The 288,358-nt window shown below is 38.6% G+C and overlaps 5 protein-coding genes across 6 annotated transcripts; 2 read left to right on the forward strand and 3 right to left on the reverse strand.

The window, feature by feature from the left end:
* The first annotated feature begins 52,018 nt into the window (after window positions 1-52,018).
* Window positions 52,019-56,479, forward strand: LOC132322569 (molybdopterin synthase sulfur carrier subunit-like). 2 transcript variants are annotated; one of them, XR_009485130.1, is made up of 5 exons: window positions 52,020-52,154; window positions 52,492-52,613; window positions 55,117-55,263; window positions 55,362-55,437; window positions 56,342-56,479. XR_009485130.1 is itself a non-coding variant. In XM_059837106.1 (4 exons), the coding sequence occupies exons 1-3, from the start codon at window positions 52,143-52,145 to the stop codon at window positions 55,241-55,243; spliced, it is 261 nt and encodes an 86-aa protein (XP_059693089.1). In that variant the 5' UTR covers window positions 52,019-52,142; the 3' UTR covers window positions 55,244-55,263; window positions 56,342-56,479. The 2 variants fall into 2 exon arrangements, 1 of the variants encoding a protein (XP_059693089.1); XM_059837106.1 differs by lacking the exon at window positions 55,362-55,437 and having other exon boundaries at window positions 52,019-52,154.
* Window positions 56,348-60,224, forward strand: LOC132322568 (molybdopterin synthase catalytic subunit). Its single transcript, XM_059837105.1, has 4 exons — window positions 56,348-56,477; window positions 57,343-57,496; window positions 58,883-59,006; window positions 60,111-60,224. The coding sequence occupies exons 1-4, from the start codon at window positions 56,357-56,359 to the stop codon at window positions 60,177-60,179; spliced, it is 468 nt and encodes a 155-aa protein (XP_059693088.1). The 5' UTR covers window positions 56,348-56,356; the 3' UTR covers window positions 60,180-60,224.
* Window positions 60,225-66,243: 6,019 nt separating this feature from the next.
* ITGA2 (integrin subunit alpha 2) lies at window positions 66,244-133,867 on the reverse strand. The gene is made up of 30 exons (XM_059837104.1): window positions 133,711-133,867; window positions 114,976-115,099; window positions 106,911-107,020; window positions 105,916-106,007; window positions 102,043-102,157; window positions 101,514-101,641; window positions 100,237-100,385; window positions 99,042-99,192; window positions 98,439-98,604; window positions 97,031-97,104; window positions 95,551-95,689; window positions 92,877-93,022; window positions 92,047-92,190; window positions 89,985-90,188; window positions 89,067-89,203; window positions 87,472-87,611; window positions 86,373-86,524; window positions 85,157-85,267; window positions 84,509-84,591; window positions 83,579-83,720; window positions 81,892-81,984; window positions 80,958-81,034; window positions 80,781-80,864; window positions 77,614-77,716; window positions 76,716-76,826; window positions 76,146-76,250; window positions 75,714-75,827; window positions 73,397-73,486; window positions 69,962-70,078; window positions 66,244-69,216 (listed from the first exon to the last, which is right to left on the reverse strand). The coding sequence occupies exons 1-30, from the start codon at window positions 133,754-133,756 to the stop codon at window positions 69,127-69,129; spliced, it is 3,537 nt and encodes a 1,178-aa protein (XP_059693087.1). The 5' UTR covers window positions 133,757-133,867; the 3' UTR covers window positions 66,244-69,126.
* Window positions 133,868-143,124: 9,257 nt separating this feature from the next.
* On the reverse strand, window positions 143,125-216,813 carry ITGA1 (integrin subunit alpha 1). Its single transcript, XM_059836708.1, has 30 exons — window positions 216,313-216,813; window positions 187,693-187,813; window positions 185,470-185,582; window positions 184,475-184,563; window positions 184,271-184,385; window positions 183,490-183,617; window positions 177,488-177,636; window positions 175,674-175,824; window positions 173,915-174,080; window positions 170,343-170,416; window positions 169,223-169,367; window positions 167,964-168,106; window positions 166,220-166,363; window positions 164,632-164,886; window positions 164,090-164,220; window positions 162,024-162,187; window positions 161,697-161,833; window positions 160,668-160,778; window positions 160,028-160,113; window positions 159,707-159,842; window positions 158,672-158,752; window positions 156,865-156,941; window positions 156,094-156,183; window positions 154,932-155,034; window positions 153,087-153,200; window positions 151,398-151,502; window positions 150,213-150,317; window positions 149,484-149,576; window positions 147,898-148,014; window positions 143,125-147,149 (listed from the first exon to the last, which is right to left on the reverse strand). Exons 1-30 carry the CDS (start codon window positions 216,338-216,340, stop codon window positions 147,105-147,107), a joined length of 3,516 nt encoding a protein of 1,171 aa, XP_059692691.1. The 5' UTR covers window positions 216,341-216,813; the 3' UTR covers window positions 143,125-147,104.
* Window positions 205,678-210,393, reverse strand: PELO (pelota mRNA surveillance and ribosome rescue factor). Its single transcript, XM_059836709.1, has 2 exons — window positions 209,466-210,393; window positions 205,678-208,356 (listed from the first exon to the last, which is right to left on the reverse strand). The coding sequence occupies exons 1-2, from the start codon at window positions 210,189-210,191 to the stop codon at window positions 207,925-207,927; spliced, it is 1,158 nt and encodes a 385-aa protein (XP_059692692.1). The 5' UTR covers window positions 210,192-210,393; the 3' UTR covers window positions 205,678-207,924.
* Window positions 216,814-288,358: the final 71,545 nt, after the last annotated feature.

Raw genomic sequence — 288,358 nt, forward strand, 5'->3', positions numbered from 1 at the left:
TGATGGAGCAGATGGTATTCTCCTTTCCAAGGCCACATGGTGTGTCTCTCCCAGAGGGATTGCATGGTAGCATGTGTCAGCAATGGACACACTGTCCTGGGGCTCAGCAGACGTAAATGCTGACCCTGTGAAATGCAGGGGACACTTGACACTCTGCTCATGACCTTCATACACCCCTGGGGTGACTTGAACTTGGGTTGCACTTGTGGGTCCATCCAGCACATGGCAGTGTTATTTTGGGGTGAACTCCAAACGAAAGGATGCCATCTACTGAAATCCCACTCATCATTCCTGCACCACCCAACCTCTGTGTGGAGACCCTCTGCAGCACTCGCTGACCTAGACTAACCCTGCCACAGCTTATGAGATCCAGTGAGCTCATTGCCTGAGGGGGGAGGCTGCAGGCCAGATGGGAGAAATGTAATACTGCATAGTGTGTGTGCTTCAGTGCTCAAAAATGCAACAGTTTCCAGAGGGTAGAGAGAATGGAGGAAAACTGAAAATCTCTTTGCATATCCCAAATTAGACCTTGCACTGGAAGAAAAGAGGACAATATAACTAGTGTACAGTGAAAGAACACTTCCAGTAAGAATCGTTTAGCCTATTTCTAGCAATGAAGTATGTCCTGGGAAATTTCCATTGCATTATAATGGGCTTAATTAGAATTGTTATAATCAAATATGTGCATTTGGCAGAGGAGCGGGAAGGGAGAATGCTACTGTTGCAAGGTTAGCTGTGTTGGTTGTCATTTGCTCATCTTATCAAATAGTACCTCCTCTGATGCTAGGCTTCAATTTTCCTTCGTGGTTTCCCAGGCTCAGAATCAATTTGGGGATGCTCAGTTTTAAGCATTAGTCCCAAATGACCAAGTCCAAGTAGACCTGGGGCACGCGGGTGTTATATAGACTCATTAGTAAAGAAATATTAAATACAGAAATACATTCTGATTAAGGTATTAGGTCGTGGAAGACTGTTTGTACAGTCTAAATATTTTTGCTGTCTAAATGCTAGATTGACTTCCATCAGATTGGACCTTAATGACTTCAGTGGGATTAAATTTAAACATCATGTAGCAATTTCAAGTCTTGCAGTACTCCTGGGAATCTCATAACTACTCAAAATTGCTAGATTAGATTCTGGTGTGATCCTATCTGGCATCATCACTCTTGGTTTCTCTCTTGCTTCAGAGATATTTGGGGAATGCTGGAGATCACAGGGAAGATGAAATGGGAGCTGCAGGAGGATGCCATAAAAGGGTTCAGTCTTTTTGAGAAGAAACCTTCATACAAGTATTATATAATACTACTTTGTCCTTCTATGTTATGTGAGGTTTGACAGGAGAACGAGGGCTTCTTTTGACTCTTAGTCAAGTCTTCACTCTGAAAATGTTTTTAGAGCCACAGATCATATCTATATTACTGGCATGTCTTACCTGAAAAAATGCACTGAATTATTAACTCTACTTTCACATAACTTTTTTTTTTTTGTAACATCTAAGAAATTCTTCATAAATTCTTCAGAATAATTTTCTTCTTCAAAGTGATTAAAGAATTACACTCTGTGGGACAAGAAAAGACCCCAAGGGCAAGGACCAAGGGCCAACATTAGAAAACATAAAAACAATAACATATCAAAACAATCAGCTCTAAAAAAACCTCCCCAAAAATTAAATTTTGATATTTCTTGTAACTTGGCACAGAGAAGGTCCAAAACTTAAAATAATTTTAGAGCAAAATTAGGCTAAAAAAAGACAGTTAGGAACACAATATACCCCAGGGACTCAGGAAGTTCCAGTTTCTTTTCTATAAAATATTTACCATACTTGCACTCGTAACAATGCCATGGATGCCTTCAGAATTTCAATCATTAGCAGTAGACCATTTAAATACAGAAATTGCTTTAAAAAAGATGTAATACAACATGAAAGCAAATTCATTCTTCTCTACAGTCAGGAGATTAGAAGATAACTCGCCAAGGAAACATAGATATATATCACATTTGGCTTCTAGACTGAGAACTAATATTTTTTTTGCCAGATTTTAAACAATTTTATTGTAGTTACTAAAACAATACACCACTAAGCCACCAAAATGATATTTTTGGAATGAAATGAACATTCAGTAGAATTTGATACTTCCAAAGTACTGTTTGTAATCACTTGAGAGAGAAAATTTTGCCTTTTTTTTTTTAAATCTTCCTGTGAAGTGAAAGGAATGTGCAAACCAGTATGGGCTAGTAAAGCATATGACACAAAGCTTGGCTGTACTGAAGTCATAATTGGATGAGACTATGATCCACCCACAGAAATAATACAAATCCTTTAACAAGAGACTTAAGAACTGTTAACTAAAGCCAACATAGCAACAAGCTTCCCCTGAAAACACACCTTATCTCAGGAAGTGAAAACTATTCACTGCCTAAATTTCAATTAACTTTGTCACGCTTTTCAGAACCACAGCAGTTCAAGCTTGATTCACGTTATGATGACTGATAATTGCTTTTACAGGTCTGATTTAGTGGAACTGTGGAAAATGTCTTGCCAAACTGTATTACATGGGTGAAAAACATTGAATAGACAGCTAGCATGTCTCATACCTTCCTCTACTCTTCTCTCTTTTTCTTCCCTATATTTTGCAACCTTCCATAGAGGTTTATGTGTGTGCATCTGTGTGTGTCTTTGTGTCCGTGTCAGTAAAGGCCCAAACATTAGATCACAAGTTCTTGTTTATATAAGCTTCAATTTACCCTTCAGGCAGAAATTTAGAGATTTCCAAACACACAGATGCTTGCCACTATCCAAATTCAATTTGAAATGCTCTGCACAACATCTCCTTTAACTTAACTAACCTTGTATTGTTCAAATACTTCATAATGGGTTTTGATTGCCAAATATCATTACTAACTTTGCCATAGTTAACAAAGTTAATTGAAACACAAATAAATAGAATTCCATAAAATGTCAAATCATCTGAAAAAAATTGTATTCATTTTATTAAACACACAAATCTGATTTTACAAATAATTAATGTGCTAAGTTATTATGGAAAAAAACTATCAAAAAAACCCAAAAGAAAATTTTTCTACCTGGTATGATCTAGACCCTAGGAAAGACCCTAGAGGACTTGAAGGAATGGGGCATTATCTGTCAAGAGTCTTGGGAATATAACTCATTTGTACAAAGCAAAACCTAAGAAAGGGATGCTAAAACACCAGGAAACAAAGCAAGGTTTTTAGAGAATAGCCGAAGAATGCTCCCCTTAGGGGAAGATTTGGAAGTCTCTGGAAGACAGAGGGAGAAGGGCCAAACCTAGCATGCTCTGGTAAAATTGTCGGACCATGACATACTGCAGTTTCTTTTGATGAGCACGCTGTGGAGGAAGCAGTTCTGCACTCTAGAAATTATGGAAATAGGAGAAATTCAGGAAGAGAGAATCAGTGTCACTAACCTCCAAAAAAGCTCATGCTGCAAATGACACAGAGAAGTCTTCAAGTTTTCACTCTTTATGGATTAATTTCAAGAGAATACACAAAAAAATACACAAAGAAGATGTAACTTAGTTACAGACATCATTAATTTCCACTTTGCCCGTGTTGCTGGAAAGTAATGCTGCTTTTGACTGTAGAGGTTTTTTTCCAGACACAACATGAATTAGAAAGTGGATGCATATAACTCTCCTAAATACCATGAAAATCCAAGTCTGTAGCAATGTCACTGTCTGCTAGATTCATCCTGTGTTGAATCAGGAAGTGGTATTCTGCCTGAAGGTCTTTCTTCAAGAGGTTCTCCGGCTCCTGCTTCTCCCTGGTTTTCCTGGGTCTCCCAGAAAAGGAATGAGGGATCAAAGTCTGCAATTTCCATCCTGTGAATCAGACATGAATGAACTCAATGACAATTAACTGACCCAGTTTTTACTGTTTGTAATTTTTCTCTAATGAGTGGGTTGCTGCAGAGAAAATCTGTGGCAGAAGTTAGAGTTGCCTGTGGCTATGCAGTGTCTCCTCCCAGAGATGATGCTGTTTACATCTCAGTGAAAGGCAGAGAGGATGCACTGGGTACAGGGCAAGGTACAGTAGGTAATAATGTGTGCATGGGATGATGTCTCAAACAGCTGAAATGCTGAAAGTTTACTTCCTAATTTAGCCAACAGTAACTTGCTCATCTACCTATACGCATTTGATGTGCATTGAAAATATATTGCTCATGCCCACAGGATATCCAAATACTGTCCTTTTCTGTCAGAGCATAAATTTATTGCTGAAACTGTTTGATAGTTTGAAAAACGTAAGCGCAGCATGTTCTCCAAGATTCAGAGCAGCATATGTCTGTCTATCTTGTTCAGAGTTATGCCTGAAAAATGTTAATGTTCCTGTATAAGTAACGGCACGTAAAAGGGTTTTTGTTTTAGGCATGTTTTACCCCTGGATTTATATGGGCATGAGGTAACACCTACTTTTTTTTTTCTTCAAAGAGCTAATCCACATGCATAATTGAAACAAGTCCTTATTTTGCTCACTATAAATATGTACCATATGTATCTCTTACAAATGTTATATTTTGTAGCATGGTGGGATTTGCTAGTACCTGTGAGTTATGTCAACCTTCATCCAAAGGGAAATAAAAATTAAGAAAATTGCATTGTGCTATATTATGTGTCCTAGGCATAGTCACAGGCAAGTCTATAAGTACAGTAAACAGCTACATTATCACCCTATTGATTTACTTTGCGCAATATGATGGTTTGATTGCTGTAAACAGGAATCATGCCACTAAAACAACAAACAAAATTGATTGTACTGAAGCACACACATTGTAATTTCCACTGACTTTTAGGCTTGCTCTGGTATGCACTCACTGATCACGAGGTCATAATCTAAGAAAAGAGTAAAGATGTGAAAATGCTGTGAATCCACTGCGTTGTACCCTTAAGAATAAATTTTATGTATTGGGCTATTCACAGTTTGAAGACTGTGAGTTTTAAAGAACTAATCACATGACAGTGCCTTGGCTTTAGCTAAATAGACACTCTGGAACTTCCTTCAGAACCTTTCTGATACAATACAAGTTAACCCTTTTAAAAATAGAGATGTACCACAGAAGGTGCTACTACTTTGGGTGCAATCTTATGTCTTTGAAAAATGCTATTACAGGATCCCAGATATGGACCCCCTACTCACTGGGTCCAAGTGACCCAATAAAAAGCCTTTCACCCATGTTCACCAGCAGAAAACCCTGTGTGTAGCCCTAGAGATATAAAACAAGCTAGAAAAAAAACCCCACAGCTTCAAAGCTTTCTGAGATGTTTATCCTCTCATTTGTACATCTGCTTAAAGTCTCTGTTTTCACTTAATATATTAAAAAATACAACCAAAAAAATAGAAATGCAGCTTGTGAACCAATTACTAACGAGCAAAAGTATAACAGATGCAAACAAAGAACTGCAGTATTTTTCACCATATGTTTCAAATCAATCTTATTCCTTCATCAGTTGGAAACAAAGCATAATGTTGTGGTTCTAACAGTAACTAACCTTGATCTATCAAACCACAGAAAAACTAGCAGTACTTTGACAAACCACTTCTTCTATTTATTACAAATAGTTAATAGGATTAACTAAGATTCACTATTCATTTAGAATTATGTTATCTAATTATTCCCATATCGACTCCTTTACTAATTGCCCTCTTCTGTTCAAATTCCTTTATTGCTCATTTACTTGTCTCTACTCTATTCAGTTGGCATTTTGTTTAACAGCCTCAGGTCTGGAATTTCAGGTACAGAGGTCTGGAGGTGAATGGGGTGGTGATGGAGAGGAGGACCTGGGGAAAGGGCTGTGCAGGACTGCAGCTGCTTCCCCCTCACATGCCACAGACCGTGCAGAGCACTGGGGAGCACCAGTGCTGTGGCTACAGTCCCTGACATCCTCCTGAGAAATCCACCCACACATAGAGGCACCTGCACTACATGGTGTTTTTACTGTCTTTAAAACAAGCCATTCATCTTGAGGTTAATGGCAAAAAAGCTCCAGACATTCCAGTTGCAACAAGACTACCCTTGGACTTTGACATGTGTTGTAAAACTAGAGGCTCTTTCTTGACTTCTCTTTTCTTCTCTCTCTTTTTTTTTTTTCTTTTTTCATTTAAGCTTTTATTTGACTTTTGTACTATAGAGCCCAAAATGCACTCCACATCTTTGAATCTGTCAGCACGCAAGGGGCCTGAGAAGACAGCGAGGCACTGAAAAGAACCACACAGTTTCAAGCTTCAGGTGGGAGGCATGACTGAATAATCTCTAGAGATCCCTTCCCACTGCTGTTTCTGTCATTCTCACTTGCAACTTCCCTATAAATGCAGAGATATGTTAGTAAGGGCTGCAGATGCACTTTTGTCACCTGTCTCCAATGTGTGCTGCAGTGGCTAATATTGTGCAAAGGTGCTTTCAGCGTGGATGTCAGGGTCTCTTTTACCACCTGTAAGCAATCAGCCACAGTGCCAGGATATTACATGCTGTGCTCACAAACAACTTGCAGGCTTGTTAAGTACAGCTCCCTGTGCACACGGTGCTTTAAGCAGTGCTAGCAGGGGGATCTCCACAATGTCACAGCATTTACAGGCACAATGGCGCCAGATCAGACTCCCTGCTCTCTCCCAGCCTGCTGTGCTGAGCTCTAGTGAGGCTGGTGCTTGGGAGGGCAAATTTGTTCTCTCTTGCTTTGAGGATGATTGAACTGTAGAATCTGAGTGCTGTAGGTCTGCCAGATTCCAAGCTCTCTGAACCACCTTTTCTTGTGTTTGCCAAACTTTCAGGATCACTGGCTTATATTCATGAACTCAGTGAACTTTGCACCTAAAAATGAGGTGAGAAAGCAGTGATTTTTAATGTAAATGCTGTATTCAGATCTAAACAGGGCTTTAGGCCAGGTTCAAAAGAGGACTTAAGCACTTTATTTGGGATCTAGAAGCTAGAAGTCCAAAACATTATACTGAAAATACCTGCCTATCCCTGAAGACACCTGGGTTTAATAGGCAGTTGACCTTTTTCAGCTTAAATTTTCCTCCAGAGTTTGTGTATCTAAATTTATCCACTGTGGCATAGTCAACCAAATTTAGTTCCGTCTTGTTTATGAGATGATTCAGAGTTATATGTCCTCCCTGTGCGAGACATGTCCTGCCACCAGACTAAACCAATCTGGGTAAATGTACAATGCACTGACAAGACTTCAAAGTTTATGGAGCAAAACACAGTTCAGTAGTTTAAGTGGGTAAGCGGCTTAGCTTGGTAGGAGTTCTGAGTTCTGGTTTTTGCTCCCATGACAGTATCTTAGGTGATATTTTTATTTAGGTGATATAGTTAAAATACAAGAATGACCATGGAAACTGGCACCCAAACTGTGTCTCTCAGCCCTAAGCCTAACCACTAGACTAGGGACTCATGCTCTGCCTCTGTCACTCTGTCTGTCATATTCTGTGCATAGCAGCCCCAATTTCCCAAAGGGGTGAGAAGAGTACTCTTCTACTTCCCAAAAAAGCCTATGAGGAATATGCCACCTCCTGATGATCTCCATCTTCTGAAAAGCAGGAAAAGGGGGATTAAAATATTCTGAGATGAGAAAAGAATTGAGTCTGTTTCCTTTTGAATGTTCTCACTACTTTTGAAGGGGGCAGAACAAGTTCTAACAATATTTTTAAAGAAACAAATGAGCCCTGCCTAACTTTTTAGAAACATTTACCTTCCAGAAAGAGTCCTGGCCATACATATCATGTGTGTAAAAGCAATTTTTTGCAGCCTGTAGCAAAGGCTAAGATCTAAGACACACAACATCCTTAGAGTTTATTTTTTGTCCAGCTCTTGGCAGCTGTGCGCTCACTGACATAAGGTAGATCCTGGCTTAGCTTGCTCTTAGGTTTTAGATTTGGGCATTCTAATGTACTTAACTATGCATGGATCATTTATACACAAGTAATTTTGGGGTCTAGTTTTCATGTGGAGGTACCAGACATCTGAATGGGTTTGAAAACTAGACTGGGTATGTAAAATGAATAAAGTCTATAGAATGGGAGCAGTAAAATTTCATGTGTTTTCAGCCTTTCCTGTCTCTCCCTTGCCATATGGCAATGAGAGAGATATAAAGGCAAGGCCATGGCTCCAGAATGAGTCCCATTACTTTAGCCTTCATTTTCATGTTCATCTCCTCCCTTCCTCTCAGGTAGGGCAGCTGAGATCACGTCATCTGAGGAAAACCCCCTTTCTCTTCTTCTCATTTACCCTTCCCACTGATTAAAATACAATGGTGCCATGCTGATGTCACCCAGACGAGCTCTGTCCCAGCCTCACTGGGTGCTTGTATTGGCTGGTGCAGAGCCAGAGCCCTTGTTATAATAAAGATTCACAGACAGATGGGTTTGCTCTGCCTGTCCTTGCAGACAGCAGCAGCACCCATGCCTTGGTTCTTGTTGCCAAGACTCACAAGAAAAGCCCTTTGCTCCTGTTCAGCTGAGTAGTGAAGGGGCAGAGTCACAGATAGAGGGACGCAATGTCCTGAACTGAAACGAAACTGGTCAATACATGCACGTGGAGAGACTGAATTACAAACTTCTTTTCTGTCTGGTGTCAAGCCAGTATTAGCTAAGCAAAGGTCCAGCAAGAGTGCCATAACTATCTAATTACTGATTATGAAATGGGGTAACAGAGCTTTTCTGACTCTACCTATTGGTATACCTCATGAACTGAGGGCCAACATAATATTTTACATAAAACAAATCCAGTAGCAGTAGTGTCTATGTCTGGGTTTCTTTTCTTATGTAAACATAAAGGAGGGGGCATTGCAATAATCCTACTGGCAACTGTACATTACTACCTACTTAAGTTGAAAATGGGGCACATATTCATCATTTTTGCTCCTGCTAAAGGCATGGACATTCTCTCCAAGGAGAGAATGCTGGAGCTTAACCCCATATGCTCACATGCATGCTGCTCTTATCCAGTAGACTAATTACTTCAAATTCTCTTCTGATTCAGCAAGATGTAACCAGGTCTCCAATACTTAGTTTCCTTCATGGCTTTGGTTTCCCTGAAATAAAAATCCCAAATATAATAACATGACTGGAGTTATTGTCTCTTAAACTAATTTTGACAGACAGTATTATGGACAGCTGTCATGGTTAAACCCAATGACATCTACGCCCCATGCAGCCACTCACTCACTCCCCCCATGGTGGACTAAAAGTAGGTTTTGATACAAGGAATTCATTCACCACTTCCCAGGGGCAGCCAGGTGTTCAGTCACCCAGAGGATAGCAGAGCTCCACCATGTGTAACAGTGGCTTGGGAAGACAAATGCCATTAACCACAAACATCCTCCCCATTCCTCTTTTTCCCCCCAGCTTTACATGCTGGCTTGATGCCATATGGGATAGAATATCACTGTGGTCAGCTGAGGGTGGCTGCCCCACCTGTGTCCCCTCACTACTCCTTGTGTTCTCACAGTCTACTTGTTGTTGGGGTTCAGTGAGGAACACAAGAGATGCCTTGCCTCTGTGTGAGTGTTGCTCAGTGATGGCTAAAACATCCCTGTGTTATCAGTACTGTTTCCAGCATAAATTCAAAACACATCCCCATATCAGTGAAGAAATTTAACTCTACCCCAGCCAAAACCACCACAGCAGTTCACGGGGTTAGTGTCACTATCTTTGAATGTCCGGTCTGCCTTGATTCTGTCACTGATTATTAATTACAGGCTGTGACACTGTTTTTATCAAACAGAGATCTCCATAGTTAAAAGAAGGACAGTTTCAGGTCAAAAAGGTTCACTTTTTTTCCACGTGAAATCATCTTACACACATAGAAGTTGTCCATCCTCAAAACACTTCACTTGATTTTTCTCTCTGATTTGATATTCCCATGTTTAACACAATTCCTGCGGTACAAAAAAGAGCATATGTCCTACAGTGTATTCAGAGGAAATTATCCCAGCCAAGTGACTGGCACCCCACCTCTGAGTGGCCAAATCCTGCAGAGAACTCTGGGAGCTGACCTTGGCTAGATGCCAGACATCCACAAAAGCATGTCCATCAGTCCTCTCCACAGCTAGATAGGGGAGAAAGAAAGATTCACGGGTTGACATAAGGTCCAGGAAAGAAAGATTCATGGGTTGACAAAAGGTCCAGGAGAAATCACTGTAACAATTTGAATTAAAGTTATTAATTGAATTTATTATCAACAAAATCAGAGCAGGATAATGGCAAGTAAAATAAGACCTTAAAAACATCTTTCCCGCAACCCTCCACCTTCCCAGCTCTACATCATCCCCCACGTCAGCTCAGGGAGACAGGGAATGGGCATTGCAGTCAGTTCATCACACATTGTTCCTCCCTGCTCCAGCACAGGGTCTCTCACGCAGGAGAAAATTCTCTATGAACTTCTCCAACGCGAGTCTGTGCCATGGCCAACCGCTCTGCACAAACTGCTGCAAGATAGGACACTTTTCCATGGGGTGCCGTCCTTCAGGTACAGTATGCTCCAGCGTGGGTCCCTCCAGGAAACCTGCTCCAGTCATGGACTCCTCTTTGCGCAGGTCTGCAGGTCGCTGCTGGAGCCCACTTCAGGTCAGGCTTCCCATGGGTTTACAGCCTTCTTTCAGGCATCCCTCTGCTCCAGTGTGGGCTCCTCTATGGGCTGCAGGTGGATCTCTGCATCCCTCTGGTCCTCCATGGGCTGCAGGGGCACAGCTGCCTCACCATGGACTCACCACAGGTTGTAGGAGAACCTCAGCTCCAATGCCTGAAGCACCTCCTGCCCCTCACTCTGCATCGACCTTGGTGTCTGCAGAGCTGTTCCTGTCTCATATTCTCACCCCTCTCTTCTCTGGCCACAACTGTGCAATAACTTTTCTTCTTAAATATATTATCACAGAGGTGTTATCATCACTTCTGATTGGCCCAGCCTTGACCAGCAGCACAACCATCTTGGAGCCATCTGGAATTGGCTCTGCTGGACATAGGGGAACTTCTGGCAGCCTCTCAAAGAAACCATCCCTGTAGCCCCACAGCTACCAGAACTTGGTCATGCAAACTCAATATATACAAAGATCAGGGGTTTTGGCTGCAGGCAAAAATTTTATATAGACGAAGTAGACATTTTCAAAAATAGGTTTGGAGTGAAATTATTCTTATCTATCATCTTTCTATAACATAATAAAAGCCATGCTATGCCTTTAATAGAAGGAAAGGATTAATTTTTGAACATAAAGGGCATTGAAGGCAAAAAATCATGCAGTGTCCACTTAATTTAGAAAATATGTATTTATATTGTTCATTCCTTGTAGCCATGCAGGATACATTGTACTCTTTAAATATCCTGCTTTCCTGACACCATACAATACCAGGAAGTTGTAGCTGTTGAGTACACGGGAAGCCCACAAAAGTGATCAGAACACGTCTTCCATGCAGCGATATAGCCACATATTAAAGCAACATGATATGGATGGTTTAAAGCAGAAATGGCAGTAGACAATGCATGCTTTCTCTTCTAGGACTTCTAGAACTTCACTTCTAGTGGTGGGAATTGATATTTACAGTGTCATTTTCAAATATTGTCTGCAGACAGTATGGCTTCACAATGTCCAAAGTCTTGCTTGTTGAACCTCATTTCCTTCTATAGAAAGGTAACCCACACAGTTGATCAAGAGAAGCCAGCTGATGTGATCTTTTTGGATTTCGGTAGAGCTTCCATTGCTCCCTCCCTCTGTACTCTTCTGGACAAAATGTCCAGCTCACAGCTGGACAAACCCATCATGGGATGGGTGAGAACTGGCTCGTGGGCAAGTTTCAGTGAAGGGGGTGGCATCAGACTGGTGACCTGTCTCTAGGGGGTTTCTACAGGGCTACATCCTTGGTCCAGTGGCCTTCAGCATCTTCATTAACCACTGCAATGCAGAACTCTAAGGAATGCTAAGTGCATTTGCCAACAAGACTAAACTGGGAAGAGTTGTTTACTCCCTTGAAGACAGGAAGGGCCCTGCAGAAAGATCTTAACAAATTAGAGGGCCCCAATCAACAACAGTATAAAGTTTAATGAGGGACAGTGGTGGATTCTGCACCTGGGATGGCCAGCCCTGCATGTACAGACAGACTGGGGAATGAGAGGTTGGACAGCAGTGCCATGGAAAGGGACCTGGGGCTCTGGTCCATGGCAAGTTGAACATGAGCCAGCAGTGCCCTGGCAGCCAGGAGGGCCAAGCATGTCCTGGGGGCATAAGGGACAGCATCAGCAGCCAGGCAAGGGAGGGGATTGTCCTGCTCTGCTCTGCTCTGGGGCAGCCTCACCTCGAGTGCTGGGGGCACTTTTGGGACCCCAATATAAAAAAGACATTTAACTATAAGAGTTTGTCCAAAGGAAGGCCATGAGTGTGGTGAAAGTTCTGGAGGAGAGGCCTTATGAGGAGTAGCTGAGGTCACTTGGTCTGTTCAGCCTGGAGAAGAGGAGACTGACAGGAGACCTCGTTGTGGCTTTCAACATCCTAATGAGGGGAAGTACAGGGGCAGGTACTGACACCTCCACTCTCTTGACCAGCAACAGGACCCAAGGGAATGACCTAAAAGCTATGTCAGGGAGGGTGTAGGTTTGATATCAGTGGTTTTCACCCAGAGATTGGTTGGTCAAAGTGGTCACAGCAGCAAGTCTGACAGAGTTTGGACTGAGCTTGGACAACTCTCAGACACATGGTGTGATTATTGGGGATGTCCTGTGCAGGGCCAGGAGTTGGACTTGATGATCCTGACTGGTCCCTCCCACCTCAGCATGTTTTGTAATTCTATGATAATAATCTCAGAATTACAAGGAAAAGTAAAGCATAAGCACAAGCCCAGATTGTCCCACTGCAGGTGAGAAGACATCAATTTCCTGAAAACATAAATATCTTTTGCTTACTGTGTTTCCTTCAAGCTAAAAGTCTGTAGCTTTTGTATCCTTTGGACAAGAGTCATGTTACTTGGAGATACTTGTGCCTCAACTCAGCAAACAGAAGATGCACACTGGAATTACTATTCTCTTTAACAAATTCATTAATTAGAAAAACTGTGAATGTTTAGCCTTTTAAAAAAACTACCCTAAGTTAATTTTCTCCATTTCAGCAGTATAAAAAGAACAAAAACCTCCAAGAAAAATCTGTACCACTGTAAAGGTAGGAAACAGTTGTATGATGCTTCTAGATTATGAAAATTGATTTTTTTCTTAACTGTTAACACTACCACAATACAAAAAATCTTAGTGAAGAAAAGGCAGATTATAGTTTTCACACATTTTGGGAGGCCCTAGAGATAGGAGGAAAATGTGAGGCCATAGGTAAACTACCTCACACTAGGAACAGAAGCAGAGCTGTCTCCAGCAGGATTTTACCCCATGTTTTTTCCAGTTCTTGCCAGAGGAGCAAGTCACTGCAGGCATGGTATAGACATAGGGCTGCTTGTGATAACTACCCTAGCGTCTTTTTTTTTTCATGGAATTGGCTCCTTCATGGCAGCAGGAGTAGGACAGTTTGTACTTACTACAGAATATGATATGCAAGGAACAAATACAGAGCAATCTAGCTAATGCACGGCCATGTGGTAACAAGTTTATATGACAAAGTCGTAGCATAGATGAACTCAGTGAACTTGGATCCTTCCTAATGAAGACAAAACAACTGCCTAAGTGTGCAGCAGGTCTATCCATCTTCCAGGATGACTTTCCTGACACAAATCACTCCTGTGACTGAAGGACATGCCCACTAAGAAATCAGACACCACCTTTTGCAAACAGTATCTCACTATATCAATTCCTGCTATATGGTTTATCTTCCTTTTATCTGTTGAAACTGTAAACTTAAAGAAACTTTCCTTAGCCAGTGAAGTCTTCATATTTTAGTCGCTATAGGAGAGCTCCTTTATAGCTGCTGAGGGTGAGGAGAAGGTGGCAGCTCTACCTCTTCTGCTATTGAGGTCTTCACTGAAATCTCACAAGACTTACCTGATTTAGAGAAACTTGGATAATCCCAGTGGCAGGAATAAGTACTTGCAGGTAACATTCAAAGACTGTGACTACTGCTAATTATGTTTTTTCAAAATCTCTTCAGAAAATACCAGTCAATTTGCAAGTATACTTCTTGCTTCTTAGTTCAAATCTTAGTTCAAAAGTTGTTACTAGAAAAAGCTACACTTTAAATTAATGTTTAAATTCTAAACTGAATCCAGTGGTGTTCTCAGTGCAATATATTAATTGGATGCCAAAGCAAGAAGGATATTAACAATATGACTCAGAAACTACTAAGTTCTTTACCCCAAGGGAATGCTGCTTCTATATTTCTGCCATAGTATGACATTGCAATATCTTAAATAGTCTGGTTCTTTCATTTCCAGAACCCCAAAACTCAGGTGTAGTGACACTTGTCTCCTGCAGAGAGGTGTTTTGAGGTTTTAGAAATATCCCATACTGAATCAATATAAACACTACAAAATGTAGCAAGATGGACTGTCAAACCAGAGAAGATGAAATCAAACTGTTTGTTCTCTATTCAAGAATTAGGGATGCCAACAGCTACTGCAAACTAGAGTGCACCTGTAGCTCTTGTTGAAAATTGAGGGATTTCTATAATTAAGAATGTTAATTCAGATTACAGTTTTCAAATTCATAGAGACTTGAAAATGCAGAGGTTATGTTCTCATTTTTAAATATAGATACCCATTGCTATGAGTAAATTTTTAGATATATATGTGATCCATAATTTGTGTATTTTGCACTTCCATGTCCATATTTCAGAAATTCTCTTTTCTCCAGGAATGCTTTGCAGGTGGATGCAGCCTGCTTGAGGGCACACAGTAACATTAATACAAGTTCACTTGTAAGTGAACTAGTTAAGTGGTTAGCTTGAAGATGGACTGCTGTCCAGCACTGAAGCTCAGTGTCCTTCTGCCCTTCCATGCTGTCATTACTTTTACGGGTCCCCTCCCTGGGCCCTTTCTAGGATCCTTTCCTGGTTTCAGCTTGTGCTAATGAGCTTTTTTATACGCAAGTTTACTCTACTGCAGATGGTATTTGTCCACAGCCAGAAACACTTCCCAAGAAGTATCACAGCTAAGTAAATAAGTTCAAAAAACATCTTAGTGAAAATAAACAGTCCAATGAAATATTGCTCATATCAAAACAGAGATTAGCAAGTATCAATCCCTATGAGCACCACAGCTGATTCCTTTTCACATCCCTCCTCTTAGTTTTAACAGTCTGATCTAGTACACTAGAAACAGAAATTACTATATGTATGTGTGTGTATATATATATATATGATTTAATGAGACTTAGTATTTTGATCTGCCAAAACCTGCACTGCATTAAAAAAAAGATATAGTGTCCTTCTCTAAACTGTACCAGATAGAACTGTTCATTCAGAGTGTAGTGTACTTCGCAGTGCATGAGTGTGGTAACACATGCCTTTTACAGAAAGTCCTGGACATGTTTTTTATCATATAGTTGGAATTTATTCTTTGTGTGCAGGCCATCAATTTTATTTATTTTGTCTTCATTTTAATTTCCATGTGAAGAAGAAAGAAATCGTGGCATACTGTTTATATTTCATTATAATAATAGTTTCTGAGAAAATATGTCACGCTTCGAAGAAACGATGGTAGGAAGAAAAAGGAACAGTTTTGTCATAGGTGAAGACTTACTATGAAATGTTACTGAACACCATTTTCTTCATATCAATACCTGTTTCTCTTGGTGAGCTTTAAGAGTGGGCATTCACCCCTTAGCATTGCAGACTTTATGTAAAGATTTGGCTCCTGCACTTGACACATTTGAGAGGAACAAATTTGAGATACAACCATAATGAATAACACATTATCATCCAAAAAGTGAGGCTAACGTGTACTGCCACCAAATGGCCAACTAAATGAAAAGCACATTTCTCCTCTACACCAGGCAAAATTACTTTATATATATACTCTAGAAATTACTTACGTTGTCTGTTCGAAAAACATGGTTTTATTTATAAAATGATAAAATTGATACAGCACTTAGTATTTCAAGAACAGAAAATACAAAGATAGGTGTTTCAAATCCAAAAGGAAATTAATATTCTATCAAATGAAAATACCTAATTTTTTGAAATCCCTTTCATCTTCATTCTCTCAGTTCAAGCCTTTATTACACCATTTCCTCACTGAGATCTGAACATCCCCATCTGTACTGAGATTTGTCCCTTCACTGCTGCATGAGGGAGCCTTTTTTCCCCTTTAGTACTTTTCTACAGCTTTTGTTCCACAAGCCTACCCAGCATTATCTTGTCAGGGATTTGGTGTCCCCTCATTGGGACAATAAAGAAAAAACCTATCCAATCCATATGCTCCCCCATCAGTCTGCATGGTTTTGTCTACTAAATTCATCTTATTGGCTTCAAGTTCTGTTTCAGGACTTGCTCTTGACACCATCTGATGGCTGATGACAGAGCCGCAGTGGGTCAGTGACCAGTGCTCTCCAACACCATAGAAGTCCCAGTGCATGATGTAACATTGTTCTTCGGTGACCAGTACCAGCCTACAGCAACTACTCACCCTGATGCCTATCTCACCTTGTTTACAATACTACATTTGTTTCCTAAATTAAATTTTAAGTTTTCCAGCGAAAAGCCTGTTTCTTCTTATATGTTTCTATGGTGTCAAACACAGCAGGACCCTGATTGGGACATCTGGCTACTATTATGAAACAAAAAAATGAATCGTGCCAATAGTAGCTGGGACTTGAGGAAAAGGCAGCAAAACTTACTGTCAGATTTTGGTGTTCACAGCACAGGAATGTAAAACAGGCATCTCCTTTCTCATGGTCTCAGGCACAGTCAGTCTTAATAATGGTACTTGGGCTAAAAAAAAAATAAAATCAACAAAAACCCAAAGACTGATATATTAGGGGTGAGGACTACTCTAGTGCAGTACTCAGTACATGGGAACTCGGGGGGACTTTCAGACATTGTCCTAGTACGCCAGTGCTACCCCTGCTTTAGAGATGGAAAGGTCAATCCTTATCCAAGATAGCATTTTGCAACGGATGTTGAAGTGGGTGCTGAGCAGTGTGGAAGAGCAGCATGACCCAGCCAGCAAAATAGTTAAATCTTTAGTCAGTGTAGTCCTTGGGGCAGCACTGTGTCTTCCATCTGCCTAAGAGGTTTTATTTATTTACCGGCACCCACATTAGCACTAGAGATAGAGGTGAGGGAGAAAGCTGCCTCTGGCACGAGCCTCTCCCTCTCTGAGTCTGGATGGGATCAGATGAAAAAGGGGAAGTAGAAGCTGTGAATTAATAAAATATGAAGGATACAATAAAATGCTGAGATGGTGGTACTTGGAGAAGGCATGTGACCAGCTTGGGATAACATATTTTTTATTTCCCAGCCCTAGTCTTTACAGAAATAAAGCTGTCTCTCTAGCCCAAGTTTCTTGGCCTGAGGGACCCAATGGTGAGGACAAACCAAGGGACAGTGAAGGAAAAGGTGCAGATGAAATCCGAGGCAATGGGTAAAAGTGCATTTGTGAGGTGAATGGGGCATTGAAGCTGTCGCTGCAAGAATGGTAGAGAGAGAGAGAAATGCCAAAAGAGCAAATTTAGGTGCTCAACAGATGATTAAAATGGCAAGAATACAAGAAAGTATCTATAAATCCTATTGGTCTTTAGGTACAAAATAACTTGTAAATATTAAGTTAATTTTTTAATGAAGGAGGTGCTGGAATATAAGCACCTGCAGCCAATGACATGCTCCAGTACACCAAACCAAGCTCTAGAATGCTCTTCTAGACAGCACAGTCACAAAACTAGACTGGGTTAACACAATGTTAATGCTTGTATTTAGGCATCTGAGCACACCTTGTGTTTTGTAGACTTATAAAGGAAAGTTAATTCCATTCAATTAAAGATAGTTAGGAAAAATTATATCCTGGATGGCAAGACATAACAAATACTGAGATCTTATCCTATGCTTGTCTGTGGCAACAGCTTGGGCTCAAAAAAGAAATCAAGTAAAGGGGAGACATTAAAAAACCATGGAAAAATCAGTCTCAGTTAGCACATCCTCTGGAAAATGTGTCACTGTGATGGTTCAGGATTAATTAGAGTTCTGACTCTGCTTTAAGGACAGAAAGCCAAGTATCAGCCACAATAAAACAATACACATTGTATATAATGTGATTACCTCAAATACAACTACTGTAATGTACTGAGAGGACTCTTCCAGACTTTTGGTAACTATCCTGTTGCACATACAACCCTTCTGCAACTGTAGCTAGTAACAGAGGCTTGAGCACCAGGCCCTCCTCCATATTGATTTATGGGACAAAGAAGTGTTGCCTAAAAAGCTCGGGAAATAAAGCCTCCCAGAGAGGACAATAGGTTTTCTTTACAAAACATATGTGCTGAATTTCCATGTTTTTACTCTTCTCTGTGGGTCTACTCAAGATGTATTGAAAGTTAATCACTTTATCATTTTTCACATACGACTATCAACCGTCCTGGAAAATAATACTTCTAGATTTCCTGAAATAACAATGTGCTTTTGCCCTAACTGAAAGGGACGAGACAGGGGGTGGGGAAGAGGAGAATAAAAAAAGAAGTCTGAAAACGAAAGACTTGTGCCAGACATGCCGGATCTGTATTTGCAATACCCTTGCTTCAGGGTATTTGGATGCATCCTGAATTTTGATTCAGACCATTAGAGAGACAGAATCCAACTGTAAAAGTCTGAGATCTGAGCTTAGCGTGTATTTGGATGTAGAGTTTTGGCTGACCTATTTAAAGGATGATGTTGTGCAACATACAGCTTACTCCATAATCTAGGCAAGTGCCAAGACATATTTAATAGTAAAAAAGTAGCCAAGACCTAAAAGTTTGGTCCTTTTAATTTTTTAAAATAAAAACTGAAAAAAAGAACTATATATCATATTGTAGAATTTCACAGATATTTTCCTGTAGAAGAAGTCAACATTTCTCCCAGAAGAAAACAGCATTCAAAGTAAAAAAGGACAATTTAGCCTTATTTCTGTAAAATAAGACAGATTTCCTGGGGTTATGAAACAACTGTGAGGTTTCTTTTCCAGTAAGCTGGAAGAGGTTAGTTAGCTACCACCTAGTACCATGTTTGGGCAGCCTCACCTAACAAAGGTTCAAAACCAAGACCCATTCCCAGAGCTATACTTTATTTCAGTTCTTCTCTTGGACTCTGCACAAAAGCCAAGAGGGTTCAGCCACTATTACTGTCATTTCTATGTTCTTCTGAAACACTGGATAAAAACGTGAGTGTTCTAAGAAGCAATGTGAGGAGTTAGTGTGCTGAACAGCAGGGGAACTTAGCAAGGAAAAGGCATCATCTAAATAATGGACAAGGAATCAGGATTTTAATCTGTTTTCTGCTAATGATTTCTTTGTGGCCTGGAGGAATATTGTGTATTCCATCTGCCTTTGCTTCCGCATGTGAGCAGCCCAGTAAGGGATAATGATCTAAAAGCTTGCTCTAAGAATTAGTTAATAAGGGTGTTGACAATGTCAACTAGCAGCTTTGTGTAACAAGAACGTGATCTCGAGCCTGAATGAATCTTTTCCTGATGAAAAGCTGGTGTACAAAAAACAGATTTAATCAAGAAAAAAAAATGTTGTTTGGTTAAACCTGAGTGTTGAAAACACAGAAAATCTACTACTAAAAAAACCATCTCCAGGTTAGAAATGCAGACAGAGTATTCACTGCTAAAAAGCAAGGCCCTGCTTGTAAATATTTCTAAATATTTACACCATACCCCAAATTTACTCAAATACAGACCCTGTATAGTCACAGAAAATAGGTGCAGTTTGTAGATGTAGTAGCTAGCATACAGATAAGCACTATCACACACAGAGTATTACTGATAAAATACATTAGGTGGGCTGGCTGATGCTGAGATTCTTCTTCTCGGGAGTTGACATATTCACTAAATTCCATCCATATTTGCAACATCTTGATGGTAATGGGCTTGCTTTGGTTTCTCTTCTAAGAAAAACACCCCATCATTTCTATTGGGGTATTCAACTCTCTGGTGAGCCTCAGAGCATACCTCAAAACATCAAAAAATTTTTAAAAAAAGTAGGGGGTAAAGCAATCAACTGAACAACATCTATCAGAACCCACTAACTGTGGAAGTCAGAGTTGCACAGATGGTGGAGAGCTGGGAGGCTAGTCCTGGGGGAGGCTGTGTGCTGCTCACCCTGCTGCAGTGCCACAACGCCCGCCCTCTATTAAACTCTCCTCCTGATGGGGTGGGAATTCTTATGTTCCTAAACCACTTATGGACAATTCATAGGAATAATGGAAATTTAATTAATGGAATAAAATATGTGCTGTAAGTTAGGCAATTGTGTCTAGCATGTTCTCTGAAAGCTTTTTGCACTCAATTTCAAATGACTCCAAAGTCAGATACAAAGATATAATTTTTTATTTCCTCTGGCTCTCAGGATTTTAATGTCTAAGTACTTTACCATCTGTGGCGTATTTACTCTCACAAGACTACTATGATATATAGAGGGACTATTAAATCCATTTTAAGAATGAGAAATGAGAGCCAGAACAACTCTGGGATCAAACTGGTGACTCAGGCCTCAGTAGGGTATGAACTGAAGCCTTCCTTATCATCGACTAAAGCCTTAATTATGGCATGCTTCACCCTTCCAGTATTATCTTTGCTGTGAGGTTTTTTAAGCTGGGGAATTCTGTAGAGTTGGAAAACATTCAATGAAAATTATTTATTTCCCTTTTTAAAAATCTGGATGGATTTTCCTAGAATGGAGGATATTGGCATGAGAGCAAAATCTGAGATAAGGGATATAGATTTACAACCATAATGTGAAGGTAAGTTTTGTGGTATCAGTGAGATAGATATTCAAGTGAGGCCTGGAGGAGGGAGGGAATGCAAGAGTTTGCTTGAAGAAGTGAGGAAAAAAAATTACATAAAAGCAATACCTTACAATTTCTAGAAGTGTACAAAATTTATGAGCCCTACATGGCTCTTAACTAGCAGTGCTGGTTCACTTGTCAGAGCTGCAGATAGGTTTAGTTTTCCAAACTGACCTGTAACTCTGCCCCTGCTGCCCCTCACTGCCTTCTCCTATGTTTGTCAAGACCTGAAACATACTTTTTAGGCACTAGATGATATTACAGACATCTAAACCACTGTCCATCATTATTACCTTGGTATTTTTGCTGATATCCATGAATTCTAGATTCTTTAGTTACAATAGGTTTTAACTGAATCACAGTATAATACTTCCAATTCATATTCCTTACCTTTAAGTGTGGACTTTATGATTACTTCTGGCCTTCTTCATGTTTATTTCAGATTCCAAACTTCATTACTGTAGTTTTGATATCCTTTTCCACTGAATCAATAATTACATGCAATGAGACTAATCCCTATGATACTGTATGGATAATTCATCACCAGCTTAACCTACTGTCATGAACTGTTATTTCCATTTTTAACCCTTCAGCTCATTCTCTTCCAGTGAATTCACAAAACTTTTTAAAGTTTTTGAGAAGCATCAAATTATTCTCTCATATTTGACTAGATTTCCTATATATACAATGTCATAAATATCACTGATGCTGATTTACATGCTGCAATAAATATCAAGAAATAGAGGATGCTATGATCCTTCTATCTCTCCCTATCTTGATATGATCATTTCCATTTTTCAGTACTTGTTTGCTGCAAAAACAATGATCAGGCTGCAAAATGTGCATGCAGCACATTCACTGAGCCCATTGATAGGGAGTGCTGTTAGCCCATAGCAAATAGACTTAATCTTCAAAGCAAAATGTTTGTTCTTTTCCATGACTTTGTGACTAATAAAGGCTAAAAATCCCACACAATTACCACACATTGAATAACTTTTATTGCATTTTTAAATCAAGAGTCATAAATCTGCATAGTAAATGCTTATGGCTTACAGTTACATTTCCTCTGATATTCTCATCAATATATTCATGCTGTATCATGAACCATTGAGAGCAAACACAGCACCAGTCTTGCCACTGCCAGTATTGTATTGCACTGAATGGCACTGGAACTCAGATTCACACACTCTGGTGCGACAGGATTCTAGCTGGACATACCCGTGAGAGACTGAACTGTTAAAGGATAGCAACACAAGACCTTTCCCTGATTTGTGGAGATGCCAGGGTGCATTGCTGAGATGGAGGAGGTGAGTTTTTGGGTGTGCAGTGGCTAAACTTCTGATCTGAAAAGACAGAGGGTGAAGGATGGGCTATGGGTGAGACAGGAGAGGGTCCTGTGGAGTCGGCCAGGTGCCTCTTGGCATGCTCAGTTGTCCTGCCTTGCACAAAACACTGCTATGGGGGTCCCTCCCCTCCCCAGGGACGTCCTGGGACATGGACTGTGGCCTGAGAGTATTTATCTCAGTTAACAGCCATAATGGGCCATAATTGACTCAACTGTGCTGGTGTGATGGGCTGCTCTTCTTTGGACAATTCCAAAGTGTCCCAACCCCAGGGGAGGTACCTGGGCATTCCCACCTGAACCACAGTGGATATATACCCAGTGGATTTTATGTTTCATGGATTTTCCTGTGGATTTTTCCCCACCACTTCTTTGAGACTACACCCATGACCCAACAGATTCAGTTTGTGACCAAACTTTGACCAAGACTATGAAGCAACCAATTCTTGTGAAGCCTGCAAGTGGTGAGATCTTCATTCTCTTGTCCTTTCTCTCTCTTTCTTTTCCCTTGTGCATGTTCTTGGGAGATGTTTCACTTTCATATTACAATGCTTTCAGATTGTTGTGTTACTCATAGGAAAGATGGATCTCTAACGTCTTTACAAACAACTCAGCTGGTGAGGGCCTTTAGGAGAAATGGGTGTTAATGTCTTTGAAATGGGGCTTAATGTCTCTATCAACCTCAAGCCACACAAGGTTTTACAGAAAACAGACAGTCTGACTACAGTTTGAAGTACTGAACTTTAGGGCAATAGACAAACTGGTCCATACTAAGTCTATTGTGGGACTCAGACAGCCTGGATTTACAAACTTTGGAGGAAAATGACGTGTTCAAGGGGGAAATATGTGGTAGGAGGTTTGGGAAGGTTTACCTTCCTAGTACCTCAGCCAATGGGGAAAGGAAGAGGACAACAGGTGGTCAGGAGTTTAGGATCAAAGGAGGCTGCATCCTCCAAAACCTTGAGAAACTACACGAGTGTATGCCCCAGTGGACTCTCCTTTTATTCAAATTAAGTTGCAGGACTCCTCTGTCTCCTTCATGGACACTGGCTTTTCATAGCATGATTTTGTGCACATAACTGTATGCAATAATAACCAAAATGCCTACATACCTGCTTTTCTTTGCAACAAAATTTTTCCATAATAAACCCTACATGTGTATATTTATGAACACCAATCATTCAGTGCTGCTCACTCTAATCTGCCCCAAGGGATCTACTAAAAAAACCTGGTTTAGTTCTGCAAAAGCTCACAACAATACCCAAAATTATTTTTGTTGAATTACACCTCATGGAAGAGTTAGAATTGTCCAGTATTTGGCGCAAAAATGCGAATATTTTAGAGCCAACTCTTCATGACTAACTGCCATTTCCTTCTTTGAGTAAATTTTGAAACAATTCTTAAATATATGTGGGTTTTTTTCTTCTTTTTTTGCTGCTTAAGGTGCTGTTTCTGAGAAAAGGCAAAATAAAGTTACAAGAACTTGTGGCAAATTAAATATTTATGGATACCCCTATTCCTATTACTGATTCATGTATTTACAAGAAGTCCTTTAAACACGTTGACCAAATGCAAATGCTAGTAATTAGATCCAGCGTCCCTAAGCATTCCCATTATTGTTTCATATGAAGACATTTTTCTTAATTTCCCTTACTCAAAAAAGCTGTTATTCCTGGCATGGTATGGTTACCCTATTCTTCTGTAACAGTAACTGCATTTCAGTGGTGGGTGAAGAATGATTTTTATATGTATAGTCTAAGTAAAACTCTTTGCGATCTGTCATGATGAAAGGTGCTCTGTGTACAGCACTGTTATTAACTTATTGTATTTCATCAGGTTATTCTATTTCACATCATGACACTCTACTGAGAAAAGCCTTGACAAAAATAAATGCTGTGCAATGTCATCAATTGAGAAAACAGACTCCTTCAAGAGGCAATGTAGCATGGAGATAGCAGGCATCCCCACCAGCTGAGACTGCTTTTGCTGGAGTGTGCAGGGATGCCTGTGGTTTCAGTGTGTTTTAGATGTAAGACATGGTGTTCTTAATGTGAAATGAGATGTAAAATAGAAACAGAATTAGATTTCCAAGAATGATTAGTACATCAGCTTTTGAAGCAATACCTTTTCAGAACTACTGAAAACAAATATTTTATTGGTTAATGCAGTTGGATGCAATTTGACAAATTATGCAATGGTTTTTTGAGCATTTTAGCAGTCCTAATAAAAACCATCTGAGTTCTAAAATAGAAGACTTCCATTAAAATATTAATTACTTCAAGAGATAAAGTAAAATTTTCTATACTTCCATTAATTTTACTGGAAAGTCAGTGCCTATTTCCTTTAATAATCCTTTTTTTTTTTTTTCCCTAGCTAGCTCTTTGTAATAATATAAATTTTATCATGGAGTTTTAATAAAATTTATAGATTACTATTGTAGGTAAAGTAGAAATTTTACAAAGATTAAACTTAGGGCCTGATGATTTTTCAACTTGTGACTGTAACTCCTGAAATCCTAATCACATTCAACCAGCTCATGGCTCCTAGATGTATTCTAGAACAGCTCATTTTAATGAAAACTAGACTCAGAACAATATCTAATGGATTTTGAAGTAAAAAAAAATCACATAAACGCTTTATTACTTGTTTTGCAAACCTTTATGAAAACAAACAAGTACTACTATGATTAATTCATTGTATTCCCAAGGCGTCATAAATCTACAGGCATTCTGTGACAATATAATAACAAGTTTTGTTTTGAAGGTTGTAGCTAATACTCTAGCTAACAAACTTGCCTTTCCTTAAGGCTGAATAGCAGATTTGTTCCAAGCCTGGAGCAAGAGGCAGAGCATTGTGCTCTGCCACCAGCAAAGGCCAGGGCTGTGCTCCAGTTCTGAGAACAACTGTCTGCTTTGGCCACCTCAGTGAGGTGAGGAGGCAGTGATTACGCCAGGTCTCTGCCCTTTGAAGGGTTTCAAGAGAGCCAGCCCAGCATGCTTTTCACTTTCAAGCTACCAGGTAACCCTAAATTAATTTTTCTTATTTTATTGAAAAGAAAAACTGTCAAAGATGGATCAGGTTCTCTGGTAATCAACACTGTCCTTAAAACAGGAGAGTTAAAAATGAACAAAGATGATTTTTCTCTTCATCTTCCTAATCCAGCCCTATGCCTAAAAGTCTTTCCTTAGCGCAACTTAAAACAGCTTGAACATTGCTCAGAATTAAACTAGACTGAAATAGATCTTCATAGGCTGCATTCTAGTAAAAGAACTAACTAGTAAATGTACCATAGACATAACTTCTGCAGCCATGGATTCAATAGCCCCTCATCACCTGCACTGGAATAAGTGGTATCCAGGTTACAACTAACTTTGCAGTATGCTAAGGAATAGTCTGCACTTCATTCACAGCACTTCTTTGAATGCACAGTGATGTAGTGTCAACACAGAAATAAAAACCTGTGTCCAAGTAGGTAGTATAAGTTAAACTAAAAACTAAGGTTTCTCATTTCAGAAAGACAGGCAGCTATACCAGAATATTTTTACCACACTTCTGGTAAAATCTCATAGGGTACTATTCTCAGCCCCCTGTGGCTGTAAGCACAATGGGTGGACTAAGCATTCGCCCTGCATATGCTGCTTGGCATTAAGTCAGACTTCTTAACAGTATCTCAGTGGCATTTTCCCCAGGCCAATTTCCTTTGTTGGGTTTTCTTTTCTTTTTTTTTTTTTTTTTCTTTTTAACAGGAAAAAATATATGTCACTGAAGAACCACATGAGAAACAGTCTTAAAATTCTGACATATCCTTCATCTCAATGGAAATGCCCCCAATGTTTCATACTAATGAAATTATTGTAGGGTTGCATAAAAATGTAACTTCTTAATAGTAAATGGAAGGAAAACAAGAAAAAACATACTTGCTACCCTAGAGTGAAGTACAAAACTCCACTGCATCACTTTGTTAGAAATGTCTGATGGAAGAGAAGAATATCAGCCATGTAAAACATCAAGGATGAAGATGAAGAGGTTTCAGCAGGAGGGAAAAGGAAGTGCTGGCAGAGATTGCTGGACAGCTGCCTGCCCAAAGGCCTTGGAATTAAATAAAGGTGGATTTAAGGTATCTATCCATTCAAGTCCAAGTTTTTCTTTCAAGTGAAGGAAAAACCACATAAGGTACAAAGCAGCCTTATCTCTAACCCAAAAAGTTGCGTTAAGCTAACACACCACAAGCTTTTGCAAATTGCCCCAACTGGGATCGTTTTGGCAAAAATTTGGGTTCTACAACACTGCAGAACTGCCATAAAAGTTAACAAACATTTTATCTTCAAATCAAATGAATCTGCAAGTAACTGAAACTTAGCAAATATAACTGGTTGGCAAAGAGAATGCATAATTGCAATAAATACCAAATAAATTCCATGCATTTCATATATATTTCATATAAAGAGGCTCTCTGAGGCCTTGAATATACTCTTGGCTTAAGGCTTTCATATTCCACCTACTTCCTACAACACTCTAATCTTCCATTAATGGTCAAAAGTTTATTTTTTGTTTATTACAATTACATGGTTTTTATGGGTCAAGCACGAGGCCTTAGGAAAAATGCTGGGATAGAAAGGAGGGGGAAGCAGTTTGAATGTTGATGAAGAATTAATTTAGAACTCAGTTCTTCCAGGCTTTTAAGGATGTTTTCTTTCTGGAAAGACATAAGAGGCATTAAATTCATGTGACCTCTATGCCATTTAGGACAATGCTTTGATTTTTTTTACAATGCTTTCTGTTTTATCTTTTTTATTTGTTTAATTTAGAGGTCTTTGTTACTTATTAGATGTGATGTTTTAACTCTGCTGTAATTACTGGCTTTTCTTCTTTCTCACATTTAGTTTATTAATGTTGTTACTTAGAGCAGATTGTTTAAATATTTTGAGAACCCTTCAGGGATTGATAAAGGGCAATTAATATCAACTGTTGATATTGTCTTTTCTTTTTCCCCCCCGCTCCCTAGATCTTATCTTTAATTTAGATTAAAGGGATGAGAGAAGGAAAGGAATTCTAGTCATTTGGACTAGGATTTAGAATGTAAATGTCTTCAAAGTTGTGCTCAGCTGTTTTGGCTTAGCCTTCTGCAATGACAGGGACCATCTGAGGACTTTGGACTTGAATCCAGGTTTGGATTCCTTGGAAATGAACCTCATGCACAGAGGCAAAGATAAACATACAAACATACACACAAATGTTCAGGCTGAACAGGGCCCACCTCTAATTGCATATTTACAAAATTATTCTGGTATCATAACAAGGTTTGTAGTAGAATAATCATACATAAAGACAGATGGTCAGAGAAAAATTGGGAAACCCCTAAGAAAAAAACTGAGTCAAAATTTGTAAGACACCCTTCCCTCTTCTGTTTGCCAGTCTGACGTATAAATCTAGGATATTAATTCCTTGAATATTATGAATGAAATAAAATATTTTTTAGAAAACACTGAAATTTTAAATGCTAAAATACTCTATGTGTCTAATGAGATACAAAATGACTCCATATGTTGGCTCAGCAGTGAAAAGGAGTGCACCAGATCCACTGCCCCTATTCATGCATACAAGCTTCAATGAGATAGAAGGAGTCCCAAATCACTGCAGGACATGTTTGCGGCAGATTGAAGTCTTTTCCCAGAAAAAAATTGTGAGTAACTGAGAAAATTGAGAGGAGGTAGAGAAAGATCTCTGATCCCAGAAGTGTGGGAGGCTAGCAAGATGCACCTGGTATTGACTGGAGGACAATTATTGAATATTTACAAAATGACAGCTAGATATACAAACTGGAAATACTTAACCAATAGAGGAAAAAGAAATTCCTACAGAATCTATGCATATCAGCCATAATTCACCTTTCTGATTTTAGCCAGCTTTGCATTTGTCCCTTCTTTTCTCATATTTTACTTTTTCTGTACTTCCAAACTACTTTGTCACTTCATATTTGCAGGGCAGAATAAAATCCAAATCAGACTCTGAATCTCTTGGATGATTTTTGAGCTATTGCTGGATTCCATACTGTAACAGGGTGGAAGGGCTGGAGTACAGAGTGACATGGAGATCACTTACTTGCACCAAGGGAGACTTCACACAGCTCTGGACTTTGCCTGGAATTAGGGGTTCTACATTTCTTGCAAAAACCCAGATGTATATTCTCATAACTAAGGACGTTCTATCAGTCCTCATTTTCCTCTCTTCTTCCTATCTTTCACCTCCTCAGTTCAGCATCTCTTTTTTCTCTTCTCTGTCTGTCTATTGTTCTGCCTCCAAAAACTGTTCCATGCATCTGTTCATCTGTGGTCTATGGTTCCTGCCTGTGGGCAGGTTTGGACCTCGGGACATGCCAGGTAGCTTTCTATTGTTAACTTCTCCACTAAAGAAAAATTAATTAGCGCAGAGTAGGAACCCACACATTGCTAGTAAGGACAATGTCGTTGACATATGAAAATTGAAGGACAGAAGCTCAGGGAAAAGGTTAAACAGGCCAGGTCTGTGTGACTCCTAGGAAAATTAAATTATGGATTCAGACTCTTTGGATTAGGGCTGGCTTTGTTAGCATTTGTGCTCTCTCTGGTTTCATCTCACCTAACTCTGGGTAGCTAGCCAGAGTCATTGTTAGTTCCCTCTTGAAAGAGAAGGGGATGCCTCTTACTCAGCTCAACCCTAACACTTCCTGAAAAAGCCTGTTTCTTAACAGACTACTAAGACAGCCTAGTGCAAATATGATCCTAATTTCAGTCCCTCAAACCGAGAGAATTAGATCTTTGCATTCAGTTGTGCCCACAAACTTTAACTCTGAATGCATCAAATTGAGGAAGAATGAGAACGTAGACCTGCAGGCAAGAAAGTGGTGCAGCTGAATCCTGTGTGACAGTTCAATTCAGCCAGTAGCATGGCGCATGTCATTGCATCATCTGGCACCCCACATTTGCTTTTTGGGACATACGGTAACCAGAGAAGCCACAGTGCTGTTCAGTGCTAAAGGCATAAAAACGTGCCGGTCTTTGTTTCTTACATCCCCAGAGACTCAGCCAGCAAGAAACAAATGTTGAGAGGTCTGAAAGAAACCCACAAAAATGAGTCAAATAATGGAACCAGGTCTTCTACTCTCCAAGGAATATACACAAACAATGACATTTTCTGCAATTTAGCAGTTTACAACCTAATGGTTGAGAAAAAATCTGGATGGGAAGAGTCCCACAGGTTGGGCTAGCTCTGTCTGTGGATCAGCATTTTGTGGTCCAAACTCATTACCCAGACAAAAAGAAAAATCCAGACCATGCTTCAGCTAAAGAAAAAACATGAACTTGCTTGGGTATTTTTATGTATCAGGGCTGATTTCAAATTTCTGATACCTCTGACCATGTGAAACTGTAGTCAGAACAGTGAGTACACAAAAGTATTTTGGTATCCAAGGTACACAGAGACAATGGCCAGCTTTTGTTCTCAAGATTATCTAGATCAGAGCTAACCCCTTTTAAGAAACTTGTGTTAGGCTGCTATAAAAGTAGTTTTTGTAGAAATAAATTAATTTTCTATTCATAACTAAGATTATTCAGTACTCACCGAAGGTCAAAAGAAAATTGCTGCACTTTTAAAATCACATTTATTTGTAAAAATCCTCAAAAATTTCTCCTTCTCAGTCAGTTATTTTATTTTACTAATTCATAAAGGCCCAGGTCTGAGTAGACAATAAATGCCCCTGAGCACAAATATCTGCTGTCAATTGAAGTGCAAGAGTTGAAGAAGTTAGCACTTTCTGTGTAAGTCCTCAAAATAATAGTTCTTCAAAGAGAAGAGCTGATTTCAGAATGGAGCATGGGATATCACCCAATCCAAGAACCTGCTCAGACCAGGACTACCTGAAACATCAGTTCAGGCTACCTAATGCCTCACTCAGATGAGCTGAATGGAGGCCACACATCCCTTTTGGCAACCTCTTCTAGTGACTGCCTGATCCCACTTGGAAAATATTTTCCTTAGCATCTTGAAGGGGTAATCCCCAGAGTAACTGCAGGTGTCCAATTATCTTGAACTGATTAAAAGGTTGAATATTTGCATTACAAAAAAATATTTCCTGGAAGGGATAAAAAAGTACTTTCTCTCTGGAAACTTTAAAAATTCATGTTACAGATATATTGTTCTTCCATTTATCCCTTAAGAAAATTGTACTTGGAAGAATAGACCCTTCAGAAATTGGTATAGCTGGAAACCCTGGAGATGCCATAGAAAAATGAAAATAAATGGGACAGATAATGGAGTTACTAAGATTTTTGTTTCCTACTCATAAATCTGTCACAGAGTAACCTATGCTTTTTGTCTTATACTCAGTGGAATTGGAAAAACTGAATTGAAAGAGATGTCATTGACATCTACAAATACACTCCTGGCAGTTCATTCTATTTCAACGCTGACAAAATTTCAGTGTCTCAAAAGCATCCAGGAAAAAACACCCGATTACTTTAATGGGAGCTGGCTGCAGAGACCTGTGATGAGACCACTTCATTGTCAAGGTCAATTTAAATCAGTTATGCCCTTGATCCCTGTTTTGAGAGACTCCTTTCCCCATGACTAAATGTAACACTGATGTAATGGCCAATGCCGTTGATAAATGCCAAGAGCTAAAGGCCAGTCATATGAGAATTACCTAGCTGCAAATTTTCCTTCAGGAAAGGCACTGAACATGGAGTAGTTGCAGTTTTTTAATATGTATAATTGCATATTATCAATATCTAACAGTTTCCTGTCACATACTCTGTAAATTTGTCTGTCCCACCAGAAGTATTCTAGCTGCCTGGGATTGCACGGTGAAATAGAGCTGAGGAGCTCCATAGTCATGCCCCGCTCTGGGGATGCATACTGAATTCCCAGCACATCAGTGACCCATCCTCCCTTACACGAACTGCCTCAGCTGTAAAACCTCCCACAGAGAGGGAGAAAGGCCACATCCATGGGACATGCACATGAGGGGCACTGAGGAGGTGTCACAGTCCATCAAAGACCCACAAAGGTCTCCCCAGACTCATTGCTGAGGCCTTGCAGCAGAGCATGTGATACAAAGTGATGCAACAGATTCAGAGAGATCTGCAAGAGACTGTGTCAAACTGGTCCCCCTCCTCTGGGGAGGTACCTAGGCCTTCCCACCCAGCCCAGGTGTGTATCAATCCACTGAACTCAATGTTTCCTTTCACCATCAAGAAGCTGTCATGGAGACCATCAATGGGACACCATTGGGATCCTCAGAGTGGTGATATTTTCTGCTTAATCTGTTTCTGTCACTCTCTTTCTTGCCCCCACCTCTATTCTATTTCTTTCTCTTTCTTTATTTCTCTCTCTCTCTCTCTCCCTCTTGTTTACTGTTAAGTAAAACCCACACTATTCACTTTGGTATATGGTACCATTTGCACCTTAATTCAGGCAGAGGCATTTCTGAAAATTTTAATAGCAGAAATTTTAATAGTTGGAATTTTAATAGTTATAAGGGGGCTAGAAATCCACAGCTCCAGCAAGTTTGGCTGTTGAAGAGGTGCTGGGTGTGGCCCTTTGTGACGCAGGACACAGGTGTGTTGTGTCAGGACCCTTGGTGATGTGGGGCATTGTGGTGCCCAGAAGCTCTTGTGATGTTGCAGAGCCCCGCCCTGCCAGGGGGGTATTTAAGGGGTACAGAGCCAACCCCGTGCTGACCAATGCCATGAGAGCTTCCATCTCAGGAAGAAACAGCTCCCAGGATCCCCCTGCATTAAAGGACATCTGAGATGGAAGAGGACCAGGTAAAACCCAGCTCCCAGCCCCCCAGTCCCTTGGCCAGCCTTCAGAAAGACCAGGCCCTCAGCAGGCAGTGGCTGGGAGTAAAGGGCAGCTCAGTCCTGCCCCTGTCAGAGACTGAGAAGAAGGGGGCCTTTGTCAATGTGGATGAAGAGTGGAAAGATGATGCAGGTCAAGAACTTTCCCCAGTGGGAAATATTTGTGGCCAAGAGCTTTGCCTGTGGGAGGAAATGAGTGTCCAAGAATTTTATCAACTGCAAGAAGAAATGACATCCCAGTGTGAGGTAGGTGTGACAGTTCGCTGGGGAGATAGAACACAGCAAGAGCTGTACCCCTGGGAAGAAAACATGATAGGCCAGTACCCATGGCATGAAGATGATAGATGCCAAGAGTGCTCCCAGTGGGAAGAAGTTCCAACATACCAAGAGCTGTCCCAACGGGAAGGGGAGGGATACCAGGGTTTGTCTCTTTTGCGAGATGTGCGAGGCCATTCACACATGTACCAGTTGGAAGTGAGCAAGAGACACCCACAGTTATCCCAAGCAGGAGACAACAGTGACAAGGAGTTATCCCAAGGAAGAGGCTACAGTGTCGAAGAGCTGCCCCAATGGGAAAAAAACAAGAGTGACCAAAGGCAGTCCCAAGAGGAAGAAAGTGTGAGCAGCCAGAGGCCGTGCCAATGGGGAGGAGTCATATACAAGACTTGGGACAAACCCGTGCAGACAAAGAACGATGAGGATGCTGAAACTTGTGCCCAGCAGAGGCCAAGCTCTTCTAGCAGCATAGGCACTCAGGTATCAGGAGAGGCAGCCTGTGAGCTGCTCAGCACCTCTCCTGCTCTGGCAAGTCACCCAGAGGCTGAGCCAGCAGCTGTTGGTGCCATGGCTGGAGCTGCTGAGGAGAAGCCCCCTGAGCCTCTGGCTCCCAAGGAGGAAAAAGCACAAGATTCTCCTGTACTCAGTGATGAGGTGCCATTGGCAGGGACAGTGAGACCAGAGACAGAGAGCCCAGAGAGCCCTACCTCACACAGCACCTCAGTCTGCAGCCAGGCTCTGCTGGACTTAGCAGGGCACATCAGCTCTGAGGTGCAGTGCAAGGCTGGGCTTGAAGCCCAGGCATCTGGTCAGCAGCCAGAGGAAAAGAGGGACCTGGAGCAAAGCATGGCTGCAGAACTCGAAGCAGTGGCTCCAGCAGAAAGGAAAGAAAGACCAATCTCTGCCCCACTCAGCCCCTCCTGCCTGTCCAGCCCCTCACCCAGATTGCTGGGAGCCCAGGCATCTGGTCAGCAGCCAGAGGAAAAGAGGGACCTGGAGCAAAGCATGGCTGCAGAACTCGAAGCAGCAGCTCCAGCAGAAAGGAAAGAAAGACCAATCTCTGCCCCACTCAGCCCCTCCTGCCTGTCCAGCCCCTCACCCAGATTGCTGAGAGCCCAGGCATCTGGTCAGCAGCCAGAGGAAAAGAGGGACCTGGAGCAAAGCATGGCTGCAGAACTCGAAGCAGTGGCTCCAGCAGAAAGGAAAGAAAGACCAATCTCTGCCCCACTCAGCCCCTCCTGCCTGTCCAGCCCCTCACCCAGATTGCTGGGAGCCCAGGCATCTGGTCAGCAGCCAGAGGAAAAGAGGGACCTGGAGCAAAGCATGGCTGCAGAACTCGAAGCAGCAGCTCCAGCAGAAGGGAAAGAAAGACCAATCTCTGCCCCACTCAGCCCCTCCTGCCTGTCCAGCCCCTCACCCAGATTGCTGGGAGCCCAGGCATCTGGTCAGCAGCCAGAGGAAAAGAGGGACCTGGAGCAAAGCATGGCTGCAGAACTCGAAGCAGCAGCTCCAGCAGAAAGAAAAGAGAGACAAATCTCTGCCCCATTCAGCCCCTCCTGCCTGTCCAGCCCCTCACCCAGATTGCTGGGAGCCCAGGCGCTCAGTAAGCAGGAGGAGGAGGCAGACAGGGAGTCATCTCTGTCAGGACAGGGATTACAAGGTGGACAGGAGAGAGAGAAGGGCACCTTTGCTGGGGAGCTCGAGCTTTTCCAGTATGATGATGAAGAAGACTCAGAGATCTCCCAGCAAGAAATGAACAAACACCAAGAAGTGTCCCAAGGGGAAGCCTGCACGGAGCCAGAGCTGTCCCCAGGAGAAGCTGGTAGCTACCAGGAATTGCCCCAACGGGAAGCCTGCACAGAGCAAGAACTGTCCCCAGGAGAAGCTGGTAGCGACCAGGAATTGTCTCCAGGGGAAGCTTGCACAGAGCAAGAGCTGTCCCCAGGAGAAATTGGTAGCTACCAGGAACTGTCCCAGGGGGAAGACTTCAAAAACCAAGAGCTGTACCCAGAAGAATCCAGGAGCTACCTAGAATTTTCTGACTGGGAAGAATGTATGGAGAAAGGGCTTTCTGAGGAAGGTGGTAGCTCCCAAAAACTGTCTAACTGCGATGAATATAGCGAGCAAGAGCTGTCCCCCCAAGTCAGTAGCTACCAAGAACTCTCTGATTGGGAAGAGTCCACTGGCCAAGAACTTTCTGAAGAGGAAGATTCCATTGGCCGGGGGGTGTCCAAAGGGAATATTAACAGACCTTCCATGCAGTCCAGCTGGGAAAATGACAGTGATAAAGAGCTCATGCAGGACAGCTGGGAACACATGAGTGTTCACAGCACTGAGGTCAAGCCCTTGCTGCAGAATGAGTATGAGTGGGACAATCTGAGCGTCCTTGAGCTGTCCGAAGAAGAAGACAGAGACAAAAGACTGGGACATTTCACAGAGGACAGGCTCCCAGGGTCTGTCCCTCAGGAGGCTTGGGTTGAGCCATATCCCCAAGTGCCGCTCTCTGTCTTGCCTCCCCATGTGAAAGCCCAAGCCCCCAGAGGACCTGAAGTTTCTCCTGCCTTCAAGAAGCAGGTGCCAGAGGCAGGCCCTGCCCCGTACATCTTCCCCAGCAACTTAGGTCCCCAGCTGGGAGCCCAAACCCTCAGGTGGCAGCCAGCTCCACACAAGAAACATCCCTCCTATGTCAGACCAGCGCTGCGGGTGCTGTGCAGACAGTTCTGCTGCCCCTGCCTGGCACCGAAGCCTGAGGATTAGGGCCTGCTGCTGATGCCAGCCTGGGCCCTGCAGGTGGCAGCTGGCACACAGTCTGCCTCATGTCCTGAAGGAGCCACATGGGCTGCTGCTGCCAAGACATAGAAGGGAGGCAGGGATGCCCTGGGAAGAGACACACCTTTAAGTCAGGGCGACACAAAGAAATGGCACAATTCCTGGTGCCTTTATGTTAATAAGCCAAATTATACCATCCCATTTCCCCTCCCCATTTCTAGAATGATCCTCACTTCTGCTTTCCCTATTGGTCCTCATTCCTTACAGCTACTCCCCAGAATCCCGGTTGGTTGCTACCCTCTAACCCTGCCTCTGTACCACCCCTATTCCTTCAACCCACTGGCCCTCAGACCTGATGCTCCACCTTCCTTATCCCATATATGAGCCTGGACCCTGCTTTTTTCTTGGTTCTTTGTCCCATGTTCCCTTTAGTGTGCTGCTAATAAAGGCCACTGCAATACCATACAAAAACCCCCTCCCGTGTGCTTTTCTCTCTGTCGACCTTCAAGAAAGAACGTGTGGTGCAAGTGTCTGGTGTGCAGAGGTATTTCTTCTCCAAGAGGACATTCTTGGGAAGGCAGTAGTTTTGGCAGCTCCTGCCTCACCACCTCAGGTGGCAGCCAGCTCCCCACAAGAAGCATACCTCCCATCTCGGACCGGTGCTGGAGGTGCTGTGCACACAGTTCTGCTGCCCCTGCCTGGCACTGCAGCCCAAGGATTAGGGCCCTCTGCTAGCGCCAGCCCGAGCTCCGCAGGTGGTGGCTGGTGGGCAGGCTGCCCCACGTCCTGAGGGAGCCACACAGGCTGCCTTTGCCTGCACATGGCTCTGCAGCCTCAGCAGTGCCTGGCTGCTATGGAGCATCCCAAGTGAGTGTTCTGAAGACCAAATATTACTGATGTCGCCAGGCCTAAACCAGCACTCCTGGGAGACATTTGGTGGCAGGTGGCTCAACGGTGAATCACAGAGAGTCATAAAGATGGGAAGAGATCTTGAAAGTCACCCAGTCCCACCATCACCCTGGCACCACCATCATCACCCTGAAACCATGTCCCCAAGTGCCACATCTGGACAACTCTTGAATGCTTCCAGTGATAGTGACTCTACCACCTCCCTGAGCAACATACAATGCCTCACAACTCTGTCAGGGAAAATTGTTTCTGATATTTAATCTGAACCTTCCGTGGTGGAACCTTCCCTGGAGGAAAGGCCATTTCCGCTCATCTTGAAAGGATTACCTGCTGATCCTTTGGGATTTTATCCATGAAGAATGGGCACAGACAGAAGGTATTGCTCTCAGGGTCTCACTGCACACTGCAGGATTGCAACACCCACAGCTCCTTCAAAACAAATGAAAGGTGGGTTTAAGAAATAGTAGTAGTAAAAAAAAAGAAAACCCACATGAAAAAAACCCATACAAAAAAATCACAGAGAAAGAATAAGAATAGGAATATGAATAATAATAAAATAAGATGAAGAAGATGAAGAATTACTACTACTAAATAATAATAATATGAAGAAGGAGAAGAAGAAGAAGAAGAAGAAGAAGAAAAATAAGAAGAAGATGATGTAGTAGAAGAAATAGTAGTAGTAAATAATAATAACAATAGTAATAGTAATAGTAATAGTAGTAATAATAGTAATAGTAGTAGTAATAATAATAATAATAATAAGAAGAAGAAGAATAGGATGAGGGAAAAGAAGTAATAGTAGTAAAAAATAAAAATAAGCAAAAGAAGAAAAATAACAATAATAAGATGATGAAATAAAATTAAATAATAGCAATAATTATTATTGATGATAATATTATATTTATGATAACAATTATATTGGTGATAATAATAATAATAATATCAAGTTAAAATACACATACATGCATATTCTAGAATTACAGAATGCTTTGGATTGGGAAGGGCCTTAAAGATCCTCTAATTCCATCTGATTATCTTCTGCTCTCTTTCTCTCTCTGAGACCTCTTTCCTATTTCTTTCTATCCCTCTACTTCACATTTCTTGTTAAATAAAATCCATGTTAAATAAAATCTGTGTGTTGTTGTCATCATATGGTCTTATTTGTGTGCTTTGGTTCAGGCAGAGGAATCTCCCCCTGACTGGATTGGAACATATTCTCTGCTCCACGTGTCATTGTAGCAGAGGCGCTCCAGCTCTCTGAGGACCTCCATCACTCTCCTCTGAACTATTCTATTCTATTCTATTCTATTCTATTCTATTCTATTCTATTCTATTCTATTCTACATTCTTCTTATGCTTGGTCCCCAGACACAGATGTAGTGTTCCAGGTAGGGTCTCACAAAAATGGACTAGAGGACCATTTGACCTGCTGCTTTTCGCTTCTTTCCATACAGCCCGGCCCATATGGCTTTCTGGGCTGTGAGCACAGATTGCCAGCTCATGCTGAGATTCTCTTCCATCTGCAACCCTAAGTCCTCCTCCTCGGCCTCTACCCCCCTCAACTGCCTGTCCCCTGCAAACCCTGTGCTGAGGGTAAGGTCCATACAATCTCTGTGTCATTAGCAAAACGATTAAAGAGCCCTTGTGCCAAGGCAGAGCCCTGAGGGACCCCTCTCATTCCTGGTCTCCACGTGGACATGGAGCCACTGACCAAAATTCCCTGGCTGCATCTATCTGCCCAACTTTTCATGCCCTGTATAGTCCACCCTCCAAAGCCAGGCCTCTGCACTGTGGGGCTTGGGGTGTCATGTGACACTGTGTCCAAAGCCTCACAGTGGCTCTGGGCATACCAGCATGTCAGAGACTGAAATGTTATGGGTAATGGCTTAAGCACTGCTAGGAAGCAATTATTTTCCCATTATGGCAAAATTGTATAAAGAAGCTGTGACCACTGAGGCCCACCCATCCTAGACATGACTGGAGCTCTGGACTGTGATTTAAGCTGTCCAACAGAACTTGAGATACAATAGTGACACTACTGTTTAATTACCTCAGGTTGAGGGACAAGTAAACAAGACTGAGGGAGAAGAATGCATCCACAAGAAAGCCAAACCCCGCAGCTGTCCTGAAAATTAGCTCTGGCTAGGTTTGGCCAGGAGGAGGCCAGAGCCCACAGGCTCATCTGCTGAGGCCAGGTTTGCACACACTCCCCAGCAACCAAAACGGAAGGAGAAAAGTTTTGGGAGTATAAGGGCATAACCTTGGGTCTGAGGCAGTAACCACGATGCACCAGCTCTGGGAGACGTCTGTGACAAGCATATGTCAGTGAATATCCATCCTCATTTCTCATCTAGAGAGAGCAGTGTTATGTTTCTCCTGTAAATATATATATTATATGTGTCTATATATATGTGTGTATATATATTTATATATGTAGTCTCCCTTAGAATCACACCCTCCATGAATGTTAACAAGTTCTTTTAGGATCTTTGTGCTGTTGTGCTTTCTTTCCATCTTGACAAGTGTCTAAGATTATGGTGATCTAGGCTGCTTTAGTCTGCATGACAGTGAAATTAAATAAACTGGTTTTAAAAAGGATACTGGGTTGCATCATTTTACTGGATGATATTTAAATTTTCCTCTTGGGGTAGCACCACTGTGAAAACCCTGGGAAATATCATAGTTTTAAAGGTTGTTACTGTACTTTAGCTCCTAAAGAATGATATACAATGTGTACTTCATAATTTACACTATTTTATGCCTATATATGCTTATAACTAAAGCTATGACATTTTCCTCTGCATTTACTAAACTGTAGCAAAATCTCTGAAGCACCAGTAGTCTGACTTTAACAATAGAAAGTCTTACGCAGTGGTCAAGCTAGAACTGAAGAAGCTCCAAGATCAAAATGTAGAAAGAGTAGTAATGTAAAGTCTTTGAAAGAAAGATATTCTACTTTTTTTTCCAGCACTTCTTGACAGTGTTGCTCTGTCTCATTCATGTGATGGAAATATATGGCTCTTCTATATACAGTCCTTTCAAATATTGGCCTTTGAAAGTGGGGACATTAATTTTCCTTCATAGCTGCCAAAACCAATGTGCTATAATTTGCTCTATCCACATAAAAGAGCTGGAAAAAAAAAAAAAGAAAATAAATAAAGAAAATAAAAATAAGGGAAAAAAAGAAAAAATAAAATTAAAAAGAAAAGGAAAAAAGAGAGAAAAAAAAGAAAAAAAAATCCTTTGTTGGAAGAGACAGAAGACAAATCTCAATCAGAAACATACAAATACAATATCAAGGTGAAAATTTTTCACAGTTTTCATGTGTATCTGAACTGGTCCTGTGCTCTGCATAAAGCATTACATTTTCTTTATCTCTGCTGTTATTCCTTTTAAAGGGAATTGTGACAGGCTGAAACAGGTACAGAAATAATCAGAAATAACTTGAGTTTAATTAATGCCCTGTAACTTTCAGTTTCACAGTCTTTGACATGGCAAGAGAGTTTACAAGCCAGGATTATCACATATCAACAGAGTGAAAAATAGGCAACACAGTAGAAGTGATTCAAAAACAACTGCTGCTCATGTACAGTATATGACCTGTCACATAGATGCTGGATTATAAACTCAAGTCTTTTAACTACAACTCCTGCTCATCTTGCTGAAAAGAAAAAGCATCACTAAACTGAGTAACAACTTTTGGAAAAAGAAAAACCAAACATCTCCATTATATATCTATTTGAATGCAAAAGAAAGATTTACAGTAAAAAAAACATAGATACAGGCTTCCACTAATCATTTTCATTTATGTGTGGATAACTGTGTGCATTATCCAGTCTTAGTAATAAAGAGGCTACAGCTGCACATCACCAGTTTTAAATTGGTCTAATGCCAGCACTGTGTGCAAATAAGATGGGAGCTTAGAAGGTTCTGTCTAAAAAGAGACATTTTCCCCTCAGTCCTGAGAAGCATTCTCAAGATGTAGCAACAGAAGCACTGAGGAAAAGAATAATTACCTTAGGGTCACTGGAGGAGGCTGTGTAGTATTTGAGCTCCTATTAAGTTTGTTACAGATCACATTTATTTCCCAGGTCTGAGATCTGAGTACTTAGCCCAAAGGAAATTCCATATCATTTTCTACTTTTGAGAGTTTAATTTTACAGAGAAAGCTTTATTCCAGATTAGTTGAGTAATCCATAGGCTCTGTTGTAATGCTAGGAGCTTACTTAATACTCTAGCAATTTCTCATTGTAACTTCAAATATCATTTTTTTTTAGTTTAGCTAACCACTTGTGAGTCTTTAATTTGACAAACCAATCACAGAGTCTAGATTTATTCTCAAAATACAGGGTCATTTTACTTTTCAGGAACCACTCCTACATCTGCACAAAACCATGGCCTGTGTCTTGGAGCTACCAGCACCCTGATTACAGCTGCATAGGGCAGCTGATGATGTGCATGGACAGCAAAATGAAAGGCACTCAACTTCATTAATTTAAACCTTCAGTTCTTTGACAACAGCATGCCTACCTTCATGTACAAGTTTCTGACACAGTTCTTTGAATTTAATTTTGAGAGAATGAGTACATTCTGGAATCAGACATCTGGAGTTCTTTTTAAGTCTGGGTTCAGTTATCTATTCTTAAATTTATGGAAGACTAACAAGACTTTATCAGTAGTGAGTTTCTACTTACATATCATTGTTATTTAGCAACCCTTAGTTAGCAGACCCATCAGCAGTTTATTTTGGCATGGGCTGATGAAATAAATGATTCCACTTTCCACCAGCTAGTTCCTACCCATACCTTCTCTCGGGAGCTGGCATCAATGTTCATGCAGCTGCACAGTGAACTGATACACTTTCTCTGCAAAATTTCCTTTGGCTGAGCCTAGACATCTTTCAGCAGTTACCACATTTGATCATGACTCTGGCCACTAACCAGAAGTACTCTCAGAATTAAAAATACTATATGTGTTTCAACTCTGTGTTAGAGAATATCTACTCAGGCAACAAATGCTTTTGCTAGTCTTTTAATACAAGGCTAGTAATCATTAGCATCAGGTTGAATGAAGTGAATCAGTGCATTATCAAAAAATGGGGGTTATCTACAATACTTTCAGGGTATTCTGAATTTTGAAAAGACTTTCAAAATTTTCAAAATTCTTCAAAAGAGACATTCTTCAAAAGAGAAATTACTGTCCTCATTGCAGAAAGCACACAAAGGTGTCTGAAAACTCAAGCCCACATATACTATGCTGCATACAATAAGCTGTATGTATGTTCTTGCTGTTTAGATGCATAGGCTTAAGAGGAAGTGACAAAATTATTCTTAAGATTAGCTGTAAATTCGGGCCAGCCTGGAAAAAAAATGAAATTCAGTAGTAGTTTTACCCTTGGAAAGGCAGAGAGACATTCTTTTAATTTAATTAATATTTACTTGCCATTGCTACTAGTCCTGCAAAATTTGTCTGAGGGTCACCAGGTCCCTATAAAAGAGCAGAGTTTGAAATTCCCAGAGCCCTGTAAAACTGCTGTACATGAGTACAGAGTAAGATTCTCTCAAGCTGGTACAGGTACCATTTCTGGCACACTCTTGAAACATTCTGTAGCAGATCTACACTCACTGCAAAGGTGGGGAAAAAGGGCTACTGCCATCTGTCCTTCAAAGCAAACACCAGCCAGAAGCAAGTATGTTCAGGTCCTGCTGCTGCCTGGAAAAAGAGGTTGTAGGTCCCTGTCAGTGCATATATTTATTAAATACAACTGCTAAAATATTAATAAAAGGTAAAAAATTTGAGGAGTCCAGAAGTCCAGACAGAGGAAGTGGAGGCGAAAAGTCTGCCTTGAGGCTGTGCTGGGGAAAAAATGTGGGACATTCCCCTAACTGAAGAAAAAAAAAAAAAAAAAAAAAAAAGAAAAGAAGGTAGCAGAGCATCATAATTCTACTTGAATATTTAAATATAACTTATACTAGCAAATGTTTGCTCTTGCAGGCAGTTTGATAAAAGTTGCCATAACAGCAGTTCACTGCAGTAGCTTTACCAATCATACCAGTAGCTGATCTCCATGGTAGAGATATCTGGTAAATCAATCAGTGTTAACCCATGGAAAACATGTTAGTGCTTTTGCTCATGGAAAGATTACTCTTTTAATAAACACATTGTTGAGTTTTGGAGTTTTCCTATTAATTTTAATATTAAGAATTATTTCAAATATGTCACTGGAAAATCAGAAGCCTTTTAGGAAACTTAAGGTTCTGTACCACAGAATAATCATGTTGTTAGCACAGCTGGATTTAGTTTGGGAAATGATCCATTTGAACCCACTAACTGTCATTTGGGTATCGATATGCCAAGGAAGAGGAGCTCTTAAGTATACAGAAAGATCCATGCTCTCATTGAATACTTATTAGCAAAAGAGAAGAGTTGAAGAAAACACCATACACGATTCCTGTCATTACCTCTAAATTTTTTCCAGAGTTGCCACTTCCCAGTACAAGGATGTCTGTGTCTTCAATGTATGCATTTATCTAGACTCCTGTCTACATCACCATTTTCTCCTGTGCCACACTGGTGTCATGACTTGTGCGTTACTTTTAGTACCAGGGTCTTCATGTACCAAATATGAGACAGATCAACTATTTTAAGTTTCTTATATAGAATTACAAGCCATGTAGGAGGTGGGTCTTGCTTGATTGACCTCTACAGCCTTTCCCTCATCCGTAAGTGGGTCACCTTGTTAGAGAAAAAGATCAGGTTAACCATCCAATGTCTAGATATGGCACCTAGGGACATGGTTCAGTGGTGGAAATATCACTATTAGGTTAATGGTTGGATTCAATGGTTTGAGAGGTATCTTCCAATCTTAATGATTCTATGGTTCTATGCAGAAGACATCATTATTCAGACACTATTTATAAATGCACACCACCACTTATAAATCAATGGGACTATTTCACTTAACTTTGTCTGTCTCAAAGTTTTGTGTCTAATCTCATCCCAGATGATCCTTCTACAGTCAGTACAACTGTACAGTTACCTGAAGACAGCAGATATCTTACTCAAGATAAGCATTAATTAGATTGGTATAAAAACCCCACTATCTGAAGATGTCTCTTTCTCTTCATCAACTATAAGAAATACCCAGGCAACAAATTAAGGTTCATTATACTGGACAGCTAAAAGTATATCACACTACTCCTATCCTTTCTGACAGATCCCCTCTCAGAAAGTTCCTACAGAAATCACAGCTACTCTAGCCAGAGTTGCTACTGCTTTGTGCTACAGCTTCAGTTTATAGTCTTTTGTTTTTCATCTTTTTCTTAGTTCTTGTTGTTCCTGCAATGACTTTGAAAGTTTCTCTAAGTTGTTTGTACTACTTAGATGCAAGAGGCTGTGACTCACATGTGCCAAAAATCCTGGCACAGAGTGTTATCAGCTTTACAATTCCCCTCAGGAGTGTTCAGGTATGAACACTCTCAGAAGTGCTACTGACCGTCTCAGTGTTTTACTCAGCAACAAACCTACATTTTCTGCCTTATTCCTGTTGGCTGAGTGTGCATGCTGAAATCTTAGGTCCTCTTTCATGCATCATTAGATTTGTCTTCTTTTCTAAGGATATGGAATTTTTGTACTCTATTATCAGCTACATTGAGATAAAATGAGGTCAGACTTCTGCTAAAAGTGATCTAGCATCTTAGAAATTTTCTGGTGTTTCCAAGGCATCAGGCTTTTCAGATAATGGATATATATTCAGCTAATCCAGACTTCTAGATGGCTGGTCAAATATTCTATGGATCAAGCAGAACTTCTTCTATTGTGACACTTGAAACACTTACTGGCTATTTTTTCCATTTTGATTTTAGAAAAAAATATGCTATAAAGTCAACATTTTGCATCAGGATTTTCAGTAGATTAACATTTTCTCTATTTTTTAGTACCTGTTCCCATGCTCAGGTTACTTCTCATGCTACAAAACATGCTTGTGTCTGTATCTGTGCTTCAATAAAGACTGAGGGTAATTTAAAACCTTTTCTAATTTTTCCAGCCCTATGGGCTTTCTGCTGAGAAGAAATTTTCCTAGGCTTTCTCCACTCCACTCAGAGAACTCCGTTCTATCATCATAACTTTAACATCTAAAAAATGGCATTTTGTTTCTCTAGGGAATATATATGCCAGTGGAGTATATTCCCCAAGACCAAGATCAGCCCCAGAACCCTGATTTCTCCAGTTCACACCAACAGTCAATGAAGAAAGAGGCTTGGCCGGGGGAAACCAAGAGAAGAGGGTGATTTCTTCAAAATCAGTCTTTGGAAAAACCTGGGGGTTTCCACTTCTTAGAGTCTAGAAAGATTAGCTTCACTAAGCTAAAACATTTTGTGAATGTACTCTTCATTTTTGAAGCATTTGTGACATCCCTGACTTCAAAAGAAAAAGGAAATTTTTCTTCAAAAAGCTGTCAAATTGTTTTCAAAGAAACATAACCTTTACATCTCTTCATGTTGTATGCACTTGTCTCTGTCAAATAACCCTGCAGTCTGCTGGGGTTCCCTTCCCTAAGCAGGTAACAGACTGATACCTCCTCTTTAAAGCATGCAGTCTGCTGGTCCCCGGGGAAAGCCTCAAGCCTTTGCAGGTTTGATTGCCTGAAACTTTAGGAGATGGGAGAGGAAATGAGATTGTAGTGTACATTGGTCAAGGTTCTTAATATTCAGCAGGGAAAGGAAGTGGACAAGATTGGTCTTGGATCCTCAGCCTAAGCCAGAGTACAGTCGCTGGTACTCTGTACATGTACAGAGTACATCAATTACTCTTTTCATTTTTTTTAAAGATTGTATAACTTTTATTAAATATAAAAATAAAATAGTAAAAATAACTTGATTGTATCCTTGCCTACAAAAGGAATGGGTGTTGGCTGCGTATCGTTGTGAGTTTAATAAGAATGAAACAAAAACCTTGAGATATTTGTTCTGTTTCCAAAGCTAAGAAATACTAAATTTTACCAATTTTAATGAATGTTCCCTTAAATTCTATTATATAAACAAATTAAAAAATAATTTTGAGTTTATTTATTTTAAAAACTTAACATCCCCACACATATGATTGAAGTATATTTCAAGATTTCTGTTGCATGTATAGTTTAGGGAAAGTGAAAATATTGCTGCCCTAAGAATTGAAAAAAAAAAAAAAACAAAATCAAAGAACTGTAACATTTAGCAGCTTAATCTTTAGTCCAGCTCTGTAAAGATGGAACAGCCATTGATAAACATCATGATCACTTCGGAAACAGATTTCACACCAGTCTGAGAATAAGATGTCAGCTGGTGCCCTCATGTGGATAAGTGTGCCATTATATATAATAGAAAATGAAACCTTTAGTCAAAATAAATCCACAGAAACTTTAACATCTCAGATTTGCATACAGAATTTGGACAGATGGTTTAAGAGTCTTTCATTATTCACTTGCAGTACAGGCAATGCCATTTAGTTAGTTGTAAGCAGAATTTGCTACCTGGATGCCAGTATACAGCACAGCTCTTAACGTAAATTTTGAGTATGAAACTGAACTCATTCTTATCTGCTGAACCACAATCTCTCTCCCTCAAAAAACCCCTATGGACTCATATTAAAATGCAAACGTACCAACTGACTGGCTTTCAGAATTAATCACACAATGTTTTTCCAGAGTTTTGAAAAATTTCAACAGAATATAATCTTTTTAAAGAAACACCTTTCCTATTTACAAAGGAAGCATTCCAGTTGTCAGCCATCACAGAGAGGAGCTGAATATGACCAGGGCATGTGGGCTGGTGGAAATAATGCCTTTCTGATCAGCCTCATTGGAAGATATTATCAGTCAAGATCTAGGCATAATTTCCTGGAAGTGTGCAAAACAGGTGAGTGAAAAGCATAAATCCCTTTCAATAAGAATACTAATTCAGCTTCATACATGCACTGTGTGGTGATGAACATCTGCAGGGATCAGCAGGGATCCTGTGGATGGCAAGTAAGCAGGTATGAGAGCAGGCAGGATGCAAGCTGCAGCCTACCCCCTGCTAGAGCCAGAGCAGGTACACTTCTTCTGTTTGCTGTAAAACTGTTCCTTTGGAGTGCTTATAAAAGTGTATGCATTTTTAACTCTCTTACTTAAAATAATTAAACTCTAAGTGTAGAATTAATCAAGTTGTGCAGCATTTTACAGAACCAGCTATATAATATTTACATCTTAAATGTAAGGAAAAGATCGAAGGCAAACCTTCTACAATACTTTAACAGATATCAAAAGAATCATCATGTCACATAGCCACAATTTAAACCTAAGATAGACTGCCATTTGCAGGATATTCTATTACAATTGTTCTGTGTGTGCCCCCAGTGGCAGCTAAAGACACTGACTTGCAATAAAAATACTGAACTGAAATACTAATTTGAAATAAAAGTAAGTCAAAACTTCAGCAAAACTTCCTTATTCAAGCTGAGTAAAGCAGCTCTAATGATTATAAATAATGGAAAAACAAGGTAACTGCAATCTGTAATTTGACATTACAAATTATGAACTGGAAGAGGTTGTCTTCTTTTTCATCTGTCACCCACAGATCTGAGTAGTTCCTGGGGAATTCCCTTGGCTTCAGAAAAACTGATATTCTGAAATGCTTACTTCATACAGTGTTTCAAATTCTTTCACATTATGATAATTAGAGTGCCAACAATGTAATCTGGGAATGCAAACCAACAACTATTATTTATCTGCCAGTCTTTCATGTCTCCCTGTTCTAGGTGCTTTACAAAAGGGCCTACAAACCCACTGAAATACAGGAGCAATTTTCTTTCTAAACATTATTTCAGATATCTAATTTGATAGTATTCCAAATTCTTTGCCCTATAACAACTTTTTTAAAGAAATTCAAGACCTTTGCAGGAAGCAGTGTGTTTTTGACAACACAAATTTTTTTTCCAAGACAAACGACAGATCTAATCTTTTAAATATTTAGATAATCCAGATCAAATATTAGCCAGGCAGTTCAGTACAAGGCAGTTTCAAATATGAGGTTCTATGTGTTAAAACCTGCAGTTTCCTTTGGCATTGAAGTTTGCAGAAACAGTTTTTTATGCCAGCATCAACCCTGAATGCCCTAATACCCTTTCCCATCATTCTTCAGAGCATATGTTGTATGACTTAATAATCATCCAAAACTCCATAACTGGCTTTACTTGAATGATGATGGTGTGATTTCTAGTTTAATACAACCTCGAGCTACCTTTTTGGGCAAAGGACTGTATAAAAATGAAAGAAGTAATCTCTAAGAATACTCTAGTTGCCAACAGAAAAGAAAAATACTTTATACAAACCCTGAAAATTTGTGGAATTTTTAAATCTCATTGAAGAAGTTACACATTTCACTTAATGCTGTTGCTCAATAAAAATAAATTCTTGTAGAAAAGACTTGTCCATAAATGAGACAGTTGAACAGAAAGACTTGTGTGCGTATGAATTATAGTTCCGGACTGCTTATACTCTGCCTTAAAGCTGTGTATTCTTTCTCTGTACTTGTGCAATGCAATTATATTAGAAGGCCCTCTTAAAACTGGGTGATCTATTGGTTTAGGGAGCTAAAGATTGATTCCAGATGTAGTCATGCTCTTCTAGCCCTTCAAGAAGTAACTACTGCACCATCTGTTTTGTAATAGACAATTTCAAAGAGTGCCAAGGGAAATGTTAAATACATTGGTCAAACGGCCACATATACCTCACACACAGGAATCCTAGAGGTCACAGTGTCTCAGACAGATTCATATTTTCAAGTTTTTCTCTCAGTTGTTCCACTATGGAAACTCAAGTAATAGCTCTCCTTCCTTCCAAAATAGGAAGATGTTTTCCAGATTATTACCAGTGTTGACATGTATGATGCCAAATTCAGACCTGAATTCAGTGGAATTACTGGAATTCACAGTGACATGTCTCCTATACCTGCCTGATCCTTGTAGATTATTCCAAATGGTTTTTGGGGTTGTTTGGGTTTAGGAGGGGTTGGGGTGTTTGTTTTAGCCTTCTTTTCCTTTGGTTGTTTTTTTTTTCCAAATGAACTCTGTAGAAAAAATTTAATGCTAAAATTACTTCAGATTTGGCTGGTTGCCTAAGGAATATGAAGAGTGTGTGATGTAATGAAGGGTTATTCCATGTCATGAGTGATAATTTTTCTTTTCCCTAGTTATTTCAGGAAGCTTGAGGTAAAGGAATTTTCTTTGTTCTTCTAAATAAAGTCTTATGCATCAACATCTCAAAAAAAAAAAAAAAAAAAAAAAAAAGAAGAGCACTCAAGTCTGACATCAACATGGCCTAAATTCTTAACAGCAACAAAACTAAAGTAAGAAACATTCTCTGAAGATTTCGCAAGTATAAATCTGAACTTCAGAGCAGCAACTCATGATTTATACCAAACAGTCCTGAGAAAATGTTTAAAATGAAAACAAAAGGAAACAGAAAATCTGCTAGAAATTAGACAATCACAATCTTGTGCAGTCCTAGAGAGACTTTTTTTTTCTGCAACGACATGAGGTAAATCATTGGTAAAAAGAATTAAAGATTAACAACATGTCTCCAGTTCAATCCTCTTTGGTTTTCCCAGGGCATCCAGTCATATTTTATACTAATTCTTGTAACAAGTTGTTACAAAATTAGCTTAGGACTAGCAGACAGACTAGTGTACCTATTTAAGTATTGCTGACTTTGCTGTGGCTCTCTCTATTAAACACCACATGCAGAATCTGTGCTTTAGACTGTAAGCATAGTGTCTGGGCATACTCCAGCTACATCTAAAAGTTCAAAGTTTCCTGATGGTAAGTAAGATTGTTAGGTAATTGTTAGGTAAAACATCCCTATCTAGAATATTCCTTAGAACTGAACTTCTTTAAGCTGCTATTTGGGAAGTGTAAGGATATTCCACATATAAAGGAAAATTTGCGTTTTCAATATTAAACATTATTAAAACAAAGAAAGGTTGTGAAGTGGATACACCTGTTTTGGAAGACTTCATAACATAACTTTTTTGAAATTGAAAACATCTGAAAGAAATAAATTCTGAAATGTACATACACTACATTCTGGCTAATGTACATATTGGCATGGGAGAATACATACACACCTTTCTGCTACAGCGAAGGTCCCTTTACCTAGGACAAGATTTAATTGAAAATAATAGACTCAAGAAGTAACAGAACTAGATATTATAAATTGCAGATACCCATATTCCAACCCAAAACCTCCAAGAAGAAAATGGTACCTGAAAGAGAATACAGAACAGGAAATATTTTAAGGGAATATCATAGAGAGCTAGTCTATATCATAATGGATAGTTTTGAATCCTGGTCTCTACAGAGCTAGCATATCTCCTCCAGAGCTATAAAATTATCCCTTATTTAATTTTAGGTTGGTATCTATTCTCTTCCTCCAAAAACACCAAAAAAGCCAAAGAACCAAACAATCAAGCAAAATCAATCTGGATAAAACTCATTCTTGCAAGCCAAGCAGCGTAGTTGCCCCACCTCTTGCTGAGGCTGATGTTCCGGGAAGATAAGACTTGATCTTCCTGGAAGATAAGATAAAGAGGTATTTGGGTAGAATTTTGTTTTAGCCACTAATACTACACCTCACCTTAATTCCTGGTTTTGATTAAGGATGTTTAACTACTTCTTAGTTGTTCAAGAACATAGATAATGGATCATAAGAGTCACAAATTATTCTCTATTCCTCTGCTTCCTAGGCACATAATCTACCTTTCAGTAATCATACAATGCAGAGCTGAAGGCTGATCCATCCTTTGAAAAATACTCAAGAATTGGTTTAGGTGAGTTATTTCTTGGAGATCAAAGTAAGAAAATCCAGAAATTCATTGTCAGTAACACATCTCTCCTTATTCCACAGTTGTTCCACCCTAAATTTACAGATAAATCCTTCAAAGCTCACTGTTTTCTGGGTTGAGATGCTAATTTTCTCCAGCTTGGGGCCAGGACTCCTCCATTTCACTGTAAGAACACCTATTATGGTACACCTTTTGTATGGAAAAAATGTGCCAGCCACTTGCATGCTACTGGCTGGGTCATACACACCATGTCAAAGTGATCTATTCCATCTAAGATGTATAGATCCAAAATTACTCAGCCCAGAGAAAAAAGAAAGCAATTATTTTATTCACTTGACACATGCTGTGTTTAGGAGAGTTCAATTTGTAACACTAGTTAATCATTCACAAAAGAACAGTTTTAAAAAGTAACTTATTTGTTCCTCGCAGCAGAGGATTAAGACACAATGTACTGAATAACTGGTACAATACAATTGCTCTGCAGAAATGATTGTATTTCTATCACACACTTTCTGGAAAGCGTAATCACTTTAACTTTCATTGTGTTTGTAACTCAGAGGCAAGAATTATTACGCAGAAAAGTCTGCTTCCTTTCTCAGCCATCTTTTTTGTTCTTTGAGGTTCTTAGGTTTTTTGTTGGTGTTGGGTGGTGTTTAGGTTTTTTTTTTTTTTTTGTGGTTTGTTTTGTTTTTGGTTGTTTTTTTTTTTTTTTAAGACAGTGTTGCATCCAGCAAGGATTGATGTTCTTGTCCAGAGAAGGGGAACAGAGCTGGTGAAGGGTCTGGAGCACAAGTCCTGTGAGGAGAAGCTGAGGGAGCTGGGGGTGTTTATCCTGCAGAAAAGGAGGCTCAGGGGTGACCTTATCACTCTCTACCACTGCCTGAAAGGAGGCTGTGGCCCGGTGGGAGTCAGTCTCTTCTCCCAAGTAACATGCAACAGAACAAGAGCAGACAGCCTCAAGTTGCACCAGGGGCAAGCTTAGTTCGCATATGAGGAACAATTACTTCACTGAAAGGATGATCAGGCTTGAAACAGGCTGATTAGGAAAATAGTAGAATAACTGGCCCTGGAAGGGTTCAAAAAACCTGTGGATATGGCTCCCAGGGATATGGTCTAGTGGTGAGCACAGTGGCGCTGGGGTAACTGCACTCAATGATCTTAGAGGTCTTTTCCAACCTTAACAATTCAATGACCACCAGCCCAAATGACAATTACTGATCATAAACTCCATGGCACTGATGACAGGAGAAATGTATGCGTACGGCTTTACAAACAACTAGATAACCTGAAAGAACCAATCAGGTTCTGAAAGAATGGGTGCGGGGGTACATGCTGGAGGGGAGATAACCTAGTGTGCAGATCTCTGAAAGGTTGTGTCTTCCTAGAACCCCACCCAATGGGAGAAGTAGGAGGGTGCTTAGAATAAATGGAGGATTTGCCTGCTAAAAACTGGAGAGATTCTAGATGGGTATGCCTCAGTGGGATCTCCCTAGTTTTCAGTAAATTTGATTTTTTGCAGGACCCCTCTCATTGTGGACCCTGGTCTTTGGCAGCATGATTTTCTGCACACTGTTTATGGCTGTGGACTTGCCTCTGGTTTGTCTGCCTGGAGGAGCTCCTCCATTACTGTTGTGAGGTTACTAGTGTCTCCAGACAAACACTACAGAAATAACCCTGGCCACCCACAAGGAGTAGTTTTGGCGCACGGTTATGGCGTGTGGAACTGCTGTGGGTCTCTGGGCAGCACTTTCTACACACCCCGGTGAGAGCCAGCTCCCTCCCACCCTCCTGTCCTTCCTGCTCTGGTACCGCAGACAGAGGTGAAAGAGGCCCTAACCCTGAAATCCTGTGTCAGCATTGAAACGGATCCGTGGCTTTTACACGCCAACTATACCTGTCCTGTACCTTTACTACATGTTTAATACGTAAGGCTGTGGAGGCGTAATGTTTGTGAACATCTGCAATCCCGATGCGTGCGGAGCTGCCCCTGCCGTCCCCAACAATGAACCCTGAGTTTTGGGGCAAAGCAGCGCCATCCCACCTCCGCCACCACCCGTGAGGGGAAGGAACCGGCGGTGCTGGGCCCGACAGCGGGAGCGGACCCGCGGTGCTCCCGGCCAGGCCGCAGGGGGCGGTCCAGGCCCCGCGCCTCTCGCCCCGGCGCAGGCGCCGCCGTGGGCCCGCGGCGGAGGGCAGCTCGCCCCGGGACGGCGGCTCCATGCGCTGCCAGGTAGGTGCCACCAGCCGGCCACCCCGGGCCGGTCCGAACGGAGGCTCGGCCGGTGCCGGGCATGGCGGCAGGGCTCCCGCTGCACCTAGCCCCGATGGGCAGCGGGAGCGGCCTGGGCGGCGGGCGCGGAGCGCGGATCCGCGGTCACTCACCGCCCGCCGCCCTTTCCGCCTTTCCCCCGCTGTCCTGACAGCCGGGGCAGGAGGGACGCGGCTGAGCCGATCGGCATCGAGACCAGCCTGGGAAAGCTGTTCTTGGCGCTCTGTTTCGGTTGTATGCTGGTATTTTGGGAGCGGTTTTCTGGGCAGGCCCTGAGTGCTGTTTGCTCCCCGGGCAGGTCTCGGTGCTGTATTTCGCCAGGAGCGCAGAGCTGGCGGGGCTGCGCTGCGAGACCCTCTCGGTGCCACGGGAGATCACCTCTCTGCAGCTCTGGGAGGAAATCGTCAAGGTCCACCCCAGGTATGCAGCAAGTTACCCTTGAGGTGCACAAAGAATCGTGGATTTTTACAAAAATTTTTGTAATGCAAATTCGGTGTTTAGTATTGGGCTGGAACATATAGCAGTACTTCAACAGAACAAAACCAATGGTCTTACCTTCTTTTGGTAACCCTAAACACTAATTTTTTTGTGTTTTGCACAGCTGGCAGTGTTGTGGCTTTTTGTGTACACAAGGAAAGCCCAAGTGCAGGAGATCTACCCAAAACTGGGCCTGAGAGTACACATGGCCCATTGTCCAGGAGGGCTGTGATGTGGTAACCTGAAAACCGCCATGTTATTAGTCTGTGGAGAAGATGAGATGTAGCAAGGAGGGATCAAGCGCAGCCAGGACGATATATAAGAAATAAATTATAATATGCGGGTGTTTCTAATTTCTTAGGTTAGACATTAGGAAGAAGTTCTTCATTGAAAGGATGCAAAGACATTGGAATGGGCTGCCCAGGGAGGTGGTAGAGTCACTGTCCTTGAAGATTTTTAAGGAAAGATTGGACTTTGTGCCATGGTCACTGAGTGCTTCTCAAACTTAATTGATTCTGTGATTATCTATACTCTGAGCCATTGGTCTGAGCCTACGGCACACTCTGCAAGGCAGGTCAGAAAGGGAACTGAAGCCCCCACAGGCTTCCAGCCACTCAGCCCTGACAGAGCAAATATGTTTAGCCATTTCAGTGCTCTGAAAAAGACCCACTCCACTGCTGCTTGCATTTCATAAGGAGTCTGGTCTTGAGAAAGTACTTTGTATGCTGTAAGGATCACAGCAGCATTGGTACTCTTGGGGGTGTTAATAGAAAGGTCCCCTCTGTTTAAAGCTGAGGGAAGGTGCTTAGTCCTGTCAAGAATGAGTCTGATGGACAAAGGTGCAACACCATTTTGAAGGGATAGAAGGGGGTAAGAGAAAAAGTAAGGTATAAAAGAGGTTGTGGTCCTGAGTGCTCTGGAATTTCCATAACTTTAGACTTTGTTGTCCAAGTCTTTGTTTAGGAACAAACTTTCTTTTGTAAAATGCTGTCAAACACCGTGAAAAAAAAAAAAGAACTATTTAACATTGGTATCTGTTTCCAAGTGAGAAACTCTTCACAAAACACTGGACCAGGGACCTATCCCTCACAGAGAATTGAAATAAAGTGTGTTTGGGTGCTAGAGGCAGTAGGGAATGCATATATTTTACTTTGCAGCCTTTTTGTCTGTCTTAGCGGCAGCAGCAGCACCGTTTGTCGTTTTGCTGTAATTTGTCAACTTTGTCCTTTTATGAATGATGACTTGGGGCAGTAGAATTTTCTGGAAAAACTCAATATAATTGTAGGGCATTGACCACAGACTTCTATTCACATTGCTAATGGATATTCAAATTGCAGCTTGAGCATACTTGACAGTGCTTTTCTGTTCCACACATTTTCCCCAACTAATTAGCTGGCAAGGGACTTTAATTAGAGTCTGTCCTTCTAATGGGCACTTCAGTTTCATGGTAGTGCATAGTTCTTTAGTGGCTGCTTTACTTTCAAACAATCCCTCCCTTCAGTCTGTTCTCTGAATCAGTGCTACTGTGTTTTGCTCAGCCTTTGCCTTGACTACTTTTGTCTATCTGGCTGGTAGGAAACAAGATGATTTTTACTTGTACTCCTTTGATCTGCCGACTTGTTTTAGGCAATACAGCTGAGATGGTTGTGCCAGATTTTGTAGTCTCAAAGAAGTGTTATCATGCCTGTGCCATCTGAAGTAAAATGCACTTCTTTTTTTATCCTGTCTTACTGCTGTGGCCCACATGCTTGCTATGTAATTGCATTTAGTCATAGAAATTTTTCCCTGCCTCATGATATCCTGAGCTATGGACTCTCACAGCCATATCTCACATAAAAAATCTGTAGAAGATCTGCCAGAAGACACATCGCATTTGCTCTCTTAGTTCTGTGGCCACTCCTTATCAGTAGCAGATTTCAGACCTGTAAGTACAAAAGACTCAAAGCCTCACAAAGTCTGAGCACACACCAGAAAAGCAACTCTCTGACTACTGAATCTTCATGAGATCTCTTGTACAGCATACCACAATGCTTCTTGATGTGTTAGAAAATTGCTCCAGTCCTGCCAGACTGCATCAAGGCGGTATTTCCTTCTAATCCCAAATTGGATAGTTGCTGCCTCTTGAGTTACCAACGTTTTTATTGTAAGCTTCTGAAGTGGCTCTGGTGTGGATTGGTTTGTTCTGACATGGGCCTATGGCAAATCCAATTCCTGATTTCTGAAAATTATACTGATCTAATTTCTTCTTAACCATTACAAGAAAATCCAAGATTAGGAGGTGTGTGTTTGTTGTATTTTTGACAGTGTCTTGGGAGTGAAGTTGTGTGAGTCTCAGTGGTTTTTACCTCAGCTGCCCTATACTGAGCACCAGTTTGCTGTTTAATGAAATCTCATGGTTAAATGCAAAGATTGTTTGGGAACTCATTTGTGCTCTTGCCAATCTCAGGCTTGCTCTCATCCGGGATCAAGTGGTATTTGCTGTTCGGCAGGAGTACGTGCTTCTTGGAGATCAGCTTCTGGTCCTGCACCCTGGAGACGAGGTTGCCATCATCCCACCAATTAGTGGAGGCTGAACCTGCCCAGGTTCTGTTAGGTAGGTATCACTTACTGCCTATTTTCTGTGGAGTGTAATCCTGTGCTAAAATACCTCATGAATTCTGTGTGATGTTACAAGAACCTTTTCTTCTTTAGGTCTAAAGATGTGATTGCAATTCTCTCCCTCCACCCCAATACTCTTTTGAGAAAACCCAGCTTGTGTTTCTGTCTGGTGAGTGCATTTGTGGTGAGCAGAAACTATAAGCCAGTGCACCAGTAAATTATTAACATGTATGCAGTAAATGGGAGACACTTGCCAAAGAGGTCAGGCATTGCTTTGAATCTGGGTTTTAGGTCTTGTTACCCTTTCTGGTTGTTTCTTCCTACCAGTGGAAACTTGACTTGCTTAAACAAAATAATGAAAAATTTCCTGCCACTTTTTAACAGAAAAGATAATAAAATAAAAATAATTGTCTGCTGCTTAGAAATTTTGTTAGTTTGTTGCTGTTAAAAAGGTGTCCTTAGAATAGCTTCATTTCTTTGCCTGCTTTCAAGTGTCAGTCTGTTCACTGCAGCTTGTTCTGTTGCTGCTGATCAAATTACTTCTCATTCTTAGGTGATCTGATGACTGGCTTCTACCAGATAAGTTAGAAGTGTCTTCTGTGTGTCTGTAACAGACTGATTGTATGAGGTCCTGAATGTCCTGGAGAGCATACCCAACTTTAGGATTAGAACTCTGATCCATGTTTATCAGAAATCTCTGTCTTAAACTGTTTGATTTGATAAGTATGAGGGATTGACAATCACCACAGATTTACCACCACTACACAGTGGTCTGTGCTGGTTGAATATACTGTTAAACCAGGGCCTCGGGATAATTAGAGTTTCATCCCACTGTACCAGACTTTCCTATCAGAAAGAAATATGTATGCAATAAAACCAAGTCATTGCTTGTTATTTGCAGTTAATATTCTCCCAGCGAGGCTGCTGAGAAATGAATTTCACATGCAGACTAGTCTCTTGGGCACATAGATAGTGCCTGTGTTGTGCATAAATTGGGGCATGAGCACTGGATAAAAAGCAGTTGGCTGATGCTAGTATCTTCAGGAACAACAACAGAGTCTGTTTGGTTTCAGTTTTTCTATTGTGATATGGAAGAAAGCGAAGATGTGCCAGAAGATTTTATCAAGCTCAAGTCTGAAAAGCTCTCTGTAGATGAAGTGTCAGAGCTGGTTGTTTCACCATACTGTGGGGCAGTGTCTCTGTTCATTGGTGAGTTTAATGTCTGTGAGCTAAGTCACTAGATATGTTACTAGTCTAATAAATGTAACTTAAATGTCCACATCCCAAACTTGTAGTTTTCAAATAAATCAGTTCCTGGTCTGAGCCCATTCTGTGTAGAAAACAGGTTCTGAATTATTAGAGCAAGACCATGGCAACTCTTAAATAGCTGCCATGGACTGAAGTGGTGTGGAACTTTCTGGCTGGTATGACTATCGTAGGACGGAACAGAACAGTAGCTCTGGAGTAGAGAACTGCCTGGGAGATGTTCTCCTGTCCCCTGGGATACAGCTTGTTCATGGAGGGAAATGGAATATTGTGGCTATGACGACCACATGTCCACACCTGTATGTGAGGGTCTGTAACTCGGGTCTTAGTTGAAAGTGAAGTACTGTTCTACCAGTGGACTGGTGAAGGTCAGACTGGTAGCTCTGTACTGTCCTTAATGTACATGGCACACACAGGAAACTGCTTTGTGCTTAAACCTTAGTGCTACTAGGCTCCTAAATACTGGGAATTTCAAAATTACATGGGCAAATGCCATTATAACCTTGTATAACCTTACCAGTTACCACAGAAGATGTCCCAGCCTTGGGCACTGTGGGCTGCAGATCTGTGTAATGTGTAAACTGAATTCTCCCTTCTCTATAGTAAAGATTTATCCTGTTCAAATACTCTCATTATGCAGCCTTGATTAGGGGAGCTTGTTTATATTTGCACAGTGCTGACCTTGACCATAGAAAGAGATCCTGGGTTTTTACTCTGAATGAATATATAGTGTATAGTGTGTATTATAAAGATACAATATGTAGTCATTTACTCAGTGCTTTTAGTTGATAAATCATTTTTTGTTTAGGTACTACAAGAAATAATTTTGAAGGAAAAAAAGTGATTCACTTAGAATATGAAGCATATACTTCAATGGCAGAGACTGAAATAAAGAAAATCTGCAGAGATGTTAGACAGAAGTGGCCTTCAGTCAAACATATTGCAGTGCACCATAGACTTGGGTATGTATGTCCAGACCCCATTATTTTGCAACTGGAGTATTAATCCTCGTCTGCTGCCTGGCTGGGCTTGCATAGTTGCAGAACCCGCAGGAGTTTTTAGAAACTGTAGTGCAGCAAAGCTGGCTGCAGGATCAAGCTCTTGCTCTGGAGCTAAGTTTCAAAAATTTTGTTTTCAAAAATGTGTTTATTGGTAGGGTTTACTGGAGTCCACACTTAGCCTAGCAGGATCTTTGATGCTGATGTGATATTTTGAAAGTGGGGGGAGATATTTCACTCAGCCAGGGAAGGCTGGAGGCTGTTGGTTTATTTTGTTTATTTTTTAGAGGTATGAAGTTGGCAGCGCTTTATTTTTTTCTTTTCTCTCCTGTTGAGGGGCTACAGAATGTTGTTATTGTCATATTTTAGTCTATTTATGCTACAAAAAGTCTGGAAGGTTAAGCTGTGGGGCATAGCAGTTGCCAGCCATGCTTGTGGGAGAACCTCCTGTTTGTTCCTTGAGTCTTAGATAAGCATTTTCGTTTTGATTCAAAACGTGGAATGCTAGTGTCCTCTTGGGCCTTCCCAGTTCAGGGAAGATTTCTTGCTAAAACTATCAGGATTTGCAGAAATCCTGAGGAAACTTGGGATGTGATTGGAAAGGGTGAGTAAAATAAAAGGCCCGAGGGGTAGTTTCCCTAGATTTCCTCTATAGTCAACAGAGAGGGTAGCTGTCATGAGGGCAGCTCAAAGTATTTAGACTGATATTTCTTCCTGTGGACTGGGCTGAAGGAGTCTTACTATAGAGGGAGGATTGGGAGGCAGATTTTGAGAATGCTACAACTGCAAGGAGAAACACAGAATTTTGTGCTTCTGTTGAGTTTAAAACAGCATACCAAGTAGGAAGCTTGAGAATCTAAAATCAGACTTCATCAAAAATTTGTTTTCATTGCAAAATCTGCAGAGTGTGAGGCAATTAATTTCTTCTTTCACAAATTCTTATGCAAACTGAGATGATTTCTTAGGTTTTTAGGTAAGAGCTGGCTGTTCTAACTTGTTATTGTTCATTATTAAGCCAGCTTCCAGTGAGTTTGTTACAAGTTAACAATTTCCCCCTCTTAATTCCATAGGCTTAATTTTAAAAAAAAGAAAGAATTGAAGACAAAAACCTATGTCTGGTGGGTTTATTTATTCTAAAGTGTGGAATTCTAACATCTGGTACTGATTTTGGTTGTGGTTTTCTTTCTTTTAAAAAGTGTATAATCTTTTGGATGTGGTTTGACACTTGCTCAGTATGAATGAGTCAGGAGAGCATGTGGCCAGAATACTGACGTGACATGGCTACAACTTTTGGGTGCTCTTGATGTTAAGTGTTAGCTAAAGCTGCTCTTGTTCCTCTTCTCTCCCTAGTGTGGTTCCAATAACTGAGGCAAGTGTAATTATTGCAGTCTCCTCTCCGCACAGAGCAGAATCCCTTGAAGCTGTAATGTACTGCATCAATACCTTAAAAGCATCTGTCCCTATATGGAAAAAGGTATGTTTGGGGACAAAATCAAATTTAGGCCAATGCTAATCTTAGACATCTGGGCTGCCTTAGCAGCATTCCAGGCAGTAGCAGCTGCTCCTGATGGGTTGTCAGTGTCTAGCACCAGGGAGTTTCCTCTATTGCAGCCAGGCCCATACATGGCAGGTCGATCTTCTGGAAGGTTCTCCTGTACCTGTACCATCTAGCTCCTCTTTATTTTGAAGCCATCCTAGGGTGAAAGCAAAAGAGGCCTGAGTTGTCCTCTTTTGAGTAGTAAAACTCAGTTTTGCACAGACTTGTGGAAGAATTTGAGTCAGCTTTGGACAGCATTGCAGTTTAGAAGTAACAAGAGCATTTCTTGCCTCTTTTCCCCTCATCGCTGTAGCCATGAGAAAGCACAAAGCACTAAGCAACAGCACACAATGAGTAGAAGTCCCAAAGCTAGTATAGGCACACAACAGTCTGTGGAGAAACCGCCCCAAGTCTAGAAAGAGCCTCATTGTATAACCTCAGTGTTGCATGCAAATAATGAGCATTATCTCTGCCTCCTCTCCTTGGCAGAATTTGGTATGTGGTTAACAGTGATATTCCCCACATTACTTCACTTTTCTGATACCTCCTTGAGGAGATGGAAGTTCTCTCAGAATAAATAATCAGGGACTCAGAATTTGCTGCTTAGCACTGGACTGCAGCTGGGTAATGCGGTCTGTCCTTAAGATCTATTCGTTATGTATTTGTGTATCAATGTAATTTTTATTTTAATATTGACATTTTGTTACATCTAAATTGTTGTCTCAAGATGATGGTACAGTAGGTTAATGTAGCAGCATGAATGCTGTGTATCTACAGCTATTACATAATTTCTTCTATATGTCTTTGTTGAATTGACTTCAGCATAGGTAGGCCCTTTTAAATTCAGTGGGGATCAGCCCGGGGTTCAGCCAAGTCCATATATTCTAAGGATGCTGCCCTCTCTTCTTCTTGCCAGCCAAGTGCTGTGCAGTCCTGATGTGATCAGTAAATGATAGTGGGATGGCTGTTGAGTTGTTTGGCCTGGTTTGTAGCTGTGTGTAGCAGACTCACAACATTTCCCATTCTTTGTTTATATTACAGGAGATTTATGAGGATGAATATTCTTGGAAAGAAAACAAGGAATGCTTTTGGGCAAATTCAGAAAAATAATTGTACTCTTTTGAAAATAAAGACTTACTCTTCCTAATGAACATATTTACCTTTGAGTTTTACAGAGAATCTCTGTGTTTCTAAATGGTTCTAACAGATGTTTCAATTTCAATAATTTAGTTTGGACTGAGTGAAATGAACGAGGATTAATTAGGGGTTTTCGGTGTCTTGACTCTCCTTTGGAATTGCCTTTTTGTGCATTTTTAACATGGAGTCAGTTTTTAAAAGAATCTTCCCTAAAATTCTTTGTTGCAGGTTTAGACTACTCTATGATAAATACTGTTCTAATTCTTTTACCTTGATAGTCTGTGTTCTCTGTCTTCATGGGAGGTCACCACAGGACAATTGCATTTTTTTCAATCTTGAAGTTCAGAGAGGTTTAATTTTATATGACTGCAAGCTTTATGCTATTTTGACATTCTTGTAACATGAAAGCTACTCGAAGTAGATGAACTGTTTTAGTGCAGACAGAGAAGAAAATACAAACTATACCCCAGAGTTACTAACTTTTTTGTAGTGCTTATGTTTCAGTAGCTCTGTCTCACAGAAAGGTTTTTACTGTGTAGCTGATATTATGCGTCCATTGCATTAAAAAAATATGGATAGAGATTGATTCAAAGTTAAAGCTAGTACTCTACCAGCAAAAAGAACTGTCTTAGCAATAACATCCCAATGTGTAACTACTTAATGATGTCTAGACAAAATTTTGAAGGTGACTTTTTGGTTGTGTAGTTGTGTGGTGCTGCAGGAAAAAAAAACCCAAACCAGCTATTATTACAAATACACAACTATAGTGTAATTAGGTTCAGTAATTTGACTTCATATGTGTGGGGATTAAAAGTCATCAAATTGAATAGTTTTTCAAAGAAAAGAGAGTTATCGAACTTAATGCAATTCATATATGCTTTTATATTCACATTTAAAATTTTGTCTTATTATAGCTTTTATCTTGTTACTGTTTTGAAAACTAGTTAAATGAACTGCATAAATATGCCTGAGTTTCACTGGAAATATTGGGTTACCTGTCCGAGATAATTTTATTTTTTATTCTATTGTGCCATGGTAGTATTTAGATGCTAAGAGTTCGAAGTCCCATTGTGTATGGCATTTCTGCTTATGCTGGGAGGTAGTGTTATCTAGTCATCATTATCAGTGTAGACAAGGTACCAGTGAAGGAAAATAAGGTCATGCAAAATTATTTGCTCAGTTGCTCATATATATGTTCCTACATCATATATAGTTATTTATAATCCAGGCGCAAGGTCATACTCCTGAGTCAGGGCAATCACAAGTACAAGCTGGAGGGAGAACGGATCAAGACTAGCACTGGAGAGAAACACTTGAGGGTATTTGTGAACAGAAAGCTCACTATGAGCTGGCAATGTCCACTTGCAGCCCAGAAATCTGGCTTTGTCCTGGGCTGCATCAAAAACAGCAGGACGAGCAAGTCAAAGGGTGTGATTCTGCTCCTCTGTTGTGTCCTCAAGAGACCCCACTGGAGCACTGCATCTGGTTCTGGAGCCCCCAATGCAAGTTTTTGTTGGAGTGAGTCCAGAGGAGGACCACCAAGTTCATCAGAGGACTAGAACACCTCTCCTATGAAGACAGGCTGAGAGCTGGGGTGTTTCAGCTTGCGGAAGGCTCCAGGGAAATCTTATATCACCTTTCAGTACCTAAATGGGGCTTAAAATAAGTTCGGAGGGGGAATTTTCACAACAACATGTAATGTTGTGATAAGCCAAGGAAGAATGGCTTTAAGCTGAACTGAGGGTAGGTTTTGATCAGGTAATAGGAAGAAATTCTTTACTGTTAGGGTGGTGAGGCACGGGCACAGGTTGCTCAGATAATCTGTGGATGCCCCATCCCTGGAAATACTCAAGGTCAGGCTGAATGGGGCTCTGAGTAACCTGGTCTACTGGAAGGCGTCCCAGCCTATATCAGGATGGTTGCAACTAGATGATCTGTAAGGTCCCTTCCAACCCAAACCAGTCTTTGATTCTGTAATCATTACATCACACACTAGTGAAGCCTCAGCTGTATATTCTATTTTATTGTGTCTGCAAAAATGCTTCTAGCTGTACAAAGTAAAATGAGGAAAGTAGGTGATGATCTTTTTTTCCCCCCAGGGATTTTAATCACTTTTAATACTTAGTTACTGTATCTGAATTAAGTAAATTGTAAGGAAACATATAGCTTCAGGCAGAAACATCGTTAAACTGTGCTTATTAAATTATTAATGTACTTTCCTCAGTGGAAGTCAGTCCTTCATCTGCAGGACAGCAGCTGCTCCTTGCATGTTTACAGATACACACTCTACAAACCATGTGGGCCCTATTATCTAGGCAGAGCTGGTCAAGTACAAGACTGAGTTTTCCTTTTTTTGGAGGTTGGAGAGAAGCCCTCTGCTGTTTGAATGTCATTTTTCCTGGGAATTGTACAGAATACTGAGCACAATCACTTGCTTTGTGAAAGAATTATTTTTCACTTTGGAAGAGAAAGAAATACATGAACTTTATCATATTTGGTGTTCTTTTTTCCATGTTTATGTTTGCTGTTACCATGCAACTAATTAGTGTATTAATTTCACAAAAAGAAATATTTAGCTTGTTTTTCAGTGGGTATTTTATGAATGAAGCTAAACTTGTGCAGTGGTTCCATACTAGCGTTATGCTCTGATACAGAAAATCAATGGTATATCTTAGTTACCATTGTTAAATTCTACTTGGGACCCCATGATCAGGGGCAATTCCTGAGCTGCAGTAGTGTCTCTTTAGTGCCTTTCTAGCACTGCAGTCTCCTGGTAGATTTTTCCAGGGTGACCTTAAGTGCACCTTCCCCATCAGCAATGCAGCTGGGAAGGAGGGTGCAGAAAAGAAGAGAGAATAATTGTGTACTTCCCCACAGTGACCAGGAACAATGAATGGAAGAGATGTTGTACTGAGTCACAGCTGAGTGTTACAATGTGTGTATGCTGCCATGGTAAAGACAATGAAATGTCATTTTTTGTCCCTAGCTGTGCATGAGGCAAGTACTGCTTTGTTCTGGAACAATGATATATCAGTCTTGTGTAACTTTGGTTCTTCAGCTGGCATGTAAAAGCGAAATGGAAATGTTTCTGGGAGGGATGGTGTGCTAATTAGAGGTAAAATGTATCTCACTGAAATTTAAGTCCATGCTCAGAACTCAGTATTCTGTCTCCCTCTGTAGGGCTACCCTCTCTGCTACGGTAGTATTATCATAAAAGAGCAGATTACTGTGTTCTAAGATAAATGCTTAAGCTGTGTCTGAAGTCACCCAGAAGCATTTCCAAATTGCCAGGCCAGGGGATGAAACCCAGCAGTGTCTTTCTGTGTGTTAGCAAAAGATGTGGTTGCACTTCTTGCTGTCCACATGCAGAACTACGGTGCCAGATGAGGGCTACTCTGTGTTATGGTGAGGTCCATTGAGTAGGATGATAGCTGCAGACTTGTCCATCTACAAGGAAGACCCTGCTTTCTGGAATGAGTCCAGCTGTTTCTCTTCCTTGTCCGTGGTGAAGGCTAATCCCACCTCTCCATAAGACCACCTGTGTTGAGTTGGTGGCTCTGGTACATAGAGCAATGTTCCCAGACACAAATGCTACAGACCCAGAGGGTCACCCTGTGATTCCTGTAGAGATCTGCCAGCTGAGGGGTGTCTGTGGAGGTGCATGTCTTCAGAGCAATAATTTGTCCTTCTGAAAAGATGCTTTAGTCTTCGCTGGCAAAATTTGAATACACTGATCCACCGCATTGTCTGGCTGAACATCCATATACCAGCACTGATTCTTTTAAGAGTTTCCTTTCCTGATTTTGAGCATTGTGCTATGTTCTCAAGACAAGCTCAGCCTGATGCATATGGTGAAAACAGCAACTGATGGATTGTCATGGAATAACATGGGGGAGGAGGGCAGGGGAGGGAGGGGGTTGTTTTATAAGTGGCCTTCCCAGGAGATGGCAGCCGAGAGATTGCTGAGCAGGAGGAGCGGCTCCTGGCCTGCTCAGGTGCTGGCCCTGCAGGGAAATACAGGCCCTCGCTTTGGCTGCTGCTTGTGAAAGTGGCACTGCTGCACTCAGGAATGAAGCCTTTAGATGCTTGACTTTGAACTAGATTTTTGGCCTTTCTCTCTGTTCAGTTTATGCACAGCTGTTAAAAGTAAGTTGTAGTTTATAGAGTAGCACATTATTTGGTGCTTCAGAAGCATTAAAAAGAAAGAACTTCTAAATCTAATTATTAATAAATTGTATGTTAAAACAGACAGTGTTGCCCTTTCCTCTTTAAAATACTGTGAACATAGTCTTGAGCATTAAGTGCCATTAAGTACAATTAACTGTCCTGTGGAGGTGATGAAAAAGAGTTCAGAATAGATTGATGACTATAAATTACCAGTTTCTTTGCGTACCTTAGGCCAGTTTTTTGAAAAACAAACACACCATAAAGTTTTATTGCATCAACTTATCAAAATTAGCACCCTGATGTATCTTTATAGCAGTTCTTTTTATAAAAGTTCCATTTTGACTATTTTAAGAGGCAAGTGCATTTTAAAAACTGCTAGCATACTAAAATCTGTGATTGCCTACAAATAATTGACCAATTAACTGAGAACAGAAAGGTTCACTTAAAATGTAGGACTCAACTTTTCTAAAGCTGCGAAAATGTACACTTCATTAACTTTCACAGGCAATAAAAAATGGAGGTAATTAGCTATAGATTTTGAGATGCATTTTTATACCTTCATTTTTTAGTCTTTAATTTGCAAGCTTTTGTTGTATTTTAGTTTTGGATGTGCTTTAACCCCAGTCAGCAAATCAGCCCCACCCAGCCATTCACTCACTTTGCCACTTGTGGAATGGGGGAGAGAATAGGAAGAGTAAAAGTGGGAAGTCTTGTGGGTTGAGATGGAAGACAGTTTAATGGGGAAAGTAAAAACTGCTCATGCAAGCAAAGCGAAACATGGAATGAATTCACCACTTCCCACTGGCAGGCAGGTTGAGTCAACCCCAGGAAAGCAGCACTACATTGCATGTGACAGTGGCTTGGGAAGACCAACATCTAACACTCCGAATGCCTGTGGTCACTTGTGGGAAGTTGTCACGTCTCTGTCCCTTACCCACTTTCCTATGCACCCCCAGCCTCCTTGCTAGTGAGATGGGGTGAAGAGCAGCAAAGGCCTTGAACCTGTGAGCCCTGCTTAGTGACAGATAAAACATCCCTGAGTTATTAACAGTTTCCAGCAGAAATCCAAAACACAGCCCCATACTAGCTACTGTCAAGAAATGTACCTATGCCCCAGTCAAAACCAGCACATACGTAAGTCAATATATAAGGAATCTGGCTTGTAATTCTGCAAAACACTTAGACTTGCTAAAAGGCAGAACTCTGTGCCTTAAGATTAGGTTCATCTGATATTCTATGATGGAAGTGTTAAAATTGGTAGCCTACTTGAATGTTTATGTACCACTGTTAAAAGTATGGAGGAATTGAAAAGCTCTGTGAAAGTGTGTAGTTTTCAGGTTGCAGTTTCTGACAATGTTGTTTTCCTGTTAGCCAAGTTCCTCTCTCTCTTCTTTTGCCACAATGTTCCTGCTGAAAAACTGAATCCACCTCTTCCAACATATGGTGAGGTGTAGCCAGAGCCAGAGTCATGACATGCTACTGCTGACCAATTCTGTAAATAGACAAAGTGCAGAGACTGGCAGAATGGGATGTAATTTTAGATAGCAGTGATGATAACCCCAATGTTTATAGGAAGGCCTGGCCCTGGTAATGTTTTGACACCATCTACTCAGCTAGATCTTTCCAAATATTTTGTGCTTATGTGAGCTGGGCTGCAGCACAGTACAGTACAGCTTACTGGTTATGTTACACTCTGGACTGTGATCTGCAGGACTTCAGGTGCAGTGTCTTTTTCTACCTTGCAGAGTCATCCCCTTAGGCTCTCATGGTGTGCTACTGGGATAAAGCCATATTTGCCCCATTTTATCCAGTGCTTTTTCAGTAGCATTGCTTCTCTTTAGGGTGCTGTCTAAAAATAAATGAGTCTGCATTCAGCAGTAGTCTTGGGTTTTATTGCAGTAATGCTGTTAGGCCCTCAGACAGGCCACCACAGTGATACAGTCCCTGCTCCCACAGAGCTTACATGCTAGCTTTTAGAAGTCAACTTTATTATAAACTTTCTTGTATATTCCAAATTTGTACATAGGATCATATGAAACCAACTCAGATTTTGGACTTGATTCTAGTACTTTAGGCAATCAGCAGCTAGATTTCAAGGCCAGAATCAGATACAACTTGAGTTTGCTGAAGGTATTGCTGACTTTTCTTGCTGTAAGCACAAACAGAAGTACATGCTGAAGCTGAAAATTTCAGGGTATTTAAAACATGCTGCTTTAAAAAAGTAAATTTAAAAGAAAAAAACAAACCAAACCCTTGCACACAATACAAAATATACATAATATTTCCAGTATTATTTGCGGCTGTGCCAACTTAAAAGTGCAATAGACTTACCGATTACAAAAACTGAATTATCCATTTAAGTATTAATTGTAAAGGAAAAATAAACTAGTAACTTGGAGTGGTTAGGTTAGGATACAAAAACCTTACCCATTGCTATGTCTCCCCTTTATTTTGGAAAAACAGTATTGTGTCCAGGCTGGGAAGGAGAATTATATTGTCCATGTCAAAATATAACCCAGTGAAGGCTAGTGAATTGAATCATTGCTACCTGATTGATAAACTGTTAAATCCCCAAAGAAGTTGCATATTGGATATTGACCTGTACCTCCCACTGAAGGCAGAAGAAGGAAATCTGGGTCAAGGTCTGAATTGCCTGGTAGGCAGCACCAGAAATTGAAAATTCTACCATCTGGTGTATTGTGAAATTCCCCCTCTGTTCTGGAGTGCATGACCCTGATTATGTAGGAGCTTCCCACATACATGGCTGTAGGGGTTATTTTTTTCTGCACAAGTTTATATAAGAATTGAGGCAGACACATTTTTTCTTTCTACTCTCAGAGCATTTGCCCTCAAAGTTTGTAATTACAAGTCAGGAGCTTATTCTTTAGATTTATGCAATTGCTATTTTTTTCCCGACTTTTAAAATATTTGTTTTGGTCACAGATTCAGCTGATGGCAAGAATCTTGTTTGATAATTGATATAAGAAACTGAATTGTTTTTCAGAATGTTAGAAAAACCGCAACAAAATGTCCCAAAACATAACATTTCATAGATACAAAATAAATTCAAAACACATATAAAACTACACTGAGCATAATCCAGCTGTTGCTGCAAATGAAGCTGTTATTTGCCAAAGAGATGGTTGGCTTTTGACTGATTAGCTATTAAAAAAGACTGAGTAAAACTTTCAAATGTGCTTAAGCCTAGTCCCTCAGAAAATAATGGAAAAGTGCCTAAGCATAATTACAATCCAGCTTTGGGGGGAAGAAACCATGATTTTGTGTTCTCAATCAGGCACATTTGCATGTTTTACTCTTCAAGTAAATCACCTCAAGTTGGAAACAATCTCACTTGCATGGCAGCATACACACGAAAAACACACACATCTCTGACAATCAATTTTAAGTGTAACTGCCAGGCATGAGAGAGAAAGGCAGCCAAAAGGCCAATTCCCCTGACTGTTACCAGTCTTACAGCACAGGCCTTTATAAGACTGAGCTTTCATTATAACCAGGCAGCGTAACAGCATGTGATAAACTTGAGGTGTGTAACCAACACAAAGTCACCCAAGTGTTGTGCTTAGAGCTCATTCCAGAGCACCACAGTACTTCACCGTATAAGTTAACTTCATCAAGACATGAACAGGTAGGACCAAAAAAACGTGACAGGTAAGGAGGTTGTACTGAACTTTGGTCTCCTGGAGGGCACTGAGATGCTAAAGAAGTAAGTGCAGTAAACATTTTACAGAGCTTAGATCTTCACTATCCCCTTTTGTAACGTGCATAATTCCTCAGTCAGCTATCCCCTTTAGTTTACTCTATGCTCTTAGTCTTGCAAAATCTTTCAGTACAGAATTAAAGGCAAGATCTTGACTGTCTTTCTATTTATGTCAAAAGCCAAACTGGTATCAGAGGAACCGAAAGTATAAAGGCCAGCATAAGAGTAGTACTGCTTCTCAAGATGAAAATGAGTAAAAACATTGCAGAGAACATGCTGTAAGTGATTATGAAATTCATATTTTCTTCTCAGGGAGAAAGTATGCAGAAGAGTTATACATACCATTTGACAATACTTCCCCAAAACAAAATCCTTCAGTAATTTAGTTGTGACCTTAGTGCAAGAAATATGGTGAACTTTTTGAAGACTTTGCCCAACCAGCTGTCCAGTAGCACCCAGACAGACATCTTCATACACAGTTCCTAGTTTATAGATTAGTTAAAGCAAAGGTTTGCTGGTGGAAATTATTTTTCTAAAACAATAAGGATGGAGCTAGTCAATGAAAAAAATGACTTTTCTTCTCCCAGTCTGGAAGCAGTGTTCACCACACATTCATCATCAACTTAATAGAAAATGTCCTTTAACACATGTGGTACTTGTCAACTGAATTACCAACTGATGCTGTTCCACAATAATCTGAAAAAATTCTTCTGTTTCACTCTGCAGTGGATCAAGAGAAGGGCTGCTGGAACAGTATGTTACTGTATACTCCGGACCTGCCAGTTCTAAGGGTTAAGTTTGTTTGAAAGGCAAAAATTTTCAAGAAAAGGCATTATAAATCATTTTTGAAAAAACCAAACTGTCCTGCAGTTACTCTTACAATAGAGTAGAATCTGTAAAATATTTCATCTATCAAGACACTTTCATTAAAAATGTTTAAATGTTACTAAGCTTTAAGGCACTCCAGCTGAAGAACTGACTGATCACAACTACTATTGGTGGCTCAGATCTCCTGTTTATCCATGTAACTCATCTTCAGTCTTTGTCCTTTGTGAGTTCTGCAATTTCATCAACATCTTCTATATCCTGTGTCATTTTCTCGTACTGTCTCTTGAAGAAGCCAAGCTGTGAGAAGTATTAAAATAACACCACATTGCAGTCAGTCACTGATAATGCATTACTCAGCAAAACTAAACACTGTGATGGTAAAAATGCACGTGTCCATGAATACACTATAGAGTTTGATTTTTAGACAATTCCTGCCTCTAAAATGAAAGGAGGTGGGTCCTAAACTTCTACCTGGTGCAGCTAAATGCTAGAGCAGCAGTGCTGATTAGCCAGTTTTCTCCCTGCCAAATATAGGCATTTCCATGATGCTTTGGTGTGCCAAGGAGCACTTCAAACACCAATGCACTGGCACACAGAAAAATTCTCCCCTTTTTCTATGTAACCTCTGTAATTTACTTTTTGCTCCTGCCCCTTCTTTTGTCTGTTCTTTTGTCCAATATATATCCTCTCTCACCTTGTTTGTAACCCCCACCCTTGTCCACTAGGAATATCATGGGTGTTCAGAGCCCAGACAGGATATTATGGAAAGAGGCAGACAGTGTTGAAAGGAAAAAAGTAAAAGTCACAGCCTGTGTTTTGAATGATTGGCAGCTCATTTAACATCTTCATCTTGCTGGTTTCTATAAGGACTTGTTTCATAAACTCTTCTAAAGTATGTCAAGGGTGTAATGTCAGTGCAGTACTATTCAAAGGATCAAACTGCAGGTGTGGTTTTGTTTCATGCTAGAGAAGGGAGATTCCAAAGAAAATAGCCCAAATACATTTATCCCTTTCTGGTTTTAAGATAGAAGTACCTACTTACTTTCCACAAAACAGCAACCAGGACCAACAGCAAGAGGAGTCCAGCCAATATGCTGCCAATCACAACACCCACTGGTACCTCAGCTTTCTCATCCGGCTTCATTATTGTAACTGGAATCTGAAAGCAGAAAGATTGTGTCTTAGGGGCTAATGTGAACTGCAAATAAGGTAGGATTTGTAAACCAGAGATCAAGAATGCCTGGACTGCACATATTCCAGGATCACTGACTGGAATACACCAAGCAGTTACAGCCCTGTCACTGTGTCCATGGGCGCCTGGTTGCACTGTGGCACACGGCAGTGCCAGCTAAGGACTAGAGACCCTCATCACTCTTGGCCATGCATAACAGGCAGAGGACCAATCTCTTCTGCCATCTGCCTCTCCATTAACAGCAGGCCTTTCAGAGGCTCCACACACCATCACCATGTAAACCAGCCATGTTTACATGAAGGCAGGAAATAGCCTGGTGTACAGCCCCAAATTCAGACTGCTGGAGAAGCACTCCTTTTCATCAAGCGTGTCAGAGCCTGTTATCTGTGCTCAGCAGCTGTAGGAGGCAGTACTAATCACTGATGCCAGACACCATAAATTCTGCTGAAATTCCAATCCTCCTGCTGGGCAGGTGCCTCAGTCTCCTTTGCCTGCTGTTCCTACCTTCTGTGAAACCACTAATGACTTGACAGTCTCATAGTGATCTGTGTTCTCCTGGGTCAACTGCATGAATTTGCAGGAAGATGTATAGGTCAAACAGGAGCACCTCTAGCACACCTACATTTCCTGAACCACAAGCAATACCAGAGAGCTCCCAGAAGAGCATTGAGTGTCTGAAAGTTAAGTTTTCAGGTGATACCCTATCTAGCTGGATTAGATATAACCAAATATATAATTACATATAATAGAGTTTCTTGGAGAGACATTGCTGTAATATTTATGAACTGTCAAATTTTTGGATTTAATCTTGGAACAACATGCAGTTAGCTGAAAGTTTTTTTTCCTTCCTGAAACATGATAAAACAAGTCACACTGGTTTATTTTCTCAGGGTGGTTGTTCAATGCATTTGTCTGGAGTAATTTAATCTTAAGCTTTCTGGGAAACTTGCACTAGACTGACATTTCAGTGATTTAAGTAATTTCTGTTGGAAGGCTCCAGTGTTGTGCTAGGTGTGGTTATGTGTATTCATTTCACCAGGGCAGGATGGTTTTGTCTATTTTCTAACTGAATGGCCATAGTGATGATTCTAGCAGGTTAACATTCTGGCCTCCAGCTGGCAGTCCTTTCCAACTTGGAAAAAATGTGAAAGCTTTTAGATAAAAACACCTCAGCAGCTTCCCCACATAACATCACAAGGCAATAGTCATTTATTTGGCTAAACAACAACCCAGTTCATCCAGTGTAAAAAGCCAATTTCACATATGCAGTTTGCCTAGTAGTGCTTTCTGCATTAGATTAACAGTGAAGTGGCTCTACTGGAAAGGAAAATTGATGCCTAGGAACAAATTATCTTTCCTGAAGTAAAACTGTGGTCAATAAGACACCATGAGACTGGGATTCAACTCATCTGGTGTTTATCTAAAATATCCTCCTTGACTCCCAAAGGAGGATAGGCTTTTCTAAAAGCCTAATTCACCCTAGTTATTTTCAGGATCAAATTTAGGATGAGATGAACTGCATTTCAGAAATACCTGCTCTTTCCAGGGACTAAGGTATATAGAATATGGATGACTAATGCAGATATTAAATTGGATGAATGCTACTACATCCATCTAAATCAACAGGGTAAGTAGGGAAATAAGCTCTGCTTGCTTCTATACTGTCCTGTTCCCAAGGAAGTGTGAAGGGCAGATTGGGTATCCTGTTCGCCTGACAAGAAGTACAGTGCTGGGTACTGACTCCAGGTGTCAAACTGTCTGCTTTAGGGAGAATGTACCTCCCCAACCAGGCACATTTACCTAGACTTCTCACAGGGCAATAGGTTGTTGAGTGAAGGTCAGGCTGGAAGTCACCAAAAGCCACTTTGTTTCCAAGGAACCCTGTGGAAAACTTTCAGGGTCTGTTCAGCTATTGCCTCAAAGGTGTAGAAGTCCCAGCTGCACATGTGTCAATGGCTAGGGGAGGAACTGACTTTCATTTGTCAACTATCATTTGAATAATTAAATTCTAGTTCTCCTGAAGTTGCCAACAGAACTTCTGGTAATGTAGATTTGGCAGTACCATGCTTCAAATGTGGAAAAATACTTATTAATACATGGTTTATGAGTTACCTAAAAAGTCTGTGCAATTACCTGGAATATTTACATTGTATAGTAATGAGCTTCATCTCATAATAGAAATAATACTATGCCAAACTGAAGCATTCAGAACACTTCAAATACTGACATGTAATTTTTCTGTGAAAACACACTTCCTTTCTTCTTCAGGCACTGGAGGTTTTACTGATTACAAAACGGCTTATTTAGAGGTTCTTCACAAGAAATAGAGTGATCCATGAGAAACCAATTATTAAAAATGGTACTGGATGATGACTGTATCACACAATGAGAGAGATCAATCTGTAACTGCTTTTGTGCACATTTAGTTGAATTCTCTATTGCCTATGAATGGGCTATGCTGCACATTCTTACAGATATTTGACTCATTTACTCATTTGCATTTTGCTTTTTAATGGCCTTGGTTATTTTATGGATAAAACAGGCTATTAAGTCCTGCAGAAATAAATCTGAAATTAGTACTGCAAATGGAAGGGTGTTCTTCTCAAGACAGACTAAGACAATAAGGTGTCCTCTTTTTTATTACAACAGTACCATAGTACTACTATATTCTTCCAGAGTTTTTTATGTTTGTGTATAGCAGATAGAAAGCTTGGAAGAAGAATTTAGTACTAATAAAGCAGTGGTATGGAGACTTCTCCTGAGATTAGCTGTGTCCACACTGTCCATATGACAGCTATTCCAAATGCTAAAAATATTCCACATTCCTTTACAAAGGAGATTATTTTCTGGAGATCTTTGCCAAACATTTGTGCGGAAACCTCAAACCATACTCTTATAGAAGTAAGACTATAAGTCAGATTTGTGAACATGTTTCCCAGAACTCATTTATCTATAAAAATTAATTCCATTGAAGCAAGAAAGCCAAATCTTGATCTTTTCATGAACAGAAAGCTATCTGAATTTCAGAAGTTTCTAGCTGACATTTTCTCAGAGTTCTACAATTTATTTGAGACCTACAGGTTTTAACTATGTCTGGTTTATATAGCAGTGGGCTGAAATGAAATCATTTTAATAACTTTAGGCACTTATATATAGTCAAATGACACATAATTTCAGCATAATCAGGTTGCTATGTACTCCTAAAGGACACTGGAAATGAAATACTATCACTTTAATACAGTCAAAGATAGAGAAGTTGAAAAAATATACTGAACTATCACTTACAGTTAGGGTATTCTCTCCAATGATGAATAACTCAGGGTTATTTGTATCAATTTTTGCTTCTGCAGAAAGTTGTAATGTCTGGAAAATTAACTGAAAGAGAAGATTAAAACAACTGTAAAGCTCTGTTAATGGCAACTCAATTAAAATGAAGATATTCTAAAAGTCCTTGAAGTCTCAAGTCCTTGAAATGAGGACTTCACAGCCAGATAAGAAAATCATAGTATTAAGAAAATTAAAATTATTTTAATATTTTTCCCCAGCCAACATGTCAATCAAAGTAATAATATATCAGTAATTCACTTAACAATGACATTGAGGAACTGGTTTTTCTTTTTCTTTAATGTACAGTTCAAGCAATACAGAAGGAAATATTTATGTAACCCTTTTTAGAGTTATTTCAAAGCTGTCACTGCTGTTAGCAGGGAAGAGATGGGAGGAAACAGCAGTGAGAAAAGGAGACAGCAACAAAAGACAGATGGGAATATATCTCTGGCCTTTGAAAGAAATGGAAACTGGATGTTCTTTTACTTCCCCTGCTCTCGCTTCTATCCAATGCTTCTGTTTTTCCCCATTTATTTTTTCCTTTCACTGTGTGCTCCTCTCCACGTCTCAAATTCTGACATAGCTCTCTCAGCTTAAACAGAGACGATGAAAAAAATCTTAAGCCAATTCCTATTAGAAAAGGGACCTTGTGCCAGATCCCACTTCCCTCTCTGGATATACTGGGAGGAGAGGTGCCTGGCTGTGTAGACGCTGACAGTTCACTGCTGCTCTTCCACAGCACCACAAGGAATGGCCTCAGGTCCATGGGAGCACAGGACCACTCTCTCCAGCTGACCCAAAGGCAATGCCTGCTCTGCCATTTTGCCTTCTCAACCATTTCTCTGTGGCAGGGCCAGGTACCGTGGGCAGCTGTGGGTCCGCAGTGGCCAACACACCAAACTGACTGGCTCTGCAATGTGAGTTATTGCATCCCTGCACTGTGGCCATCTGCCCAGGTGGTATGTCCTGCACACCTAAAAGTTGAGAAAAACACCTGAGCACTATTCAAAACACCTCAATTCCTAAACACATCTTTTCTTTTCTTAGCAGGTACTGGCAAGCCTGTTATGCCCTTCTCGGACAATGGCTGATTGCCACTAAATAAAAAGGCTGATGATGTGCCTGATAGAGTGAGTGCTTGCAAGATTATTTGTGCTCAATTTTGACAACCAAATAGAAAATTACAAAATGGGAGACGCGAGGAGAACTGTGACATATGAACTTTCCTTCCCATCAGCCAGTGATGGTAAACATTTCCTTTTGTTCAGGTCTCCACCTTCTGCGTACCTGACAGCACTAACAAATGGTCTTGACCCAGCTGATGAGAAAAATACAAACGCCAAAGACAGACAGATGCTTTTCGTCGCACACTTCCATAACACATTTAACAATATCAACCTGACCTTTTCCTTTTAAGAGTAGAATGCTGGAGCTGACAGCAGCCCTGCTGTTAAATGTCAATACCTGCCACAAGAATCACCAGACACACTAAGGAGACTGCGTCATGTTCCTGACACGTTGGGCAAACCCAGGACTCCAAGATAGTTTGGTTGGTTGCCTAGCTAAGAAGCAAATATGGTCTAACTTCAAAAGTCTGGTAACTCATGATGAGTTATATCCTGGAGGCCACAGGGTGATTGAAAATAGGCAATTGATGGCTTTTTTAAGCATCCTGTAGGTCTCTAAGCAAGGACTGTTTCTTTGACACCTACTCTAATAAAAAGAAAAAATCAATTAAAGATGTTTTCCACACTCTCTCTATATCAAATAGAACTGGCAGCACTAACAAGGTTTTGGTATTTTGATGTGATCTAAAATGATCACGATGTAGGCTGTGATGTTCAAAAGCTAAAAAGCATGATTATTTTACAGGCTATGATGATACTGTGTTCTGCTGTCCTATGATGAGTTTTGTGGAAACTGTAGTTCCCTAAGAATGAATCTAACAGATGTAGGAAACATTTTTTTTTCAGCTGTGAAGGTTGCATTATCATAGCATTTTCTTAGAGTCTGTGCTGGACTTAAGTTTTATCAGCTCTGTTATGCAGCCTCACTACTTTCAGGTTCAAGTTTTCAATCTGGAAAAACAAAACCAATATAAAGTAAAGGAAGGTCTTTCTAGACTGAGGTCTCTGTACTCAGTGAGTACTCTGAGAGTACTCTGACAGTACTCTGTACTCTCTTAGTAAGATCTCTGTACTGGACTTTGAAAAATATCAGTAGTTTAAAAATACTTGAGTATTGTATCCTCTATAAAGATGCAGCTGATACTCACGGCAGCAAAGGTTCCATTCCAGATTTGGGTGGACACGTTCACAAAGTACTCTCCCTTCAGTGCAAGGTCTTCCAGTTTGCATGTGATGGTACTGCACTTCACGTTCTTACAGTTCTTCCAGGGGAAACAAGAAGAGCAAGCAAGAAGAAGCAATAGCATGCATTAAAAATACACTTTGAAAAGTATTCTTGCAGCATACAGAATTTCTGCCCTTGCCTTTGCCGTTCTGTGCATACAAATGAATCCTTGCAGGCTGTGCTAAAGCAGATGCAGTATCTGTGAGAACATCCATAGGCTGAGCTCCTGCTCTGTAAATGAGGAATGCCACCCCATCACAGCTTTCCTCCCAAGTACAGCAATGGGCTCAGAAGGTCAGCTCTGCATCCCTCAGCTCAGAAGGTCCTGCTTACTGCAGCCCTGGGTTTTACTCACCAGTTCTTTGGAAGCTCTGAAGTTCTCTTTCATAAAAGATGGAGAATAAGGTCTTTTCCCTATCTGCAGTGGATTTATCTGAGCATCACAAGTAACACCTCTGACCTAGGAAAGATGACAGGAATGAGACAGGATGACATGCTACTTGGGAGTTTATACTCATTGTAGTAATATACATTTCTGGGCTTAGACAGTGGCTGTTAAAGGCTGAAGTGTGAACACTGAATTCTTTAAGAAACAAAGAGTATGTGGCTGTGGTCAGAAGTAAATCTTATGACACTTTTTTTTTTTTTTGGTCCCTAGATTGACCTGAAGGGCTTTTCCTCATCTAAAATTTTCATTTTTACAATAACTTTCTCAGGAACTTGGAGAAGGGCCTAATTGAAGAGATCCATATACTCCACATCTGCCAAGAAGTAGCCCAGTGTACTGTTGGCATTGTGGTTCCCTCTTTATGAGGAAGGAACATGGAGAAAGAGCATGGATTCTCTTAAACTAAGCCATAATACTGGGGAGATAATTGATGTTTATAGTACTGATAAAACCCCAAAACACAATTCAGCTCTGTACCTCATCTGTGGTGACTGCAGTTAGGTACATGAGTGGGTTGCCTTTGCTGGTCAGTTCAGGAAGATTGATTGTTACAGATGCCATCTTTACTGGAATACTTCCTGTTGTTACCTGCAAAGCAAAAAACTCAAGAGTTAATTCAGGTAGCTATGCATAAATTATTTGATACAGCAAGAAAATTAGAAATAATGGATGAGTATGGAAGAACTGGACTCCTTTTACATCAATTTTTTTTTTTACTAAGACACTGGGGTAGTAATTTTGTGAATAGTAAAGCAGAAAGTATATTGTATAGCTCCAGGTTCCTGTCTGTTTTCTTAGCAGAGTTCATATTAACTGCATGAAATATGTTTTGAAAAGCAAATATTCTGCCATGGCCAATAGGCCTGTTTAGTCCTTTGGAGTAGCAGTTACACTAATAGAAATGGAACATCATTTAACTTTCTTCCACGTTGCATATTTGGATCTAAGTTTTTTTCTGTGTTATGTAATAAGCACTGTGCTTTAGTTCTTGCATCAGGTTTGAGCCCTTAACCCTTGACAAACTTCAAGTTTCAAAGTCCAAGCCTGCAAGCACTTGTTTTTCTTTATCAAGTTGTCAGGAGACTGTGAAAACACAGTCTAAGCTGGCCTGAAGTTAAGCATTAACCATCTCCTAAATATGTACACAGTGCAGGACCAATCCCTCCCCCATTCTACTTGTGTAAATGTCATCCTTAACCTTATGAAGACTCCAAGAACTTACGCTATTTGCAAATATTTTTTTTCTTACTTGACCTATTCAAAAGCTTCAAAATCAGACAATGAAAGTAGGAGTGTTTTTTTAAACAAGCTTTTGGGAGCAGGCTACAGAGGGAGCTAAGGCAACTTCTTGAACCAGAACAACAGACTTACTAACCTTAACTGAGAAGTTGAACGTGGGGCCAATATCTTCAAAATTATTCACAGTGGAAGGAATGTTATGACCAGAGTATACTTCATAAAAGTTGATATTGGCAAGCCTGGTTAACAACCATAAAACAATATGTTTCAATTGGGCAGCTGCTTTGAAAACATATGTTACTGGATATGTCTTTGTGAAACAGGTCAGAAGTACAGAGAGGGAAGTCAGTCATTTAGATTGTTGTTTTAAATTTACAAAGTTGTTTAAGAAAATGGTGGGCTGAAGCCCAGAGCTGGAACAAACATGTGAAATTAAGACAAGAGAATTGTACATGATACAGGCTCTCTCAGGCTTCTAGACCCTGCATTGTTTCAGGGCCATACTGCAAACTCCTTCTCTGTGCACAAACTGCAACATTCACCCTTGCAGTCACCTTTTTACTCAGGAAGGGCCTTCCTGGCTGTCTCCCTTGGTACATCTGTAACTGGCTGGGTGTGGAAGCACAGGTATCACCCTGCTTGTGTAGATGGTACATATCACATGGCCCTCATAGTCCTCTTCGGGTCACATTATTTAGCAATTATCGGGTTTAAAATTCAGAATTTCCGAAGTAACAGAAGGGTGGTTTCAGCCCACTGCAGCATGGAATGGCAGGTGCATGATGGAAGGGCATGGTGCAAGGAACTGGGGGTGCTTGAGGAGCTCAGTTAGTCAGAACCACACTGAAAGGCAAGGAAAACCTCCCTGTGCAGTGCATCACACCCACTACCTGCTACCTGTGAGCAGCTCCTCTGCTAATCCGTGCCAGAACTGTGTCCGCTCTTAATCTTAGCTTTCATTAGAAGACTAATTTGAGCAGTCAAAAAGCAAGCTGGTGAGTGAGTTAACAAGAAATAGAGGCTATTACAACTCCTACATCAGCTCTTCCTAGCTCTTCTTGTTTCACAGGGAATCTATCATCTTTACCGCTCTCCCTGTTTAATCTGGGTAACATCTGTGACTACAATCCAAATTTATTGAGTGTGCAGTCTCACAGATGTGCTTCCTCATCAGTGGTGATCCTCCATACTGCACTGTGGACCCTTTTTGAACCTCCATACTTTCTCCAATGGGCCCTTTCCTTGAGGGACTTGCTCACAAGGACTCCAAGGAAAACACATGACATATTGTCTGCTATCTTACTGCTGAAGACACCAGTCCTTCCAAGATGCTGAGTATCAGCTTCCTAGTCCTTTCAGAAGTCTCTGGAAAGACATATTGCTACATCTTCTCCCAGAAACTCAGAAAATTATCCCTAGGAAGACTTCACTTCAGCAAAACAATACTTTTTTCTCAACTCTTGTAATTTTAAGGGATTACTTCTTGGCTGCATTACCTGCCTCAGGAAAGAACAAATTCCAGGTAAATACTTCCTAAGCGAAGTTATGCCATGGCTTAATATGCATTTTATTTAATTCTTTTAAATTTATTATCTCCAAGAATAACTAACCATTTTCTGGCAGTAGGTATTCCTTCATTCCTTGAAGTGCATATGAAATTGAATTTTTTCATATTCAGGAGATGCAGCTGAATTTAAACCCTTGCTTTCCCTTGAATAACTTTTATAGACTCCATTCCTCGCTTCTTCTGAAGCATTTCATTTCAGTTCATATTTCTCAGTTAATTAAACCCGCTGATTCAAGTTTGCACCATCTGAATTTCCTGAGAAGCTAGCCCTCTGCACAGATGCTCCTGCAGTCTCTCTCACTGCTCTGGCGAGGTCTCATGCAACTTTCTCAAGGAGCTGAAAGAACTTGCACCACTGACGTAAATGTTTTTCTGCACTTAAAATAATCTCAAAAATTCTGCATGACTCCAAGACAGGGGCACCTATTCATGATGCACGGCCTCAAATATTATGAAACTACTTCTGCAAAGAAGATTATAATGCTAATCTTCTGTATGGTGGTCCCTATTCCAGCTCATTCTACACAGCAGCCAGCAGTTCATATAGCTATGGTGATCTCTGAATATTAATTTCCTGGATCCATAGTTGCTGTATATTTTGAAGCAGCTCCTTCTTTTTAAAATTTCTGTTATTCTCTGAATATCTACTGGGTTTTTTAATATCCATTTATATTTACTAATTTTTGAACACTTTGGAATACAAAAGCATTTTTTCACCAAGAACTGGTGACCAAGTGCATTATGTTGATCCTAGAAATTCAGTATTTGGGAGAGATAAATAAATCTATTCTTTGAAGAAAATTCAAATATCCTACTTTGATCCAGGAGTGACACCCATGTATTTTTGTTTCAGTTGCAATCTAAGTTAAACTGTAACTGAAATAATTCTTTTTTGGAACAGTAACAGACTAATTACAGTTTGAGTACATCCCAAATCACCAAGTGTTTCCAGGGCTCAAGGTAAGGACTTTCAAGAGCACTATAAGAAGGTAAAAGGTCGTAAAAGGCTTTTTGTTGATCTACTCAGCTGCCTCTTCTTCCCTTCCCAGGGTAAAGGATCTCTCACAACAGCCCTGACTTGCCTTCTACATGGAGAAGAAAGGGCTGGCACCAGGCAGGGGGGGTAGGTTTGAGCCAGAATCTGGATGGGTGCATGGGAAAACAGGGTGTCTGATTCCAGTGCCAGTGCAGCTGCAGCAAGGGAGAATCTGCCAGGTGTACCTCAGGTTTTAGTTCAAATCATTATCTCAAACTGCTAAAAAGTTTATATTCTTGCTCCAGGTTCAGAAGATATGTCCATAATTTTTTTCTTTTTTTATTTCCCTCCTTTACTGAGGGGGGCATATTTTTTCTTTTGATATTCTTTTGTTTAGTTTTGATCACTGTAACTCCAGATTTGATCCCATGTCATTACATTTGAGCAAAGAAGCCCAATGTTATTATACAGTATTTATGTTACCAAAACCACATGCACTGTTTGGCCTTTATATCACTTCTGTTCTCAGGAGCATCTGTAACAAGTGTTTGGAGGTAAACAAGGGTCCACAATTTTCCTAATTTTTTACATGTAAGTTTGGTTGGAAGGATGGATAAATCTGCTACTACTGGTGAAGAAGAAACTTCTTATGTCTTCCAAAACAAAAGCAAAGCTTCACTATTATTTTAGTGGCCTTTCAAGATTGTTACTTCAAGTAGCTTGGCAAAATGACCATGTCTGTTTCCATAAATCAGCATACCTTGTGAAGTGAATTTCTGCATCATATCGCAAAGGAATTGATAAGGCCACCTGGTTGTCCGAGTCTTGCTGTTCCTTACTTTCACTGTTCATCAAAACACATTTGAGTCAGGTGTAATAATATTGTTCAAATAAGCTTTTAATACCTAACTTGCTTTCATACCATTATGTACTTTACCTCCATGCATGAAAACTTAGAACTGCCACATTCTGAAGATTTTTAAGGTTGAAGTCAAAGCTAATATCAAAGGATACCTATGGAAGAGACAAGGAACACATGGTAAACAAGTTGGTACAACTTCCCAAAAGACATTATTCATGTGTGTAAAAATGCCCTCTGTATCTGAATTCTCTACAGATTTCTGTGTAACATTTCAGTAATTTCTTAATACTCAGAATTAATTTGTCCTTACATTCCCCTACAAGTTGGCATTCTTACATGAACATGAGTTATTTGCATTTTTGAGTTGTATACATCTAGCCGTAAGCTGCAACAAAAGGTGTTCACAATTCCTACAATTTAACCTCTAGCATTGACACAAACTTTGTATTCATTCTTTTCTTCCATTTGTTCCAGCAGGTCCACTTTGGGCAATTCCATTAATATTCAGAACAAGCTTAACTTTCTATATATGATTTTTTCAATATTATTTTATGTGTTCCGCCACAGGACATCATGTTCATCTTAGGGCGGTGTGGGCTTCTCTCCTCCCAAAACAATACTGCTTTCTTGGAGAGATGAGATTCATGGAGCAGGTGAGGGAGTTACCCCAGGTTCACAATGCCAGAGGCATTTGATGGTAATTGTGCACAGTTCTTAGCAGCCTGCACATGATGCTGTATGCTTCTCTGCCCACAGCTTTCATTCTCCAAAAGTTACATAACTGCAGCAGCATTTGGAAACTGTAGGTTCTGACAAATGAATTTTGAGAGCCCTTTGTCCTTTAATCTGACAGGGAGTCACATATTTTAAGCACTAGTGTGCTTATTTTAATGCCTCTGTTGTAAAATCTAAGAAACCTTTATCAGTAATAAATGCAGAGTTAGGAAAAAAACAGCAGCAGAAAAGGTTTTGGGTATCATTCAAAGTTATTTAAACATGCTAGCTGTACCTGTTGTCCTGTTCTGAAAACAGGATAGCTTATTTGGCAAATGACTGTACTTTGTGCTGTTCCTGTTTGACACGAGACTTCAGTCCCATCACTCTGTAGAGAAAACAGATGAAACACCATCTTATGTCAGGTTTTGATAAGGCAGAGAGGTGTGGACCTTCAACAGCATATGTATTATAATAAGGAGGAGTGAAAATAGGTGTTATGGCAGTAAATCCTAGAGATGCAGCAGATAGGTGGGGCATAGGCAGGGCCAGGAGAAAGTCACAAGGAAGGTGGGACAAGGACCATTCCCACTTGATTTCTTGTGGGCTGCAGTCATCTTACTAGAACTTTGTGTTGAGCTTGGAGGAAGGAATACAGGCCAGAGAGTACAGGTCAGCTCTACCACTAACTTCTGTAAGTCCTTTTTTCACAGAATTTTTACAGAACTTTTGCAGACATATTTACACAGTCTTAGAGCTAGAAGAAATGAAACTTTCTGTAGGAAAATCTGACATACATAAGAGTTTGTTTACTACTTTCCAGAATATTGCCTTGTCATCATCCTTGATTCAAAGACAAATTCACAGACCAGAGCCCGTTATTAACCCTTGGAGAAGAATTAATTAAAATGTACTGTCTTTTGTAAAAAACATTCCTACTAGACATTTACCATTCATGAATTATGCTACAAAAAACCCCCCAAACCCTCAAAACAAAACCTCCAAAAAGACCCATACATACTCAGTTTATGTTTTTCTTCCTGCCTTGAAGCAGGCACATTTTTGGTCCAAACTTGACTTGCAGGCTGAAGTGCTTCTACGCAAAAGGGCTTTTAAAGGAAAAGAAAATTCTAGCTCCAGTGTGGTCTTTTGGCAAGAGTGAAATGAACAATCTTGCTGCACAACAGGATGGGGAGGTAGAGGGGCACCCCCAGCGCTGTGTGCAGTACTTTTGCCAATTCATTGTTCAGAATAATGCTGCTCTTGGGCAGGAATGAATGCTATTCCTCCTCTCCCTTCAGTACAGGGATTGCTCTGGATTTCACCCCCAGGATTATCACGCACCTCTCCAGTAGGAGCCTGACCATATAAGCCAAGCACTGAAATCTACATTTCATACTTCATGAATTGGGAGCAACAATTTGAATTATAAGTATACTGCATTCCCCAAAATAGTGTGCATATTTCCTCTCTTTTGCTTTCTCTAAGATAAAATTTGTTGGAAAAAGAGTTTTTGGTATAGCCATCATGTCAATCTGATTAACTGTCTAGCTGGAACACATGGCCTTGGCAGTAACACTATTTCTAGATCCAAAGTCTGTGCTTTAAGAATTCATCATCAATGCTGCATGTCTGATTTATCAAATACAAAATCCCTGCAGCACAGCAACTTCTTCAGGCATGCTGCTGGGACTTAAGAAGATGTGGGTGCCAAGGCCTAAAGTGAGGAAAAGATGTCTGAGGTGAGATCAAACTCGAAAAGTTGCCAGCTTTTTTGCTGAGTTGGAAATATCTCTCCTTGACCTAAATAAACTGATCTGCTGGGGGAATAATTCTGGTATCCAAGAAAACAAATTGTGAGAGAGTTTTGTACACACATTCTTTTTGGAATAGGCACTGCTAAAAAGGAAAAATGAAAATTAGTCTGAGAACCTCAAAAATCAGGGGCAATAACAGAAACTGAGAAGTTGGGAACCACGCACCGGTAAAGAAGATGAAGCAAAAAACAAGTTGTCTGAAAATGTAGCCTGTATTCTGGTGTTATATGCATTTTCCTTTTTATTTCTCAATTTCACGTTGAATGTTAGTCTTCTGTTTTTGCTGCTGACAATAAACTGTTGTTTGCTGTTGGAAAATAGAGTCCATTGTTGTAAATAGAGGTACTAGAACAGCTGTGGATCAGGAAAATGTGTTGCCTGAAGCCAACAACAAATAACAAACACAGCAAGACATTTCCTACATTGTACACACTTAAACGCTCTGCTTTCTAAACCCTTTGGCATAAGAAATTCTGTGAAGGTGTTTCCTAAAACCAGATAGAATTATTGTATTCCAAAAGTGCGGGACTTTGATTATGTGTTGTCAGAGGGACTGCTGAATTTTCAAGGGGTCAGCCCTGGTGGGAAGGTGGACAGAGTGGGCAGCACACATGGGCAGCTTTATCTCTGTGATGCATATATACACATATACATCTGACATGGACTTAGAATGCGTGCAGCCCAGATAGCTGACCACAACTCCCCACTGGCACAGCTACTGCAGGATCCTCACTGCTCCCTGTAGACAACCGAAGATGAAGACAGCTGCTGCAGCTGCTCTCTCATTGTGCTCCCTTTCCCAACAGCAGCCAGTCAGACACAATTTGTCCAAATACTGTGTCCTCATCTCTAAGGTACCAAAACTTGGGTTTGTCTAAGCTGACAGGAGTCCTACTTCTGTGTTTGTGTCCCTATCCTACCTCTTTTTCCTTGATTAAATTTAGATTAAAATGCCATTTCTTTTTTTATCCATGCTGTTTCTAAGTAGGTGTTGAACTGGAAAGGCTTTCTCCTCTAGAAATTAATCCAAAGCCTACAGATGAACCAACTGTTGAAAACACTGGACCTTAACAGTTCCACTGATTCAGCTCTTACCTGTCATCTGCCTTCTGCTGAACATTCAGAACCAGATCACAAATACAAAGTTCATCTTCACCACAGTCTTTAATAAAAGGAATCTAGGAAAAACAAAAACATTTCCTGAATGACAGGGCTCAACTTTTAACATGATCTGGAGACACTAGAGTGCAAGCACCTTCAAGATGAAGCACATTCTTGGTTTGCAGATAAGAAAATCCCTCTGAAGGACATTAAAAATCCTGACAAGTGAATGAGTGAACTGAACAATGTGTTGCTACATGTCAACTGATCCAGTAATGGTACAGACAGGTTAGTCTTCAATGACAATAAAGGTGATGTAGTCATATTCATTCCATCTCTCTTCTGTGTCCCTTTTTACTGTAGAATAAACTGAAAGAATTAATCTTTGCCATCAACTAGAATTTCACATCAACAGTGATATGGTTGAACTGACATGATTGTTATGTGCTACGGTGGCTGATGTGTGTGTGAGCAAGCTCATGTAATACAGGCAAAGGTATGAAAGGAACTAGGGACATCCCTCCATGTGACTTACACAGAGCACCAGTTTTCACTTGCATGCACCTCTTCGGTGTTTGTGGGGGCCTCTCGTTATGGATGTGTAGGGCCATGCATTCCTGAATAGTAAATCTGCATACTTACGCTATAGGCCACAGATGCTGGAGAAGATATGTCCAGGACAGGGCTGGAGCCAGGATTTGCCAGGCCAATGTCAATACGCAAACCAAGTGAATTCACGGCATCTGAAGGCTCCTGTAAAACACACATGGTTCAGGTGATCGCTGCCAGCACAGAAAACAGGGTAAAATTGGCAATTTCTATTGTGAATTGAGAATGCGCAGTAAAATAATACTTTGCTCTAAACAAGGAGAAACAACAGTTCAAAACTTAATTTCTTAAAGAAAATAATTTTGTGAGATTGACCAGTGTGGTCTCCTCTAGATTAACAGTTTTCAGTGTGATTTCCATGACTGACCAGTGTGGGCTCCTCTAGATTAACAGTTTTCAGTGCGATTTCCATGATAAAACTGATTTTTCTAGGATTCCTGGAGACTGTGCACATCACAGTAACTACTATGGCTACGGAACATGCAGACTGTCTGCAGCTGTAGGAGGTGGTCCTCAACGCCATCACCAGGTAGCTTTCATTCTCATCTAGCTGCAGAAGTCAAATTCCTATTCCACTCTGCCTTACCATCACAAAGAGCATCTGGGCCTGAGTGACACTAAAACACAGTAAATGCCATGTTTCCTCTTTTTTCAGTCCTGGATGAATCATCTTCTAGCCCTGTGGCTCACTGCTCCACAAGGCACTAAATGTGATCAATAGGTCACTGCAAACCAGAGCAGGGACAGAAGTCCTGTACCTGACCTAGCATCATGCAACAGAGCTTAAGACAAGTCTTAGGTCTCTGTTCAGTCTTTGGTTCTGGAGAAAAATGGAGACCTGCTTATTTTTATTTAATTCCTTGGTGTGTACAAGGGTTTAGGATGCATGCAAATTCTGCCTGAATGTTAGTTTGAAGAAAACATCTGCATGTATGTTTTAGTTCTTACAAAACAGTCTACTCAGAGGGAAATTAAAATCTATTTAAACTATAGACCATGGGCTCCATATTACACCAAAGCTGAATAACACAATTAAGAACCGTCTTTCCTATCCTAAAAATCTGTACTGAATGTGACAGTTCTTAGTTTCTATGAAATCATAATCTTATTAAGTATTTTTCAGCTGGGCGGATTTGGGAAACATAAATAATTCAGTCCACCATGCATGAAATTCACATTACAGACAAAAAATTAATCCATGCTTTCCTCTGATCTTTTGTTATGCAAGAATACTTGCAACTGCACTTACTTGTACACTGAAGACATCATGAACACAATTCTCTTCATGATGCACCACAAGATCCCTCTGCATGTACCTTTCATTATTTTCTTTGAAAAATGCTCTAGAAGTCACTCTGGAGGACTGGAGATCTGCATCCAATGTTGCATTGTACTTTATAGCTACAAGAAGAATAGCAGAACATTTTTGACTGATCATGGTTGCCCGTGATCTCATTACTATGCTCAATATTACAGGGACCAGGCTTTCCCAACCACACTAAGTATTTCATGTTTTTCATAGCTAAACACAGAGCAGTTTCAAAATGAAAATACTTTCTCTTGTGTTTTCCAAAGTAGTCAGACAGGTTTAGGTCCTGATCTGCAAGGGGCACATCAAATGGCAATCAATCCAGCCTCCACTGCAGATGTCTGAGCCTGCAGCTCAGGCAAGAAGCCAGTCAGCAGGGCCAGGGTTACTCTAGGTAAAGGGGCCTTGCAACAATATCACTGAACTCAGAGGTAACTTTAAACAATCTGCATCTTCTCTTCAATCACATAATAATTTCTGCCACCTCCTCTTTGTTTTATGACTATTCTGTTGTGAAAGTTCATTGTTATTTTATAGCTTAAAATCATGAGCTCGTAAAGGCACTTTATGTAGCACTGAAACAGTCCAACTCGTGTTGTCTGTGAGACTGAACTTAAAAACTTCATGGGACCCCACTGATGGTCACAGAAATATTCATTGTGCTCTGAAAAGAAGAACTTCCTCCCACTAAAAACTGCTCTGACCCTATGAAAAACATTTAATTTTCTTTTTCTGAAGAGGAAAAGTATGCAGTCTGTTGTTGAAAACAGAAGGCTGGATGAACCTAGCTCCTCATGAATTACATTTCTGGGGAGTGTTGAACAACAAGGACACAGCTGTCCTCTATACTGTTAATTCCCCACTTTTCAAAGAGTATGGAGCCTGTGATGAATTAGGACACTTTCTCAAGCACTTAAGTTATACATTGATTTTGTGATTCTTGACATTTAATCTAACACATATTTAGACTTTCCATTACTCATTTAAATAATGGACTTTTGCAGAAATTAATACAAGAAAATCATTGAAATACTCTTACCCACTTGATTATTTTTCTTAGCAGGTCTAAATGAAGCCTGAAAACATATTTTGACAGTTATATCTGTATTCTTGTTCAGCAGACTGATTTTCTCAGGTTTAAATGAAGCAGTTATGGACACATTTGCAATGCCTTTTGACCTGAAAAATATATTTTAAAAGTTACATGGGGTTTTGAAGCACAATTGGTAACACAAAAGTTGTTATCTAATACTATCTGTAAATGTTAGTATTGATTTTTTGGGGTTCCCAATGTAAACTTATTTTAATGGCACTGGTAAAATTATTTTTCCTTAGGTATACATGAATTTGTTGATATAATTGCTTACAGCAATAACAGTATGTATTTTCATGTTAGTGGCTACTTGATGACTTCAGCCTATGCTCTAATCAATCCCTCAAGGTATCAGAGAATGAAGCTCTCAAACTATTTTCTAAAAGAGTAACCTTCTGCTCCCTTTAGAGCTCTTCTGGGAAGGTGAGGATGGATAATTCTTCATTTTATTTAATAATCTAATTTTTTTAAAAAACAACTTTAAATGTAATTAATCAAGATTTTGAAGAAGAGTTTCAGAGGAACCCTACATGTAAAAACAAACACTTTAATCAAAATGAAATGCATTAATCAGCCCAAATGTCAGAGTGAAAGAAGAATAAGCATCTTCATTAATCAAATCTAAATAAGGGCTGGTACTTCAAGGAGCATAGTTTTCTTTAATGAAATTCCCAGCAGCAGCAGCAGTCAAAGGTCCAAACTGACCATTCATTTTTAATTATCTTGTTTCATTATGAAAGAAGTAGCAATTCACTGATATTTTTCTTACAATGGGGAGCCTCAGGCATGAAGACAGGCAACAGATAGGAAAGGAAACAGCATTTGAATTTAGCTCCTCAAGGAAAGAGGGGAAATCACAGCCTACTTAAGCAGATGATTTGGCTTCTGTGAAACCTTTTTAAATTTTGTGAAAGTACTCTGACTCCTGTGCCAAAAGCAATGGGCCATTACAAATGTGTTTCTTGCCAGGACTAGTTGTCAACTCTCTATTACTGCTCTCTGTCCTTACCCTGCAGGACCACGCTGCCCCCATACCAGCCTATCAGCCAGTAAAGGTCACGCAGGTTGTGTGAGACGTGGTTTCATCTGTCTCAGGCTCAGCTATCAAAATTATACTCTGGCTACTGAGGTACACAGCCTGCTGTTACAAACACCCTCCATCAAGCCCCACTCCCTGCTGCTGTCCCTTCCCTCTGGACCATGTGTCTGCACAGCAGTAGCATGAAGACGTCTCCTGGCCTTCTCGTTCCTGGCCAGGCCCCTCCCAGCAGGCTCTGCCACCTGGCTTCCTCCCACATGCCCTGGCTCTGCCCTGTGTGCTGCCTTGGCTTTCACTGGTTTAATGATAAATGCCTAAAAGAGATTTAGTCATTTTTTAGCTAGTTTTGATAGCAGTGATGAGGCAGTAAGTGTGTTAGCACTGAACACATAGAACAAAAGAGCTTTTTAAATTTCCTTATTTTTCCTGTTGAATTAACTGCATGTTCAACTGCTGCATCTGAAGCACTAACTGCTTCCTCTCTAAGAAAGAGTATACTAACCATAGCACAACCACATTTCCATCAGCACCAACTGATACGTCAGTAATGCCATCGTCATCTAAGTCTCTATGGCCATCTACTGATCTTCCAAAGAATTGGAGCTTTTGTCCAAAAGCAGAATCCGATCCTAAGATTTTCTGGGAAAGAGAGTTTGGTTACTGAGTTTGCCAAAGCATGCGTAAGTCCATAGATAGTAGCCTGATTAATAGATTTTCACTGATACTCCCTGTATATGCAATGTATTGTTTAAACAAATTGCATTTGTGGGTGTTTCTCAGATGCTTTTGTAGCACTTCTTTCTCCTCTATTGGAGCAGACAAAGGACTAGATTTTTCTGTCTTGGGAGCAGATCAACTAACTGACTGCTGTATGCCAGATACAGCTGGAAACTTTTTCCATCTCACATTGAGCAACTCAAAGAATATGAAGCTTAATAGGAGTTCTAACAAATACTTGCTGCAACCAGAAAATCTGCATTGAAAGTGACAATAAGATTTCCACTATAGCATACATGAAGACCAGTGAAAGACCTTTAATACTATGCATTTGTAATTTGCAGAGCTGAGATTTATCTAATCTTCATTGCTGTACATAAACACTAAAAACCTGAAAATAATGGGTGTCAGTTTTAGGATAGTAGTTGACTTCACACTCAGGCATCAAAAATGGCTCAGAATGAGCACCTTGCCCAAACTTTTCCTCTATATGGTTCATTTATAAGCACCACAACATCAGCCTCAATATGTTGACAACTGAAAGGAGGAGAGGCACAAAATGTGAAATAAACCATGAGAATAACAGTATTCCTTTAAGTGGTTGAAACAGTAGCCAACTAAAGCACAGAAAACCTTCTGTTTTCCTCTAGTAGATTTAAAGGCACAAGTACATCATTACACAATACAGCTATACAGTAAATACCTGAGAATATTTGGTACGTATAGTCTTTTGAAATCCATTATAGATGTAAATTGCTCCCGAGTTTTCATTTTCCAGTGGTGCACCTATTACAACATCATTAGAACCATCCAAATCAATGTCTGCAAGGGCTGCAATTGCTGATCCAAAGCGTGCATTTTCTGACCCCTGTGGACCTTCCAAGAGTTCTTGTTGATCCAAGATTCTCTTTAAAAATTGAAAAATAAGAAAAAGCAGAAACACAGCTATCATTGCAGCATATTAGACCTAGGAGCAGTATCTATGTGCATTGTTTTTTGTTTCTGTTTTCCAGTACATTCCCCTCAGATAGCTCAACACTGAATTCCTTCCCCATTGTATTGCCCATTCAGTTTGCATTATGTCTCAAAGTCTTGGCAAGAATTACACAGCAAAATCAAAGCATGCTATGCAAAGCACTAACAGCAAATATAACCATATGTATGAAGCTTAAATGCCCTCTCTGTCCTCATCTGACTGTTCTGAAGTTTCACAATACATTGAAAAATACAGTTTCCAGTTTTGGATTACTGGTTTTTATGCAGAGGGAATGGAAATTATGTAACTGGACATAATTCTTTGAAACAGAAATGGAATTTCCTTACTAAACTAATGCAAAAAACATGTGTCCAAATGGTAAACTCCTGACCTCTCCAATGCCAATGAAAAAAGAAAGATTGCAGATCTTCATAGTTAAATAATCCCATTTACACTAGATTAAAAGCAACTCTGGCAAACAGCATTCTCACCTTTAACTTCAGTTACCATCCTGTGCTTAAAATTTTAGAAATAACAGGCAAGTTATTTATTAAAAATGACTAGAAAAGTATTACTTGCGCAATGGGGACAACTTGCACAAATCCAGATTATTTTTAAAAAACATTAAAAGTACCTTTCATTGTTCTTAAAATTTAAACCCAACATTTGACAACAACTAAAAACTGTAAGATAGTCTTCCAATTTATTTGGTTTTCAAAAACAAAGGAAAAAAACTTTAATTTTTCTTTCATATCTCATGTCTGATACCACAGGCAAAAAGTTCAATGTCAGCTGCCAACTTTCAGCTCCTCCATCTACGTTGAAATTGTTTTAGGTTAGTTTCCTAGGACACTCTGACTGAAGTCCTGCTGAGGAGCATGGTTCCTCCTCTCTATTTATTTGATTGCAATTTACCTAGTAAAGAGACCATTTTCTGTTCTCTCTGATGGATGTCAGATATTAATTTACTTTGCAGACATCCAGTGAATGAAAGACTGTTCAAAAATGCCAGAGGGCTCAGTAAGGTTAATACATATATTCTGAAAACACCTACTATGGGTCTGAATAAAAAGCACTGTCAGGCAAGCATCAGACATGTAACTAAGCTTTACTGAACAGAGGGGACAACAAGAGTTATGGTAACCATCCAGTGTTAGAGTCTATGAAACAATGCAGAAAGCTGGTAGAAGAGCATTTCTTAGAACTGCTTGGGGAATACTGTCAGGCATTGAATACAATCACCAAAAACAAATGGCAAATTACTTAGCAAAAGCCTTGAGCTAGGTTTTTTAGAGATACAGCCAACCCATGCTTTATTAGCATGAAGCACATTGCCTGACACCAGGACCAGGGAGACATGGAGAGCACCAATCCCCTGACCACTAACAGTGCTTAGCTACTGCCTTGCTCATTGGCTCCAGTTTGGTCTGTTCCAGCTGCCTAATTCCCAGGTTAAATGCACAAGCTGTTCTGGGGCAAGTTTGCAGCTGCTCCTGAAAAGAAGAACATGTAAGGCAGCATTGGAAAAGCCTCCACACACATCCCTCAAATCAGGAAGGCTTGGTACCATGCATCCCTGCCCTTATGCCACATCCCAGGATAAGCACGTGCTCAGTTTCTTGTCAAAAAAAAAAAAAAAAGTCACTTGAAATATTTCAAACACTTTGAAAAGATTCACTAACTAGTGACTTTGAGGATCTGGGGAGGCCAAAGGCCTTTTAGCATCCATGTGGCCAATCTGATTTGAAAGAAAGTAGCCCTAAGCAAAGCAGGTTTGAGCCATTTTTACCTTTGTGATGGAAAACATGTACACTCTCCCTTCTTCCTTCTTCAGATCATTCATAAACATTGGTGCACCCACAAGCAGCACGTCTGTTACAGAATCCCTGTCAACATCCACTGAACACACCACACTGCCAAAGTAGGAGCCAATCTGAAATCAGAAGCAAATGGGCTGTCGCTGTATATGGTTTTTGTAAATCATGTTTTAGCACCTGATTTAGAAAACTTACATCCAGTAATACTCCAATGCTACTGAATGTTGATTTATTAAATTCTCTGCAGCATGCTCCATTGTTGAAAGAATCATATCGTTATACATATTTAACTATTTCTGTCCCATAGCTGCTGCTCAGCAATACAAATGCCAACAGAAAGTAAGATATGCGAGGTATATATTTTTATAACTGCACATGAAACTACCCAGCCTCTGATCTACTCTCAGATTTGTCTTACTGATGATACCAAAACCACCTAAAACTATTCCTCTTTTCCAAACAGAGAAAAAGAGATTGAGCTTCCATACCTATCTTCTGATGTCATATACTTCAAAACTTCTTAGGCAGAGCAGAGTTTACTGTCTTCTGATTTGAATTGTTGACAGAAGAATACATTAGTTAGATTTGTATATTATCTTTTGCCACTAATTGGATGACTTCCTAAAACACTGTTTTAGAGTACCAGCTAACCTCACTGAAATTGACTAGTGGCAGAGAAAAGTTCAAGTGGATTCTAAATGCTCTGAGACAAAGAGGAATTTTCCAAACAAATTGCAATTTACTGCTGGGTCAATAAAAAAAGATTCCTGAAAGTCTGTATTCATGACCAAAATATACTTGCCTGCTCGCCTCTCTGTGACTGCACAATTGCAACATTACCATCACTGTCAACATTATAAACCACCACTCTGCCAGTGTAGTTGGATCTTGGTGCGCCAGCAACAAAATAGACAGAGCTCGCAGTTGAGAGAACAGCCACAGAATAACCTGGGTATAAAAGTAAACATTTAACATGTGTGAGAGATCTTTAACTACAATTTATCAGTTGGTAATCCATAAAAGCACAGAGGAGGAGTCAATCCAGTATGTTAACTGTGCAGAGTGACGATTCCAGATGGGAAGTTATGCTGTCACATATGCATAAAATTTGCAATATTGTCCTGGAGAGAGCAATGACACACAGATCAAGTTGAAGCAGGTTTACAGAATAACACAATAGCTTTGCCTATTCAGTAAAATGTAGACCACAAAAATGTCATGCTTGTGAAGGAGACAGGAAAAAAACGTGCAGAGAGTATCCTTGGAAAGAAGAAATAAAGAGAAATATGAGATGAACGTTTGAACCAGTCTTCAAACTAGGGAGGAACACCTAGCTTCTGCAAAGTTTGCAGTGCATTTTCCCACAGCCCACTAAACCACAGACCAGTGGTTTCTCGGAATAGAAGAGGCTACATTAACAGCTTGTCAGCTGAAGAGTTGATTGAACTTCTCTGAATATTTTAATCCCCATCACGATTATTCTAGCATTTATTTGCTTTCAGGAAACATCATTTAATACCTGTAAAAATGTAAACATGTATTAGCAGTATAAATCTAGCATTAGTACATACTTTAGATTTCTGTGGTTTAGTTCCAGCAAATTTATTTTAAGCAAAGAAAACAAAGTCATCCTTTATAAAGTCTATAGTTAAACTCAATAAGAAAATGCCAGTGATGGGACAGAATATGCAGATCTTTAGCAAGCTGCAGAACAATATGAGGAGAACAGTCTAAAAGGAGTATGCCTTGGTCTTTACATCACACCAGTCTAATTCAGATCTTTTGTTCAGACATAGGATGAGAACAACTTTTGTGACTGAAGTTCAATGAGCAACAAAATGAGGTTTTGTATTGCAAGCTAAGTACACACCTTCCTAATCAACACAGAATACAATAATTTGAAGTGAGTGGGTGCCACGCAGAGCAGGGTGGCAGAACAGCTGAGCAGGCTGTGATGCTCTTGCAGCTCTTTAACTTATGCACTCCCAAGCTGGTGAGAGAGAGCTGGTATGGAGAGCTCCTACCAGAGGACAGAAAGTGGAAGGGAAATAAAGGGACAGAAAAGGCAACAACATTAAAGTTAATACACTGAAACTGCCTTGAAGAGAAAGAAAATTACCTGAAGTTTTAAAAATTATTAAGAAAATGAAGTAAGAGAAAGTCTGAAGAGCTCATACATGCAAAAGAACTACTGCTCATTTGCTTGGATTTAGATTTATTCATTTTGTTGGATGCAAGTAATGTTGAGCCATAGGGGGAAAAAAGAATGCTAGTTGCAAAGAGAGCATATTATTAATACCTTTAAGAAAGTCATAGATGCTTAATGTAGTAGCATTATTCAGGGATGAAAGAGCAGAGCAGGCACATTGAAGGTTTACAAAAGCAGTTCAATGAGCTGAGAATACAGACTGTCTTTATTGGGTCACAAAAGCATGTCAAAAATACATATGGAGATTATAAGTAGAATCTCTATTAAGTGGCAGTAATATTCAAAATCTCTAAACTGAACTGGAAAAAGCCAAGAAAACAGCAAGCACATATGAAACAAAAGAAAGTCAATCAGCTTCTCATCCACATGAACTGGGGAAGAACACTCAAATACTGTAACAGAAGCAACTCATAATGATCAGTATGATTCACTAAGCAGCCTTTTCAAATCCCATGATTTATTATGTCTCTGTGACTGCTGGTTTTGGCTGGAATACAGTTAATTTTCTTCCCTGCAGCTGGTGTGGAGCTGTGATTTGGATTTATGCTGGAAACAGTGTTGATAACACAGGGATGTTTTAGTTACTACTGAGCAGCGCTCACACAGTGTCAAGGCCTTTTCTGCTCCTCACTGTGTCCCACCAGGCAGGAGGCTGGGAGGGGTCACAGGGAGTCGGGAGGGGACACACCAGGGCAGCTGCCCACCAGTGACTACAGGGGTGTCCCTTCCACAGGGTGGCATGCTCACCTATAAAGCTGCAGGAGGAAGGAGGGGACGTTCAGAATGATGGCGTTTGTCTTCCCAAGTCACACTTGGGTGTGTTAGAGCCCTGCTGTCCTGGGGATGGCTGAACACACCTATCTGCCCGTGGAAAGGGATGAATAAATCCCTTGATTTGCTCGGCTTGCATGCTTCACTTTCACTTTCTCTGTCTGTATCTCAGCCCAGGAGTTCACACACTTTGACTCTTTGGACACTCATGCATTGACACTCACTCCCCTTAAGAGGACTGCTTAGCTGCCAGCTGGGGTTAAACCCCACCAGTGACAAAGACTGATTTTTTTTTCAGCTTACCACTTTGATATTATTAGAAATTTTTTTAAAAATCAAGTTTTTATTCAATGAACTATTGACTTTTGACGAAAAATTCTTTTCACATTCTCAAATAATTTCTTAACACAAATCTGGCTAGGGGAGAACTTTCCAACTTCTTCAATATCTTAATCAAGGTTTCATACATTTCCAGATTTGTATTTCAGCCCCTTACCTAGATATGAGCTATGATTTCTGTCCTGTAGAATCTTCTCAAACACATGGCTTGGAAAAGTGGTGGCTCTGTCTGAAGACTCCTGAACTACTGTTCCACTCCAGTCATAGGCCCCAACTGCACCCAGCAGCAGAACATCCTTTAAAAAATAAAAGTCTACATTTTAGAACTACCTGATTTAGGAAAAGTGTGAGCAAGCTGAAGGTTCTATGCATAATTTCACATCACTGGGTTTAAGGCAGTGATGCAGACTAAAGCCTTCAGGCAGTTGACTGGAGCTGCTCATAGCTGCTCCTTAAGTGCAGGACTTTACTGCCCCTTTAAAAGGGATTATCACCCTTTGGCTGCAAGAGGATAAGTGACTGTTTAGCTCCTGTGGCACTGCAACTCATGATAAAATGGTTTTATTTAAACACTGTGATAATTTCCTACGTCTGTCTGTCCACGCTGGGGCTGGCTTGCTAAGTCCATGCTTTTATGCACCCATGATCCTCAGAAGGCTGAGGATCACAAAAATGCAGCTGTACAAAAAAGCTAAAGCCCCTCTTCTCGACAACAAAAGTGCCAATGACAGCACACAAGAGCTGATGCAAATAGATACAGTTTAATTCTTTACATAAGGAGATGTTCTTGAGAGAAGAGTTAGAACTAAAATACAAGTTAGCATGGCTCATTATACAGAACACTTCATACAGAAACACCTAATCTTATACTTGTACACAGAAAACAAACATAGTTTAGTTTATTCAAGTTATTAAAATTCTTCCCTAAACTGCCATACTGTTACAGAAAACTGCAATAAAATTCAATGTGTAATTTTCCCGAAAAAATGCCCATATGTTTATCTTTTTTTTTTTGCCATTTCTTATCATCAACTGCTTCATAATTTAAAACTTCAATTTGTGCAAATACAAAGGACTTTTAAAAAAATTATTTCATTCATCTTTAAGGGTTATGAGAAAGAAAAAACCTTCTTGTATTTTCAGTTGAAAGCTGATTGAACCACATTTGGATTTTACAAAGAAAATTTATTTGATAATCTTAGAATTGATTAGCACTAAAATATATCTGATTTTTTGGTTCTAATTTTTAAGTGAAATATGCTTTAAACTAATATAATTAATTTTATAATTTATAGAGAAATTATTTTCAGATTTGGTTTATTTATATTTTGGTGGCTGCCTACCTAGCTTTACAATATAGCTAGTCACAAACAAAGAGGAATTAAATTTTCCCTGCTACATGAACTCAGAAATCACTGAAATCATTGTATTAACACATCTCAAAATTAGTATATGAAACAAACTATAATACAATTATACTTATTAATATATATTCAAGTAAAAAAATAAAAGATAATTTGATATTCTGCTTGTAGAAAGTTCTTAAAATTGGACATTGCGTTTTTATTTCTCTTTTCTTACACTCAGGTGTACATATGTATATCTGTTTGTATCATTAAAGAATTAAACTCACATACCTTTTTTTGTGAGTAATATGCACTGAAGCCCACCTGTGACATTTCCATTTGGAAGGTATCACCTTGATCAGTACCTGGAAAAACAGATATGCATATATGTTTATCTCTATGTAACCACACAAAATCCAGTCTTGCTGCCTCTGAGTTTAGCTAAATAGGGGCTGTGTATATCCACCAATCTGGCTAAAGCATTTACAAGCAATGGAAACCAGAGCTGATAAACTGTAGAAAATTTGGAGGATTCAATTAAGGCAAATTGATAAGATGGAGCCAAGAGTCATGCTAAGTCTCTTCCAAAAAAAGGGCAGAAGATGATGGTCAAGATGGTTTGAATCAGTTTGCACAGTCTTGCTATTGTGGGTGGTCTCTTTGTGTGTTTTCTAGGAAGCATTAATACCCTGAAATTAACAACTTTAATGACTGTATATTCATAACTTCCAAACAGAATAGAAATTTTTATTTTCATATAGGACTCCTAAAAACTGTTGTAATTGTCTTGAAAAATACTGTGAGATCCATTTCCTAAGCTAGATGGATAGGAATTCAGTGGGAGTGCTCAGCAAGAAGACCTCTTTCCTAGCTTTGAGTAGCCATATGGGCCTAGTAGAGAACAAATGAAGGTGAAAGAGAAGGGAAGATTTCTTCCTCAGCACAGGAAAGTGGCAGACACAAGCTTCTTAGGGAGTTGAGAGCAGGCTACACATCTCCAAGGCAAGGTCTCAATTTAACTTAAATTTAAAAGCTGGCTTTTGGGACAGCCAAAGTATCTCTGTGTCACTCTGCAACACCTTCCTCTGAGTAAGACACAGCAGTGTGGGTGGTGCTAGGGAGGGGGCCTGGTAGGCACCAAATAAATTCCATTTTCAGTTCTGTAATCAGTAACCTAGTCTTCTGGTTTGTTTTGTTTGGGTTGTGAGTCTGTTTTTTTTGTTAGGTTTTTTGTTTGGTTTTGGGGTTTTTTTGGTGGTGGTTTTTTTTTTGTTTGTTTGTTTTGTTTTTGTTTGGTTTTGGGCTTTTTTAAATTTAAAAATAGCTTAGGATTCACACAGGTGAAGCTCACAAGCATAAAGATACCTTTATTCTTCTGGTGGTAACAAATACATTTGGCTGCAAATGGAAGAACCCCCTTGCCTGAAGCCCATTACATGACAGACATTTTCATTAGCTGGGGAACGTTTTCCCCAAACTGAATAAATTAACTTAAAGCTTAGGCTAATAAGGGGTGAAGTAGTTGGGGGAACACCTATGAAAACCAGAGCCCACTTGAGCAGGAAGGAGCAGGGAGAAGCGTGTAGTTCCAGCTACCCCTCATTTTTACAATACTGCACCAAACTGAAGCAAAATAAAATCCTAAGCCTGTCAGCTGGGAGAATCTGATCTAATTTTTCAAAGGCATTGAGTGTTTTACCTTCTATACTAAAAATGCGTTCTCCAAGTGTTCCTGCTTCTTCCAGTAGTGCAGCCTCAGACGACACATTGAAGAAATACTTCTCTGTTGGGTGACTAGCAATTCCCTTGATTTCTTTAATTAAGTTTTTAGTATCAAGTTCATGCCTTATTAGGTATCCCAAAACCTTGTGTAAAGAAACAAACAGACAGCAAAATAAGAAGAGAGAGAGAGAGAGAGATCATGGTGCTATTCTATTTCTTCCTGTGTTATTTAAGCAAATATTCTACATAGTTTAAAAAAAAGTTACCTTTGTTCATATTACTGAATTGCTTGTTACAGTTCATTCCTATGCAAGGGACCATTCATAGAGGGAAAGCACATAAGGCCCAGCAAGGGAGAAAGCTACTGAAGTTGCTCAGGCAATTCTAGTCTTGCTTTTTCAGCCAGTGAAAAGATCAGTATTTCCCTCAGTTCAGAGGATTAATTTGGCTTTGCTTCAGTCTCACCAGTGTAACACTGTGTGCATTACACATCACTTTTGTGTAGAACATATACTTTGATACACACATAACAAAACCATCTTTCAAACATGCAATAACGTATAATTTCAGTATTACTTACAGCAATGCCAAATCTGGTTATATTGTCTTCATTGCATTTACCTATCACTGTTTTCAAGTTGGAGCCATCGTGTGATTCACCGTCTGTCACAACAACCATGACTTTTGTGGCTGTCGGGCGTCCTCCCGACTCAGCTGAGAAGGCGTGCTGTCTGTTATAAAACATTGGGTTTATCACACATCAGTCCATCATGGATGGAATCCAGCACATACACTGTAATGGATATGTCCATCACTGAATTAGAACAAGTTGCTTCTGTAGTGCATAAGAAATGTAACCAAAGAAGCAGAAAAAAAATAAAAATATGTAGGACAGGAAGGACTGGATGGTGATTCTGATAAAAATGTAAATTCCAAGAAAAACAATTTTTCTTTTCTTTTTTGGTACAAATATTTCTAAAAGAAAAGGGGGGTGTATCAGAACTATTAAAGTTTTATGACACCAGGAATTGGCATCATCAAGTTCATACAAAAATGGAACAGAATTAATAATAGACTTCTCAATACTACTGCAAATATTGACTCAATTGATAGCTGAGCCTGCTCCTAAACCAAATTCTCAAGTTCTTTTGATTCAGCTTGTATTTTGGCCCAGAGTTCTGTACTTGATAAAACTTCAAAACAGCATCTTCTTGTTGAGAAATGGACCTAGTTTGTATATATGTTCAGAGTCATAAAACATTGCTTTAAATTTTCCATATTTTTTCACACTCACAGTGCTGCAGTGATAAACTGACAACAGAGAAGAGGTTTTTATTTTCTTTTATTTTCTCTGCAAGCAACCAAAGCCTGATCTGCAAATACAAATGTTACTGGGCCCACTGAATCCCTGGATAAACTTTGCTTCTTCCAGTGGTTTTGTATCTTTCCTAACACCTTGTCCACTCTGTTTGATGCACTATCACATTTAGAGATCTGTGACATAACAAGCAATTCTGCTGGGTACCAGAATTCCTTTAGAGTCGACTTCAACTCAGTGGTTAACAATATGCTTTTCAGCAATTCTAGTTTATAAATCCCTGCGCCAGTCTGCATGGGACATTGTAAATGTACCTGATGGATTCTGCCTAATGCTGGGAACCTACTCCAGAGGCCCTGGGCACCTGGACTTCCAGCAGGAATGAAATTCGTGATGTTCTCACTGCCATGTTAGGAAACTTACAACAGATGCACAGTAAACCACCAATGCATCTCACCTTGCATTGTCAATGGCTTTGAAAGTATTAGTGAGATCTCCTCCCTTCTGAGATGTCCTCTCCATTGCTTTAACAACCTCATCCTTGGTTTGATATGTGTTCAAGTTGAAGACTACTCGGGGATCATTAGCATACTGAATTAAACCCACCTATGCAATAAAGAAAAATGCTGTTAGATTATCATGCTTTACAATTAGTTACGTAGAGTCACGATGCTTACTTATGCGTCAGGCTGGTGTAAAATGCAAATGCACAGTTCTCTTTCAACACATATAAAACCAATTTATATTAACACATTTGAAAAGCAAGGAAAGCTTAAATGCTCTTGCACTTTGTATAATTTGTTATGGACTACAGTGTGTTACTGCAAATGACCTGAAATAGTAGACATTTAATGTTTACTTGGTTACTTCTGGGAGGGCTGAGGGATAGCAATAATACAAGGAGCTCTGGGAAAAAAGAGAAAATAGCAATAGCTCTACAAGCTGACAGCACCTCAGTCTGATCTCTTCTAAGAAGTCCTAAAGGTTAGTTACTTCACAGCACTGCAAACCCTACTTGCTTTTTAATATGGGTGAAGCTAAAGACGGAAGAAAAGATGAGCATTTAAAACAAAGGCAAAATAGAGAAAATGCTAAAGGTGAGGTTCAGAAAGAACTGAGCAGGAAGCCTAGCTTTTAAGCACCTCACTTCCAAAGTAGCCCAAGGAAGAAGGCAGTCTTTGGGAGAGAGATTTCCAGTGCCCCAGTCTTTGTTCTCAGAACTTTTTAGGGAAAATGGACAACTGTAAAGACAGAAGATGTTTAAAACAAAAAAAGGCAATAAAATTTTCCTTACCACAATCAAATCTAAAGGAAAAAAAAAGCCTCAAAGATCAGTGAGTAAACCAGCAGGAAAAGTTCCTGTTTTAAAGATGCAGCAGTTGGAAAGTAAGAGTTGTATGAAAAGCCCATTAAAATCTGCTCTACTTTTATCACATCCCCAAAGGCTATTTTCAACAACTTTTATGTCTAATGCATGAAAGAGATCTGACTCCCCTAGATACAACACAGACTTCTATTTCATTTAATTTATATTTTGGATCAAATTACTAATCCCTTTTAAAATAGGATAACCATGAGATAAAACTCCCAACACTGAGTAGGATAACTGTGTAATCTGTGGCTTTCAGTGAGGTACTGTAGTTACACAAAATCACACTTGGTTTCCTTTAAAATTGCTTGGTTTACTTTTTTTTGGGGTTTTTTTGGTCTTCCTCAAATATGTCTTTGACTTACCTGGGTCTTGTTAAGGCCTATGTCTAAGCCTTGTACAAATTTTTTCAAAAATGCCCGCACGGCATCCCAGGGATAAATGCTGTTTGACTCATCACAAACCACCACAACATCTATAACAGAGGAACACTCTAGAACAAAAATAAGAAGTGGGCATTAAATGAATTTGCAGTCTCAACATATTCCTCAGCTAAATCTACAGGTGCATATTTAGCTCTCACACAGGCAACACTTCAGATCAGGAGGCTTTGCCTGAATGAGAACTCAATAAGAGCATATGTAGGTTTTGAGTCTGCGCTGATGCAATGCCTCTGAATATAGAGGATTAAGATCATATTTACATCACCATCGGATTACAATTTGTCAGTCTTTACATATAAATCCCAGGACTTTGATTTGGCATACACTTTTTTATTTATTTTTTTTTTAGAAATCAAAATTAACAGTCCCCCACAGTGTCTCTTGATTTTGTTTGATATGTTTGGTTTTAGTTTTTTTTTTAATTGAATGGGTTTTGCACATGTTGCCTTACTTTGAACAGCTGGAGAAAAGCTTCTTAAGATCTCAAAACTTGGACTGATTTCAGAACAAACTCCTGTTGCATAGTATTGTCTTCCACACTGCTGCGCCCACAAAGGACCACAAGTCTTAAAAAAAAACAAGAAAAAAAGAAACGATAAAAATAACAAATATGTACACCATATCTACACACCAAACCACCACAAGCAGGCCGACAGCGAAGCTCTAGGTCACGGGGCCAGCCAGCGCCGCCCCTCTCACACAGGTCCCTAGGGAGCGAAATCCTGGAATCCTTCTGCCGGAGCTGCCGCCGCCCGTGCCGCGCACCCCGCGCTGCAGCGCCAACGGCGGCCGGCAGGTGGCGGCAGCGCCCCGCGCAGGCTGGACCGGGGGAGGCGCGGCGGCGTCGAGCGGGGACCCGAGCGGGAACCGGGACCCGAGCGGGAACCGGGACCCGAGCCGGGAACAGAACCGGGAACCGGGACCCGAACCGGAAACCGAGCTGGGAACCGAGCCAGGAACCGGGACCCGAACCGGAAACCGAGCTGGGAACCGAGCCAGGAACCGGGACCCGAGCCGGGAACAGAACCGCGAACCGGGACCCGAACCGGGAACCCAGCCGGGAACCGGGACCCGGGTCCCGAGCCGGGGACCGACAGCTCGGACCCCTCCGAAAGCCTCGTCCCAACGGGAATTCACATCCCATGTACAGGGTAAAGTGCAGCACCTCCCGCCTCGCACGGTCTCACTCGGCTACACCGGCGGGAGCGGTCTGCCCCTGGACGCGCATCCCCCCCGGCTGCGTGTTTCGTTGGCTTCGGGGGAAAATGAGCCTGCTTCCCTGCTGGAAACGACCTCTGTAAACTGGAGAATTTTCAGCCGCATCATCCTGCTGTCATTTACGTCTTTCTACATCTTTATATGTACTGATATCAACCACATATTAAGACACTATCTTGCCGTGAGAATATAGGGGGAGTTGTGTGTGTGTGCGTGGGTTGAGGTGGCGAGTTGGTGAGTGTATTTCCTTCTTAAAAGAAAACATTATAAACTCGAGGAAATAAATGTAACCTCTACATAACCTCTCTCCAACTGTTCTGTGAGAAATTGTAGTTTCCTTATATATACACTCTGGTTGCACCCACCTTTATTTAGGAAAAGAGGGACTTTTCTCAAGAATAGTAGGGGCTAGAAAAAAGTAGTTAAATTCAAAAGTAAGTCGAAAATGAGCGAAATCACCCACTTGGTTTCCCAGTGAGAGACAACATCAAACTATCCTAAGATATTTGACCAGATGGCGGATTTTGTAGATGAGAAAGGAAGTATATCCACATTATCTGATTTTGAGATAAGTGCTTTTTTTAGCTGCTACACAAGGCATGCTTAGTTCTTACTGAAAAAGACAGATTTTTAGAGAGGTGAAAGGTACAAAATAAATCATCTATATGGAGCTGGAAGAGGGTTACTGGCCTTTAAAATTAATTAAAATAAAATTAAAAGAAATTAAAAATTATTTTTAGATCAGTCTTATTTGCCCATTTTCTAACTTTTTCTTCTGTATGGGGGGTAGTTCAAAACTGTGATGTTAACCTTTGGAGCAAAACCCAAAAATGTTCTAACAATCTTTGTTTATCTTCAGAGGAACAAAAACGGGGGGAAATTAATGTTCTAGCGCTACTTAAGTCAGAAATTTAAGATGGATCATTACTGAAGGGGAGATCACATATCAAGGACAGATGAACTTGAAAGGCAGAAAGTTAAAAAGGGGTGGATACTTGCCCCTCAGGACTAAGATTAAGACATGTGGGCATGAACTGGAAGGTCATAGAATGGAAGGGAGAGAAGCAGATGGACTGGGTGCTGGATAACTGCAGGGCGTCTGCAAACATGCAGCCAGCATACAAAGCAAATATGGCTTAAAGATGTGTGATGAACAGCTGTTGAGTTGGGGAAATACCAAATGCACCGTATAGTGCCTGGGAAAGACTCACATGGAATACAGCAGAGACCTGGTCACTGATGTTTGAGAGAGATGTATTTTAAAAAGAACATTTCAGCCAAAAAACTCTGTATTTGTTTAGCAAGGCAAAGGAGAAAGGTGGCTGTGGGCTGTCAACAGAGAAGGGAGATTTTACATGCAGGGAGATGAGAGCTGCTTCTTCCAACTAAAGGCACAGCACTGCCCAGTAAACAAACGGATAAAAATTTAGATGGGAAATCCAGAAAAACCTTGTTAACCGTCAGTGAAATTCTTCAGCACCTCTCCAACAGGACTAAGCATGCCTCAGAAAAACGTAATGAGCGTGTGGGAAATTACTGCCCTGCACTTGGAATACCTGTGGGAAGCAATTCCCTGGCATCAAACAGCATCCCAGCAGGACTGGGAGCTGTAGCACAGACTTGCCGGCCTGGGTCATGCTCCCAAGCCAAAGAGCCCAGGGACTGAGCACGCAGCACAGACTGGGACAGGCAGATGGAGGCTGGGAGAGGCCTCAGGAGGAAGGAGAACAGTGAGCTGGCAGGAGGAAACCCTGAAATAACCCACAGAGCCCATCACAGAGGCCAGCTGCCACAAAGTCTTGGAGCAAAGTCCCGTCTGGAAGCAGCTTGCAAATACGAGCAGGCTGTCCACGCAGAGTGAGGTTCAATACCTGCCACAACTAAACCAGGGGCCTTTTGGTATTTGTTGAGGCTGAGTCACAGATAAGCACCTGTCTCCAGAACCTCGTTCTCCTTATGTCAAAAAAGAACTCCTGTTGATGAAGACATGACTGTTTATGTCTTAGAATTCAACCTGGCTTTTTGTGGCATTTTTCTATTTTTTTAAGTTTAAGGAGAATCAATCAAAAACATGCAGATCAGGAAATAGTTCTTAACTGAGAAAAGTTCAAATATTATAAGATAATATAAATTTCCCTGCATGAGATATTTTAAAACACTCTAGTTACTCATACTGACTAGAAGTGGGTGTGCATAGGGCATTAAAAGTAATTGAAAGTATTATTCAAGTGAGAGAATAAGATCTTTTAATCAAGGCCTTTTCAACCACAAGTCAAGAAAATTACTGTTGCTATATTTTTAAGTTATGAATAACTTTACTAATTCTATGAGGACTGCTAGAAAGGTTGGAATTAGACATACTTCTAAGTACCTCATGTACTACATGCAACTACATGTTAATGAATATAATAAATACCTGAATACTTTTGTGATTACTAGGAAGATGCAACAAAAAATACAAAGCTTAAGGACAGCCTAGAGCTCTTCTCTCTGAATTTTATTGTTTTATTTAGGTACTGCACATGGCTACATCTAACTGAAATACACACACCAGGAGTTTTCATGCTTATGATTAGAATCATAAAAAAGCATATTCAACAGGTATTCACTTCCTTTCAAGTAAGAATTCTGTTTTGCGGCTCCAAGGACAGTGGTTTGTGAAATACACACTGAGAAAATGCCTCTTCCAAGCTCACTAACCAAATAAAAGGGACTAGATATACTGATATCTCAGGAGAACAGTGCCTGTGCAAGTATGAATGATAGAGGAGAGGTTATATAAAGTCCATTGAAAGCACAATCAGAACTATACGAGACTGCCTCAAATAATTTAATGGTGGAGATATTCTTGCCTATATTGTCTCACTTAAATTACTGAGACATGATGTTTAGATAAACAATTAAGGACAGACCTCCCAATTTTTCCTGCATTAATGATACATTTTACAATTGATTTTGGAACCTAGGTAATTGCAGTGGGATGTACTAATCCATGCTGCATAATAACATACATTTAGCCTGGACGTATGAAAAAATGTGGATAATTCTGGTTTCTTGATTCTCTTCATAAGTTTCTGTGTGTACTGCATATGATCTTGATACATACCAGAAATCCTCCAGTCTTTGAGTTCTGTATCAGAGTCAATCCAAGGTTCATGTCCTTTTTAATTTCAGTCACATTTGGAATATTTATTAAAGCTGAAATGAAATAAAATTAAATTAAGTAATGACAGAATAATAAATAAGATGTAGAAGCAATTTACTAAGTTAGAATTAATTTAAAAAACTTGATTTTTCACAATCTAAGGTGCCTTTTCCAAATGGCTGCATGCAATTCTGAGACAAAGAAACAAAAGCCAATCTTTGGGGAAAAAATTGCTAACTATCAAATATAGATATCAATTAAGTATGGCCAATTAGAATATCTGCCCTCAAGAGAGCTGAAGGCAAAAGAGAGGAAGAAAAAAAATCTACCTATTGCATGTTTTTGGCTGGCTGAGTAGCTACAGTTACATTCCTCAGGACATCAGACTCCTCTGATCCAGTATCAGGCTTTAGACAAAAAATTGGAAGGGGCAGCGGAGGGCAGAAATTATCTACACCAGAAATAAACACAAAGGAGCCATCTCAGCACACCCTGCTGCCTCATACTGTCACTGTATCCAAACCTGAACTCCATTTTACAGCTAGTTTGCAAGCACAGACACACAACCCTTCCTGGTTTAGGGAGGACAGGGACAGGCACCTGCCCCTGGATGCCAGCAGGGAGCCCTGTGGCCACCAGCCGCTGGCTTTGGGACCCACAGTGCTCCTGCCCCTTGGCTGGAGGATAAGGACCCCAGGTGCTCCAGGGGGTGACACTGAGACCCTAGTGCCTCCAGCAGCTGGCACCACCTGGCCTGAGTCCAGTGGCAGGCACCGTTTTTGCTCAGGCAGACAGGTCTCACCAGAACTGAGGCCCTGCAGCACACACACACCTTCCCAGAATCTGAGATTATGCAGACTGCTAGTTAAGAAAAGTTTTAATAAGGTAGACTGGCCTCATACAAACACAGGGGAAAACTGAACAAGTCCAGCAAGACACTGTTCGTTAGAACGTACCTTGTAAATTCAATTTTTGGCATGTGTTTTTGGAGACACCAACAGGACATGCATATATATCTCCAGTTCTGTTCGCAGGATAGCCACTCCAGGGTGAACCAACCAACAACCTAAAGGAAAAGAAACTTGATTATGTCCTTAACGATACCGAAAAAGTTCAGCAGCAGTATCGCATGGCACACTATAGGTAACAGAGGCTTTCATGAGCACTCAGGTTTAGGAGTCTTCTCCAGAACTGTTCAGAACCTTTACTTGCATGTCAATACACTGCTCTGGATTCACCAGGGGCAGCTTTGGTGAAGAAGAAGAATTGGGGAGCCTTTGGGGATTCATCTGCCTCCAACACGTGTAGTGTTTTTAATGTGACATTATGTCATAGGTCAGAAGAAATACAGCGAAGGTACTAATATATATAGACACGTAAAAATGTAGAAATGTATATGTTGGGGATCGAGATACATATTACTTATTGTTCTATCAGTTAATGGTTAACTGATTCCTTTTGAGTTATTCTTTCTACAGGATCTGCTCAGCAACAATAAAACACTTATGTCTGAGCTTGAGCACTACCACACCTTGATAACACTGAGTCAGAAAGATAATACTGCAGGTGGTAACAATCTACAAGAGAGTTAATACTTTCTACAATAAGTTAATACTTATGATAATTTTGCCTGCAATACAAAGTGATTCATCTTCTCTGACTCATTTGTTCATCTGCCATAAGATTTCCCCCCAACATCTGCTCCTCAAGACTCTTAATCTTTATCTGAAAGCCTTCACAAAACTGTATAGTTCACCTTCTTGGAATACTGCTTAATACTGCTTAATACCTATCTTTCATCAAAAGTCTCTAAATGATGATCTCAAGGTTATTAAAATAAAGAAGATTATTGAAAAGCAGGGAGTATGGGTATTTGCTCCAGCAGCAAAAATGACATTATTTTCAAACAGAACAATCCATGGTAGGAAGTAATGTATTTTGGAGACTGTAGGAAGACAAGCAATGGGGCCCCAATACAGAATGTTGAATTCAATTGGAAATCATCTTTTGTTAGTCCGTCATTAGGTTGTTTAAAGCAAAATTGCTATTCTCTAAAATTTTCTAGGTAGCTAAAAAAAACATACCTTGTGCTATTAAAAAAATTGTGAAATTATTATATTTTAAAGCAATTTCTATATATGTCATATTAACTGACTAGGGATCATCTGATTTTACTGCTGTGATGTTAGTTTGAATAAAATGGTTATAACAAGAAAGAGTTTTAGATGCACATGGGTTTCAGACCTTTCTAGTTTGCTCAGAGAAAATACTGCTAAACTACATTTTCTTTTTTAGGTTTACTTCACCTTGATTAAACACAAATAACGTTGTTTTATCGGTTCAGCTGGAGGTTTGGTTTCAGATTCTCTTTCTTGTGTATCTGGATATTTTAAGAATGCCTAACTCTTTCTCAATTACCTTGCTGGAAAAAGGTGATCATGCAGGTAGCAGGACAGGACTTTGTGTACTTCTACCATCTCTAAATATGCAACTTAGCTTCATATAAACACCTCAAAACAATTGCAATAGCTGGGAAGAGACCTCTGATTTTCTTGTTATTTTATGAGTGCTTCTGAGCCTTTTCAGCACAGTGGAAACCAGAACTGCCACAGCTCAGGACCAAGCAAATAGAGTTCATAAGCAGCTACTGCACTGGTCATGTGCCAACAGATAACATAATCTTGCAAATACTTGCAGTGACACAGAGGGCTAGAGCTGGTCAACAGTGGGAGGAAGAAGGAGGAGGAAGAACAGGAGGTTACACTCTCCCGCCTTGCTAGGTACTACTGAGTTGGGTACAGGCATAAAATGCTAACTGGGCTGATGGGAGAGAAGGGTTAGGAGTTTTTGTGGAAAGTAGGAACTTTAAAATGGATGACAACACTGCGTGTGCAATATCTGAAATTGGAACAGCTTTCCAGCATTAACTGTCACGCTGAACATTGCACTGTGCACATTTATAAACACTTGCATTTTTTTTCTGTTTCCCAGAAGACAAACATATTTCAGAGTCCTTGCAGGATGACAGCTACTGTTCAGTGAATGGCCTTGTATCTTGGAAATACCCACTGCAACTACTCCCATCTAGTCATGAAACTCACTGTGAATCTCTGTGTTGTGCTGGCACAGCTCTGCAGCCACAGGTTTTCCTGAGAACCTGTGAATCTCTGTGTTGTGCTGGCACAGCTCAACCTGTGCAGCCACAGGTTTTCTTCAGAGTCCAGAGCACACAGTTTCACTCACAAGAAGGGTGAGTGAGAAGGAGAAGAGGAACAGAAGCATGCTTGAGCACTAGCTGACCCCAAATCCAAGCCTAACTCCAAGCCAACTCCCAAGTTCCACCCCTGCTACTGGCACAGAGACAAACATCATCCCTGCTCTAGTGTTTACTAAAAGCTGTTCTCTCCTTTTCAGCATGCATACTTTTGCTCATTCCATGGGCATTATTTGCCTCCCATTTTCCCCGTGCTCAACATTAACTGCAATCCAGACATCTGCTTATTCCAAGGAACTGGCCCTTCTAAAACTTGATAGTCACAAGACAATTTTGCTTTTGCTACCCCTGAAACTTACCTTGGGGTTGCTGCATGGTACAAACAGGAAAATGTAAGACAAAACAATATGAACTTTTCTCATTTTAAACCCAGATTTAAATCTATGCCAAATAAAGAAATTTAAATTTGTCTTTCATTTGTCTTGCACTCCTAATAGTTTACTGGGACTAATTTTATTAATTTATTTTTCTGTATTCCTTGTAGATTTGCAGAGTCTGTGAATCTCAATGTCATACCTATATTGCAGGCCAAAAAATGCCACTCCATACACAGAATTCACACTTAGAACTGACTGTTACTGATGGTGATTTTCAGAAATGAACAAGAGCTATTAAACCCGTTGCATTATTTCATTTAACTAGTCTAATCTGTCATCATTATGTGCCTGAGAAAAAATTATTAATTAACTTATGCCAAGCTTAGCCCCCTACTTTTGCCAGCCTTAAAGGCTCTAGGAAATAGTGTAATTTCTATTTCTTTTGTATTCTTTGCCTTAATTAATATTTAATACCAGTCTTAATCTACATAAGAAATCAGAAAGTCCTACTTACCTTTCAAAATTAACATAAACCATTACAGTAGGGAGTTACACAACACTGCTCTGGGAAAATGCATGTGTCTCTTTCTGAAACATCAGAAATGAAGACAGCAAGGGAGTATTTGGCTAGCATCCTGCTAACTGCAAACAGTTTTTTTTTTACTGTAATTAGACAGGATACATGAGACAAAGCAAAACAGAATATATCAGCAAAGAGCGCAAGAACGCAGTATTAAAACACGTGAAAATGCTTGTTTCCAAATGAACTGTATCATGTACAATGTATTAATTAAGGCTCTTTTTCAGCCATGAGTTAAATATTTATTTTTACAAAACCTCTTTATGTGTCCTTGCAGACCATCATTACAAAATACTATAGTGAGTATAATGAAATATTGCTACTGATGTTATTATTCATCTCCCTAATCATTCTCCAACACTGTATACAAAGCAATGGCACTAGGAAGTCAAATGAAGTTCAGCAGCAATGCCTTACCACACAAGCTGCAGGAGTGGCAGATCAAAGTGCAACAGGAATTATTTCTGGGAAATTACACCATGACAAAGCTAGTAATCAGCAAAGTGTGACGTAGCAGAAAGCAAAATCTGAATTCATAGTGAAGGGCTGAATTCCCAGCTGTTGTCAGAGCATGTTTCGTATTTTCTGGTTTCTTTATTTTATTTCTCTCTTCTCATGTACTTGCTTTTTATTGTTTTGTTTTATTTGGGGTTTTTGTTGTTGTTGTTGTTTTTTATTGTTTTGTTTTCTAAACAAAAGATGGCTAATAGGAAAATAAGAGTAGAAAGAGCCTCTTAGATCATCTGGCCCTTTTCCTACAATTACAGGAAGTGGTGAGTAAATATGAAGACTAGAAAACTCTTCCTGGTCATAGATGCTTCTCTGCACACACTAAAGCACTTCTCACCATCTAAAACTTTTGATCCTTTCAAGAAGAATCAGAAGTTCAAAAACAACAGTGAACTATGGCTCACTGAGAGAGTCTGAGTGACAAGTCACTCAAGAAGTCCTAGAAAAAAACAGTCAGAGCTTCTCCAAGCAGGAAAAGGGCAAACTGTGGTGCATGCAGTCAGGGAAAATAAAACTGGGTAAAGAACTCAGCATTAGCACTGGCTCTGGCACTGCAAAGACAGAACTGCAACAATGGCAGCTTCTGTTAGGAGAAAAAAAAAAATCAAAAAATTACCCTCCTCAAAAGAAATGGCCTTCCTCATTAAAATCAGAAAGCTTTCAAAATGTACTGATTTCAATAGAAGTTCATACAGAAATGTGTCTTTTTGGCAAAATATCTTACTGGTCTGAAAAGGCTGCACAGATCATCAGGAGAAAGGACACTATATTTGGTGTCCAGTGAAAAGTAGGCAATGATTTTTAAAACTAAAAAAAAATCATTGGTAGTGCAATAATTATGATACATCAGTAAGTGCACTGTATATTGTATCATTACTGACATGCGAGATGAAACAAAATATTTTAAGATAAAAATCCCACAGTATAAATTCAAAACCAAAATAATTTTAAAAATTGCAAATTCTAAGCACACAGGCACAGCTAAGCATGTGTCTGGAGACACATGTGTGTAGGAAAAAGCATTTCACAGCTATCTACAACTATTTCAATCTTCCTCACCTGAGACAGCTACAAAACCAACTTTCAGCATGGAGTAAATATGATTATCTCTGAAGAATATACCGTCAGTTGCTGTTCAGAGCATGCACATCCAAGATGTACTTGATAGGGTATAATCTGGCTTTCTAAAATATTTACTTATAAAGTAACAAATTTTAGTTTCAATTTAAGATTCAAATGCAGATGACCTCTAGACAGGGAGAACCACTGCATAAATTGAATTATGTTTCTGTGGTGGCTAATTACTTGTGGGGCCAACTGCTTTTCTAATTGATGAATTTCATTGGTATTCACAATTTTCCTCAAGTTTATTGAAGAGCTTCTGTTTTAAAATTCCCACCAGAAACTGTGAAAAGCTTGAGCTGTGCTTGACTTGCAAGTTTGTCCTTATTTACGAGCATGACATCAAAGCTCATCAATGCACAGTGGATTAGTGCCTAATTATCCTGGACTGTCTGTCTCTAACACAAACAGTCTTCCTTGGTGGTTTGGGCCACAGCATCCCAACATGTACCAGACTATTCAATAGTCCTGCATTCCCTTTTGGACTGTCTTCCCTCTTTTCTCTGAACTCATCTCCAAACAAAAGTGAAAACCAGTAACAATTCTGCAAAAATTCTCTCTTTATCATTTCTTTAGATCATACTGCCTCAGGAGATGTACCTCCCAGAAATACTGCTGAATAACATAACTGGCATCTGCTGTATTTCTGTAGCTCTCCTTTAAGAACTGGAGGTTTTTTAAAGGTGTATTTTATATAGCACCCTGTAAACTTATTTAGCAAAATTTAGGAAGTGATAAAATTTCTGGTGGACCTCAGATTTTGGATAACCTCTTCTGGGGAGAGATGGCACCCCAGCAGCACATGGTGCTGTGAGCAGCCCCCTTCTCTGTGCATGGACAGAGTTTTCTGATACATCACATTCTTGCTGCAGCACAGTGACAAACTCTCCACAAAAGCATATGATGATAAATGCTCCCCTCAGACAGAAAAATCACCCTGATCTTATCTCAGACTGTTTATCTTGTTCCCAGTTCTGCCATGTCAACAAGAACTGTGCGCATGGACTGTAGCCTCCGCATGGCTCATTGGAGAAAACAACTCTACTGAACAACTTGAAAGAGATTGAATGTTCTGTTTGGGTTGGGGTTTATTTTTTGTATGCTTGGTTGGGTTTTCTGTTTTGGGTTTTCATTTATTTGTTTGCTTGTTTTTTAATAATGGATACAAGATGAAGCTTTATTGTCCCAAGAAAAAGAAAACAGCCTAGAAATTAAGAGAACAAGACAGTAGAAGATGACTCACTTTTTTTTTTAAGCTTGCCTAATGATTTTTTCAGTGGAAGACTGAAAAGGGCTTTTCTTCATTGAAGAGTCTCTAACAAGCCCTAGTTACTTGAACACAAGCTGATAAAATTTCCCTGATTTTTGGAGATACATCAGACACCATGCTGTGAAAGAACTAATGGTGAAGTGCCTACATACAGAAAAGTTTACCAGATTCAAAATATTCATATACTTAGGAGAAGATTAGTCAAACTCCATGGTCATAAAGGTCTTTTTCAACCTAAATGACTCCATGATTCTGTAAGGTAGGAAAACTTAAACCAAAGTTACTTTTTTTTTTTCCTTTTATCCAGTACACATTATTCAGGAAATTGGTAATGGAGGAGTTTTTATATTAGAAGGAAAACTAAGAGAGGGAAATATAAAACATAAGTAGCTTGAATGGATCAGGCAGCTATTGCTTCTTCTGCAAGCTTTCAGAAAAACTCACTAGAAGTATAAAACACAACAATTTCTCCATGTACTAGGCAAAAACGTTCAATTCAGTACAGGCACACATTTCTGTTCTCCTTCAATGGCTTTACACAGAAGTTCAAGGGTCTTTTTGGTTGCTTTTTATTTTTTATTGTTTTTTAAGAGATCTCTGATCTATGGGTGACTGAACACATAATTAAAGCAGGCAGAAATGTGGTGAGAAGCCACCACAGCATCAGATGAAGAGTGGGGGCAGGCTGGAAGCCTACTCAGCTGAGGGAGAGACAAGGCCGAGGTTTTAATTTAGAGGCTAGAGCTCAGCCCTGCTCTCGCTGTGTCTCCTGGTCCCTGGAAGCCAGCACTGCTGGGAAGTTGGGGCTGTACATCTGTGCGTGCAGCCGACGGCAGCAGCGCCGTCACAAACCTCTCCACTGCCTCCGTCACTCTGTGCCGGCCCTTCCAAACTTCAACTGCAAAATACCTTTTCACCTGCTACATCTTACTTTCTCTTTACTGAAAAGAGGGGGTTGTCACGAAAGCAGAACTGCCAGTTTGTGGCTGTCTGGGTTCTGACACAGCTCCTGTCCATGGAGGATGACCAGTCTGAAGTGTCTCAGCGTACCATAATACATACAATCTGGTGTGGCTTGCTCTAGACTTAAACCCATGCATACACAAACAGCCACTGAAGAGTTCAGTAGCTCTCAACTGCTTTCAAAGACTTACAGTCCTTGCACATAAAGACACCTTAAGATTTGTGCCTGCTGAGGCTGTGGAAGAGGAAACAACGCGTCTTCCACTAAATGCGCTTACTCCCAATAATATTTTAAACTTCTTCTTGAAACCAACATTACTAGAAAAAATATTTTACTAATTGCTCATCAAGCTCAGTGTTGTGGCAACATAGGATTTCAGGTCAAATTTTGTGGCTGAAGAGATGTAGCAAACGCAATACTCCGCTATGATTGTGTTATCATAAACATCCAAATACACCATCCCTTGCAAAGCAAACAGTTATTACTGTATCAGACACAACATTATATCCATTTAGTTTAATTTTAATATTAATAATTAGAACTCACTAGACCTAATAATTTGTTTTGACCTTAACAATGTTAAAATGGAAAAATATCCCATGGATATGTAAAGAGTAACAAAGATGCTCTGGGTACACAAAGGAATGAAATGCAAGTTAAAATTCTAGAGAAACTGTAAGCCTAAGAAAATTAGAGTATTGGAGATGAAGTAAAAGATTACCATAAGAAAGACCTCGGGTTAAGGAAAGACATGGTGTTAAGGAAAAAAGCGTGAACCATCACATGCACATACTTTTAGAATACCTCAACTTTTGGTTTAATAACATTAAGTATTTACTTGTAAAAAGATAGCTGTAATATTAAAACAAATTAGCCAGAATCCCTTTAAATGAGATGTGGAATTATAAAAGAAATATTAAGAGTTGCAACATTTTTTACTTAACCTTTTAGTTGGACATGAACCAACCCATTTAAGCTGCTTACCATTTGCCTTGTTCATTTATAAACTGTTGAACTGCATATCCAAACTGCTCTCTTGGTGGACCAGAAAATATTTTTGCTTCCAGAAGCCCAACATTGTAGGCTTCACAGCAGTTATGAAGAATGCCTGTTAACAGAAAGATTATGATTATAAGAGAAGCAATTAAAGAAGAATTTTGATCCCAGTGAAAAAGGCTCTTCATCTGCGACAGCTCCCCCAACAGAAGAAAATAAATACAGCCTTTGACACATGCTTGAAAAAACAGTGATTTTGCCACAGTACCCTGGCCATGTGAAATGCCTCTCTAGCACTCTTTATGTGTGTTGTGTTTCTGTGGGCAGAGATCAGTGACTCATTCACTGTTTGTCTTAACAAAAATTACAGCATTACTAATGGGAATGTTTTAGCTGAATAGAGGCAAAATGTGTGATTCACAGGTCTGTTATCCTCCTTTACCTTCAGGCACAAGTTAAGCTTACAGCACTGCAAACACATCAACAGCCTGCTGAGGTATACCAGAATCACAGCATCTTTTAGGCTGGAAGAACCTTACTCAACCACTGCCAAATCCACGAATAAACCATGTCCCCAAGTGCTACAACTACACATCTTTTAGAAACTTGAAGGGATGGTGATTCCACCACTTCCCTGGGAAGAGTGCTTCAATACTTGACAACCTTTTACAGGAAGACATTTTTCCTAATGTTCAGTTCAAACCTTCCTGGTGCAACTTGAGCTCATTTCTGCTTGTGCTATTGGTTGTTACCTGGGAAAAGACACTGACCCCTACCTGGCCACAGCCTCCTTTCAGGCAGTGGTGGAGACTGACAGGGTCACCCCTGAGCCTCCTTTTCTCCAGGACAGACACCCCCAGCTCCCTCAGCTGCTCCTCACAGGACTGGTGCTCCAGACCCTGCCCCAGCTCCATTGCCCTTCTCTGGACTCTCTCCAGCTCCTCAGTGCCTTTCTTGCAGGGAGGGCCCAGAGCTGGACACAGCACTCGAGGTGTGCCCTCAGCAGTGCCCAGCACAGGGGGACAATCCCTGCCCTGGCCCTGCTGGCCACACCATGGCTGATCCAGGCCAGGATGCCACTGGCCTTCTTGGCCACCTGGGCACACCCTGGCTCATGTTCAGCTGCTGTCACCAGCACCCCCAGCTCCTTTCCAGCCACTCTGCCCCAGCCTGTGGCACTGCCTGGGGCTGTTGTGACCCAAGGGCAGGACCTGGCACTTGGCCTTGTTGAACCTCACTCCACTGGCCTCAGCCCATGGATGCAGCCTGCCCAGATCCCTCTGCAGAGCCTTCCTGATCTCCGGCAGAGCAACACTTCTGCCCAACTTGTTGTCACCCGAAATCTGACTGAGCGTGCGCTTGATCCCCTCATCCAGGCAACTGAGATATCAAGGAAAAACTGAGCCTTGGAACACCACTTGTGACCAGCTGCATCCACCAGCTGGGTGCAACTCCATTCACCTCAACTTCTCAGGCTCAAATGAAATGACCTGACTGTACCTGCTAATACTGTTTATAATTGAGTCTGTGGCACTGTAATAAAAATGAGATTATCTGCTGCATCAGAAAACCTAAATTTTTGCGTAATTTCATTATCATGCCAGAAGCCTTTGTTTTCAGTCCAAACAGTCTGAACAGTTGTCCAAACAGGAAAACTTAGAACTACAAACATGCAAGGTAGAACAGCACTAATAAATCGTGACATTCAACACTGCAACACTACTTAGCTGTGGTTTTGTTCTTAATTGCTTTTCCTTGGGCATTTATGTACCTGGGAATAATGGTGTGCCATTCCATGCCATTTTGGAAGGAACCAGCAATGTGGACTGGGGACAGAATTGATTTTGTAGCACATGGGGATCCACTCCTCATCCATAAAGGGCCTGATTTTCTTTCTGATCAAGAACTGTAGGTGGATACCTAGGAGTATATGCACTGGGAAGGCTGCAGGAAAAAGACCAGATTCCCCTGGGGGACTCTGCTGTGAGAAGGTAACTCCTTCCCCAGTGTGGAGGTGGAAGGACTGAGACAACAGTGGAATTCCAGGAACAAGCTACAGCCCAGCTGAGGAACACCTTAGAGCTCCTGAAAAACCTCAAAAAATGGCAATGATGGAGGAAATAATGACTTGTGATTGCACTGTGCAGCTGCTCCCTGAGGTTCCCAGATGAGGCAGGTTCACAGAGCTGCTCATGGGTTAAACAACGTCTCTCATGTTTCCCCTCCCTTCCTGTGTGCCCAGACAGAATGAGTTTTATCTGCTTTACACACAAATATGCCTCACCACAATTATTTGGTATGAGTCATTGTGTAGTAAAGAAACAGCTTCTTCAATAATCCCTTACAACAAGGATACTTTATGGAGAGATGGCATCTTAAAAATATAATCTCAGATTCTAACCATTTCCCTAGTTTTGATGGGCAGAGAGCTTACTGTTGGTATCATCTTCTCCCAGGTCTCAGGAGCAGCTTTGGAAAAGAGGTTAACAGGGTTTATATCAGCATGAAACAGTCCATCACAGTAGCTGAATTGTAATAGTAATAATGATAATAAAATCATAGTGAAAATATTAAAATCACAACCACAGGTTTGCAGGCAAAGTTCACGACCTGTAAAAATTGTCAATGTATTTTGTACCCTTGCCCACAGAATTCAAAACACGAATATCACTAAAGAAGACTAAGACTATTTAGAAGACTAAATACAACTGTAAAAGAGTTACTACTTTTTTTAACCACAAATTCAAACAGGAAATCATATATTAGTTATCTCAAACAACCACATCTACAGCCAGCCTCTGGAAAGCAAGAAGTCACCCACTACTAGAAGTATAGTTCCTTGAGAAACATCCTTAGAGATAAATATATTTCTTGAGTCAAGCTATTTAAGACTGGAGAAGAGGATGTGTGCAGACTCATTACTCTTTGTTTTGCAAGCCTTTTGACACTAAACACAACCTCATATAATCACAGTTTATGTCTGGGTTTTGAGGACAAGGAATGGTGTATTGAGATAGTAACTGACAACTGCCAGTAATTCCTTTGTGATCTAATATACTTGAATTTTATAAAAACATCTTTTTCATGTCATATCCTGAGGGATTTTTGGTGTCTGTTGTTAAATTGTAATACCCTCAGTCAGAAATCAAGCATGATTGAGCAGTTTCCCTTTCTCAAGAGGCCAAAGGAGACTACACCACAGCACCATTCTGCATGTAAATACTGAAGAAGAACCCTCCACATTCTATGTTGCACATGAAAATAAACCCTGGCTTTCGAACTTGAGAGATGGAAGCAATCTAAAATTATAAACAGCTTCAGTCTGACCCAAAATCCAGAGGCATTTAGAGAAAAACTCTTGATTCTCTGGACTGTTACACACTTACCAGCAAATCACACTGCAAGCCAAATGGTTACATTGCTGAATGCACTGGACAACTTTGGTGCAAATACGTGGAAGATGTTTCTAATTTGTGCCCAGGGTGAGAGTTCTGTTAAATGCTATAGGCAGGGAAAATTTCCTCCAGAACTGGGTGAAAGTACAGGGAGCAAGTATGACAGCCAGCAGCCTGAAGGAAAGTCCCCATGGCTCAAATTCCCCGGGGGTGCTGTGACAAGACAGATGGGCTCAGCAAAACGTGTGGTAGCTTATGTGTTGCCTGTTCAACTCCTTCCTTGACCTCCCACCAGTGTGTAACACTGATCCCTGAACCTCTCAGGGCCACTGTCTGTAATCCTATTTTCTCCAAGATGGGGGCTTATTCCAAGGAGCAAGGACACCTGTCCCTGCACTGGGAAGCTTCAACTCTTTGTAGCTCCCCTGGGCTTCACCACAGCTTACAGAAGCAATGTCCTTTTTCTCTTCTCAAGGCATGACACATGAACAATTTCACCCATCCTTCTCATTTACCACTGGGGCTTGATTTTATTCTTTTAATCATTTGCACAAGTGCAGCATCAGAGCGCTGCTCTTTGAGAGCAAAAAGGTACAGCTGGAATAATGGAGAGGTGTCTGCCCGATCACAGGTCTCCTCAAATCTGCCTCTATCATGTTCACTTTCTGGACAGGCAGCCAGTCAAGGAGAGTGAAAAGAGAAGAACAAAAAAAGCAATCATAAAACCCAGCCTCTGAAGACACACTGTTATCTGCAGTGTTCTTACAGATCAGCCTAGTTTCAGCACATTTCAGTTACATTTTAAATTCCTCATTTTTATAATCATGAGCAGATTTTTTAGATCTACTCCACACAAATCTTAGTTGGCTTGGGCCCAGCAAGTATATACTGGCAATAATATAGTAGGCATTTTTCCTGCCATTTTCCTCCATCTTATATAGTGCTTACACTATAAGGACATCTTTTATACATTTTGTACATCTATCAATATAGTATCCATAAAAAGAAACTCAAGCATTTGCACACAAAAAAGGAGAAAATTATAATTTTCCTCTAGACCTATTTTAAGCTTGTGCAAAATAAGAGGGTCTCTTATGCATTAAAAGGGTGCCAATCATTGAAGTATCTAGGTTCAAAGTACTGTATATTCCAGGCTGGAATGATTCAGTATCTGTTGCTGCCTTCAGGCAATGAACTTTGATAATTTAAGAATCTTGAAATAAAGAAAACTAATTCACTATCTGGATTTTAATAGCTTTTGGTGACAGACTTCTACTTTGTGACCTAATGATCATGAGAGATTGGTTGGGCAAGTAAAAATCCGCTTCCTAACTTCTGTCTGTAAATGGCACTTTATTTACAGTCAAATAAACAGACTCTGTGGAACAAAGGAAGCTAGATACAAGCCTAAAGCTTCTGAAAGCCCCTCTGCAGACTTCAAAAGCAGCAGTTCCTCTCCACTGGGAAAGTTGCTTGGGCAGTTCAGTTTAAAGGGATCACCTTCACTAAGTAAAGCAGTCCCAACATCTAGCTTCAGAACGGAAGTACAAGAAAAGAAATCCTAAAGGGATAAAAGAAACTCTAAGCTTTCTAATAAACTACAATATCTCTCTGCATGGGATTGTTTTTCCCCTGGGAATTCCCATATTTAAGCAACTGCATTAATGCAGTGTGAGCCATGGGAGCTGCACTGTAGTTATATAGCTGGTTTTATAATTTAACACCAAGATTTTTTTTTCTCCTAGCAGGATGAAAAATAATGCATGTTATGACTGGGCACCTTTAAGCCTCAACGTGTGGGAATTCCTTTGTAACTATAAATGACATATCTAATGATAGCTCTAATGCCTTCTGTGTGCTTCATTCTGTTTGCACTACAAGCTGAAGCAAGTTTTAATGAAGTAAAAGCTCATATTAGGTACACCCAATTCATAATTGTTTTGATTTTGTAAGCAAAGTTCACAGCTTAAAGTGATCAAGCAAAAAATGTCTGTTTGATAATCAATTGTTTGACGTTAAATTATAATAGCTGTTTTATTGAAGCCCCTTATTCAGATTAACATTGAGCATAAAAACATCAACAGGATAAAAAAATGAAATCTGATTTTCATGTATTTGATTATTTCATTTGGTGGAACAACTTTGTAAAGCTCTAATAGAATGTACTGAACATTTTATTAGCCTGTATTCTGCATTGGAGATATTATAAATGTGTCATTTTATTTTCACTCTAAATAGTAAAGATTGACTTTTCAATCACGTTTTACTACATTGCAAAGGTGATGTGCCAATTTTAGATGGCAATAAATTACAAAATACCATAATTAGACTCAGTTATGCTAAGTTTCACCTCTTATTAAAATATCCAGTCAGAGGCATTCTCTGCTGTTGTTATTTATAGCTCCCCATCAAACAGGTCTAGCAAGGACAGTATCAATAAAAAAAAGAGACAATGGACTTTGACCACCGAGTCTGTAAGGATCCACCACACACTAAGTTTTAAATTTATCTAATATTAACCTTGCCAGTAGGAAAGTTTGCCTCTTTACCTTAATGCCATGGTGTTCACTTCTTTGAACAACTACTAGCTATAAATCAGAAAAAGTTTGTTATATAACCTAGCAAAGTGATCCTTTGTCTTTGTGAGTGAGCATTTGTGTCAGTCACAATGCCAGGAGAGCATCCTTGGCAGCTCCCCTCTGCTGGGTAGCACAGCCACAGCAATAACCACTGCCCCTCTGCCAGCTCCAGCAGGGCGGCCGACCCCGAGAAACCCAAACCTGAGGTCAGCAGCATGCTGAGGGATTTGGGGGTGGAAGGGGTGAGCATGCAGTCACCAAGGGAAAGCAAGGCCATGGCCTGGCATTAGGCTAAAACCATGCACTACGGTTTTTCATCTCTAAGTTATTTTGGGTGGAAAAATAAATCAAGAATACTCCACTGGATTATTGGTTGCTTCCTGAATTAGTTTCTTAGATTGGCAGCCATTAAGATGTGTGCTGCTGACATTGCCTTAATTGCTCAGTCTGGCCTTTTAAAAAATATCTATTCATTACAGAAGAGGGCTTTGCTTTACTCTTTTATGTTATACTGCTCCAAGATTGCCACTACAAATTCCACAAAGAAAATTTTTCTGTTGGGCTCAAAGATTTCTACCTCCAAAGAACGCACATCAGCAGGGCCCTGAAGCCTGTCAGACCCTGCTGAGGACAGAGAAAAGAAAGGGGTGGGAGGGATGAGAGAACTTGTAGCTGTGTTGTTTTCCACTGACTTCATCCCACAATGGATGCACACTCTGGTTCAAGCTTTCTCCATGACTGAAATATTTCTAAGGGCTCTCTTTGGGGTAGATTTTCAGCTATTTTCTATTGTGCAAAGTCACACTGGATCTCCTTAGTTGTCAGGGAACTTGAAAAAGCACTTTTGTCTCCGTCTGATACCCAGCTGGTTATTTTTTCATCCCTCTGCAAAAGTTTGCTGAAGTTGGCTCACAGATTCCAGAGTTAGAGAGGGAATACAGGCACCTACAGACCCCCTTCAAATTATAATCACCTACTGTCCTTGCAATATTAGCCAGAAGGTGGAATGAAGGCAGGAAGGGGAAGCAATAAAGTTATGAAAGAGGGTAGTCAAGAAGTATTTGCTTTATATTGAATATATTTAGTCTTACTTTACTGTTTGAACAACATTTTGGTTTAAGAGTAATGTTACTCCCTTATTAGTCAGAACATATATTATCAGAGCAAGAATCCAACTGGAATTACTCAAGTATTCTTACAGAAAGAACTACCTAGCTTTCAAAACATGTTGTGCTTTGAAAGCTTTATTGACAAGACTGTGGAAACATAACAGAAAAAACAATCAGCATGCAGTTAATTTAGGCTATTGAATTGCAATATGGATGTTCTTTACTGTAGCTTTCAGAAGCCACTGAGCAATTCTCACTGCAATGAGCAAAATCTTCACAAAAAAAGAAACTATTTTTTCCTTTTCTAATGTAATACTCCAACTATATTGGTTTCACTGTTTGGGACTTTCCTACAAATGAACATAAATAAAAAATAACTTTTTCATCTGCCTTTAGAACACTCACAAACGGCCGCACGGAATCCAAACCAACATGCAAGAAAAATATAGGCCCACTTATAATTCAATCTGGAAAGGCATATTAGGCTTTACCCAGGATGGTCAACATAACTGAAAACAATTTCTCATTAGTTTTCTCTTTTATATTTACTTTTCTACTTTCTGTAGTAATTTTTTCTTCAATATGCACACCCACAGCAGTAGATATAATGGCATGTAGATACCTTCGGCTCATATACTAAAACAGCAGTTTTATAATCACATTTAATCTGGTTTTATTTAAATCTGAACACACTTCTTATAGAGAACAACCTCCTAAATAAAGACAATGTGAACCTCTACAGGAATCAAAAATAATAAAGAAAGTGATTGGCAAGACACTGCTTTTTATACTGGCCGTTGAAACATTGTATAATCCTCACTTCAGTTTCTTTGTCACTATTTCATATGTTTACAGAAGCTTGAAAAAGGCAAGTCTTCCTTTTACTGCTTCATCTACCTGTTTTACTTTCTGTTGTCTTGAGACCAACTTTTTCTTCACAACAGCCACAATATCTCAGGCTTCTTGATAATTAACAGAAATCATAAAATTTAGAGTAGAAATAAATTATAGGCAAAAAAGCCTCCCCCAAATCCACCACACGGAACAAAAGAGAAACTATGCCTCATTTAGTAACAATCCTCCCACCCTTCTTCCTCCCCTTCTTTTCAGCAAGTTTTCTTGGCTTAGTTGGCTGACTGCTTCTTCCTGGAAATAGGTCAGCTTCCAGCCTGAGAGCCTCTGTGTGTGTGAAAGCCTGAGACACTGCCTTTCCCTTGCAGTGGTCCAAAATGCAAAAGCTGCACTGAGGAGTTACCAATAATCTCCCATAAAAGCAGCCTAAACCTGAAAGGACACGAATTGTGACTGAAAAGTTGCAGAGACTGTGATAACACAACAAGGAGCTGTCTATTTTGCTGTTCTGACACTGCTGCAGAATAAGAGATCTAATTAAATTTAACCACAACTTCATTAGTTAGTCTGCAAGACTTGTCTTTTTCCTGGTGACTCCCTACTTGTGGCCCAGATATTGCCCTCCTTGGCTTCCAGAGCAGACAAATAAACCACTCTTCATCTGTAGTTAAGAAATCCAGACAACCTACTATACACACAAGGACTGGTTCCAAAAAAAATGCTTAGGAGCAGCTCCTGCAGGACCGACAACTTCTTATGAGTTTTTAATAAAGACAGCAAGTATTCAAGCCTACTCAAATGTATTATCTTGGCATGTTTCCATCCATGTTTTCAGTGGGGAAAAGATTTATTTTACAGAAAATTGACTTAATTTCTATCTCTTTGTTATGACATGGAGTTTTTCTTTTATCTTGGTACTAACAGGATTTGTGAACTTTGTCCTTAGAATACCAAAATTTTTTTTCAACACCACAAAGAGATTAAAAGTATGTGAGGGTAACAAGCTATACACATACATATGTTATTTATGCAGTTGTCACTGGCCTTCACAAGTAATGATGATAAACACAGAAAACCATGCATGCTTCCCTATGATAAAAACTGGCTTCGCAATTGGCATTTCACTCCAGCAGTTTCTCCTCCCTTGTGTCCACATTATCAGTGGTCGTGTTTTCTCTTTTTTAAACCAGGAATATTTCCAAATATAGTCAGAGAAGCATGAGCCACATGAGGAAATGCATGTCACCAGACTGAAAGCAATGTGACTGCTATCTGTACACCCTATATGCCACATTTGCTCATCTCAGCTGCTATGAAAACATGATTGCACAAAGCAAAAATGCAGGTTTTCACACAATGGGAAATACCAAGAAGGGAAAGCATGTACAGGTATCTGTACTTCCCTATCACACTCTAGCCTTAATGAAAATTACAGTGCGTTACATTATACTGTGTGTTACGTTATATCACTGTTCAATGTGACCTGTAAGGCTAGGCTAGAAAAAAGCTGAGGGACTTGCCATCACCATCCATCCCTCTGCCACTCCAGTGTCACAGCCTACAGCATGAGGACTGCAGTGGGTCCAGTGACCATTCCATCATACCATTTTTAGGACAGCATGTTTAAGACCCTGTTCCTCCCACACAGCTTCTGAAGCTAACTGGAAGCTTAGCTCCGTACACTGTACACAGACGGCCACAGAAATAAGAGCAGCTTCAGCTGTAAAAAGTTTGCTACATCAGCTTCCTGCAAGAAGAAAAACTCCGAAGCACCACAGGATATATAACACAATACTTGGAAGAGCTATAATTATCAGAACATTTGTTCTCCTATGCCAGAAGTAATGACTACTTTTCTCCTTTGATTTTAATGGGAGCTCATGGCTGGGCATCCTGAATGGTAGGCAGGTGGTCCCAATCACTCACCTGAAATTGCGCCTTAATGCACCTTGAAATGATCAATTCTGGCACCAGATAGTGTCTAGGCAGAATTTAGGCACATTAAAATCAGGAAAACAATCCAGGAAGCCCAGACTTCAGCAGCTGGCTAACCCACAATGAACCTAAAATTAGATGTCACTTAGATGTCATTACACAAAGTTGCACAGAAGTTTAGAATATGAATCAGGTGTAGAAGCAGCCCCGTCTAAGAGCAAAGTATTCTACTCTACTGTTAACCTACTCTGATACAACAGTAAGAAGCAATGAAGGATTTTCAACTTCATTATTTTGGCTTGTAATAATTAAATTATTTAACTAAATAGCTATGCAACTTTCTATGCACAACCAAATAACCAAATGTGAATTGTATGGGTAGTTGGTCCCAAACAGCCAACTCAGAACTCCTTCCAGCTAAGTGCCCAGACATTAGGCCAAAGGCAAGATGTATCTTTGCCTGTCTGGAAATATGAATATTCATCCATTCAGTATATGGGGTGGAGACTGCTTTGTTGCCAGGGAGAGAAGATGCTTCTGGAAAACGCTGAGAGGTGAGTCTACATGACCACTAGCCTCAAGGGAGAACTAGACCCATATTTCCTAGGTGACTATTACTATTACTTCTGAAGCAGCTACCTCTCAAAAAAAAAAAAAAAGCTGAATTGGACACCTCTCTCCCAGAAGTCTTCCCCATTCTTGACCTCATTAGCAGGAGGCACCTCAGGATGGTGCCTGAGAAGGATGGAGTTCAAACACCCTCGATCCACCTCTTAGCTGCAGGAATCTTCCTGCTCTGCAAGAAGCTGGCTTTTTGTGCATTTTGAAGTGCTGAGTCTAAGGCACCTAACCCTGCACTCTGGGGCAGGGGGACCATGTTTTAGGTGAAGTGGGGCTGCAGCAGGCACTCTCCCAGCCTTCAGTCCACACACCATATGGGGTCTACCCAGATGCCAGTGCTCAGGTTGGTGACAGGATACTGGAGTTAGAGTTCAGAAGCAAGTTATCTTTTTTTTCTTCTTTTTTTTTTTTTTTTTAATTTGGTAAAATGAAGCCATTGTACATTTTGGGGTCAGAGAGAAGGGCCCATGTACATTTAAGAAGAGTTTTCTGGAGATAATACTTGCTTCCACAAAAGCAGAACAGTTGCTTTTTTGTCTTCAGAGAACCAAAGTCTATTGTAGCTCTCAGCTTCTCAGAAGGACAACTCCAGACTCTCAAGTACTTTTTACTGTTCAATATGATGAGCTGGATTTTGGCACCTTGAAAAGGAAAACAAAAAAAGAAAAAAAAAATGCCCACCAACCCCCACACCCCCCACCCCCCCAAAAAAAAAAAAAGACTGAGAGTAGAGAAAGTGAAACGAAAGGATATTTGGCTAGAGTTAAATGGATAACTATTATTAGCAGAAGGACTATGTGAGAAGCACTGCTGGATTTTTTCTCAGTTTATTGTTTTGCCCATTTTACTAAGAGTTCCTTCTTCATCATTTCTGCTATTTTATATTTGACCTAAATATATTTCAGACATGTTTAAATGGGAACTTTATTTGGTGAGCACAATTAAAGAATGTGTTATGCCACTTAAATTTTTTCTATGCACAAAAGTTTATCTAAATTATTATTTGAGCAATTTCAGCTAAATCTGAGTTTAATATTTTAAATTCAATCTGTTCTATGTGCATCTAAAATACTGCATATAAAGACAACTGAATTTTATACTACACAGTAGGAATACTAGATAAAATAGTTTTAAAATTCATTATTATAGACTGCTGTCATTGTCTTATTAGAATTTACTGTTAAGAAAATTGAATCACTGAAAAATTATTTATTAAAATGCTTTGCTATTCTTTAGGTAGCAATTAATATTCTCTTCAAACAGAAAATTCAAATGAGAATACAGGTACAGAGACATTTGAGTCACACACCCTCCTCTGCAGTGATATTTGGTAACTATATAGGATGCACTAGTTGCCTCAGGACATAATACTCCACTTGCTGCTGCTTTGAACAGGTGCCTCAAGGAGATTATTTTGTGTTTTACTCTCCTTATTGTAGCATGTCGCTATAAAGAAACCAGGACACAAATTCTTGACTTGAGTTGCCCTGATTTGACACCTACACAGCTAAGAGAATGGGACCAGGCAAGAATAAGTTTAAGCCTGAATAGCAGTAATTTACTGTTTTGTTCTTTAAGCTGAATATATAATGAAGTAGAATTTCTCAGCCAGTGTGCTTTCATAGCTGAAGGGAAACTTGAACACAACAGGGACAGAAACTGAGGAATTATGAGAAGTGACTGCTGTGCATGTGGAAATTTAGACACACTGATAGCTAATCCACTGGTTTACCTACATGCTGCTGCCCTACTGCAGGCAGCAGAGAGCATGGCACAGGCATATCCCCCCAGAAAGTGCTGGGTTGACAACTTCTAGTAACAGCATCCTTAGCTGCACTAAGCATGCAGACCTAGCACAAGGCAGCTACTCCTCAGTCAGGTAAGAATGCTGATCTTGCAGCTGGCTGGGGTAGTTGTTTACCAGGTAATCCAGTGGGTGAAGCAGCCTGGTCATCTGCAGTCTTATCATCACACACAGCTTTGTACTGCAGTCCTAACAGAGCATCAAACACTACCAGCTTTTCTTGCTTAAGGTCTCTTATGTTTGAGAAAGATAGCTAGACAGGCAGATAGATTAGCTGTCATAGAGATAAAAGGCAAAAATTTAGTTCAATCCTTCACACCCATCCACCCTCCCCCTCACCTCTCCATCCTCAAACTCCACTATTTCCTTAGGGATTTTCTACTGTGCAAAAAACTTCCTCCCTGAAGCCTACTGTTGACAGTAATTTCCCCCAAGATTTCTTTATTGTCTGTCCTTTAGAAATAACCAACCATGCTATGCAAGGAAATTCGTGTGATTAAGGAAAAAAACAAAGGCATGCAAGTGTATGATATAAGGGAAGAATGATAAACTTGGAAGCAGGTTGCAAAGGGCAAAACAAATCAGGAATAAGGCAAGAGTTCCATCAGAGCTGTGCATAACTTCCAAGCCCTTCACCCTGTCTAACAGCAATTTGAAAGGGACAAAAGAATCTGTGACATTCATCATGTGTGACATTCAACCATGCACATGCCATTCAGTTGCACACAAAATGTCTTTGCTCATCCTCCATTCAAAGAGTGTTGATCCTTCTTCTTTTCCTGCTCTTTCAAGTCCTGAATAATATGCTAGTCTGACTATATTTTTACAGCATGTGCATCTCCAGGAGAAAATAAAATTTTCTCCCCTGGGGATCCTGAAATGCTACTGAGGGAATAATTCAAAATAATGATTACCAACACTCAGAATATTGAGTTTATTTGGCAATTCAGAAATCACAGCCTTATTTGCAAGTGATGGAAACACTTATGTTAACACCACTAAATGCCTTTAGTATTCACCACCCCCAGAAAACAATTGCAGTATGAGCAGGAAGAAGATTATTGCATATTGCCTCACAAAGACACAAACTCACATTCGACCAATACAGACAGAAGACATCATTTATCCAGTGTAATTCACACTCACTTATTTTTATTATCCTTTTATCAGTGCCTTAAGAAGGGATATGTCCCCATAATTATTTAGCACAGATATATGTCAGTTTTCCACCTAAGGGTTTATAAATAAACATCCTTCTCTGTTATCACTTTTAAGAGAAAAGAAAACTAAAGCTCAGACAGTTCTCTGATGTCCTTGAGTAATTTAAATTGGAAGAGTAGAGCCAAATTATTTACACAAAAAAGTAAGCTTATCAACTTGTTCTGTCTCGCTGCACAGGGTCTGAAATCCCAACACTGTGTAGTATCCAGACCACTATGTGATCTAAAAGCTCCAGAGAAAAGAAGCTCTAAACATTAAAACTGCTAATGGAAATGTCCTAAGCCAAGCAGATAACATGTGTTGGTATGCAAGTGCATGGCTATGCCGATGAGAATCCAGTCTGTGTCCCGTCTGCATTTCAGCACGGTCACCATGGAAATGGGAACCAGCCTGCACAGAGCCTAACAAAGGAAACCTTTAAATGAAAATAACAACACTGGATAGAGGCTGCACAAGATTTCTGCTGGGGAAAATGACTTGCTTTACTCATCTGGAGATGAAGAAACTCCTTTTACCTGCATTAATTCTAAAGGAAAGTACTTTATTCACACTTAGCTGTTTTGACATTAAGCCATTACACTGCTAGTTCCAGTTATTAGCCCTCATGAAAATACATCGCATGAAGTACATACAAACCCCACTTTCATTCATTCAAAATTACAATAGTGACGAAAGACCACAATGAATAATATTTATATAGTGGCTAGGAAGCACAATGAAAAAAGGAGTAGCTGTACTTTTACTTCTTTAACTTCTTAAATTAAAGTGCTGTGATACTGAATCAAAAAAGCAAAGAACAATTCAAATGTTGTTCCAGAGAGCAGCAGCACACAGTTAAAACTTGTTGGTAGGATCTCATGTTGACTTTGACCACATTATGCACAAATAAATATTAACTGTTAATGTGTTTAGGTGTCTGATGGTAATAGCCTGTATGCTGTCTAAAGTAAACATAATACAAAATACAAGTCCTGTAATGCAGTATGAATGAAGCCTTACTTCAATCTGCAATGCTGTGAGAGGCAAAACTCCAAAAATAATACATAGTAGGGCTGCTACTTTTTGCTACCTCAGAAAGAAGGGAGAGACAGGTTTACTTAAAGAAGAGTTCATGTTTAGGTCCTCCTTTCAAGCCATCTCCAGATTACAGAAAAATTTTTTACATTAACATTACTCACAAATATGATAATAAAACATCAAGGTATCAAAAGATGATCACAAAGAGGGAGAAAGGCAGAAATCAAAATAGGCTGTACAGATTTAACTTGGTGTGCATGATTGCATGTTAAAAGCATTTTCACCCCAACTTCTAGCTTCATTTATGGCACCAAATGTTCTGTTTCCATTTGCTGTTCAGTTATCAGTTTAGTCCATTCTGCTTTGTACATTGCCATGTCCTTTAATGTATATGATTTTAATCTTAGCAGCTTCCTTGTTGATTATTGCCTACATATATTGAAGATAAACATTTAAGTATTTGCATGTGACAGAGGATTTATTTTTCAACACTCAAGTGAAATGAGAGATCATCCTTACCTCCATAAAAAAAGTACTTACCACCTTGGATATCTAGTGATACAGCTAAACCCTTATTTTTTTCACATTTAAAATATGATTTCCATTTAGTTCAGTCACAGCTGTGAACACAGAGCAGTTCTGCACATCAAGATGCACTTGCACAACTAGCTCAAGCCAGTGGAAGTGACAGCTACAAGTGAAAGAGACTTTTCCAGCTTTCCTCCCTCCTCTGGCCACGAGTTCTGACTGTACCCTATGCCAGCACTAACAAATAAATTGCTCAAGTGAGCAGAATCAGTTTAGCTCATCTCCAAAACTAACCTGGCTCAAAAGGGGGAAAAAATTATTTAAGTAAATGGGTCCCTGACCTGTTCCCAAGACTAAGCCATAGTGATATCACAGAGAAACTGGTGGAAACAAGCAAACAGGAGTGGATGAAATGTCCTTGCAGCGTCAGCTCCACATTCAGGTCAGCTTAACCAGAACGTGAAAACGCAGCTTCAGTTTTGAGAACCCCTGGCTGAGCAAAGAGAAAGAGAAGAACACAAAAGCTCCAACCACATGTCAAAGATTTGATTTAAATGACTCGTCTCAAATTGTACTCAGCTTTTGCAGGGACAAAAAAAAAAGAGAGTGAGAAAGAATCCACTTTTGTAAGGAAAAAAGATAAATTTATTTCTCTTAATCCTACATTTCATCCTCATTCATTAGAGCATTTTCTAATTTCAAAATTAAGCAAGGGAGGAGTTCCAGCTCATTATCTGACCACACCATCTTTCTCTGTTCATAGGCAGTGACAGCATGGTGTACTGATGTGCAAAAGAGACAAATCCAGGTGGCTAACTTACTCTGGGCACTTCCCAACTTTTGCATGTCAAATGCCATTATTACAGCTTCGATCCCAGTTTAAACAACAGCATACTGGAGAAAAAGAATCCGTAAGTAGGGTGGCCTATTCCTCTATAGGGCCTTACAGCCTATTACTTACAAGAATTTCCATCATTGGAAACTCTCTATTCTACACAGACACACCAGTTTCAGGTAGAACTGTTTTCTCCTTCAGTCTGCCTGGGTCCCACAGATAGACTTGAGAATTCATGGCACTCATGTGGTAGACCTGTAGCCCAAAAGGCATAAATAACCCTTGTGTCGCTGCAAGTGTTCATTTCAGAATTAAGGGTTCAAGGGATGTGTACTTCACAGAGTGGAGATTTTATGAATGTTCTAAGAGTTGTATTGTTCACATCCTGGGTTGATGGAGAAAGGTGCATGTTAGGCTTCAATATGCAGACTTGCTGAGATAGTATAGGCAAGGTCACCCCAAATTTTACTTCCTCCCCTATGTATGGCTCACCAACACTATCACTTGACAATTCGCTCTGAAGTTAATTATTCTTATAAAAAGGAGAACAAGCTGGTTCATCTGAAGCCCAGGAAGCAGTTAAGAGCAGTACAGACAGTCAGGAGACCACCATCCAGAAGCAGAGTGGAAAGTAGAGTGACTTAAACAACAATGGACATAGCTTTAAAAATAACAAATAGCATGAGATGTCAAGAGAGAAATTTTTTGTATTTGCAGATGTAGAATCTAAGACCTCACACAGAAACATTTGACTAAGGTGCACGACAAGGTGGACATAAATTAACTTAGAATCTAGCTGATAAAAATGCATTTCTTTCCAGAGGAATACAGTTTTGCACAGACTTATTACCTGGCCAGATTTAGGTAGACAATGCAAATAGTGCCTTCCTGCCAAATTTCAAATATGTCCTCTGAAGCATGAGGGCACTAGAGCTTTCCAAAGAAAATGTTACCAGAATTGAGCCCAGGAAAGCTACTGTATTTTCCACTGGCTTCGCTCTCAGAGAGAGTGGGGCTGTTTTGGCTCTGACTTTTAAGAACAGGATAAGGAAAAAAAATGTATACTTAAAATGTAAATTTAAAGAACTGGACGTGGCAAATCTATCAGCACGTCCAGCATGTAGCAACAGAAAAGCTTCTGGCTTTGTTGCATAGGTTGTCCTGTTAATGCATCATTTATTCCTCTTGACATAACCTACTTCTCTATGCTATACACTTTTTGGTCAACAATTAACAAGGTTGGTAGCAAAGTCATGCTATCAAAATGATAGCTCTGATTCAGATCTCTTCTTCTTGTATCATCTACAAAGTCTTAATGACTTTCCAGACACAGAAGTACACATCAGCAAGGAGTAACCCACTACTTCACTGTTGCACTATTTTAGTTGAATTTAGAGACACAGCAAAGCACCCCACGTGACCTATTTAATGCACCTGATAATTCAGAAGTTAATATACTGATATAAAATCAAGGGTGGAATAACTTGGAATATTTTCTGGAAGTAAAGACTAATTCAGCCAAGCTATCCCAATTAAATTTAAGGATATCACCTTTGAAAGTAAACCAGTTCACTAGAATTCAAACAACTTGAAAATTATTGTGGGAGAGCTACAAAAGTACCACCATAGCAGAACTCTAAAAAGACTGAAGGAAAACTCTCCTGTCCTGAAACTTTTTGTTGCTACTCCAACAACATCAAAAAAGGCCTTAGCAAGTATTAACCCAGTAATTTCATCCACTAACATCAAAAGTCATGACACATCTGAAATGAAAATTATGACAGCTTTCAGATGTAGAAATTGAGATAAATCATGGGTAGTGCCTGAACAAAGTAGACCTATCCCACTTCTGTCATTCAAAATGCCAGGGGAATTCTCCTCTCACAATCAGCCCTTATCTTCTGCTTTCAGCAGTGCTCTAAACCTTTGCAAGTCTTAAGACCCCATGAATTACAGTGAATGCTAATGGTCCTGGTTTTCAGTAGCTGTAACCAGGAGAATAAAGGATAGATTAAGCAAAAGTACAGGGTGGAATGTTTTGCCCACTGGTAGTTTACAGAATTTTTTTTTTTTTAAATGCCAAGTTGTTTTTGTTCTATATATCACATCACAGGTTAATATTTTTGTATTTTACTTCATACCCTGCAGCCACACATTCCACTGCAGTGTTCGCTATAGTTACTGAAAGAACAAGTTAGAACAGCTCATCAGCGAAATCTCATTTTCATGCTGCCTCTTTGGTGACTTGCTAATTAAGGGGTTTTGAGAGTATACAGTAATATTAAAACTCTAAAACTGCCTGGGAATTTGCTCATGGCAAGTGAATATGATTGCTTATAATTCCCAGGAAAATAGATGTAATGGTAATTAAGTTAGCCAAGAGAAGGAGGAGATGGTTTAAGTTTCCCTATCCTTGTCCAAGGAGGGACATCTGCCCAGCAGTGTAGTAACAGATCTAGAGGACTCTTGCAAATAGGAGCAGCACTCACAAAGAGAACATTATCTTCGCGCTTAACAAGGTATAATCATCGTATAATCCTAAATTCACACATCAGACTGTCCCCGTTCCCTCCGCTCCAGTGCGCACAGAGTCCATTTTCGGGAAAGTGAAATCCACGCCACTCCAGGAGTTTAACCTGCTTTAAAATCGCCGCCGAAGCACCGTGCCCGCCCGCAGCCGCAGGCCCCCGGCTCGCAGCCGCGCACCCTCCGCGCCTCCCTGCCCGGCTGCCCCCCGCTCCGCACCTCGCGCCCGCCGCTGGATTTTCCCTCCCTCCTTCCCTCCTTCCTCTCTTGCGTCCCGGAGCGGCGGGACGGACAGACGTACCCAGCGCGAGGAGAAGAGGCGGCAGCGCCGTGTCCGCGGAGCCCATGTCCGGCGCGCTGCAAGGTCGGGCCGGGGCCACTCCGAGCTGGCTGCTTCCCAGGGCCACACTGAGCGCCACCTGCTCCGAGCCGCCCCCAAATACTCTTCCTCCTCCTCCTTCTTTTCCTCCTCCTCCTCCTCCTCCTCCACGCCCCCTGCGGTCCACGGCCGCGAAGGGGCCGGAGGCAGCTCCTCCCGTCTCCCGCCCCTCGCTCCGCACCCGCGGCGCAGCCGACGGTGCTGTTCCCTGCAGGCTGTGCCGCTGGGTTGCCCCACTCAGTTCCCTCCTGGTTTTGCTGCCTGGAGGAGACCCCGCCACGGTCGGCCCGCCTGGCGCTGCCCAAGGCTGCGTGCCCTTGTCATGGCTGCGCTGGAAAGGGGGCCCCGCGATCGGGACACCCACCAACCCTGCCCTGGGTACCCTGGGCAACAGCGGCTTGGAGGGCTGGGGATGCCTCTTTTTCTTATTAAATTGCACATTTGATGACGCTGAGTCTATATCTTCTTCTTTAAATTTCTTTAAATGAAATTTTTTGCAGAATATACCCCAAGCTCTGCAGGAGTGAAACAGGATCCAGAAGCCTTGCGACGCAACTGTCTCGAACTTGGCAATGACGGTGAGGATGTATTGTCTAGGCAAAATAACTGCCCGTGTTTCCTTAGATGCCAGGCCAATATCCAGGTAGACAAAGAGAATCAAAACCAGTAAAAATAGGGAGATGAGGACTTTGACTTCCTAAGAAATCAGAAAGGGTTCTTATGCAAGGTGCTGTGAAGCTTTCAGTCTACTTAGCCTTGTCAGCACTGTTTGAATACTGTATGTGCAGAGTAGTTGAAAAACATGCATTTTCTCTATCTCACAGTTCCAGTAAATACCAAAATTTATGGCACTACCTTTTCATATGGAATGTATTTCATTTTGTACCACGAATTCTGCTGAATAATTTGAACTTCTTGGCATTAACATTGTGTAATGGAAAAGACAGTTGGCCTGGAAAATTGAAATAAAAAAGCTTTCTTCCTTCACCCTCCTTGCCATCTAGGTCATGACTGTTAGGTGTGACACACTAGATATTGTTTAAGGAGCACCTGTATTCTCTCAGCTTCTTATTTGCTTTTAGCCTTTAGAAACTGAGCTGTAAATTAAAATGAAGAAGTTTCTCAGCATTTGTCAGCAGGTGGTTTTCAACAGGGTTTTTTGGACATGGGTTTTATATGGACAACATGTGGTTAAAGAAACCTCCGCCAGGATGTTAAAATCCTCTTGATGGAAGCGGAGCAGGGACCTGTCCTTACGCTGGATTCTTTCATGTATTTACTTTATAGGACACACAGGACTGTTATCCAGCCTAATTCAAGAGCTTGTACATGGATGCACTGTGAGCACTTCCCGAGACACTGTCATTGCTGAACTCCAAAGCCCTTCCAAGGCCCGTGGTCAGTCATCACCTGGGACAACTCACAAGTCTCTGGGAGCACTCTGTTTCCTTTGCAGGGTGTCACAGAAGCCCTTCAAACACCTCAAGCGGTATTGAAGTGCAGATATTGAAGCAGCAGCACCAGCTTCAGCACCCAGACTGGTCCAGTGACCAGTGGGAAAATTGTGATGGGAAGAGCAACCATGGGAACTTTTCTTTCCATCTGCACTGAGTGTGTACGTGTATGTGTCATTCCAGGACAAGAAGGAAAACCTATATTTCCACAAGGAATAAGAACATAATTAATAAATACTGATAAAAGGACAATAAAAAATAACAGCAAAAAAAATCCACATCATAGAGAAAAATGGTTTCTTAATAAAGGAATAAACCTAGACTTGCCCTCTGCCCCACCCTAAAATAACCTCTGCAGACTAATGTCTCAGTTTCTTAAGAAACAATGTCTTTGATTCAGTTACATCATTCTAATTATAAATATATCCTTAGGATATGAAACTTTCTTTCTCATCCAGATACAATGCTGAAGAATAATTTCTCACACACAAAGGCTGTCTCCCAGGGTGCTGCTCCTAAGACCAACATTCTTCAGTGTTTACAAAGAATAGGCTGTAGGAGAATAAATACTGTGAAAATTACTGTATTATTCAACAATACTCCCTTAGATGAATGCTTTTGTTTTAAACAATTATAAGCCATTTGATAACAACTTTCTCATATAATCCTGAACTGTACTTTGCATATTATAGGAAACAAGAGTTTTTATATTGCGCAATATTTCACCTTTTTTGACTCCCTTCAGAAATTTTATACATATATTGCACACATTCAGGGAAATTATTATTTATTATTGTTCACCTACACTGGTAATTAAATTACTCAGAGAACAGTTTGGTTAGTGCTCCTTATCTCTGCACTATAATATGGGGTGTGATACACACCCTTTGTTGTACACGTGTTTGTTGTTTACTGATGTTTTACAGCACCTTGTCATGTCTGCTAGTCATTGATCATAGGGACACTTGCCAAAACCACCATATCTGCCCGAGCTTATTTGCAAAGTTTCAGGCTTGGTTCTATGCAAATACAGTGTGCACATTGGAATAAACTATTTTGTTATCAAGGGCCAAACAAACTTTCTTGTTCATAGTAAGGACTGTGTGAAGCAGTGAAACTGTAGTTATCTTTTCATCACTATGAAAAGATAACTACAGTTTTTGCATTGTCAAGAAAAAATAGAAGTTGCAGAGTGAAGATAATGAAGAAATCTTGCTTTTAAAGTTATTCTGGTGAACACATACTTAATGATCAATTTTACAATTTATGCATGTTATTCTAGCATTTTAATGTGATTAAAAATGTTCAAATTAATGCCAGCCTTTTCAGAGAAATATGCAGGTATCTCCATTTTTTGTCATTTGCAAGGGCTGACCAGAGAATCAGAGTTTCTGTGGTATGCAAAACTCAGCAGTTATTTGTTAATGTGTTTCTCGGAGGGAATCTTGGAAAAATGACTAATTTACACACAAAAGGCCAAGATGAATGGCTCCAGGTCACTCTTTGGTTTGTCTGGAGATGCTAGAGGAAAGGGCTGCAAATATTAGTTATTGTTTTTAGCAGAAACATGGTGTCTGTAACAGAAATGTTACATTAAATGCTCCACTGAAGGAAAAAGAACAAGCTACTAAAAAAAAACCCCAAATCTATAAAGGAAATGTCAAAATTAGCTGTGAGGATGTAGTTTAGACACTAGTAATAATTCAGTTTTGAAATAAAATTGGAAAAAGTCAAAAATACACTTGTGGCGTTTTAGGTGTCACGTAGGGAATAAGCAGAGGACAAACCAGCACTTTGCTCTGCTGCTGTGCAAGCCACACATTTTTAATGCTTTTTGCAACTTTGGTTCAATCATTTCAAAGTGCTACACAGGAACTTTCCAGTCTTTGTCTTGATGCACAGCACCACTTCCTATTCTGGAATACCAGCATACACTTACCTGTCTCTTGCTGTATTGGCAAAATAGAACTGTGTTTTATCCAGCACAGAATATATACACATATTTTTACCAATTCTTTTTTCAGCTAAGAAAAGCTTAAATCTGTCATGTGGAAATAATAGGGAAATAATAGGAATAGGATGCAATGAATCCAGTGAAGAAGAGTTCCATTCACCTGTGATCTCAAAAGTGAGGTCCTACAGCAAAGCTAACACAACCTATGTAATTTCAGGGTCTCTGGAGGAGTTGATGTGCTCCTCCAAATACCAAAGTATTTAACCTTAATACAACTCCAATAACCACATGAACTCTTAAAAATAGTGTTTATCTTTAAAATATTTATCAGACAGGGTTTAGAAGTACCCAATGAAAAGAGAGGAACCTCTATTTCCTTAGAAATAGAAATATACCTTTGTTTACGTTTCTGAGCATTTTTATTTTGGAAACTTCATAATTGTTTGGATTTTTTTGGAATTAAGATCTATAAATTATTCCTTTTTATTTGCCTACCATCAAAAGTTGCTCAAGAATTTGGTAGATATTTTTTAGCAAACCTGACTCCCTTAAAAATTTCCACTGAATCCCTCTGAATTTTTAACTAATTATGTGGGAAATATTTTAGTCTTGCTGCATTACTTTGGGACGGATTTGTTTTCCCTCTTTTTTCCTTCTAAGATTATTAGCAATTTAGATGTATGAAGCTAATGAAAAGTAATATTGAATATAAAAGAAATCTTTTAGTATATCTGCAACTGCTGAACTGGACCTATTCTCTCCTGGTTATTTGCTACATTTTGTAGGATTAGCTACAAACCTTGAGTAAAAGATGAAACATCAGAAAGATGGTGGAAAAAATGTGGTAATGTGATCATTTGCTGTCTAGTAGCCTCTAAAAAAGTGTTCACGTTATCACAGAATCAATTTGACTAGAAAAGAATTCTGAGATCACCAAGCCCATTCCAATGTCTAATTACCCTTTCTGTGAAGAAATACCTCCTGATGTCTAATTTCAACCTCTCCTGGAGAAGCTTGAACTTCCGTCCTCTCATCCTGTCACTGCTTGAATGGCAGAAGAGACTGACGCCCATCCGGCCACAGCCTCCTTGCGAGGACTGATAAGGTCTCCCCTGAGCCTCCTTTTCTCCAGCTCCTTCAGCTGCTCCTCATAGGACTGGTGCTCCAGACCCTGCCCAGCTCCATTGCCCTTCTCTGGACTCTCTCCAGCTCCTCAGTGCCTTTCTTGCAGGGAGGGCCCAGAGCTGGACACAGCACTCGAGCTGTGCCCTCAGCAGTGCCCAGTACAGGGGGACAATCCCTGCCCTGGCCCTGCTGGCCACACCATGGCTGCTCCAGGCCAGGATGCCATTGGCCTTCTTGGCCACCTGGGCACACCCTGGCTCATGTTCAGCTGCTGTCACCAGCACCCCCAGCTCCTTTCCAGCCACTCTGCCCCAGCCTGTGGCACTGCCTGGGGCTGTTGTGACCCAAGGGCAGGACCTGGCACTTGGCCTTGTTGAGCCTCACTCCATTGGCCTCAGCCCATGGATGCAGCCTGTCCAGATCCCTCTGCAGAGCCTTCCTGCCCTCCGGCAGATCAACACCTCTGCCCAACTTGGTACATGCTATGGATTTAGTAAGGTAATACTCAATCTCCTCATCCAAATCTTTTAGATATTGATCAGGATAGTAAATATGTGGAAGCCCAAGAGTGACTGGCCCCAGCTGGATGCAGCACTGTTCATCACCACACTCTGGGCCCGGCCATCCAGCCAGTTTTTAACTCAGTGAAGGGTGCTCCTGTCCAAGCCATGGTCTTCCCGCTTCACAGGAGTGTGCTGTGGGAGACAGTGTCAAAGGCTCTTCTGAACTCCAGGTAAACAACATCAACAGCCTTTCCCTTGTCCATCATGTCTGTCACCAGGTCAACAAATGAGATCAGCAGGGTCTGCCTTTCCTAAACCTGTGGTGGCTGGGTATTATCCCTCTGATCCCTACAGGCTGCCCTGTCAGTGCTGTGTGATTGCACTCAAGATGATCTGTTCCATAAGCTTCCCTGGGACCAAGGTCAGGCTGACAAACCTGTAGTTTCACATACCTTCCTTCCAGCCCTTCCTGTGCATGGGAATCACAAGGATCCTGTGGACCTCCCCAGTCAGCCAGGACTGACAATAAATGATGAAGAGTATCTTGGCAAACTCTACTGCCAGTTCCCTCAGTACCTTGGGGTGAATCCCATCAGGTCCCACTGACTTGTGGGTGTCTGAGTGGCACAGCAGGTCACTGACTAATTCCTCCTGGATTGTAGGGGTCTGTTCTGCTCCCCATCCCTGTCAAGCAGCTCAGGGGGCTGGTTGCCCTGATGATCACTGGTCTTACAGTTAAAGACTGAGGCAAAGAAGGCATTAAAGACATCAGCCTTAATCCTCATCCTCATCTTTGGAACCATATTTCCCCCACTGAGTTCAATAAGAAATGGAGTTTTTCCTTTGTCTTTCTTTTGTTATTAATCTTTTAATAATACATTCCTTACCAGCTTGCAAAAATCTTATTCACTTTCTAAGAAAACTTGTCCTGGGGGAACCAACAGGCTAGCCCTCAGAAACTGAAATAAAATCAGAAAGTTCTTTGCATGAAGGGCTGGCAGGATGGTCATGAAAGAGGGGCCATGTGCTAAGAGATGACTTGCCCACTCCGAGGGTTGGTGACACGTGACTGAAATGGTGCCATTAGGCCATGTGCAAAGGTGTACATGTTTCACCTTCTGTAGATTTTATTTGGTCACTGGTGCTGTTTCCCCAGGTCTCAGTACTGGGGCCAGTTCTGCTTGGTATCTCCATCAATGACCTTAACAAATGGTTGTGGGCACTCAGTCTGTTTGCAGACGAGATCAGTTTGGGTGGAAGTGTGGATCTGCTGGAGGACAGGAAGGCTCTGCAGAGGGATCTGGACAGGCTGGATCCATGGGCTGAGGCCAATGGTGTGAGGTTCAACAATGCCCAGTGCCAGGTCCTGCCCTTGGGTCACAACAGCCCCAGGCAGTGCCACAGGCTGGGGCAGAGTGGCTGGAAAGGAGCTGGGGGTGCTGGTGACAGCAGCTGAACATGAGCCAGGGTGTGCCCAGGTGGCCAAGAAGGCCAATGGCATCCTGGCCTGGATCAGCCATGGTGTGGCCAGCATAATTGAGGTGGTCATCCTCCTCCTGTAGTGGGCACTGCTGAGGCCACATGTCAAATCCTGTTTCCTGTCCAGTTTCAGGCCCTTCATTCCAAGACACTGAGGGAACAAGCCCAGAGAAGGGCAATGGAGCTGGGGCAGGGTCTGGAGCACCAGTCCTGTGAGGAGCAGCTGAGGGAGCTGGGGGTGTTTGTCCTGGAGAAAAGGAGGCTCAGGGGAGACCATATCAGTCTCCACCACTTCCTCAAAGGAGGGTGTGCCCAGGTGGGGGTCAGGCTCTTCTCCTAGGAAACCAGTGACAGGATGAGAGGATGGAAGTTCAAGCTTCTCCAGGGGAGCTTTAGATTGGAAATCAGGGAGAATTTTTTCACAGAAGGGATGTTTAAGCATTGGGACGGGCTACCCAGGGAGATGGTAGAATCACTTTCCCCGGAGGTGTTCAGAAATGACTGGACATGGCACTTTGTGCTGTGATTTGCTTCATAAGCTATTGTCAAAGGGTGAACTCGATGATTGTGGAGTTCTTGTCTTAATTATTCTATCATTACTTAATTACTTAATTATTCTATCATTCTATGAACTATGGATTAGCATCACAATATGAAGCACATTTTACTCTCTAAAATTTGTTGGCTGGGTGTTATAGGTAATTTTCCAAATACCGGGAATTCATGACATATAGGAGCCAGGACACAAAGGAGCCAGGACACTGTGTTAATTTTGGTAGATGCTCCAAATAAACAGCAAAAAGCAATTCAGTAGTTTGTGAGATTCCTGAGAATTTCAAAATCTTCATCACCATAACTCTTTTTTTTTTTTCCTGGTTAATAGGGTCATTGGAAATTTTACCTGAACCCTAAAGGTTTTGAGATGCAACAGCATCTATTCAGGCACAGTGTAAAAATGCTGAGGCTGGAGTAATAGGCTTTTGTTACTGAGATTTTATGAGCTGGCATCTAAGAAAGTGAACTATTAATGGCTATTAGTTTGGACCATGAGAAAACTGAGAAAGATTTCGTGGTGTGTTCTCCAAAATGATAGAAAGTAATTTACATTTCTCAGACTATGTCTACTGTCACAGAATTGCTAAACTTCAAACACTCTTCAGGGAAAAATGAGGATATCCTCTGTTTTTCATCTTAACCATTCTGATGGAGTGAAACTGTTGTAATGGAAAATAATATGAAGAAACTTTCACTAGAGAAAGAGATTCTATTCTTTTATCCCAGGAAGAATAACAATACCCTGAACATGAATAAATCTTAAGGACCATAGGTAATACTGAGCTAGATAGGTGAAGCTTTGCAATAAATATTAACTTCCAATATCAAATCAAGCTGAACCATAACCAAGAAATGTGTTTTCACCACCACTGAAAGTGAAAGAGTGGGTGAAGGGGATGGACAAAGTGTGCCAAGACAAACTGCCTCGCTAGATCTGTAAGTTAATCTACTTCAAATACTTCTGCTCCCTATCCCATGTCTTTGAAAATCCCCAGGACATGCAACATTCAGAGAGCCCTTGAGGAATGTCTGTCCTTTCTGAGAATGCTCAGAAACTGAGAGAAGAAGAAGGGCAGAAGGGTAAGAGCATGAGCAGGGAAAAGCAGAAAAGTAGCTCTATACCCCACTGTGCTAAAGTCAGAATCAAAATCGGCCTTTCTAAGGTCTTTCAGTGACTTTTTTTTTAATTGAATGAACAAAATCCAATTATCTCTGAGGTGTCAGCCCTCAGTCTTTCTAACTAAACCATGATTTCACTGATTATAGCTCATTTTATCTCCCACTTTTAAAAGCAGAATCCAGTTGTGCTGTCTAAATTGTGGTATCAGCCATTTGTTCCTAAAACTCCATCAGCACTTTAATCTGTATGACTCTTTATTGTCACAGGCCTCAAATCACACCCACTGCATGAAATGGTATTATCTCTGAACTGTGAAGTGCTAAGGTCTGCTTCTGATAAACACAATGAATTATAATCCAATTCTGTGAAAATCACACATCACATTACAGTTCCTGCTGTGAGAAAATGATTCTGGTTATTCATTAATTCCCCTGAAAAGCAATTTAGGCCAACCAACCAAAACTAGAAATGGATTTTTTTTCACCTGATTTTTATTGAAATGCTCCCACTGGCAAGGTCCAGCAATCTCTTAATCAGATACATACAGAGTAGTTCATTTGGTAAGCACTCCCCCATGACTAGACAGGATGTTGATGTTAGAGAACTATGATTCAGCATCAAAGTAGTCTTCGATGAGAGAACAGTTATTAGAAATTTTGTAATGTTTTCTAAATGTTAACGGTGATATAAAAAGAATAATCTTTGTCTTCTTGGAAGTTTTGATACAAACATTTACTAGGTCTAAGGACATTAATGAAAATAATTTATAATTATGCAAGACCATAAACTATTTGGGTTACAGGAATAAGTTGTACAGAGGAATCTGTGGACAGGAAGAATGTTAGATGAATGAATGAATGTGTCTTTCAACTTTTATTTAGTGTCATGGAAACAACTCTATGCCAGGAAGTCATATGATCTTCTAAAAAGCTTTCAAAATGGGTATAAGCACAAAGTCCATGAATCTAATGACAGTGTATTTCTGACAGCTTGACCACATCAAGCTTTCCTGGATGTTATGCTGTGCAAGAATGCTTGTTTCAACAATGCCTTTCTATTGACAGTTAGATTAATCTGTTTTTAGATACTGAGATGAGTTAATATCATTCTTATATCAATAACAAGCAAACAAACTACACAGGAGACTTGTTAGACTCTTAATTTCTTTTTTAATCAATAAAGCACATAGAATACTTTTACAGGAAAAAGAAAATGCTGTGCAGAATGTTGTGGTTTTCTTAAAAAGTATGTAAATCCCCGTTTATTCCTGTTAAGTGGTATAGTTAAGAGCAGTACAGTCTGATTACCTTTTCTGCTTTTATTTTTGAATGATCTTCATCTATACAATAGGCAATTAGAGAAATTAACCAATTAGGTTATGCAGAATTCATTAGATGAATATGACCCTAACTCCAGCCTCTTGGTGCCAGGTGAGATGAAAACCCTTGGCTTCAGTTCAGGGTGGATTCCCCTGACTCAAGCTCTGAAGAAGAGGAACACTATGCTCAAAATGATTCAGCACAGGATATGTACTAAAGGGCTCAGGTAAAGGGTCAGGGTATGTGGGCTGTGTCTGTAGTAATGGCTCATAGTAATGACTTAGAGTGAAACCAGACAAGCAAAGGAACTGCCCATGGAGCACAAGCAGCTGCTCAAGATTGCTCTAAGGGAGCTGTTTCCTAAGATTTGTAAAATCATGTATGGGATCACCAATCTCTAGAACAACCTGATATTGAGGCAGGAGTGTGCAGAGAATCCCTGCCCTATAGAAAAGTAGCTTGTCCATTTCCATTAAGTTACCTACTTCAGTGTTGAAGTTAGGAACTGAGCTGGGTGGGCCAGAATCCTTTCGTTGCCTAATCTCTCATTACACACCCAATTTATTATTAATTTTTACACAAATTTGCTTCAATAAAAAACATTTATCTTCATAGTTATTAGAATCCCACTACAACCCTAATGTGTCTATTTTTAGGAATAAAACTGGTTACATGATGTAAAATTAGGTTCTGGTACCTTTAGTGCCTGCCAAATTTAAGTGAGATGTTCCTGATACTTGCAATATTGCTTTCAGTAGGTTTTTGTTGTATATCATGAAAAGCAGTAAAATACTGCTCTTCCAGTGCTGTGTGGAAAAGATAGTATGGATAAAAATAACAAGTTTACTAATGGCTAAGAATTGTGTAAGAATAATGTGCTATAGTGCTATCCCCTTTACATACTTGTATGTATGTATGAATACTTATCTTTTAAATAGATATTATAATTGAAAACATGATAATAGGACAAATGTGAAAAGAGAGAAAGCATCATGAAAGAGGAAAGCAGTGTGGTTATACAAAGCTTATTACTGTTTTTACAGTGCAAAGAAAGTCTAAAATGAAACACTGATCTTAAACATACTCTACATTGATAAATACTATTGATTTATTTTTGCATAGTCTTCATCTAGGGAAATAGACTGTTCTTTTTACTTATATACTTTTCAGTTAGGCTGATGCTTTAAAATAAGATATGAAATGTCATGGGAAAAATGAAAAGCTCTGGTTAACAGCTTGTCATAACTAAATAGTGAAAGACTTATTAAAAGTATGCTGCCTAAGAATTACATGTGTCTTACACAACTTGTGAGTAATTTCATGAAGCCAGGAAAAATGACCTCATTGTTAACAAACTGAATGAATAATAATAAATACAAGTATTTCCTCATCTACCATAGATTTCCTACGTGTGCATAGGTGAGTCACAATTCCTTCAAAATTCTGTTCCTTTACAAACTCATTAGAGCTTAACAACACTGCTATGCCTTTTCAGAGATACTGTGAGAAAAAAAAATTACAATTTCAACGTGTTTGAATGCATTGGTGACAAGTGCTATTTAATTCTTTCAAACAAATAGGCAAAAAAAACCATTTTCCTAAAGTAAAACCTAGCTGAAATCACTGCTGTGATTTATCTTCACAGTTCAACAAATAAATTTTTGGTTTCTTTCACAATTAATGAAGCAGGGTTTCTATCCACAATTCCTCTATGTCACTTTTCTGCTTCCATTCCTGTGTTCTGTGCTCAGACCCCCTTCAGGCAGGGGGCCCTTCCAGCTGTCCAGATGAGCACAGACACCACGTCCCACTGCCTCAGTAGATCTCCCAGGCTCTGCAAAGCACAACCACCCACAGTGTTCCCACGGAGGGCTCTGCCCTCTTCTCTGAGTCATACTGCTACCTTCAGCAGACTGCTGCTATGAAATAACCACCTTTCCCACACACACGAGGAGAAATTGCCAACACTTTCAAACTCAGTCCTACTTGTTGCATTCACATAAGCCAGCCTTTCCCAATAGCTACTTTCTCTAACTTAGGGACTAAATAAAAGGTACTGAAGAGGGACAGCACCTTTCAAGCAATGAAATACCTTCTGGCACACTTTGAGAGTTTTACCTGTCAAGCATGTTCAACCCAATCTATATTCTCTTCTTGAAAAATAAGTGTTTATAAAATTTATCACTCTTTTTAAGTTATTACTATAAAGACAGTGATAAGCAAAAACATTTTGGAAAACTGCTTTTTTTTTTTTTTTCTTCGGTGATATTTGTCCCAAGAGGAGGAACAAATTTTCCTGGCTTCCTTAGCAAGGCAAAGCTTTTCTGCCAACAAGTATGTCTTACAGAACTTAGAACACCTCCTCAGCATTTTCTGATCTACTGGCAATCAATACTGAGTCATGCTGAGGCAGCATTACACTTTGCCAGCTTGCATCCTTTTTCTCCTGTTAATTTCATGTGGCTCCAAGAAACACAGGAAGCTCTCAAGGTCATGGCACAGCCATGAGCCTCAAGGAGAGATCCTCATGGGAGGAAGACAAGTGCATGAAAGAAAGGAAGAAACTGAATGATCTAAATAGAAAGAAAAAATTTCTTAAAGAAACGTTTTGCTATCTACATTTCAGTGTATTCTCATATAAACTTTTAATCTTTGACACAAAATAAACATCATTTTTTAAGTGCTTATTTAGTATGCAAATTCTTCATCACTTCTTAAATTCCTAAGTAATAAAGATGAGCTGTGACTTATAATACTAGAAGAAGCTTGCCAGTGATGAATTTCCTATCTGTGCTCTTTTGTTAATTTTCATTTTGTACACTTTAAATTCATTGGATTAAATAGCTACACAAGAAATTTACAGTGACAGTTTATGAAGCACCCTGCTGGCTACTCCAAGATATACAGCAAGAGTCAAACTTTCAGGGTGCCTCTAAACATTTTCTGCATAAATATGGACATTTCAATTTGCAGATAAAATTATGCCCCTGCTTATTTGAGTACAGTGTGCAATCAGATGGGCTTGAATGATTTGTGCATTTTTAGGCCTGCCAAAAATATATTTCAAGTTCAAACAGTTATGTGATTTAATGGATCAGCCCTTTATGGTCCTTGACCATAAAAGTCCTTTTATGGTCCTTGACCATAAAAGTCTCTTTCTTAGAGTATCCTTCATTCAGCTGGACATGCTAAAATGAGCAGAAAGAGAAATCCATGGTATATCATTAATTTTCACCCAATATTCTGGAGGTGCTTCTGTCTTCTGAGTTGCCATTGCATCAGCTATCACAGAGCATTCTCAAAGTTTGCATGTTCTGCCTTGTGAATTGACAATCTACTTCCACAGAACTGACATTAGGAGGGAATTTTAAAAATTATGAATTTTCCTTTTGAAAATCATAAGGTAATAAAAAAGACTGGGATTGCTACATACAAGCAGACCTGTTGTGTAATTTGGAATGAAAAATTATTCCACATACATAGGTATATAAAAATATGATTACAAACTTTCTGTATTCAAAAATGTTAGAATCTTTGAACTCAGTTACTCTCCAAAAATGAGCAACGCTGAAAGGTATATTCATGAAGATCACAAAATGCTTCGAGGTTGTTAATTCTTTTTTTGCATCATTTCTTTGCATGTGTGCTTGGTTTTCTCCTTGTTTTTCTGCTTCTTGGGTTTTTTTTGATGCACCAGCATTTGGAAAGCATTGTAACCACTGCATATAAGTTCATAATTTTACAGTAACATTTTGGAGGCAGACCTGAGCAAAAAATTTCTGGTTTTTTTAAATTTTCTTTTTTTTTTTATTTCTCCATTTTCTTCTTTAACGGCCTTTTGAAAAATCCAGCCTGCAGAAAAGAAAAAACATTATTAAGAACTGCTCAAAGCATACAAACCATACTAGTTACATTTATGTGTTTGGTTCTTTCTACTATTTTAATACTTGCACTGCTGTACAAAGTTAATGAATATTTTATCATGTCACTCTTTTTCCTGGAATAGAAAAACTAAGTGCAGTTAATATATAGTGGAGTGATTGCTGAATCATTGTTTTGATCACATATTGCTAAGGGTTAAAGTGCTTCAATTAATATTTGGTACTCAGTTGAATAAATAATATTTTATTTTATAATGTAAAAATTTTCGAAAGATTATGCATGTTGAAATTTATAAACTGTAACCTTCTAACTTAATTATGAACAAAATATTTAGCCTGGGGAAGAGTGCCCACTTGTGGCAAGACTTACATCACAGGGCCTAGCATCTCTTGCACAACAGAAAAAAAAACCTAGTTGAAAAAGGTCACAGCAAAAGCTTATAGAAAAATCCCTTAATAAACCCTTGCTTGTACTATATTATCTTATTTTTCTTTCCTTAGCATCAGGGCAACATAGATTTCAATCAGGAAGCACTGCTCGCTCCACATCAGAAAAATGCAGTGTAATTAGTTATTTTGTAATTTCTTCAGGATTTCACGTTTACTTTATCTACTACTAGATAAAATTATTTTCTTTGAGGTTCTAGTTATAAGAAAGAAATGATGGAGAATTTCAGCATATTTGTTTAGGCTCCTGAACACAGGGACGTGCAGCTTACCTTCCACAGAGCAAATATAAGCAGTGCAAGAATCAAGAGTCCAGCAAAGATACTCAGGAGGATAACCCATAAGGGGACTGTACCCGGTGGGTGTTCTTTGGAAATCTTGATCATGGTCTGCAAAGTGTTCAGAACATAAGAAGTAAATAATATGTCCTTCTGAAATATCAGAACAGCCACAGCAATTAATCTGTATGCAGTGATATCCCAGGATACCACTTCATTTTACCTACAGGAATTAGTAGGAGGGAATTAAGAAAATAATCTCCAGCATGAAAGGCTGTGTTTACACTTTTGTAAGTATTTTGCACTTTTGTAAGTATTTTGTAAGTGCATTCATTTATGAGAGTGGCCCTGCTACAAGTCAGTAATCATTGTTCTAAAGGACACAGGACCAAAATCATGAGCAGTGGAAGAGTAAGCTAAGGAGTTTCTTCAGTACACTCTTCCTCACTCAGTGCAAGCCTCCCTGAAAGATGGAGGTAAGCAAAGTGTAAAAGCCTGTGCAGACACTAACTTGATTTTAAACATGGCATATCTCGTGTAAACCCAACAGAAACAAGTAATATTCACTTTTAAATAAATGTGACCATATAGGAGTTTGAATTAACTAAAGACTTTATTAGAGACCAACTTTATACATGAAAAGAGCATTGAAGAACTGAAAACTAAGCATGAAATTAAGTCCCTAAAAAAGTTAAATCTGAAATTCCTTGTTTCTCATTATCTGCAAGCCTCTCAGCTGTGTTTTTAATCCTCGACTAAATTTTAATCTGCCACTTAAAAGAAATTTCTACATACAAAACCAGCTAACAACGGACCACGAATTTTTGCAAATAATTTTCAAAAATATTTTGTGCAAGATGTAGTTCACATTGAATATTATTATTCTAAATTTTGGACTATAAACAATAAAAACTCATAATAAGACTTCTGCCTAAAAAAATGGACACTGTAGTAAGCAAGCTCCTCCATGTACAAGTTATCACAAAAGACCAATGTTTAAACACTATAAATGCTTGGAATTGAGAGTAGTAAAAGGATGAATAATACCTCTAACAAAATTTTAGACATTTCTATTTATACCTGATGCCACTGCTATCATGTAATATATTTCCTTATCTACGAAAATCCTAATGAGTGTCTGAAAAATAAAGGGTCCTGTTTCAAATATACATCCTGGGTAAAAAAGTAGAAGGAAAGAATAAATAAGGAAATAGTAAAGAAAATACCAAGTATGATCAATTTGAATTGATTCAGAACAATTTTCAAATAATATTGATTCCTTAAATTAATCTTAATTATATTTTTAATTTACATAGCTGCAGGAAGTATTTATATTACAGCAAGCAGAAAAAATCAGATAGTACTTATCCTTATCTAATTACATTGGAGTGTACTGGGCTTTTGGTTATTTTCTGACTAATTCTGACATTTCTACTGTAATAGAAAATCACTTCTGTTTAGAGTAGGTTAATGCATTACTAAAATTAACAATCAGTTCGTTAGTAATGGATGAAAAAGAATGTTTCCATAGCACAACAAAATTCTATGGAGAATAAATACATCAATTATCACATTCTTACCTCCAGTTTTTGATGGTCATTTCTCAAAATCAGTGATGAGTTCTCACTCCTAAGTAATGCTTTTACAACAAGGGTTAAGCTGTGAATACTGGCCTGAAAGAAGAGAGTAGTTGCTATGGTTTACACTTAGGTATTTTTAGTAGAAACTTTTGTAGCAATGAGAGGAGTGAAGGAAAAACTTAATGCTTTGGGGGGGATGCTCAGAAACATGAAAGTCAGTGAAACTGCTCATGTATGTGACCTCCAGCACACATTATTACTTGCAAGACAGTAATACTGCTCTGAAAGGGTAGATAGCAGAGATTTCAAAAGAATATTAATCAATTTTGGAATACTAATGTCTCTCTTTTGTTTGTTTTTTTTTACATCAAAAAAATGCTTCTAGAGTTTAGAAATCTTCACAGACTTACTTTAAAAATATGTGCTCCTTCTTATATCTGCTGGATTAGACTTTGTGGGTGCATAAGTAGCTATTAGGAAAGGACCATCAATACAGAATAAGTAAGGATTGTCTTCTTACCATGGTTTTAAACTCCTGCTAAATTATAAGTACTTTAAGGATAAGAAAGTGCATGTGACCCAGTTTTAAGGAAATTTTAAAATAGCAAAAGAAACTATTTCAAATACTAGAGGAAACATTTAAGAAATTGAGAGGCACAATTTTACTAGATATTAGAAACATTGGCTTACGTTTCTCAAATCTGAAAGTATTCTGAATACTTTACTTACTTTTATGATGGTAGGTTTCCATACTCTCAATGAAACATTCACTTGATATATGTCAGATGGGACCAGGGCACAATTAATAGAGGCACAGCTGTATGTATCACAGTCCTGTTTGAAAGGGACCAGAATGAGGTAATAGGAAGAGACTTTTCACATCATTAAAATAAAACCACGTAAACTACTGTATATACAGATCACTTGCTATGATACCCGTAATAAACTGGTATTAATTACTATAGCTTTTTATGTAAAAATGACACTGCATTATGTAAAACAGGTTGAGAAATTTATGCTGTGCTAGAATAGACTCAGTTTTTGCAGGCTGGCAAGCCCTGAGGAATCTCTGTAGCTGCAGCTGTAGAGCGAAAGTCATCACAGAACTCCTAAGGGAGGCACAGCTTGCAAGAGCAAGTGTTTTTCTACCAACCCAGCTATGGCTCTTCTGAAGTGTTTTGTAAATCTTGGGACACCTGAATCTCTCAAGCAGGGAAATATGTGTGTGTGAAAATTCAAGTAGCTTTACTTCCTAGTATCACGTCCTAGCTGGGAGTACAGCAGGATTATGTTGTAAAAAGTTGGAAACCCTTAGCCTAGACTTTTTTCACCTCTGTGAAGGACAATTATAAGCATGGTAAGATACTCTTCCCATGACATGGTTTCATTTGCACCAGAAACTCCACTTTCACCTCTGTGTGAGGACACCTTCCCCCTGACAGGCTAACATAACTACAGCATCAAAATCCCTTTGTAACTCTTTCATCTAAATGTGAAGGGCTAGTCTTTTCCAAATGGGATCATCAATTACAGTTGCATGGAAAACCTGCCAGGTCTACTGGATGTCTAAAGAAGCTGAAAGGGACATAAGAAGCATTTAAAATATTACTATTTATTAATTACAATGGAAAAATAGACAGTAATGATTTATTCAGCTGTCAAATGTGCTACTGCTATTTGCACATTTTTTAATTAAACACCGAACTATCTAAATTCAGTTCCACATTGAGTTTTGCAGCCAAATAAAAGCCAAGCTCTAGTCAACACAGAAAAGGTTTTCTAAGTGATTAAAACAAAGTGTGATTCCAAATGACCCCGTTTCAAAACAGCTTTTACACATCTTTTTCAGAAGTTCTCAGCTCCAAGATCTAAATTAATGTCTGGGATGAATATATATAATATGAATAGGCTCACCATAATTGTATCCCTTGTAGGTTCTTTTATTTTTGACAACACAAATGGTTTCCCAGTGCCAATCTTTAAGGGATCAACAGGGTAACTACTTTGGCAGATGGCATTCTGTAAGCAGAAATACAAATAAATATTCCTATTGTCTGAATATGCAATCTGGAAAAAAAAATTATCTGGAAACAAGTCAACATTGATATTATTTAATTTTTAATAACAATTATAATGTCTACTAGCCACTAAAATAAAATAGCATATTGCAAGAATGCAGAATAGGAAATGCAGATGTCTTTGTATTGAAGTATCATTATTCAAACAGCACATGAAATATTTATGAGATAATTTAACCTAAACTCTATGCAGCTACTTTAACACCTGTACAAGCAAACAAGAGCTTCCTGCAAGATGACCATTATGTGAACCAGCAAGAGTTGGTTATTAAATGAGCTAAACAGCTTTTGCATGGGAAACCACAGAGCTTCTGCCCTAGCAAGCAGACAGGCAGGTTAAGTGCAGGATGCAGAATCCTCACTGGCAATATCCAGGGAGGGGGAGCGGATGCTGGAGCACTGATGGATCTCTCCGACTGCTCCACAGGTAGCTAGGAAATCCTTTGGTGTCTTCAGTGTGGGGGAATTGATTTTTTTCAGTCAGGTCGTTGACTTTCACACTGCTAGCATGGAAAGGATTACAAATCCTCTGTAATGCACTTTGTCACACTACTATCACTAGGTGTAGCTAGCAGGACATGAAATTGTCTTAGAAAAAACAAGATTTACTGAGTTCATATGCAAATGTGTCAAATGGGGTGATTGACTAGGAATGACAATAATGAGGAAAGGAAATCAAGAACAGACACAAGTTTTTTTGTATTCTAAATATGGGGTTTTTTGCTCATTTGATATTTGCTCTGAAGTGAACCTCATTCATATATTTTGATTTATTTTTCAGTTGGGCGCAAAACTAAGTGAAATTATTAGCAGGGAGGTTCATGTGTCTATGTCTCTGGGGGAAAGAAAAAAAAAAAGGAGGTTTAGGTCACTACTTAGTGAAAGCTGGGTTTTTCAGCCATGTAGTTATTGATATAGCTCTAGATGTAACATCTACAGCTCTAGAATAATAGAATTTGTTGGAATTGTGATCTCTGCCAGTTGCACTGGAGGACTGAAATGGAAAAACTCAAATGAGGGCTGCAGTGAAGAGCATTTGAAACATACGACCTACCATCCCCTTCAAGAAGTCTCAGTGCCCCAGAGAAGGAAGAAGCCAGAGGACTGCTAGTGCTGGAGAGCAGACATGCATTAAAGTTAATTTCAGTACCCAAAAGAAGAGAAGTGACAGAAGGTTGGGCTCTAGATGAACACAGCGGTATTTGAGCATTTGCAATAAGCACTTCTGACAATGAAAAGAATATGAGGTTCACATCTGAGTCTGGGCATCTCAGCACTTGCAATACAACAAACTAGCCTTGTAACAGTACAGTTATTGTTCAACACCATTTTATATCTGCTTGTTTCCTTTTATGAAAATTTTTCCCTATGTCTTCTTGTGCACCTCTGTACATACTTTTAAAATAGCAGTATCTTGTTATTTAGACTAAAAGCAATACATAATCCTAAATGTTTGCAATTTGCAGTTCCTTAAACATAAATTTCAAATTTAAATTGATCATAAAAATAGAAACTCCTATCTTACCTGGGAATGTGACAATGCAGTAAGGTAGAGGAGAGTGTTTTTGGCAGCTGTAACATTGGGAAATAAGATCTGCAGTGTGAGGTTTGGCATTGGAAAGTGTTCACCTTTTTCAATCTATAAAAAAAGAAAAATGTGTTGACTAGTACTTTCCTCTTTTTGTTGGAATTTGTTTGCGAGTTTTTTCCTTTACTGTGTTTTTATTTTCTTCTGCTCCTTTTTACATTTTCACAGTTAGTTATGCAAAAAGTACTTTATAGAGGAGAGAAGCCACTGTACCAGTGGTGGCTCCTGCTGGTTCCTCCTCAGGTGTGCTTGGGTAATTGCTCTTGTGCTGACCTGTTCCTCTCTCCTGTTTTCTCTGACGACAACAGGACATACCTGTAAGCAGCAGCTCTTTCTGGAAAGTCCTGCTGTGGTTGAGGATTGGAATTCCTAGGTGGAATTGCTAGCAGGGGAATTGGTGATACCACCTCTGAAGTGGACAAACTTAATAAATGCTCAAGAACCTTTTAAACTTTTTTCCTCCTGTCTACTTATTTGTGATTAGGTGCCTGCAAAGATGACTTTTACTTTACAAGATCATAAATGGTATGCTCTGCAATCCATCAGCTTTTTGACTCAGAAAACATAGACTGGCAAATTAGATGAATAATGCCTTAGACATCCACAGCAGACAAAGAGAAAAGGTAGCAGAGAAAAACACTGTAGTAGCCTAAAAGAATAGGAAAAAACCCTTTGTCATTGCTATTTAGTGAGAGCAGGAATTTTATCATATCCCATTTTTTACAGATGAAAGTTGATTTAGAGACTTTTATGCTATTATATGGGACACTTGATCAGTTTTGGATTTGACACTGTGAAACAGGATGCTCTCAAGATAACAAAATTCAGTTTTGCTGCAACTTTAGGTCAGACTTTTAATCACAGAATCATAGCATTGTGGACTAGTTTAGGTTGGAAGAGACCTCAAAGATAATCTAAAGTTCCAAGCTCCTGCCATGGGTAGGGACACCTTCCTTCCACTAGAAGATGCTGCTCAATTCTGGCCATGAACACTTCTAGGGTGGAGCATCCACAACTTCTCCAGTGCCTCACCACCTAATATCCAATCTAAATCTACCTCCCTTTCAGTTAAAAGCCATTTCCCCTTGTCCTACAATTACCTGTCCTTGTCAAAACTGTTTCTCCTGCTTCTTCTGCTCTCTTGAAGCCTCCCATCAGGTACTGGAAGACCCCAATGAGGTCTCCAGAGAGCCTTCTCTTCTACAAATTGAGTAGTCCTGACTGTTGCAGACTGTCCTCACAGGAGTGGTACTCCAGCCCTGTGATCATCTTTAGGACCCTCCTCTAGACCCACTTCAGAAGGTCCATGTCCTTATTTTGGGAGTTCTAGAGCTGGATGTAGTAGTCCAGAAGGATCTCACAAGAGTAGAGTCCATTGAATATCTTTCCCATGTGATTTTACTTTGCAGTATCCATTCAAGCAGGATGACTACGTTCTTGGAGTGTGGCATTTACCATTATAAACGTGACAGGATTTTGGAAATGGCTGTTCTAGCCTGCAGCAGGGGTAGTCCAAGTTCTCATTTACCCAGGCATGCTGTCTTTTCCCAGCTGAGAATAGAAGGTCTAAAACCCACCAGAACTACTCTGCAGGAGACAGACCATCTGAGACCTCCTAACTCAATGTGTTTCAAAGGAAGGAAGGAAAAAAAAAGGTTTTAAGCACAGCAAATGCATGTAGAGGGTTTAATGTTTTGTATACCTGCTATTTAGGTAATTCAAACTGAATGGAAAAAAAAATTAAGACAGTACCTATGTCATACACTTTTAATTGTTTCTTACCCTATAATGCAGAGTAACTTCATCCCCGATCTGCTCTGTTGTGTTAATAGCAGTAGGGACAGTATCATTTGCTGCAATTATAACATGGTGCTCTTTGAAAACACTGTGGGTTAAAAAAACACACAAAAAAGTAAACACACAAACTTCATAAAAACCCCTAGGAGTCAATAATATAGGTATTTTTATTATTTCATGAATTTCAGGATTGGTCTTGCAATTAAAAGTGCACTGCTGCATCCACTGAAGTCCAACTGCTGTGCTCCCTGAATAGGCCCCACTTTTTACCACATACATTTAGAATGCTTTGTTCAGATATAACAACTAAAAAAGAAAATACTATTCCCAAAATTAATACTTTAGGGTCTGATTTTGCTGTCCTTATTCTAGGTGTGCAGTTCCTTATCCTGGGCATTGACATATAAAACAGGCAGGATCCTGTAAAAGACAGAATCAAGCAAAACCAGAACAAAGCCAGCATATTCTAAATTCAGCCTTATTCCCCATAGGACACACAAAGTCTGGATCTGAACCATGAAATACATGCGAAATAAATTTGGCTTAATTATTTACACCTGAACACCACAAAAATGTTGTTATCCAATAATATACAGAATGCTTTTCAGGGAAGGAATCTAACTGAATTCTGGCTGTTTCTGAAAATAAAATGTACTACAAGACCTGCATTAAAGTATATGTCTGAACTTAAAAAAAACCAATCACCCAAGAACCTAAAATTAAGGCTAATTTTTGAAGATGGAAATCAAACATCACACCATGCAATATTACAGCAATACAAATCCATGGCCATCAGGAAGCTGGAAGTATTTGCTTTCTTATGTAATACTTTCTTATGCTTCCTTCATTCCTGAAATGCTTTTGAATGAATATACCAAAGTGCAGGAACCAAGCAAAAGCTGCTGTTGTACTTGCAAACTGCAGACCAAATTTAAGTAGAGAACATGGAATTTCGTCAAGTTAGGGACAGTAACTGCTCCACTATTTCATTATTTATCTTTTCACTGAAGGCTGTACTTCCACTTTATGAGCTTTGAAGCTTCTGCCTGTAGATACTGAGCACATTTCAAAAACAAAACAACACTATATTCTGTGAACTACTGCAATTTACTGTGCTAGCAAGTGAAGTACAGAGAAGTGTCAATACCTTACAAATATTAATCCTACTTCATATTTTACTGGAATTGTAACATGTCCTCTGTTGTCACTCAGGGTCTCAGGTGGTTCTTCACTGTCACTGAAACAAAACAACGTACGTCATTCAGATCAGACTGCTGGGTGGAAAGGGATCTTAGAAAATGAAATACCTACAGATCTGGGTATGAAAGCATACTACCCATTTCCAGTTAAGTACTGTCTCCTAAAGACAAATTAAAAATATCTTTTACAAAAACTAATGATTTAAGTCCTGCACCAGCCCCAGCTCACAGATGCATCTTTGTTAAAATTACAGATGGCAGGTGACTGAATGAAAACAGATCAATTAAAAGCCACACCATCACTAGGTTTTGTAGGGACAGCAAACACCGAGCGCAAGTGCATTCCTTTACCCTGTCAGGGACAACTTCTGCAATGCTCTTACTCTTTGAAGGCCAAACTTTCTGTTAACTGTGATTCATGCTAAAGTATGCAGTAATTCTCTAGGAGAATAAACCTTTGCTGAAGGTGAAATAACTGGAAATTATGACTCGCTTGTAACTCTAAAGCTGTAGAGAGTATCAACTATTTATTTAGTCCACTTAATCCACTACTGCACTGAATGCACCCATAAGGGTGCCAGCTCTACAGAAAGTTTAACTGTAGCTTTACAGAAAATTTAAGTGTTTGTGAGCTCAGAAGCCACTCATGTTTTACTATGAAACACAAAACTTTGGAGCTTTCAAAAAAAAAAAATCAGAAGGCAGAGATTGCAACTAACCTTGTTGCATATACATGAATAGTAGCATTTTCCAGGAGATAGGATGCGTTGAATTGGAATGATATTTTGAAGGAAATCTGTGTAGAGAAAACATTACACATTTTGAAAGAAAAAAAAATATATACCTTACAGGGATTGATATAACGAAAAATGTACCAACTTTTGCTTTTATCTAGGGAATCCTTATTAATATTTTACCAGTTTTCTATTAATCTGAATGAATCCACTATTTGGAATTTTCCCCAACCAAGAAGGAAATCCAATAGTTATTACTTATTAAAAAAAAGCCTCAAATTTTCACAAACCTCAGGAAAAAAATTTATGTAGTGTAGTAGAAACACATGGCTAAATAATTCTTAACCAAAAGCAATTGGTCTTACAAGCAATTTATCAAAACCTCTTTTTTCTTCTAATAAAAAAAAAAAAAAAGCTTTAAAGCCTGGCTATTCAAAGCCTGATTATTGCAGTGGAGATGAGCTGCCTGTAATAGGCTGCTGGATTGACACTAATATACAGTAGGACTCCTAGAATACCAAAATAAATGTTTACAATGTAAATAAAGGAGACACCACTAGGTATCAAAAAAAATCTGATTGTTGTTATAATCAGGGAAAATCTATCACAACTTGGAATTACAAAAAATTTAGGAACACTGTCCCAAATGTTCTTCCTCAAATCTGACACTTAAGAGTAATTTTATATGAAGGAAAAGTTTTCTTATTTGTCACTGTATGAAATTTTCAGCTCAGATTTTTATCTTTCCTTTTATGTGTACAAATCTTTATTACAAAGTGATCCACAGAAAGTTGTCCTATATATAATATTTATTGCAAAAAGCAGCTTTAGAAAGGAATATATTAGGGATCCTTATCAGTGAATCAGAGGTTAATTGATTTTTGAATTCAAAGAAAAGTGTGAAATTCCTAAATTTAGGGTTTTACAGCTACAGACAAACTTACAAGCAAAGCAGGAAAGGAAAATGTGAAAAATCCAGTAAAGCTGTGAATGGAACACTGTGGGCAGAGACACTGGACAATACACTTATTTGGCTTCAAGAAGGTAACAGCTGACTTTATCTCTACAAGTCCAAGACACAGGCTGGAATGTTTGTGTTGGAGGCAGTGTAAGAAGACATCTCTCACAGTCCTCCTGGAGCATGACAGAGGGGTAAACAAGAAATTGCCAGGAAAGATTGTCTTGTTTGTATGCAAATTGATATTTCCCAATTCAAGATCAAGTTTGGCTTTTTGAAGCCTTAGTTTAACTAAAGCTCCCTTTCCATCCCAACAGAGATGCAGACATCACTGGAGCTGTTCAAGATGGAGTTTGATTTTAAGTGGACTACTTGCTGGAAAGGCCTCTCTTTCCCCACTGAGAAGAGGTGAAGTCTTGATGCCTGATTTTGGCAGATCTGGGTTAGCACTTCCACACATCTTATTCTGTCTTCAATCAAGGAACTACATTTTATATACAAAATAACTAAACTTATAGGCTCCAGGCTGTGGAAAGCCTCAAGACAGACACTTCTGGCCAGGTGAGCCATTTGTGTCACTTGCATTCTGACAGTGTCAAGGATGGCAATATGCATCTATTACATCCTCATGTACCACATCTGACTGCCCAGCTACTGAAAATCTGATGGTTTTTCATCTGGCTTTGTGCCTCTGACCTCAAGGATAGCTTGGGAAACACACATGGAGAGTTTTTGGGATGAACACAAGAGAAAAGAACTTCAGAAGTGATATGGACTGCCCTGCCTTTAGAATTACATAGGGCAAGGAGAACTTGCATGCAGAGGGCTTTTTACCTCTTCTGAAGGTTTCAGAAATGGATATCCCACTTTACAGGTGATGTTGTGATTAGATTCACAGCTATCTTTCTGTATATCCTGAAGGGAAAAAGACAGTGAAATCATGGCTTTGTGCAAACTCCTTTAAAATTTTGACTGAGCATCACAGACCTGTTGAACACTGCCACTTTTCACTGTCAATATGTTGTGAGAGTCAAAGCCTTAGCTGAACTAGAACAAAAAGATGAAGCCACAAATTCTGCAAGACAATTTTCACCTATGGACATTTATACCAATTACTTGCCATTATGCCTTTCCAATGACAGCATTTGGAACAGTCACAATTATATGCCTAGTGGATATCATGCAAATTAGACATGGGGTCTAGCAGTCAACATATCTGTAATTACACAGCTTTCAAATTTTGGAAATATGCTCTCAATGTAGCAATAAAAGTCACATTCATACTCCATCAATTATTGCCCTAGGATCAGCAACAGTGCTATGGATCCCTGACTTCTCCTAATGCATAGCATCAGGACTGCTGACAGAAAAGAAACGGCCCTAAGTGCTTCCCATCTGAACTGGGGTGTATTTGTACCATATCTGCTGAGGCAGGAATAGAAACAGCCACTTTTGGAAATGCTGTCTGAGGTACAGTAAACACAGGCACTGATATGTCCTGTCCTACCATGACAGTGCTTTTTCTACACATGTGCAAAAGGAGAATTTTAGAGGCTCAGGAGTTCTACTGATAAAGAACAAGGCATTTCTGGCTCTACAGATGTACATCTGATGTTTGTCTAAGAGGCAGGCACTTTTCTGTGTGGCATTGTGAAATTTACATCTGTATTTTATGAACAGGGAGTCCACTCGTGTCAAAATAAAGACACTCCTTTGGAGGCATAAGCAAGAAGAGCAGCCCTGGGAAATCTCTTTCAAACAACTGAAGTGATGCCAAAGCGGAAAAATTAAGGTTTAATACAAAGGCTTCCTCATATCTCTCTAGCATTATATGTTATGATAATTGTGAAAATGTAAAAAAAATCCTACCTCAATGCCAGAAAAAATAATATTTGGAGAGTACTGAACCAAAACTCTGGTATTATAAGCACTATCTTTTTTGTTCTTCACAGAGAGCTGGATGGTGAACTTATCATTGCGCGACTTTACAATGAATGGAGAAGAGCTGTAAAATAAAGTAAGAATGTTGGACATATTAACTGTTGAACCTGTTTTCAACATAAAGAGAAACTTCTTTCAGTCTCCAGACTATCTTGTTTCTTAATTAGAAAGGAAGCCCTGGTAGAATTTATGATTCATATAGAAACTTTGTACAGATATCAAGCAATACAATAAACCCAGTGCAGTTACCTGTCTCCAGCTATGCTTGCTTTTACAGTCAGAACAAGATCAGAAATGCATATATTTTTGGCTCCACAATCTTTTGTGAAAGGAATCTGCAAAAAATAATATGTTTATTCTTAATTTTATTACATTTATTATCAAATACTTGCATTTTAATGTATTATCTAATTTTATGTAAGACCTTCTGTTTAATGATCAAAGAAGTCTTCCCTGATATTAACCAGATAAATATGCCAAAATCTTATAAAATGCATGGGTGAAATATAAGCTTTCTCAACACTCCCTTCTAAATTATTCCCCTGGATTCTGAAAAGAGGCATTAATGGAAATATGAATGATGGCAAGCACCACCAAAGTAAATAGGTAGCATTCTGCTCCACCTACCTAAAACCTGGCAATAAAATTGTTGGTAACTCCCTTCTATCTTCAGTCAGCTATGGACAACTTTGAAACACCAGCATGGTTCACAAGAACATTGAATCAAACTTTTCATTCCTGAATACTCATTTGGAGAAAACATCTCCTGGACAGGCTCAATGACCCCCCCCTTTCCAGACAATTTGTGGGCAATAGTTTCTGCTCTTGTGTAGGCTATGATTTGTACCTTAAATAAATTGGCTATTGATACATAATCTTTCTGACTTACATATTCTGCTATTGAATTTGGCAAGTTGCTATCAAGAACGGGTCCACTCTCTGGATCAGAAAAATTGAATTCCAGCAAAACCTTTACCGAGTCCTGAAAATCAGGCTTATCCTAGAACATAAGGAAAACAAAACTGCTGTTATGGAAACTCACTTTGGTATCTAAGGAGGTTAAAAAGACTCAAAAATGCTGAGGTAAAAAATTTTCCTGTCACATTGTTGCCATTCTTCTAGAGAAGCATCTGAATGCTTGCAGTTAATGATGAAATATTCAATGTGCCAGGAATTTCTTATAAATATTTACTAAGGTTTTTGTGTATTTTATTACAAAATTTCAAATAGCCTGAGCATATCCCACAGACTTTCCTTAAAGAATATCTCAACTATTGACTCACAGACTTTTTTCTTCTAGTTGTGGTCAAAGGATCAGTAAGATAAGCATCAGCAGCGTGACCTTTTGTGAAATCAAGATTAGGCCTGCTGTTTGGTGAAGAAAATTCTGGGTATCATTTACCATTAGTTTTGGATTCAGACACAACTGTGAAGTTTTAAACGTTTTAAATGTGCTTACAGTATGCAACTCCACACATTAGCTACAATTTCAGCAGATTCATACTCACAGTTGCTAATTATGCTTTGCATGAGTAAATACTCTCTATTCCAAGCCTAAAAGTTTATTTAGTGTATTTTATTGGGAGTAATTGCACCAAAATGCAAACTGAAGTTCTCTCACATGCTCCTGCTGAGTTTTGAGTGCACCTGAACTGCTAACCATGACAGCTGCTTGGTTCCACCAAAAGAGGTATGCTCTTTCTTAAGACAGACACAGAGACATAGCTAAAACAACTGCATATAAAAGTAAATTGTTAATACATGTATAAATAAATAACTCTAAGTTTTAAACAAATTTTATGTACACTTAAGATTCATTGTGAACACAGATTTTGTTGTCCAATTTGCAATTAATGGAATACATACTTGGGTAACACTAGTGTCAACATGAAAAAAATACTTTAAATGATTTACTTGCCAACATGTAGAAGTTATGTTTCGTACATTCTGACCCTTTGATCGTTATATTTTTTTGCATTTTCCTCTCATGGCTTTCTGTGAACAAGCTTCGAGATATCTGTCTTTGTGCATCAAGGGTAATCCAATACTGCAGACCTGCAAAGGAGTTTGAGATCAATTTTATGAAGCACTTTGCCTCTACACATTCTTTTTTCCCAAAATATCTTAGATGCACTTTGAATACTGAATTTAGAAGAGCTGAATTCAATTTTTTAATTAATAAATGTATGCAAGCATATAAGTTTTAGAGCTTAAAGCTTCCATAGCTTAGTGCTTATCTACTTACTGGATTCAAATATATCTTCTTTTGACTTTAGTCTTGTCTTAAAACAAATTGTGGCATCTATGCATATTGTTTTTCTTATATTTATCTGACAATTCTGTTGCTGAATATTGATGCTTTTAGGTAAAAATTGCATGGAAACATTTACTTCAGCCACATCACGAGACCTTAGGAAAAAACACAAAGAAAGTGCTTGGAAATAAGAGCAGCAACATTTTTAAACTTAAAAATGAACAAAATATGCAGCATTCAACATTCAGATACAGACATAGAATCACATAGGAATCATTTAGGTTGGAAAAGACTTTACGATCATTTGAGTCCAACTGTCAAAAATTTTACAGCTAGAAAGAAAAAAATTCCTTAATGTTCTTTGGAAAATACCAGAAGCATAAAATCTACAACTGAAGTGAGATTCCTGTGGCACATGCTGATGGCACCATGCTGCAGTACAGTAGCTGACACAGTATTGGCCATGTTGTGCCAATTAAGAGGCCATCTATTATTTCATGTTTTCTGTCTTGGCTGTGTGATGCTATAAAAACAACTGGCAGTTGCAATGCACTTCTCTGGCACATTTTCAGTCTGCATTTGTCTTTCTCCATTTAGGCAGATTACTGCATGCCTGTTAAGTGCCATCACAGAGAGAACTCATCATACAGAAAACTGAAAAGTGAGCAACAAAAAGAGGAGGCAAAGAAATGTCCTCAGCAGCCAAAACATATAAAGCACTAGAGCATTTTTTAAAGCTCAGCCATCACTCAGGAGGGAAAGCCCCTGAAGAACTGGGGACAAGAACAACACGATGGTCTAGAAGAGTAATTAACTATATATCCTATACCTAATACCAGTAAAAGAGGAATTATGGAGGAAACAGTCACAGGATTTCTCCACAGTGCTGTACTTTTTTCAGAAAAGATACCAGGTGAAATATTTCCAGAAGCATTTAAGCAACTCTACAGAGTCAGATCGATTTTAAGAGAGACTGAAGGCCTAGACCTATCCTTGACAGCATCACAGATGAGCATAATATTATACATAAGTTGGAGGATAGCAAACCATCTCTAAGGTTGTGGTAGACAAACAGCCTAATATTTGTCCCCAGTTTGTTTAACTTCAAATGTCTTTCGCCCCTGCAATGCATTCCTGTCTCATCCCTTAGTCCGATTCAGGTTCCTTTTGGCCATGAGATGCAGCATGTCAGTGTACTAAACCAAAGAAATTTAGCTGGTAAAGTAACTTCCTTCAGAATTGTGGTCTCAGCAATGCTGTGAAGGATATCACACTGTGTTTACACATGGAACATTTAGAAAGACACTACTAGGTGAAGTTCAGGAGAAACTGGGAGCTTGAGAAGGGTAGCAAGCCTTGACAAACTTGATCACCTACCGGGTGAGTTAGGTGAAACAGCAGGACAGAGAAAGCAAGGAGCTGGGTTAGCAATTTCCTTACCAGAAACAGAAATAGTTTTAGTTGTAGTTTAGAAATGAGGGATTGAATGTCATACTGTTTATTTGTCTTCTCCCTTAAAAATTATATTGCTCACTACTAGATCTGAATCATATTCATATGAAGGAAATGAATTGACTGTTAAGCAGAAGGCTTAGTTTAATTTTACAGATTTTCTGTACAGACTCAAATTGCAGTTTTCCTACTAAGAAATAAAATCAGTTTTCTTAGTGACCCCTTTACATTTGAACCTGTTCTTGATACTGTTTTTAAAATAATATGCAATATACTGTGAAAAAGAGAGAAATTCAGTTTTTTTCCTATTTTACTTAGTGCCAAAGTGGAATCAGTTTCTATTTTGAAGGTGGTCTAAGAGGACAAGTTCTTCCTTCTAGGCTAGCAAGATTTCTAGAGCATCTCTGTATTTATAACACTATACGTTTAGTTTAATGCTCATTCCTCTAGAAACATGTGAAAAGATGAATATTTGCAGTCAGTGCGAAAACATGGGATGAAACCAGTAACCTTACAAAGTCCAAACAATCGTGCATGCAAGTTACGCTGGTATCCAAGTAAAAGTTTTTTTTTTCTGTCCTGACAGTTGCTGTGATTTTCCGTACCAGAAGAGGGCAGCCCCACCAAGGCCTCCGATGGTAACATCTATCAGCCCGTCATCGTTTAAATCCATTTCTCCGTGCACAGATTGGCCAAAAAATTTCACTTTTTCCCCATCTCCACCTGATGCAATACGCTGTGAAATGCATAAAGAGGTTAATGCAGTGCACTTAGAAGGGTTTTGTAACAGTCAAGATGCATTTGACGGCACTGAGATGGGGTTTAGGCTTTTTAACTACGTTAAATTTTCATTACAATACCCCTAAAATAGTTACCATGGTGATGAACACACTATAAATTTTCAGATTGCAAAATATCTGCTTTTCTGGCTGTTTAGAGCATGTCAGAAGGTTTCTAATAAAACCATTTGAGTATATTCTTTAACAATATTAAGACTCAGTTAAATCAGTATGAGTATAAAAGCATAGAGCAATTTAAAAAGCTGTTACAACCGGTCAAGCCACAGCCTCATTCTGTGTTGGAAGACAGGCTTATAAACTGAATATACATTAGAGAAGCTGGCAATCTGCGGAGTTTTACTTCATACCTGTGAATATTTTTTACTGATTGCTTTGCCACGGCCGTGATAAATATAAACAGCTCCCCGATGGTCATCCTCCAAGGGAGAGCCTATGACAATGTCATTGTATCCGTCCAGGTTGAGGTCCTTCACTGCAGCAATCGCAGTCCCAAAGCGTGCTCCGCAGGGCTCATTCTTAAGAACTTTGCAGGTATCCTGTTTTAATGGGGAGCAGCACGTTTGCTTTACGGGTTCAAGACTCATCTGATATTCAAACTTTGTCTGTGGAAGAACAGATTTAGTGTTTGTGAATTTGCGCCAACATTTCAGCAATGCAGACTTTTAAGAGCTCCTGTCCAGAAGACAAATGGATGAATTAAACAGAACAATTACAAACTATTCCTGGTGATTACGTGCACTGTAGAAACTGTGATTCTACAACTATAATTCAAGTGTTCTTTCTGAGCAGCAAATGGCAATAACATTCTTGCTCCTTCTCCTTCTAGATGCTTCTGCATATTTCTTGAAATTAGAGGTTCACAGGAAAGCACAGTATCATAACAATGTTTGAATGCTATTGTAAGTAAACCACTTCATTCTTTAGGGAGTGTAAAGAGTTTTTCTGAAAGCAGTCTCTTAATCTGAGAAGCTAGCCAAATTTCTAATGAAACACAGATGTCAATACTGTTATTGCAGAAAAAAAGATAGCATTTCTTTTACACAGGCAGAATTCTGCCCCCAATAGACACATACACTGTGGCCTAACACACATCTTCTGATCCAGTGTGTATACTGGACCAAAACCACACAGATACTAGGGCATGTAACCAATCTTTCCCATGAATTCCACGTCAGAAATAAGCAGCAGCAAGCAGTTACTGCATCTCCTTTATTTGGAGCTGGGTAACAGTAAGCACAGGAAAAACAAATTTCAAACCCCACACTACTGGAGGACATGGAATTATTGTTTTCTCACCAATCCTATTCACCAGTAATTTGTTGTTGGCAACATGCATGTAGAGACTGTAAGAATTCCTTGTCAAAAATATAGTCTCTCCAGGTCTTTTCTTGAAACAGGATTTTAGGAAATCATCATTGCTAAGACATATTTTGATAATTGTTAAAACAGTACATGAGGAGAGGAGAGGAGACTTGAAGAGAGGAGAGGAGACTCGAGGAGAGGAGAGGAGAGGAGAGAGGAGACTAGAGGAGAGGAGACTCGAGGAGAGGAGAGGAGAGGAAAGGAGTATGCAGACAGTGGAAGAAAATATTTAGATAATTAATAAAGTGAAGAATGTGTGGTATAATCCTCAGTCTAGTCAGACATTTAAAAGCTGTTGGATCTATGGGGTTTAGCTCTAGGTTGCTAAGCAAGTCACAAGGATACTGGAGGTCACACTTTTAGGATGGATGAGCCTTACCGTTCCCTAATCCATGAAAGCAAAAAAGAAGTGATGGAAAAGTAATCCTATATATTTGTATCTGTGCCAAACCTCAGCTTTTAAGTTACAGTACTTATCTACATAATATACTCCATTCTCAAACAAGAGTTTGAGAATGGAGTTTTAAATTAAGTTTTAAATTAATTCCTTTTCAATAAAAATAATCACCTTACCTTGTTCAGACTGTAAACATATACTTTCCCTTGCTCCTCTTTCTCAGTTCCCATATACATAGGAGCTCCAACAAGAAGAAGGTCTGTAAATGAGTCCCTATCGATGTCGACTGTGGTAATAACACCCCCAAAGTATGATCCAATCTGTAGGGAAACACAAAGTATACATCAGAGACAGGGTCAGCAACATCATGCTGCATTTCCTTTTCAGAGACCTACTTCTTGCTTGCAACATATTAACCACTAGGTATAAATTTTCTTTACTAGCTAGATGTTTTTGGTATGTTTGTCTTTGGAGCTTGTTTTCAGTTTTAGCATTTGTTGTCTGAATTTTTTTATTAACAAGTGGGCCATTCAACTTTCCACTCTTCTGAGTTTGAAAGGATAAAAGGGTGCTTTCTACCTGTTATGGGGAGTATGACCTCTTAAGACAGCACTGGAATAAGAGTATCTTGGGGAAGCTAGTTTTCTCTTCAAAAAACAAGTAGAAAAGCTTGCACAAAAGCTCTGAGACAGCTCAGTGTACACAGTCACCAAAATTCTCAAGTCATTATTTTCAGAGGAACAAAATCTACAGGAAGAGATAGATACATTCATAGATCAGGAACAAGCTATAGGATTTATCTGATTATATTCACAGACAAGCAAGATACCCTGCACTTCCTTTACACTTAACAGGAGAAGCTGAAAAATCACAGATTCACAGAATGGGTCAGGCTGGAAGGGACCTCAGTGAGTCATCTGGTCCAACCTCCCTGCTGAAATAGGGTCATCCCAGAGCACACAACACAGGATTGTGTCCAGATGATTCTTCTGGTTCTTGAATATCTCCAATGAGGGAGACTCAAAATCCCTCTGGACAATCCATTCTGGTGGTCACCCACAAAGTAAAGCATTTCTTCCTCATGTTCAGGAGGAATTTCCTGTGCACCCCTCACTGCCCATGGCTCTTGTCCCATTGCTCAGCAGCAGCGAGCAGAGCCCGGTCCCTGCTCTGACCCCTCCCTGCAGACACTGACAGACACTGATGGGGTCCCTTCTCAGTTGTCTCTTCTCAAGGCTGAATAGGCCCATACCTACTTTAGTTCATTTATGCTAAAATGTTTGTTTGATTGAATGATCGACTGACTGATTGATTAGCTGAGTTGCAGACATCAGCTACAGATGAAAATTAGGTAACCTGAATGCTCCTGAGACAAGCTGATACTGCAGCCTGGGGAGATGAGAATAGGTAGGTCTCTCAATTCTCATAAGCATAATAAGCATAATATTATCATGAGCATAATATAATCTTAATAATACCATCCTTAATTATGCAATTACGTGGAGATTTTTCCTCCTACAGTAACAGCTTTCAGTGAGCTGCTACCCAGTGTAACAAGCAACTATTCAATACTTCAGTCTATCCCAGAAGATACCCTTGCACAGAACCCTGCTTGTCAAAACTCTTTCCTGCCAGTGACATGCTCTTCCATTCAGCAGACAGAAAAAATTTCACATACAGAGATGGCAACAACCACCTTGACACTAATGAAGATTTAACCCTCAAAGACAAAATTCCCAAGGATCTACTGTACAATCCAATTTGCATTGCAAATTATACCAGAGGATCTGCTGAACTTTTTCTTCTGATCTTGCTTATAATTCCCAGTTTCATGTGCTCTTCTAATGAGTTGTCATTTGAAATACTTATTATTTCTTCTCCTATATTCCTTTTGTATGTTAATTGTGAATGCATACTTACTTGTTCTCCATTTAATCTCTGAATCACTTGCACCTCTTTTCCTTCCATCTTATAAATGATAACTTGGCCAGTGTGATTGTATCGTGGCTGTCCTGCTATGTACAGCACACCTCCAGGTGTCAGTGCTGAATTCACAGTATATCCTAGGGAGCAGAAAGAAATCAAGATGCAATACACACAGAATGCATCAGAAATACTCGCTGTGATTCAGAGCCTTGTAAGGTTTATTCCATATTTAGCGCTATTCATGGTAGAGAGCAATAGCAGTTAATGAAAAGGCCTTTTTTTTGTTTACAGTCTCAGAGTGAGGAGCATCCCTGAGTTATTAAACCCGTTCCCAGGCTGGTGAGCCATGTTCACTTTGCCATTCTCACACAGTGTAAGAAATAACTCATGAATAGCTGGTTAAAAAGCTGCTTTCAAAGAACAGTTGTCCCTGGCCCACTGTCAAACTCACAGAGTCTTCAAAAAATGATTCTGGGGGCATTTTGAACTCTATTGTTTAATATTAACAATAGTTTGACAACTTTGGTGAAGACTTGAAAAATTTGCCGTGAAATTAAAACTGAAAGAGTTGCAAATATTATGGGAGTTTACAACCTCAATTTGAAAACTACATTACCATATTAGAGTTGTAATTAAAGGCAACAGCTAAAGGCACTTGGCAATGAAGAAAGTGTACTTAGGGAAAAACATAAAAATATTCTAGCATTGATTCTTTGTCAATGGAAGTATGACTTAAATGAGATAACAGAGGAAACAGAAGCATGAGGTATAGAAAGCAAGACCTAGAGGAGAGAGCAAGGCCACTGAAGCTTTTTGGCAGAAAAATAACCTGCCAATATGCAAAACATCATTATTAAAAAAAAATGTTGGTCTTGCTGGTTTTGTCCATTGAGTGACAGAATACAGCCTAATTTTAAGCAAATATTTGGACTTAATATTGTATAAGACTTTTTAACTATCAAGGCATAGAAAAACTTAATAACAACACTAGAGGAATCTGTGAAATCTTCTTTGAACAGATTAAACATCTCTGTTGGGAAAGTCTAGCTATAGTTAGGTCTATGTTTGGACTTGTTTTCTAGTTGTAAGAGTTGCTACTTATTTTTTAAAAAGAACATGAAGATCAGAGAGCAGACTTGCTCCCAGGCTCCTGGCATATAAAATATTCTGCAACATACTTCTTTTGAATGATCTTTGAGAGATGTCTTGTTGCATTTGTTGAAAAGTGCTGCAAGGTGGGCTATTTCTCTTACCTAGGTAGGCTGCGAGAGGTTCATTTCTCTCTGAACGCCTGTCACGAAAGGTGTCATTAGTTGGCATAGCAATACCAGTGTCTTTCACCATCAGCACTGTGCCATTCCAGTCATATGCTCCAACTGCTCCAAGCATGATCCAGTCCTTAAGGAGAGTGAAACAAAAAGCCTGTTCTCTATGTGAATCATCTTTTCTCTATGTGAATCATCTTAAGACATTCGTGGTTCAGGATGCTGACATTTGGGTAATGCTTCCTGCGTACTTACAAAGTTAGCCTTGCTTTTCCTATTATGGTATGGATCCTACAATCATAGGTTCATAGAAAGGCTTGGGTAGAAATATTCTGAAAGATCATCCAGTTCCAACACCCACTGCCATGGCAGGGATGCCACTAACTAGACCAGTTTATTCAGAGACCCATTCAACCTGTCTTGGAACACCTCAAGAGACGCAGCATCCACAGCTGCTCTGTACAATCTGTTCCAGTACCTTACTTTGCTCCATGTAAAGAATTTCTTCCTAACATCTAATCTAAACCTCTGCTCCTTTAGTTTAAAACTGTTTCTCCTTGTCCTATTGCCAGCAACCCATATAAAAAGTCATTCTCCCTCCTTTTTATAAGTCCCCTTTAAATAAATAGAAGGCTGCTCTAAGGTGTCCCTGGAGCCTTCTCTTCTCCAAGCTAAATACTCCTATCTCTCTCAGCCCGTCTTCACAGGACAGGTGCATCAGCCCTCTGGTCATCTTTGTGGCCCTGCTCTGGAACTGTCTTTCAAGTTAAAACATTGCCCCTTGTTCTGTCACTCAGGGCTCTAGGAAAAAGTTTTTACTTAATCTTTCTTAACATATTTTTAGGCTATTTTCTTGATAGAAAGTGCTATGGGAACACTAAGTTTAGAGTTCATGTGAAGTTTATATGTACTCTGTCAAGCTTTTTTTGTTCATAGATGCTCTTTACATACATTTTATAAAAAAGGTAACTGGATTACAGGACACTCCAAAACTTCCAACAGCAAACAGGACTATACAAAGAAATCCGAAACATTTATTCCAAATTAATAGAACCACCAGCAAAAATCTACTTTGTAAAATAACTTCTATTTTCAACAGTCTGTTTACCTGAGAATAATGAGCACTGAAACCAGCTTGAGACATTTCCATTTCAAAAGAGGAGGCCTGCTGATCTGTTGTTGCTGTAAATGGAAAAAAGTAAGTTTAAAAAATAAATTTGTTGCGATCTGAAAAAGTAACTGAAAAGTGCTTTGAAAATGATCATATAATTGTAAAGGATAGCATAATTAACTAATCTATTCAGTGACTATAGATTACTATACAGTTTTATAATAAACACAGAAATAAAGACCTATGTTGAATGCTACTATTAAGTATGGGAATTTCCATTTTAAGATCATGTCTCAGAACTTGTCCAACGAAGTTTCTGGGCTAAAACTGACCAGATTTGAACTCAGGCTGATGGTAAGTATGTTTGGAATGTTTGATTAATATGGTTAAGCCATTTTCCACTTGAGCTAAGTGAACAATAAAACACCCTGGCCTTGTATTCAAGCAACTAAAATTTCGTAGGCAGCTGGAGGAACTTTAAATGAAAAACAGTTGATGTTTGTATGAACCTTTGCAAAAACAACATAGGAAAATCTCTGCTGTCCAAGATTCATAAGCTTCAGCAAAATGCTTGGGAATGATAATCCTGCCCAGACAATTACATGAAGATCTGATTCTCTTAAATGATTTTGTATAAAAAAGTTGTATCAGGCAATTTTGTACTAGCTTCAGTATCTTGTCAAGTAGTCATATGCGTATTATTAAACTTTGATGGGCTGTTTTTCTTCCAGGTAAACTTGAAATATCGTCAGAGAAGAAAAAGTTCTGCCTTTTTCTCTACTTAAAAGAAAGATAAGCAGCCTATAAAAGATAATAGTCAAGCACTATTTTGCTACTCTAAGTGGCCAAGTAAGGGAACTATATTCTGCATATTGATTCTTCCTTGAGAGCAAGATATGCTAACAGTAGTAGAGGCAAGCTATGAAATCTGCTCTGATACTTGTCCAGGAAGAGTTCACAGTTTGCTACCAGCTGAGTGCTGCAGCAAACCTTCAGCTGTGTGAATGAAACTGAGCCAGAGCAAGCCATGGTTGCATGAATTTCAGGCATCTGGACTATTAAATACTACTGAACTTTTCATACTCTGGAACTAAACCCCAGCAATTCATCCCAGGGACATGATGGCTTTCCTGATTGTCACAATTACAGCCAGTCGTAGGAAGGAGACATGATCTCAAATACAAAGTGTTTGGCATACAAACGAAGACTATCATGTTTCACAAGATGTAGCTGCTTTGCTAAGTCTGAACAAGTCATTTTTAGGCATAAAACCCTTAAGCTGCACATCTGCTGATTAACAATATTTTCATGCAGTAAAGGATGCTCCTTAATGAGCTGAGAAAGACAGGATTCTCACAGCCTGAGGCAGAGGACAAAGCTGGTACTGTTGGAGTGTGCAGCTCAAAATACTACTTAGATAATGGCCCTTAGCCTAACTTTCCATTCAGTTTTAAACTGCCAAGCATCTTACAAAGGATATTTTGTGAAAAAACATTTGTGCCTGCCTACGGGTTGGATAAAACATAAAATTGCTGTTAAAAGCAATGTCCATGCCATGAGACACAGAGGCATATGAAAAAGATTATGTGTAAAAATCCACTGGCTGTCAAGCAGGGGTTTTTGCTGGATTTGATTTTTCAAATCTCTCTCAATTTTTCTTCGAATTTTTTAAAGAACCAAAATGAAGTTAAGAAATCAAAGAAAAAAAATCAAATGTACTACTACACTAGCAAGAAGCAATTTAGACTGAGAATTTAATCAGATTCAGATATCAAATTTCAACAACCAAGGCTCTTGTAATGCATAGAAGCTACTATGAAGAGAGCTGATTAATCTCCAGTTAAACACATCCAATAAACTGGCTTGTCAAAAGCTGCAGGGCACAGAATTAACCTGCTTGCTTCCACCACCAGAAGAATTCATGCATGGACATAGTTGTGAATCCAGAATACAACTGAAAGGTTTTGGGAAAGGAAAGGAAACTATGCCTCAAGAATCAGAATAAATTGACTTAGTATTATCTAGCTCAGTATTAACTAACTGCTGGAGCAGCTTGACCTTGCTATGATTTGACAAAAAGCTAAAATCCCATTTTCATTTCTATTCTGATTTCCTTGCAGACAGATTACATGACTTCTGGGACTTAGGTTGAGGAGGGGACATTTCATGACTCATATTGCAGGTGTCTTATGTAGAAATCTTAGTGCATCTCTAAGTTTCTACATAAAATCTGCAAACCAAAATGCCTTTTGGCAGTAATGAAATTAATTAGATTTTCAAAAACTCAGTCATGATAGGTCTCACATCCTTCATCTGTTGCAACATTAATTAAATTCTTATTCTATATTCATTATAGCTAATAGATGTAAATAACATTTTATTCTGACAATGAAACACAAATACTTTTCTCACTTTTTTAAAAGTACAAAGGACAAATTGAAGACCAAGTTTTCAATTTCTGTTTAAACACCTATATTCCCACTGAAAGTGCATTCTTCTTAGTACACAGGGAATTATGAAAAGAGCACCCTATTCAATTAACTTTGAAGTACTCAATGGCCCTAAGTAGGCTAAACTTTGAGCTTTAGAGAGATTAGATTCTCCTCAAATTAATTTGTTGCAAAGCTGAGGAAACCAAATTGTCCAGAAGGTAAAAAAGAACATATAAATGATATTTTAATAAACTTTTTATTGCTGAAAATATTTAGTAACAGCTGAAAACATTAATATTTGACCAAACTAAGCAATACACTAGAAAAATCTAAATATGTCTGAGAAATACAACACCAGTGTAAAAAAACCCTGAAAATATTCTCTCAATTTTGTACATTCAAGTCAATATTTTCTTTTGTTCCAGCTATAAACTACACTATTCTAGCTACTTGGAAAGTTGAAGTGTTGGAAAAAATAGTCCAAATAGATCGGTGTTTTCTTTGTACTACATGAATCTCTTCAGAATTGGCCAGTATAATTTATAACTAATAAACTCTGTCTCCTGTTACCAGTAGTACTTGAAACAAACAGTGGTTTGGGCAGTGTTGTCTTGTTTGGATGGAGAATGTAAGCAGACATTATGAAAGAATGACTTTGCTGTGCTACAATCTGAATACTGTGAACCTTCCCAAAGGAAAATCATATCTTGTAAACTCTTTACAGCAAGTCCATGTTAAATTGTACAGCAAACTAATATGCTATAATTAATAATTAACCAAAAAGAGACCCTAAACATTTAGGAAGAAAACCAGATGATCATGGGGTAGTTGGGGTATGATCTGGAAATGTTTTTTTACCTAAAAGAGGGCAACTTTCTATTTATCACATTAAAACAGTTCTGGTTACTTATCCTTTTAGACTATTGTCTCCACAAGCTCCAACTCCTAGGCATATAGTCACATCTGTATCTACTATTTTGATGCCTAGTATAAAATATTTTTATAACCAGCCTGAAAGAAATAATTGTATAATAAATTTCACACAGCAGAATGCATTTCAAAGGAAGGTAAAACCAGGTGTTCTATTTGCTTCAGTTGTAATACAGGCATAAAATAAAATTTTAAATAATGTCATACCTTCCAGGGCAAATATTCTCTCTCCAAGTGCTTCAACAATGGTTAAAAGAGCTAATTCATCTGAGACATTGAAAAAATGCTTTTCAGTAGGCTTACTGGCAATTGATTTTATTTCCTCTACAAATTTCTCAGTACTTAAATTTCCTCTGCTGTAGCTGCCAAGAATCTAAAGAAAATAATAAAAAAAAAAGAAACAAAAAAAAGTCAAGCGTATATTTTATAACCTGTTTAAAAAGATATAATTGAGGTAAGTCATCAGAGAATGGTCGAAAATCATATCTAACCTTAATTTGCTTTGTGAAAACCTCTCTCAAATTGATTTGAAGCCATTCTTTCTCAAGGAGAACAGAACTCTATGATGGCTCAGTTGTTTTTTTGAAAATATCATTTGACAGGAAACAAAGCAACAGTACGGTGTGATGTCTGCTATCCTCAACTGTACTTTCCACCCCTTCTTCACAAAATTGTAATAAATCATTCTCTGATTTGTTGAAGTAGGCCATAATTTAAGTAAAAACCAACATAACATTTCCCAACCCAGACTACAGTTTCACTGGCTTCTACATAACCACCAGTTCTTATAACATGCTACACATGCAATTAATGACAGGTGGATTAGGCACAGAATAGTTCTTTATTCTGTGAAGATTTGCCCTACAAATACATATAAGAACATCACTTCCATTCAGTGTTAACAACTTCAACACAATACAAGACTTTAGATTTGGTTTGCAGTTTTAACAACACTGCTGTACCAATTCAGGATACCTCAGAAAAAAACACCTCACTTCTCTTCATTCCCAGACAAAGAGACATTTTTCATATGAAAAAAGGCTCTATAGATTAAACTTGATTTGAGAGGGAGACATAAACTAAATTCCTATGCTCTAGCATCTCAGCCCACTGGAAAAATAATTATTTGGTTCTAAACAGGGATTTTATTGCTAAAATTGTTAGCAGTGCCAAGGGCAACTTTATTCTTTAATTATCTCTAATTTTATGAAGACAAACACTGAAAATCTGTGTGCTGCTGGACTCAACTTTTGTTTTATATCTTTCTTTAAATTAAGTATAACATCTTTCTTTAAGTTTCATGGTTTCATACCACCTCATTTTACCAAAAATATAAGATAGCAAAACAAAGAAAGGTAACAATGGAGAAGCAACAACCCAATGTCCCTTCAAAATTACCAGCAGAAATAGAAGATTTTTGTATAAAATACACAAATATAGTGCAGTATTAACACCAAATCCATTACTAATGCTTTCATATTTCTTGATATGGGTTAAACTCTTTCTCACTCAGCTACTGTTTAGCATGCTTAGACCTGACATGCATGACAGCTTTAGCTTGCAAGCATACAACACAGACATAATGAACAAGTATTTTTTGATGGCTTACATTTGCTTTTTTTAAAAACAGGTAATATTTCTATAGAAGTTGCTTAGAATTGTATTAGTTCCTTTGCTCAGTGTTGCTTTTAACAAAAAGGATTTGATTTAAAACTGTTCCTCAAACTCTTCCTCCTTTTTCCTCACAGAGACACACACACATCATCACAAGGAAGACAGACAAATTGCTTGTCTTATTTCCTATAAAATCAGAAAGCAAATTTTTAACGTTTTTTCAGCTTTTTCCTCTCTGAAATAATTATATTTCCATAAAGATTCTGTGAAATGAACTTCTAAAACTGAAATTACATTTAGAAGATGGAACATGCTTTTAACATTTTGAATTTTCCCATTAAATTTCACTTACCGCAATAGCAAATCTCTGAATGTTTTCATCTTCACAATCATCAATCACTTCTTGTAATCTGTAGTTGTCATGTGATTCCCCATCAGTCACAATAACCATTACTTTTTGTACTCCTCTTCGTGCACCATGAGCCTCAGTAAAAGCTTCTTCCCTAAAGGGACCATAAAGTGTTTTGGAGAAAGGCAATGTCAGCATTTAGCACATGCATCATATTTGCATAGCCAACCATAAACTACAATATTTTATATTAACTAGGAAGCAGGAAATGGAGATTAATGTTAAGCATGAACAAACAACTGCAATTGGAACTTACATGACAGTTCACAGCCAAAGTTTCACAAGCATTCATTCATCATGCACTCACTTGAGAGCAACAGCACAAAATACAAACCTGGATAGTGAAAAATTCTTCCCCTCTACAAATAAACTTCTGGCACTTCAAAACTGTTTTTGGCATCTTAAAAGAAGACCCAGCCAACACCCTACCTTTCCAAAAACCTATGCAGAAAACCCTCACCTACTTCCACCCTACAGCAGCACTTCAAGTGGTCAAACTATTTACTCAGCTACCAGCACACCTCTGCACACCTATGTGAATTAACACTGGGTGGTGGGGACGTGGCAGAAGTAGGTTGCAGGTAAATGGAGGCAGACTGGGGCACCCACTTGAATTCCACAGTTGCAGGTGGGCAAACAGGCTCTGAGGTTTTGGGTAGCTGTTGGCTCAGACTCTGGACCTAACAAGGCAAGGCTGGATTAGGGCTCTGGAGGAGAAGGAAGGAAGCAGGGCTACCTCTTTTCAGAAAAATACCACAGAATTCTAGGACTGGCCACATGAGTGAAAGCTGAAATTTACCACTGAAAATGGCCAAGGGGGGAAGACTGTGAGAACAGAAGAAGGTTTTGATGACAGTTTCTGTATATACAAGCCTGCTGTAGTTTGTGGTAGGCAGGGGCTTTCTGTACTAGATGTGGTTTCTGAAAACTTGGCAATTCTCAACTGGCTCTGCTTTCATGAACTTGTCTGAACTCCCCAAGCTTCTACTCCTATGTCAGGAAACCCTTATTATATAAGAATTCAATTATACACCACATCAACAAAACTTTGGTCTGATAATCCAATTGTTCATCAGAAGGATGCTGCATATTTCATTGAATAGTTGTTTGTAAAGAGTGAATGCAATCTTTTGTACAATAAAAGCATGCTTTTGTGATGGAAGAAACAAGCCCATAAAGAAAAAGGATACAAGGACAATGCTGTACAGTTTGAAATTTCCTGAGAGATTGACATTTACTGTCAATTCTGTGAAAGTCAGATTTCATTTTTCTCATTAAAGAAGCATTTCTAAATATTGCTATTGCTCCAACAGGTCTTTAATCTCCCAGTGATTGAGAAACTTCAAAGACTTAGGATAGAAAATTTTTATGCCTTCTGACAAGTGTAGGCCCAAACATTATAGTATTCAGCTTCAGAATGAAAAGAAATTAACGATAAAAATTCTATTTGTTTTGTTTTTCCTCTGAAAAGCCTGACTTTCTTCATCCCTCTGATGATATTGCCAGCCCTTTGCTTAGGCTTACAATCTATTATAATAATTTTCCTAATTCCTCCATTCAGAAGACAGCTGTCTTTCATACTCAATTGCTCTAGGTGCTGGATAGAGTCCCTTTATCCACCTTCCTCACAAATTATGCTTGCTTAGCTAAAATGACGTTGTACATTAGCCACCCCATGTTTATAACACATAAAATCAGAACCACCACCCTGCCCTGTTTGTTTCTCCCACATGAAGGACAGCATCTTGTGTGCATACCTGGCTGTGTCTATTCCCAAGGCTGTCATGGTTTGTGTGCCGCCCCGCTGGCGTATTCTTGAGGCTGCAGCCATCACATCTTCTGTTGTGGAGTATGTATTCAGGTAAAATTCATGGACTACAGTCTGTCCATACTGAACAACTCCAACCTGAAACACAGAGGTAATGTTTAAAATTTACTGCCCTTAAAGTAAATTTCCCTGCCTCTTGCAGTAGGGTGAATGTCTGTTTGTACTTACAGCCAGGAGAAGAACTGAACACTTTGTATTTTACTCAGGATGAAACACCTATATTAGTTTGAGCAAGACTAGCTAGATGACAGTCTCATGAAACATTTTGAAATTTCTAAATTGCTTCTATTAAAAACTGGAATAAAGCCAAAAGCTGTCTCAAGTCCTTGGTTTTCCTGACTTGAGGCAATCTGGATGGGAGCTCAGATCTCCTCTAGGCCAAGCAGACCAATGCCCTAGCCATCAGTCACAACTCCTCAAAAATGTTTTCCTTATGGCATACAAATTCATTGCTCACTCACAATTCTCTTCATTCCACTCAAATATAATATTTCTATATCCAATAGTTGATTTAATCTAAATTTAGCCTAAAACAGGAAGACCCAATTATTCTTCTCTTGATGAAGAGAGCAGGGACATCCATGACTTGTATGTGATATGACTTGCAGGAGATAAGTCGAATTATCACCTGACAAGCACCAGAGGGTAAAACATGGGCTTTGTGATGGGGGAGAGTAATGTAAAGCCTATAGATGACCTCATCAGAACAAGTCTTTGTCTGGAAGATTAACACATGGGATTGTGCAATAACCACAAAACACTTGAGGAAACCTGCTGCAAAACCAAGAGTGGAATAAAAAGATGAAGCAATATTCTTAAATATTAATTAATTTCTCCCATTCATCTCTGTCAGTTTTAATATTTTGGCAGGTTTCCGACAGCTTTTACTGGGAAGAAGTCACACAATGTTCCATTAGCATATTTCAATTTTACGTTACACATGGCAATTTATAGGTGTTATTTAGGATAATGCAGTATTGCGTAGCATTTATATCTCACTCATCTATTATTAAAAGCACTCTAGCATTAAGTTATTGAAGATCAATAAGACCTCTGGGATGTTTCTGCCATCATATTACTTTAGAAGTGGCTTAGTATGTATTTTACAATTGCTTTACAGGGTTTTTTTTGGAGGTATTTTCATAGCCTCTCAGATTCTGCAAAGCATTTGTTTGCTTGCAGCAGAAGGGTTAGAATTGGATAAATATTTCACAGTAAACGTCAATAACATGATCATTATGAAATGCTAGTTACAAATGATTACGGGACTATAATTATATTGGCATGTGATAGCAAAATCTATGCCACTGAATTTCTGTATCTTTTTGAAAACACAGTCAAATCTGTAAGAACTAATGTAGGCTCAAACTTATCACAAGTTGCTGCCTTTCAGATATTTGTCTCTTGGAGGTATGCCCTCTTCCATCTGCAGTGGAGAGAATGCAGAGGCTGCAATGTTCCTGTGAGCAGAGGGCTATTAACCCTGTTCAGTGTTTACAGAACCAGCCAGGGCACACTCTGTCTCATCACTCAGAGCACTCATGTGGCACTGAATAAACTACAACCTGAGGATGAAATTTTTAACCCGTTCCTTCCAACGCAACTATTTCGTGGCATATATCTAAAGTGACACACCATTTTCTGAATAGGATATTGTTAGTCTTTTAAAAAGACAGACAGCTGTGAACTGGTGATGAACAAGAGATTTGCATCATGCTTGGTTTTCTGGAGGAGGAGCAATGGCTTAAAAATTCCAGTGTCATGCACCAATTGTAGCCAGAGACTACAGTATGCTGGGAAGCTGTTTGGTATGGATTCATGGTTCCTTCTCTGCAGCTTTTGAGGTACCATTAATGAAATAACCTACTGACTGCTGCCAGTGTGAAAAGCATCTGCCAGTCTTTCATGATTCTAGAGACCCATGTTGGTGCTGTCATTTTCCTAAAAAAAGATTACAGACTGACATTGAGTTGTATCATTTCCTGTTTGAAAGGAAACGTCCATGATCACAGCAAGTACACATTTTGAGCATTTCCTTCTCAGGAAGTGAATGGGAAGAACATCTGAGTCTGAAAACTGCACTGTGCAGCATAGCTTGTAAATCAGGAAGGAAGGGGGGCATGTGGTTATCTTATGGGATACAACTGTCATGTGCGACCCTTCCTTAGCACTAGCTTTGAAAACACTGATCATCGTCATCTACATATTCCATGGTCTCAAAGACGATCCATTCCTCAATAAAAGGTAACAAAAAGCCTCTGAGGAAATGCTACTAGGCTTCATTTTACAGTCTCTTACAGGATCACAGGATGATCACCTTGCAAAATTAGAGTTATAATCTATTAGACAGCACTGAAGGTTTGAACTTATGTAGCCTTTTTATCTTATGAAAAACTAAAAGTGACACATCTACATGATGCATATGTGCCTTTATGGGACTTCAGCAAGCCCCTAAGAATGATGCTTACAGGCATCGTATGTTTTGATTTACTTGTTTAATTTATATCTGGAAAATGCCACACTGCTACACAGAAGGACATAATTCTGCTCTACCCCAGAGAACCTATTATTTTTCCCAGCATTCCTGACCATAATCTATTGAACATTCCTGTAATTCTTAAGTTTATGTTCCCTTCCCTAGCATTCCATGGCTTTTACATTACACAAGGGAATAATTCTTTAATTGTCCACAGTTCCTGTGAAAAGTGTTGTACAAGTGATGGACTGTTCTACTTTGGAACAAAGCAGTTCTCAGGGCTACGATTTATTGTTGTCCCATAAATGAATACAGACCCTTATTTGGAAAGCACATTCTGGCTTTCCCAATAAATTATTAAGCTAATCAATTTGGCAAAAAACAACAAGTAAAATAACAAAATGAAAGGAAAACCATTTGGTACATGAAATCATATGTTAGAGTTTTCAGCATTGGGATGTGGAGAGAAATCAGGAATATTTTTGGATGTACTCATAATTAAGGTAAAAGAAAAGCAGAGATGCCTTGGGAAGCATTAATAACTAATATCTTTTTTCATAAGGAGATCTTTTTAAAGGCATCTGAACAACAAAAATAAATTAATTCTCCCCCATTTTGTTTAAGACACAAGTTACTTGTAAACTCTTGTAAGACCTTTCTTCATCCTTAATATTTGTAATATCTCTTAAATACAATTCTGTTCTTCTGAAGACAAAACTAATCATAAGATATGACATGGCATGACTTATTAGTGTACTGATACAGTCCCTTTGGAGACACAGTAAGGTACGGCCAAACATCTACAACTGCCTATGCCATATAATAATGTAAAAATAGAAATGGTCTAAAGATTTCTGAAGGCCTTTCCAGCATAGCTTTAAAGCTAGAATTGAACTTGTTCAAGTATTCTGCTTTCTTTTTTGAGAGAAATCCACAGAAAGTTACTCATATGTAAATGGTTAGAAACCTACCCTTCCATAGTAAAAAGATAATTATCTCCAAAACAGTTAAAAATGATGCAAAAAAAAGGCCAAGAGAAATATTTTGATTTTGTTCCTACTTCTACTATTTCTACATCATTCCTCCTTCTTTTTCCACTTTTTTATCATCACTTTCCATTTACTTTTTTTATCCCAAAACTCAAGATATGCAGTTTAATCATCAGTATAATGTTGCAGATTATCTGGAGAAGAGAAAGAGGAAGGGAAGGAAAAAATACCATAAACTTTGACTTTCTGCATCTGAAACTTCAGGCTTTTATTTTTAAATCTGCCAAACATGGGACACTGTGCAATTTCTCTCAACTTGCTACAAGTCTAATGACCATTGTTCATGAAGGAGGTAAGTGGGGAAAAAAAAAAATCTCAAAAGCCTCTAATCAAAACACAGTTTTGAACAAGTCACACCCAATCTGCTAAGGAGGTATTCTGTAATCACCTCATTCCTTTCCTGTGCAAAACAATCTGAAGTCAGAGAAAGTCCACTGATTTTTACATACACAGTAATAAAAAATAAATTGGAAAAAAAATAAATTGGAAAAAACAATTTAAACAGACAAAAAATAAATTATTCTTCCTGTGCTTCTCTTCTTGGGCTCCCAGAGGAGAGGGGATAAATAAGCCTGCTCTGTTGTTTCTCCTGGTCCCTATTGTATAGTCATTTAAACATTTTTTCTGAGAAAGCAGACAGAGTGGGTGGGGGACAGAGTATAAACTCATTACTAACTTCACATGCAGCAGGGTTCCCAAGCAGGAGGCTCAGAGGAGAGGAGAGAGATGAGATGCATTCTGGGGAAGGAGTAAGGTAAGAGGGACTGAGAAAATTCCACTGAACTTTTGTCATCCATTTCCAGTTTTTGAGCCTCTCTCCTCCTTATCCCATTCTTATCTCCCTCTCAAATGTTTCTGCTCTGTAGCAATGCCAAAGAGCAGAAAGCTCAGATGCCAAAGCTGACGTCCTCAAGTGAATATGTGTACGTGTGAGAAGAGGGGTAGCTATGCCAAACTGTGGGCACAAAGGATTTTGTAGGTGGAGATGGGAGGCTGCTGGAGTGCAGGCCAGAGCGGGACCTATTGTGCACCAGCTGAGCCACGCAGATGAGGCAATATTCCAAAGCTGAACATAACAAAGGTGTGGCACTGTAAAAATTTAAGAATTGCTGGGTAAGGAAGAGGAGTGAGGGTGCAGTGGAGTTGATTGCCCTGTGTACCACTCCCATGAAGACCTTTAGGCAGAAGACAGTGATTATTTCCATGCAGCCAATGCCCTACACTGGGAAGTTCAGATTTAAGTATTTCAAAATGATACATGTTTGAGTAATCATCTGTTAAGGGAACAGAAAGATTTTTTTCCTTTCTGCTGGATTTGACAAAGTGTTTTTCCTTCTTCCTCACAATATCTGAAGAAGAGTCTGTTTAAAATAACAGGATATGATTGCGATGTTGACCGTTTACAAGTTATCGGCCAGTATTCAGTATAGACCATAAAGGGCCTGGGTGGTAACTTGAAAACCTCAATTAACATGGAAAATTATGCATAACTCTCTGGAGATAGAGATATCCTTTACATCTTCTCACAGCCTCCCTTGTGAAGGCAGGAACTGAATGTTAGGAGCTAAACCAAAGTTGCAAAACTGCCTGTGGAATATAATTTATTACGGGAGGTCCTGGAAAACCCTTGATTTTGGAGGCAGAAAATAGAGAAAGAAAGGAAGAAACAGTTTCTTCTGTTGCTGTCAATAAAGCTTTTTGTGTTAATATGTATCCCAGACTCAACTGTTTTCCCCTTCCCAGAGTTCTTTTAGAACTGATATTTACATAATCTGTTAAGCAGCGTGTGGGACATATGCCAGATCCTCAGGGGGTAATTGGTCACAGCTCCATTAATTCTGATGGAACCACGTTGATTTATAGCAGCTGGGAATTTGGCCCTCTCCACTTATTATATAAATGCAGCTTCTGCCATTAATAACATGCAGCTAAACAGCCACTCATTAATTAGGATCTCAGGGTTTAAAAGCTGCATGCCCAATGTTCCACAGCACTAAGAATGCTGCTCCAAAAAGCTTACAATCAAAAGCTGTCCAAACCAGGCATGTGTGCCTCAGAAGAGCAGAAATGACCTTTGTGCAATGAAGTACAAAGGAAGACAAGAAGGGGCTGCGGAGAGGAAGGAAGTGGGAAAGGACAGTGTTCAAGCAGCCTCACTTAATGCACTTAACTTTTGTCTCTAGGTTAGGAAGTTGGTTTCTCCAGACTGCCTGAGCAGTGGGGGGAGGGATTGCTGCTTGATGGCTGTGTACTGACTCAGTTGTGGTTTTAGCTATTTTGCTTTAGTATCCTGCTGCTCTAAGTTCTTGGAATTGAAGAGGTCCGTAGATGACACTATTATACCAATTCCTGTAAATTGCTTTTTCTTCTCAAATTAAAAACACCACAAAATATCTACCATGTTACCTGTGTTTGCTGAGGACCTATATCCATGTTTCTCAGGAGGCTGTTCAGAAAGTCTGTGACACTCTCCCATGGATAAATGCTGTTGGACCCATCAAGGACTATGACAATGTCCAACTGGGTTTTACACTCTGCAATACAAATTGCCACATAAGAATTGACAAGGATTAGACTTTTGTCTCAGCTTAAGCTACTTCTGTCATTAGTAACAAATGTATACCATTCTGCAGTGTGGCTGAACTGACATGCTTGATGACAACTATCATTTTCAACTTTTGCATTGTACTTCACATAGCCTGTGTTCCCTTTATCAAGAAGTTTTCTTGTAAGCAGAAATTTAAGAATGGAAGAAGATCACATAACTGGGGCATTTACAAGTGACCCCTACTTTAGTCAATGTCAATCTATTCTTCCACAATTTTTTCAGAGGACCAGGTCTTTAAGATTTGTATGTATATTACTAAACTGGGTTTGTATTAGGTCTCAGTATGCCGTCATTATTTAAAAGGAGTCTTTTGGCCATAAGTTAAAAACATAAGCAACTATTTTTAGCAATTGTGTTTGGATGTTACATAGCACTGTAATGATTGTTTATACTGAGACAAATTCCAAAAGTGGGAAGAATTTAGGTTATATACAGACAATGAAAACATTTACTTAACTTGGTAATGCTGGTAGCTAAGTTAAGCAGTTCATTTTTTTCAGTATGCCTATGTGTATACATTTGTCTTGTTTGGCACTCTTTATTTTTGGACACACGGGAAAATTACTGCAGCATGCATACCTTGCACAGACGGAGCAATGGCCTCAACAGTTTCAAAAGTGGAGCTGACATTAGAACAAACTCCAGTTGTGTAATGCAAACGTCCACATTTATAAGCATAAAGTGGTCCACATGCCTTTAAAAAATGAAAAAGGGTGAAATGTTTTTGTTATGATATCGGAGAAAAAAACAGCCTTTTAAAATTAGCAAAAAGTCTTTTCTTACCAGAAACCCTCCTTTTGGGTTAGTCACTAAGGTTGTTCCAAGAGTCATGTTTTCTTTTACTTCCACGACATTAGGAACTGAAGTATAAGCTATAAATAGATTAAAATGTTAAGTATTTGGGAACATAAAAACAAAATGTTAAATTATATATCCCCTAGTATGGAGCTTCCAGCTTCTAAAATAAAACCCAGACTGACACTGGTTTCATCAAATATTTTAGCACCCTTCCCCCTCCGTCTTCAACTGCAACAATCAAGAAAAATTTCTGAGCCTGGCTTTTATCCCAGAAAATTTGTCTGGGTTGCTGTCTCAAATAGTTTTCCTGAACCGCAAGAAAAGGAAAAAAAGTAAAAATAACAGCGCAAAGAAAACAAGATACTACTACACATAGAGTTTGTTAAATAGGAAAAGAAAATTCATTTTTTTACCTTGTCTTGCTATGACTGACTTAATAGCTTTTCTATTTGTTACTATTATGTTGCATTACTGACATTTAGGTTTTCAAGGAACACAAGGAGATAAAAAATATCACAACAGGCAGCTTTAGTGAAGTTCATATTAAACAAGAATTTCCTTCCAGTCTACATTGGGTATCTCTTGACTTGACCAAGAAAATTATTCATATTTATCTTTGGCATATTAAGATGCATCAGCCTAGTTACATTTTCATCAAAAGCTTACTGATGGCATTATGAGGGCTCTTGGCTTCAGAGAGCTTTGGAAAGGGTAATCCATGAAATTATGATCCAAGACCTTCCTAGCTCAATGGCCAGGCCTGCCAACCACAGTCAATTAATGTCAGTCATAATAAAGTTTTGATAACACAACCAGATACCCATTCTGAAAGTATGAGCATGTTTTCCACAGGCTAGTGAGAAGCCTTAAAATAGATTGTTTCCTAATGCTTCAAACTCAACTTCCTTCACATTTAGCTCTGGAGCCCCAAGCAAATTTTCACTAGGAAAGTTGTGACACAGCTTTATTTCCTTTCATACCTGGTAAGTTCAGTTTTATGCAGGGTGATGGGCTGGCCCTTCCTACAGGGCATTTGTAGACATCGCCTGTTCTTTTCTCAGGTTGGCCAACTAGTGGTGAACCAATAAGTACCCTGCAAATTAAATAAGTTACCTGAAATGCCTTATTTCTAACAAGGCACAAAAGTGAACAAATAAAACTTACAGAGAGAGGACAGCTGCAGGAAGCTCTAAACTAGCAGTACAAGATGGAGAAAAAGAAAAGTATCTACTATACCAGTCCGGATGCAAGAGAAATAATAAGGACATGAAAAGGAAATATGCCTATATAGCAAATTACAGAATATAATAACACTTTAAAAAAATCCAGAGGAAAACAAAAGCAAAATTCTTGGGTAGACAACAAGTCTTAGAAGTAACACAGAAGGAAAGATATGCTTTATTTAATATGTCCTAGATCTTTACAAGATCTCAGATGAAAACCTATTTTCCACGCTCAGAGACTAAATGCCACAGGAAATGCTCATAAGCAATCAGAGGAAGAATTTAGTCTTAAATAATGTGAAGCAGCACTGTAAAAGAGATGTTCTTACCCATCATTAATAAAAAAAAGGGTTATTAAAAGAAATTTGAAAATTGTAAAATGCAGAGAAGCTGAGTGTGCCTGACATCCCCTGGGAGATGATCAATGGTCATCAAGTTCATGCCCGTGTGCTGTTCCTTTCTCAGAAAGAAAGAGCCACATGAAGAGTGTTATGTGGTCTAAAGGCTTATTTTGTCTTTTTGCATGTGGGAATCCCCAAGTTATTGAGAAAAAGCTGCAGTCAGGTTCAGAGACCATTTGTTGCTGGAAAGCTCTATCAGTGCCCTACAAGTTGCAGTAGAAAAATACTCTCAAGGCTGTTTTGTTTATTTTTAACTATCAGCTTACACATTTTCTGCTTTAAATACTGACATGCTAAAACCATGCCAACTTACAGGAGCTCTGAAGTTTAATTTCAGAGTCCAGATCTGGCACGCTACTTTATATCGCTGTCTGGCTACTGGTAGATCCACCATTTCCAGCTCATATTGTTGTTTGCTTTTAAAAGGTTCAGGACTGCTTACAACAATGCAGCTTACTTTGCAAAATCCCAGCTCCTCGAATAGATTTCATTTCCTCAAGGTCTAAATTAGCTCACAGAAGGTCATTATTCTTATTCTCTCATGACCCTCATACAAATGTGCATTTAAACATCCTACAATTGCAGCGGTCAAGAACTAGCACATTCAGAAGGCTCTGTCGTTTTATTTCTCTGAGCACTGTGTTGCAGTGGCAGTCAGATTCTCAGAGTCTGGCAGACCTAGCACTTGCAGTGGTGATTGCTCACCACAGAACAGTCTGGCCCATCTGTCACACAGCCTCATGCTGCCTGTCATTCCTGTGTGCCTGCAGGAGTCCCTTCATTTAGCAAGAATTGTCCAAAAGCTCTGGGAAAACCAGAGTCAGACGCAAAGAATGACAGAAATCTCTTCCCCAAACCTTTCACCATGCAATTGTTATTTCAGTCCTCCAGCCCAGTCATCAGTCTCTGGGGTTTAACAAGGGAAAACATAGGCAGGTGTTTATCAAATGAGCAAGAAGCAATGAGATGAGTGAGCATGCCAAAATACAGCCTCTACTTAGAACAACAGGAAGGAAAAGAGAGGTTAAGATTAAGGCTCCAGGTCCCCTGTGCAAATATATTACCAGTTGCAAGACATACTTAGCCCTCCAAAAGGGAAGGCAGAGGGAGTACTGTACAAATGAATATTTTGACAGGTAAATCCTCCAACCAAGAGAGTTAAAAAATTCAGTTTAGACAACCCCTGACAGAAAACTTCAGAAAAAAAATTAAAAAAACTTAATGCAGAGATAATTTAATTGTAAATACATTAACAGAAGGAAAAGGTAAAGACCTCATTTGGTGAATGGAAAAAACAGAGCTCAGGCAAAACACAGTACTTTCTCAGTTCCATCACTGAGGGAATCTACTGCTTTTGTGAAGTCATTTATGTATTTTAGGAGATAATTGGAGGCATACATGTGGATCTTTTTCTCTCACAATCTTTCCAGATTTCCTAAGGGCTGCACATAAGTTTAAGAAATATGCCTGACAGAATCTGACCCTAACATGAAAATAAAAGTACAGCACCTGAGTCACTGAACACCTGATAATTTGGAGTGTTCAGTTGAAAAAAAAAAGAAAAAGAAAAAGATCTTACCATTTCCCTTCCTCATTTTCATACTGTTGGACTGTGTACCCGAACATATCTTCTAGAGGCCCACTGAAGGTCAGTGCATTCTTCACATCAACATTTGAAGTGCAAACAAGGTGAAAGAAAGCTTTAAAAAAAAAAAATTAAACAAATTAATACGTAGCAGTACAAATAAACCCAAATACATCTAAGAAACCAACATTCAATTATAACTTAATGAAAAGTACAAGACATGCTGAAAGTGGCACTTGGGACTCACGTATCTCAGATTGTAAGAGATTTAAAACATACTTCCTCATACATAGGCACATAACTAAATTCAGAGTTGTTAGCAACTGGACTTCTGTACTCCAAACATATTTTTCAAACTCCCATCACTCATTTTAAAATCAGTTCCAATGACAGGAAGTAAAACATTATCGCCTTTAAGAATAAATAACTTTTTAGTTATTTATTTAGTTTAGTTATTCTATTCGCTCCATTAATTTCTAAAGCAAAAATTTAATACAAAATGTTCCCTCATTCAAGTAATTACTTCTAAAGGTTACTTAAACTGAGAAATTACTAATTTTTAACAGAGAATTTTTGAAGAAAAAACACATAGGAAAAGAATGAGGAAAAGCTTTCAGATGTACTTAATTTTAATCTATATTAGAGAAAAATAAGTATATGGTTTTCTCTTAATTCCTGTAAACCATTTATATTTGGAAAAGAATAGAATTAATTTTCTATGCTGTCTATAGTATCTATATGTGATTATTTGCAGAACTCTGATAATTGTGCATTTAGGAAAAGTTGCTATACAATGGTGGTCATGGACTATGAAGAGATCAATCAAAAGAGTGAATGCTTCTTCTGACTGGTATCCCATACCCTAAGGTTCAGTGATCATCACCAAGAAAAATACTGCAAAAGTTTGACTGCATAGCGAGTTTCAGAAAAATTTGAGAAAAAGGGTAAAAATCCAGCTTGAAATGATACCTATAACTTCAAGGCCCATTAAGAAGCAAAATCCACTATTTGTATATAAAAATAAGACTATTTATCTTTTCTGTATTTACTATTTCTTATAGTGCTCTCTTCCATCTTTGTCCAGTAAATCGGTTTCAGAAGTAACCACTGACTCTACTGCTGAAGAGCTGTATATTTAATTCACAAGAGTCAAAAATTAGGTGAATTTGGAGAACATTAAGACTGCTTAAAACCACGCATATACACAAATTTCATTTAATTTTAAAGAAGCATTAATTGAGCATTTGCTGACACTTAACAGTTACATAAAAATACCCAAATACCTAATACTTGCTGCAAGTCAAAACTTCTATATAATTTCCACTGCTAAACGACATCTGTGTTATTCACCATTGAGTTGACAAAATTCTCATGGAAAGCTTGTTACTATAATTAAGCTCCCAAGTGGTCAATGCTAATCTGTCTCTCTCAGCATCTTACTTCCTGCTTAATGCAGTAAAATTATCACAGAAGACCATTTGTCATTTAGTAAGTATTTCCAGTTTCACTGGACAGCAAAAAAAGGAAAAGTTTAATTTGTGTTATTTTAGTTTTTCTTCCTCCAGTCAGAGTCAGGAAATAAAAAACAGTGAAAAAAAAAAAAAAACCAAAACAGAGATTAGTTCTTCAGAAAATATTCACTGCAAATGATAAGAAAAAATTAATCATTGACAGCATGATGGGAAATAATTACTTGGAAAATAATTTTGTCTCCCTTAAACATTTATGCTTAAAGAATCTCTGCTATGCCTGTTCATGTGCAATAGGCATTTTTCTCCCCTATTCTCAGTCATTCAAGTGTAATTAAAATGAACAAACTCAATTTTTAGGAATTCAATCAAGTTATCATTAGTACAAGTCTTCTTTTGTTAAGTTTCAATAAAAACAGAAATTTACTACTAAAAGAGTAAAACCAATTGCTACTATTACTTTTCAAACCACATAAGGGATTGCAACGGTGTCATTTACACCCACACTCCACCTCCTAGACAATGAAACAGTACTAATGAGTCACCTGCTAAAGTGACTACATTCATTATTTAGTTCAAGAAGAAATGTAGAAGCAAAATATACCCCTGATAACTTCTCTCTTAATGATCTCCAGAGGTTCATTCACTTTAAGGACAGAACATCCTTCTAGAGGCATGCTCTTCCCCTTTCTCACCTTATGGTGATGTTCAACACATACCATGATATGAAATACCAAAGGCCACAAACTCCAGCCCTTTGGAATTTGATTTCTCCTGAAGCAGCCAAAGGTTAGGTGGGCACCCTGTACTCTGCTCACTTCGCCGTGACATCCTCCACCATCATTTTATCATCTGCTGATAGATGAGGAGTTTCATCACAGTGATGTAGTATTGACAACTATGGATTTTTACTCTGTAGTCATTACAGGAATCGGTCTTGAAGTTTCCTGAATTGGTTATGTAACATTCACAAAACTCTTAATTTTAGTGCATGTGTTTCTAATCCTCATAACAGCTGAAAATACGAAATGCTAGTAAGCAGATGAGTAAAAAATGCCAGGTATTTACTACCAACCACCCAAATCCTCATGCTTATGAGTAAGGTCAAATTAGAATCAACAATAATAATGCTTTCTTTTAAAAAATAAAGCTAGACGAACCAAAAGAAGCTAGATGGGCCAGACTGGTAAGAAATAAAACTGAGGTGGTGACTCCAAACAGCAGAACAAACCTGTAGACCAAACCTGTAGACCTTGTTGGCAGCCTTGTTTAGCCTTGGAGGCTAAATGTAATGAGCTTAATGGGAATCTGAGTAACTCAATGGAAGACAAAACCACTGCAGTTTACAACCCACACAGAATGTACATCTGGTTCAGGAAATCCCTTCAGCTGGAGAAGAAGAAGAGGAAACTGGAAGAGGAACATAACATATGACTGTGTGGTTACTTTTTGTCTGTAGCTATCAGCTTACACGTACTCCTGCAGACATGGTACTGGACAAAACATGATCTTGTTTGCATCCAGTGCGGCTGTGCTCTTACGCTCTCATCTTTCCCTTCTATCTTAGCCAGAAGTCAGACGCACACAAAAACTCTCTGGCATATTTTAATATGCAAATGTACTGCATGGCCTTCTCTGTGCTCTATGTGCTTTGAAACATCATAAGCATAATGTTTTTGCATGAAAGTAAGGGTCATGATAAGCAGTGTAACATTAACTTACAAATAATTAATGGTATATTTAATTATTTAAAGGGAGCTTGCTGCATTTTCCACAGATCCTGTAAAAGAAATCTTACAAGCCAAAGAGATGTTCAAATCTGCAGTTGGTAAATGGAGAAGTGGAGTTTACGGTGACCTACATTACACATCTAGCTAACAATAATCTACTGATTTATGGCAACTTGGCTTTCATGATTTACTTCATTTTTTCATAGAGAAAACACTGTACACAGGAGCTAATGATTTAGAACATATAAAAATATTACTGATTGTGACTGTGAAAATTATATTATTAATAATATCTACCTTGAACTCTTTCAAACTTCCAGTTTCTGTCTAAGATGGCATGCATTCTCTACTATTTCTAGCTAACTTGTGTATGAATTAAGAAGAGTATTGGCAGAAGCACTGGAAAAAGGAGAACTACAGGGAAGTTGGAGAGGATTCTCTTCAGAATTGTGGGAATTGAGGAGAAAAAAAATCGTAAGGTACATAGCATTTGACTTAATCCCAAAAAATATGGGTAAATTAGGATTTTGAACTATTTCATGTTGTGTTACAGAATGACTGTGAACAGACCAAAATCGACTGACACAGCTCAGAAATGCAAAGTATAAAAGTTTCTCAAAGGTTAAAACTGAAGTTCCAGTTTCATCTTCATGTTCTACAAGAAACAAGGCACTGCAGAAAACCTGGGACAATGTCCCTCTCACTACTGATTCGCACTGAGTGGAACATGAGCTGATACGTGTGCCATTCTTTGCTTAGCACAGCTTGTACCTATACATGAAAAGTTAACACTCAGTCACCAAGACGACAACACAAATATTATTTCTATTACAAACCTGGAGTAGTAGCTCATACTTGTCCAGTAGCCACTAATAAATTCTTTTCTGTTTTATTTAATGAGTTCTTTTAACTAAACGTTTGGGCTGTCTGGATAGTTACTCTGCCTCCAAACCATGCAAAACCAGATTTTTCTGGGACTTGTTAACAAGCATATTGCCGGTCTGGCCACTCTAACCTTACAAACACAGAACTGGCACCCTTATTTTTCTAAAAAGATTGATATAAACACAAGCCAAACTGCAGAACAAAGTCTAACACCTGGTTCTTTACTGATGAAAAATAGATCACCACAAATCAACCACAATAAATGGCAACATGAAGACCAATTTAGACAAGAGAAGAGAATAAATTGAGTTAGGGTATTTTAACTGTGTATAGTCTGTAGCAAATAACAACTGCATCTGCTATAAATAGAGATTATCCCAAGAAATACAAATGTTTTCTTTCAAAAACAGGAAAGGATGAATTAACACTTAGCATTGGACAAGGCTAACACATTGGCTGTGCACTACTTCTCCCTGCCAGCATGTGGTTAAAAAGTTATTTTTTGCTTCACTTCACACTTACTGCTATAGCACTTGTTTTTATCAATTCATCTGCATTTTGCAGGAGACTGAAACAAGGCAGCTCTAGGTGCACCAAGGAGCACACCAAAACAAGTAGAAATGTTTTTCATAAGTATGCACAATTGGAAAACATTGGGAAATTAAAAAAAACTTTAAAAAATTAAGACTGTCCCCATCTTGGAATATAAGAGAGAATGCAGAAATTTAAGCTGAAGACTAAAATAAGTTTAAAATGTTTTATGGAGTTCCCATATCTTTGGGTATCTTGGAAAATAAATGAAAAGAAAAATTGCCTTACTGTGTACAGCATGTACTACAATCAATGGTATTGTAAATATATTTTAAAAACTTGCCAACAGAACAGGTGTGCAATACAGTAACAGGGAACCGTGCACGTATGTGATCACAATGTACTGAGGTGTTATTAGAAAAGATGTCCTAATTGTAAGACAGTAACTGACTGCATTCAAAAGTATTTTACATTGATGTTGCAAAGACTGCCTGCCTCATCATCTTAGAAAACCTATGAAATGAATCAGCATAAAAGGATGCAAGTGGGGTCCTGGTAAATTGAGGGAAGCACTGTTGTGGCCTCCCACAAAAGCTTATTTTCAAAATGGTGGCAAACAGTATCACGCTCTGTAATTTGAAAACTCTTTCACTTGAGGAAATTGATACCACTGTGTGTTGGCACCTGCAAGCCTGAGCTGCAGCTCTCAGCTAGCTGCAATCAAGCCAGCTGCAGAGAACAAACTGTGTCCTCCAGTACACGCAGCACTGAGCCTCAGGAAATAAAACCTCCCCAAAGCTGGATCCTTTAGCTGCACCAACACAACACTGTGCTCTTGGGTCAGGGCTGGGCTGCATCTGGCTGGAAGCAAGGAAGATGAAATGTGATTCTACTTGCAAAGTAGAACTACATAAGTGCTGTTTTTAAAATAATAGCTCAAACATGTGAAAGTGGATTATTTGCTGGACCAGAAAATCTATACACTTTATTTTTTGCTTCACTTGTGATAATGTCACTGCCGAACTACACAGCCTTTTCCTGTGAAAAAGAGATTTAGCCACTGACATGCCAAGTGGAAGAAAATACGACAGCATTGTACAATTGCTGTCTGTGAGTTCAGGGGCCACAGTGCTCTGGTCTTACTGCGGAAGGCCAAGGAGGTTGAGGTAGGAGTTCTTGTTGCATTCAGTTCTGCCTGGCTAAATATCAACATATTTCAAATAAAGCTGTATATATATTAAAAGAATCAATTTCAGACACTTTTTCAGTTGTGCTTAAATCGAGCTTTTTATTTTTCAGGGCTACAAAAGAACTTTTGTATGATTTTGCCTCTGGCATTTTTTCTTTAATCTTTAACCTTTGAAGAGCAAAAGACTGACTTTCTGGAAAGAGACTGAATAATTAATAAACTACTTCTTATGAAAAGTAGATAAATACCACATAGGACCAAGAAATACATATTTGAAAGCAATTCCAGATGCAGTAGCCAAATGCTTTTCAAAACCAATTAAATGCTTTGTACAACCCATTAAATAAAGCTCTCTTTGCTGGCTTTGTACTAAGTATTTTGTGCTGGAAAATAGCTTTATAATGCAGTATCAAGTCTGAAAATATACTGAATCAATGCTTTGTAATGCAGCACCAAATGAATAACACGATGCAGCAGGCAAAACTTTTGGAAATATAATAGCAGAGACCAAGAATACATCCCCTACTCAATTAGCAGTAATGACAATCAAACTATTTAGTGCAAAATTTGGAAAGTGGCCCTCTCATCATCACAATCCTTTGCGCTTTGCAGTTTCTCACAAAAGAAAGGAAAAAGCCTTAGAAATATGCAGTCACATACAAAGAACTTTACACGGTCTGCTTCTTGATTTGTGCAGATGTACAAAGTCTTTGCAAATTTAGCAGCTTGATGGAAGTAAAACAACTCCTACAAATTGTTGCATCTTGTTTCCAACCATTTCTAGTCCATCTTTTGGATGTAGTTCTTCCATCAACACTTAACTCCACACAAGTCCCTACAATTTTTGTATTCCCACAATGTCCATCCTCTTTTGCTATCAAAGACCATTCCTCGCGAGCACCCCACTGGAACTTTCAATTCCTACCATATAGCTTTATGTGTAAGCCCCATGGTCCAGGCAGAAACCACAGCTAAAATGAACATAACATAACATAACATAACATAACATAACATAATTGTTTTCTGAAATAAAAACCATCAGTAGGAGTCAAATAGGACATTTAATTTGGTTTTCTACAGTCAAATAAGACATTTAATTTGGTTTTCTACAACCACTTTCAGTTACGATGAATCCTAGCTTTTCAGGCTGATGTTCTGTAAACTCGCCACTATGTAGCCTTCTTGAAATCAGCATGGTAGGTCAAGTACCCCTTGTGCTGCAGGAAACACAAGATACCAAGCCCCAAAGCCACTTTTTCATTTGACTTCACACTGCTAGTTAGGCTGTTTTTCCACACAAGCATACTTTATGTATTACAGGTCAATTTTGTTGCCCTTAGCCTAAAAAATCCCCACCTAAGTAGATCCAATATGAACCTTATTGTTTCTTTTAAACAAGAATGATGGTAATTGAGTATCAAGAGTGTTATTTTTCATATCATGTGAAATAATTAATGAATATTTCTAAGTTTTCATTTCATGTTTCCTACAAAATTAAATTCTGTGACACTCGCTTAATGGGAGGAAGCCAAACTTATATTTTTTTTTCATTCTTGACCTAACAGCTGCTGTACCTTTTCTATCTTATCAAATCATATATATCATGTCACTTTGAACAATAGTTCCTCTAACTTTCTGTCTATGATTCAATCCAAAGATATACCTGGCTTGTGCAATAGGTAGCACAAATGATTGAGAAGGTCAGCCTATCACTGGTTAAAAAAATGATATGATCATCCTTACATAGTGCCACTTTATTATGGCGAGCAATTGGTTATAGTTGTAAATTTATCTTTGAATCAGAGGTGCATTTTATAATACAGAGTTTTCAAAACAGAATTTACTTCAGAGTTGAAGCTCATAAAAAAAAACATGCACAAGGCTGTAGAATTATTTCAAGAAATTTCAAGGCAGAAAGCGAAATATGTTTTCAACAGTACGAGTCATTTGTGATTCAATGGAGGTTTATTTTGAGAAGATGGAGACTGGTGACTTTCACCATCATGCAACATGGCCTACATCTTTCACAATTTTAGTATGCTAATACAGGGACTATGGAAAAAGAAAGTCCTGAATACTCATGACACTGGTGAATTCTTTGATTTGAGGAAATCACTACTTGTCAGTGTTCAAATTTGAATTGAAAACGACATTGTCACATATTTTTAAGTTTCTTTTGAATCCATGCTTTGTTTTTTTCATTAGCAACTTGCAGGCTATCTTTGGAAAAAAAACTGTCAAAAGTGAGAAAAAAATGCTGAACACTGCAGGCAAATCAATGCACTTCTGAAGATAGATATATTGCCACTGTGCTGTTATTTATGCATAAAAAAAATCTAAACAGACTTTAAGAGAATGTGAACTACTGCACTAGAAATGGCTCTCAAACAAGTATCTCTGTCTGGTAAGCCTAGGCTTCACCAGTCTACTCCGTCAAATTTAAAACCAACTATCTATAAAATGCCCCAGGACAGAGATTCCTTTCAAACTTTGTGGGAAATGGGATAGTCTGAGAATTGATGCAAAAAATAATGCCTAACTGAAAACTCATGCAACTATCTCCCTGCCAGGACTGCTCCTTTCTCTCCCTGAGAGGGGACCTCTCAAGATTACTCCTAGAGGAACTGAAAGACTCCTTGCAGCAGCACATTCTCAGTAGGTCAATAACAGCATGCTAAACTCTGACATCTTATCTAAGTGCCACAGAGGACTGATTGTCCGCTTACAATCCTTTGGACATAAGCATTGACCAAGTCTAGAACCAGGAGAGGATCTAGCTGGACTGGGATTGATTCCTCTCTGAAAGGAGTTTAGAAAGCAAGAGAGTCCTTTTTGAACCTGATGACACAACAGCAAAGTCTCCCTGACAGATTTATCTTTCTCTGCCCTCTATGCTGTCAGTCAAGTGCACTTTGCCATCAAATCTTATTAAATCACCATCACATTAAACACTGAATTTTGTCAACTCACTGTCTTATATCAATAACGTATATTGGAGTTTCACTCTTATGAGTGAAGTACATCACTCCATTTGTGACATGGATGAAGGAAAATTGGTTTTTTGCCAACCTGGCATGATTCCTTTACCCTTTCATTTTCTCCCCCAGTTGTTTTCAGAGATTTTCAGGTAATTTTTCTCCAAGTCTTAAGCTAGTACAACTTTTTCCATTCCTTTACTTCACAATGACTACTACCTTCTGTCTTTCATCGCCTTGGGCTGAGCATAATCATTGGCTTGCTCTCAATCAAATCACTCAAAGCTTCAGGAGCAGAAGAAATCCTCCAAAAGGAAGTGCAAAAACCCTGACATGACCCTTTCACATCCAGCTAGCTAGAGCATCAAATCTAAGCCAGTTTTTACATGGTGCAACAAAAACATAGACTGTCTCTATAAAATGCATCAACATCAATTTCGCAGTGATCCAATTTCTTTTGGAGTACAATGAAAGGGAAAAGATGGAAACTTATAAATACCTAGCTTTTCCTTTGGTCTTAAACAATTTTGCTATGCAGTGATTTGGGGGGAGAAAGCCCAAATGCAGGAAGAAAACTCGACCAAACAAAAATGACAGAGACAAATGGGGCAGAGACACACTTCAGAATTAAATCTCAGATATGTATATTAAAAGAAAAAATCAATTTGCAATGCATAGTCAAGATTTATAGAAACAACTTACCTATTATTTCCCATAAAAAAACAGCTATCATAATTTTCACTGTAACACAACAGTTCATTTTTAGCTGAACCACATTCTAGTACAATAAGAGGAAAGCACAATGTTTCTGTAGCTTCTTATGTCATGGCTACAGAGAGTTCTTTTTCCCTGTTTGTATGTATTCCCATAACACAGCAGAGACCTGAAAACTCTCAAACTTTAAAGTGCTTCTTAGCACTAAGACTTTATTTTTCAGACAGACTTGTTACATAAAGCTAACAGGTTCCAGAAAAACCATAAATCAAAATAATATTCACTAAACTGAATTCCATTTAAAAGACACAAGGAAATACTGCAACACTCTAACACAGAAAACACCTTTACTTATGTTAAGTACCTTAGTAAAGTTGAAAAAATTAAAAAAACAATTAAATAAGTGCATATGCAGCTTTCTGAGAGAGGAGCTGGAAAGTAAGGGATAAAACCTACTGCTGCTAAAGGAAAATTTTGAAGTTTAGAAATGCTTGACATTGAGCTGGGACTGAAAATATGAACCATCGTCCTAATAATTCCTTTTTTCTATTGCCTATGTTAATTCTTTGCGACGGATCAAATGCACTGTCAGTAATATTGTTCAAGATTTATTTTTTTAAAACTTTTTCTCCTGTTGGTAGCCAAAAAATTGCTACTGTGAGAATATAGTTGATAAGAGATTGCTACAGGCAATAATGGAAAATAAGCCACGTATTTGTTGAAATGCTGGAATTTCTCCATGAATGGTCCCCAGATGCTAGTGCTCTCACATAAGGTCAGATGATAATGCCTCTTCATCCCCAACTGCACAGAACTGAAATGCCTGCAAGGAAAGAAAGCCTGTCCTGCATAAACATCAGGGAGCAGGCACTGTCTGTTTGCACAAATCAGGTCTGATGTGGTCATAGCAAAATCCTGAGCCTGTTCCAAGCATGTGCCAGCACGGGTGATCACAGTAGCGACTTTCTATTACGACATACAGAGCTCTCCTTGTTTGAAATCATGACTTTTCACTGCTAAAAGAGAAGATAATCCTCAGCCAGTTTGTTTCCTTAGTCATCTCTACTGATGAATTAACTGTGATGAGAAATTTTTTATTGTACTGGACAGTTTAAAGAACATGGCTCTGTGATAACATAAAGTGTACACTTAGAATCGAGAAATCCAAGCAGATAAGAATGTGGAACAGCAAATTACCACAGTGATCACTAAATTAAATTTTCCATGGACTTAACCATAAAAATTTTCCATGGACTTAACTTTTCTAGCCTTTACCAGATTCCTAATCTAGTAAAGGCTACAAAAAACCACACACATATAATGAAGAACGCTGCAGCCTAAGGAAAAAAAAAGTTTACTCATTTGGTCAAAGAATACCAAAACAATACCTGATATTGCACTAGTCAATTCATAAGGCTGCTGCAAAAAATATTTTGCAGCTTAGCTCATTTTATGGTCCAAGATAATCACAAGGACTCTCACATCTTGATGTGTAATATGATAGTAGGTCATCTTCAGTCTGTCTTCAGTCTGCTCACCTGTGAGGTGAGCATAATTTACAGGCAACAGATAAAACTGAACTTTCTGTAAACAGAATCCTATACCAGTGAGCCAGAACTGGCATAGTGCTCATCCGCGACCATGAGAAAAAAAGACAAAATCAAAATGCCAATATTCCATCAGTATCACTCTTGAAATAAGAACAGAAGATGTACCTCTAACAAGAAATTTACTTCCTGAAATAACTATGAGGGATATGTTTGGAATAGAATATGGCCAAGACTGGTGATTATTTCATTGTCATTTTACAGTGCAGTTGGAAAACAAAGCAATTTTAAAAACTGCAGTAAAATTTTACAGGCTTTTAATATTCTTCTTTTATGTAGTATATTTTTATGGTCAAGATACTTTTTATTTAAGTGAAAAGCTAATAAATTCTCCAAAAGCCACCTCATCATATATTATCAATACTGACTGGCAACATACTGAAAACTTTAGCATAATATGCATCACCAACAATATCTACTAATTTTTAAAGACTCTGGCACTCAAGTATCAGTAAGAGAATGAACATCTCTTATGTTGTATCATTGCTGTAGGAATAAACCAGTTGAAAGCACTGCAAAATTAATCTTAGGGTTTTTTACTGCAAATGTTAATTTTTATTCATCAATAAACAATTCAGGGAAATTTGGAACCAGCCATGAAGAGATTATAAAAGGAAGGTTTGTTTCCCCCCCAAAAATTAGAGCTGGATTCTAGAGGTAGAAAAACATCCTGTTTTTTAGATGCAGTTTAAGATACGAGTTTTGTACATGAATTACTGGCACTAACAACTTTCATTTCCCACCCACAGCACTGAAGTACACCCATGATTTTAAAGATATCTATCTGGACCAGGCCTATTCTGGAAGTATCCTTGTGATACCAGGAGTTCCATAAAGAACCTGTTACTCTTTCTTTCAAACATCTGTATCACCCTCACAGAACTACCATGGAAGTTTAATAGTGAGGAAATTGTCCGAGCTGAATTGAAATTTCCAAAACTAAGATCAGTTTTGAGGTAATTTAAAAGTGACTCAGTCTTTTAAAGGGAACAGGATCTGCAAGTCTTAAAAAAAGGACCTCCTAAAAAGGTACAAATGAACTTTGTGCCACCAACTTATATCCCATAATACTACTGTTGCATGTATGTACTACCTTACCACAGATTTAACATCAGTCTTATGCAAGTAGCACCTCAACTACAGTTTCAGCAGCAGAGTCTGGCAGATCACTTCCAGCTTTTCCTTCCTGCCCAGCTATGAGGCAGCACAGCAGCGCCGATGTTGAGGTCTTTTTGTTCTTTTTGGTCTACAGCCCTTTGGATAACACAGTTGCTTTTTCATGGGATACTGCAGTTGCCTTTGTAAGGAACAGACTTTACCAAGCTGTGATGATAGGTACAGAGGATTAACTCATAGCTGCTCACTTAAGAATTACTGGAGAAAACATGCTTTCTAAAGGAAACACACTTAATGATCAATGACTTCAGTCTAATGCCTGTTTACAAATAAAACACCCAAAAATATTTTTTAATAGCCTTTACGCTCCTGGCGGACATCTAACTGGCAGAGATGGAAAGGAAAGTACTCATTAAGCCCTTATCAGGTACCTAATATAAGAATTTTTGCATCATTAGCTCAGACAACTAATGCCTGTCTCACAGGAGGTCAGTGTTATGGTGAAATCTGGATGCAGTGTGAACATTTGTGCTAAGAACTGAACAGATACAAACAGGGCAACATAATGCTCTGATGAAATAAAACCAGCAAGTGCTCTGCCTCTGTTCCAAGCATGGGTATAGAATTTATTCCTATCTGTTGCTGGTAACTACATCACATTTCTCAGGGCAAATTCCATGTAAAAGTGACCTTTTGCTCTGACTTTTTCTGACTGGAAGGCTGTTCCAACTTCTCATTTTTTCAGTAGTAGGAACGTTCTGCTCTCTAACATACATTTATTTTTTGCCAGTTCTTATGTCAAAATAAAAGTGCTTAAAGTAGAGAACAAAGTAGTTTTAAAAATGTTCTAGAAATAAGCAAAAAAGCTCAAATTCAAATTACTACTGCCTAAAGCCCTAAGCATTTTTTCAGTGACAATTTTCACACTCTTTACAAAAAAACCCACATCAGTTATAAATTTCTATTACCTATTTAGAAAAGAAAGACAAGTCTTCAAAATTACGAAAGGCTGGACTCACAGTTGTCAACATTAATTCTGTTTTTTCTAAACACTTCTCTTTGTTCATAATAAAACACTTTATCTCATAAGAGCAATAAACAGGACCATGCAAATCTACACTTGAATAAAACAAATGCAGAGAGCTTGAAGCAGTTTAGGTGGTCATAATTTACCAAGAACACAATGCTCAGCTGTGTACTAATAGAGTTTTAACAATTGATTTCTGGGGCTCTGTTGAGAAAAGGTTTAAAAGCCTGTAAATTGACTGATTTGACTTAGCAGTTTTTTTATCTCAGCTGAAATGACCTGAAAACTGTTAAAAACCACCAACAAACCTTGTTACATATGGCTTCATCTGTCTTTCTCTTTTTCTTCTCACAAGGTACCTTCTCAAAAAGTCTGTAAGGTTTATTTCAATCAGCTTCTCTTGGTTTGAGCTTTTTTTTAATTTCTGACTAGAAATTTTTCCTTTGCTTATCACACAGACTGCCAACAAAACACAGTGAGGTGTTTGTTTCACGAAGCAGTATTTTTGAAAAAGAAGGTGGTTTTCAGAGAGGTATGCAAGGAAAACAAAGACAGCCTTTCACAAGTGTCAGATACAGCAATAGCAGGGTGGCTGGAAATTACTCCACAGTGAGAGGATTAGCAAGGTCTCAATATCTCTAGAGTCTGTCTCAGGCTCAAAGCTCCTCTCCCCCAGACACACACACACAGAGCTTAATCACATCAGCTGGCATCTTACCCTCAGCCGAGCATGAGTTGTTAGAACTGAGTTCAGATATTTCAAACATTTACTAAGTCTCCCTTTGGGGAAGAAGTCACATACCCAAAACACCATCTCATGTTTTCCATTAAACCACAGCTTTTCATCTTTCCTCACAGCTCTGGAACTTGGAACAGCTCTCTCAGGAGACAGCTGCTCTTTTTCTGCCTCTCACCACTGCTGTCCCAGTAGCTCCTACATACAGCTTTGCAGCGAGGGCAGCCAGTGTCCCAGGAGACTTGACTGTCCTGGCAGACTGCCATTGTCCCCCCAGCACTGTTTCTGCAAAGTCCATTTCAGCTTCTCTAAGACAACCTTTCAGAACAGAAATTTCCACACAGGAGAGGAATAAATTATATGGGATACACCAGTTCTCTTTACCAAATGGAAGTGGTCTTATGGTACCTGTTTGGGCAAGATAAACAAATGCAATTAATTTAACTTTTCTCGCACCTAAACAAAACTATTTATCCAAAACACTTGAACAATGCAGGTCAAAGAAAAAGTGATTTTCTTCAGCAAAACCTGCTGGAGCTTTCAGAGCTTCAGAAACCATTAAAGGAAATGTCCATGAGCATTTAAAAACTGTCAGACTTCCTGAATTTATCATTTGCTACCAAGTTCCTCATACAGTAAACAAATCTTCCAGTCTTGAAGATAATTATCAACCCTGCATCCTGAGCCAATCCTGCAGCTATCAAAGCAACTACAAGCCGAGAGTCAAGTTAGCTTTTTCTCTTACTGAATACACACACACACATGTTCACATACAAACCCTTTCAGTAAAAAGTGTGCTAAAAGTATTTGTCCTAATCAAACAAAAAGTACTGCATGGTAAAGAATCTGCCCATCTTCAAAAGCAGATTTGCTGGTAGCCATCAGGTCCAAAATCTTTTTGAAACATGGAACACTATTCAAGGATTTTTTTCTGCAAAGACTACAGATAGAAATGTGTTTGGTGGGAACAATCCTAGTTTTCAATTATTTTCCTTTCACATTCAGACCAGAAATCTGAAAATTGCCTCCCTCATCCCTTCAGACATCATGCCTGAGCCAGTTGTGATTTAGATATCTCAGACAAGATATAAGAATATCTATTTGCTCAATGTGGACGTTGTACTTAACAATGACACTGACAAAAAGGGACTACCTTTAGCTAGTGTTAGCTAGCACGTTAGCCTATTACAAGGAAAGAGAAAATGGCTTTAAGCTCTGTATCTTCTGTTCCATTTGACTTCTTAAGCCCCTTACACTCTTTCTTCGCTATTCCAGGCTTGGCTTTGACTAGAAATTCCATTTTGGACCAGAGAAAACACTTCCCATCACGTCTGGTATGTACATTCCTAAAAAGGAGGACTGGTTTCAACTAATTAACATTCTTTAATGGAATAGCTGCTTTGCCAGAGGATTCATGATCAGCTCTGATTTGACTTTTAAGTAATTATTAGAGTAGCATGACAGCAATTACATTAGCTGTAAACGTAGCATTTCCCAAAAAGAGGGCAATAAATTAAAGACTGATATAGCAAAAAGCTGACAAGACCTGGCAGGGCTTGAAAGTTGCTGCTTCATGTTGCATTTCCCAGAAGACACTGACTTGGAAAGAAGGGCTGCTCCGATACCACTCCCCGCTCTGTTTCTTATACAGCTCTCAAGTGGGACAAAAGGAAGAATTATTTTTAGACAACAGAAAAAACAACTATGATTTCAGAAACCTTTTCCTCACACTTATTTTAGGCTAAGACACCTTAGGAGTAAATTTTTTTTTCACAGGAAAGCCTACAGAGCATGTCTGAAACAGTCAAGTTCACAAGTTGAGAGGGGATAAGCAGTTTGGTTGTTAGACTGAAGACGTCTTTCCTTTAGATTCTGTATCATGCAAACAGTTACCCTCAAATCCAAGTCAATGCCCTCTTTGAGTCAAGCATAAAATATGTGGCACGACTAAACATTACACGTATTCAGCAAGTCTTTGGGCAACTGTCACACAAGAGGCTTCACAACCTGTGTTTACTCTTTCCACTGCTGAAAAAGCCCAGGCTCAATCCCTGTCAGAACCTGAATTAAGAATAATTATCACAAGTCCAAACGGTTAGGCATTTTCTTAACCCTAAATTTGCAGACTAATGAAACATCAAAATACTTCTTTCCTACACAAAATCTGAATGAACCCTAACAGCAATTTGTGACCATTACAGGAAAAAGACAGACACTGGAAAATTATCTACTGCCATGGCTTGTTACCACTCTATCCCCACTATCTGTGAATCAAGTCAGAACTGAGAAATCTTCAGATTAAAGCAACCGATGCAAGAAAAAAAAAAAGTCTTAAATTCTGCCTATCTAAAAAGTATATAAGTACTTTTCTCAAGTAATTCCTTTTTTTTTTTAATTTTTTTTTATTATGTCTCCTATAGGGATTCAGATTTTAGGTTATAAACAACGATTCCTAATTGCAGACCTTCTCATTGCTGCTTCATATTTTAAAAATTGCTTTCTTAGGTCTTTTGTAGAATCAATAGACTACACACTGTAGAAATATGGCTTCAAGTAACACATTCTGACAATATGGGAGTTTTTCCTGCAAAACTCAGTGTCTATTCCTTTATGAAACAGGCTCCTTTTCTTTAAAAAGAGACCTATGAAAGTCTCAGAGAAAAGTGAATGAACTGGATGATCTAAAATAGGTATGCATATGAGTACATTTTTCTAGACCTATAATCCAGCTTCCATAAAGAAATTTGAGAGGCTCAAGTGATCTATTGGTCCAATTAGAACTGAGCTATAATATACCTTCACTGAACAAGGCAAAAAAAAGGTCAGCAGCTCAGAAGTTCTAAGACATTTTCAGAGCGTAAGAAAATTTTAAAATTCAGAGCGACTTAACCTGTGAGAGAGTTGCAAATGGAAATTTAGACATTTACACAGCTTTAAAAACATCATGTCTAGTCCCATCACAAAATAAACTGAAGAGCTATGGGCTCTTGTTACATTGGTGGTCCAAGGACCATTTATTACTAGCATTTTACTTATGCAAGGGTAAAGACAGGAGGAGGGAGATGAGGAATTCCCTAGTCAAATATTGTTAAATGCTTTACAATTTTACTGAAGGATTCATCTTTTATTTTGCCTTGTAATCAGGATTATTTTGGTCTCTAGCTGGTAGCGACCTTGCATTTTGCACCAAGCTTTAGCTGATTAACAACCACAAAAAACATACATGATAAGTGGATTGAAATGCCAAAGGTGACAAAACTAACAGACTGGGGCCTGTTCCAAAATACAAATTTGCAAGAGAGGTAAAAGAATAACTGAATAAATTTATTTGAAGCACTGTCTAGCACAGCAGGGTTCATGATCAATCTAATTTCATACTTTTTTAAGCTTTCTTCCTACCAAATGTAACAAGCTTCAGGAAGTCCTACAATGCGTCTTCATTAATTCTGAACACAGAAAAACTGGAAGCTAAACCATGCCAATAATTCACAGAATTATGCCAGAATATAATCCTAAACTAAATGGAGACACTTCAAAATAGTTTTTAGTTTAGTTCCAAACAATAGACAAAAAAAAATATTTTCCCATGGCCGTAGCACTCACTCCTTAGATTTGCTGTTAGCATGCCTCTTCTGTGCAAGTGTTATCTATACACACAATCTAAAGTCTGCATTGAGCAAGGAACTTTGTCAATACGGACTTTTCAACTGTTCAAAATTCCTTGAAACATGGAAGATACTGGCAACCCTGGAAATTGGCCAGGTCAAGCACTGAACACAGCCCATTTTCAATACCAAGCCCTTATGCTGTTTCCCGAAACAGGATGCATTTGTATACATAGTGATTGTAAATTTATTTTACAACAAAAACGCCTACCAAAAAAAAAAAAAAAGTATCCCACCCTTCCAAACTTCTTTGGGCAGTTCCATGAGTATTTCTTTCAGAGACATAACATTATAGCAAAAGTTAAAAAACAAAAAGAAAAGAAAATTACACAAAATATAGTCAAGGCAGAATTTTAATTCTAAGTGTAAATAATTCAAAGAATCACTATCATCACATTTTCTTAGCAGATGAAACAAAAATGCAACAAAATGGCCACTTCTTTTCCTTGATGGCAACTGGACGCACAAACCACAAAACCGCCATTGTAATTATGCAGTACTCAGCAAAAACTCTTCACAACTTCTGGTCTACAGTGGAATAATTGGAACCAATCTGGTTTGATAAAATAGCAATCCATCCCACAACTAAAGAACAGTGATTTGTCTCTCAGAGAGTTTGTTGAGAAAAACTAAGAATTTCTGGTGCACTGCAAATTAGAGTATGTCATTTGTGTACAGCTGCAACAAACTGGCATTACTTACAAAAAGGGAATATACTACTATACCATCCTATATGCTATAAAAGCTTGGAGAAATGAATTACTCGTTTTGATATGAGTTTATTTAAGGCTCTAATTTGCTGCCTATAATTAATATTTCCTGGTCAATTTCTTCTACTTTATGTTTTTAACATTAAATTAGATATAACAGGAATCACGGTGCTTTCTAGCTAAAAAGTGTACAATAAACTTAAGCAAATTAAAAAAAATAAATTAATTTAAGCAGTCTTACTGCAAAACAAAGCCTACCTGAGCACCCTATGACTTGTGGCACCCAACACCATTCAAGACAAAAATGTAAAGTTCAAATAACGTAATTTGTGTGTAAGCTGACTTTAAACAAGTGTCTCAATGGGCTTGTCTTCAACAAAAGAAGAACTGAGGTGTTACAGCTCTAATACAAGTTCTTTTCAAGAATTTCTTAAGACTGTGGATGATGTAGAAGAGGGGAGATGGCTTTAATTCAAAAATACTTCTCTATCAAGAAGTTTAGATTGGTGCTTCAGCTACCAATAGATAGTACTAAATTCAGAGGATAGGCGTCCTTGAACATGGGGGCTATCCTTAAAAATTATTTTCCTAAAACTATTCTACCCAGACTAGGAGTTTTGGTAGTTTTTTTTTTTCCCCACTCTTTTATTAGTTCCACTCTTACTTTCTATATTATAGAATTCTTCTGTGGTTCCTGTTCTCATCTTCCATCACATTTAAATATGGAATGCCTATTTACACACACAAGCCACGTCATCAAACCTGGGTTTGAAACAATACAACCACATGTTACGTCTGAATCTGTAAGCAGTTTTTGCTTCCTCAACCTAAGATTTATGGCCCAGTGAAGAAAGAAAACTCTTTCTGGCTCTCAGTACTTTGAGCTGATCAAATAATTGAAAAGGTAATTTTCACTTTTACAGTTTCCACTATCTTAAGCTAAAGTTTGATTTATAATTTTGTCATCTTTATTTCTGTATCACTGGTAATATAGGTTTTAAAGAGGTATACAAACAGAATACCAGATTATCAAGTTACCTAAACTATTGGCTATCAAAAGAATCATTGTGGAAACTGAAGTCCTGATTTTTAAAGTCTTTTTCCTATACTTTCTCATAACCGATTGCTAAATAATGCCAGTTTTGCAGAATACAGTCAATGACACCTTGTTAGTCTTCAGGACAATTTCCCAAGGTAACAGCATTCAAAAAGATAGCTAAATGAGTGCACTGAGAGTCACCATTTGTCCTGCATCTACAATCGCGTTAACAAAGAAATGGTTAACTTAAAGGGTCTTGTTGCTGAAAGACTGCTTCAAGTGTTTCACAGAAATATTTAAGTGGTTAGACTTACAACAAAACACAAAGCCCAAAGAGTTGATATTGACCCAATTCCTTTGACACACCTTACGAAGAACAGGGAGCTGTTATGAAGATCAAGCACAGTTTTGACAGGTCTCCCAAGAAGTTTACATTTGTTTCATAATACTCTTTTCAAGCATCTGAACAGAAATAGTCTAACGTGAATTTTTCCCTGTTAGTTTACTATTTTTTCCTACATATTTCACTAAGCTGGCAGTCTGCCTTAACATGCAGACTAAGCAGCACTGGGGAGCCAAATTAGTTTCTTGTACTGCTGGTGGTCTGGAACTGCAAAACAGTCAGCTCAGCACAATATACCAATAATTATTACCATACATCAGATAACAAGTACTGTGCTGAGTAAAGCTATATATATGTAAGTATATGTTTACTATTAAAACGTTTTAATTACATGTCATGGTACATCTGCATACAGTACTCAGGTCAGGAGGACCTTTAATGTCATTTCAACATGACACAGAAAAGAAACTGTGGAATGAAGTCACTGTTATCAATCCTCCTCAGAGCTAGATTCATCTTCCTGGTCAGAGAGCTCAGCAACAGGAAAGCGCAGGATAGCTGCCACCCCTGTCAGCTGGCCCAGCTGCTCTCCAGACACATGGAGGCTGGAGAAAATGCGTACTGTGCCCATGTTCTCCCGTACGCTATCTACCAATTTAACATATCGGGCACGTGTAGCCACATCCTGGTGCCGAAAAAGCTCATCACTGATCAGCAGGGTGTCAATGGCCATGGCTTCGTTGGCCTTCTCCACATGCTTCAGGCCATAAAAAGCCCGGTCAGGCTCATGCTGCAGCATTTTATAGAAGTCATCTAAGGCTTTGACCTCACCAGCTGCCTTAGTGTCAGAAAGACGGCTAGTTACAGCTGGGTCGCAGAGTGCTTCCTTCAGTGCGTATTTATGTCCTGAGGAAGAGTGGACCTAGAGTGAAAACAAAGTCAAAGGTTTGGTGTTTTTGAAGAAAAAGGACCATCTTCTTGATTAACCAACCACAAGCACTATGATACGTAGCATTAACCTAGATAATTATTTGGGAAACTTATCTCCTTCTTGAAGCACACATGATTTTTTTCTGACTCTCTCCTGCAACCCAAAGCCTATACCAAATCCCTTAAACTGCCTTTCAAGCAGCACAAGAAAACTGCCTCTCTTATTCAAAGGCTGGATTAAATATGCGAGCTCAACAGCTCCCAAGGTAAGGCTACTTGAAACTACCAAGAAACTAAAATCTTAGCCTAAGCCTCTTTTTTAAAGCATTCAAGAAAAGGAAGGACCCTCTACACAGCAGGCTTATAGCGTAAAAGCATCAAATCTGTGCAATTATTATGGCTGCAAAGCTGTGAAGTACATAAAAACTTCTCTCTGTTATCACTTTGCTACACATGGAAAAGGAGGGTTCTTGGTGCACTGGGTCTCCTAAGTACTGGGATCATTAAGCACTGGGACTCATTTCACTAACCCTCAACCTAAAAATAATAAAAGCATCCTTATGAAAATCTATTTTAGGCTTTGAATATGACTATTTCTGTATAAGGCCAAACCCCCACCCACTCAAGCAGAAATGACTAAGAAACAAGGAAAAAAGCACAGCCTTTAACTATGCAGTACAAAACTAACAGCAAAACTCTAGTTAGCTTTGGTAATACAAAGTTAACTAACCTATAGCATATCGAGGTACTTTTAAAAGAACATCTTTAGAAAGCTGTTATTAAACATGCATGCTGTACAGTGTGACAAAGTAACAGTGCAAAGTATTTTCCAACTTGCACTTCACACTAAATTGAAGAGTAAATATGCCTTTACAGGGAGTTTGAAATTTCTCTACTCCACATTAAGGTATGCTAGGTGGGAACCACCCTTGTACTATGCATAACTCCTTTATGCTTTGGGAGGCATGAGAATAATTTCTTCATGATGCTCAGTCAGAAATTTATTTCTTAATGACTTATTTCCCATGTAACTACCTTTTACTATCACAGACGACTCTCAAGCCTCTTTTTAGCCACTCTGGAAACTGTTTAAATCCTTACCTGTAGGAACTTGGACCTGTTCTCCAGCAGAAGTTTGTTGTCAGTCTTGACTGCCTGCTGGAACATGTAGTCACAAAACTGCTCCCGCACAAAGCCTGGGCTAGCCACCAGTACACACTTCACCACCTCAAAGTTGATATGCCTCTGGATGGCTTGCACCACCTGCTCGTAAAACCTCTCCAGCGCCCGGTCGTGCTGACTGCAGTTCCCTTTCCGCTTGCGGGGGATGTTCACCTCCACCTTGGCACGGGTAAGCGTCATGCTCGGGGTGACCAGGCAGACGTGAGCCAAGCCCTCCTGCATGACCACGGCCGCCACATCGGCGCTCCAGGCCGGGTCGCAGGCCTGCTCGATGCGCTCCAGCACCACGCTGTCCCACTGCTTCTTCGCCAGGGTGAACTGACGGTTGGGCTCCAGCTCGATGGTGTGGTAGGCGCCCATCTTCACATACTCGTTCTCTTGGATGTTCGTGCCCTTGACCCGCAGCTGGCAGGCCTGTGAGTCGAAGTCGATCGTCTCCACGCAGAGGGTGAGGGTGGTGCGGATGCGGTTGCTGCCCACGCTGCCCGTGGACGATTCGGTCTGAACCTTGCGGATGGTGGAGGCGCGCAGGCTGTCGCCCACCTGCAGCAGGTTGTAGGTGTGCCACATGTCCTCAGGCTCCTCGGGGATCAGCGTCACCTGCCCCGCATTATCTTTCTCCAGGTCCTTCCTCACCAGCTTCATCCTGGCGGCTCCTCGCGTCCCTCCCGCTGTGCCGCGGCGGCAGCGAGCGGCAGGCGTACCCCGGGAGGGAAGGCTGAGGGCCGGAGCCGGCGGGACCGCACACTCCCGGACGGACTGACGGACGCACGAGGGGCCTTTCCGGAGCCCCCACTACCCGCGCTCCTCCGCGCGCCCGCCGCCGGCCCCAACGCGCACGCGCAGCGTCCCCGGCCGCCCCGCGGCGCACGCGCACAGACCCCTCTCCCTCTGGAGGCGCCGCCGGGGCGCGCCCCGGCCCGCTCGGTCACCGCAGGCACGGCGCATGCGCGGGGCGCAGCGCGCGGGTAACCTGGCGGCGCGTCCCAAGGCTCCATCTTCATCCTGCGGAAGGAAAAGTGCCGGGGCGGTGTGAGGGAGGGGCACTGGGAAACTGCCGGGTGCAGCGAGCACTGGAAGTCGGCTACTGCCTCGCCGGGGGGGGGGGCGCCCCCGCGTTCGTCGTTCCCCTCCAGTGCTTCACAGTGGCGGTCCAAACTCCCAAAGTCTCCTAACACCGTGCCGGACGTTTCAAAACACGAGAGGAGAAAACCAAACCAAAACCGAACGGGCAAAGCCAAGCAGTTGTGGAAACTTACAGGCACAGGTGGCAAAAGAGGCGAGAGGTACAGTCCCGTGGTTCAGCGAGTGCCAAGGAGCCAGGGGCCCGCCGCGCCCCCCCTGAGGCGGAGCAAGGCGGCCGTCGCCCATGAAAATGAAAACCAGGCGCTGGCAGCGTCAGAACCTGACCTGCTGCTTGGATGCTGCTCTTAAACTGAATTCCGGTTTAAAAGGTTTTGGTTAAATTTGCGAGTTCCACTTCAGCCAGTACTGAACCTTGACCGTCTTCCTTCCAGTTCTGACATGCTAAAGGGGCAGATAAGTGCGTTTCAAACGAAGCTGGATGTTCACGTGGAGAAATAAGATGCCTTGCTTAAACACATGATATTGCAAAGAAAATGGACCTGAACCATCACTACACAGCTGAATTTGCAGCCTAAACGAATTTAGCAAGCCAGAAATAATGAAAAATTGTATCACTATACAAGAAGGGAGGAATATTGGAGAAGAAGAGAAGGTTATGTGAGACCGTCTCATAGCAGTCTTCAAGTATCTGACAGGGAAGAGGGAAGCTGGAGAGGAATTCTTCATCAGGAACTGTAGTGACTGGACAATAAATAATGTGTACAAACTGAAAGAGGGGAAATTTAAGTTACATAACAGGAAGAAATTTTTCTTTGAGGCTGGTTACACACTAGAATAGTGCCTAACCCCTGGTTGCCCAGGGAGGTTGTGGTTTCCCCAGCCCTGGTACTCATTGGACAAGGCCTTGAGAAAGCTGGGAGTTGTCTAGAGGGAATTGTCCCTGCCCATGGCAGGGTGGGTTGGGACTAGATGATCTTTAATGTCCATTCCAACCCCTTAAAATCTATAATTCTAGTTCTGTAGTTTATTTTTGAAACACTGTACAACACTAAAAACTGCATTTAACAATGAACGTTGCAAATTTAGAACAAGGGAAAGAATGAAGAATAGAAAAAAATGCTTGCATGTGAAATGATTAAATAAAAATAGATTGAGAAGGTAGGCACACCAATGTGCCATGCTAAGTGTGTCAGAGCAATTGCAACAGATAAGTTTGTAATGATTACACACTCGATCTAGTAATAGAAAAACATGAGGGCATCTTCTTAAACATGAGAAGGTGGTCACAAGGAAGTTTCTGGTTTCTATTAGCTGTTTTTTAAATAAAAAACAACTCACTGTGATTATGGAATTTGCTGACTTGGAGAGGCTTTGGAGTCAAGAATTTGATGAGATACAAGACTACTGTGAGCAAAAATAATCCCATATCTCCCATCATGGTGTACCTATAAATTTCTCTGAAGTATCTAGCTCTAGTCAGTTGTGACAGGACAGTGAACTCAGATCTGACCCAGTAATGTGCATTCCTTTTCCCTAAGCTTGATAATGGTGTAAAAACAACTTTATCAGATATTACATAATAGGATTTATTTATCAGACCTCAGACTCTCTTCCTGTGAGTACACATGCCTTACTCTGTTAGCATGAATACTTTTACAGGATCAAGAAGGACCACCCAAGGGAATATAACATAAGCACATGTGTAAGTAACTGTTTTTTTTAACTTGTACATACTAATAATTTCGCATTAACATTTTAATGCAAAAAGAGAGGCGGAAAACTTCTGCATTCAGCTTTTCTTTAGGAGAGAGTGTGCATTCAACTTTACTCTCAGAGTTCCTTATCTATATAAATGCTGAATGGTGAATTTATGAATTTATAGTTCCTCATCTATATAAATGCTGAATGGTGAATTTATGGCAAATTTTCTTCATTATGTTCTTTCCAACTATAAAATTCCAAAGGTTGACCTCATGCTATTCTTTCAAGAAAAAATAGCTGTAGTGCATATTTAACTTCCACATTGAAATGTATTTTTAACTTTTTATTCTTTTACAGCAGTGTATTTACAAACTTTTCTGTGCTTATTCATGCCAGTCAAATTTTTACAAGCAACCTTACATCCCTGGAGATGCACTATATTCTAGATAAAGGTTGCAAGTTGGCATCCAGTATCATCCAGTAGAAGATAAACATTCAATTCAGGAAAATAGGTAACTTGCTGCATTAAAAAACCCCACAATAGCGCACATGCGTGCATACACACAGCCCACCTCACACACCCCACCTCACACACCCCAAAAGCAAAAACTCACAACAAACAAACAAAACCACAACCAAAGAAGAAAGACCAACTTTGAAACAAAGTTGCCACTCAAAATATTCAATTGACTGTTGTAGAAAGAGACGTTTTGATATGGGCCTTTTCTCAAACAGCAAGCTGTAAGATTTTATAGAGTTGTGAGCAGTGATCCACAAATATTTAGTGGCAAATGGATTTCTTCAATGGATTTACCCACTATCAGCAGGACCATTGTCAACTTACAAAGGAAAATACTTACTAGAGATGATGTTTTGCCTACTCTGGTAAAAAAGTAAATCTAGGATATTATTATTTGTTTGAGTATGTCAAAGTATGAGCAGTAGAAGGAAAATATCTCAAAAAAATTAAGAACCATAGAAGTTTCTAAGTTCATTCTAATTTTGCTAATGACAGGGAGAGAGATGAATTTGATCATGGTAGAGCCAAAATAAGTAGGTACTTTTAACAATTGCATAGCCTTTTCCAGCCTTGGTAAAGATTGAGACTACGTGTAGGACCTAAGAGTTCTTGCAATAAATCACTGTAAATACAATTTTATCAGTATTAATAATTGCAGCAATTTGACATCCATTTTTGGATCTTTTTAAGTATAATGCAAGATAAAAGGAAAATGGTGATAACATATATTCTTAGGGGTTTTAGAGCCATGTTGGTTATCTAAAGTTTTTATTCTGAAAATATTTGAGTCACACTTCCCTATATCTTCAATTCTTGGTAAACCACTTTATGAAGATGGGTTATGTACAGATTTTAGACAAGAAGAGGTCATTTTCATAGGAACTCCCATCTCCTCCATATTATATCCACTTTAGCTAGAATTCATGCAAACATGCTTACATTCTGGATAAGAAAAACTAATGGGAAAGAATCTCTGATGTAAGGGAAGGTGTGCTAAGAAATGTTGAACATTATTGTTGCAAGAGCAGAGGAAGATAAAAGAGACAGATGGAGAGGGAAACATGGGAAAACATCTATTTTCATATTTTGTCTTTGTCCTGTGGCTGTTCTGCCTCTACAGACTCTGAGCAAAGACCACTTCATTTTCTGCATACTGTTCTGTCTTTATCTATTTACCTTTATCTTTTCTGTAATAAAGATGAGTACATCAAGACCATCATAAAGAGAGAAGTTCAGGAGGGAACAGGTTTTGCATAACACTGTTGAGTGAAGAATCTTTTAAAGGTAATGGAACCCTTTAAACAGACTTCTTAATTCCTTAGCTGTTGAAATTTAGGGCTGGGGTAAATTTCAGCAGATCCCTAGTCAAACAATTTACATAGAGGCCAGCTGAAGTAAACTCAACCATCCCTTATAGCTTTCATCCAGCTTCATCAGAAGTCCTGGTGAAAGAGAAAGGGGTGGGCTTTTTTTGGTAGCCTAGCAATTCTCTACCCTGAAGAGTAAGAAAATTCTTCTGAATATTCCCTAAGATTTATGTATTGTCACTTATATTGATTTTCTTTTGTCCTTTGTTGGATTTGGAGAACCAAGTATTCATCAATACCTTTGGAAACCAACATATGTGATCTGGAAAGTCATGACTTTGTGCTCTCACAAAACAAAGAAACATTGACATCTGGAATAATATCCTCAGCAATAATGTTTGGATAAACAGATATATGTGAAATAGTCAACATTTTGCCCTTAGTTTTTTTTCTACTACAGAGACAAGCCTAACTAATTCAGTCTTTTGCCATAGATCATTTTACTCAGCCCTTGTCAGGCTTCTCAATTCTCTGCACATCAGTTTATTTGCATGTCAGACTTTCTGTGGTCAAAATTCTCAGAGGTCTCATCAAAACAAGCCAAATTTAAAAAAAGGAACAAAAATCTATATAAATACACAAATGTACATAACATCTTTATGTACCTCCTTTACTCTAGATTCTTTTTGTCTGCTAGTATGTGCCAGATTATTTGCTGCTTTTTTCTTTAAAGGAAGAACAGAGTATAATTTATTTTTAAATTATTTTTTTAATGTCACTGTATTTCTCTTTGTGAAGAAAACCCCTTATCCATATTTTTATGATATTTTGACTTGTTTATGTAGGACTACTTCCCTTATTTACCAGAGACAACTTGAATCCTTTACCTGGTAATGGTACCTTTACCCCTTATTTCTAAGTCTATTCTCTTTCCTACCAATCTTTTAAAAAAGAAACTCCCATGACACCACTACCAAAAAAGTCATCACCTGGCAAATCCAGATGAGACTTGAATTGTTTTCCTATCTGACAGTAGACCTTTATTTCATTACTGATAAATTAATTATCTGTCAGCATTACCAGTGGTAACTCTGCAGCTCTGAAGTGAAGTTGTGGCATACTAAATTGTTGCTGTTTTACAAAGTGTCCTTCTTTGAAGGAACACAAACAAAAGCATGTTTTGGAGTATGTCACTGTAATAATAATGAAGACAGTTAAGAACAAGAACTAAATCTGGCATTCCAAAATCCTATATTCAGATTTTCAGAATTTCCAGTATCTGTCCAGTTTCTGTCTTGCACAATAAGCACAGAGGGAAGAGGGGAAAACTCTAGTTTTGCCTTTTCCCCACTTGCTGCTGCCTGCATTTGGACAATTCTTATGAAATTGATTTCTTCCCCTGTTCCGGGGGGAACTGCTTCAGGTTCACTGTGTGCTACTTGCCAGCGCATGAGCTGCTGTGGAGTTCAATGTCCAAGTTTCCAAGCACATGAATCCCAGCATTGCCTTAGCTTCTTTCCCACTTGTAAGGATCCCTTGATTTCAGATCCAAAATGTGACTACAGATTGACTAGCTAGGGACATTGTTACTTGCTGCATTCTGTTTTCTAGGAAAGCAAGTAAGTTACTAACAGTCAATGAACCCCTAAAAGGAAATATTACATATTCTATCTCCGGATGAACTCATCTTTCTAAAGTGAGTGAGTGCTTCCTCACTTCCTTTTTACCAGTCAGAAGTCTGAAAGCCAAACAGAGGAAAGCAAAAAATCTACCCTAATTAAAAAAAGCCTCCAAAACCAACCAAAAACCAAACCAACAAAATCAAATAAATTTGTTTCTTCCAAGCCAGATTCAATTACAGTATGCCTTCTCAGTCATTCATCCTCATCTAGCAACCACCCCTTCCTTGCCCGCAGATTCTGAAATTGGTTTAGGAATTGAAGTTCCCAGAGAGAAGCAAAACGAGGAGGTTCCTCACCGCCTGCGGCTGGAGGGCAGCTCCGGGAAGGGCACTCCCGGGCCAGGGATCTGGGCGGGAGGGCGCCGTCCCTTGGGTGCCAGACCCTACCAGCTTCACCCTCTTCCCGCCGGCAGCAGGGCTGCTTTAGGGACCCAGGTCTTCAAAGTAAGGCAGAAACAGGGATTTACTCACCTGTCAGCATCCAGTAGGAGGCAGCCATGCCTGGGCTCCTGCGAGCCGGGGGCCGGGAGCCCGGGCGGAGGGCAGGGGTGGCGGGAGCGGTCCTGCCGCCGGCGCGCCCGGTTGAGCTGAGCTGCCGGTGGAGCTCAGCGCTCTGCACCGCCCGTCCGCCTCGCAGCCGAGTTAGGCATTTCCTGTTTGTTATCCAGTCTTTACGTTGCTTCTTCGCGTTTAAGGAGAGTTTAGCTTCCTCCCACCGCACACAGTTTCCCCCTCACCCACCCCCTAAAGGTCTCTGAGTTTTGGAAACCTCTCAGTTGAATTAGCCCAGCGTTAGGATGTACAAATAAAGCCAAATCTCCCCCACTAAACACTCTCGGAGAGTGCAGCAGACCTTAAAGGGACATCTCCCGGTTCATAATTAATTAAGTGTCTGCCGCCGGCCAGCCCCTGTCCCAGTAGGGCAGGAGTGAGCTGAGTGTGCTACACAGCCACCTCTCTCGCCGTAAGAACAGAAGAAACACGTCGTTGAGGTAGGGGGGTGTGTTTGACTGCTCGAGTTTAATTTCTCTGACATCACCCCTTAAAAACGCGCTCTTACGGCCGGTCTTTTGCCCGCAAGAGGAAGCCAGCCACCCCCTCCCCATTCTCGGCGGCTCTGGAGACACAGTAACTCTTCAGACAGTGGGCGATTCTCTCGAGTCTCTGCATCCTCCTGTGCTTCGCTGCATAAATACCAGACAGCTGCCTTTGCCCTCCTCTATCGAACGTTTGTATGGCATGCCTTCCCACTCTCCCTGCCCCCAAAACGACTTCACTAGTAAATAAATGAATAAATAGCAAAGGTAATAATCAGCCAGGCCCTTGAGCAGAGATTTTCAGGGTTTGTTGCACACTCAGGAAAGGAGTAGTTTTGCAGGACTTTTTGAGTTTACCAGCTTTTTGAGCTTGTCACTCAAGTGGAGTGGCACCCTTTCAGCAGTGTATGAGATCCTACATTGGACCTGGTGAAAAATCATTTTATTGCTCATAAAACAAGGGAATCCATAGTCCCTCAAGAAAGAAAAAGAAAAGCCAAAATATAAGGATTTTGAAATTTTGGTGCTTCTAGAAAAATCCTTTATAATTTCCTTGACTTGGAGCAAAGAATTTGGTGAGTAAGTGGAAATTAGTGGAATTTGGTGAGTTCCTTTGAGACTAATGAACTGCAGCTTTTAATAAGCACTATAATAGCTTCTTGCATCTTCCAGCTTCTGTCTTAATTTCATGAGAACACTTAGGGTGCACCTTGTAGATCTGTGGAAATTTTAGAAAAACTGCACAATTTTAAAGCTGGTTTTAAGAGCAAAGATACTCAGTGGGACTACTCAAAGTTGATGAAATTAAGTACATGTGTAACTTCTGCTGAATGAGAATTTGAGCGTGGTTGGTGCCAGTTTAAAAGACAAGACACATTTTTTCCAGTCAAAGGTTTTGTGCATAAAATTAAAGGAAATGGAAATGGCATCCAAACTAAAAGAAGACTGAGTATATGGAAAAACTGTCATTTCATTTTTGCCAGTCAGTTGTGTTACTACTACTGTTACTCCAAAACAGAGTTCGTAACCCAGTGTTCTAGAGCCAACAGCACACAGCGTTGATGTTGCGGTTTATTACAGAATTACAAGTCTGGGTGCTGAGTGGTAATCCACAGAAGTCAGCACCCTCTGGGTTATAAAGGTGAGGGTTTTTTATACCCTTTTTAGTGATATGTTCCACCTACCAAATACAGATGGACTGCTGTATTTTCTTGAAAAAAATCTAAACCAAACAACCTGACCAAACAACCAAACCTTTGTATTCCCTGTGTCACTGTACTTCAGCTAAATGAAGGAATTGAGCTTGAATTCCGATCATAGTGAAGGATTATTTATTTATTTATTTATTCTGATTAAATGTATTACACCAGAGGAAGAAGCAGGGAAGCTAAGGATTTTCTTTTGGACTAAAATAAATTCAAGCCTAAATGAAATTTATGAAGCATTTGGTGAATATGTGGAGACTGTATATCATGTTGGAGAATGGCACTTCTTGATAATAAAAAGAAACATTTTTGATGAAGAATTATTCCTAATATTTACCATATTATTCTTAATATTATGATTAATTTATTTGATTTTGTGGTGGTGTCCTATATGTCTTGCATAGGCAATGTCAAAAAGAAGACATTAGAAAAGATTAATTGCTGGACTGAGCTAAAATTTCTTATTTATTTGAACACATTCAAGAAAGTAAAATACACTACAGACTTACAGACAACTATCTGTTTTGGAGGGTCATACCAGAAAAAACCTCAAATCCTCCTTTTCACAGTTCATGCTGCTGTATGTGCAGTAGTTCAAGCTGTGTTAATGTTGCTAAATTCTCGGAGTTCAAAGTTTCATACAGTAGTAGTAAGGAGCAAATCTATTTTAAGCAGGAATCTCTAGATGAAGCTCACTGAGGCCCAGAAGTAGATAAGATACTAGGTTTTTTTAATGTGAGAAAAACAAGTATTAGTTTCAGCGGATTGTAATAGTATAAAAAATCATTACCCATAGTTATGGATAAAAGTAAAAGGTCACTTTAGTTAAAAGAATATAGTTGGCTTGCATAATTTATGTCTTTCTTAGATGTCACCGAATGCTGAGGAAGGATTTTTTCCTCAGTGCTATAAATTAAACATAATTTGTAACTTTGAACTGTGCCTCCTAACTCAGTTTCAGCAACTTGTTTTAGAATATGAGATATAGAATAAATACACAGTAGTTCCATAGAATCTGATGAAGTATTTGTGATTAAAGATTAGCTTAAAGACTTTGAAAAACTAGACTTTGAAAAGGCAGCAAAAATTAAAAATATCAGAAAGACACAATTCCTCCCCCCTCTAGGAGGTGTTATTCCTGCAAAAAAACCCCAACCAGTGGAAATGCTTTTTGTCCCAAAGGTCAGGGCTGAAGAAAGAGTAACCAAAGTTTTTCAAATAGTTTCAAAGGCAGGCAGTCTTACATAGTGTGACTGTAATTTACATATAACTAATTTTTCATGGAATTTTTTCTTCCCCTCAAAGAAGGTATGAGCAATTTTAATTTATTTTACTTGTTGAGTGAGAAGGATCTCTAATCTGTAACACAAGAGAGGAATTCTAATGCAAGACTGACTTCAAATAGCCAGAAGTGTGTCTAATTTTCTTCTAATAAAGGAATAGTATGACAGCATTGATATTTTAAGAGAGATGTTACATGCTTCTGCAGTGTTCACTGTTGTTATTACACTGCGTGGAAAATACTACAGAATGTGTTCATATAGCTTCTAAGTGAATATTTATCATTGACATCGCATATTATAATCTTGGATAGTTTACATTGCACTGTGGATTAGTGGTAATTTACATTTATGTTTTTTTCTTACACTAGCTTATCCACAGTGTCCAACACATCTTTCACCTTGATGACTTTGTTGTTCATTTTCATAGTCTCCATCTTTCCTATCTGATTCTAGGCTCATACTAGAATTCACTAGGCATAACTTGTGGGTCTGTAGTCTGATTTTTATTATGTCTGAAATATTCAAGGGCTTCTTCTTCAAGTACCAGAACTAAGACCTTGCAGGATTTGGTATGAAGTACTCTATGCATAAATCTTTTCATGTTTTACAGCTCAGCTTTTAACTGATATTTGATATTCTTGGAGAATGCCCATGCTTCAACTCCATCTGTATTTACCAGTGGTATAAATGTGCCAAAAATCCTTTTTGCTATACAATAGGATCTCTATAAAATTTTTGTTTTGCAGACTGTGTTAGTTTAAATAATGTTAGTAGGAAATGTTATGGAAAATGCCCTTTGTGTTCTCTGTTAAATCTATTCCTTACAATATCTTTTATTTCTTCTTGTTCTTTTTTGGATTATGTATCAAATATCATAGTGTAACTGTGAATCAAATTAATATACAGCCTGTGTTCTTACTGAAAATTCTGATTTTCCTCCTTAGCAGTTCTCAGGTGTCTCACATCCTCAGCTGTGCTGCTTTTCTTTATGCATTTTCTCTAGGTACAAGTTTTTAAATATTCATTCTAAATTTGTAGAGATTGAAATTAGGCATACCACAAAAATACAGGAAGACCAGAAAGAGATGAGTTTGTACAGTATCATTTGCTATTCTATATCTTCTACCAATCTCTTTAATTTTTGGGAGATTTCTGCTTGCTTATTTACTTACCTATGTAGCTGTTTCTAAGTTATCTTTGAGCTCTATAGTACACTACCAAACTTTAACATGAATATATAGTTCTCCAAACTATACACTACAGAACACAGTCTATTCCACATGAATGAGGTACTGGCTTCTGTGGCCTGTCAATTTTTTTGTGTGTTGGAGCACTGTTTCTGCAGCACTGACATCACTGCAGCTATGGCATTGAGTCTGAGGGGAATTGAATTGGTAATTTAAAGTGTGGAGGGTTGAAAAACAGAAATTAATATTGTGTTATACAAAATCAAGAACCTAGAAATTGCAATGTGTTTATAGGATTTTTGACTAGAGGTAGGTATAGAAACTCAGTTATTAACATCAGTGCACTAATTACGCTGCAATATACAAAGAAGATTTGCAATGAGGCCAGTGTAGAGGGTTAATTATTTTCATTAATGCCTTGGGCTTTCTGTAGTTCTGCATACACATTTCTTTTTCTTTTTTATTACTGCTTCTTAACAATTAAATGTTTTGTTTTGTTTTTAGCATGTTACTTGGGGTATGTTGTATAACCAATATTATTTACTGTTCAGATAGATTTCATTTATGAAGCTGTATAAAAGAATAACTTACTGAGAGCATGCTGTGAAGGGAGGCTAATTAATGTCACTAATTTCTCAAAATAATTACATAGTCTGCAGAATCTTACATTGTATTGCATTGCACTGTATTCATTACCTTCACAGCTGGTCTGCATAACATAATTACTTATTACTGTTTGGTTACAGAAAAAAGGTAGCTTTGATTGTAATAACTCTGTGAAAACTAATTATATTAATTTTTTTCTTTCCCAATAGATAGAAACATTGTCTCTCTCCTTTTTCCTTGATGCACACGTTCTTCTTCCTTGTCTATTGTATTGCTTTCAATACAAAAGCAGTATTGAAATTTGGATCACATCCCAAGCTTTCCTTTAATCTTCCTAATCATGAAGAAAAAAATCTTGCTTTTTTTGAAGGAACACAAATGTGGTCATGATGACAGCCTATGTTTTATGGCCTGCATTAAAATAGCAAAATAAAACATCAAAAATTTACCAACTAACTAAATGCCCCAACAACCAACAAACAAAACAAATCTGCAAAAAACTCATATGAAAACTCAGCACAAGCAAACACACAAAATCCACACTAAAATGAAACAAACAATTCACCCCAGAAAAACGGCCCACACACAAGAAAGAAAAAGATCCCTGTAGTGCAGAAACTTCAGCTTTTTGCAAGGATTACATCTTTATTTTTTAATGTTGTGATTTTATGAGAAATTAGAAGTTTGAAACAGTGAGGAATACATTGCTACCTTTTTTTAGTGAAGTTGCAAACCAGGCTCCTGCTTGGGTTTGAACTCCTGTAGATTGCAGTAACTCTGTTTCAGGGGTGCTACAATAATTTTTACCTGCAGAGACCCGTAATTCACATCCCACTGCTCCATCTACCTGTCTATGTAAGTAATTTGTTTTGTGGTCTGGAAGTCTGGATCTTTCTGAATGAGGATCATATTGAAATAGTGGACAGCTGACAGAGAAGGTAATATGCATAATTTTGTTAGAAGATTAAAAAAGCACTTAGCTTCAAAGTCAGAATTATAAATTGCTCTTCTTCTTCACATTGAAAGACTTTTTGAAAAGCATCTTCAGTTTCCCAGAGTCATGTCAAAACCAGCAGTCTTTTCCCTAACTAGTTGTAGTATTCTGTTGAAACTAGTAATCTGTACTGGAGAGCTAAGGTTTCTTCAGGCCTGAAGCAATATGCTGAATTGCAACTGTGGAAACTGCTGCACTGAACATTTTTTCCCCATGCAGGCAGAATTGTGTAGCTCTTGGGATCATGAGATGTGCTCTCCTCAAGTGACCAATCGATTAACGTGTGTCACATGACTGAATACACACGTATAAGCCCTGTCAGATGAGTCCTATGCAGATATAGAAGGACATTTTGCTTTTCCATATCAACCCTTTTAAATATGACAGGCATGAGTATGACTGTGTGTGAAAGAGGCGTGGCCAGGAACTCATGGAAAGGGGTGGCAAAGGCAAGGCTCCCAAGACTATCCATACCAGGACCACTCTGCCTACATATCACCATAAGTCTTCAGCTAGCCAGAAGAACCTTTAAAATGACTGAATTGTCACTGGATACACCCAGTCTTTTTAGGTTAATTCACTTAAATGGAAACACTCTGAGCAGCACAGGAAATGCATGTTGTCCTAGAAGAAGGAACCAGAGACCAGGACTCATCACCAGAATGACAACTTAGTCTTCTTGTCAAAGGACTCAAAAGACCATTTCCCTTGCAGTGCAAATCACTGTGAATCAATTTGTGCTGAGCACACTCTGAGTGCATCTACAGGATCAGGTTCTTTAGTGAAACTGAAAAGAGCATCTGATCTGGAGGTTTGATCCAGACACCAAAGTGCTTTGGAAGCACAGTTCTAGCCATGCAAAAACCAAAATGCTATCTGGAGAACCCCATGGATAGACCAGCATCCAAACAGAGTAATTAACTCTAAGTTCAGAGAAGAGGTGAATGCAGAATTTTTAAATCAAATTTTTGAATTTAAATATGCAATTTGTGTTACTAATTGCTTTACAGTATCAGGAGATTTAGATCATGGGGCAATCATATATTAGGGTTTATTTTTTAATTTAAAAAGAGAGATTTCTTAGAGTATTTTAATTAAATTGTGGTAATACTTTCCGATTAAAACCCCCATTTTTAAGAAGAAAAACCTCATTTTCCATTTCTGCAAAATGATCCTTAAATGTAGCAAATATAACTTTAGCAATTCATAAATTGTGTAGTCATAATGAAAGAGGAAGTTTCATTCTGATATAAGGCACTTATGATTAGTAGCTTTTTGTTAGTTTAAGAATTCATTCTATGTGAAAAACAAAACTGTTGCTCATGCTGTATTATTCTCCTTTTCAGCTGCTCAGCTACTGAGTCAGAAATCAATAGAAATGATACTAAAGATCTGTCATTGCTATGCCATTTTGCATGTCTAAATATGCCTAATTATTTGCATATCTAAAGATTTTCTATATGTTGTAAAAGTATAATTGAAAAAAGAAAGATGCACATGTTTCCTCCAGCTCATAAGAAATTCTGAAATTTTAGAGACCAGAATGAACTCAAAATTTAAGGGGCAAGTTGTTAGTTACAGAGAAATTTTCAGAATTCATGGTTAACATTGTATAAACCAAGAACCCCAAAGACGGATGTGCAGTGTTTTACTATGGGTTCCATTGTGGAGTAGCATCTATTCAGATGCTAGTGATTCATTAATAGCGGCAGATTCAGAGTGACCTGAGGGTGGATTTGTACCCAGATAGAGGGAAAAAAAAATTAAAAAAATTCATAAATGTCTTATTTCATAGTATCTAAAGAAACAATTTTTCTTCATCTTTAAGATATCTTTCAGTGTAATAAGAATGAACAATTTAATGTGCTTCTGCAGTCTATATAACTTTTATGTTTTCTCTTTAAAGAAATTGTGTTTCCTTCATCAGAGTTGTTTTATTTACAGTATATGTGTCCAAGTATCCAGTGACCACTAGGGGTTATTAAAATAAACAACATATAAACCAGAGGCAGAATTAATTTTATTAATGGTCTTCTTATTGATGAAGCAGTGGATGTGAGTGTTATGCCTGGATTAATTTGTATTTACTGGCTATGGAAATCTTATTTCTACAATTAGGGCCTGGCTAAGAGGAAAGACCTTGGTTCAGGTCAGCATGTTTTGCAGTGGCTTTAAATTTAACTCAGCAATCCAAATAACTTCCTGTGGAGAAATTCAGGGCAATGTTTTCCCCAAACTCTGCAGCCAAACTAGCCTTTTTGACCTTGTCCAGAACCCATAGGTTGCAGCTTCTCAATTAAGTCAGTCTGGCACCATTATCAAATACCTGCGCACCTAACATTCGTTTAGCTGCCTGACATCTTGAACCTCTTTAGAAGTTTTCCAGCCTCTAATGGAAGGTCTTGTGTCACCAGAACAGAACTGAGTTTAGACTGCTTAAAGAACTGGATTTTTTTGCTTTCAAGAGTGCTCTTTGAGTGCTCTCATTAAAATAAAATGAGTGGTCATATCACTGACTGTTGTGTTGTGTTAGGTTGTTCTGTTCCCCTCTCAGTTTGTATGTTGGATTGTTCTGTTTCCCCCCCCTTAGTTGCAATGGTTCAAGCCTGGTTCACTCTGCCCTCCTCCCCACTGCCTGTCATCCCTGCTTCCCCCCCAGCCTTATGAATCTTTCCTTTGATCCCTCCCTGATGCCCTGTCTGTCACTTGGCACTCCCTCCCTTCCCTCTAGAAACTTCTAGCTGGAGCGTCGAGTGATTGGATCAGGGACCAGGACCCCTCCCTCGATGTATTCCCGTTGGTCTGTCCCTAATGTCAATCCCCTGCATCCCACTCCCCTCTGGTTTCCCATTTGTCCAGAGGTGGTTTCCTCCCCTGTTTCCCCTGCCCCCTTAAAAGCTGCTGCATGTCAGGCGTCGGGCCTCCAACCGGGAAAATTTATTAGAGCCATAAAAGCGTGGTTGTACCCTCGGCAGGAGTCAGCTCTCTTTCTTTCTGTTGGCTGTTGCTGTGAGCCCCGTCCGATGCAGGGAGCTGCCTTCACCATAGCGTGGGGCTGTATCCCTAGGCGCTGTCTCAGGTGAGACCCGAGAGTGCCTCTGCTGCAAGCAGTGTGCTGGTTGCTTGCCGGGCGAAACGGGGAGGACAAGCTTCTCCCCGACAGCTTGCTGCTTCAACTGATCATGTTTGTTTGTTCTCAGACCTATTTAATCTGATTTTAGAGTCTTTCCTGAAAAGGCTTTTCTTATGAGCTTTTCTAAAAGTATTTTACTAAGCCAAGGAGGAATACATATCTCAGATACCAAAATGTAGTAATGTCTTCTAGTAATTTCTTTCTTCAATACTCAGGTAAGTCATTATCACTGCTTTAAAGCTGCTTAAAATAAAGTAGAATATTTTCCTCAAAAATATTTTGGAGGGTTTCACCTGAGATTTTGAAGTATTCTTAGATGACTTTTGTTCAGGAATCCTCTGAAGTTGGTATCTCACCAGCTGGTCCATTTGACATTTTTTGCCCATTCTATAAGCGGATTTGGGGACAATAGTCACAGTCCTCCACGAACAGTATTTTGTAGATAGGCAGCACCTTCTCAAATGTGTTTCCTAGGCCCCTGAATTAATGGTCTGGCAGGGAGCTATACATTTCAATCCCAGTTTCCATGTTTATAATTACTTCGATGACGTGAATGCGGGTGTATGTGGATGCATGGAGGTTGCTAGATACACTGTAACAATTAGGAAAACAGGGCCGGTAGTGGTGTGGTGATAGGAGCTTGTCTCTCTGAAGTATTCCTCTTGCATTGGAGAGAATAAGAACTGGATGGTGAACTGGAACAGGATGAAATTATACTTCACATCCATCTGAGAAGATTCCACTGTTAGCATTTACCACACAAGAGAGCTCCTGGCAAGGAGTAGACAATAAATGTGCATCAAATCCTTCAAGAACTGCCAGGCTGGGAATGAAATATGCTTCCATATCATTGGAAACTGCCCGAACAGGATGCAGGCGCGATTACATCTGTGAAATGTTATCGAAGGAAGCAAAAAAGAAAGATTGGACAGTGCCTCAGGAACCAAATACAAGAAATGACAGCAATGAGTTATAGGAACTGGACATAAGTTTTGTGAAGGGGAACCAAGCATCTGTGGTGGATGTGACTGTGCGGCGTGAGTATCCTGACACATCTTTAAAGGCTGTGATGGAAAAAGTGAGAAAATACCAACATCTTCACAAACTCATTCAGGAACTAACAAATCTGGTAGTCCTTGTAGTTATGGGCTTTCCCCTTGAAACATGGGGAAAGAGTTACCATAGATATTATGAACTTTGGGGGACCTTGAGTCTCTGCAGATTGAGGCAAGAGAAGTCAGCCTGGGTTTCTAGAAAGCTCCTTGCTTCTGTAGATGTTTTACAAATGTTTGCAAGTAAAGAATGTACTGTTGTATCCCCTTAATTAAAAAAAACTACCTGTGAATGCAGGGCAGCCGCAGTCCAGCTAACACCAGGCCTGGATGGACTCATATAATGACGTGTCATGTACCATCAATCTGAGACAAAATTCTACGGATTGTAACCAGGGTGGATGGGCCATCTGTACTTAACCCAGAAAAGGAACATGTATAAATTATATGTGTTAATAATTCCAATAACTCATGTAAAAAACATGTGAATTAATTTATAGCTAGTTTTATACTTATACTAGTTCTAATTGTGTGTTTGGGTCATGTAGCCAGCTGGTGGTATATAGAGCAGCATGAAGACCTTTCTAATTAGCAAGATAAAGGGGTAACAGAAATAGGGAAGTTTAGACCACACTCTTAAGTGTCTTATAGTCATAATATCTAATTTAAGATAAACAGCAATCTTGGCTACAGCTATGACAGCAAGATTTCCAGTAGTGATTGCAGTGCTGAATCAGAATTGACTATTTCGCATGGGAAATAGCAAGACTGGAGAGAAGTGAGCTTTGAAAAGTCACAGGATTTCTTTTCAAAACAGTCACTCAGGCTAACAGAGAAAGAAACTGTGAGATCCAATTTTTTACTGTTTTTAGTCATATGTACAATGCAAAAGAAATTTATGCAGGAAATTATGCAGCAGTGTAGGTACGCAGTACAATTTTCTTCAAAGCATGAGCATTCAAGACAGTGAAACCCAATTTACTGTTTGACATTTTGCACATGGTATCAGTATGTGATATTTTGTAAGCGAAGAAATCTATGAATGTATGTCAGGAATACTCTGAACTTGATCTTTTTTTAGTTATTGTCTTTTCTGAATTTTGTCTGCATAGACAGCTTGATTGACAAATTTGCAGGGGATTGTTTGCGAATGAATTGCTAGTAAATTAATATATTTTGTAGAAATAAAATTAGAGTAATTAGTATACTGATGTAAGAAATATAATGATACAAGCATTGCGATGAAAATCTTACAGAACTGACTTCTTTTAATTTTATTTAACTCTTCTTGATAAATTATATTAGAATAATTATTTTACATTGTTTAGCATCGTTTGGACTATTTTGGAAGGGCAAAGAAACTTGTAAATTCAGATAATTACTTGGTATTGTATTTCCTTTAATCAATTCACAATAAAAAAAAATATAATTTTAAAATAACCCAAGCTGTTAAATCAATTAGTTTGATTAAATACTTTGCATATAATGTTGTCCTTGTCCTGACATTTTATATTACAAAAGGTAAGTTCCTGCATGTGTTTCAAGATATATTCTACTGACTTTCTCCAAATTTTTAGGCCTGAAAAACATAGAAGATGGCCTGTTATAGCGAAGGAATTTCCTGTGTTATGGCCATAAATTTGTTTTAGAATGAACAGACGTTAAGGTCAAGGGAATTACTATGGTTATTATGCTTGTTTAATCCAACCTACTGCAGCATGCAAAGTTCTCATTAAACTTCTCAAAGTTCTCTTTTTATGTCAGATAAAAATATACATTTATATAATATTCAAAATATACCATTCCACCAGTTTTAAAAACAAATTTCAATTCTTTTAATCTATCTAAGCTATTAATTATGGCTTTTTTAACAGTGTTAAGAATCTTCAGATGGGTCTTCAAGTCAGTAGGGTTGAGGAAGAAGTTAAAAAACAAAGGAATGGTGTTAGAACTGATACCCTTTTATTGTAAATCAAAGATTTTCCTTATTTTGAACACTGGCAATAACTTTTGTGTAAGCAGACATTAGCTAAGCTTAACTTAGGTCTGTTTTTCAACTTTTTAATGGATTTTATTAGACAAGCATCAGCTACTTTATGAGGGAGAATATGTGCTTAAAAGTATAAAGAACCATAGTATGTCATTAAAGAAATGCAGATTCTTACATGAAAATATTGCAACCGGCCCTTAAACTAGCTCAGCATTCTATGCTCAGATTCATGCTATTAAAAACTGAGTTCAGTCATGGGTGTATTTTGACTAAGTTTAGGAGAAGTGATGCAAAATCAGATTATATATTATGTATTATATATTATATATTATGTATTATATATTATATATTTTATATATAACATATATTACATATTTTATATTAATACAATATTTATAAATATATTTATATTTATATTCACACACACAAATAGAATGCCAACACTCTATTTTGGTTTAAAAGTGAAATTTGGTTTGATTTGAGTAGATCCTGGGAATCTCAAGGAGGAAAGTGAGAGGGGTTTAGTGGATAAGTTTTACAATATCTCCCAAAGATGATGAATATTGTGAATAAAAGGAGAAAGGAGTGTAACCTTGCATAGCAGGAGGTAAAGTGTTAGGCTATAAGTCTGTCTGTTAAGCTAAAAGTCTGTCTATTATGAACACAAGCTAGTTTCCTGTTAACAAGCTGTTTTCCAGTCTTCAGTATATTAAAAAAAAAGCAAAGAAACCAAAACCACCTATTATATCTATAAACATTAACTTAAGCTCTGTTAATGTTTGTCAACATTCCACATGTAAATGAGTCCTGTTAAAGCAGTTGAGGCCATAGCGTGGCAGACATACATAGGACAGTGTATAATTTTGACATTTTTTCCTGTCATGACTCCGCAAAATGGGTTCCTAAAAATTGGAATCTGAGCTTTTACATAGTCATTGCAAACAACAGAAAGGATTCTTCTCAATAGCTGTGAATTAGAATTCTATTAATTTTTTGGTTTATTGATTTGTTTGAATGGTGAATTTTTCTTGGGAATGGAAGTTAAAATTTCAAACAGAAAACTGACCATTTTTCCTGAAGAAGGGAAAACCAGCTCCAAAGTACACACTTTACATTGAAAGATGCTTTTTGTAATGCACAAAGAACCCAGTACTGGCTGTGTTTATCTCCAACAGTACTAAGTTCTGGTAGTAAAATGTATTGAAATAGTTGGTGATACCTTTACCTGAGCTGGTTAGTTTAGGCTTTTCTAATAACCAGCAAAGAGAATCAGGCTTTTCCAGCGTCTTAAAGATATCATATCATAAGAGATCTGAAAAAGTTTAGATAACTCATGAAGTAGTCTTTTCTTCTCTATGGTCTATAAGGCATTCTGGTGGATAGCTGAGAGGTAGAAGTCTAAACTGTAGATTTATAAATGTCAATTTTGAATCCATGCTGGAAATGAAATCCTTAATTGGGAAAAAAACATGACTTATCTATTTATAGCGTCATTAGAGACAGAATGTCAACACATGTTCTGAAGGGAATGTACACATTACAATGGAGGTAGCTAAGATTGCAAAGATTGTTTTTCCAATTTTCCACCCTTATGATTGATGTAACTGCTAATTACGGATCCATTGGTAGGGAAGACATCTTGATATTGCATCGTGGCCCATAGAAAAATAAAAAAAAGTGGAGAGTCCCTTGTTCAGAGAATCATAAAGAGAGAAAACTGCTGCTGACCTGATATATTCAAAGAATGTCCCTGGACGTTTTCAGGGAGATAATTGTACTCAATGTGTGTCTATAGTAGTCACAAGTCTCTTTTTTATCTGTTGACAAACAAAGATTTATCAGCATAATTAGGAAGGGAGAAAAACCTCCACTTTCTCTAAGGCAAACTAAAAACCCTACTGTTTTCACTTATCTTTGTGATGACTGATAGTATCAGAGTTCATTTTTTGGATTACATGGGTATTGCTCAAATATTATTTTTAAGTGAGATCTCCTGTCACAGGAAGAGAAGAAGGAAAAGAATGAATAATGAAGGGTGTCATGATGTGAAAAAGCCACTGGAAATCAGTGGATTTCCAGTATATAGATTTTCCTTTCAAATTCTCTTACATGCTTATTTATCTATATTGATAGGCTGTAATACATGACACATGGAGAATTCACAGTTGCAGTGCCTAGTCTTTTGTTATATTCCTTAAAGGAAATATTTTTCCATTTTCTTCTTTTGTCTTTGTAAGGGCCTTGCTAAAATGCAAGAGAAAAATTTTGAGTAACTGTGGTGACCCCGTTTGGTCAAGGAAATGGTGTTTTCAAAAGATAACAAACATATTCCCTATTCGGCTTTTAATTTGCTGATTTTAATCACCCTTCTGGAGTTGAAGATCATGCAATTATGCTGTCAGCTTATCAGTTCTATTGCATATGTGCCATTTTCCCAAGTAATCTTTGAACCAAGCAGTCAGTTTCGGATGATTCCATTTGAGAGAGAAGCAGAGGACTGGGTATGGTCTCACAAGTCTGGGGAAGTGTGGTCAAATTTTGATAAATTAGATACTCATCTTTTCCACCAGTTCCCGTGTGGGATGATGTTAGAGTCTCAATGAAGCAGCATTCCAAATACAAGACAGATTATTATCTGCATCAGCATTGTAACACGTTGTTGTCATGGTATGGGGAAAGGTTTTTGATAAGAGATGTGGGTGAAGGGAGAAAAGAAGTCATAGTAGGTGAGGAGCTGTCTTTGCTCTCAGAAAAATAGCCATTTTTCTCCCTTCCCCTTCCCCTTCCCCTTCCTGGAACTTCCCTTCCCAGAACTTCCCTTCCCGGAACTTCCCTACGAGAAATCCTACAATTTTCAAGAGACATACATCTCCCATTTAGACATACCATATTGAAAAAAAATCAGATACTTTGAATGCTTGATTACATCAAAAAAGATTTTTAAGATATATTTAAAAATTACATTCATTAATTGATGAATAACACTTGATTTTGTCTCTGTTGATTTTTTTTTCACCTTGAGATAAGGAGTGAAATGCTGTGACTCAAGCAACACAAGAGAGTATCTATGATAACTTGAATAGTCTGATTATGGTATGATTTTTTAAAAATAGATGAACAATTTAAATTCACAGTACTTTTACTCTTGAAATACAACACTTATAATTAGGGTTATAAGCCTAATATGTATTTTCAATGACTCAAATACATAGTTTCATATGCTGAGAGGAATTGCATTTTATTTCTAAACAATACGTATTATTGTGTCCTATTTGCTTATAAGCTAGTGAAGTAGTTTTCTAAACCTAGTTTTGATATGCAGCTTAGCAGCTTCCTTTTCCAGCAACTCGCCTAAACCCAGACAGTTTTTCTCCAGTGTCTTTCCGCAGCATGATGTTGTGAGTTATATTGTGATACAGGACGTTCAGAAATGTAGAATAGCTAGCACAATAGCAAGAAGGCAAGATGTTATTTATATTTTTTATCACCGGTTTTATTGGGTCATTTGTGCTCTATTTCCTGTTATAGAGGTCAGCACAAAAGCAGATGCTATAATAATTAGTGGATTGTATTTTCCCACCTATGAAAGGCCATGGAAATTTTCATACCAGCTTAACTTCTATCTAGAACAGAAATACTTGAGGGAAAACCATATACTCTATTTTGCTGTAGGAATTAAAAATATTGTGAGATGTATATTCTCAAGAGAACAGTGTTTAATACGAGGTGGAAAGGCTTTAAACACTTTATAACAAAGCAAATTCCTTGTAAACATAGTTTTCAGGAAATTTCGTATGCAAGCTATCCACGCCTTTTCCTGACAATGCATTGTATGATATCTCTGAAACCGCAGTTCTTTATCCCAGGTCTAACACTTACAAGGATTATAGTTATCTTAGACAAATGGAGGGTCAAGGTTTAGTCTTTTTTGTTTAAATAAAAGTCACTGCAGAGTATTACTTAAAAGATGGTTGGATTTAAAACAATGTGTAGAAGTCAGCTCAAAGTGTAGGAGTAGGCTCAGAGCGTGCCTTGAAGTGTGATGGAATTTGCTTTCTCAAACAGACCACTGAGCACTCACATTTGCATCTCATGCTCCTTATACACTGAAGTGTGCAAGTTTTTCAAAATTCTTGGAATATAAAAATGGTTTTCCTGAATTAAGTTAATAGAATACCTCCTGTAAGAGATAAAATCAGTTTGATGAAATTTCCCTGGCTTTGTTTTTTATTGAGACAGATAATTTTTTTCTTATTTCCCCAATATGACAAAACATGTTAAGCTTTTTAAAGCCCTTGATCTATTAAATAGTTTAGGTCATTCTTTACTTTTCAAGAAACAATATGTCTAAAATGTGCATTATTTGATTGCTGCAAAATCTCATTGAGATTAATTTTTAACTGGCATCATAAAATTATCTGACAACAGGTTTCTCATATGCAACCAAGTGAATTAGAAATATATTCTTTTGAAAGCTGTAAAGGGGCATAAAATCTGAAAGGCAGACAAAAATAAATTATATTAATCTTGGATGAAATCTAGTGCCTATGCATTGCATAGTAGACGCAGAATTTTTAGTCTTCATTTCTCTCACATTTCTAGACAGTCCAGACCCCCAAATTCAGTAGTGGAGAGGATTCCTTAATAAGTAATGAAATTTCATTTTTTGCTAAAATATATCTTCTGCATTTAAATGTGTCTGTCTAATCTAAGCCATTTGTCAAGCCTCATTGGACAGTCAGTGAAATGAAATTTCCCCATAGCCATTTCCAATCTATTTTTCTTAGAGCAGCTCTCTTGCACCTTCTTTTTTCCCACCAACTCTAGAAGAAGCCTAACTGCCGACTTAAGCTATGAGTACAACATTTAAATGGTTAAAAGTAGCTACAGTGAACTTTATCTTCTGTTATCTTTCTGTGTTTATGAACTATGTGGAAGTATTACTGTTGTTATTATTAAGAAGATATCATTTGGTATCAGCGAGATCATAGCTTGATATGGATGGGCATTTTTCTTTATTGCTTGTTTCCTCTATCTCTAGTTCAATAGATTTTGAGCACCTTTTTTATCATCAAATCCTTTTTTAGTATCAAAATTTACCTATGTTTTATTGGAAATTTTTCAATAGTTTGGGTGTGTTTCTTTTTGTTCAAGTTAATTAACTTGGAAGTGAAAGTAGCTAAACAATACCAGACCTTGAATAAACCAACATGATTTTAACACAATGTGAGTGAAATTCCAATCCAAAATAAACAATGTGGTAAGTTCTTGAAATGATACAACATATTCTGTTAACCATTAAAAAAGCTCTGTATGATTAACTTTATATTTGAACACTCAGGATAAAAATAATTTGCACCTTTCCCCAGGTGCTTCATCTCTCAGGGATAGAAAAACAGATTTCATTGCTTGTCCTACAGTAGGAGACCTGCAATGATTTATTAAATAAAAACAGGTCTCACCTGATGTTTCTAGCTGGGCAAATATATGTAAGATGAAATGAGACAAAAAGTTTACCTACTGAGGTTTTGCCCAGAACTATAATTGAATCTGTGGGTAGTTAGAATCTGGACTGTCCTAGAATGATGTGTTTGTAGGGTGGCTTGAGAAGTTTTCAACCTAAGCAGGAAATCTGAACTAAAATTATAGAAATTTCTTCATTTATGATAAAGACTTTGCAATATTGGCTTTTCTGTTTCAATGCTTGCATAGATCTGAAGAATATTTTCTGACATTGATATGATAAAACGCTACATTCTTTAATCCTCAGGTTTGTTTGTCCTCAAACTGGGTCAATGTTCTATGTTATATCAGGGACATGGTTTAAGTGGTGCACTTGACAGTGCTAGGTTAATGGTTACACTCAGTGACCTTAGAAGTGTTTTTCAACTGAAATGATTCTGTGATTCTATAATTCTATGTATATTTGCCAAAAATGGGTTTGACTGTATCCAATTTTTGACATCTGAGAATGTGGTGAAAGCTGTTTTTAAGTCTTTCTTTTATTGCTAAAAAAAACCAGAGAGTCTCTTTGGGAACTGATTCTTCCCATCTTACAGCAATACTTAGGAGAACCTACATTGTCAAGTAGTTTTCTCTTGGAAGTGAATGAAGAAGGCGCCAAAATAGTGGATTTTAGAAGTCACCTGACATATAGATGGCGGCACATGGTAAGAATACTTGTACCTGAAAGTTGTAGATACTAATAACTTCAAGATTCAGAGAGAATCTTCCTTTTGCCTTCAGAAACAAGTCTGTTTCACATGTTAATATTGTCCCCAGACTAATTTAGTCCCTTTAGAGGAGTTGTACTCAGAGCTGCTGGACTCTTATTGGAGGTAGCCATGTCCTTTCTGTTCCTTGAACACTTTGGTACAATATTATTTTTAGATTGGCAAATCCTTTCCTACTATGTCAATAATTTCGTAGAGAACTTAATAGTAAAAATCTCCTGTTCATGCGTGTATTACATCACACTGGCTGGAGTACAGTGATCATTGCCAAGTCATGTATCTCTACAGTCTCTGAAAAATCACTAATAATTTTAGTGAATATTCAGAAAAAATGTACATTTCATAGATGAAATACCCATCTGTGAGGACTCTCACAGGGAAGAAAACTATTGTCCCTGAAGACCGGTTTCAGGGAAACCTCTCTCTCCATCTTAATATGAGGAGGGATTCACAACTAGCATCACAGACAGTACTTCTTTCAGGAAATCACTATTTGCTTCCAGTGCGGAAACCAAGTGTGGTCTGCTCCCAGCTTCAGAAGCTGTGTCAGTTTCTGTTGTAATACTGCTGTAAATTCGTGCTTTAGGTTTTATTGCCATAACTTGCATTGGCTGCTACAGTTTTAGACTTCTTTAAAAATCAGCTGGATCTATTACAGCTTGGCTGATAATTCCTAAACAAACCTGACAATTTCTTCTGGTGCTTGATTGAAAATTCTAGTGGTTTTTAGGACAACCAAAATGCAAAATTATAGGGATTTTTCTTCCTTTTCAATTCCCTTTTTTTTTTGTGTGCATTTTTAAATATTTGACTGAAAAAACCCTAAATCCATACAACTCCCCAAACCCATCAAGAATTAGTCCTGTTGTTTTTGTCAATTGCTGGAACTTCAAACATTAAACCATGGAACCACGAGCCCTCACTCCTCCTGTTAAGTCATATCCCTAGAAACATGGGTATGCTAATAAGAAGAGATTTTGTTTCAGCCCTAAATGGACTTTTATTCTAGAGAATTGTAATGGTAATTCAATATTATCTTTTGACATAGTTGAAAATACTGACGTTCTTAAAAAAACAATATAGTTTGAAACAGCTTATGAACTTTAAAAGCAGCAAGACAATTTTAGCTAATTGCTAACTGCAGCATGGGAATTGCTGAGTCAAGTAATGACCTCTAGTTTCCTTTTACAAGAAAGTTCATTAGAGATGAAACTTATTTTGCAATGCTACTGTGGAAAAGACCATTTGACCTTCAAGCTTGCAACAGCAATGTACTTCCTTGTCTTTTCTGTTGTGCAATTAATACATATTTGTTTTCACAGCATTTATATTTGGAAGAATTATTTTTTGCTTATGAAAGTAGTAATTTCAGACCAATTGAATTTATTCACTTAAATAAATACTATTTTAGTAATCAAATATTGCATGACTGAACTCCAAATATCAAATGCTTTTCTTAGTTTGGATCTATATATGATATAAATAAATTATTAATTTATGATAATTGAAACAACCTAACATTTTAAATTTTCCAGATTTTAAACCAGATTTTCTCAGATTTCTGCACTGATTTTTATGTTTGTTACATAGAATTATATATGTTGTTTTTATCCAAAAGAAACAAAACAATTTACAATGTGACTTTCTTCCTATTAATTTCATTTCAACAAGATTATATCCCTACTTAAGGCAGAGGGCAAAATTATAGGTGATGGGATACATCTTAAATCTTTTTTTTAAGTGGCTTTAAAGATTATGAAATTCTATTGTGATCGGTGAAAATTAAATTTGTGTTGTGGCTCGGCATAAACACAAAATGTTGTTGTCTCTAAATTCCATTTTGGAGCTTATGAAGGATGTTAGAGCAAAGCTGTAGCCAAGTACTCTAACAAATCTCTCTTTAGGGTGTCACACTTTTATAGATGGCTTAGATTAATTTCTCGTTACATGGTTTGAGTATATATGAATTTTCTTTGCTCCATGAAGATTCTTGTGACCTGCTACCACAAAGCACCACTTCTGTTCCAAGCACTTTTCCCTACATCTTCACTAGGGCATGCATGGGGAATAGCCTCTCATTCATTTGAGTCTGACTGTTCTCTGTCCCACTAACTAACAGCTGTGAACATCTAAGGCCCCAAAAACCTTGCTTAAAAGGGCTCATGGTTTTTCATGTACTCTGAGTTACACACATGGGAGAAACACCAACAAGATATCCTGATGAGGTCAAAACAACCACAACAAAAACATACTGGCAGCTTTAGAAAATCAAAGAACTTTGGCAAAAGATTTAGAGCAAAGAGAAAGATAGACCAGATATAGACCATTTTTGGTTCCAGCAGTGCTCAGCTGGCAGAAATTCCAAGAGGAAGAAGGGTCAGGACACATGCTTGCCTTGTGTTTCATGTTAAATACCCTTTGGCTTTCCTGGGTCCTTTACTGAGGTGGTATTTCTGGTCTGGTGGCCACTTAGAAGCTGGATGAGAGGTTTCAGAGGCGGGATATGGAGTACTGTCTTCAAGCCTGCCAGAGGCTGGTGGGGCTGGGATACACTCTTGTTGGGATTGGGTTGTTTGGAGCAGTTCACTGCCTGAGCAGAGCAAGGCCTGACCTGCCCCTGCCTTCACACCTGAAATATCTGAAGCCAGCAATTCTTCCAATCTCACACTGGAACAGTTGGATTCAATGATGCTGGCAAAAATGATTGCTGCTTGTTTGGAGCAGAAGTCTGACACTGCGAATTCATAAGCTGCATTTCCCAAGGGCTTGAAGTCTAACTGTGAAATCATAAGTTGCATTTCCCATCCCAGCTGGGGACTATAGATATATTTCAATATGGACACAAATATCCAGATGGCAAGTTATTTTTAGGAACATGTGACATTTTGTGGTCTCACTGAAAAAGTGTCTTTTGGAGTTATTGTAATCTGTTTCATTTCAGGCCTTTTGCTGAGAGGAAAATTGAGGGCTACAACAGTTAGAAGTCAAAAGAGAGCCCATCTGCCATAACAGGCAGCTACATCTGTGAGTGGAGTACACCAGTGCTTGTGTGAGGGAAATTGCTGGATGATCTCTGAGATCAGTGTTCCTCTCCTGGAAGTACTGAGGAAAATTAGAATAAGAATCTCTTGAAGATGAATCAAAAGGAATGAAATCCAGGGATGAGGCATGGGGTGAACTTCTGGGAGCCAGGACTCTTAAAACAGATATCAGATGTCTAGAACACATGCTCTAATGACATATTCTCTTTCTCTCTCTTTTTTTTTTTTTTTTTTTTTTTTTTTTTTTTTTTTTGGTCTTTATGAGTAGGTTTGTCTTATGGTAGGGCTTTTTTGTTTGTTTGTTTTTTTGTTTTTATTTTGTTTTGTTTTGGGTTTTTTTAATTGTGTGTGTGCTTTTAGCCTTGGAAAATCTTGGAGGTTGAGCTTTGTCAGTCATTGTTTGCATTATGCTTCCTGGAACCCTCTAGTCACCTTTGCTACAATGTAAAGATCACAGAATAGCAAACTAAAAAGGAGCAGGTGGAACCAGAAGTGATTTTGGATGACAAAAGGCAGAATTTCTCCCTCAGGGAAGCACCATCAGCCACAGTTGTCCTGAATTAAAAACTATCCAAATAGCAGAGTTTTTTTTTTAAACTGTGTTGCTCACTGTCAGTGATTTGACCTCCAAATTAGCTGGTAATGAAGTGGGATGAGTATGGGTTGCTGATCCTGAGTGATAAATCAGCTTTTCAGTGCCCATTCATATCTTGGTTTCATGCCACTCCAAGTAGAGAGTGTTTAGGGACACATGTCCTCTACCTCAGTTTTTCCCACTCTGGTAGTCTCAGCACTTTTGTAGCATTTGCTCTTCTGATTGCTTCACTCAGCTTTGGTTTTAAGATTAGAGTTGATAGCTAATGGCAGAAATACAGCATACTAACATATACAGGATCTTGGGATCTATCTTGAGGTCTTGAGGATCTTGAGAACTATCAAGACTAATTGCTTTCTTTCCAGAGACTTTATGTACAGATGCTCCCAAAATATGATTTCTCGTCCCATCAGCCTAGAACCTGGAAGAACCAAGAAGTACCAGAGCCTAGAGCTTGTCATGTGGAGAGCCCTTTGTCAGACACATGGAGAGGAGGGGAGCTTGTGGACGTGGAGGGAGACTGGGCCTTCCACAGTAACAGACTGCTCCAAATCCTCTAAGACCCTACCAGGTACAATACTTAAACAAGGCAATACTACTCCTGATGCAGGTGCACTGAGAAGGTAGAGAGTGAGGAAAAAGAATGGAAGTGGATTTTTCATTTGGGATGTCTTCAATCCTGAACTTCTAGCTTCACTTCTTGCTGCAGGCACAGCCAATAAGAAGCAGGCTGAGTACAGGAGAGATGGCAACTCCTCCAAGGATCAGAACAGATTGATTTTTCTATCTGTTCAATTCTAACCAAATTTGTATTGATATGTGATCTAGTAAGGGACAGAACTGATACAACAATTCCCTGAGTGTTTCTTGAACCAATACTCACTATGAGCTCACTGAGAGAAATGTACCACAAATCTCTCGTTTGCCTTTAAAAATTGGTTGCTGGAAGAAGAACAGAGAAAGTAAGCTTACTGGAGTTCTCTGTATGCAATAACCTTGTAGTTCAGGATTCTGATTCCTCTTTTTTATTTCTGAGAGTAATATACTTGCTAGGTTTTTGTTTTGTGTTGCTGTTTTCACACTCAATTTTATTTCTGACAGGATGCTGACAGAAATAACACAGCATCAGTTGGAATGATGGAAGGTGTAATTAAATGTGTTTCTGGAATTACCTGTAAGGGCTGGAAGCATCATCTTTGTGTAAGAATACAAGTATTAAATGAAGGAATATGCAATGTCCTATTTATATTTGCCTCTGTAGTTTGTGGAGTAACTTGAAATAAGGAAGCAGTCTCTGTTTTCGCCTCCCCCTTCTCATAACATTGTAAAACTTTTCAGTCCTTGATACATAGCTCTAGATATTGCTGATAAAAACCAGAGGGCAATTTTAATGAGAAGAAATCATAAATCTAGGATTTAGCTACCAAGAAAACAGATCAGAAGCTAAAGGACAACCAGGCTGTTTCTAGTTTAGCTAGACTTAACAGAAAATAAAAACACAAAGTGCTCTGTCCTTTGCCAGATATCTTTGTCATGAAAATACCATTCTGAATAAGGGAGAGTGTTTTGAATAAAGGAGACAGTGTTTTAACTCCCATGAGAAATTGTGCAGGTACCAAGCCTGAGGACAGCCATTGTGCCAATAATTTGTGCCCAGTTCCATTCCTTTGGATTAAATCTTTTGCAAAATTTTTGTTGCATTTCTGGGAATGGGTTTTATGTGCCCTCTCTTTGTCTCTCCCTCAGCTCAGAGATGAATAGTGGTTCCATCCTTTCCCATTAACTTAAAGTAACCTGTTATAGTTCAAGAACTCTGTCAGGAATTTGTAATTGATATTATGACAGGAATATTATGAAGTGTTTCAACGACCAAATCTAGTAGGAACTGACAAGACTGTTATTTGTGCCTACAAAAATGAATCATAAAGCCATATAATCAGAAAAATATGGGAACATTATATGATGTAACAGTGCACAAGTTCCTCCACTGACAGATGGAGACTTAAGGAATAACAGACTGGGGAGTGTGTGGGGCATGTGAGGAGTCACGAGAGAGGCAGAGAGAAAGACAGGGAAAAGGGGAGAGAGAGCATTTTGGGGAGATGCCATGTGCATTGTGCCCTCCTGGCCATCACAAATCACCCCTCTGGGATTTTTTATGTTTCCCTCCCTACCCTGCACCCCCACCAGTATTTCTTTTTAGTATGGTAGAGAAAGAAAGCAGTGAAATAGGTTGCCATGAGTGTTTTTAAAATGTAAGTGTAAATTACTGGGAAATTAAATTTGTTTTAGAAGCCTAAATGTAGTGTGCTATAACTACCTTACACCCTGTTTATTAAATTCTAAGTGCAAACTGTTGACATTGTGGACTATATGAAAAAGAGCATGTTCCAGTGAGGAGGCAGTCACTGAGGGGTGTGGAGTCCTGTGTCCCCATTCTGTGAAGGCAGACATGCAAGTCTGCTGGGAGAAACAGTAATACTTTCTTTCTGGGCCCAAGGAATCTTCACAGCCCATATGCCCTGTAAACCACAAAAACCCCAACCAAATAAACAAGACCAACCAATCAGAAAATGCTCAGGATGAGGAGTGCCCAGGATACAGCAGGAGCGCTTTCATCTGTCAGAAGGACAAGATCTTTTAACCTGAGCAGGAACATTTTTGCTCATAAAAGTAATGACAGGTCATGTGGGCTGGATTGCAAGACTTAGTAGTGAATGCTGGTCAGCTGTTTTTTGGTTTTACCTTTTTAAATGGAAGTTTAATTTATTTTTAGCTGTTTCAAAATATAGATATAGTACTTCAGATCCAATAACACATAATGGGCTTAAGAATATAGATGCCAATGAAGCTGAAAATTAGGGAACAGAAATCCACTACATAAATTGAGGAAAATTACTATTATCATTAGTGTTAGAATGTAAGTAGTGTCTTTAGTAGGTAAAAATTTTTTGTCACGTCTGGGTGGTCTCAGGCCAGTTTCTTAGACAACTTTAATAATCAGTGACGTTGGTGGGAACTATATTGATTGATGAATTTGGTGGATTTTTTTCTTTCCAGTTCTGCTATGAAAATCTGAATACATCTCCAGATAAATCAGCAGAGTAACAAAACTTTTTTTTTTTTCATTATTTCTTCTTCACTCTCTGCTGACAGTGAATTCCCAGAAAAATAACACAGTATAGTAGGCCTGAAACCAATATTGTTAACATCTAGGGAATCTGTTCCATTTCTTTCCCATTAGCAAAACTGGTCTATTGGATCAAGCTTGTAACTTAAGAGAGGAATATAATGTAACTGTGAATGCCTGCTGAGTTGTACTAACTTTTGTTTTGGTTGCTAGCGGGAGAGTTGGCTTTTATAAACAAAGCTATTTTTCATTACCTCATTGTCTTCATTTTTGCATACGGATTCGTTTTCCTTCAGCCTCAGTTATAAAATCTAGGAGCTTCTCTGCTCGCTTGCCACATGATGTTCACTGCAGTTATGAACAACAAATACATTAGGAAAACAAATTTGGAAATGTCTTAAACACCAACGTTATTTTCCTGCATTATTGCTCATAATTATGTATTACTTAATTTCTTTAACTCAGGGAATACCCAGAGACAGACTTGTGATGATGCTGAACAGGAGAGGGATGCTGGACACTGAGTGATGTGTGTTGTGTTCTCTGACACCCCTAACAAAGCCCACTTCTTTCCGAAATTCTAATGCAATCATTTCTGCTCTTCCCCATCCTCCTAGGGAGACATGTTAATATTGTGTTGTCTCTTATCCCCATCTTGAGCCCTCAGAGGCTCCCTCAAGCTTTCCCAGCTCTTTTCTTTACCCTGACTTCCGCTGAACTATTCCAACCTACTAAAACTCTCACCAACATTTCCCAGACTCCCATCTACCTCCAGGTCCTCCTGGATACCTCTCAGATACTTTTACAAAAATACTGTGCTGCTGAGCAGGAGAGTAGTTCTCTTCAGGTATCAGACTTTAAAGAGAAATATACTGGAATATATAAACTTGGATCGAATAACAGTTTGAAGATTGCAGGAAATGCTAAAGTTTTTACAAGTTCTTCCTGCCTTTTATTAATTGGAAAGCATAAGACAAGGCAATTGTACTGGGAGTTACAATAGCTATTGCCATATCAAAAAACTAGAAAATGGAATTTGTTTTAGTATTGTTCAATAGAACATATATATATATATATATATATATATATATATATATATTTGTCTGCATCAGATGAGACTCCTTACTTAAAGACTTATCACCAGAATCACTCTGGGAACAGAAGTCAATACCCAGCTAATTTTCAAATGGTCTTGTGAAGTGATAAGGCCAATTACTTTCACTGTGCTGAGGCCTCACAATGCTTCAGCGAGAGAAACATATAAAGTATTTGTCTGGTATACTGTGCATTTGTTTTACACAATGGTATGTCCACACTTTCATGTTCTTGGTACCTGTTTTTAAACCTGTATTAAAATAACTAGTAATTCATGGGATTTTTAGACTTTTTTCTCTGTTCAGCCACATAAAATTTGTCACATTCAGAAATGAGTTAAATTGTAACATAAAAATTGAGACCTGTACTCTATACAGCAAAGCCCTATTACTGCTTTTAATTTGACTTCCTCTACAAATTATATCAGGAAAGAGAGTTCAGAAGGATGCCCACTTTTAAAGTGCTTCTTCCATGTTTTGCATCAGAGAGGCTGTAGTTACAATACAATGTCCTTCCTCTATACCTGTTGCAAGAAAATTTCTGAGTTGTAGACTTAAAACCCAACCCAAACAAAACAGGGAGGCAGAATGGCACTTCAGTAGCATGTACTACCCTGGAATGATGGTGAAGGCACTGATGTGCCTACCTAAAACTGCAGCTGAGTGTGTTTCAGAAAGTATGTAAGTTTTTTTACTCAATATTCTGCCCTTATTTTTAAAATCCTGCACTACACCAAGTGCAGCCACATCATGCAGGAAAGTACTTGAATATGAATTTGAGTTTCATTTCTGGTGAATGCAAAGAAAACACAGGTATGAAACTACTCAAAGGAATAGTATGGTGGATTCATCTTTTGCCTTTAAATATCTTTATATTGGTAAGGATTTCCTCAGTGTCTTTGAGGGGACAGTCTTGGCTTTTGGAGAAAATATGGCTTAGATATCTCCCTCTATCTCCCTCCTAAACCTATTGTTATACACCAAGCTATTGATTCAAACCATAGGCAGCAGCAGACTTTTTTTGAAAAATTCAGGAGTCATATTGTTGTAAGATTTTCAGGTACTGTTTTTAACTATTGGTAATATGTTCAGGAATTCTGTTAATCATTCCATGAAAGTGTCAGCACAGGAGATGACAGATAGGACACAAATATCTTTTGGTCTTTGAATCAACTTCGCTTGATTGAATAGTTATTTGCAGCTTTCAATATGGACTAGAATAAATAACACCTGGAAGAGGAGTGCTTTGAGTAACCATGTGAAGTGTTTAGATTTCATACAGACGTGCACAGTATATCCAAAAGACCCAATATTGTCAAATATTATTAAAGACTCTACAGTACTTCTTATTCAAGCTGACATCAATTTCAGTGGGGATCTTTAACAAAAAATTACTCTTGCCAATCCGGTGCCCATGCTAGACCATTGCTATTACTCTATTGATTTTTGTATTTTTCTATTTTTTTCCCTTTGGTTTAGGGTTTTTTTTTTTTTTTTTTGTTCTTTTTTAAAGTAAGATTTTCTCTTTTGCTCTGCACAGGAACCCCACTTTGTAAGAAAAAATTACTCTAAAGCAATTATTTTTGAAGTGTTAGAAGGGGCCCTGATTTTTCATGCCATGCATAATTTTGTTGTTTTTTTACAGATCCCCAGGAACTATTACAATTTTTATTCTCAGTCTTTCAGTAAGCCAGAAAAATGAATGTGGGAACCATCACACTAAATCAGACCAGTGCTCCACTGAGTACATGTGACTGTCCAATCTTTAATTAAAACCAACTGGTTGAAACTGGAACACATAAAACTACAGAAAATTGTGTTTAATGTCCATATCTTCTTGGCTATTTGTCTTTGATCACATCTTAAAATCATATTTAATGTTAGTCTCTGCTTTACAGCTGACAGTGTAATTGAAACACTCACTCTCTATGCAACATTGTTTTCTTATTTTATCTTTTCCATTACAAATAATGTGAGAATAGATGTGGCAGAGAAATCAAAATGGTATTAAGCTTATTGTGTTTTTCCTAGGCTTAGGAAATGATTAATTACCACATCCAGGTGCTCTCAGAGCACTAAAATATTCTAGACCTGCTGTCAGACGAGCAAACAGTGAAACATTGCTGAGTGTCTGATTAGACATGTTTGTCTAATCTGATTAGACTCTTACAGAACTAGATATGTAATTGATATCATTCAGGTTTTAGTCAGTTGATACGGCACACAGAAATTCCAAGAATGTGCACAAGATTGTGAGTGGGACTTCTAGAGTTCATTAGCGCCTGTCCAAATGGCAATGGAACATCTCTAATGTCTCTGTGCATGGTGTGCCTGGTTCTATACACCACTACAGTGCCAAATAGTTTGTCCAAGAGAACTACAAATGACATTTCTGATCACCCTGAAGTGCCATGCCAGCTCCTGCTATACCAGAAGGCAATATATCTATCTCCAAGGAATTAAGAGGAAAATCAAATGAAGATTGCTTACATCTTCAAATGAAAGGGTCCAAGTAATCTCTTTACATGGAATGATACTGATACCACAGATACTTATTTTGCTATCTACTGGTCCTCCTTTTACTTATAAAGAACATTTTTTTTCTCTGTAGAAATTCTGTGTAGTAATTTGCAGAAGTTGCAAGTAGAAAAACAGTTATAATTTTCATTATATCTCTAATCTATAGCTATAAATTATGTTTAATCCAGGGTAATAAGATTTGGCAACATTTTATTTTCAGTCATGCCATTATTGGTAATTAGAATGGTGCACTGATAAGTGATCAAATATTAATGCCAGCCTTTCATATTTATACACTGCCTGTACTTCCTAGATATCTTTATAAGATTGTGAGTTTGAAAAGTTTGCCATACTTTCTCTCCATAGAAAAAAGATCAACAATTTCCTTATATAATGTAGTAGGTTACCTGCTTTCTGACCTGGCTGAAAAGATAATTTATGCAGTCTCCTGACTGTTTCAGTAGGCCTGAAAAGAGAGGAAAATAAAGAGGAGAGGGGAGGAGGGAGGAGGGAAAGAGAATCCAAAGCCTGTTTCAAACATCAAATGCTAATTGCAGCTAAAGAAAAGCACCTGAATTTCTTCCACAAAGGGAGAAGAGTGTTGCCAGGAGCATTGCACTGACCATTTGACATTTCAGCTGTCGGCCCTGCAGCATATAATCATAGGGTGTATTTAAGTTCTCCAGCAATTGCAAGCCTACTAAAAATGTAGTATTCTGACAGCCATCAAGCTGAAGGAATGACAGGTAAAAAACACATATGAATATAAATTGCAGGGTGCTTTTTGTTATAAAAAGTGATTGAGCTTGCATTTGAGTAAGTTTTTTTCATTCTTCTTTGAAAACCTTGAAGTCACTTGGTAGCAATAACACAGTGTAATTGTTTTATGAAGCTATTATGAGTATTTAGCTTCATAATGACTACCTGTGCACTAAGTAGACAGAAATTTTTTCACTGTTGCAAGATGAGAGTCTTTGTGCCTTTGAAAAGTGCCTGCCTTTTCCCTCATGTCGCACTGTTTCAGGGATGGTTGTGAGAGATGTGGAAATCCATAGCTGTCTTTCTTGCCTACTCCACTGGAAGCTATCTCTGCTAACAGCAATAACCTCAGCTTCTTCACATGATAACAATCCCAGAAGAAATGTCTTTTATGCAATGGCTTCCACATCAAAATTACTGTGTGATCTATGAGGCAAAGCCTAAAGAAATGGAATAAAATACCAGCTTGGTGCCATAGGGTCACAAGCAAATAGCAGTTGCTTACCTCCATGCTTGTGTAATTCTGTATGAAAGCTTATTTTCAAATGCTAGAGTACTTAGGTAGGTCCCTACCCAACACAACATTGATACATAGGTATAACATGAGGTATAATTTTACTAAGAAAACAATAGTCGTTACCTCATACAAGAATTTTACTGTTAAAAGTCTCAAGCAGACAATGCTATACAGGCAGAATCTTGGAAAATTTACTGGAAAACATATTTAAGCCACTAAATCAGGAACAGCATTTCCATTGTAGTCTGAATAAAAAATTTTCTTTCTCTTCAGTAAATTCCTTGCTTGAGACAAGTTTTCTTCAGCTTCATCTCACCAGTGGCAAAGGGGTGAGTTTGAACATCAGACATTAAGAGATTCTTTATTTCAATACTTGCAAAGATATAGCATAAAATAAAGCTGTGATGCAAGTCAGTCTCAAGTTCGGAGTACTGTGGACACAGCTAAATGGGATTACTGGATGTAGGCAAAAATAATGGATGTATTTATTCTTTCCAACTGAATATGCATTGCTTACCCTGTATAATTGCTTGATTTTTGCTTTGGGGCACTTTATTGGGTCTTGGAGGTGTAGTTTACACAGCTAAATCTTAATTTCTGATTAATTTGGTGGAAGCTGTGTCTAAATAATGACACAGAAATGAAAGCTTTGTGTGTGGCTTTTGTATTCATTTGGAAAAGCACAAAAAACCTTGCTTGCAAACCTGGTTTTGTATTAGATGCATGTACCTGAGTTTACATGGGAATAGTGTATAGTTTACAGGTAAAATAGTGTCTCCATAATAAATTACTATTGCAAGATTTATGAGAATATCAGCCTCAAGGTATGCCAAAATGGTGACTCAGGACTACCTACTGCAGCATTTTTCTTGAATAGTGAGAGAGTAATGAAACTCACTCACCCTTCAGGATGTGTCTAATGCCAGGAGCACTCGAAAGCTCAAGAAATTATAGATTTAAGTACAGTACAAATGTAAGAAGACACATCTTGTGTTCTGATATGAATAGGATCTTGAAAGCATTCACAGCAACCACAGACCCAGACTGAGGGCAGATTCTGGGCTTGACTGTGGTATGAGATGTGTTCATTCTGTGTCTTGGCCACAAAACTTCCAAAAACAGGGCTGAAATGAAGATATAAAAGGAATTTAAAGTTGCTTTTCTGATTAAAAAAAATGCAGAAAGACGATATCAAATGCAGGGCAAGAGGCCACATACAATCCCATAGCTGAATATTCCTGAGGGGGAAAAAAGAAAGAAAAACAGGCTGACATGAAGAAGTTCCCCTATATTAATCTTAAAGCAAAAATCTGTGGTGACTACTGATCTGAGATGGTTTATTCCCCATCTCTAGCTGTTAAGTTTACAGATCTCAGCTGGGCCCATTTGGTATTTATCCTTTCTCTAGGGAGAGAAGGGAAAAAACAGAGTACAGACTTCCCAGTCTTTGAAAGCCCAAAATAATAGCTGTTACACTTCACATTGGCTGACCTTTGTGACTGAGGACATGCCTCCAACTGGCTCAGATATTTTCTCAGTAGAGATGTCAGTGTGCTGCACATACTTCACGTTACTGAAGGAAGCTTTAGGCACTCTTAGTAATCAGGAAGCAGCTTCCATTTTCATGAGAAGATTCCCTCCAAACTGCACCTGGTGAGTTCACTGTGTTTAAATTTTGTGACGCTGCTAAACCTAACAAATTGTATTACTTCATAAACTAAACATATACTTTATTGCAGTAGTGCCTCAAGAAATGATGCCTTAAGACAGTTCTTCAGATAACTCTCTAAATACTATAAAATGATTACTTCAAAATATGAAAGAACAAGAAAGACTGTTCCTTATGGCCTGTGCTATACACTTTATGATCAAGACTTCAACTGGACTCTGGTCCACCCATTTTCTTTCAACTTCAGAAATATGACAATGAATGTGGCTTAAAAACTAAGATTGATTTTTATCATGAGGGTATATGTGTCTAAAACCAGTTTTCTCCCTAACAGTGTATCAGCCACTATTTTAAGGGCTGGGATCGAGTTTAATAAGGCTGTATCATAGATAGAAGAAGGGAAAAAGCATGGCAAAATTAAATCAGCTTCAAAATAAAATTAAATTTCTCCCTATGCCAAAATGTTCTACTTACTGGGCTATATAAATACATCAAGGAAAAATGAGGGCCAATATTGAGGAAAGAAATATTCTTTATAATCCCTCTTTGAATGATACTGAAGACTTACTTTTTAGGTAGCAACAAGAAAACAATGTTCTATGGCCATGTAAAGCACCTAAATTAGTAGATGGATTGCAAAGTATGGAAAGTAGTGGAAAACACATTCTCAGTATTCACAGAGTGGTAGGCTATATTTTAGATCCCAGCCCACAAGAAGGTAAGAGAGGCTTGGAAGATCCATTTACATTTTTGCCTGGGATGGTATGGGCGAACTTTTGATAAAAGTGCTGGGAGTTAAATGAACTGGAATCTCTTGAGGATGGTGTGTGGAATATCTTCTTTTTACAGTTACTGCTCAGATGAATATGTTCTATTTGGCAGCTGCTATTTGGCCACCTTGTATCCATTTCCAAGTTCTGACAGCCAAGGGTGTGTGGTTCAAAATTATTTTTGTTAAAGACCTCTTCTACTGCAGTATTGATTTTAGTGAGCAGAATTAAAGGGCACAGAATTCTTTCATCTCCAACCAAACACAGCAGAAGTTGAAAGCACGCAGACTGGACCTTTTGAAGACACCAATACCAGCTGAACATCTTGTGGGAAAAATCTTTGTGCTTACATGACCATGCTGCTCTGTGTTACGTATCTTGGAAACATAAGATTAATGTTGTGCAGGAAATACTGTAACAGGCCAGAAAACTAAACAAACAGCAGTCATTCCCCACTCTCAGCTATTTCAACAGCTCTCTGCTATTGTTACAGATGGCTTGACTAAAACCAGAAAGAAGTGAGTCTGAGGACCCCTCCTACAGGAAAACCTGCAGAGCAGCATAATGAGTAAGGAAATCTCTGCGAAGTCTATTAGAGAGTCCTTCTCACTGATTCCAAATGGGGAGAAGAGGAGGCAATATTCACTTTTCTGCACAGGGACACAGCAAATTCCTGTGCATATCAGCTACACACGGATCTCAGGCATTCAGCTGCAGAGCAAACCATTCAGACATGAAGATATCTAAAAAACTTGCACAAAAAATTATCCCTGGGGAGAAGCCTCAGGAATAATCACGCACATTCTTATTATGAAAGAAGTTCCTTGCAGGTTTTTAAGGTTAGATGACATCAAGGCCCTCCCAAAATAAAAACAAAACAGATCATCAGGAAATTGTTTCTGATTGTTAGAATATCAGAAAAGTGTTGCCAGTTAAAACACTCTAAAGGAGATTTGTCTGAGAAACTGCATGACACAATTTATTGGACAATGACCTGTGCACACAACAAGCTGCCATCTAGTTGCTAATAGTGGGGTCATGAGGAGGGGAAGAAAAAAATTGCTATGACAGAGTGACCATAGCATTGCAAGCAGAAAGTTCAGCAAATGAACTTAAATTTCATGAAAATGTGATTCACAAAAAGAAATGTTCTTTTCCGAGTTACAGACCAGGAGAGGCATGTATTCCTAAAACTTCTTAGAGTTTCCCGTACATATGAAGTCTCTGTAGGGACAGTACTTTACAGATTACTCAGCATGAAGAATATAGTCTTGATAATGCTAAGCAGTCATGGTTTGGTGTGCATATTGGATTTATGTGGTAAGGTTTTGATAGCAGGAAGGCTACAGGGATGCCTTCTGTGAGAAGTCGCTAGAAGCTTCCCCTATGTATGATAAAGCCAATGTCAGCTGGCTCCAAAACCAGACCACAGGTCAAGGTTCAGCCATCAGCAATGGTGGTAGCACCTCTGGGATACTTAAGAAGGAGGAAGGACCCCAGTCCAATACCACCAGCAGCAGTAAGAAGTGATGAATGGGAATAAGTGGAACAGCTCTGCAGATAAGGTCAGTGCAGAGGGACAGAGAGGATGTGCTGCAGGTGTGGGAGAAGAGGTTCCCCTGCAGCCCAAGGAAGTTCATAATGGAGCACAGATCCACTTGCAGCCCATGAAGATCCTGTGGAAAGGCCATGGTAGGGCAGGCTCCTGGAAGAACCTGTGGACCCTTGGAAAGAGTAATTTTGTGAAGCAGGTTTTTTAGCATTAACTATTACCCCACAGGGGACTCATGCCTCTTCCTGACAAACAGTAGTCTGTTGAAGGGACCATAGTGAGGTAGCTCAAGAAGCATTGCAGTGCATGCGAAGGATTCTCATTAGAGAAGTTAATAGAGAGCTCCTGTGGGAGGAGCCCCAAGCTGGAGCAAAGTGTGAGGAGTACTCCCTCTGAGGAGGAAGGAGCAGCAGAGATGATACCTCTGACTGCAACTGACCACAGCCCCCACTCCCCATAGCCCTGCACTGCTGTGGAGAGAGGAGCTAAGAAAATCAGAGCAAAGCCAAACCCTGGAAGAGGGAAGGGAATGTGTTTTAAGATTTAGTTTCCTCCTTATCCTGCTCTGAGTTTATTAGTATTTAATTTTCCCCAAGTGGAATCTGTTTTCTCTCTTTTGGTAATTGTTGAGTCTCTCCCTGTCCTTATCTTGACCCATGGACTTAAGTTATGTTTTCTCCTCTGTATCTAGTTGAGGAGTGAAATGATACTGCAGGGTGGCTGCCAAGGGCACCTGGTATCCAGGCAATGTCAACCCACCACAGGGCGTTTTAAGCAGGGTGAAATTGCACGTCTTTGTTTAAATTGAAATTAAAAAAATGCTATAGTGTGACAAGCAATTAATGAAGAAAGAGGAAACAAAAAAAAAAAAATGCTTACTGGAAAAGGGTGGACAAGAGAAACATGTAAATATGGGTGAAACACGTGAGAGAAAATGCATTCTGAAACTAAACAGTGGCTGCAGTGTGAAGACTTGTCTTTTCCTGACATGCAGCACGGGGATGTGATGAACCCAGTGTTAATTGTTAATGTTGTTTCTGCCTTTATTATGTATGTATTAAATTTATGTACAACTGAATTCTTCAAGAACTGATAAGCCACAACTGCATATGAAGTGTCAATACTATATCTAATTATTACTTTGCTTATAAAACTAGCCCTTACAACCTCTAGAAGAAATGCAGATTGACATAAGTTTTTCACCAGGAATTTGAGTTTCAGTTGCTGGAATGGCAGACTAGTACACTGCATTCCCATATATCAGTTTATCTGTTATTTTATCTCTTCTAGAGTTGAAGCATTCCTCCCCACTTTTACATGCCCCAGTGGCTGCCATTGTCCCATTGTGGGCTTTTCAAACACTGTTAGATCTTTTTCCATCCTGCTTCTTGCATTTGGAAGGAGACCCTCACGATTGCAATGTTTCTCTCTCCAGCTAAATGCATTTATTTTTTTTCATCTGTGGTGCTTCCAAAAACCTTCTGCAATAGTTATGCCACTGATGTGCCGAGTATCAAGATGATAAGACAGTAATTTTGTTGCCTGTACTGGTTCATCTGGCTCTGTCCATCTGTTCCTGTAGACTGCATTTCCATTGGTTCCTGTAGACTGCAAGATATTTTCAGCCAGGATTGGAATTTTCTTCTGTGTTTGTAAACAACATAGAGCTGGGATTGCAGCAGGGCTCTTAAGAGCTGGTAAACAGCAACAGCACCAAGCAACAGCAAAATAATGCATGCAGTAGAAATAGTTTTGTGGATGACTCTATCTTTAATGGGGAAGATAGTAAATATTTTTCCTAATCTTTTTTGGTGCCTTATTATTTTTTTTTTTAATATTTGAGTGAGTGGTATCAGCATGAATAGGATAAAACTGCTGCACTGAAGGGATTTGTGGCCAACATGTGGTTTAAAAGTAGCTTGAATTATTTTGAGGGAAATAGATAAATGAAAATCCTGGGGATTTGAGTGAAATTAAATGGTAGCTGGAATCTGTGCAGGTAGTCTTTAATGAATGGGAAAGGAAGTGAAGATACAAGGGTGTAATACTTACACTGAGAGAACACCGGAAGAAGGCATTGTCTAAAGTAAACAGATGGTTGTCAGAAAATGATATTAAGTAGTGAAACAGATCTAGGACACAATAAAAATTAGAAGAGTTTTGAGGGAAGTAGAATCACAAAGTGAAAATGGGTATGGGGCAGTTAAGACCACAAGTATTTGAAAACATTGAAGATGCCTGTCTTTCTGAAGAACATGTGGGAAATTAAATAAATCCAGTAAGGACTACTTCAGCAGTCAATTAAGAGGCAGAAAAAACAAAATAATGAAGGGTTGTTTTTTTTTTTTAATAAATAAAACAAAGGAGTCTGCAAAATAAAAAATAAAAGAACCAAAAATTAAAATCATTGTTAGTGTGGTTTGAAATTAAAAATAAAGGAAACAAAGGGATAATGTTGTACACAATTTTAATCTAGAAAACCATGTTCCACATCTAAATGTAAAAGATGAAAAGATGGTAAACTATTGGTGAGAGCTGAAGCCCACTCAGGTATTAACTTTGTTACCCAGATGATTGTTTTTGTCTGATTTGGAGGCACACTTATGTTAACATGCAGATATTCTCACATACTGCTTTGGATACATTTTTTCAATAGGTGTTTCAGAATTTCTGTGAGGGATCTTAGTATGTAAGAGTACGGTAATGAGAGGTAACCTGCATTAGGCCAACCATGGTCCATCTAAGACATATACATCAAGAATATTAGAACTAAAGGAAGCACTTATGTATATCATTACAGTATTAATTTATTCATTAAGATACCTTTACATTCAATTTATTTTCTAATTTTTGTTTTATTTTTATGTGTTTGTTTCCTTTATGACTAATTTTTTTTGTTTATTTTTTTTAAGCACTTTATGTGTCAGCTATTCGTGGAATAGACTTTTTTTTTCAGAGAATTTAGACTAGTAATTTTTTTTCAGACCAGTAAAAGTTGACTCAAAGTTGGAAAATTGTGTAAAGAAGCAATTGCTTGTATGCATCTCACTGGTCAAAAAAAGATCACCTGACATAATAGGACAGAAGCTTTGTGTGACCACCAATGACCACTGAAGTCTCCCTAGAAAAGCCTCCATGTGTACCTGGAACCTAGACTGTAGCTGATAAGCCCCCACAGTGGGAACTTGAGAAAAGATAAAAGAGGTGCTATTGTCTGCATGCTATCTCAGACCTGTGGGGAGGTTAGCAAAGCTGGGGTAGAAGAATATATCACTGGTAATGGACACAAAGGACGCAGAATTTATGGGCTACCACCTCACAACCCACAGACCCAGAGAAGTGAAAAACTAAGCATGTGGACTAATTAGGATTAGGGGAGAGGAAATAATTTAACTGGTAGAATAAGAGAACTCTATAGCCAATGATCATTAATTCCCTTGTTTGCTAAAACATATTGTGAAAAGTTTTGGACAGTCTCAGGCTCCCCACCACTGATAGGGCCTGAGTAAAGAAGGATCAATAGGACACTGCTGAATCCACAATTGTATGGATCTCTGTCTCTATCACTCTCTCTCCCCCTGTCTCTTCTCTATTTTTCTCTATTTCTCTATCTCTCATTTTATTGTTAAACAAATTCTCTACTATTGAATTTGGCATATGGTCTCCTTTACACCTTAATTCAGGCAGAAGCAGCTCTCTCTAATTGGATCTTAATAATCACCGTGGTAAGACTATAACAAGGACTGTATGGTTTGTAAAATGTCCCTGTGGTCTACCATTTAGTACCTATCCTTGATTTCTTGATGAAAAAAGAATTTGGGGATGATATTTCAAAAAGTTTTCTCCCTTAGCTTTAGCTTTGCAACTGTAAAAGTCAACTGAAACATCACCTAAACCCTCCCTCTTTTTTTGTTTGAAGACATTCCCCCTTGTCCTATCCCTACAGGGCCTTGTAAAATGTTATTCTCCAACTCTCTTGTAGGCACCCTTTAGGTACTGGAAGGCACTATAAAGTCTCCCCAGAGCCTCCTCCAGTCTGAACAGCCCCCATTCTTTCAGCCTCCCTTCAGAGGGGACTTGCTCCAGCCCTGTGATCATATTGATGGCCTCCTCTGGAGTTGTACTTATAGGTCTGCTTCTTTCTTGCATCCAGTCCCAGAGCTGGATGCAGCACTCCAGGTGGGATCTCACCAGGGCAGAGCAGAGGGGCAGAACTGGCTGGCTCACCCTGCTGGCCATGCTGCTTTGACTGCCGCCCAGGATGTGTTTGTCTTTCTGGGCTTCCAGTACACATTCCTGGGTCATGCTGAACTTCTTGTCCACCAACACCCCCAAGTTCTTCTCAGGACTGCTCACAATCCATTCTCCACCCAGCTCTATTTGTGCTTGGCGTTGCCCTGGCCCGGGGGCAGGATCTTTCACTTGACATTGTTGAACTTCCAGAGGTTTGCATGTGTAAACCTCACATATACATAAATCTCAGAGAAATTTGTATGTTTACAAAGGGACATGTTCTGCTCTCAGAGCTGAGACAGAACTTTTTCTCTGCAATAACATTGCCCAAGGCCTTAGTCTGAGGTCACCCCTTTTATTTCTCTTTTGAATAACCTATATTTTGAGAGATAGCAGTAAGCTTGTCTTAAGGCAGAGGTTAATAATCTAATTGTGTTTTTATATTTTAGGCTAATAAAACTAGAGACTCTGAGTGTGATGAAAGATTGAAGAAAACAAAAAATACTGCATGAAGCATTTAAGGACAGATAGCAAAGATAAAATTTTTACAATTAGCAAGTAATGCTGAGGTGACACATGGTAGCTTGTGATTAGTTTTCTGAAGAGCAAACTGCAACTAATACAGTCAATAAGAAAGAAAAAGAAAGACATAAAAAAGAGCATGCTGTCTATAAACAAATACAATGGCGAACGTGAATTGCAAGATAGTTTATAAAAAATTGCTTTGGTAGATTCAAGGATCAGTGGTGTCACACAGAACGCTTAGAATTCATATTGGAATTCAGGGTTTCTGGACAAAACTCATAATTTCTGCAAACAAATGGAGGGTTTACTTCTATTTATAAAATAAATAGGTGCATTGTGAAAATGCATGCCGCTGGTTCAATGGCTTCACATTAATTATTTTTGCAGGAACAGGTTTGAAAATTACACAATATGATAATGTAGTAAACTGATAATCTTCCGCAAGACATCAGAGAATACTATCTATACATCTGAATAATTAAGAATAGAATAATATTTTGTAATACAAATGATGTTAAAAAGTGAAATGGGAATTTTAGAGGCAACTCAGCTGTTTTTTTCATTGGCTTTAGTGGGTTTGGGATAGATCAAGACAAAAATCTCCATGTGAAGGCAGCTATGAGCTAATGAAAAATAGCATAAGCAATTAATAGAAACACAAAAGGTTTTTAATGACATAATCCTATCTTAGAATTTAGATATTTGCGGGACTGTTGAGAATTTTTTGCTTCTCTCTGTTGGGAGAATTTGGTCAGATTTCAGCATCAGAGACGAGATTTCAGCATCAGAGACGTTCTTCTCATCATGAAGTCCATATTTAGGCACAAATTTAAAAGCCAATGATTTACTTGACAGAAAAATTTATCGCTCTGCAGCTGACGCAATTTGAGTTTCCCACTGGCTCCAAAGAGGAGCTGGAAGAAGCTATGTGTGAGAAGGTAGCTGTTGATTTCTCTAGCAGACTAATTCATCTTTGCTGCTTTTTAAATTAATTTTCCATCACTGCCAGATCAAGCAGTTTCAGTTGCTTACCATACTATCAGACCAAGAGATTTTTTAGCTAGATTTTCTAGAAGAAGGCAGATTGGTTTAGATAGCCTAGGCAAAATCTATGGATTTTGTAAAATAGAAAGAAAACCATACAAAGTAAAATAAGTCAAAAATAAAATTAGCCTCAAATTCAGTCTTGGTGTTATTGAAATAATTGCTTAGCCAGGTACTAGTCAAAGTAGATTACTGTTTACACACGTAAAGCAATTTTAATATGGTCAAACAGGAAAGAGCATTTTACTCTCACAGTGTGGCATGCTATTTCCTCCTGTGCTTTCCCAATCCCCACTTCCTTCACTCCTTGTGTATTATGCTATCCTTTCCCCACTGTTAATGCTATTTTCTGGAATAGAAAATGGCTCCCTGTTTTGATGGCCTGTAAAACATTGGAGAATGTATAGACATTAGGAAAACTGTATGTTAAGCAAACATATTTTGGATCTGAAATGTCCTCAGAACGTTTATTTCCTATGCAACAATGATGTAAAAATCTTGACACAAATAGAAACATTAAGTTTGGGGGAAACAAACCAAATGATCATAGATTTTTGGCTGAAGTATCAGCTTTAAGAATAAAGCATTTGGCTTAGTGTCTTGCTGTTGGCAGGATCCAACTTCTTCAGTGTTTATCAGGCTCTGTAATTTTGAGTTTGGAGATTTCCCCACTTCATCACACAAATTAATTTCTCTCAAGCTTCTGTTTAATACACTGCTGTTCCTATAAAGTATTAAGGTAGAGAAGTAAGGTCATCATTCACTGAATTGCTATATGCTTTTGCGGAATAAATTCTCATATAGTACTTTCATTTATACTTCTGTTGAAATAAGTGAAAGGGAGCGAGAAGTTTCCTGACAAAGGGGATATTCCATTTAACTTTTGCAGATCTTACAAAATGGTCTATAATAGTATATTAGGAAGCAGCCAGTTTTAGGGCTAGTTAGAATGTTCAGATATGTACACTGGCATAGTGTTAAGCTACCTTGATTTCTACCTCCAAAAGATGAGAGCAATCAGTTCTTAAGAGCTGATGTAAAATAAGCTGTTGTGCTGCATAGATCTTATGTATTGTTAATTCAGCTTTGATAATGCTGTAGACTGTAGGTGATGCTGAGGTAGATGAAACTGTAGGATATAGGATGGGCAGTGGAAGGAGAGAGAGAAAATAAATGGAAACCAATTGGACTCAGTTTAAAACAAGTTAAAGAGGGAATTCTTCATGCAACATCTGATGAGAGCAACTCACCGCCAAAGGATATTGTGAATAATAAAAAAATCTACAAGAATTCAAGAGGAAAATGGAAAACTTGATGGAATGGAAATACATTGAAGATTACAAACTGTATCGAAACCACTTCTATCTCATGAAGAGCTGAAAAGACTCTCATTTTTTAAGGAGGGACAGTATATATCCTTGTCATGCTCTTACCTATACTCAGGTATTTTCCTGTCAGCCAGCCCTACTGGAGACCAGACTGTGGACTAAAGAGACTTTTGCTGTTATAGAGCAGATAATGTTCCTATATTTTAGGAATTGAAGTTTAATATCTACTAATACAATAAATAATTTTCATGTACCATATGTTTTATATATATATATATATATATATATATATATATAAAAATTCCATAGCTGAAAAATAAATATACACCACAAATATGTAATATGTAATATATATAGTTCCTCATTTTTTAAATTTAATATTCCATTTAAAAATATTGATGTCATTTTATTACTGTGTGTCTCCACATGAACAATTATTGAACTATTAGGAAAGTTTAAACTGAATGTGCTTAGAAGATTTTCATATAGGAATCTCTATGCTTTGTAGTAGCTTCACTTGTCCAGAGTGAGCAATCAGACTTCTCTGAATAGCAGATATATACACTGGGACATTTAAAATAGAGGCATTAGAGAATTTTAGTGGCATTATGAATGCTTATTTTAAAGAAAAACCTATTTCCAACCGAAACAGAAATACATATGGATAAATTCCTTTACAGTGAAAATCAGTGCAGACAGAAGGATACACCCAGATAGATTAAATTGTGTGACTGCAATCCAAATATATTTGTCAGTAAGGTATCTAATCTATCTATCTATCTCTCTCTCTCTCTCTCTATCTAATCTATCTATCATCTATCTAATCAATTAATCTACCTATCTTCTGTCTATCTCTAAACGTATTCCAAATATTCCCTGCCAGTTCTGTGAACAACACACTGAAGGTTTTCCAAACAGAAAACATGTGGCCAGTGATATATCACTTTGGATGCCTTTTAGATAGCATCCCATAAACCCTTTAGCAACTTTTCTGTCTTGGTATGAAAAACAGTGTCATGCATTATGGAGTGAGAACTCATTGATTTATGAGCATTTCGAAGGGACAATTAATTTGGTTCATCTGGTATATGCAAGAACAAATTCTAGAAAAGCTCATGTGTCTTTTACACATTTTTTTCCTGAAATTTTGAAAAATTGAGTTTTAATATTTGAAACTTACAAGAAAATTTATGTTGACTTTAATTGTTTTCTGAAACCTGGTCCAAACATCTTGAAATGAGAACTCTGATTGGATCATCCTTTTAGCAATCAGAAAGTAAATATAGACTCAATTACAATCAGGTCATGTTTCTCAAAACTTTATATTTAATTCTGTACTTAAGTATTAAGTTGAGATCTTCTAATATACATTTTATTTTAATGCTTATTCTGCATTCTGCATGTTTAAATTGATTTCTTTTATTCTCTTTTCAATTATTAATGTCTAATGTCTGTCAGAGTTCTGCTGTTTCATGACCTTAATTCCTCTATTTGTGGTTTATTCACTTCTTATAAATAGGTAATTCTGTTTTGTCCTTGTAATACCCTGTTTATGTGTAGAAACATTTGTGGAACACTGAAGTAATTTCACTATGGTATTTATGTGTGAGGAATCACGTGGCAGTATGATGAGTGAGTGGAGGTCATGTCTTTACTCTTTTCTTTTGTAAAGCAGTATTCAGTGGGTATGAGTAGCTGTGACTTTTTGTTCAGCATCTGCATTTAATCAGCAGTTATTTCCCTATTTCCTAGACTGGTTAGTATAATCCTTCACCACGTTATCTCTCTTCTCTGCCAACCAGTCAATAAAAGGAGGTTTTCTAACTTTCTCCTCTATTTTTGTGGCCAGCTTGATAAAATGGAAGTGTCTGATTTTTCTATAAAGAAGTGGTAACATAAGTAAAATACTTTACCAAACAAAACTTTTCAACTCTTTCTGTAAGTTTTGTGAAGCATGTCAGAGTAGTGACTCAGCAACACAGAGTAGGCTGAAAACATTTTAAAAAATACCTAAATTTAAGTTTAGGTATTAATATAAGTTTACTTTATTATAATTGAAAAAGAGCAGTTTTTTCATGGTTTTTGGAATATTAATGACATTACCATGTATCAAGATTTTTGAATTTGTCTTAAGGGATTTCCAGCCCTAAATGTCCCCCACTCTACCTGAGACAAAAGTGCTTAATCTTTTGTATGCTTAATCATCCTCCATGTAAGCAGTGGATCAAAACTGATATATATATCCATGGGAAATCACATGAAGAAACAGCAAAGTATCTTTTAAAATTATCCCCAGATGCTATTTTTTCCAGGAATAATCAATATTTGATAAATAATAAATAATTAAAATTTAATTCCCTGTTACTTTCCTCAGACTGAATCTTATATGAGTTCTTTAATTTTATCATATTGCCCATCTGCTCCCCATGCTCTCTGGTTGCCCTCATGCCCAAATAATATGGAAGGATTTTTATCCTATGTTTAATGCATATAAAACATCATCACCACAAGGACTAGGTTGGATTGCCCATTTGGCTATGCCCAAAGACTGCACATGAGTAATAATCAGTAAAAAAATCTCAGCAATTTTTCCTTCTTGTAGGTGAGAGGTTCATGAGACCCCGTGGAGATTGAAAACACAACAAAACTAATGGCCTGTTCACTCCAGGTCATGGGAACTGGGGAAGATGCCAAGAAATTAGTAAAATATGGAAAAAATGTTTAACCAGTTTATAAGTTAAGAGTTTGGAATCGTGTATCAATTGTGATTTTAATATGTTGAAGAACTGTCTTCTGTCCAAGAAAGTGAAAGATTTTATAATGTTCTCTGTGGGGGCTAAAATCTGTCTCTAAATTCCAAAGACTTGGATTGCCTCAGAGTTTAAACCCTTGAGGAAGCCTACTCTTGAAGTGCAGTGGCACCATAAGGTAAACCATAAACTAAAATGGAGAAGAAATAATTCAAATGAAAGTATTTTTTCACTCTGCAATATATTACACAAGCACAGACAGCAGGGTAGCTGTCATCCCTTGGAACTCTGCAACAAAATTGCTTGCTAGTGATATTCAACTCCAAAATCTTTGTTTCTCTCCTAAGAGTTTAAAGCGAGAAGAACTGTAGTTCCTGGGTTGTGAAATAAATCTTAAGTCTTTATCTTTAATGAGATTGTGTTACACATTACCCCAATTTTCCTTTCACTGAACTTCAAGGCACAGCTGAATGCTATCATTAAGGAATGTCTGGGGGCTGTTTTTTAAGAGTGGGAGGACAGGGCTATGTGTGGTTTCTTTTTTTTTTAATATATGATTTTCTTATCTGTTTGGACAACCATTACATCATAAAAGTGGCTCAAATTAAAGTTATTCTGCTACCTTGTGGCTGTAGCTTGAAATATCATGTGTTCAGTGGTTTGATTTATAAAATTCTCCACGACAATGATATCCTTTGCTAAACTGCATCTGGAATACTGCACTTGATTTTAGAACTCTCCCCAGAACAGGAGATATGTCTCTTCTGCTGAAGACTCAGTGTCAGACATGGTAAATTCTTCCTTTTCCTTACCCTTTTTCAATATCACATAGCGTAGGAACAGAGCATGGAGGGGAAATTTGCACTGCAGCAGTTCTTTTGGCTGGACATATTTCAAATTGGTGAGAGCAGTCAAGGTCAATGGAAAATGTCATACATAATCCTGGAGAACTTAAATCTGTGACAGCTGTAATATTTAAATGAGAAAGAACTCTATTATTTCAGGATCAGAACTTTATGCGCCTGAGTGTTGCTGAGATCCCACTTTAGATACCCTTTTTAAACTCTTCATAATTATCTTACTTTTGAATATTTTTTGATCTTCTTGAAATGAAAAAAATGCATTTATTTCAGAGGAATAATCTACTAGGCACTTGCAGTGACCATGCGTGTCATATTTCTTTACCAGTAGAGGACAATACACAGTATAAAGCATTTTTCCACTCTGTGTGAATAATTGATCTATAGGGCTCTTCAAGACATTTCTGGAAAATTCTTTATGTGCTGCTTTAGAGAACAGAAAAATGTGATTTTTTTGGAAAGCTGAACTCATCCATTAGTCTGTTCTCCCTTTTCCCCAGTACTTTTTAGTGTGATGTCCATCCTATGCCCAGTATTCTTCTGGTAATAAATAGGGAATGTATAACTCATTTTAACTAAACATTTTCCTATTCTGATGTAATTAAAATGAGTTTAATTTGCTTATCATAAAAATTGCTATGTCAAGATTTTGGATCTCTAGACATTTCTAATTACCTATTTCTGCACAGATTATGCAAATTTTATTTAAATTTCTAAGTGTTCAGAATACCCCATTTGTGGTGCCTGACTGTAGCTCTGCTAACATTGAAGCGTGGCTGACCTAATACTTAAATAGTGTAGAAAGAGTAAGATGAGCCTCATAACCCTAATAATAACATTAAGATTATTACAACATCCAGGGTTCCATTCTGCTCTAGGTATTTTGAAAACTACTTTATATAACTCCATGTTCACTCAATCTTCAGATGATCTCCAAACATCTACTCTCATTGAAACCAGTTTTAGATCTGTCCTGGTATTTTTAGCTATTCACAGCAGGAACTGTTTTAGAAACTTCATTAGTTTGTAAAACAGCATAAAGCAGTGACTGAATAACATCCTAATTGTATCATCTTTCAAGCCACATTCTACAGCAATAACTTATTTGTTGTAATATTGGTGATGATAATAAATTACTGCAATGAATCATTGTTGCTTATGATATTATGTATGTGCAGAACAGTCTTTCCATCATAATCTTCACATTATGTTGCATTGAATCAGATTCATCTTGTATTTTATGTAGAAATCCATTAGCAAAACTTCTCAACATTGTTCTTCTGCAAGAGTTTTTAATTATATTTAGAGATATCTGGTGTCCTGCTGGATAGAGTCCATTATAGAGAGAGCTGTTTAACATAAGAGAAGAAGAAAGCCTCTGTTCTGAGTTATTGATTCAAAATTCCATTAGAGGCCCTAAATACTAATTTTAGTACTATTTTGTACTTTAAACATTTAAAAAAGCTTTTGCTTTTGAAACTGAAGGGCAAAGTCTCATTCTCTTTCAGCAAAAGAACACCTAACAGATGTAAATATAGATCAGTGTCATACACTGAGAAAATAAAGAAACATTATGCAGCAGAAATTGTTTCAGAAAGCATTTTCATCTGTGGAAGCTTCTGATAGAAGAGGAAGAAAGCTCCGTTCATATTCCAAATAAGTCATTTTGGTATAGAATGACACTACCATGTAAAACAGAAGGCACACAATTGTAGATTTTTATGGGGAGATACTAAGCCCCATATTTGAACAAGAATATATTTGTGAACATTTTTTAATACCATTATAAATAGGAGATATTTGACTGGCCTACAAATTATAGTTTCATTTTATTGTAGGAAATACACAGTGTAGGTTTTACCTTACTGTGAAACCTCATTCACAAGGTATCTCACTTCTGACTTGGTGGCAAGATAGTTCTGTAATGTAGAAAAGAAATCTTAGAAGTGAGGGATATGTACATTATTTGGTATGGCTGTATCCATAATGTCAGGGTAACAAAAATAATCTGGAATGATACTAAAGCAAATCCATGAATCCCAAACTGCTTTTTCCAAACTTTTAAAGCAAATGTTTTTCTTAAAACATGTCTGCTGTGTGGCTTTGGTTTAAAAGTTTTCAGTATGTTAATGTATGTCAATCCCATTCAGATTGATATGTTAGTATAGAAATCTATTAGTCTCACTGCTATTTTTGATAACATTTTAACTTTTCTCTGTCCTCGTCTAGGAGAAGAGTTCCTTAGCAGGAAGACAGAATATTACTTTTGTGTGGATAGCATTGGATAAAAAATATGATGAAGTTTAAGTGTGCAAATTAGATATGAAAGTTAGGTATTCCATAAGAGCAAATTAAATGGCTTTTATATGGATGCATATCTGAAATAATAGGTTAAAATTTTGCCACCATGAATGAAAGAACTAGAGAATGGTCTCATCCAGACTTTCCCATATATCATGTTTTAAGCAGATGGACAAAAATTGCATTCAGCTGTTTCTTTGTGCACAGAATCATCTTTACATGGCTAAGTGAAAGCTTTTAATTTTTATGTCCCATTATTTTAATTACTCATGCAGTCTGCCATGAAAACTGTGCTTATTTATTATGAAATCTTTGTGACTGACTTGTGATTGGAGAATTCTCTTTTTTAAAAAATATTCACCAGTGTAAGCTAAAGTCAATTTAGATGAGAAGTTTTCCACATGGAGGGGTTTTGGTTGCAATTACAGTTTGATGCAAAGGGTGCATTTATTTCAGACTTCTTGCTTTATAGGCCATACACCTTAGGATTTGAAATTGCTACCCAATTCCAACCACATTTAGAAGCTGAAGAAAATCTTAACAAGAACGTTTCTATGGATTTTACACATGCAACAGCTGAGTGAGGGAGTAGAACCCAAGTATTTTGTCCCTAGAACAAAGTGGAAGCAGAACTTGATATCTACACATTTTATCTGGCAGGAAATGGCTGCTGGCCAGTTCTACAGACAGCCACAGCACTGCTGATTCTTTTCCTGGTGAGGATAGGAAAGATGTGTGTTGAATTATACAAGTGAAAAAATAAATACAAATTTTTCTGAAGCAAATCTTCACTGACTCTGTTTACCCTAAAGCCACTTTAATTGTTAAGCTTTCATTCTTAACCTATAGTCAGCGAGTAAATGACTAGCTACAGTTTATCTTTGACATCTATCACATTGGATTAATGTTATCATGTTGGGTGATACAGTTGGTATTATTTCTGCTGATTTTACATATGACTTGAGCACTCTGGCAGTTGTGCAAATTGCAATTGAGGATCTGTACCTATATTGTAGCCAAATTTCCCTGGTATGACTTAAGCTCTCTTCTGTTTACATTTCTCACCACACTGTGCCTCAGCTTTTCAAACATGCAGTTGTAGAAAAATTAAGGTGAAAGGGACCTCTGTGGGTCTTCTACTGCAGCCTCTTAGGGCACAGCTCACATCAAACCTCAATGTATGATGTCCAACAAAATTTCACAATCCCTAAGAAAGGAAATTCCACACTGTCTGCAAGCAATCTCTTCCAATCCTTCAACACTACCACGGAGAACCATTTTTTTTAAAAATTCAGTTACAATTTCCTCTATTGAACCTTCTGACCCATAGCTTTTTCCCTTATGCATTCTGATGAGAAAGACAGAATGCACCTTCCAGTAGGGGAATCTGCAATCAGGTCCCCTCTTCTTCAGGCATGCACGCAGATAATCTAAACAGCAGGTTTCCAGTCCTTGATCACCTTAGTGGTTTGTCCTCTTCTAGATTCTATCACTTTTTAAAAATCATAGTCATAGAATGGTTCAGGTTGGAAGGGCCCTTAAAGAGCATCTAGTTCCAGCCTCCCTGTTGCGTGCCTGGGGCATAAACCTGGTTGCTCAGAGCTCCATCCCACCTGGCCTTAAACTCTTCCAAGGATGGGGCAGACACAACTTCTCTGTTCCACTGCATCACCACCCTCACAGGAAACGTTTTTTTTCCTAATATCTAATACATCAACTCCCTTTTAGTTTGAAGCTGTTAAAAATCAACTGTATAAAACAAAACCCACTATTCCACAAGCAGCATTACAAGTTTCTAGTACTGCAGTGCCATCATTTGTATCAGTTTTTTGGTCACAATGTTGTTAATGCAGGCCAAAATATGTTTCATTTTTGTATTGCAAAGGTGCTCTCCTCACTCACTATTGACCACAGTGAAGATCCCTCATTCACAGTCTAACTGTTATGAGTCACATTTTAGTAAGCACTGAACAGCTTCTTCCTCAAGGGAGAGTCCTCTTTATTTTTTCTCCTCAAAATAAAGCAAAAAAAAACAAATTGAAGAACTAACCTAAGCTGCTAATCACTGCCAGGTATTTTGACCTGTGTAATTACAGAGTAGTGTAGAGTGGAAGATGTTGCTGCTCTTCTTGTGCCTTGTCTCCATTTTTAGTCTGTATACCATAGTCACAGCATTTATTCACCTGAGGCTGTCAGGCTCTGACTTCAGTCTTGTGCTCCCTCATAATTTAACCCTGCTTTGGAGGTCTGGTTTGTGAGCAAAATTGCAGAGACCTGCATTCACCTGAGGAATAGCCATTCCTGTATTAGGAACCTCAGATGAGAACTTCTGTTGAGGCATTTCACCAGCAGGCTTGTTAGTGAACAGAGTCCTTCGGACTGTTGTCTTTGAAATGCACTTTGTGCATCTTCTACTTTGAAATGTTATGTCTGGTAATCAATCAGCTTGCTCTCCAGGCCGATTTCACCTGCTGTAAAACACTGGTGACTTACAGGAGTGTTCACTGTGTTTTTTCCTTTCTACTTTGATAAGACATAGCCCCTTGCTACATGCACGGATAAAGTAATTCCTAGAAATCCCTTTTCTAGTTCAGTAGGCTGGACCTTTGTCTCATTTCAGTGACATGGATCTAAAAGGTGAGAAAAACCCACAGTTTTTATGAGTTTGAGCCTTAACATTCCTTAAATCTCAGTCTATATATTTAGGTTTTTTTATGTGAATCAGAATATTTAAAAGGTGTTCCAACTTCTTGGGAAAGCTTTTTCTTGCATGTTTGATTCTTATTAAGGTCATAATATCTGACTCATAATCTCTGTAACTGTCATCTTTTTCAACTTTACAACCCTGTTTGCAGATGAGTTCCCACTGGGAGCTTTATTTTCCACAACTGGATGTTTGGCATTTTCCAGGAATTGCTTATGGCCAAATATTTAAGCAAATGTCCCAGTGTCAGTGTCTTCCAACAAGCACAGGAGTACTCTCGTGTTGTTGTTGGCATTACCACACATCATAAATTAAGTTTACTCTGAGGTTCAAATCAAGGATCAGGATGCATACGGTCTTAGAATTCGTATGGATGCAGGGAAATAATAGTGGAAACAAGTTTGCTCAGCAGTGGTTTGTGTAAGGAAGCAAGTACCTAACGCAGGAACCATACAGGACCTCTAATGAGGTGTATCAGTCATATGGTCTTCATTTCATCTTTATGTAGGTAACTAATAAACCAAGATGAAAAATCTTTTGGAAGACCCAGGAAAAGTGAGACTTGCCCATTCTTCTGAGGTTCATAGAGTTACAGAGAGGAGAGTTGTACCTATTGCATCCAGATGTTGTGAATTAAATGCTTGTTACTCCTCCATCATGTATCCTTAAATTCTAGCACTACCTACTGCCCACTAGCCTGGGGACTTCCATCACATCTCTGCCTTCATTCAGGATATTTTGAATCCAGATACCACAAAACTGGTCTTCATCCTTTCGACTTCCTGCAATTAGGAATTTGCTACAGTTATAAACTTGTTGTGGCTGAATGAAAAAATTTCCACATCCTTCCTTCTCTGAATATAACGCTGGTAATTCTAAGATACAGATTGGATTACAACATATAAGAAAATGTCTTTTCAAGTAAATTAATATTTATAAGGTATATACATAGAACTGTTTTTCCATTTTTTCTTAGACATCTGCATTTTCTTCAGCTGCCACAAGATGGGAGTGTTGACCCTTAAAGCTCTCATTTTGTTTTTTGGTCTTCCTCCTTGACTCTTGTGCTGTGCCAGGCAGAGACTTAGAGAATATGTTTTGTTCCTTCCTGAACAAGTTCTCTGCAATGAACTAAACTGGAGAGAATTTCTAGGATGTTTAGAGAATTTTAGTCAGCCTTATTCCCAATATTAATCCAGGAGGTAAAGATCACATTTACATAAAAAGATTTTCTTGCAACTAAACATCACATTTCTCTGATACAAATTCCAGAGTGGTTCTTTGTCAGTTCTGCACTGATCTGCCACCTTTTCAGATAATGGGTTCCCTTTAGTACTCTCACAAGGCTGTAAGAATAAGTGGAACAACAGATCAAAACACTCCTTGCTGCATTTACAGGTCACCATCTTCAAGTTGGAAAGAACACAGCTTATGTGATAAAATTAGTGACTGAGTAATTTTGGGAAAGAGAGCTTATGTTAAGAAAACATTAAGGTCAAGAAAATCCCAGTTAAATGTTAGTATATGGGTAAATGGACAACTATTTGTTCTGCCTTTAAGCTTATTTCTGAAAGGTTTGAGCTGGCAGAGATGTCCTCCTATTTGTCCTATCGTGGCCCTATAGAGTGCCTGTGAATGCACTAAAAGAAAATGGACCAATTCAAACATTTCTGAGCATTTAGGAGCATTCAGATATGAATGTTCTTGGCCTGTGCTTGAAGCATTCAAAACTTTATCTGCACGTAATGTGACCCATATCCCTCTTACATCTGAAACACAGAATCATCCAAGATGTCTTTTATTGGTTTTTCAATTTTTCATTGTCACACCAGTCCTCCCCTTCTCTTTCAGTTAAAGAGCGAAATATTTTATAAAGGAGTGTGTAGGAGGTACTTGGATATCTTGTTACCTGTTAGAGGAGTTTTTATATGTATTCAGATATCTTTGAACAGCCTTGAAAAAATGTCCTTATGGTTGATCCACCTGCTACAAAGAAGAGAAAAAATGACTTGACTATTACATGCTGTGTGCGGGTATTAAAACAAATGTAATCAGACAAAATATAATTTCCAGTTTTGTTAATTGAATGCATGCTATAAAGAAGTGATAGTCTAATATATTTTCCAAAATACTTGACTCTTATTGAAATAATTCAAAGAAAAATGAGGTTTTTTTCAGAAGCCACTGCAAAATTTTAAATCTGGCTGTGGCGTTTGTTGCTTTGTTTGTTTATTTATTTAGGGTTTTTTTTCAGTAATGTGCCAAAGTTTCTTTCTGTTTTGTTTTTTCCATTAAAAACTCTTTGAATTTATGCTGGGTTTAAACTAGTTTATTAATATTAGGAAAGAAAACACTTTGTTTGTTTACTTGGGTTTTTTTCTTTGTATAGATAATGTGAGTAAAAAACAGTTTAGCCATTACACTTTGCCTTGGTAAATGCCATCTTACCAGGGTTTGACATCTGTACCTAGCTACAAATAATTAGCCAGCTTTGGTCTGCATTTTAACAAGGAGAAAACTTGAATCTTCTTGTTCCTTTACTGTGGACACACTGAGAACTTTAGTGGTAATGGTCCTTCTGTGTACACAATAACGAAAACAAAGACAGAGCCCACTTGTCGCAAGCAGTGACAAAATTACAGCAGATATATTCGTGCTCTCCCCACATGCCTGGGCCTCCTGCTAAATCTGAAACCTTGTCTTCCCTCACTGTGATCCTTCTAGAAACTTGATATTTTGGCCTCTACAAGGATAAAAGAAACTGGTCTTAGACATGCTACAAAAATAGTTGAAGAAATCTACCTTAGACTTAGACCCACATTTAAGGGATTAAAAAAGAAATCTCACTGAGAGAGGAGGAAAGGACAAGCAGCATTTTCATGGCAAATAGCATGATGTCTGTTTGGCAGAAGTGACCTTGGAACAGCATGCTTTCTGCCCTCCTTCTCTTGTTGCCTGTTTTTTCCCCTGGATGTGTAGTACTATGATAAATGGCTGACAGTAGGTTTCACAAAAGAATACTTCAGTGCCTCCTGAGTGTGACACTACAGCTCTTCTCTAGAGTGCCCTTTCAGGCCTTCCCAAGGCCCTCCTCAGCCATCTGGTGCATATTTATGAAGGACAGGGATTATTCCCAGGTGAGAAGCAGACGTAGCTCAAGGAGTACAAAAAATTTAGAGCTCATTGTTAGTTCAGTTACATTTTGGGAATGTCTCTGGAAAAATAGAGCTGGTTTTCCTATAGGAGTACATTTTAATTAAGATTTTAAGTTCCTGGCTGTTAAACTCCTTGATAGGGAGACATATATGAATACTTTTGCTTAAATGAGAACACTTTGGATGTACATGTAGAAAGAGTGAATCAGAAAACACAATACTGGAGATGCAACATTATTCAAAAATGTTATCTGATTGAAGGAACCCGCTTATAGTACCAGCCTGTGTTACCTCTGTAGCAACTTCAAGAGGGGTCAGTATTTTATACATACCGCAAAATTGAAGGCAATCATGAAAATCATGATCCTATGTGTCCCCAGGCCTGGAAGGCTGAATTCAAGTCTGTTTCCACACTCGGTGATAAGATTGGATCCAAAGGAGAATCACAATTTGGTGAGACAGGAGGTGAAAGTTGATACGCAATGTCATGCCTGGGGTAGTTAACATCCGTGAGAGGCTTCAATGTGCACCTCATTTTTGGGGGAATTTAATAAGGTGCTACTAACTGCCTCACATAGGGGATTTTCTACTGGTCTTTTGTGGATTTTATTATAAGCAAAACAACTCCATGCCTGCCTCAGAACTGATGAGACAGTTCAGTAAGGTATTAAAGACTTCCATCTCTTACCTCATATTCTAATTAAGTAATTTCATATGCACTGGCAGTCCTAAAGAAACCAATGGTCCTTGTTAGATATTGAGTCTAAAAGGGTATTCTGTATTCCTGAGATGTCACCCAAAAGTAAGATATCATGGTATTGCAAGGACAATATTGATGAGACATATGACTCTTTACTGTTGTTGGATTTATGTGGTTTTGTTTACTCATCTTACCATAGTGAACTTTGAGTAGTGTTTGGTCATGTTTTTTTTTCAGTATGGTGAAGAATATGTTAGCAAGCAGCATCACAGAAGTATGAAAAAGAGAGGCACAATATTGTCAAAAACTGTAGAGTGATACAGTTTTTTATCACCTGTGGTGACTAAACTGTAGTAAAAAAAAAATTTCTCTAAAGGTCTAAAGGCAAGTGCATTAAAATGCTGAAGGCATTTTGAATTCACTGAGGGCAGTAAACAAACAAAAGTATTTCCCATACTTTGAACAAGTTCAGAAAGTGCTGTGGAAGAAATCTAAAATATAAACCTTCCTAGAGGTGGAACAGCAACACAAAGCATTTCTGATCTCTCTATTTTTTTTTTTTTTTCTGTCATCAGGTTGCAATCTGATGCAGCTGTACTGCTCAATGAGCCTGTCTGATGGGTAGAGATCATGTGGGCCATGTGCAGCATGGCCTGTTGTCTTTTCACTCTCCCTGGAACAGCCAAGACAGAACAAGGAAGGGACAAGGCGGGCTGTGGCTGCAGGGGAACTGAAATTCAATTACATGCCTCCTGTAGACCTAACCTCACTGTAAAAATTGGCCTGACAATTTTACCTTTAATCGTGCCTATGTGAACTCTCTTTGATGCTAAAGATGGGCTACCCTCATCCACCTTTCTTGTCATACTGTGAGCAAGCCTCACTAAATTGGTTAGCAAGATGAAGACCTTTCAGGAAACCCAGACATGAACAGCTTTCTCCAGCCCTTGAAAGTACATGGGATTGATCTGTTTGCTGTACAATCCCCAAGCCCCAGGCTATGGATAAAATTTCTTAGAAGAGAGGCAAAGTAAATCAATTCTATTCTGTTGCTGGGGTAAAGTTGGTCAATAGATGATATTTTAAAGCACCTCCATCAACAATTTATGAGATTTATTCAGTTTATGCGAAAGAGCACTCCATAATCATCACTACACAGTGATGGCCCAACAGGGTGTTGCTAACTGGATATCATTTAATAAAAGTTTTTCAAGTGCTCAGCATGCTTTCATCAGAGGGTGATTTTTGTTTTTATCCTTGTTTTGTATGAACGTTAGGAGGTAATCAAGAAGTTATAAAAGTTGATGATTTATGAAGCTTTTGAAGTGGTGGGTGAAATTGTAGGCTAGATATAATGCTTATATTGATCACACTGTTGGTAAAAGCATGATAAGACTGTTGACTAAAAGTACTATTAAAATAAATTTCATGACAGGCTGTTAAATAGAGATCTAGTATTATTTAAATAACTTGATTTTGGTTAATAGTCGTCATGGTCAACACTGGGCAGTATTGTGTTGATAGGCATATAAACATCACAAATATTACCATATTGACACTGTGTTTTCAGAATTGGAAAATTAGTTACATAGTTACCAGTCTCTCCCACACCAGCCCTTTATTTTCTTATATTTCCAGCAGTATTCTTGTCTCTTACACTAGCAAACATTTGAAATTTTTGTGCCATGCTTGTGGCTTCATCATAGTCTGCTTTCTCCTGCTTTGTTGATAAGTTTGTTTGGTTTTTTTTTTACCGTTCCACTTTTACTTACTTTTCCTTTTCTCATATTCTGAAATTACTTTCATTGTGGTTTTGCTTGTTTCAGTTTTAAAAGCCCAAGGGAGAACAAAGTCATAATTTTTCTTTTTTGCATATGTAGTCCCATATCTATTAATTCCTATTACATATTATCCAAAATTTAAAAATCATTTCAAGAGCTAGTTTTTAAATGTTTGTTAGTATGTCTAGTTAAGTAATTTTTAACCCTTTTTTCTGTGACTATGCATTTCTTTCCATTTCTAGCTATTTGCATTCTGAAGAGAGTGTCAGAATTTACAATTCTTTTCATGAAAAACTGCCACCCCCAACAAACAAAGAAACAAAGAAACAAAGATTCCACTCCCCACCCCCTCCCCCCCAAAAAAAAACCCCAAAAAGATAAACACAGCAGAAAATTTTCACCAATTTTTTTTGGTTCCTATTTCGATTTTACTTTTACTTGTCCCTCCTGTAATTTGCACTCTGTTTCACTGCATCTAGTTTAAGAGCTGGTATGTTCATAGAATGCCTTTTCAATTTACTAGTTGTTATGTAAGTTCATGCATGCAAAGAACCCCAAAGTTTGGAAAATAATCCAGTGCTATCCATTAAGGCTGTTCGGCTTCCCTCTCTGTCTTTTTAATGTGCAGAATTTGATTTCTTTATTTTTCTCATATGGGTGCTTGTTGACATTTTTGGGATAAAAATAGTGGTTTGTAAACTTTTGGAATGAGATCTCTGTTTTTTGCCTGCTTTATTTCTCACACATCTGATGTACACATCACACTCCAGTCATGATATGAGAAAGTCCAATCTTATTAAGAAAAAACTGCAAAATCTGTTTTAGACTGGGGAATTGTTTTTCAAAGTAAACAAATGTGTGTAATGAAAAACACTTTTCCAGGACCTCACCTGAGATTCTGCTGCCCTGGTCTCTATTTATGGGTGATCATCTGAGGTTTCACGGATCTCCACAGCTTATGTTGTAATTCTCTTGAACAGCAATCCCCCTTCAATCTAATCTATGCAAGCTATTTATGATGTCACCTTTTCTTTTCATTTATATAAGTAAATCAAGGTAAATCACTGGAATAAAATTATCAGTATTGTAAAACCAACACGAAAAGGATTAATTTACTGTTTTAATGTTAGACTTTGTATTTTGCTATTCTTCTACAATCTTCTTTTGACAATAATAGATTTTTTTTTCAGAAGCATTTCAGAACCTCACTCACTGATATGAATAAAGCAATGTTCACTGATGTTAGTTATTGTCTTCATTATATAACTGAACAAATATCTTAAGACATCTGAAATTGATGAAAAGACACAGTGCATATGCTGGAAGTTTTTTCCAAATTAATTTAGAAAATGTTGCTGCCAATAGAATTTTCTTCATTATTCATAAAACCACTGATATCAAGTGTATGAATATCTTATCATGTCAAGAAATGCTGTCAAATCTCTGTGTACCTTTCAAAACTCTTGAAAATGTGGTGGGTTATCTCTGGAGTACTTCTGAAGTTGGGGAAATCTGGGTCATATTGGGAAGATTTTTCAAAACATTAATTGTTGGTATGTCTCTATTGAAATGTTTGATTCCAAAAACCATAGGAAACCAGACTGGAGCTCTGTGTTACATATACAGAAATTATATCATATTCTATAACTAGGCTAAATTTGTGACTAAAGAATAAGAATAACTTTTATGTCTGCTGGTGATATACTTTAAATATAGTATTTCCTGAAGCACATAGAGTAGTAAAGAACATAAGAAAAGTAAACCAAAAAGCAAAAAAAATCAAAAACCAAAAGTAAAAATAATAAATAAAGAGGGATGAGATTTCCCAGAAAAATTAGTAAAATCACTGCAATAATAATAAAAAACCCTTACTTTTTCAATAATTTATGCTCTTTTAAAATTCTTATTTTACCTATGCTTGCTGAAATTTGACACAGCAATAGAGCCATTCCTTTTTTGATAGTGAAGAAGAAATAGTGAAGAGAAATTAAGCTTATGAAGACAGTAGGTATTCTAGGGTTTGTTAGGCACATGTATGCGATGTCAAGTTGAGAATAGGAGAGTTGGGAATTTAAAAAGGAAAAAATGTTTAAATCCTTTAGTTTCCATAAGACATACAATGAAAGATTAACAGTGAGAAAAAAAAATTGCTGCAGACATTAAACATTAGGAAAAAATTGTGAAACAGAACACAAAGCAGTGGGGAGTGGCTAGCATAAGAATGACCTTACATCATATTCACCATGTGGACTTGAGATGTATGTCTGTGTTTATGGAAAGCAGATCAGCATGTAATCCTTTGAAAACTCATTTAGGCAGTATGACAGTTCTCCATGTTTTCATTCATGATGACATAAATGATAACAACATTGATAGGTCTAAAAAAAAAAAAAAAAAAAAGAAAAAGAAAGGAGGGAAGATTATATCATAGTTGACCTTTTTTTTCCCCTTGCTATAACATTTAACTGAAACATCCTGTGTAAATTCACTAAGCTACTGGATCATCTAGTTTGAACTTTACAAGTTCAAGCTAGGGAATTGCACCATTTTCTCTTCATAAAGCTCCTTATTCTCACCTGAACAGATGTGAAAATAATCTTTTGAGGTGTGTTAGAAAATTGGCAATAACTTTTCTATATTTTTGCACTGGACACTGATCTTTTTTAGCATGGATTCCCACATGATATAAACCAGAACAGCTCTGCTGAAGTCACTGGAGCAAATCAATCAATACTGGCTAAGAATTTTGTCCCCAGTCAGTGTTTTGATGGGAAGGCAGAAAAGAGACTCTTCGCTGTCATGTACAGAGAAAAATCATGTGTCTTACTGGGTTAGGCTTAAGACTGCCCTTTGGAAAAAATTGCAAAAAAAAATCAGCGCCTCTTGGCTAAGTGAAAGAATTGTGCAGTTTTGAGTACAAACAATAGAGCCCTTTGAACTAAGGATATGCAGGCATGGAACTGTTTATTTACAAGGAAAAATGACCCACTTCTCTAGGAACATGACCCAATTTAATCTGCTAGAAAAAAAATTGAAATGCTGTTTGACCTAAATTTTCCGAAGCAAAAGTTGTGTGGAAAACAGAGAAGTGTCTTTATAGTTTGTGAGGCAGCTTCATTTACAGGTCATTTGCTCCCTGTCTCAGGCAGGATTGTGTTTCTTATAATAGGCTGTGATTAGGATTACCTGAAAACTTCCACAGAGCTTTGATCTGTCTTATCACTCTTTTGCAGCTGTCTTAGGGATGCAAGTACACTGTAAACACTGGTTCACTTAAGTATACTCAGAGTCTCAGGACGGGCAAAGATAACATTTGGTGAGAATGAAGTACCTTTCTCAGACAGATGTGCAGGAGCAGGAAGACCTGATTCTTGAGCTATTCAATCTGAGATAATTTGGCATGCTTTTTCCTAGGAGATCAGCCTACTATGCTACTGCTTTTAGAAATAGGCAGAAAAATTATCTTTTGATTAGTTTGGATGGTCAGGATGGTGGAAATCTCATATGCCTCCCTGGTCTGAAGAAATTCATGCTCCCTTGTCCATGCAGGAGTCTTTACCAGGAACAAACCTCCTCTGACTTTGACCTATTTATTTTTCTCTACGTATCCAAGAATGTACTGAATCATCAGAGACAGTCAGAACTGGGTCACTGCAGAAGTATTTTTTCACTATATTTCAATGGCAACTCGTTCTGTGTAGTCTTCTCAATGTGAATACCAATCCTGAAATTTTAGACAACAATATAAGTGATCTGTGGTATTCAAATCAAGTTGTAGTTTTAATTGAAAGATCAGATATATCTATTTCTCTTCTCATATAAATCAAAAGCTGGAATGCTTGTGAATGCTTGATGGTCACTTCTCCCCTGCCTCAACAAAACTGCAAATGCAAAATGATTAATAGATACTTCATAAATTTTGCTTGCAGAATTATGGAGAGATTCAATAATTTGGAACAAAGAATAATATGAGCACTCTATCATCCAAGTTTTTGATAAAACTGACTGTGGGACAGCAGTTGCGAAAACTGGTTTGAGACCGTGACTTTTGGTAACAATTGTGAACAGTAAAATTATTTGAGATATGAGACAGTCTTTATCAAGTAAATTTCAGTATTTACTCCGTAGTTGTTACTTCTTGGTTGTGTGGAGGCCAAGTGCAACAAATAGGAGAATGGATTTTTTAAATAAATACTTTTGCTCATTTGTTATTTGGTAGGTGTTTGTATTACCTCTGTTTGACATTTTTATCTTGCCTCTAGATGGGCAGCAAATAGTCCCGTGTGAACTTAGAAAGAAACTGAAAGATGCTTGGAAGTAAAAGAAAGTTGAAGAATATCCTTGAAGTACATGGTGACCAGAGGTAGGTGGACATAAAAGTATTTCATTAGAGCTCAGTTATCCTGCCTTTCTTGGTGATTTAACTGTTTTGATGTCGTAAAACTTCAGCTTTAACTCCCTGATACAGTGTATATTACTGCTAGGATTTTTTACTGCTATCATGATAAACAAAATGATAACCTTATTTTGCTGAAGGTGTGTGATAAAATAGAGCAGAGAGCAATAGATTTTCTATTTCTACAGAAATCTCAACTCTCTCTACTTCCTTTAGCAGAGGATACACTCTGTGGTTCATCCAGCCACTGAAAATGACTTTATGTAAGTGTATAGATGCAGCTATATGACGTGTACAAGGCCTGAGCTCGCCTTTCTCGTTACCCCTACTCAGGTCTATCTATACTGCAGAGACTCTAATAAAAGTCAAAAGAGTTCAGTAAGAATGGCAGAAGTAGATAGCAGCTATCTCAAGCGCGAAAGTGGACCACACAGCAAAATTCTCCCAGCCCAGTTGTGCATATATCATAAATAAAAAGATTTTAGGAATGTCATCATATAAAATTTATTCCTTTCATTTGAAAAAAAGTTTCAGATGCAAAATAACTTGCAGTATCTGTCCAATCTGTGCAACTGAAATCCTTGTTTTTTCTGAAGATATAATTATCTAGCACTATCAATTTTGACAGTGATTCTCAACAGAGAAATAATTTATCACAGATTTTTTTTGCATATTCTGTGGATTGATGTTGGTAATTTTAAGATACAGGGTTTAACATCTTTAAACTAAACACAGCTCTCTAAATAGCGTTTGGAATTATTTGATTATTTTCTTCACAATACTGATCTACAAGTTTTCCACTTTCATATTTGCCCTTGTACTAAATGTGGAGCTAAGCACTTCTTGTATGTCACAAAGACAGATTTACAGCCTTGATTACTCATGGTTGTTGTAGCCATCAACAATAGGCATTTGCATATGAACTTTTCACAACAGACTCATTACAGATAGTATGTGGCTAGCCATGTTCTTTTTAATCATAAACTGGAATTTAACATTAGAAATTGAAGCTAATTAAGTAAAGATAAGAGCGCTGCCACTTGTTATACAGTTGGAAATAAATAATTGCAATTAGTGACAGAAAACAGTGGAGTGTTGGATTTTTGAGGCTAAGAAAGTTTTTAAATTTTTAAAGGAATACTTTAGAATTATTAATTTAGCCAATCTAACTACTAAAACAAAAATGTTCAGAATTTCTTCTGACAAACACCACAGCAAAAAAGAACACTGCTTTTAGAAGTGCTTCATATTGAAAAAGGATTGTGGCGGTAGGTGCTTGACAGAAGCCTCCAACTCAAATGTCACCCCCAGTTCCATCTTCCCCATTCTGCTCCCTGCCCCCATTTCTGCTCAAAGTGGTGCTTGCATTGTGATATAACTCCTAGAAAATATGAGAATCTAATATTTTAAATCTAAATTATTTCTTTACATTTAAGAGAAGTTTTTTGCCTACTACACACATTCAGTATCTACATTTTAAAAATCTGCATTCAGGCACTTATTTTAGGTATATTTATTCAAAAATTTTTATTTAAAAATAAATTTTTTTTGAAGAGTACCTATGGTTTATACCTATGGTAGTAGTCAATAGAATATACTTTTCATTACTGTTTATTTAAAAATACTTGTGTTTATTAGCAGATGAATTCTTATTCAAATTCTTCTGTGAAGGATTTATTTAAATGTAATTCCTGCAGGTGAAGCATGGAAGGTTACTTTTAAGAGAAAAAATTGGTTTATGCCCTTACTAAATGCATCTGGAATAGAGTTTGCAGATTCAATCTTATAGTTCTGCACAATTTCTTACAGAGATGTGATTCAGCTACTGGCTTAAGAGTAAGGAATGAAATTAAAAAAAAAAAAAGGAGACCCTTCTCCCCCCCATACACAAAAGATATAAAGTATATTAACATTTACTGTGTTCTCTAAATCATCTTCTAGAATCTAATAATGTCTTTAATAGACATAACAGCATGACTGCTTAATAGCTTTTATTTTCCATTCTTGCTTTAGTGTCATACTTTTTGCCAAATCACATTCCAGTAGTGCACAAATATGACTGCTGAGAGTGGAAGTGTGGTTTATTCCCATAGTTTGCTATTTGGGAAGACAAGTGAAGTAGAAGATGCAGTATTCTTACGGCATTCATCTTGCTCTATTTGTTTCAAGCACTCTGCCCTTCCTCCTGCTGAATGAAACCATGGCTTTCTTTACTCCACTTGAAATAATCGCCTGTCTTCTGGTGATTAATTTAGTTATGCAGATTTTGTTCTGCTTGTTTTTGGAGCCTCCCTGAGCTTTTAATCATCAAATCCATTGCTCATAAATCTTATTCCTTGCAGGCGTTTTCTACCTCCAACATGGGTGGTATATTCTGAGCGGTGCACCCCTCACTCAGCACTCAAGAGGTCACACCCACATCCGAGTCCTCACAGCCAGTTTTGATGTAGCTGTTCAGCCCAAATTCAGCTGGTTCCTGTTCATTTTCTGAAAGTATTCCGTCCACTAACTGACTTTCTTTGTTCCAGACCCTTATCCAAAGCTTTTCCTCTCCGAAGCTGTTTTTTGCCAAATCCTGGTTCCGGGACAGAGCACAGAAAATCAACAGTTCTGACCATTGTTTACTTGGGAGGAAATGGGATCTTTTTCCCAGTTTCCACCTGGTAAGAGAGGTGCTTTAATCCTAAGAAATTTCCTTCATCTTTTGATGACCCTACCAGCAGGTTGTGTTCCGCAGTTTCCCCTCTCAGAGTAAGAAACTTAAACATTTTATTTTAATAAAATATCTTCCTTCTTTCCAGTCAGCCTCACTAGCATCCTACAGTTCTTTTTGCTTTTGGCAACTCTCCCAGAACTCTGGGCTGAAGGCAGAAAGAAACCACACTGATTCTGTGGTTTCTAGAAGGGACCAAGTCTCCTTATTACATATTTCATGCAGCTGTGCTTTCTTGGCCATCTCTCTCACTTCCCCAGTTAAATCCCAGTCTTTTTTTTCTCCATTAGCACATATGGTTTTCTAAGATGATCAGGTCAATGACTCATTGTACACACTTGTTAAATGGGATCATTTTGAAGGCGCTCTGCAGTGAAGCGGTCTGGTTCAGTTTGGGTGTATTGCAATACACAATTGCTAGTCTTGATACAGGAAAGAATAGGTACTTTTATGTTATGCCTCCTTGAATATCGGTAGGCAGCTTTTCATGCTAAAATACACTAATTTATCAATATCTAACTTTATTAATCCCCATTAAACAACTTTAAATATGTTCACTTTCTTCATGGTTCTGTTAAGGAGGTTATGCAAATATAAATTTCATCTCTGGGGCTGTATATGTCTGTGAATCTATGTATTTCCATATATATGTCTACAGAGAAAACGCTTATGCTAGAACTTATATTTCTTTCAAGATACGTAATGACAATAACTCACAGTCTATGGCTGCAGTATAAATTCCAAGAAATAACTTAAATTGTTTTTAGAATATGTATCAGATAGACAAATAATACACGTGGATACACACACATAAAATACATTTTTAAAAATGGGTAATCCAAATTTTATTTGTATTGTAAGGGAAAAAAGGAGAGGTTTTAAATCTGTCCATTTACATTGTAGCAATTCTACGCAACTAACTAGATTTTTGAAGAAAAGAAAACATTTTGCAAATGTAAGTTTTTAACTTCAGAAGCATTTTGGAAAAAAAAATAGTTGGACAATATAAGGCCATGTTTGAATTAGAAAAAAATGTTTATATTATTGAAGGTTAATGAAAGTGGTTTTAGATTTATGTTTTCCTGTGATAGTCTCTTTACTTTTTTTTCATAATCATCTTGTTCCTACAAAAGAAACAAGTGTTTACTCTGCATTTGGAGGTGCTCAGATAGCAATAGAAATGTGTTACAGGAACCCGTCTCCCTGTTAGTTCTCAGAGCTGTTTCCTGGTACAGTTCTGCAGATTCTATAGAAGTGAAATGCTTTCTTTGTGGTAATTATAAACACGTGTTTTAGGAAGGAGAAGTCCCCAGACTTCATAAATTGAGGAATTTTTATAATGACTTACTGTCACAGGCTTTCATACAAAGATAGAGATGGCTCTCCCTGTCCAGATGGCTGCTCCCATCTCATCCCTACCTTCCAGTCCCTTTTGTGTGCAGGTGTCAGTCCAATTACATTTACTGACACCTGATAGCTGTGTTTATCTGTGGTTTCCAGATCACAGATTTTTCAGTGGATACAGTGAAAATGGTAGGGAAGTGTCAGCAGCAACTTCATTTATACTAAAAGTCTGCATTCTAGATGTAAGGAAAATACTGTTGCTTTGAATTGTACTGTGTTATGAGAAGAAGGAAAACAAAGAATAATGAAAACACAGTTTCTAATAGTGAACATGTGGCATGTGTTATTTCTGTACCATAGAGAGGGGACCCTCCATCACACAGCAGCAGCAGTTTGAGCAGATCAGGGTGCTACAAGAAGGCTCTTGGAAAAACTTATAATGCTGCACTACAGCTCTGATGTTTGGGGCTGTGCACTTTGAACAATCTTGCTAGGTTCATTACATTTTTTAATCCTTAGGATTAAGACTTGAGAGAATGAACTAAGGACTTTACAGAGCTAATCACCCATCCTGAATTTGTCTTGAGAAAAAGGGAGAAGCATGCATCTGGGATTTTGCTTCATTTGGCTGAATAATTCTCTCCCTGTTTCATTGACTAGTTTGGTAATTCATTTTATGACTCTTCTTAGCATCTTATGCCTCTTCCTAGCTTCTTGTATGGGCATGGGTCTCATAGTATTCCATATCTTCACATTTTTGTAAATGCTAAAATTCACTTCAATCCATGGCTTTCATATACTCCGCCTTGAGGGTGTGAACGGCAGCATTCCAGCACTGGGTAAAAAGATTGTATGAAAAGGAGAATCACAAATATTTACAGCAAAGCTCTGTGTTCTTATTCAGAACAGGATTTTTTGACCCTATGATGCACCAGGGAAGACACCCTCCTTCAGATTCAGGCTGCCATTTCTTTGCAGCTGTACTCTAATATAAATTTTTGAAAAGATTGCATGAACTATGGCTGAACTTCTCTTGGCTACTTTGCTGCTGAAAATTTTCCTTCATCACAAAACTCCCAATTAAGTTTTGGTGCATAAATGCCCCGTAGTATCAACTAAATGGTTGCTGGATGCAGCTGCGTGTGTTAACTATATATGAAGTTCAAGAATGTTACATTTTTAATGGGATAAAACATTCTTATAGCAGAAAGGAAACAAGTACCTTACTTTCATTTATAATATGATAGCCTACTAGAGTTGGGAAGAAATTTTTCTTCCCTTATGTAATTATCTAGTTACATTAAAAGGGTGAAAGGGGATTTGATTTCCACTGAAATCTCAGGTGCTAGCCTCTGTAGGAAATATGATGATGACTAGATTAGATGAAGTAGCAGTCTACGTTAGGATGGAGACACCGATTATTCATAGGTTTTAAGACCCAGAAGGGACCATTATGATAATTTAGTCTGACCTCTTGTATAACATAAGCCTTATAATTTCACACAGTAATTCTTGTGCTGAGCTCCCAATACATTCCTGTGCATTAGTAGACCAGTCCTGAAGCTTTACTTTGGCACAGAAAGAAAGTGAAAGTCACTAAGACAGAAGAATATTTTAGTCCTTTCCTTATCCTACTGGAAAGAATGGTGATTTCACCTGAGTACATGAGAAAGGACAGTCAATAAAGGTTTTAAGTGCACAGATCTATATTTTCATCCAAAAATTTGTATACCATTATAATCCAAAGTTTAAACATAGTCATTTATTTTAAATTGGTGAAGAAAATTATGGAATATTATAACTTAACTGGAAATTACTCATACCTATTTCTTAAAATGTTTTTTCTGCATCACCTTTAGGACCATCAAGGCAGCTGGGGCACAGCTAGTTTATTTGGTGATGGAGGAGGCAGTGGGCTCCAAAATAATTTTCTTTTTTATGTTTCTAAATCTATGTTAGTACATTTTTAGGTATAATGCAGTTTAGTCTTCACTGCAGTGCTAGAATATGAACGAAGAGTAAAAAGGCCATGTTCTTGGGTTCATGTGGATCAGATCAGTGATAGTCAATTACGTTATTTGCACGTAATTGTCTCTGTTTATACCTGTGTACCTAAAGTCCTTGGAAAGAGCTGGGTCAGGAGAGGATGTGGGAAAATCTGTTTTGCTTGTCATCTGTCTTCGCTGGAATTTTAAGATGGTTTGGTCAGGTTTTATCCCTCTATGTGTTGTTTAACCTGGAAAGGAAACCTCAACTGATTTCCCTTTCAGTTTCCTTCCTGCTTCTCAGGTGCTTGTGCTCTTTGTGAGTGTGTGTTTTTGGATGCTTGCATCAGGGAATGTGTGCCTTTTTTTGCTTGTAATGCTTTTTTATTTGAAGTGTATGTAAAATAATATAGTGTGTTCACAAGGTACCATTTTTTTCAAAATGCATACAAAGTTGCACCAAAATACTTTTTGACTAATCTACTCACATAGAGATCTCAAAAATGTTCTGACTATATGACCTCAGATGCCAATGCCAGAACAAAGTGCAAAAGAGAAAAAGGAAATATATATGGGTTACATTTCTATTTATGGCTTCTTAGATGGATACTAGAGAAACTACACCATCTAACTTGAGGAAAATAGTAGGATTTAATCAGCTGCATCATTAGTTCTGAACATCTTCCTTTTCCTCTGCTGATACATACCTATTTGTCACATGCACCAGGACAGTCCGAACTTTATTCAAACATGAGCAAAGTTAGACACATGGTGCTGACACAGTCTTGACACCTGTGCTTCTCTACCATAAAAATTTGTAAGTGTGGATAAATTCCACTGTTTGTGTAAGTGTGTCTGCAGGTATGACAGTTCAGAGTCATCAAGTTTGGAGATTATGCAAAGCTTTAGGCTCTATAAATTTACAGTTTTTAGGAAATGGGCTGCTCTTTGAAATGGGGCTTCTCAGCTTACAAGTTGAGTGCTTCAGGCAGCTTGCCAAGAGAACTTGTAATTCCAAAAATTTGTTTCCTGAGAAGTTTTGAGCTCTGATCTAGGCCACACTGGAGATATCAGTGATGTTAGCCTTGTCTTGATTGCTTTCTTTCCTGGATCATTGCTCAAGTACTTTACATTTTTGAAAAACACAGAGCAAATAAAATGTATATGAATTGTGCCATACATCATTGAATGAACTGAATTCTTCTGCTAACTAGACTAAAGTTGCACCTGCAGGCACAGAACTGGAAACTGTAATATTATGAGAACAGGACTTGGGAATAAGACCCAGAAGGATGAGTATTTTCCATTGATGCCCATTATCATGTAATCACCCATTTCAGAATGGTTCTTTTATTATTTTTGTATTTTTTCATTATTCTTTATTCACATAGAGATAAGCACAAAACAAATGCTAACTGCAATTACTTTTTACCATCAAAATATTATGGTGCTTTACCATCAAAATATTATTCCTATTTTTTCCTGATTTTTCTAATTTTACTATTCCTGATAGAAGTAGCCACAAGCGAAAGTAATAATTTTCTTCGGTGATGGTATTTCTTTATTATTTCCTCAACTGTTGTTCTTATCTCTCAAAATAAATTCTATTATGCTTTTTATGTCCAAGAAAAATGAAATTTTATTGTTATTTTATCACATATTTTTGTCCTTGAGTTCAACTCTTAGGAATATAAAGAAATTATATTTCTTCTGTTGCTACCTCAGCCAGCTAACATATATAAGCAGCTTACAACATAAGAAGAAAGTCGGAATTCTGCCTTAGTCTTTGCTGACTCTTAAGCACAGAATGAAATGTGAAGATATATCTGAATCTGTAGCCTCTTCCTGGATTTAACATGGAAGCATATAAAACCAGGATGCATCAACTACCTGGAACTACAAATGAGTCTAATTCCCATTAGTTTTTGCATCCTAATTCTTCAGCAATAAGTGTATATATAATAGAAAATATAATTGCTTAGAAGAAAAAAAAGTTCCTCAGCCTATCACACACAGCCAAACCGTCCCCAGGCAGAGGAGAAGGAGCCCCTAAAACTTAACCTCTAAAAAGGAACCAGATATCTCTAGTCTGATGCTTTCAGAGAAACACGATTATGAGCCAAATAATTTCCCATTTTGTCCTCACTCTTTTGATCTATGCAGGGCTATTTACCAAAAGGAAATGCCAGTGTGCTGAGACAATGAAACTGAGGACAGCCTGTGTGAATATTTTAGATGTTTCAAGATATTTCCTACAATTCCCTATAATTAGGCTCCTGCTGACACATTGTCTGTCTTCCAGTGATGATTCTCACTTTGAAAAGAAACAGTCAAAACTATGATGATCCAAAGGAGCATTGGGCTTCTTGATTGATGGGAAAGGAATCTTTATTTTTGCATTTTCTCAGATGTCTCTCTCTATTTGCCAAAAGAGCCATCTTCTGTGTAGTTGCATTTTCATGTACCATGAGTTTACTCAGAACATTCAGCGCAGCAGATGGCTGGGGACCTTAAACTGCATGATATGAGCTTTATTAAAGGCCAGTCTGGACTGCAACACCAAAAGTCAAACAATAAAATGTGTGATAGCACTGGAAGAAAAAGAAGAGAGATAAAGATTCATACTGATGCAAATGTCAGAAAAAAAAAAAAATTGAAACTGGTTAGTGCAAGAGTAAGGGAAAATGGGATGGAAATTTCAGCCTTCAATGATCAGAAAAACTGTAATTTTCCAGAAGTGTAGGCCAAAGTTTTTTTTCATCCAATAGATTGATTTAATAATAAAAATTTTAAAGAGTGGAAAGAAAAGGAACATGGAAGATGCATAAAGTTTCAAAATTATTTTTTCAAAACTTTTTCAAAAGCAGTTTCCTCTTAATTTAATTACACTTTGAAATCTAAAACTTCGTTAGTAACATAACATGCATATTTAGGCATCATGGATCACCTTCTGTTGGGAAAATGTGAATTTTAAATCAAATACTGTATTGTAAAATATCCTAATTTGTTTAATGTGTTTTTATCTCTTGCAATCATATCAACCCTGATTCAATTAGCCCAGTGGTGACTCCCTAGTTTTACTGCAATAGGATTTTTCTATTTGACATATCTGATATGCAGAGGAGTTGCCTCCTGTCATTTCATTCAGAGACGGATGGAAATGCTAATTTTCTAGGGAGGAAATCTTTGTCTGCTGTTTTATTAGTAATATGACTCCAAATCATCTTACAGGTGTTTTTCAGTGGTAGGGTTAGACTCCATCTCAATCTGATAAGGAGTTCCTAATAAGAGGAAATTAGGTCAGTACTCACAGAAAAAATTAAGTGCCATATGTCCTGACTCTTCATAATGATCATTAAATCCCCAAAGGACTCCTATACAATACATGCAATTTTGAGAAAATAAAGAAAGTCTTCATGAAGTGGTTACAGTTTTCTGAGAGCTAATTAGGATCAAGACATTAGGTACTCTCGTTAATACGAGAAGATAAAAAAAAAAACATGCCATAAACAGAGAATTCTGCAAACTGATCCCTTTTACCAGCCTTGATAGGTTTATTTTTATGCATGGACATAACTAAATATGAAACAAATTGGTATATTCAAAAATATAATTTGGAAAAAAGAGAATTATTTTCCCATGTAATTTACTCACATTCCTCTGTTTACAAACATTTTTTTTGTTTTTCTTAAAAAATAAAGATTTTTGTTTTTCTTAAAAAATAAAGATTTCCTTCATTTTTTAAGAAAAACTACTTTTTTTTTAGATTAGAGTTTTCCAAATCTCACAGACCATATTTATAAGCAATATAAAGTGTTCAGGCACTGTAAGCCATCCATTACTTCTTATTATTTAAATTTGAAGAATGAAATAATGCAAGTATCTTATAATTTAATATTTGCTTTATATTTATGAAATTATATAAATGTATTGACAATGGAGACAAAGTGAGATTTTATACCAGGTTTTAATGGTACGTAGATCTGTGATCAGCTTCTGTTGCCTTTTAGCAGCCTACCTATGAAATAGAGAATCACTGTTCTATGAAAAAGAGAATCACTATTCTCATGTGGCTCGCCCTTACCACAGCCAGCGTTCATCCAGCGTGTTTTAGATGATGTTTACATGCATGTTACAGTTTAATTTTAAAAGAAGTACTGGAACTTGGTGCTTTGAAGCACAATTTGAGCTTGCTCTTTATATCAATAACTACAAAATGGCACTTTATTTTGGCCAAGTAACAATATATACAAGAGTAGAAAAAAAGTGAAAAATACGCTATTAGGGAAATTAGATTATCCTGCATTCTTCAAAGCAGCACAAAATTATATATTGTGGCAATTAAAAAAATATAGGTAAATGTAAAAACCCTACAAACAAACCCTACAAACCCTGGGAATATGTTTTCTTTTTAGACTGCAGTGAAGCACCAACTACAAATGTATCATAAATATAGTTTAGACAATGTAAATGCCAACTGCAAAATTTGATTCTTTTAGTTTTCAGCAGAAGTAAAATTTACTAACACAAATATTTAAAGTCTTAACTATACTATGTAAAATATACAGTTGCCTGTGTTAACACATTTTGGAAAGGTAAAAGCTAATATAGGTGCTTAAACTCAGAGCAAATAACTCAGAAGCAGAGGAAAACATGGTAGTTCTCTGAAAGAAAAAAACCTTCCCTTGTTTTAGGAAGATGCATTTTTCTGCTACAAAATAAAACATGTATTCTAAAAGAGTATGATGCTGTTATTTGTCTTTGATTCATCTTAGTTTAAGAAGTGTTATTCAGAGAGAGATTTATTAACAGAGGAATTGCATTTTCTCACTCCTAATTAGGTCTAGGGACAAATTAAAGTTTATAGCCTTCAGGAAAGTGCAATGTATATGTAAGCCAGGATGATCCAATGATGACATTGCTATTTCTACATAGATCATTACCTCTATCTAGTTTAGATTCCAATTTTGAAAACATTTTGGTTAGAATTGGGTGTTACACAAGTAATCATTTAGAGTTTTTATAGTCTCACCACCACTGAAACGTCAAGTAGTTTAATGAGGTCTTGCGCTGGTTTCAGCTAGGGTAGAGCCAATTTCTTCTCAGTAGGTTTTAAAATGCTGTGCTTTGGATTCAGAATGAGAGTGGTGTTGATAACACACTGATGTTTGGTTTTTCTTCTGAGGCTTGTTTGTCCTAAGTCAAGGACTTCCTTACTTTGCCTCATGCTCTGCCAGTGAGGACGAATGCAAAAAACCTCCCGAAATTCCAAAACTAACTGTGAAGGAGCAAAGCAAAGACAGATGATTGGAACTGACCAAAGGAACACTCCACCCCACAGTTTATATCCATGCCCAGGATATAAACTGGGGGAGTTACCCAGAAGCACAGCAGATCTGGGTTTGGAAGGGGGTCTGGCATCAGTCAGTGGGTGGTGAACAGTTGCATAGTACATCACCTGTTTGTTTCCTTTTTATTATCATTATTACTAATTGCCATTATTATTGCATTTACTTTAGTATCAATTATTAAACTTATCTGAACATACAAGTTTTTCTCAGATTCTCCTCCTCATTTCACCAGGGCGTAGGGCAAGAGAAGAAGGGTGTTGAGTGAGGGACTGTGAGATGTTTCATCTCCAGCTGGGCTTAAACCATGACAGGTTTTAGCATGGGAAGTGTCTAATTTTAATTTTGAGGAAACTGGGATTGTATTTATGGTGTCTGGGACTCCCTGGAAGGGAATTTAGATCTTGGTAGTTTTAATCAACAAAAAACAAGATAACTGAAAACTTTTGACTGTGGAGGTCTGGCTTTGGTTCATTCCCAGCGCTGTCTTTTGCCAACTTCAGCAATTGCATTAGGGAGAGGCCTAAAGACAGATTGCTATTTCATATGCTCAATTATTCGTGCATGTAGAGAGGAAAATAATGTACTTCCACTACTCCAGGAAAACTGCCAATTCCTTTGGAAAAACTATAGGTAAACCTTAAAGTTCTCCTAAGCTTTGAAGGTTTCAGCCTGTTTAGAACTATGAAATTACTCTTTCTAAATAAAACCCTTTTTTCTAAAACCAGCAGTACTGTAAAGCACTGTAAAGTACTGTAAAGTACTGGTTTATTCCTGTACTGGAGAAGAGAGGCCTGATGATTACAGTATGCAACTTAGCCAAAGAGCTAGAGATGTAGCAAGAGATTTGCTGCTTTAAAAACAGCCACTGGGGAGGGGTGAAAATTTTCTCAATGCTGGTATGTTTATTAAACTCCAAAATTTGTTCAAGAGAGCAACAGTAGCATCAAGGCCATCACAATTAACTCCAAGTATGGCTGTCT

Source organism: Haemorhous mexicanus, chromosome Z (genome assembly GCF_027477595.1).
Source record: "Haemorhous mexicanus isolate bHaeMex1 chromosome Z, bHaeMex1.pri, whole genome shotgun sequence".
NCBI classification, from domain to species: domain Eukaryota; kingdom Metazoa; phylum Chordata; class Aves; order Passeriformes; family Fringillidae; genus Haemorhous; species Haemorhous mexicanus.

Coding starts and splice junctions, on each gene's coding strand:
- LOC132322569 (XM_059837106.1), top strand. Junction 52,614..55,116: donor ATCGTCAAGGTCCACCCCAG/GTATGCAGCAAG, acceptor TGCCAATCTCAG/GCTTGCTCTCATCCGGGATC.
- LOC132322568 (XM_059837105.1), top strand. CDS start 56,357: ATGGAAGAAAGCGAAGATGTGCCAGAAGATTTTATCAAGCTCAAGTCT. Junction 57,497..58,882: donor GCAGTGCACCATAGACTTGG/GTATGTATGTCC, acceptor TTCTCTCCCTAG/TGTGGTTCCAATAACTGAGG. Junction 59,007..60,110: donor CTGTCCCTATATGGAAAAAG/GTATGTTTGGGG, acceptor TTTATATTACAG/GAGATTTATGAGGATGAATA.
- ITGA2 (XM_059837104.1), bottom strand. CDS start 133,756: ATGGGCTCCGCGGACACGGCGCTGCCGCCTCTTCTCCTCGCGCTGG. Junction 77,717..80,780: donor GCAGAAATTCACTTCACAAG/GTATGCTGATTT, acceptor GTTGTTAACCAG/GCTTGCCAATATCAACTTTT. Junction 73,487..75,713: donor GGAATGGAACCTTTGCTGCC/GTGAGTATCAGC, acceptor CTTCTCTTTCAG/TTAATTTTCCAGACATTACA.
- PELO (XM_059836709.1), bottom strand. CDS start 210,191: ATGAAGCTGGTGAGGAAGGACCTGGAGAAAGATAATGCGGGGCAGGTG. Junction 208,357..209,465: donor ACAGGTCCAAGTTCCTACAG/GTAAGGATTTAA, acceptor TTTTCACTCTAG/GTCCACTCTTCCTCAGGACA.
- ITGA1 (XM_059836708.1), bottom strand. CDS start 216,340: ATGGCTGCCTCCTACTGGATGCTGACAG. Junction 183,618..184,270: donor CATTGCTCCGTCTGTGCAAG/GTATGCATGCTG, acceptor TTTGTATTGCAG/AGTGTAAAACCCAGTTGGAC. Junction 161,834..162,023: donor AGAAGATATATTTGAATCCA/GTAAGTAGATAA, acceptor ACTCCTTTGCAG/GTCTGCAGTATTGGATTACC.